Source organism: Alligator mississippiensis, chromosome 3, assembly GCF_030867095.1.
Source record: "Alligator mississippiensis isolate rAllMis1 chromosome 3, rAllMis1, whole genome shotgun sequence".
NCBI classification, from domain to species: domain Eukaryota; kingdom Metazoa; phylum Chordata; order Crocodylia; family Alligatoridae; genus Alligator; species Alligator mississippiensis.
In genome coordinates, this window is record NC_081826.1 from 225,923,467 (window position 1) to 226,211,824 (window position 288,358).

Here is a 288,358-nt window from a genome sequence, read left to right on the forward strand (position 1 = left end):
ATTGGATAAGGCACTGGCTTGGGGGCTCAGAAGACTGGGTATACTGTTGTCAAACAGCTTTAGGCTTCTGTGGTTTCCTGGTATAAATCCTGGTTTCTATATAGAATCAAAGTGTTTCAAAGGAGGCATGGACAGATCCAGGGTGCAGTAATGCAGTTGCACCCTTTTTTATTCTTGTTCCACCCAAACTTCAAAACCAAGTGCCTGGAGGTGGCAGCAGCATTTCTATTCAGGCAACACTGATTGAGTCAGTTGACTTCAGAGCTTATTATGATCTACTTGGTTCCTGCTACTCTTTGTTTAATCCACAGATGTCAATGACCCTCTCTCCTTTTTAATGGTCTTGATGTTTCAGTATTAAAACTATGTCTTCCAGAATTTTGCTGTTTGGCAGCCATTCCTGGTAATGTGTCTCTTCAATTTCACAGCCCTGGAGACTGTTTTTTAGCTCTGGTTAAAAACCTTCAATTTGTTGTGGTAATATTACCTCAAGTGTAGAAATGACTGACAGTGAAGTATTGGAAGAACTGTCAAGATGATCAAGAAGGCTATTTTATTTTATGAATCTGAATAAGAGATGTGCATTTAATTATAATGACTGCAGGACTAATGAAATATATTTGGACTATTTTGACTATTTTTGTCTAGTTTGTTGTGGTTTCTAAATTTAACATATAAATTTACTGGAATGTGCACTAATTTGCTAGATTATATTTGTATTTGTTTTCATTTAAAACTGAATAATATAGCTGTAGACCCCTACCATATTAGTAAAGTTTCTAGTTTCCAACTACATAGTTTTCATCTATATGATGATATGTTTTATCTGTACCAGCTCCCACCATTCAAAATCCTAGATCCACCCATGAAAGTAGGGACTATGTCTCATTTTGCATGTGTACTACACCAAACAACATGGGGTTCTCATCTCTGACGTACAATAGTAATTACAATTACAAGGTCACTTCCTGGCCACAATACCTAAATATATCCTAGTTGGCTGGCAGAGGAATGAAGGTGAAGTTGAAGTACTTCTACAGTTTTGAGTCCAAAAGCTTGCCGAGTTTTGCTTTTTACTGATGATAATGAATGTTGTTTTACTTTTAAGGCAGTGTGATTTTTTTTTTTTAAACTCTCTATATACTGCACAGTTTTCTTCCCCATTCATCATGCTGTGCTAATACAATATTACTCCCACACAAAGAGAACTTACAGAAGGAAGGTGCTTTGTTAGGGAATAAAGGACTTTCTTTTAGAGGTCTGTCACATGTTAGCCCAGAAGGTGATTAGCAAGTACCGAAGAATTTCAAGGACAGAAACGCACAATAGTCGAGCACAGACAATACATGCAGGCATCTGAAGCCAAATGATTCACACTGTTCAGAAACCAGCTGGGAGATATCGGAGCCAGTGCAACCCATCTGTGTAACAAAAAGAAACAAAACTTGGACGGTGGTTTATGCTTTGAATGATGTTGAGACATGTTGATGCTGGAAATAAGGCTCACAAAGTGAATAGGTAGGGGCCCCTGTGTACATTACTTTCTGTGACGCATAGGTTAAAGCATAAAAGAGTATTGGGCAATTACTTACACAGATGATCTACACATCTGTGCAGATTTGATGGATTTTGTGTATTGCACAGATAATCCAAGGAAATATCCTCCCATTATTCCTAATGACATTGGTTCTGCTGAAGTGAAAGAAAATCAATGAATAATGTATAAGCACTTCCATTAAATGAAGAAAATTGTCCCTTAAGAAAAAAATAAAGTAAAATATTCTAAGCAGCACTTATTGTAAAAGGGCATGTTATACAAATGAAAAGAAATCCCAGGCTTTTGAACAATAAGATAATTGACTGAGAATGCTCATAAGGTGTTCAAATTTTTGGTATAGAGGAGAAGAAATTACACAGTGCATCCCTCCTAGGCACCCTTGGGTATAAGTTAATCACTTTTCATTAACAAAACCTATTGATATACTTGGTATTTCTAGTTTATTTTTCCCCCAACAATATTGACATGCATTCTAAAAGAATAGCTCTGAAGATTATTTTTTTTAACTGTATTTGTCAGTTGAGCTGTATTCTTATGTGGATCTATATCTACAAGCAAACATAAACTACTGGCAAGTAAGTACTAAGTACTAGACAAGATGCTTACTGCGCAGTAGTTTGTTATTACTCTGCAGTAGCATCTTTGGGCATGAAGCATGATTCGATGCTCTTGCGCAGTGGTAATGAGTTACTACGCATTAAATGTCACCAGGCACCCATGCCAGGACACTACTGCGCAGTCATTTAGTACTGTGCAGTAACAACTGTGCAGTGGGAGTCTCGTGTAGATGCCCCCAGTGGTCCTCTGTACTTAATCTGCAGAAACTAAGGCTACATCCATATAGCCTCCACAGTGAACCAGGAGCATTGCCAAGAGATAAACCCTACCTCTGGGCATTGGCTAGACTGGCTCTGAATGTGCCTGCTCCACTGTATTCAGGTTTTCCAAACACACACTTAGCTTAGGTCTCTCATGTACTTGGATGGATTTTCTACATTACCTAACTGGCAGGCTTCATGGGGAATAGGCTGGACTGTGCAGGTGTTACCCCTCTAGGGCCATGGGAATAAGGCCAAGAGCATTGCTTAGACCAACCTGTCACTGGCTGAGTTAGAGAGGCAAGGCTCTTTAACTGAAGATGTACTACCTCATGCTTATAGTTTAATGAATCATTAAGTTTAGTCAGGTGGTGGCTGTCCTGTAAATGGTGGCTTGTCTGATGCAAAGCATTTTGAATGAGTTTCCTTTGACTAGAGGTGAGGCCAAGATCCTTAAAAACACACACAATCCTCTTCTCAGCTTGTCTGTGGGCACAGAGGCCATGATTTATTCAATGTACTTCTAGTAAATAGGCTGACATACGATATGGAAAGTTTTCTATGTGGTTCATGTGCAAAGATTCACATGTATTATTGCCTAAAAGGGATTTGATCAGGTGTCTAGATGAGGTGCAGAATTATTAGGTTTTAATCTAATATCCCTATTACTGTCTTTGGAGGAGGGGAATGCAGGCCCTAAGGCAGGGGTGGGAAAAATATGGCCTGCAAACCAGATCCAACCTGCCAACAGGCTGATTTGGCCTGCAGGTGGATGGCCACTAACTCACTGGATTAGGCCCATGGGTGGGACTGCTTCTGTCCAGCAGCACCAGGCATCAGCTGTGGACCTAGGCGGCTAGCAGCATCCACTATGGATGCCCAGGCAGATTCAGGAGCTTGGACTCAGAACCTGCTGATACAGTCCACAGGTGATGCCACTGCCCTCCTGGTGTGGTGGAAGCTCCTGCCTGGAGCCCTGACCCAGAATTTGCTAGCGGTATCAGCTGTGGACCCAGGCAGGAGCGGCTACCATGCTAGGTGGGTGACAGCATCTCCCTCTGACTCCTTCTGTCTCTCTCCCCCTCCCTCCAGAACCTAGCCAAAGTTGATGCTGTCATCTGCTCAGCACAGCAGCAGCTCCTGCCTGGGTCCATAGCTGAGCATCAGGGCTCCTAGAGAACTATAGCTTTAGTTGGGTTCTGGAAGGAGGAGAGGAGAAGGAGAGAGAGAAAGAGAGAGGCAGAGGGGGAGAGAGAAGGAGAGGGGCAGATGGAGAGACAGGCAGAAAAAAGAGGAGAGAAAGGGAGAGAAGACGAGAGAGGCAGAGAGAGAGAAGAGAGGAGAGGAAGAAAAGAGAGACAGAGAGAGAGAGAGAAAGAAAGAAGAGTGAGAGAGACAGAGAGATACAGAGATGGATGTGGCCCTTAACAGGTCCTCAAAACTCATTAAGTAGCCCTCCAGTCAAAATAATTGCCTACCCCTGCCCTAAGGTATAGATCTGTTTGGAACATTTCACTGAAACTTGGTGTTTCATCACAATTGAAGTGTTGCAAGTAGATGTATGGGTCTCCACAAAACTTCTGTTGAAAACGTGAAAGCGAGACTGAGACACCCAAGTTCAAATCTTTGTTCTGTACAATGGGAAATAGAAAAAAATTTTCCTCAATCAGGCTGAGGAAATAGGGACTTGAATCTAGGTTTTCTACCTCAGGTTGGTACTCTAATCATATGCACATTTGAGATGAAAAATTAATCAGATGCAGAACAAAACTAAATTTTGAAACACTGGAAGTTACCATGACACCAGATCATTGTCCCCTGATCAAATTCAATATTGTGGAGAAGGAATGATCTATTACAATGGACTATTACAAGACTATAGCAGCAATGGTAAGGATTGGTAGGTCATTCTTTAGTGTAGCTCACAGATCATTCTGTTCTTTTATCTGATGACCTCTGTGTCCCAGTCTAAATAGAAGTAGTGTTCCCTTGTTTCTCCCTCAGTAAGGGAAGACAGATGGCCACATCAAAAGATGTTGAAGTAAGGCCAATTCCTGATTATTCTAGAAGCTGAGTGAGACTGGAGTTTTAGTAGGAGAAAAAAGGTTGGTAGACCAGTGATGGCCAAAGTGAGAGTCCACATGACTTTTCATCACACCTGATCAAGACTGGAGGAAATACTGAATTACCTTCTACTTGTAGTTTCCTTGGGTTTTTTGGTAAATGTAAATAAAGACAGCAGTGTAAAAAATGGTAATATGCTGTAACTGCATAAGTGGCTCCTTTAAATTATTATTTAACTTTCAAGTATTAATTTATAAAGCAATAGTCCAGATTAATACACTTTCTTACAGAATAAATACAGTGAAACTCAATGTTTCTTACTTAAAATGAAATCAGAGAAGCAAGCCCATTAGTAAACAGAGGAGTGAATAATTCACTAATGTCAGCCTGGAAAAGGTCACAAAAGAAACCTCTCATTAGTTATTGGTAATAAAATAGCTTTGTGATGTAACAAACTATAGTGAAGAATACAAAAGTACCAAAAAGAAAAATTTCAAGTTATGGATAGTTTGAGTCTTTTAAAATTTTGCATCAGTGAGGTGGTCTGTTTCAAATACTTATTGTTCTTGAGCCCCAGGAACTATTTTGCTGGTCTCCCTTACACTTTTTGGCTCTAGTGTTACTTTACTGTAGTTCAGTCTGATTTACAGTTGTGTGATATGAGTTCTGAAATGCTTTTAAAAATGGTTTGTAAAACTGGAAATCATAGAAAATAAAAAACACACCTAAAAAACCACATCTAATTTGGCATGTGAAAAAACACTTGTTACTACCACAGGTCAAGAAGAGCAGGAATGGATGCAGCTATGGAAATTTATTCATGTACTTTTAATGAAAGGTAACTTAGCAAGCTAAAAGGAGAATAAATATCAATTGTGACCTGGAGTGGAGGGACTGTGTCTCATTTCGGATCCCATTAAACCAGTAGTGCTCAACCTCTGGCTTGCAGGTGGAACAGGATCATCTAGTCCAAGGGACTCCCTATGGATCTGTAAGTTTGGTGGTGGGGGAGCACTGGCAGTGTTAATTGCTTTGGCTCTGGGGTCATGCCAGGGCTGAACATAGCATGCGAGGTTGCACTGGCTCTGGGGTCATGCTGGTCTGGGCTACACCATGATCAGATCTCACTCACACATGAGTGGGCTCCAACCTGCTGGCCAGTCCTATGCCACTCATCATGCCTAAGCTTCAGAGAAGTTGAGCACTACTGCATTAAACCATCTCGGGCTTTATCAAATATTACTAGAATCCATTAAAAGCTACCATTTAATTCAATTGGCTGTGCATCATGCCCTTAGTACTTTTAATTTCTATTTATTTTACAGTACAAGTATTTTGGTTAAGTTTAAAATAAATATACTTCTTAGGTGCTTAAGACCCCTTTAAGTCATTTACACTGCCTAGTTGCTAGGCTTTGGCATGCACTGATTAGTAACAAAGAAGACAAGACTTGGGCCCAGGAGTGCCACTGGAAATGGTATAGTCTTATTCTTCTATCATCCCCAGTAAGGGTAGGCTTGTGCTTCTTACTACCTGTATACTTTTGCTGTCATGTTCTACAATTGCTAGGGATTGACCTAAATATGGTATTTGGCAGTGAATGCAAAAAAAATTGCTGGTTGATGACATTTTCAGCCTTCTAGTTCAGTTATTTTATATCAAGGAAAAGGCAGCTTCAAGGCACTTAATAGGCTGGTGGATGCTATTCACTTTAGCCTAGGTATTTTGCTTAAAGATCATCAAGCAAGTTATGACAAATGTCTGCAGGTGCTCACACAAGTGGGTCACATATAATAAAGTAGGAAAATATTTGGTGTAAGACTGAAGAACTTCCCACTCAAAAACAACCTGAAAATTCAGCATTAAAATGTCTTCTCTACTTAATTCTCTGCTCTCTCTAGACTTATAATTCAAGGAATATTAAAATAATGCAAATCTGAAAGAAGGATCAAATGTAGCTTGTCAACTCATCAGAGGGAATCAGGATACTGTCTATAGAGAGGAAGGAATACTCACAAACAAGTAGGGTACATAAATATTTCAGCAGTGAATCCCTTTGTAAGCTTATTTTTAAGTGGCTGGTTAATGGACAAGTGGATATATCTTATAAATTACCTCTGAAACAGTGCATCTCTTCCAAAAGAAGAGCACTTCAAGCATTTCATGTCATTAACTTTTTACTGTGTTTTAAATGAACTGTAAACTGCTATAACATTATATTGTTTTTGTTTCCCTTCATATGCCATATACCCAGGTACATTCAACACCATTGTGCAATTGTACCCCACAAGCCTTCCTGAATTAGTCTCACAACACTGCCATCTTTTACTCACCTGGGAGCGGTGGGAGCTAAGTTGCAGCTCCTGCTTCCAGCACTGTTTCTGTAATGTATTCAGTGGGCATATCTACACGTGCAATTAATGCTAAGCAATAACCTCTGGAGTTTATTGTTCCCAGGCGTGGCACTGAATGTGTACCTTGGCCACAGCACGTTGAGTTGGGTCAGAGCTAGCCAGCAGGCAGCCCCTGCACTGAAGCACCCTCATGCCCCAGCCAACCGTATCAGTGTCTACACATGTGCTACTGCATAGTTAATTAGTTTACTCCTGTCTAATAGCACTGCACATATAGAAGCCAAGACATTTACTGAGGAGCTATTAGTCTATTCTGCAGTAAATGTCTCATGTAGGCCCAGTGACTAGTTACTGCAAATATTAGTAGTCAATTAATCATAAGCCTTTTATAAATGGAGGAACTGAGGCAAAGAGAGACTTAAAGCTCAGATTCTCAACAGTATTTAGATTTAACTCCATGCAAGATCACAACATCTCAGCCTAGTGGAAACCTAAACCCTAAGTTAGACACCCAGGCCTCTACAATACATGGGGAGAAGTAAGCAAGTAATAGTCAAATGCCAGGGGACATGGGTAAGGGTAGAGAGGGGTTTAAGAATCTAGGCAGCTGAGATGATGTGCCTGACTGATATATATCAATCAGAGATGAGATCTGCTCAGATCTTCAGATATGGCTCCTTTATTAGGTACATAAACTAGGTACACCCATGCTGTAGTGTATCAGTTATAATGGGATGTGCCACTAGGACTGTGTGAAGCTTTGGTCCCTGATATGATTTGGCAGAGATTTGGCCCAATTTGGTGGCTGAATTGCCAAATCTGAATTGAATCAGAGGACCCTTTAATCTCTCCGAATAGAATTGGAATGCTCTGATTTGATTCAGAGATTCAAAAAGATTCAGAGATTCGGGCATAGACACAGCTTTAAATGATTTTTCTACATACTCAAGGTAGCAGGCGGCTCATGAATGCTGCAGTGCTGGGGCACATGGAGTGTCCCACAGAAGCACGGTGGGCTCCCCAGCGCACTTGGAAGCAGATCCGGAAGTGGACTAGAAGCAGTTCTGGTCTACTTCTGGGTCCACCGGGGAGCGTGCTGAGGGGCCCCCCAGCCCCACCTGGCTCAGCAGCTGGTGCCTTCTGGGTCTAGGGGGGCACCTGGGGTCCCCCCATGGCCAACTGCTGAGCTGGGAGGTGCAGGGGGGCCCCCCGCATGCTCCCTGGCAGACCCAGAGGTGGACCGGAAGTACTTCTGGTCCACTTCCAGGTTCACCACCAAGCACATGGGCCCCCCTGCCCACACACACACTCCTGTGGGATGCTCCATCTGCTCCAGCATTGTAGCGTTCACAAGCCACGCTGGTACCTCGAGATATGTAGAAAAACTTTTAAAGCTGTGTCTACCTCTGAATCACTGATTCTCTGAATCAGCATCAAATCTTCTGATTCAGGGACAGCAATCCGAATCAACAAATCGAATCACTGTCCCTGATTTGGGCCAAATCCAAATTGAATAGGGCCTGCTTCGCACACCCCTAGTGCGCACCTCTCTTCTGCTTGCACTTGTCCCTGTCTCTGAATGAGTACTTTGCTGGCTTTCCATCTGTTGATTGTCTCCACTCCTTCTAACAGAGGCTTGTAGGAAACAGATACTCCGAGCACCTTTGATCATTTGAGAATACTGCTTTGGGAAGTCTGGCATTTGGGCTCAGAACAGGTCACCATATACTGAGCCATGCAAATGTTGATTGGTATTAGTACTAGCTTGAGTTTAAAGCAGTCACACATTCAGGCTAGCAAGGGCCTGGAGGACTGAAAGGTAAGAATCTCTCCCTCCAATTTCAGGATTCCCCCCTGCTCCCTGCCCCCCCACCCCGGATTCCCCCAGTTCCCTCCAGCCCCTGGGGCTTCTCCTCTGCTCCTCATGGTTTCCCCCTGCCCCCAGGGCTTTTTCCTATCTCCCTGCCTGCTTACTTGTGGCTGCCCATGCTGTCTGTCCTAGGCAAGCAGGCAGGGACAAATTAACCTGCCTGTCTGGCCACCACCACCACTGCTGGGCTGCTCTTTTCCAGGCTTAACCTGCCCAGAGAGCAGCAGCACTGGTGGTGGTAGTGGCAGCAGTTGGGTAAGCAGGTTAACCCTTCCCTACCTGCTTCCTAGGGATAGAGTGTGGGTAGCCACAAGTAAGTGATAGTGGGGAGGCCAGGAGGATAGTGAGTGGGGATCTGGGGTGCTGGGGAAGGTGTAGGGCAGTCAGTGGGTCCAATCTGGGCCAGCAGGAGAGATGGGGCATTTACGCTAAGGTGAAGCCTAGAGTGGCTACACTTTAGTGTAACACGAGGTAATCCTGTCCTGAAGTGGCATAACTTTGAGTTACCTAATGAGTGCTTAAAACTAGTTTCAGATGTTAATGTGCAGACATACCAGGGGTTAAGAGCTCCAGAAGCTGCCCAAAGTTACTGTATAACACAGCCCTCTCTCCCCTTCCTGTTGAAGCTGTGCTATTACGGCCCAATGAGACTTGAATTATTTTATTTGATCTAGACCAGAGTGACTTATTCATGGCACCACAGTAAATACGTGGTAGAACCAGGGTCTCAATTAATGTTTCTTCAGTCCAAGCCGAGTAAGGCATAACATGTACCTTATATAGAGGGAATTTCCATCATCCTTAATCTTCCCTCTTCGTTGTGCAAATGACTATGTGCATTTTATTTAAGGAAAAAAATTAAACATTCACATTTGGTAGAGAAATATGGGCTTTAGTCAACAGCTGAATTGGAATACAGAATCTGAAGGGCTGGTTTATTCTCTCACTTGTTCACAAGGTGATTCAATCAAATCAAATACTATGTTTATTTCTAAAAGGAACTGCAGTTGTGTCATGTCAATCTGCCTGCATATTCAAAGCAATGTGCAAAATGCTACATTTCTGATTCTTTCACCCTTCTTTCACCTCTTAAATCAGACACCAGCTCAAATAATCTTTGCTTTCATTTTGTACAAGAAAAATATGTTTCTCATGGTGAACTAATTGGACAATTCATATCTGCAGCAAAATAGCAGTTAATGCCTTGGGACTTTAATTATCACAAAAAATAGCTATTCTGTACATTCTTGTGCTTGGACAGTTTTTACCTTGATGAAGCTAACCTTTCCTGTAACCACAATTTAAATGGGATTCAGTTTAATTTTGTACCAAATCGCTAGCTTTATCCTGCAGCCAAGTACAGTAATGTGACAACCTGCTTTGACTTATTACCTGCAATATTCTTAATTACTGTGGTTTAAACATAGTACAAAGTAAAAAATACAAATACATTTTGTGGAATTCTACTAAAACTACTTTACTTCTGGTAATCTATGATTTCCTATAATCTTTCCCTGAGTTTCTTCAATGTCATAGTGGTCTATTCCCAAGACAGAACACCTATGGTAAGATACATTCTCTCAGGTAACTTATATGATGCTTATTCCATCTTTACCTGAATTTCCTTGCTGTGGGAACATTTAAAATGGGTTTCTATTATATAATATAGTCAGAATACTTGTGTACTCCTGAAAGCCAGGAGCCTAATGAAGTTAAATAACTTGGGAGTTTTTTATATGAGAACTTGTTTTAATATGATTATGATTTATTATCTAAGTTCACAGTGTAAAATATATCTTATGAATCTAAAGGTCTGCAGAATTTAGTGCACTGAAACAGTTTGTAATAAATGGTGTTGCTGTGCCTAGTCATATGTTTCTAGCCCTGTAGCCACCCTGTTTCTTGTTTGTTTCTGTTGTGGTCACAGAAATACCAGTTGGGAATCTAGGTCCCATTTTGCTTGTATTAGAAATGCACATATAAAAAAAAAAGAAGTTCCCTTCTGCAAAAGCTTACTATTCAAAAGTACTGCATTGGGTATAGGCAGACAAGGTTCCTTGGGTGAATTTGATATCTTTCAGCTGCTGAAACTTCCTTAGCCTGACGAAGGGTTTTTGAACTCGAAAGCTTGCTTATTCTCCAACTATTTGGGTTGGTCTAATAAAAGATATCAAATTCACCCAAGGAACCTTGTCTGCCTATGTCCTTAGACCAACACGGCTACAACCTACACCCCTGCTGCATTGGGTATAGCATTCATGGTCATAGGTAGGGACCTACTCAAATTGTTGACTCAGCTTGTGAAATTGGGTGATGTCCATGACATCTACAGGAAAAGAAAATACTAAAAATAAAATGGTGTACGTAATGGGGGACTTTGATGAACTGTCACCTAGAGGACTTCACACTATGCATATCCATGCACAATGCAAGGGGCTAGCTAAGTATCTAAAATAGGATTCAGAGAAGCCAGTACGCCAAGCAGGGAGCCATCTAAGATAACCACTAGGAAATGGCAAAAAAGAGGGGTGGGTTTTTTTCCCATCCTTCTCATGTGCCTCCCTGCCATTCACCTTTTTAAAAAACTCTTCTGTATATGTATAATGTGAAGTCCTCTAGGAGACAGTTCACCAAAGCCCTCAGGGGAGCAATATGCAAGGAGCTTTAGGTGTCTTTGCTGAAATTAGTAAGAAGCCTGAAATCTCTTCCTGGTTTTCATTCTTCCCAAGAACAATGAAACAACCTGTGTAAAGAGGCCCATGATAGGACTGACACAGACCTTTAGATTCATAAGATATATATTGACACAGATCTTCTAACCTCTAGAAGTGGATCTTCTAAAACTGGATTGAGGCCCTTTGTCTGGGATGCATGACAAGCCATGCCTGCCTGCCACTCTGACCAGGTCCCTTGTGTGAATGGAAATTTCTGTTTGTCAGAAATATCCACAACACATTAAATGAACAGTAAAGGTAAGGAATTACTGATTTTTCTGGGTCTTGAAATTCAGTGATGGGCAGAGCTAAATTGTGGCTTTAGGTACAGTTGTCAGTACAGACATACATACATACATATTTATATCTCTCTATACCTATATCTATATAGACACACACACAGATATATATGTATGTATGTATACATATGTGTGTGTGTATCTATATATCTATATCTATATATGGAGCAAGTAGGGGCACAAACTGCAGCATTCTGGCTTGAAGGCATGCTTCTCTCTTTCCTTCATCCTGGGGTGGAGAAAAGGGGAGAGCACACACCACCAGCAAATTATGACACCTTCTGAGCCAAGGTCCTGCTCATACCTAGCCTCCACTCTATGGGGAAGAATGAGTCACTCCCTGAAGCCTAGAAGCCTACTGGGGAATGCAAAGTGCATTCTTTATATCCCGTAGTTCGTTGCATGGATATGACCTGCAAGTCACAAACCAGCCCAAAGGATTTACCTGAATTCACTATTCTAATCCCAGTTAATACCCAATCATTCCAGAGTGAAATAAGTGTATCTGGCAGCCTAATATGTTACAAGAAATCTCAATATAAGAAGGTGTCTTTTTTGTATTACATCAACTAAACCAAGATCAGAAGGAAAAAAAGATAGAAAATAACATCTTCCACCAATCTGCTTGTCATTTAGAAAAAGCTTACTGTATAAATGTCATGGAAACAAGCTGTTCTATTGAATAAAACCAACACATTGCATTACACTTTTCCCATTTAATCTTTTTAATGCAAGGGCAAAGCAAAGCAAATGTTAAATGTTTAAAAGCAAGTGTTTCTATGGTAGCAGTGAGATGTTCTCCATGGTGTTGCCCAATCATCTTTGAAAATTATATATATTTCTGTTGGAGGTTTCTGAAAAGAAAACTAATATGAGAGGCAAAGATTTTAAACATGGCTTTAAACACTGTCGGTGTTGGGCATCTCTCACTTTAGGGTGTCATTTAGCAGTGATAGCCAAAGTAAAACAACTAAGAGGTGAGCTAAAGAAAGAAACTGAGCAGTGGAGATGGTCCAGGAGAGTCCAGCCAAAACACTAACCGGTGGCCACTGCCACTTTTTAATTGGGATACAGGAGGTTTACTTTGAAGACATGCTTGGGAACCAATCCACAAATAATTAGGATACTCCACAGTGCCACTTTCCATGGTCCCTGACCTATGAACTCTTCATTTCTTCTTCCCTCATCATCAGAGGGTGTCCATTATCACTCTGTTTTCTTTCAAAGTAGGACCTGGAAAACCATTTTTTTCACCAGTAGGAAGCTAGGTCTAGTTCCTGTGATCCCAGTTCAGAAGTTACCTACTGGTGGGGTAAACCACCACTGACCAGCCTGAAGAAAGAACCTTCCAATGGGATCAAAACACTGTATCAAGATTTGTGCCTCTATCCCATCCCATATTTTGTCTCTTTAGGGTGTAGGTTCTTGGTCTCTTGCTGTGTTGGAACAGGGCCTTGCACAATGAGGTTTCAGTGTAGCTGAGGTCTCTAGACATTACTGGAAAAAATAATTGGTGATGAGAATAAAGGGTGGCTTCTCCATTTTTTTGTTTTTGCCTCTGCTGTTTATCCTTCAAGTGATTCAAACAAATGGACAGAAGAGAAAATATTAACTGCAGGAATAAAATAGTAACAGAGGGTGGGACGGAGGTTGGCTGACCAAATTATGAGACAGTAAGAACTTTTCAATGGCTGAAACCTGTCTGAAATAAGGAGATAAGGAAATTAATGGTTTGTATTGGTGGAAACCTCAAAACCTCAAGTTCCTTGCACTGTAACAACTTCATAAATAGTTAATCACTTGCTTGGTAAATAGGAAATATAATTGAAATGTAGCAATATGAAATCTTAATGGTTACTCAAGATAAAAAGCTGCTGGGTAAAACTGAAGATCAGATTAGAGGTATACCATAGCAGGATATGAGAGTCACTTCCACAAAATGTTCCCCTGAGGAGCCTATTCTTTTCATACTGACCAACTGCAGGCGTTAGAGGCCTTCATGCACATGAAACTGAGTTAAAGCCTCCTCCCCGACCCAAGAGACGTTTGTCTGTTGGGTTAGGGGGGCTGGAGCCTCCTTGCATTGGCCCTATACAGCAGGCGCTGGCACTCTACCAGCTTCCAAGGAGGCTGCTGAACTGTCCCTCTTCCCAGCCCTGCCCCCTGCCACCAATTCAGGGCATGGCAGAGCTGAGCCAGTAGCTACATGCTGTCCCTGTCGAGGGGCTCAGGTGGGGGGGTGCAGGAAAGGAGGGCTCCCTTCTCCCACCCCTGGCTTGAGCCTCTTGACCACAGCAGTGTGCAGTTGCTGGCTGGCCTTTGTTGTGGCTGGACCTGGGTGTCGGGGAAAGGACTGGAATGGATCCCCCATGCCTCATGGTCCCCACCAGCTACCCTGGCTGGGGTATTGGGTGGAGCTGGGCTGGGCTCATGAGAGAAGGGGGTCTCCCTTCACCCGCCCCAACCCAGGCTTTTTGACAGTGGCAACATTCAGTTGCTGACTAGCCTTTGTAGTGGCTGGAGCTGGGTAGCAAGGCAGGGCAGGGTGGACTTGAGTCCCATCACCTTGTGGGCCTGGACCAGTTCCTCCCAAAACTTGAGCTGGGGTAGCTGGTGGGGGGAGGTGGAGAGGCAAGGGGGCTCCATTCCACTCTGCCCTCCCTACCTCCCCCCACACCAGCTCCAGTTGTGGAAAAGCCCAGCCAACAGCCATGTGCTGCCCCCTCCCCCTTCCTCCCCTGCTGACAACCCCACAAAGGCATGAAAAATTAACCCTCAAGGGAACCTGAACACAAATTCCCTAAAGTGTTCTGCTTTATAGCACCTTCAGCTAAAGCTGATTGATCAAGGGTTAATGTTTTGCACGATCACCCATTTTAAAAGCACTCTGCAGCTATGAAAGTGTGTTATATCATGGCTGTAGTGTACTTTCAGGGGGCAGATTGCAAAAAAAAAAATGTAACTTGTATAAGTGCTCTGACAGCTTATAGGTTTTCCTCAGCAATTCAAGGGCTGGGCCTGATCCTGTAAGCCTCAACTATTGTGTCTAATGCTTGCTGCTGCTGTTACAATATGAGGACCATAATTTGCAGTTGATATTGAAATACACTGAAGTGGCTCCACTGAAGCTATGGTGAGTCACAAGAACCAGCCCAGAATCAGTGATGTAAAACTGAACAGGATTTTACTTTTAACAGACTTATTGTTATTTTAGCTTGGTTACAGATTCCCAGCTGGAGGAGATCAGCATAAAAGCATTAATATTAACGAAGCTATGTCAGTTTACACAAACTGAGGATCTAGCCCTCTGATTTGTCTATTTTTTTTCTAGAGTGGCCATCCTTCTGATATCTGGATGCAACAATTCTTTGGAAAGTACACATATTGTTCCTTTCTATTAGCATTCAGAACTATGAATACTTTCAAGTAAAGAAATTAAACTTTTGATCTATCTACTGTAGATACCTATCTACCTTCAAAATGAAAATACAGCAAACCAATTACTACCTCTGAAAATGGAATATATGGAAGCAAAGAATGAATTTTGACCCTGCGTCAAAGTATAAAAAGCAACTCCTACCTGTTTGTACAGAAATAACAAAAAGTTCCTTGTCATGCACTTCATGTAAGGACACCATGAAATTTGGATTGTGTTCATTTTTTTTTACTGCCCTGCTCTAGGCTGGCTCTGTGGCTACGTTTCTCCATAAAAGGCTGAAAGAACAGATTACCTGGTAGCTAATCTAATATTAGCTCTCAAAGGAGGTTCAGATGTCATAAAAAAATTCTATACCTTTTTGCTAAGTACTTGATTCTAATACAAAGAGCTGCAATACCGCCTACTAACTTTGATTGGCACTGAAGGTTCTCAGCACATCAGAAGATTAGGCCCTGTTGTAAGTTTGCTTATCTATCAGTAAAAGAAACCATAAGCCCAGCAATGGCAAGACAAACTAATGCAGCACAGTTTATTCACATGGCCAGTGATCCTCAATGAGCAAAAATATCTTTAGCTGCTAAGGAACATCAAACAAAATTAATCCTTATGTTAACATAAAGGGTTAATTTATTTTGGTAACACTGACCTTTTGAATAAGTGTTATTCACTTAATCATTTAAGATCCAAATACTTGCTTTTTGTCTGTTCCCCCAAATCCTTGTTTTGGGTCGTTGATCAAACCATGCTGGATGTGACATCTTTCACTGAACTAAAAAGATCATTCATTCCCTGCAGTTAGTGGCTTGATTGGTTGGGGGAGAGGTTAGTGGGGGCAGTTTGGATTGCCACTTGAGAAACTTTTTAGCACATGCATCTGATGCCTTTGTGGCAGACAAGAGGCAGGGTCTTTGTTTCTTTCACAGCAATGGAAGAAAGATAAAAAATTCCTTATCTGTGTTTCTCACCATGTTTCTCACCGTGTTTTCTGCCACTGATGGTTTTCTTCCATTGCATTTTGTGTGCACATCCACACACAAAAAGTGCTGCACTGTATAGAAAGTCAAGCTCTGATTCCAGAGCCAGCATAACTACATTACCATGACACTCTGTGGGCGCATCTACATGTGAACATTTACTGCACAGTAACATGAATTACTGCACAGTACAGGCACGTGGCTACATGTGCATGCCTGTACTGCACAGTAACTATGGCAACTTACACCAGCGTGGGCATAAATTTGATACCTACATGATGCAGCTACCAAATTTACGCCCGATTAGTTACTGCACAGTAATGCACATGTAGACGCATTACTGCGCAGTAATACCATGTGTGTGGCCTGACTTAGGACCAACTTTAGTCCTAAATCAGTCCACACACAGTGTTAATATGCTTTAAAACCTGCATGTGTTTTTAACTATGCAGGTTCCTGCTTACTGTGCAGTAATTTACCGGGCAGTAAATTTAAGCCAGTGTAAATGCATGTGTAGACACACCCTATTTGAGCTAATTTGCTCAGTAGGGCTCATTAACTTTGGTACAGTGCTACAGTGCTGTGGTTATACTGCTTCAGGTTCCAGAGCTAGTGTGCGCAAATCTCAGATGTCTCTGCAAGGCACTGGATTGTGCCATCAAAGGTGCCTCACTTAGCTCTAAGGCCTCTAGCCACAGTGCTGTTTAGGATGGCATCCCTGCTCCCTCCAGCTTCAGCTGCAGGCCTGTGTAGTTCACTGATGCTGTCATTAGGTCTCACGTGAGTTCAGGTCCTGCAGTTCTGTTCTCGGAGGAGCAATGACAGAGGTAACTAGTGTCCAGTCAGGCCTTATAAAGCAAAGTGCTATTTAAATCAAAAGGACTTCAGAGAAAATATTTGAAATATAATAAACCTCTTAGATGCGAGCTCCAGTTTCCACATGGAGCCTCTGGCAGGTGTAAACTGTTTCAAGTCCTCTCAGAGGGGCTGTCTGACAGTTAGAATGATCACTGGATAAAGAAGGGATGATCATTTCCTAGGATGGGGCTGCTATTTTTAAATGGTTTTAGGATCTGTATGTTGGCCCAAATCAATCTATATAGTTTTTCACTTGGGAGCTGAAATTCAAAAGACTTGTCGCCTGCATTGTTTCAGTATTAAGGATTTGTATACATTACCCATAATACAGTGTGTACCAAACTTTTGATACCTAGGGTCACCACCCCTTTTTTTTTTGGATTAAAATTGGTGCCATACTTCACTCACTGCTCCATGGGCTGAAACTGGTCTGTGGGCCCTGTCCTACTGCATGGGGCTAGTGTGAGGGGGCCCATCCCACCCATTTTTCATGGCACACTTCCACCACTCTTACAGTGTACCCTTTGGAAATCACTGCATTACTGACTTTAGTTCCTGCAGGGCACATTCCTTATGTGAAGGAGAAGAGCCAGGAACTACTAGCCAGCCCATAAAGATACATGTACAAGCGTGTCTGAAAATTCCAAAGTTCCAAAGTATCTGTTACAGGCAATGTTTGGCACTAGGAGATTTATAGCTAGGGTGACCATATATCCAGGGCAAGCCAGGACATCCTCAGTTTCCACAGTCCGGTCCCAGACACTTAGTCAAAATTCCCAGAGTAGAGTCTGGCGGGGAAGGAGAGTAGCATGGTGCACCAGGCAGGCAACTGGTAGGCATCTCTGCTGCTATGTGGGAGCAAGACAGGTGGACTGGAGCAGGCACCACCCTGCCTGCACATGGCACACTTTGCTTATGTACAGGAGCAGCGGTGCCTGCCCAGCTACCTGCCTGGAGCACCACGTTGCTCTGGGCCCCTGCCTGACTCCATTCTGGGACTTTTGACCAACCAGCCAGGACCAGTCTCCTTCATCCATCAAGGTGCCCCGGCCTGTCTCCTTTATTGGTATTATCGAGCCATTAAAGTAGCTCCGTGCTGGAGTGGAACAATATCTACCTTTACATAGGTAGGAATCATAGATATCTGGAGCCTACTATGTAAACTGAACTTTGGTGTTTTCCTGTTTTGGACCTTATGTTTGCTGTTTGCTGACTGCACTGGCCATATGCTATTCTTATTGAACCTCTTTCAAGCCAGTGTTTGGCATTTCCTCAGTTTCTTCCCTTTCCTCTCCCCAACTTCCTGTTATGGCTTTAACTGTGGAGACACACAAGTGGATGTGATCTGCACTTGGAGATTATGTTTTTTAACAGTCAACTGTCCAATGTGTTATAATCAATGTGACCTGTCCATGAAAACCTGGGGGTGTGCCAAAAGGTCAAGTACTTAACAACCTAGGACAAAGGTGGTAGAAGGAAGGGGGAGAACTTCTCTGCAGGAAAGTGGAGCAATCCATGGGAGATATTGAAGAAGAACCTGAACATATCATTAGAAGAGTAAATGTGATGACTTTTATTGACAGAACATAAAAGGATCTGGCACATGTCCTAGATCAAAGCAACAAGTCGTATATACCATATTCTCAGAACATATTGAAAATACCTACAGAGCAGTTTGGTGCAATGTTAGTTCTTTTGGTTTCGTGCATACCATGCTAAGACACCTTTCTTGTAGAATTGGTCCAATGAAAGATATTCCTAAACGAATCTTGCTGCTCTTGGATTTTTCTAGGTTTTATTTACCAACACGGAATTTGTACATAATCACTGAGTTGGGTTCACCAAAGACAAAAGTTGGTTAAGGCAGAGTAATAAGTACTGCTCAGAAGTAGGGTGCACAGAAGTCACTTCGGGCCCCAAAGATGCTCTTTATTCCATAACCAGTTCCATTGTCCCTGCATAACAGAATGGAGGCTTCTGCAGCTTGTCCCCGAGCTTTGTGTCCCGAAGCTAAGTCACTAGTAGTACAGTTCCCAATACTACACCTTCCTTTCCAAGCCAAAATGAACACTTAAACACCATGATAATTCCAAAATGTATGACCCACTTACTAACTAAACTTATAAAACTTAATGTTTTATCTTCTGAGGTACAGCCTATATTCTTTCACTTGTACTGATCTTTCATGAGAGACATGAAAGTACAGCTGAACAGGCAACTACTGTCACAAAGCATTAAGCTGGTTCATTCTGGCAGTATACACCCTGGGGCTTTGTTGTCTTAACCAGTTGTGGCTGTCACCCAAGACTCAAGGAAAATGGCAGACTCGGTGCCCTTTATCTCCTTTCTCTCAAAGCTGGAGAAGATGGTGCTTATTCCTTCTCAGTATAGGTTTGTCTGTAGTGACTTCAGAGAAATGCCATGAGATGCTCTTGCTCTTTGCAACCAGTTTCCACGGATACGTACACTGTGTCATGTTCACGATATGGTAGTAGCTCTCCAGACCCCAGATCATATTGGTTTTCCTGTTGCTTTATAAGTCTGGCCATTCCTGGTTCTTCTGAAATCGACTGCCAACATTACGGACATCCTGGTCCTCATTTTTCTGTTAAACAAAATGTGTGCAGATGAAAAACAATAGTTCATTAGTGTTGGCTTGTAATATAACAGCCTCCTCTGCTTCCTTTTGTAGAAGCTGATCTAGTAACACCATTTTCTACTAACTTATTTGATTGTAGACAGTGGGACTAAGCATTATATTAAACCCAAATTTAGCTGCTAACTGCTTAAACTCAGCCTGCCAAACTAACTCCATTGTTAGACATTATGTAATCAGATATACCATACTTAACAACAAAAAATACATTGAAATGCACAATCACCTATTAAGCTGTAGCATCTTTTAACAAAGCTGCCTCACAGAAGTGAGAATAACAGCCTAAAACAAGTAAATGGGATTCAGTCAACACAAACAAATCTCTGTTTTGTTGCAGGGGCCAGTGCTTCCCATGCCATCAATATAAGCACTCTTGTTTGACTTGGCCTATACTTTTGCCCTGTGCCATAAGCCAAGATAAATTTCTCATCTAGTTCTTTTTAGATATAGCCACCTCTCCAAGTCTCCTCCTAAACATATTTTTTCTGGAACATCTTAAGTAATTACCATCTGGATGCCTTTTAAAAAAATCCCATCTAGAACTGAGGGCTGCCTGAAGGGTCAGTGAAAGAAGCAAGGAAAATGCTGTCTATGACACCCTGGGTTAATAGCCTTAATAATTTTCTGCAGAATCTCATTCTGCGAGGTTGCTTTGACAGTTGTTGTTCATAGTTTGTCTGAGTCTGGATTCATTTTTTTAATCCATAGCTATGCTGATCTTTGGACTTCCTTCCACTGCCCTTTAATCTGTAACCACCACATATCTCCGAGGTTTGGATTCAATTGGCAACTCATCTGGTGAATCTGAGATAACACTGGCTTCTCATAAAGAAAAGCATTACATTTTTTTTGCACTTATGAACTCTGGAGTGTGCTACCACCTTTATGCAAGTGGATTGACATCTGGTTTTTGGAAGCAATCGCTGATATTCAGTTTTGCTGTAAATCAATGTGCATGCCTAGAGGTATCCACGGAAAACTGGTTTTGCACTTACTGCCATATTATCTCTGGTAAATTTATCAAACTCTTTAACTGCTAATCGGCATCCCTGCTTCACTGGTCATCTTGGCCTTGTCATTCCCCACCTAATTCACTATTTCAGGAAATTTTAGAACCCCAGTGCTAGAAACAGACATTTAAAAAGCCTGAGCCTGAATTGATTCAATCTTTGCAGGTTAGTCTAACCTGGCTAGGCTAAACCAGTTTGTAACTGCAAACACATCCCCTCTGGACTAAACACATGTAGGTACATGCCTACAGTGGCTTAGGCTAGGAGCTGGGGGGCACGAGAGCAGCCCTGCCATCCACAGTGCTGAGCTGAGGGGGGCATGGCCAGGCCCCAGCAGGATGCTCTTATTAGGGAGGGGTTCCCCACCCCCTCACTGTTGATAACAGAGCATTGAATTACACAGCAGGGAGTTACACAGGGAGTTGTTAGTATTTATCATCCCATCAAACAAAACAATAGCCTCTCTCAATAGTTCAAGCTCTTCTTAAACAACTTTTTCCAAGGAAGGAACAAAGGGACATTACCAGATACCTGTTGATTAGCTCCAAAAAAGCCCCAAGCTGACACTGTCCTGTCTGCCTTTGTCCTGTCTCCCACAGAATGGACCATAGCCAGCATGTGGTATGCTAGCTAATGCTGACAGGTGTCTGTGTAAGGCCGAGGGGAGCAGGGAATCCCTGCCTGAACAGGAAGTGGGGTGGGGTGGGGTAGGGGGCAAGAGGAAGCCAAGCAGACCCTGCAGTGCCTGCCATCTCTGCTGGAGCTCCAGCCAGGGAGCAGAGGGGCAGGGCTAGCTCTGTTCTGGAGCAGAGAGCCCAGCTCAGAGAGCATGCCAGGATGCTGGGGGACTCTGGTTTAACTTAAACCAGGAAGGGGTCTGAGACAGACACTGCATAAACCAGTTTGACCCAAATCAGTTAAATCTGATACTGCATTTAAACCAGGTTTATCTCAAACCAGTTTCATCCATTTTCAAACTGGTTTATGTGCACTGAACACATGTTCTGTTACAGGTGAAAACCACTTTCTGGACACTTAAACTGGTTTACGTGTAATGTCAGTCCCTAGCCCAGATCACTAGATAGAGTGAATAGCCTATGATTCCTTATATAAATCCTTATAAGCACGTAAGACCTCATATTCATTTTCCCAAAGGAAGGAAGAGGAACATGTAAGAGAGATGAAGTGTAGGAGAAACTAAGCTAGACTACTGAAAAATTACAATTCTGTGACTGAATTCTGGGATGGTAAGTGGCATAGTTATTTATCTGTGGAAATATCAGCATTAAAATGAGGCACTGTACCATGTGTTTGCACTTTTCTGTACAAGTAAAGAAAAAAAAGAGATCACGCTTGTCTAGGATGGCCTGAAGTATAGAAGCATCAAGAAACAACCTAATGAATCTAAAGCACTGAAGAAAATTAGTCATGCTCTGAGGGTTAGCCAGTCCCTGACTGCCAAGTCCTCTTCAGTTAGAAAGAGATAATAATGAAGAACAAATCCATTCTACAGAGATGCATCAATGAGAACTAGAAGTAATAGGGAGAAAGTGAGCAAAGAAAACTTATATTCCATGTCTGGAAAATACATTTAATGAGGAAATGGCTACCAGCTGAATCCTTTAAAGCCAGATAGAACAAAACATTGTTTTGTGGATCAGTCTTTCAGTCATCAGTAATAACACTTGGTACTTTTGTGGTAGATTCCTTTTCACCCATAGGTCTCAGTCCTGTGCAAAGTTTGGTGTTTATCATCCTTATTTTACACACAGACAGAAAAAGTTATATGAGTTGTCTAAAAGGTCCCAGTGCAACACGGTGCCAGCTGAGAAACAGAACCCAAGTGTGTAGACTTCAAGTGACTTAGAAGAGAGAGAAAACTATTTGGCACAGAACTTGATTTTGATTTTGCCTTGTTTTAAATAGACGTGTGTTTAGAATCAGGGATGCAATTTACAGTAGCTAAAATTAGGCACATGGATATGCTGACCTTTAACCATGCTAGCAGTGCCTTTAGTAGAAGTGTTTTTTGTAATGGGGCCTAAAACATAGACCTCCATTAAAAACCTAATAGAATTGTATAAATTCTACCCTCATATGGGTAGTCAAAGGAGCAAGAGTTTTCAAAGGTCAGGCTTTCGGGTTATATTGTACAAGTAAAGACATGACATGCAAATTAAGGAGATAATTATTTTCTCTGTGGCAGAATGAGCTGAAGCACTGAATGCAATGCTGGACACTCTCTTCCAGGAAAAAAATATACACAAATATAGATTGAATTAACTTGAATTAATGAAAAGCTGTTGAAAGATTTATTTCCACCCCAATTTAGAAGGAAAATAGCCAGAGAGTCATAATATTTTATATGATAAAAACATGCGGGAGAAAGGTGCAATTGTTCTTTCATTGCAAGATGACAAGACCAGAAACAACGTGCTTAAGCTGCTTAAAAGACAGCTCACATTCAATAACAGAAAAAAAATTCAAACCATAAAATCAATGAGAGAATAGAACATGTTCACTGGGGAAGTGGTGGAACAGCCACCAATGAAACACTGATTTGATAAGTAGTTACTGGAGATGAATTAGAAATATTAGGATATGAATACAGTGCAGAGGGAATGACCAAATGCCAGCCAGTCTGAGTCCATAAATACTGATTTTTTTAAATTATAATAGTGCTGTGCTACAATAGTAGGAGTACATAGCTGATAGAATATTTAATTCAATTCTTCTTGCGACGACTCAAAGAAGCTGGGCTTAAGAATCTGGATATAGGCTGTTTTGTACTGACTATAAATCTACCTGTTTTTTTCTCCAAATGAATTATAAATGTTGCATTCCTGTAGTAGGGGGCGGGGGGAGGTACACACGGAGGGGAGTCCACCAGTAAATAGACCCTCAGAAGCCTCGTCTTTTCTTCTTGCACTAGTTTTGGTGCATGCAAATATAAATACTGTGTCAGATTTCTTTTCAGTGTAGTTTTTTTTCTTTAAGTATTTTTAGTTCACTTGACTCTTTGGGTCCTTTTCTCAGATACTTATTTTCCTGTGGGATTTTATAAATTCAATAACTGTTCAAAATCTTTATCTGTATTTACTGACATACATTCAGAAAAAAAAAAATGTTCTTCCTTAAAAAAAAAAAAAAAAAAATCAGCCTAACAAGGTGAGGTCTATTTGTATGTAGAGTCAATTTTAAACCTGAAAAATACAGTAGAATGCAGAGGAACCAGACTGGTATTTTTCAGTTGGTGATACTCAGTAATAGATATTTTATTTATAACTTCTAGCAATAGAATCTCGTAATGTGTGCAGCTGTGTTGGGACATTTGGAATAAATCATGTTAATTTAAATTAAGGCTAGATAACTTTAATTTATTTTGTCCTTACAAAGGTGGAATATTGTTGGGAAACTTTCCAGCTTTTCTGTATGACTGCTTATATGCAGCAAGAATCAGTTAGGTATTTCATGCAGAACATATATAAGCACGCCTTCTATGAATGTAACAGAATTCTTCTATTTATAATCACTTGTATACATTTGCAACCTAGTGAAGGTTGCTCAGGTAGCTTGTGCTGTTTTATGATTTCCATCACTTTTACGTGATTGCTTTCCTCTGCTACAACTATCAGTCTTCTGGTTTCTGGATGGTATAAAGAGACTCACAAAAGACTTACTTGCTTCAACCACGTATTACGTTATGCTGTGTTCTTTTCTGTTTTTGATCCTTTGTTCCATGACAAGTTTAGAGCAGTTTATGGGCTAATGTAAGATATGGTGACACTGGTTAAGAGCAGATATGGAAATGTGACCATCAATGATGAAGAAAGAAAGAGGAAGTCTTGTACTCAATGCTTTCAATATCTGCTCAGTGTCCAAATGGCTGTTAAGAGATATATTGGACTGCATTCTACACAAGCAGCCTACCATTGTGTGGAACAAACTGCTACCCATACATACATGATGAACAGTGATTGCACCCGAAAGCTTGCTAAGAACTTTTTTCTAACTACTTAGTTGGTCTAATAAAAGATATCACATCTACTCAAAGAACCTTGCCTGCTAACCATACATGAAGTCAACTGTGTATGGTATCTGTAAAAGACAATAAGCAACTTAAATCTCTACAGCATCCTTGATGAAATCTATGAAATCAGTTGTCAGCTTCTGAATGAGCAATTGCCTTTTTTGTTGAATTTGTGTATGATTCGAGATGCAGTCACTGTACAGGTGTTATACGAGCAAAAGGGAGAGATCAAATGTAATTAGTGTGTGGTTGCAGGGAGTTGCCTTTCTGACCATGACTGAATCCTTGCTCTCTGTACAAAAAGAGCTTCCACAATCACAGTGTAAGTTTTGAGTAAGCTGTGAAACAGTTGTCATGATTTTAAATACTCAACAAATTTAGAAGAAGTGCCAACAGCAAAACCTCAATCTCTACATAGCTTTCAGCAATCTGATGAAAACCTCTGACATGAAAAGTCGGCCTAGACTTTGGAGAATTAGGAAAAGGTTCAGCTATCTAAGAGTTTATCAGCTCCACAACAGCACACAACATTGCAAAGTAAAATGGCATCCCCTTGGATCCATTCCCTGTGATGGGGAGTGTTGAACAAACACAACAAAACTGGCCTGGTTATAAGTGGCAATGTTAGACAAGGCAACCCTGGCCTTCAAGCAAGCATCAAGACTTCCTTCCAAACTGCAGCATTGTTTAACTTCTCCAGATTGCATGGCATGTACAGGGATGCATATTGCCAAACAGATTGATCAGGAATTGTTGTATGCCAAATACCTTGTGCTGCTGGCCTGCGCCAAGCGAGATCTTCAGCTGCTGGCAGACAGCTTCACAACCTCTGTAACTAGCTTTGGACGAGCTGAGGAGAAATGAGATTGCATGTCTTCCAGGACCTGGGGTACAATATACTGTTCCTTCTGTATCTGCTGGTAGATTTGAACTTCTGGTCATTCACTTTATCCTGGAAGTGCTTTGAATAATCATACCAGCATAGAGGGGGAAACTGTCTCATAAGTTCAGAAAGCTGGTGGAGCCTTTGGAAACAATGTGTGACAGAGCTCTCCAAATAAAGTAAAAGTGTGCAATGTTGTCACATGTACCATATCTTTGTAAAGTCATGAAACGTGGAAGTTGTATAGATGGTACACATTCATCAGCTGACCAAGTTCCAACACAAGTACCTTTGTGCCCTACTCCAAGTGTGTTGCTATGACAAGATAACTAATGAAAAAGTTCTGCAGAATACTGGCTGTATATGAATTGATAAAGATTACCCAGCTTCAGTCAGCTAGCCACATTGCTCAGATGGATGATACACAAATACCCCAGCAACTCCTATATGGGGAACTGGACTGTGGGGGCAGGAAATGTTGTTGCCTAAAAAACTTGTTCAGGATGAATACTAAAAAGAAGATATGCCAGTGCAGGATAGTGACGACCAAAAGCGTTCTGGCAACTACACCCATCTCATATCTTGAAGCAGGCACTATAGTTAGTGAGGATTAAGGCTCAAAGAACAAAGGGCACAGCTAGCTCTAAAGCAAACTGCCTAGCATGTCACTTGCTCAGAGGAGTAGTTAGTCTGTTTCTTAGAGTGGCAGAAATAAATGTCCTGCAGTCTATTCTGAGATGTGCCTGTGATAAGGCATATATGGTCAAATGCCTACCCCTACCTGTACCGCACAGGTGTTCACAGCTGAATAAAACAAGAAGTTGGCAATTAATAGTTAGTTGCCAAGAAGAAATGATCCTCATTTCTCTGTGCTACATGCCAATACAAAGGGCACTGGTAAATAACAGCAGAGAATTCTAGGTCTCTGCATTAGGGCATCAATTATGGCAGGGCCAGGGCCTTCAAATGTCTCTGTATTTCTAAGATGGGAACAGAAATTCCCTTTAAACATTTGCTAAAACTAATTTAAAGAGAATGAATCACACATTCTTTCCATAGAACAACCCTTAATTTCCTTGTAAATGCACATAACTCTTATGTAGACAGATTTAATAAATATTTTATTTTAAAAAAAGACATCTATACTTACCAAAATTAGTCACTTGTGGTAGATGCTGTCAATTTATAGGTAAAGATGATACTATGGCTAACATCCTATATTTATAAATGTATAAGTAACTCCTGTGTTCCATATGCTAAAAATCAGCATAAACAGTAGAAAAGCCAAACAGAGCACTGTCAAAATGTATACAGCTTAATTTTTAACACTGCAGAATACCTACTATTCGTGAATGTAAGGAAAGTTATGCAGTACCTATGAGTTTAGTTCCATCACCTGGAAGGTAAACTTCCAACAACTGCTTCATAAAGAGGCACTTAGGTTCATCCATACTATTTCTCTATGTTAATTTGCTATGTAGTTGAAACCAATAGGGTAAACATGATGTGCTATTTATGACTGCGTTGTTATAACACTGAAATGTAGGCTCTTGTCTGCAACTTTTGATCCAATCACCACAGAGTTTATGACAACAACAAAAGCCTTTTAAAACCCAAATACAAAATGCACTGGATTTTTTTAAAGGGACACTATCAACTCAAAAACCATGTTTCTATTTGGCTATCTTTTCTTTGTCACAGTTACAAATCCCTACTAAATAGAGTACAACTGAACAAATTAGCTGAAATTTAATTTTTGTCTTGGTCAATGCGTTTACTTTCTATAGTACTTTACTTATAGTCCATTTTGATGTTTTTGTGTATAGGAAGTTACCCTGATTCTCCCTGTTAAGAAACCCTTAAATGTAAATGCACAATCAGAAAAATACTTAAAAGAACTTCAAAGCTGATTGTAAAAACTCCATTACTTGTCTTATAAAGCAACTTCTATTGGAAATCAATTTTTTTTAAATTGCTTAAAAAAAATTCAAGTCAACAATGTCCCCTTAAAGTGACTAAACATCCATTATAAACTGTGTCATTTCTGGATAAGCATTCATTTTTCCCTCTATGAGAAAATAAATGTTATGGTCAATATTCAGCGTGAAAGATTATTGAGCTTAAATTCAGGTTTCCCTCGATTAAAATAATGTTCAATATTTGGCCTATGTCGAGTAAATCTTTAAAACGTTAAAGTCAATGTGACTAAGCAAATATGTGCAGAAATTAACCTTTTATTATATCATATACTATAGTAGTAAAGTTTGTTTGAAGTGCATGAATAAAAAGTTAGTGAAATTACAGGAGGAACAATCTATTTAGCAATAATAGGTGCATTCACTGTGCATCTGAAAGGGAAGAAAAAAAAAAAAAAAAGAGTTTTCACTCATTTTGGCCTAAAACTTTATGTTCAGGTTTCCAGGATTCTGACATCAGAACCCAGATAACACTGATTAGAACCATAGGGCTTTACAATAAAAGCTAAAATATTGACCATATGATGGCAAAAAGTCTTTATTTTGTGGTTAACTTATTCTCTTCTAGCTACTCTCTGATGAAGTTGGTGGTGCTGTGGAGGAGGACCTCCTCCTTCTTGACAAGGACCGTGATCGCTCAGCACTGTAGGCAACATGCTTGTCATAATTTTGTATCTGAGCTTCAAGGAAATCCCTCTGTTGCTGGCTGATTGTCTGGCTAATCAGTCCAGGAAGAGCTTGAATGCTACCAATTAAAGTTTCCAATTTTGTTTCCAGAGTAACGATCCTCTTCTCAAAATCTTCACTTCTTTCATTTAAATCAGAAATCATGTCGTACATGATGTTTTGGGTCTGGAGGGAGGGATGTAAACAGAAGTTTAGTGTTTTGCAAATGATCGAACACAAAATCTAAGTCAGCTAGGGTTTCCAAAAGGGTTCTGCACTTTACTGGTAGTACTAGAAAACAAGGTCAGCATGAGTGGAAGCATGATACTAGAACAAGTCCCAGGTTCATGAAATAATTTCTCATAACTTCATTAGAAATCCCCTACTAGTTCTCTGTTCAGTGAACAGTAATTTATCATTCCTGTCTTAATGAGGAACTTCAAATTTCAAACTGTTGATAAACTGGGTGAAACGTCCAGCTGACCTTACAGAAGGTTCTGTACTGAGATCTCAAAATATGCTGCTTTATGAGCTGAATTATACACATACTGTTTAGAAAGTATAAATTTAGAGGGCATGCACTGTATATGGGCTACATTCTGGTATCCTTGTTATCCTTCCTGTATGTTAAACAGTTTCATATTTCTATAAAGCACCATCTTCCCTTTGTCTGCAAATAAAACTTGCATTGTTTTTAACAGGAGTTTCTCAAGAGAAAACATGCTTCTAAACTAAATATATAAATATATGTTTATAAAAATATTTGTATATATAAACCTTACCAAATATATCGGTACTTTTTGGCAATGTTCTGAAAACACATCCTACATAGAGAATGGTGGAAATGAAGCAAAGAATGTTTAGACTTCATTTTCACTAATACAAATGCAAGTTCCATGCTGGCTCCCCTAGAACCGGTTGGCTCTAAATGGTTAGCGCAGTTCTGTGTAATGTTTGAAGTTCATCAGATGTAGGGGAAAAGAGGAGATAGACACTTAGAGATTTGCATTTACATCACTGAACTACTAAAGCTCCTTTTAGGAAACAATGACCGTTATCACTTATCCACTTACTCTCTGTGATTTTTTACTGCTTTATTTTTCCTGTAGGACAAGGGTTCTGTATGTAAAGCTAAGAGAGCAGGTTCACAGTGGAGGTTCATCAGAGGGATGAGTGCTGTTAAGCTTTGGGCTTAGACATGTAGGATATGGCCAGATGTAACACTTGGAAATGACTGAAAAAGGGAATGTTTCAGCCTAGGAACTACGTGCATCCCCTGTCCTTCCCTGGCTGGAACATTTGAAAATGCTGCAGCCTCCTCTAGTGCCAGCCAGGGGATGCTGAAGCAGGCTGCAGCAATCTGCAGCTCTGCTATCACCTCTTCCCTTTTTCCTCCCTCTTCTGGGATGAGAAGTAGTAGGGAGGGGCAAGTGGAGAGAGGATGTAAGCAGGGGTGAGGGGACAGAGGGGGGCTCACAAATCTCCCCTTTCTCCCTTAAAGGGGAGGGATATAGCAGATTGGGCTGGAGGGCTTGGCTCTGGCATGGGACCAGGGGTCACCAGGGTTCTGGAGGGGAGATAAGGCTGGACCTGGTCATGGCCCCAGCCCTAGCTTGGCCCCCATGTGCTAATTTAAAATATTTTAGACACTTTTGGAACTTGTGAAAGGGTGTATGTGTGTTTACAGCTGACCCTTTGAAAAGTTTAACAGACATTTGAAACATTTTGTTACATCTGTCTGTACCAATTAACTGAAGTGCAGTGATAACCAGATCCTTTACTGGCTAGTATTAACTAAGGTGCAGTTAAGTTTTTGTCCACAAAAAGGGAGTGTATGATTAAGTGGATGACTAGATTAGGGGAAAAAACTGTGAAGCAATGGTTTATCACCCATAATGCATGGTATTTTGAAGGCATTGGCATGACTCCTGATACGTAATCACTGTGTATATCAGCTATGGTCATTGAAATAAATTGGATAGCCAGTTGTATCCTAAGCAGTTAGTTCAAGGTAACTCATGGAGTTTTATACTGCATAATGAAATGCAAACAGAACAGCTTAAATTGCATCATAAGGAGAACTGATGAACAGATGTGGGTTTTGAGGTATCTGTGAAAGATGTCCATGAAAACTTCATTTAAAAAAAATACACTCTTACAGCAAGATCCAGTTTCATATGTTAAGCACTTAAGCCCTGTTCTAACCCTATTCAAGTTCCTGAAAAAAGATGAATTCATCTATGTAATACACCATCATTTAAATCTTAAAACTAAATCACAAAAATCAGTGAGCAGGAGGAGGCCCCATCCAACTATCATAATTTCTTTTTTCAGTGACTTGGGAAGGGTGGAGTGGGAATGAATGTAGGAATTTAAGTCCAGTTAAGGGTGCCTGTACACGTGCAGAGAGGCTGTCCTGATATGCTGTAAATACAGCGCATCAGAGCAGACTTGATTAACTGAGTCTTTTGCAGCATGCTAATTAGCGTGCTCCAGCCAGCCTCTGTGTCTCATATATCAGTGACCCCATGCTTCAAAATGGTGGTGGGGGCACTTTAACTAAAGCTTGTTGAATGAGCTTTAGTTAAAGTTCCCCCGCTGCTGTTTTGAAGCGCAGGGACACTGATACACAAGATGCTGCACATGCTTTAATTAGAGCGGTTCTTGAAGCTGCTCTATTTAAAGCCCCTACCCTAATGTTTAAAAACACCCTAAGTGTCTGACAGAGGTAATAGGATCTTTCCCTTAGCTTCTTAACTTTGCACTGAGGAACTGCTATTTACAACAGGCTTGAATGGGTAGATTTCAGCCTTGTTAGTCCGATCACTACTATATACATAAAATACATAAAAACAGAGTAGCACTTTGCATTTGAATAGCATTGTTCATCTGAGGGTCTCATAAGGCTTTAAGAAAATTGATAACACACTATCACAGTGGGCAACCGTCATCCTCATTTTTACAAATGCAGAACAGAACGGGTTGTGAAGTAACTTGCCTAAGATCACATAATGATTCAGTAGCAGAGCTGCATTGATCCTCTCCTGGAATGTTCAAAATACAGGAGGGAAGAATTTACTCTGCATTTTATACAGCATTACACAAGCGTGGATCAATTCTGAGGGCCTAAGCAGCTGCAAATACCACGTAATGGTTCACCAGCTCTCAGGATCAGGACTCCAGTTATGTGCATTATAGAAGAGCTTTACTTTTTTTCTGAAGTGTCAAACAATTGCTACTACTGAAAGCAAGATACATTAACAAATGTTATCACAACAGCGAAGATATTTAATCTATTTCCCCCCCTATAATTACAAACCGAGGTGCACTATTAGTGTTCACTACGGTAAGCAGAAAAATGTTGAATTGGACAAAATGAATGTTAATTTATACACAAACAAAATGTCTGATGACTTCCTACTAACCTTTGCCAGATCCACCAAAGTGTTTGCTTGATCATTCAGTTTTCTTTGTTCCATTTTTACACTTCTTAATCTAAAAAAATGGAATTTGAAGTCAGATTTTTTTTTGGTATCTTGCATCTTCTAAAGAGCATGCATATAACTTACAAGACCAAAAATAACTGCATGGACAATGCCTTGAGTACTTTGTGTAAAGTCAGAACTGGTTATGTGTCTGGTACAATGAGAAGCATGCTTCCTCAACACCGCAAAAAAGAAAGAGAGCAAGAAAATGTGATGTCCTTGAGACTACTATTTGCCATGGTTAACGCTGAATTCAAAAAGGGAGATAAAAATTTATTTATACTATATGAAAGAAAGCCAAAACATTCCTTAAAGCCTCAGTATCATGACAAGTAGATATAGGAAGAAACACAAAATAACAAATACTGATTTATCATTAATGTTACACTAGTTGAGAATCTTCCCATGCCTACATGACTAGATACAGGTATTAGCCCTGTTCAGTCTGAAATGGATTGGGTTAGAAGGCGTTTTGAACCTGATGAAAGTACAGTGATAAGTGAGTTTCGTATTAATTTAAACAGAGTCTTTATCTGACCAGCAGCTAAATAACTAAAATACTTGTCACTGTATTAATGCTATAGCTCTATTGTATCCAACATACTATTTGCATCTTGATAAGTTTAAATTTCAAAATAATTTTCAAACAAGTTTTTCAGAGTTAGCCTAGTTGGGCTATGTTAGCCTAAGTTAGTATGTCAGCATGGAAATCCATTAATTAAACAGGAGCATTGTAAAACTGTGCGCGCATATAGCATAAAAATACGACACTTAAGGGTTTATTGTCCCCTTGATGCCCAAATAGTTGCACAACTGTTAATATTAGGTATGAACATACTTTGAAAAAGAATGCAATCTTTCAGTAGCTCACACAAGAAGACAATCTTGTGTGTTTTGCTGCATTTTGAACAAGGAAACTTTTTAAATGGAGAATTCTGTCGATTTTTCTGCATACTCAAAAGCAGCAGAAAAGCCTTTTGGAAAATACCAATTGCATTACAAAGTTGTGCTGCAAGTAATGCAAACAGACCAACATATATAAATGGATTCTTTTTACAATATAATAGGTCATTTCCTAAATTTTTACTCAACATACAATTTTTCTGTTCCAGACAGAAGTATCTGCATGCAATAATTACATGAGAAAATTGATTCTTAAATTTTAAGAAAGATTAGGGGCCACAGTTTTACCCTGGTGCAACTCCACTGACCTTAATGCTCTTAGGTTACACCAGCATCAGTAAAAGGAGAATTAGGCCTAAAGACAATAGGACAACTTCAACAGAACACGTAGAGAATCAACTCTAAGAGCTAAATTCTACTGTCAGTTAAATGTCTGCAAATAATTCCTGTGTTCAGCAGATGTCTGCATATGAGCAAGGCTATGAAACATTTCCTATATATTTTATCATACTTATAAAATTACATGAATCCTACAAAATAACATTTATACAAAATTATATCTGCCAATCCTAGTGTGAGCTCTTCAGGAAACCTGCTACTGCCAGAGTAACAACCAAACTCTGCCATTTTCACAGAACCATTCCATGTGACTGCTAGCTTAGTGATGCATCAGTCACAGCTGTGAAGTTGGTATGCAGTGTGTCTTTTTTCACTTATAGTTGTGTGTGGCACAAAATGTTTTAACACTACCACATTACAGATTAAAAAATTGCACCCTCAGTGTTAGGAATATCCTTGAATTGAAATTCTGGCCCTATTAAAATCAATGGCAAAGCTCCCATTTACCTCACTGGGGCTGGGATTATTTTATCCTTGACACCTATGAACTGTTGGAAGCGGGTAACCACATTTTGCATATCTCTAATATGTGACATTTGAAAAGACAGCAGCATATTCCTGTATTCAGAATTAGGGACAGGGGTCATTCAACTGTGGTTTCTATTTTTATTTTATTTTTAAATTTCAGCAGACAGTAGCTAATAGTGGCTATACCTGCTCTTTAAATAGTATGAAACTTGAGGGTGCTGAAAGATTTATTTGAGTTATAATTTTTATATAACCAAAATAGTTCAGGGATTTTACAAAGTCCTCAAGAAATTATCAAGCAAGTAAGTCTTTCTTGGGCTATTCACATTAACTAATGTATTTGTACACGCATATGGCCTTTCAGCTCCATACTGGCCTTCATATGAAACAAAGTTTAAAACAAGTAAACATTACATTTAATGTGTGTAATGATTCCTGCTTGTGATATAGAGATCAGTCTCAGAAAATTGAAACTGAGCCTGTGTAAAATTAACTCCCCTTTTTTGGGGAAAACCACCTATCCTTTTTTAATCTTCATCAGCCAAAACGTTGCTGATGCAGTATTGAAGCTAATCATTTTTGGAGTACAGAAAGAATGAAAAGAATGAGTTAAGCAGTACAGCCTGGAACAGACTTCATTAAAGAGATAAGCAGGTACCAATTTGACTGCAGAATTATAGCCTGGATATTTTGTTGTGGATTTATTCAAACTGTCAGGAAACATTTTATTTTCTAGCTTTTTAAACACTGTCTTTTGGATAATCCACTTGTCAGTTCTTTCCAATTTAGCACACTAGACTAATTTCTTTGCTGACTTAAACCTTGTGCAATCCCATTGATACCAAAGCAATAAAGATAACAGCTGCCAGCAGTGAGACAGCACAGTGTGTATATCAACTCAAAAAGATCGGCCCAGGGACTGCAAAGATACATCTCTCACATAATGATCATTCTTTAGCTGCAACAGCCAGATTAAAAGAAAACTGACAGATTTTATTTTTTTCTCAAATTTATAAACATGGGTAATCTGATTCCTTCCTTATGAACTTCACTTATCACAGCAAAAGATCATGATTTTGAATCGCATTTCCATGGCAGCACTCAGACCATTAAAATTCACAAATAAAGGATCCATTTGTTGCATGCAGACAGTGGTAAATTCTGCAAATTTAAAAAGGAACAGCTCATACAACTTACTTCCGAGCTCTATTTTCATTTTGTTGAAATAAAAAGACAAAACAAAAGAAAACAAACTGTAAAATATACTAAAACAAACCAACACATGGAGTGGTGCTCAGCTGAGCACAAAGGGCTCGATTCAGCAGTTCAGAAGTCCCATGGTTGACCAATGGCTTCTGTGGGTTAGCAACTGCCATGAGTTGAGCCCGATTCATTTGCATGATAATAATGGGACTTGCAGTAGCTTCATTCCCATTTTCTCTTATCCCACCCCCCAAGTACAATCCATGAACCCTCCTTGTGCATATAGTAGCTGATATATACATTTCCATAAGGATGTCAGGAGGGAAAGACCTGCATCTGTTTTTCATTTATATGTGGGAATAGAACCTAGAGTAGCTGAAGGCAGAGCCTGAATTACTGTTTTAAAGAAGCTGAGGTTTTCACAGCAAAATTGATCTCTGAATCATCATCTACTTGGACCTCATATAAAACAAGCTATACAATTCTACCCCTTGAATCTCATCTCTACTCCAGTAACTTGATAGTTTAGCTAGCATGTAACAGCTTTTAAAAACATTTTTAAAACTCTTAGAAAAAGACTGATAAGAGATATATCACCATAAGTAAAAAAAAAAAAAAAAATGCCCAGCTACTCTAATGAAACCAAGAGGCATGTGCCAGGGAAACAGAATTCTGGAGATGTGCTCCCGACAGAGGTCAGTCTGCCTACACCGAGGAATTATCTCCAACCTTCTTCAAGAACACAGTAGTACCCTTCAAATCAGAAGCAAAACGCAACAAGAACTCTCAGAGGTATGTATCAATTTAAGCAGAAAAATTACCACTGTTTTCCACTTCCCCACCAATTGAGCCGACTGAATAGTTAAGAGAAATGCAGAGCAAAAACTTGCAACCTCTTGAAGCTCTTCTGGAGCCTGAAGAGTATTTAATGCTGCAGATCGAGCCCAATGTGCTTTTTATAGTAAATTTCTTTTTTCTATCCCCCACACAAAAATAAACAGCAAGGTGAAAATTAAGGAATTCACTATGTAGTGAAGAAGTAAGTCTAGCAATGCACACACATGTGCACACACATATACCACACAGACTTTCCTTCCATCCAGGACCATTTCTTTAAGCTGAGCAAATAGATTTCACAACAAGCTTTCACAACAAGCTTTCCCAACCTACCAAAATCTCAACTCTTGTAAACTTTTTTTTTTTTAATGGTTTCCACTGAGTGGCTTTACTACAAGGTCTACAACATTTAGCCTAGCAGGTCTGCTAAATAAAATACTGCTTAGAGTGTTTTACATCTTCAAGGCAGTGCACAACCATTAACTAATCTTCACATCATTACTTCAAGGCAGGAAAGCAAACAGCATTACCATCAATTTACAAATGGGGAAAACCAAGGGCCATATTGCATCTCCTACATTCATGTATGTAAAGGCATTTCCACATGTGGAGCTTCCACCTGCTGCACACTGTACAGGAATATATGAAGTCAGCTGAACTCTGGCATCATCTCTGCTGCTGGCTTAGACCACAGAGATTAGAAGACCATGAAACTACAGCTAGTGGCATATGGGCTTTATAAAAATGTCAGTGCAACCTGAATCTATATTAAGTTCTCTGCAGCTGCCCCAAAGTACTGGGGAAGCCCACAGCATGGTGGGTACACCAAGGGCTTCAATGAGCTGGACTTGCAGGGCAGGCAGGAAGTCCCTGAGCAGGCACGAAGGTGTAGAGCCTTTTAAGGCCTAGGGATCTCTCGTTTTTGCAGACAGAAGGTCTTTTGGCTGCAAACAGATGTTGCATTTATCCTGGAATAAACCATTTTATCTTGGGACAAAGTGTAATCATACAGATGTCTGTGTCTGTTGTCCTAAGATACAGCCTAAAAAGTTTCCCAGATAAGGAATAACAACACTTTATCCTGTGATACAACAAAGTATTTCTGTACAGGTAGTCCAGGATTGTATCTCCAAATCAATGGCAGAAAAGTGGCACTGAATTCGGCCACCTGCTAAACCCTAATTAGAAGGGTAATGAATATATACACTAATCCCAGGATATTTTTATTCTGGTATAAACACAGGCACAATTTATCCAGGGACATTATATGATAAGGAAATCTGATGGTCAGATGAAGGAAGGTTGTTCTCCATGAACAGTACAACCCCAGAAATGAATGCTTCAAGAATCCCAGTTAACTGTGGATTAGCTTAATGACAAGCACTAATGATCAATTTTACGAAGATTTTTAGAGCATGGCAGTTTCATGGATTATATTATGGTGATCCAGTTTATTACTGTTGGCCCTGATTCTCTTTTAAATGCTGGTGGAGTTTAGGATAATTTGGGGTCAGAGTTCAAGTATCTCAGTAGTGAAAAACTTCTGAAAGGCTATCTGCCACCTGGGGATTGCTGGAATACTCCCTTCTTCCCTGCTACTGACAGAAGACACCCAAGTTGATTAAACTGACTAAGGACTCCTTTATGTTGACGAAATCCCAACTGGGGAGTGGTTTCTATTTGCTCTTTTTAAGCTGATAAAGCATCTCAAATGGACAGAGAAACTGGTCCATTATCAATTCAATAAATATTCTCTGTACTAACTGCCATTAGCTTATAATTAACACACAATCTTCACATGAAATGATTAGGATGCATGCTTCAAGCTGCCATATTTTCTATTTCTATTTTTGACTGGCCAAAAAAACCGGGACAACTGCTTTGAAAAATTCATAACACAACAAAAACTGGTAATAACAACAGTATAAAAATCTCTCTGCCAATTAATGAAATATGACAGAGACTCTCAAGAAAACATTTACAAAAAATCCAGTTCCAAACTACATTGGGAACACACTGCCAACATTTTTTTTAAATCACTACTTTGAAATCTTACTGTACTTATTCTAAAAGAAACAACAAATTCAGTCCCAAGAGCAAAAGTTCTGAGGGAGTGCAGGTAACGTCTGGACAGAAAAACCAAACCAAAAGATACTTACTGATGAATAGCCTGCAAGAATTTGCGTTGATGTTTCCTTACTTTTGCATGGTCTATCTTTTTAACCAGCTTTGTATTTTTATAAATTAACCATGTTTCCCTGAGTACGTTGGCAGCTGCATTTTTCACCTGTTTAATAAAAGAAAATACCAGGCTCACAAAAATAGCATTAGTGTGTCTGAGTCTTTTCTAATGTATACTGTCTTTCAGAGACACTCTCAGTCCTGGCTATGGGAGGGCTTCAGATTCAGTGGGAACTTGCTACAGTGGTGCAGAAAGAGTGATGACCAGAGGTAAGAGGGTCTGCCCAATTGTTCCTCTTATAAAAGTGACATTTGTAACAACTTTCTTTGTGGCTTGTAGTCAAATCTGTTTCTGAAAATAATTTGGACCATTTGTAAAGATATTAATCAGATACATTTTACAGAACTAAAAATGGATTTCCCTATTAGAAATTTGTCACTTTGGAGTCACTTGTATGATTCTTTTCTCTCTCTCGTATTAGTAATTCAACACCCTTTTCCTCTGTAAGAAACTCTTGAGCTGATCTAACAGATTGTTCTATTTTACCTTGTTCTGACTCCATCCTTATTTTCCTTTACCCAAGAAACGTATGTTGCCATAACATTATGGCTAGATTTACTATATATACTTCATGTCTGCTTTATATGGGGGTAAGGGGGAGGGGGGAGAAGGGGTTCCATAAAAGATTTAATAATATAAAATGTTAAAGCCCCTATAATTATCTTAAGTTGTCTGGTGATACTGGTGTGGAACTGACATTGATTGAAAAATACAGAGTATTTACATATATTGATGGCTGATTTTATAATTTCTCCAATTCTCGTTAGGGCAAATATATAGTATTAAACTAGCTCTCATCATCATCTCTTTCCCTCTGCCCTTATATCACCTGCCTTACTGAACTGTTAAAGCTAAAGGACTGTATTTAGGAAGAGGCAGGGTAGAGGCTCAATTTCCAAGTAAGAGCTCCCAGAGACAATGGCCAAATAAGAGTTTTTCCACTGACTGCAACATAAAAAGAATCAGGTTCAATGGACCTTACAGATAAGCTCAAGTCCCCACTCTTCCATTAGGTATGGACAGCTCTAGGTTTGATTCACAGGAAATAACTCCAAGTTCTATGTTACTGATTTATTGTCTGACAAATACCTTGGAAGTAGAGGGTTTGTTTGCCTTCCTTTTACATTACCAGAAGGATCAAGACTTCAACATGAGTAGACTCTAAGGTCAAATACACTGTTTAAGTATTATGTTAGATTGGTGTTCACATTTATTTGGAGGGAGAAGATGAATAGGATGACATGAAAAAGAGCAAGTAACAACCAAATTCACAAGATTCAGCAAACCTGCATGAACCCTCTTTCCTGTCTAGGATGTCTAACTCTGCAGTCATAGGGTGTGTCTACACGAGACGCTTAATGTGCAGTAGTAACAGTCCAATGCTATTGTGCAGTAGCGTGCCAGGGAAAAACCATGCTAATATGCTACGGCACAGTAGAATTAGGCTTAGTAAGCATTACTAAAGAACTGTGCTGGTACTACTGTGCATTAAGCAAGTACTAAAAGTAGTCCCAGTCTGATCTTGGCCTCCCAGTCTGATCTTGGAATGGCAGCTCCTTCCTTCACCAGCTAGACTCTTTACTGGGAGTGTTTACATGTGCCCCTCCCTGACTGCGCAGTTGGTACTACGCAGTTATTTAGTACTTGCTTTAGCACCAGTGGCACACGGGTCATTTTTGACACTACGGCACAGTAGCAACGAGTTACTGTGCAGCAGTGGTGGCGTCGTGGTTAGTGCCTGTCGACGCTATGGTGATGTAGTGTCTCATGTAGATGCGCCCACTGTATTTGAAAACTGCTGCTAAATCAAGAAGGAATAGGTAAATTTGCCTCTATTGCTCACCTTGATGGTTGATGAGGGTTAGTTTCTTAATACCTATACGAGTACCACCTTTTCCTCAATCTCAGGTTTTGTTACTGGGACTTAAAGGAACCTTTGGATTTGATTCTGAAGGCCTTAAACACCTAAGCTTTTCTTTTAAAATCAGTGAGACTGATTAAATGAGTAAAGGCAATAGAAACTGCCCTGTTACTTGTTCTCGCTGCACATAAAGCTGTTTCCTGGATTTAGACTCTTCACTGCCTCCTTAGCTCTGGTGTTTACTTTTTAGGGAGGGTTTCTGTTTTGTTTTTGTTTGTTTGGTTGTTGTTTTTTTTTGGGGGGGGGCATTAATCAAAGTTCTAGTCACTTTTTTAAATTAGGTTTTATTGTAAAAGTTGTAAACTTTATCCCGTTATTGAATTATACTGTTAATCTCTGGAATATCTTTAATGGATGTATAGGAGTTACAGTATATAGACCAGTCAATTGACCAGTCAAATAATGCTATTATTTGACCACAGTCAAAACTTGTGAAATATTCCATGAAGCCAAGAATGCCCTTCTGTAGGTGATGGTATATGTTTCTTATTGCATCGTAGGGTCACCTGTTGGCAAAGGCAGGAGTAAGGGCTCTTTGCCCTTCAGTCCTGCAGGAGTTAGGATACCCTCTCTCTCTCTCCCCATTTAGAAGCAGCCCCCTGCCCTGATCCTCTCTCCTAAGCCTTTCTAGCCTCCTTTCGCCTCCCTGTATGAAGCCATGTGGAGTTGCTGCATATGCTAAGGGAAGAACCAAATCCAGCAGCATAGAAAAGCTTTTCTTACTGGCCATGTGCTGTGGCTGAAGGAATCTCCAAATGCAGACAGCAAAATGTTTGAGAACTCAGCCTAGTGCCTACTTAGCCTAAGTGAACTTTAAAAATGGATTTTTGTCTTTTATAATTGGTACGTGTTTTATTTCTGTTTAATTTCGTGTGTGTGTGTGTGTGTGTGTGTGTGTGAGATTAGTAACTGTTCAGAATGACCCTAAGGTTTCAGAATAAAAGCCAAGGAAAAAAACTCTTCAGTCCTGAATACCATTCACATTTACCTAAAACTGATAGTTATAAACATTTATTACAATTTTTTAGAATTTAATTCAATTGTTTTGCATTAGCATTTAACTAGTTGTTTTTTTTGTAATTAGCATAAGTATCTAACCTACTGAAGGTTAAAGCATCTCTCTTCACTGTTCAAGAAATACTTGACAGTATACTTGACTTGATACTTAAACTATTTGACTGTTATTTGATAATATTTGACCATTATTTAAAAATATTTGACCAGGCAATTAATGAAGTATTTTTTGACCAGTCAAATACCCAGTCCTAACCGGACTACAACCTTATTGTAAATGGCTGATTGAACAAACCATGGAAATGAAGCAACAGCAAAGACTTAACTCACATGGTATCGTGAGCAATTTTAAACCTATTCTTTAAGATACCTTTGTTTGTAAGAAAGCATCTCACTTTCATAAAGAACAGTCTTTGTATGCCTGACTTTCAGGAGTTCAAGCTATCATTTATTACATCTAAGAGATACAAGAATTATACATATACTGGAATTTCTTCTCTCAGATACGGTGTAAAACTGGCTTCAGTTTAACATATCAAACTTCTGTTTTAAAACAATATTATGTTCCTTGCTGTTTCTTTGAGTTATCTTCCTGCTATGTTCTAGCTTCTAAAAATCTACTGCCATATGGCAAAATCCTCGAAAAGGCTGAGAACCTGCAACTCCCATTAATTATGAAAGAAGTTCAGGATGTCCAATACCCCTCAGCATCTTGCAGGGTTATGCCTATTAATAAATACAATGTCTACTTATGTTTTAAATGCACCACAGAAATACAATGAACATAACATTCCTTTTCAGTTGTGAATATAAAGATCTGCAGTTATGACTTACTCTCTTAGTTAGCTGGGTATCCATCATGAAATTATGCACATGTTTTTCAGCTTTGGTAAGTTCTAACTTCCTTGCAACCACAGCTACCACCAGTGCAGTGCACCCAGCACCCTGAAAACAATAAAACAAACCCCCAAGGAATTACTACTGTGTTTTTCAAAAGCATGTTTTTTTTACGAAGTTCCTTCTTCAGCTGGAGAAATATGACAGGCATCAGATGATTCACCATTCTTGATACATGCAATGAATACACTATAGCTATTTTAGTCCAGTGTTATATAAAGAGTAGGTTACTGTAGACTGGGAAACTGACAAAGCTTCATCAACTGCTTATTGAAGAGCATTGCTTTAAAGGCAGGTGTTTTTCTCCAAGGGTTGAAAAAGAGCATGTGGCCTCTAGAACAAATTTCTAATATCTGAAAAAGGGCAGATAAAAGCAAGTTTTAAATTTCAGAAAATATCTGTAAATGAACCCGAAGGCCGCATGCATAGCCCTTGTCCGCAACTGTCTGCAATTGCTAAAAAGGAAGTAAGATTGGATTAGTATTTAGCACAGTAAAATTAGAGAGCTATCTTAGGATTTCTTTAAGGTCTAAAGATAAAGTTATCTAAAACCTAATTTTTAGTCACTTACTAAACATGCCTCATGTTCCCTTCTGATGTAGAAAAGTGATTTTTTCATACACATTACATTTACCACAGAAACAGCCTTGTCACTTGGATTGAAAAAGTAGTGAGGTTCTGTTTTGTACCTCGTATACAATCATTTACACCTTAATTTATATAAAGTCAACCACAGCCCGAGTCAAGCAGATGATTCCATGGAAGTCTTTGTCATTTTTTCAGCAGAGAAACCCAGAAAGTAGTTTATGTCAAGGTTAAGTTGAAGGAAAATAAACCAACTAACAGGAAGATAGAACATAAAGTATTTCCTGACTGCTACTTATTCCAACACTGCACCCAATGTGAGCTCTGATGTAATACACCTGCCAGTATCTATTGACCAAAAAAAAAAAAAAAAAAAACCAAAGGGAAAAAAAAAAGAGAAAATGGACTCAATAGAATTAGATTTTGTCTAGCCAGGGGATTTGTTCAGAGTCCAGCTGTCAGGAAAACAACTTGTAGCAGTTAAAGTCTGTTTTTGCATTTGGGAGACTATAATGATTTCAACCTCAAGTCTCACCTCCACTTTTTCCCCTTCCTATTTTTTTTTCCAACTTCCCCTTACTTCCCTCCTCCTGACCCCCCCTCAAAACCATCAATTGTGTTACCCTCAACAAATACAGAGATTTCCTCGCTGAATTCTCCCTGGCTATGAAATGTAAAGAGTTTTCTACAAGTCATTCATTTTCCTGACACTACAGACCCCACAATAGCTCCTTCATTCACAAAGATTCCTAATGACTTAATTTGCTTTTTCCTCTCATGGCTAAGTACAGACAGTCAAAAAGCCCGAGGTTGAATCTATTCAGTCTTTGTAAGTTAGTCTAAACTGCAGAGATTAAACTGAGAAACAACTGGATACACATTTACTTCTGATTCAGGAAATGCAGCCAGATGCTTGCAGTGGCTCAGGCCAGAAGCTAAGGGATGCTAGAGCATGCCTCTCTGGCATGTAGCCAGCATGGGCTGTGTATTTGGTTCCTTGTCCTGCCGCCCCCAAGGATTAAGGATTTGCAGTCCACAATCACAGCAGCAGGACTCTCCAGGGTTGCTCATCACGTCCTCTTCCTGTTTCCAGGCACCTCTGGGATTTGTAGTCTACAGCTGCAGCCAGCAGTAAGTTTCAGTAAGTTTAGCAGTAGGGCAGCTCTGTACTCCGGAGAAGGTGGATTTAACCCCTCTCCCTGGCCCCAGACCAGGTTAGATTGGGGGAGGGAGGCAGTCCCTGCTTCCCCCCCCGCAACCCTTCTCTGCTGGAGCAGACAGCACAGCCCAGCCCAGCCCAGGGCTGGAAAGCATGCTGGGAGACTGTGATTTAATCTGAACAAGGAAGGGGTTTGGGACAGAAGTTTCATAACTGGTTTGACCCAAATCAGTTAAATCTGATACCAAATTCAAACAGATTTATCTTAAACCAGTTTCAGCCATTTTGAAATGGTTTATGTGCACTGAGCTTCTGTTCTGTTACAGGTTTAAACCAGTTTCTGATTATTTAAACTGGTTTATATGCAACTTTTGTCCCTAGCCCATATCTCAAGACATACTCAATGAATTCCAGATCAATTACATTTGTCTCCAATCCTCACCTCCAACAGACTCCACCAAGGAATCTGCTCCCCTTCAAACATGTGCAAAAACTTGTCTATTGTGGTTTTCTGGCTTATGCAAACTTCCATTACAAGTGAGCTGCTTACCCCAAATAAAAAGCTTTTCCTAGATATGGTTGTTTCTGCCATCTGTCCTCTTTTTTTCACCTTCTGATGCTCCTTTAGCCATCTTGCTCCTTCATTTCCATACTAGCACCAAGGGCACCTCAGGGAGAGGGAAACTAGAATTTTCCACTCCTTTCCCTGAATCCCAGCTTTTGGGCAGTGGTAAGTACAGCACAGTCTCTGGACAGCTGGACTCAAGACTGCAGGAGCATTCTATAGGCTGAGAAGGGAAGAAGCACATGAAGAGCTCTGATTGCTTCCCCCTTCCTATGAAGAAGGAAAGACCAGGACAGCCAGCTAACTGCGTGTTTCCTTACAGAGAGATCAATTTCTTTCTAGAACTACAGGAGGGTTTGAAAGCTAACCTATGAGGAAAACCTACTGAGCAGCTTTGTAAATCAGGTACCATTCTCTTTACACCAACTTTTGACCTAGGGATATAATTAAAACAAAAAGTTGTGTCTGCTTACACCAAGGCTGAACTAGGTCCCCAAAGTGCGGTTAGCTTTTTAGGTGCCACACTGTGATACATGCCATGACTTTGTCATTTATACACTACTGTACATATTTCATGATCAGGCTATACTCCACGTGTAACCTATAGTATTTTCGCCTTCATAACTGAATCTGAAAAAAAAAAGTTATACAAAGGGGAGAAGAGTGGAATTGCACAGGGAGTTGGGCAAATTCTGGACAAGACCTTTCACTAGCAGCAAAAGTCTCCAGTCTGTGAGGATCGTCATCACGTGCTTCTAAAAATGTAGCTTTGAAATTAAGTTTGTACCTGTTTTCTATTCTAGAGGGAAAAAATGTGCATTAAGAGGGGCTATAAAGATGATTATTAGGAAAATAGTACCAGTGGAGTCTGTAACTCAACTCAGAAACACCATTACTTGTTAGCTATAATGCATAGAAAGCAGTGATCACCAGTGTTTCCTAAAGCAGTTTCCAAATACTAATTAAGCCTCCAAATATACTTCTGAAGCTGTAATTGATGTAGAAAGATTAATTCACCTGACTCTGGAGTGTCATGAAGCAGCTGTTCAACAATATATTACAACAGTCTAGAATGAGAGGTGAAAAGGAATACTATATCCTTGAATACTCTCATTCAAAGAATACTATATCCCTTGAAATTTCAAGGGAATTGAGCTAAGCATAATCGAATGACCCTAGATGAAATTATTTCAAGACTCTGATATAAATTCTAATTCTTATTTAAAGTATCATGGCAGTTTTCAATGAACAACATTGGTTAAAGACATTCATCTTAGATTTCCTATGAAAGACAATGCTTGTTCCAGTTCAGCATGCAGAGAAAATTACTTGCATTGAACAATGTTATGTTCTGTATCACCATAACTGATGCCTACAGCACTGATGTGCATGTTTGGTAGGCTCATAACCAGCCACTCATTCAGACTGATCCTGCTGAGCTGATGCAAGTGAAAATGAACTCTGGATTTTATGTTTAGTCAAAAGAAGAAAGGTGAAGTGTCAACTGTACACTTATTCTTCATATTACCATGAAAGACAACACACAAGGTTCATTATTTTAATAAGTGTTTATAGAGATAATGCATTCAATACCTGGTTTCAAGTCTCTTAATTAATACCCTGTGGGTGCATCTATATAAGATGCACAACTGCACAGCAAACTAATTTTCTACGCAGTAAAGCATCACTGTCTTCATGTGCAAGGCAATTAGTGTACAGCAGACTAATTTATGTGCTGCTGGATAGTCCTGCAGGATACAAGTGGTATCTGGTATTACTGTGCTTAAAAAAAGTGTCGTTGGTCATATTAGGATTGGTTTACTTTGGCTCAACTTGAGTCAGTGTATATTCAATTGCATTAATTTCATGTGTAGATGTCCCCTGGATTATTATACTAATGTTAGTGTGTACCTATAGAGACCCCATCTGAGGCTCTTAACATAATATTACAGAAATATTAAAGTAAGAAGTTTCCCCATTTCACAGTTCAGGAAACTGAGGTATAGACAGATAATCAGACCTGCAATACTAAATGATGGTATAGCACTGTCCATATCTATGATTATCTTTCTGAGCATCCTTTTTCATGTAATAGATCAATAAGCTAAATACACATTCAGAATCACATTCAGCATTCTTTCCATATCAACACTGTGTAAGACTGATACTATTCTTTGTGTTAGCATAACATCCTTTATATGAGCTCTATATATTCCAGCAAGTCTCTTTTTTAAGACGATAGTGTAAAAATGTTGAAAAAACTTGCCTGTATGACTGTACTTTGAAATGTCACTGTTATGCTTTTTATGTAGGATTAAAGAAAATGATAAACTACATCTCTGCTTCAAGCTCCTGATCTCCCTTTAGGGGAATCCTATTTCACCAAAACAAAGCAAACAGGGGTAAATACACAAAGCGTTTGGCACATCAAGGAGGTACAGTACTCTATTTGGCTCTACCCAGATCAGACTACCTTTACACTATATTTTCTGTTGGTAAAAAGCAAGTTTTTAATAGTACATCCTTCATAAACCAAACTGAAGGACAAATACAGAAAAAAAAATCAGTACATACTGCTTACTGTAGTTAAACCCTCACTTAGATATATTCTTCAGCCATGCCTGACTTCCTATGTCAGGACTGTTGGAAAGGAATCTGCCAAGCACATTTTCATTTTTATGAGAGTTAGAAAGCAGAAAAGCTTGATAGTTACACTGTAAAAACTAGGTAGAAGGACTAACTTTGATCACTTTTAAGCCACCTCCTAAAGGGAAGAAAGTATCTTATATCACAATAAACACATTTGTTCTACATTAATTAATTGTGCTAGAGTTTCAAGCCAGCCTAAAATGTTATGGTCACAATTTAAGTTTGGAAAGCTCTTCCTTTGTCCAAGCAAATACACACCAGAATTCAATGCTATGCAGAGTTACTCAAGCGTGATCTCAACAAGCTCGCTCAGGGACCAGAAACAGGGTAGTATAAACTGTGTTGATGCATTGCTCTTTCTGGGCTCATTTACCTTGCTGAGAAAGGGATAAATTAGCATGGATGGATACTGACTAACACAAACCCCTCTGTGGTGAGGAAAGTACAGGGCAAAAAGCTGCACAGTGGAGGTGACTACTGTGAAGGGGTTGGGTGACACAGTGCAGCTCTGTGCCATCGATCCCCTGTGCTGGATTGGACTTCTGTGGGTTAGATTTCTTTGTGAGCTGGATCCAATCTGTGTGCCTTAAGTTACTGACCCCTGGTCTATGTTTCAGGGGTATACTTGGTAGCCGTGTTGGTCTGAGACAAAAAGACATACAAAAAACTAGAATTCTTGGTTCCAAAATGATACCTTTTATTAGACCAACTGGAAAATGGCAAGAAAATTGTCCTTTTCTGCAAGCTTTCGGGATCAAAGTTCCTTCATCAGGCTCTGGGAAAAGTGTAGATGGTACAAGATGGTAAAAAGTCCCCATAGGTAGGAAATAAACTTCATTTTTGCACAGAGGGACCTAAAGATGGAAGTCTGTCCTTCTGGGTCCATGAGAGTGTCTTTGTGAGCTGTGCTGAGTAGCTCTTTGATGTGTTGATCAGGTACCAAGAGTTCTAGTTTTTTGTGTGTCTTTTTGTATCAGACCAACACGGCTACCAAGTACACCCCTAAGACATGGAAGATGCCAAATTTTAGCCGATTTTGGATTTTAAACTTCATTGCAGAACAACAAGGAAGTTTTTTTGCCTCCCTGCCTGCCATCTGACACCTTCAGGGAAGGAATTCTACCTGATCAACACCCGTGATCGTCACTTCACAAATCCCAAAAGGGCTTTCACCCAACAAAGATACTCCTCCAGAGTAGATAGATCATATTTTTGAAAAAGGCACCTGGATACCACATGAAGAATTGCTGCACTACAAAAAGAAAATCCCCACAAATCACACACCATTGGTTATGATGTACCATCCTTCCCTGGAACATATGGAAAATACTCAAACAGTTGCAACCCATACAAGAAGATGACCCAATTCTCAAAGAGATCTTTCTAGAACCACTCATCCTAACCTTTAAACAAGTACCAAACTTTGCCAACCTCATCACCAGAAGCAAACCTCCTATGGCCCAAAGCACACCAAATGAATCTACACCATGCCAGGACAAAAAATATAAACCCTGCCAACACATCTCCACCACTCCCACAATAACTACACCCCACAACAGAACCATCACTATTCCTGGATATTACATCTGCACCTCTAGAAATGTTATCTCTCTCATCCAGTGCACTAACTGCTCTGTTGGAAAATATGTAGGAGAAAACAAATGACTGCATACCAGAATGAATTTGCACTGAAAATCTATCAAAGACAAAAATACCACATTACCTGTGGGTGCCCACTTCTCACAAGATAACCATTCTCTCTCCAGTCTCTCAGTTCTAATCCTCAAAGGGAATTTACAAGACACCTGTTGTATATGAGCCTATGAACTTCACTTCATAAATCTACGAGATACAAAAAAATCATGGACTAAATATAGACATTGGATTTATGGCATATTATAATCCTTCCTGCCATCTGATAACCCCAGGTAACCTGTCTAAATTTTGCCAGCTACATTCAATCACCAGTTCTACATTCCTACTTCTGCCCCCTCACTTGTCTCTCACCTACCATCTCTCTGGCAGGGCACCTTTGGTGCCTGCCACTTTAAGGTTTGAGAACAGGTAGCAGGGCAGCCTGCAGGTGTGGGCTAACCCTAATGAGGCAGTCACATGACTGCTGGAGAGCCCTGGGTTAGAAGGACAGGGCTGAGCTCCCTATATTTTAGATTCAGGCTCTCAGAACTGAGGCAGCAGTCTGCTGCTGGCAGCCAGAAAGATACCACCTGACTGAGCTGCTGCTTGGGACATCTTGGAGATAAGGGGATGGAAGGAGGCTTCTGGTCCTGGGTATGACTTGAAACTGAAACCTGCTGGGGAGGGATGGCTTGGTGGGGCTGCCCATGGTGGGACAGTTCCCCAGAAGTGCCAGGCCAGTTGCTTCCTCAGTGAGAGGTGGGTAGGGTCACCTTATAACCCCAGCCCCCACTACTCAGTGGGTAATTAGGAGTGAGAACAGATGGGGGCGGGCAGGCATGCCTAGAGAGAGGCACCTGAGCCCCACAGGGGTGTAAGACCCCAGAGGTCCCAGAGAGGGGGAAGAGGAAGGGAGTGGCACCAGTGAATGGGACAGAAGTTGTATGTGGCCAGCCCGTAGTACGGTGTAAGGTGGTGCCTGAAGGACTGGGCATTGGTGGGTACAGAGTAGGGTTGTATGGGGCAACCTGAAGGGCTGTACTGGGGGTGTGCCGTGTAGGGTTGCATGGGCGGTCTGAAGGGCAGCACAGGGGCCAACCCCCATGTAAGTGAAAACAGGAGCAAGTTGCCTAGTGCTGGGCTAAAGGCTGAACTCTGCCCAAGGCAGGGCATAAGGTCAATGCCTTGCAGAACAGGGAAGCTCAAGCAACCTGAAGGTGCTGTCCATGCACCGACCAGCATGAGAAGAGGTAAGCTTGATGGCCCAGGGTGTCGCTCAAGAGAAGCAGGGCAGGTTGAGAGTGGCCCAGTGAGAAGCAGTATGCAAGAGGCCCAGTGAGAGGGGGCAGAGTGCATGAGCAGAATGGGAGAGGTGCAGCCAAGGGCAGAGATAGCCTGGGCCCAGGCTGGAGTTATGATCTACTTATGATGCAATCCGCAAGGCATGGAGCACTGTGTACAGTGGTACGGAGCCACGTACAATGCCCCCTGGCACTGGGGCATTAAAATGGGCAGCCTCACGCATTTTTACACCAGGTATCAAACAGCTAGTTGTGGCAGGTGAGATTGGGTGGGCTGTCTCACATAGACAGGTGGGTGGGTCGATGTTGAGATCCGGCCTTAATTTGGCCCCATCACACACTCATTCCCTCAGATCCTCACTGCCACTTTTGCATTTTCACAGACCTGCATTTTTCATATTGGCTTCTATTCTACCCAGGAGAGCACACAAACACCAACAGACTCTCCTTATACCTGAAGAAGGGTGTTTGTGCCCAAAAGCTTGCAAAGAACAATTTTTCTAACTATTTAATCAGTCTAATAAAAGATATCACATCTACCCAAAGAACCTTGTCTGCCTGTGCCCTTAGACCAACTTGGTTACAACCAACAACCCCATAGAACAGTCAAGATATTTAATAACAAGGACCATTCTATGCATCTTCATTCTAGACATTGACTTCCCTATCAGAGCAAACGTGGATGAGTTTCTATACTTTGTTCAAATGTTTGTTGTGCCTCTGTAAACAATTCCTAGGGATTCTACTTGGTGACAAGAATCTAAAGCCCACTGTTAGAAGATGAAAGTGTGGAAGTATTCAACTGAGTGTTTAAATACTGACAGTGTGATTCTCCCAGTTGCACCGACACCAGTCTAATCTTTAATCACTCTCCTAAATCAAACTGAATTACAAGAGTGGAAAACTCAGACCCGACTCTCTGCTAGAAGTAGTTTTCTGACATTGTTCTGGAATTCTTCTGTAGGCCAACAGTATTCCAAGCCAGCAAGGAGAGAAGTGAAATTGCTTTTACTTTTCACATCGTTATTACTATTACTATTATTATGGTAACTAAAGAACAGAAACTTACTGAACTTATACACTTAGCCAGATTTTCTCCCTAGGATCTTCCCCTAAGAACAAAATAAAAAGTTGTTCTTGTGTCACTGTTGATTTTGACCTGACTCTGTCAACCAGATAACATCTACATTTTGAAGATTTTTTTCTGCAAAACAAATTTAACATAGCCTTTTCTATCCATCCACACAGGTAAAACTTTCATCTGAGCTTGTATAATCTTTCTCGATTATTGCAACATTCTTTTTCTCTGGCCTTGACAAATGCAGTCTTGCCCTACTCGCATCCATTCAGAATGGTACTGCAAAGATAACTTTCTTAGATCATCATGTTAACCACGTCATCTCTCTCTATCAAACATAAGCTACTTGTCTTCACTTTCAAAGCCCTTCACAATCTATTCTAGCTTGCTTACCATTTCTCATTCATGGCAGAGATGACAACTCCCACCTACAGTTGTTCCATGATACCAGACTCCATTGCCAATTACTAAATTTTCAGTTACCTTCATGCATTCTTGCATGCTCCTCTCTCACACGCTGACAGCTAGTCTTTGTCAACATCAGGTATGCTTACTATGCAGACTGCATCATAGCACAGAGATACTGCACTGAATTCCACATTGCTACTGCTGAACTACTTAAGCTGACTAGTTTAAAGCTAGCCTGGGTATCTCAACACTTTATTGAAGCCTGCAGTATAGACATATCCTATATGACCACAACAGTCAAGGCAGCAACTTCCGAAGGGCAAGGTAAATACCTGCCAAAGTGATTGGAAACTACAACAGAGGTAGCTAGAGAAAGACCTCAATATTTGTTTCAAGATTTCCTCAAGTCCAGAGGTATTCAGATATAGGGTTTCATCTTAGATCTAACACAGAGATATCCAGAAGTAGAACAGTGGTGTTATTTTAGATCCAACACAGAGATATCCAGAAGTAGAAAGGTTTTAATCTGGACATTTACAAAACTAAGAGTGTTTGTATTTGGGGGTTGTAGTTTGGGTTCAGTGCTTCAGTGACAGCCAAAGTGTAGTGCTGGCAAATCACAGGGTGCAGACAGAGTTTACATTTTTTGCATGATCAGTCCTCTGAAAATGTTCTGCAGACATGCTGTGACACATGTGCATGGCTGCAGAGCACTTTAAAAGTGGCCAATCACTTCAACTCTCCTCAAATGAGGTACCAGAGGAAGGCACTCTATTTTAGACCTTGTAATTCCCAAGGGTTAATTTTTCATATTATTAGGACTGGGCTGATATAGCCCAGCCCCACCCCTGGGCCTGTCAGTGGGAAGGAAGGTGGGGATGGGGGCACTCCTTGACTGGCTGCTCACCTGAAGGCAGGCTCATTCCTTCCCCAGGCAAGCATCTTGTAAGTTCGGAAGGGGGGCACTCTAACTCACTCTAACTCGTGGTGCTTTATGTAAAATGCCATGAGTTAGAGTGGGGGCCTACATGTCTGTCAGTGCCCACAAGTAAAGGCTTAATAAAAATCTAAAGATGATAAAATGTGTTGCCTGAGAGAGCAGCAGTGAAGACTGTCTGGTAAGAGGTTTAAAATCCTGGACTAAGTGAACTCTTACAGTATTTCCTCTTGGTTCTGCCTTTGAGGTGCCAGAACTGTATTTTACATAGTGTTGTGAATTGGGCATTGCTGAATCTAGTCCTACTACCTATAAATTACATTTAGCCTTCAGGGTGCTATGGTTTGGGAAAAGAAGCAATGTCTTGTATTAGTGGACTGGCTGGAAGTCTCTTAGTGGCTTTGGTTTAGTTCAGGGGTGGGCAATTATTTTGGGCAGAGGGCCGCTTACTGAGTTTTAGCAACCCATCGAGGGCCGCATGACAGGCAGCCAGGTGCAGATGAGTACTAATTTTATAATTTTTTTAGGGGCTCCATGGGCTGGATAGAATGGCCTGGTGGGCCACATTTTGCCCACCTCTGATTTAGTTGGACTGGAAGTAAATGGTGTTCTTTAATGGTATAGTTGTCATAAAAATGTCCTGCTATACTTGCCTGTAGCTGAGAGAAGGCAGTTGCCAATTTTCTTGCTCATTTCCCCTGGGGTCCACTGAGGGAGAGAGAAGGTCCGCTTTGCAGACATATGGCTCTGGTGGGAAATTTAGCTCTGCACCAGAAAAGGCACAACATTCCTCCTGCTGCTCTGCATAAAATGAAAAGCCTGTAAGAATTTAAACAGATACTCTGTTCATTAGGCTGTCTAGATGGGGGCCTTATTGGACCAGCCAGGAAACAAAAAAATGGTCTTGCTTGAAGTAAACCACTTCTCCAAACAAGCCATATAAAAATGGTGAAAGAGAAATCCATCCATGAGACAAATATAAGATTAAGAAAATGGTGTTATGGCTATGGACAGACATTCAAAAAGCCCAAGGTGGAATCGATTTAAGTTATGTGGTTTTCTGTAAGTAGCGCAGTTTAGATTGGTAGTGAACAGAACACGCATTCACCCTCTGGTGGGAGAGGCAAATCTTAGAACCAGTTCCACCATTTTTAAACCAGTCTATGTGTACCAAACTTCTGTTCTATTATGGGTATAGACCAATTTTGTGTGCCAAACTTCTCTTCTGTTATGGGTATAGACCGGTTTCCAGTCACTTATACTGGTAAAAGTGTAATGTGTGTAACTGGCATATGTGACCAAATTCTTAAACCTAAGCTTTTGTATTTGCCGATTTCTATTGGGAGAGAAGTGTAACCCACCAGTGCTGAAACAGAGCAGGGGAAGTAATAGCATGATTACTATATACTCCCATCCAAAAATTAGAGAATATATTAAAAAAAATGTTTTGCAGACCATTGTACTTCAGTGTGTTCAATACTTCTTTCTTGGCTAGCATTTGACTCCATAGGAGTCTTTTTCTGTCTACATCAGAACTGAATATGATTCTATGTATTTCTACCTCTTCTACTCATTGCATTACACACTCGCAACTTATTTTATGCCAGCCTTTCTGTTGATTTTTTTTTTTTAACGTTAATTAAAAACTTTGGCACACTTCAAGGGAGGTGCCTATACAACTGGTATAAACACAGTTTTTTTAAATGGATGCAAGAGAGAGACTGGGAAAGAGAGAGGTCACATGCACTTTCTGAAGGTATAAACTTTTTGCTACAGAATTTCTACTGGGTTGGGAATGGATCTGTGTTTCATGAGATGCATACTAGGGAATTTGCAGACGTTAAGTGTTAGTGACTAAAAGATACACTAATATAGTGCACTCCCTTGGCTAGCTCTAGTGGTGAGGCTCCCATAGAACATCTTTTGGAAATCAAAGCAGAAAAGTGCACTTGAAGGAAAACTGCCTGCCCTCCCTAAAGAGCAATTTTTTTTTTTTCTGCTGGACTGAAGAGGTGTATTCTGACTTTTTTTTCCCCAACCTATTAAAATGGAGGGGAAATATTTAGATAGTTTATTAATCCAGGGCAGTGGCTCCTCTTATAAATAATAACTGTACAAATGCCTGGGACAGCCAACAATAGGACTCAGTAAATCTAGTTTAAATACAGAAGTTTCAATAGAAGCAGAAGTGGATACATATGACATACGAGTAAATTATAAAGCATTTCAGGTTGTATGTTACTGGGTAATAAAAGGTATACGAAGTAAGTTTTCTTCAAAACAAAAAGCAAACCTTTTCTTGTTTTTAATCTCAACTTTAGTCAGTGCATCTATACATGCTGACACATTTGTGTGACTGCTGTTCATTCTGATCACAAACTGAATGCCTTTTAACTTGCTGAAATCTAATTCTGCTCCTGACTGAAAGCAGGAAGGAAATGGTTTTCATGTCTTATAAAAATTTGAGATTTCAATCATTTGAGATTTCAATCATTTCCCTTTTCTGCATTAGGATGAAATGTTGGGTTTTTGTTTTGTTGTTGTGTTAACCAATTGCATGAGGGGCAGGAGGAGAAGTGAGATACTTGTCTGCTCTAGAATAGCCAAGAGCCTGATGGTTAGGGCACTCACTCAAGATGTGAAAGTTAGAGGTCTGAGTCTTTACCTTGCTTTGTACAAAGAATTGAGTATTCTCCCTTTCTTTTGCTTTAACAAGACAATTCATTCTGGACCTGGGAAGCCTTTCTTGATGAAAGTTTGGTCAGAACAAGCATATTGCATAGAAAGTTTAGATTCCGATGGATCAGCATTTTCCAACCTCTTTTTTTTTTTTTTTTTTGGTCCAGAAATTCTTAACCAGTTCTCCTAATAGTTGCAGCTGGTGAGTCAAGCATTATTACCTTCCTTCCCTGCTTTCAGCTTCTACTTAATATACTCCAAATGCGCCATATATTAAGTTAGAAGAAATACATCATAGAAGAAAATACAAATTATTTACAACTTTGAGGTCATTTGATGTTTATTATTAAATTCTTAGAATCTAGCTTGTTAAGTTCCTAGCACAACCATCTTAGCAGTGGATATAAAGTGCCATTAATATGCATGAAAGCCCTTTCTTACATTTTCTCTTAATTCTCGCAAAAATAAAACTGAGCCTGCTTCAGGTATGTGCAATTAGCATTAACAGCTTCATCATAAAAAAAAGTGTTTACATCTTCACTCCTATGCATACCATCACACATAATTTAAAAATAATAAAAAGATATTGTAGTGTAAAGGTGCTGAAGGGTTTCTTCAGAACGTGCAAGCTCTGTAAGGGTGTTTGCAGTCTTGGGACAAGGATCTGCAGCAGGCTGTGCACACAGAATGCATACAGCTGTAACTCCAGGGTGGGAAGCCTGCGAAAAAAACAGGGGAGACTAGCTGGGATGAGGGTAGCTGAAGCTGTGCTGAGAAGGGCTGCTTCTGAGGGGGTGCTACCAAGACAATTGCTTCTGAGAGGACGACAGGCAGAAGAATTGTGACTGAGCGAGCTGCTACTGAGGGCAGAGGAGCCACCAGCTAATGAGTACCCAAGATTGCCTGGTATCCTTTAGTAAAGGAGCAAGGGTTCTGCAAACGGGTTCCCCTACCCACTTTTAAGATGCCTGGGTGCAGGGAGTCACTGGGAGGGAATCAGGGACAGGAGTTGCTAGAGGAGGTTTTCTGGGACAGCTAGAGAAAGCAGCAGGGAATCGTGGGCTGTTTGGGAGCTCCAGCAGAGAACTCAATGAAGTACAGCTGAGAAGTTATTTTAGTGTGTGGTCTGGTGCGGGGAGGACCACGGGAGAGCACTCCAACGAGTGGTGCTCCCAGCCTGTAGACAGAGTGGGAGTAGACCGAGACCTACTGGCACCCCAGGATCCCAAAAATTTGGACGTGGCTGTGGGTAGCGCTGCCACCAGGGTTGCAGTAGCTTTCCAGTAACAGTTCAGAATACCTTGGGTAAACCTATAATTGACAATGCCATCTATTTTCATCTTGTCCATATTAAAGAAAATTGACTCTTTTCTCAGTTTAATCGTAAATTTCCACCCAAAAAACTGGGTATGAGTCTTAATCGTGCATTGTCTGCTACTTGAACATGACTCACAGCACTACATTTTTGTTCTCAGAAGTGACAAAATTAAACTGCTTAAAGATGAATTTTTCTAATGTTCTGATGATAAAACATTTTATATATGAAGATTAGGGTAATTCATATATTTACAGCACATTACGTTTGGGAAGTTTTATAGTATAAGCTCCACAGTCCACAGCAATCTCATGTTTATATTCTTGTGTTGGATTCTTCAAAAAATCCCTGTACCATTGCCAACACTATAGCTGGATTCTGCCTCTCTCTTTCCCTCACTCTCCATTGCTATCATATTATTACATGTTACAAGCTACATGAACAGGACAACACCAATCCAATCTTGTGGTGCACAAAAATATCAGGGTTTCACAATCTATTGCAGATGCTTTTTTGCTATTGCGTATACTCTATGACAACTTCTCTGGTTATGTCACTGACATATTGTGACTGATATATATATCAGTCACAATATGATAATTGCAGATAGTCTGCTCTTGCATCGACCGGAATTAGTGGGAGCAGGATTGGTCCCGTAGACAGGGCCATCCCTGAGGGGGGCCATTTGGGGTGACTGCCCCAGGCCCCGCACTTTGGGGGGCCCCTGGAGTGGGGCAGAGCAGTGGTGGTATGGAGCTGGGCAGAACAGCAGCTCTGTGTCCAGCCACTCTCTACCCCATGTCACCGATGCTGGCATCAGTGGTGGCAGCTTCTTTGGGTCCGGGGCCTGGATCTGAGCAGGGGCGGGGCCCCATATGGGTGATTTGCCTCGGGCCCCACACCCAGCTCAGGTCAGCTCTGGCCATACATGTTTGCTTTTATCTTCCTTTAAAAAAAAAAAAAAAAAAATAGAACAAGTCATGCTTGGATGTTGAAATAAATACACCATGTACGTTAATTTCAAACAGCAAAGTGAACACTTAATAATCATAGAGTAAAATACCAAGGTTTAAATATTGTGTAAAAGACAGCACAGGACATTTTAATCCCAAGGGAAATGTCTCTGGAAGGTTAAAACTACCTGAAATGAGCAGCTGACAATGAAAGTACCTCCTTAACCCCCAGTAGTGTAACATGCAGCCTGCATACCAATATATTAAGTTGGTTTGTCACCAATGACATATTTGGGGACAAATGTTTCTCACCTATAGAAAACTTGAGTAGGTGGGATTGTGTAGGGAGTTCCCTAGAGCTTCGAAAATGAATCTTTTCTCCAGACACCGTGAAACCTCGACAAACACATCTACAACTATTGATTTACTCCATGAGACTTCAGAGGAATGTAGAGGCTGTAACCTCTCCACATGGGCTTTGTTCAGTTGATCTTCACAGTCATACATTCAGTCTTTCTCTACCCTCATCTGCTGAAATCCCCAGCATAGTAGCTCGGTCTGAACTTGTGCAGGGCCCTCCCTTTTCTCAGACAACAATTCTGGTGCCTATTCAGTACCTTTGAGAGAAAAGGTAAGATTCAGTTCTTCAAAGTAAATCCAGACCCTAATTTTCAAAATGGAACACTCTTTAATACCTCTGACTGATATTCAGGCTTTGGAAGTTGTACCTCAGCAGGACAATTTTTAACAGTTGGGTTTTGTTGCATGCATTCTTAAAACTGGTGAAAGCTAGTATCTTAGGGCTAGGCAGCCTAGACTGACATTTTTGTGACTGCCTTTGATAATATATGAAGAAAAAGTTCATATTCTTGCCTTTAAAAGGTGCTACCTTAATATTTTCAGAAAATCTTCCAACTTTTCCTCAGTCAGCTCTCCAAAGAGCTGAAGAAAACCTCTGTGTTTGTTTGCTTCATTCCTGAACTTAATGATCTCTCCAGCACATGCATTTAATAAGAATGACATTCAAACTGTGCAATAAGTCTTACCACAGATGCTAAAAAACAGCAGTATCAGCAACAACTTAGCCAAATGAAAAGTCTATAAGATAATTATTCGGTCAAAAGCAATCTTCAATCAAACTATGTCCAACCCATGTGAAGACCATCTTAACTCTCCCATTTTATTTTAGAAATGTGAGATCTGATGTAATGGATCACTCAGCTGGTGTACCTTGGCTCTGGTTCTGGCAAATACCTGCTATTTCAGAAGACAGCATCACCTACAACTCATCAACATGACGTACAAGTCTCCTTTACAATACTGCACATGAGAGGAAAATATTTCCTTCCTGATCCTTGCAGCCAGTCCCATTGTATCCTAAAGCAGGAAATCTCTGTTCCGTTATTTTATCCTCCATAACTACAAAAGTTGATGAAGCGTTGTACAATTATTCAACAATGACGACTTACCAAGCACCAGTGAAATTCAATCCTACAGGTTGATGATATGCAGCACTGAGGTACTTCTATTTATTTGCTTGAAATGTAGTAACCCTTAATTAAGATGAATAAATTCCTCAGTCTCATATAATAAGACCATGTAAAAAGAATGGACTGTTTAATTTACTCTATATCCTTCATAAATTTTTTACAGCTCAGTCACAAACTCTCTAACTCTTCTCCTTGCCATTCTTCATAATTCTATACCTCAGCGTCTCTCATTACATGTAAATCTCCCTTCACCTCTAGCTATTTTCACTTCCCTTCTTTTGTTTTTTTCCATCCTGGTTTTATATTTTTCTTAAACACATTTGGCATTAGGTTCCAAGGCCTGGATCATACAAAGTAATTCAGCAGCTTTCTGTGTGTGAGTAGTGCCACTAAGTATAGGAGAATAACTGCCTGCGCAAAATGCCCCATTGGTTACAAGGCAACTATGCTAATGTATCTGTATCATACTGCTTCAATGAATTCAGTGGTTGCTCACATGGGGCGCCTATACACAAGTAGCGAGGCTGCCCTGACATGCTGTATTGCAGTGGTACTTGATTTAATCAAGTCTGATGGACCATGGTAATTACCATGCTCCAGCAGCCTCCAGTATCTTGTGCATCACCATCCCTGTACTTGAAAATGGCAGCAGGGGCACTTTATTTAAAACTCATTCAACGAGCTTTAGATAAAAATGGCGGTGGGGGCGCTTTAAGTGCAGGGACGCTGATATACGAGACGCTCTGGGTGCTTTAATTAGGGCGGCTCTCACTACCACTCTAATTAAAGCTCCCTCCCACACACCCACTCCAAGAGCATGTGTATAAATGACTATGCTTAAGTGCTTTGCGGGACCAGAAACCAAAAATTCTGATATTCAGTGCGTCAGCGCTAGAACGGATTCTTTAATATGACTATGTCTCTGTGGATGTAGTCTTTCTGGACTTCAGCAAGGCCTTTGACACTGTTGACCACCCCATCCTCATTAAAAAACTAGGCAACTGTGGCATCGATGCCTACACGGTCAGATGGATTGCGAATTGGCTGAAGGGTCATACTCAGAGGGTGGTGATGGACGGGTCATATTCAACCTGGGGGGAAGTGGGCAGCAGAGTCCCCCAGGCTTGGTCCTTGGGCTCACGCTGTTCAATTTCTTAATCAGCGATTTGGACAACGGGGTGAAAAGCAACCTGTTCAAATTTGCTGATGATACCAAAATTTGGAGTGAGGTGGACACGTTAGCAGGGAGGGAAAAACTGCAGAAAGACCTGGATAGGTTGCAGGGGTGGACTAACAAAAACAGGATGCGTTTTAATACTGACAAGCGCAGGGCAGTAGTAACCGGCAGCACACTTATAAGATAGGAAACTCCCTTCCTAAGAGCACAGAGGTAGAAAGGGATCTTGGAATCATCATTGACTCCAAGATGAACATGGGCCGACAATGCGAGGTCACGGTCGGCAGGGCTAACTGGACCTTATCGTGCATCCACAGGTGCATCTCAAGTAGGTCCAAGGAGGTGATCCTCCTCCTCTACACGACACTGGTCAGGCCGCAGCTGGAGTACTGTGTCCAGTTCTGGGCACCCCACTTCAAGAGGGATGTGGACAACATTGAGAGAGTCCACAGGAGGGCCACCCACATGATCCGGGGACAGCAGGGAAGACCCTACAAGGAGAGGCTACGGGACCTGAACCTGTTCAGCCTTCACAAGAGAAGGCGGAGGGGGGACCTGGTGACCATCTATAAACTCACTAGGGGGGACCAGAAGCGTTTGGGGGAGACCTTGTTTCCCCTAGCACCCCCCGGGATAACAAGGAATAACAGCCACAAGTGGTTGGAGAGTAGGTTTAGATTAGACATCCGTAGGAACTACTTCACAGTTAGGGCGGCTAGGATCTGGAACTGACTTCCAAGGGAAGTGGTGCTGGCTCCTACCCTGGGGGTCTTTAAGAAGCGGCTTGAGGCCTACCCGGCTGGGGTCATTTGAGCCCAGTTTTCTTCCTGCCCAGGCAGGGGGTCTGACCTGAAGATCTACAAGGTCTCTTCTGATCCTACTTCTATGATTCTATGGTTCTATGACCAAACAGGCCACAGGACCACAGAATAGGACATGGGGGTTATGGTGGACACTGTTAACTCCGTAAGTTAACAGTGTACTCTTATTGCAAAAAAGTCAATAGTATACAAATGGGTTGCATTAACAAGTGTGTTGCTTCCTAGTTAAGGGAAGTGATTCTTCCACTTTATTAAGCACTAGTGAGGTCTCACCTGGAGTACATACTGTGTCTGGTGTTGGGTGCCACACCTCAAGAAAGACTTGGACTAATAGAAAGAGTCCAGCAGAAAGTAACAAAACTGTTTAAAGGTCTAAGAAACACCATTTATAGGAAAAGGCTGGAAATTGGAATTATTTAGTTTGGAGAAGAGAAGTCTGAGGAGGGATTTGATAAAAGTCTTCAAATACTCAAAGGGTGATTATAAAGGAAATGGGGACAGACTATTTGATGTGGCTGCAGGGAACAGGACAAGAAATAATGGCCTTAACTCACAACAAAGGGAATTTAGCTGGGATATTGTGAAGAACTTTCTATGAGGGTGGATAAGGATTGGAACAGATTCCACAGCCAGTCTAGGCAATCTCCATACTTAGCCGTTTTCAGGAACATGTTAGACAAACACCTCTCTGAAATGGTTTAGACAGGAACGAGCCCACCTTGACCCAGGCGTTGGCCATCTGGTGTCACTTCAACCCCATTTTGCTATGATTCTGTAATTAATATTTCTCTACTCTTGAAGCGTTCAAATATCTAATTTGGTCATACTTTTTTTTTTTTTTTAAGTAACCGATCTCTGATGAATAAAAAGAGCTCCAAAAATCAATGTCTCTGTAAAGAATATCAGAAAACATTAAAAGTTAAAGTTTCTGATAATATATTAGTTGTAACAGTCAAAACAATTTACTGTCATAAGAACACTTAATAAACTGAAGTGTGCTTCTCTATTAAGTCATTATTAGGCAGATTCCAATATTAACTCTGGGGTACTCTGTATAACTATTCCTGCACCCATTTATTATAACTGGTTCCCATTACATGCACAGATTTTCATTATCCATAAACATTTTCCCTTTAAATAATTGTTACTAATTTTCCTTGCTATTCTTTCATCAAAAAAACCTTATCCAATTTTTTTTGAAAATCCAGTTACATTAGGCACAGGTCACTTCTCTCTCAAGGAAGTTGTTTTCTTTTAAGGGAGTTCTGATGATTTGACTTTATCTGCCTATACATATTTAAGTGCTATATTAGCCTCTCTTTTAACTAAGCTACCAATCATTTTTCTTCATCTGCTTCAGATAGTCTGTATTTTATAAGCCAAATTTTCAAACACATCTTGTTTGATTCACCTTCTAACTTTGCACATGCAGACACTAAGCATTAAAATATGTTTTGTATCAAACAGAAGGGAAGCAATAAATACAAGCTATTGTATACTTGCATCAAAATGGCACTCATAACTAAAATGACAAATTGTTAATAATCTCAGTGCTGTGTATGATTAATTTAGGAATACAAAGAAATGTACTTGCAGTGATTTAGTTTCTGTGAGTTTATTTTTATTGGGTCACTATAATTGTATAGCAGACCCTTAGCCATCAAAGTTGTATAAAAGAGATCCAGATGCTTGTTTTAGTTACACTTGCACAAACAGAGGGCAGTTCCCTTGATTTGTACGAAATCATTGCAGTTTCACTAATGTTAAATCTGGTGTCCTTACCACCTCTCTTTGTAGGTAGGAAGCTCATTGTAAGATTTCTTTATGAATTTTACTTTGCACAATTTTTCCCCATATTACAAGACTATTAAAATGTGCTCCAATTGCTCAGATAAATTTAAAACCAAAATTTGGCTCTGTCATTGTTCAAATACTTGTCAATGCTAAGGGAGAGGAACGGCTTCAATCTCCATGCACTGGGAAAAGATTAGCTGTTACTGCTTCTTATTTCATAAAGGCATCTGGGAAATGTTATGAGTTTTGGACCCCTTCCAGTACTTTTTCACTTCAGTGTATGTTGCTTTCTCTCTCCTCTTCTTAATTTACTCATGTCTATTTCTTCTTCCAGCCCTCTCTCTGGTATCATAACACAGTTCACACAGGGCACATCTACACAAGACACTCTACTGCACAGATAAATGTCACTGTCTGCACATGTAGACCCTTACTGTGCAGTAATCTGCTCTACTCGGCAGTTAATATGCTACCTGAAAATGCAAGTAGCAAATTAACTGCTGAGTAGTTACTGTGCAGTAAGCCATATGTAGAAGGCTGACTGGGAACAAATTTACTCCTGGGCAGCTGGGGGTGGGAGATTTGCTGCCTGCCCCCAGGAGCTGCCTGCTGCCAGGGCAGACTCTGCCATCACAGCCTGGGTGAGGATGATGTTTCCTTGCCCTGCTCTGGTTCCACAATCGCAAGTTAATTGAGCTGTAGGTTGAAAGACATGAAAACCATCATCAGCAAAAGCGGTGGCAGTAAAGTCCTAATGCTAGTGGTTCTCAAGACACCCCTCCATAACCCCTGTGAAATGAGCTGCAACCCATTTCAGAAATGAATTTATCTATTACAGTGCTTACCTCTTTGCAAAGGGGTTGGGACTGTGGGGGCAGGGGAGCAACCAAGTAGGGACAAACCTGGGCCTGAACTTATCTACTCATCTCCTCACACCTCACCCCAAAGATACCCTCACACTCTGGTTGAGAATCACTGCTCTAACACCATCAGAATGCATTGGCTCTCTTCACTTTTTAGAAATAAAAAATATATTATTAGAAATAAATATTATGTGCAGATCTACTTGCCAAACTATCTGTACAGAAAAAGACAACCTTTAGAAACAAACTTTTAGTGGCCTATAGGTTTGAGCACAAATCCCCAACATGTTGTTTAGCAGATGGAAAAATTGAAGCGACAGTGTTTTTTTTTTTTATAATGTATGGGCATGAAAATAGAAATATATCTAACCATAACATACAATAATTGATATTAACCTGAGCCTCAATCCTGCAATTTCATGGAAGCTTTACACAAGCATGTCAGGATCAGGCCCTTTATTGCTACTGTTCTACTATAAGACAAAATTAAACAAAATATCTTCAACTATTATTTATTGGTCCTTGACAGTTATATTTTATTAGTCAAACATTAAAATTAGATATTAGATAGTCTAATCAATATGTATTTTGCATATAGAGAGAATGTACTTACTAGACATTTCTACATGGGCCACTATAGTGCTGTTGTTACTGCACTGTCATCCAGTACTTCCTTTTACACTCTATAGCATTAGTTATATGGGGTACACGGTAGAAAATATATGCATATCTAACATGCATTGAGAGGCTACCCACAGTAACCATTTTATACATCTCCCAAATTGACTTTTTAAATTAAAAACAAGAAATCTAGGAACGATCTGTTTGCTTATATTACTAGTTTACCTACACATGCCCAAACAGAAAGAAAGGTACATAACTGTTTCCTGACCTTTACTGAGAGACTTTTACAGAAACTTTGTTGCTGAGAATTACAGCAGGTTGGATTCTATTCTGTGAACTCATGACAAAGCTCCTTATTTACAGAAGGTAAAAACTCTCATTTACCTCCCAAAATGAAAGACCAAGGAAATGGTCCAACAAGAGCACAGATACAAGGGGACAGAAAAGTGACTGCCTAAGCTTCCAAATATACTTCCAGAACCTATAAGCTCTATGCAGAGAGCATGCCTTTGCCCTTACAAGAAAACCTACTTAACAGAGACCACCTCAAGGTTTTGCTCTCTCTCTACAGAAACCTATCTATTCCTCTGTAGTACAAGATAACCCATGTACTATGCAAGTTACCAAAGGACTACTAACATTTTTACACCTCCACTTCTATAACTGCTGTTATAGTCCAGCAAGTTTGAGTTGTTAGCACTAACTTAAATTCATGAGTATTTGAAAAAAAAATCAGGAATGCTTACCATGATTCCAGTTAGTAAACAGACTCCTTTCCCACAGTAGGTATTTGGTACCATGTCACCATATCCAATGGACAGAAAGGTAATGGAAATCAACCACATTGCTCCAAGGAAGTTGCTAGTAACATCCTGTTGATCATGGTACCTGAAAGAAAAGGAGAGGGGGAGAAAGAAAACAATTCTGCTAAATTCCTATGCCATGTGGGAGAGCTTTTGCTAGGTAGTGTCTCAAGTGTTCATCTCAAAGATGCAAGGCTATCTGCTTGTTTTTCTGAAGATAAGCAGTTACAAGAGGTTATTTACAATTTACACACAACAACAGCAATAAAAGTCAGTGGGTACAGAAACAGCATAAACGGCAGAGATGGCCACTGAATTTGATACATTTTCATTGTTAAAAAATCCAGTGGAAGCCTCTTGCTGAAGATACTGTTTTCCATAAAACTACATTATTAGGGGGCAAATTCTGCTCCTTCTCTACAGTTGCATAAGATCTCTGTCTAGTGAAACTGATGCAACCTATTGCACATAGAGAAAACACACAGAGGCTGTGAAGGGATGGGTGGGCTGAAGTCAGGCCACCTGTGCCCTCGCCTGAAAGTTTCACTGATAAACTAATATTTGTAGGCTAAATTAAACCGAATAAATCTGGGACCTACATTCAATTTCACTAGACGTGTCAGCTGTAAGTGTGTTCCTTTGGATTACTACCTGACCATAATGGCTACAGGCAGACATTCAAAAAGCCTGACCCTGAATTGATTCAATCTTTGCAAGTTAGTTTAACCTGGCTAGGCTAAACTTGTTTGTAACCATATAGACATCCCAGAGATGCAGGCACATGCTTGCAGTGGCTCAAGCTGGAAGCCTGGGGTTGCTGCAGCAGGCAGTTGATAACAGTGTTTAGCACCCCTAAGTCAGTGCTTATCAGCCCATTAAGAAAACAAACAAACAAACAAACAAACAAACAAACAAACAAACAAACAAGATTCTTGGCTACCTGTTGATTAGGTCCAAAAAGTCCTAAGCAGAAACTGTCCTGTCTGCCACAGCACAGACCATAGCCAGCATGTGGTATGCTAGCTAATACTGAGAGGTATCTGTGTAAGGGAGAGGGGACTGGGGAATCCCTGCTTAGCAGGGAGTGGTGAGGGGAGGTGGGTAGCAGGAGGAAGCCAGGCAGATGCCTGCAGTCTCTGCCGGAGCTGCAGCCAGGGAGCAGCGGAGACGGGCCTGCTCTGCCCTGCTCTGGAGCAGAGAGCCCAGCCCAGAGAACATGCCGGGATGCCGGGGGAGTCTGGTTTAGTTTAAACAAGGAAGGGGTCTGAAACAGGCATTGCGTAAACCAGTTTGAGCCAAATCAGTTAAGTCTGATACTACTTTCAACCAGGTTCATCTTAAACCAGTCTCAGCCATTTTCAAACTGGTTTATGTGCATTGAACATCTGTTCTGGTACAGGTTTAAACCAGTTTCTGATCATTTAAACTGGTTTATGTATAATGTCTGTCCCTAGCCAACAAGTTCACCTTAAAAAAAAAAAATCTGTTGTTTAAACCTAGTATTTACTCTGCATTCATTTTTGCTGATGTGCATTTCTATTGTTCTTGTTTTAATATTGTGCCAGAATATGACCATTCCTACCCCCAAGAGAACCCAAGGTTATGCAATACAAAAGTTAAATGCTACAATATTCCTTGCATTACATTCACGTCTAATCAGCTATGAGTCCTTTTAGGGCCAAAGCCTGTTGCCACTACTCTGGCTGAGAAAGAAGGTGAGGAGATCTAGGGAAGATGGAGCTTTGTCTCTCAGGCACAGAGCAGAAAACCCTGCACCTACTGTATAGCCTTAGATGAGCAGACTGCTGGGTCCCCATCATTATAGATACACTCAAACGGCTTCTTTCTGTGGCCTACCTCAAAGTCATTGTCCACATTGGGTGATAAAGAGGCCCTAAGGACCCCTTCATCTTAAAAGTAAAATGGCTCCAGGTTTGCTTCCTGAAGGGTCTCCTATATTTGAAAAGGTGGGGTATAGTAGTTTGCAGAGTGAATGCAACAGCAATTCTAGAGGCACCTCTTCTTCTCCCATGAAAGAAGAGCTCCTTATAAGCATTGGCACAGACACCTCAATATTTTCCTTCAAATCCCTCCTTAAAACTCTCTTTTGGTGCAGTGCCTGTAAGAGCTTGACACCAGCTAAGCTGCTGTGGTACAACTAACGTTTGCCATTCTACCAGTTATTGTCTCATTGTATCACTGTACATTCCTGTCCGCAGAGGTGTAATGACAAGGTTGGGCACCAATGGCAACTGCCACACACAAGGGTAGTGGGTGACTTTAGGTTGCTGCTGCATTGCCTGTTTGTGTCCATCTGTTGTCTTTTGTCTTGTACTTAGATTGCAAGCTCCATAGGGCAGGGACTCTCTCTCTTTGTTTTGTTTCTGCTGAAGCAGGAACCATGGGGTCACAGTCCAGAATGGGGTCTTAAAGACACTACTATGATGCAAATCATTAAAATAATTAATGGAAACATTATTTGCACAGGTGTTTCAGACATCCAAGGATGACTAGTGTGGCTTTCTTTAGCTGCCTGCTCTGTGAGCTAAGCAAATAAAAGATGGTAAAAGAAGTGTGTGTTGTGTACAGACTAGAAGTAAAGCTGATTTCATTCCAGTGGCTGGCACATAGTCTGTGTACCATGTTAGGAAAGACAGCCCTTCAAAATATCACTTAAATGAGTGGGGGGCAACCTTTCTGGCAGATATGCCACAAATTAACCCTGCCATCTCCCCAAGTGCCACTCCAATCCCCTTACCCTGCCTGATCTATTTGCTTTGCTTCCTATTCTTAACCCTGAACTCCCAGCCCAAGTTACTGCTTTGCTTTCTCCTTCCTGCCCTATCTGCCACTGTGCTGCTTGTCCCCCCTAAGATCAGCTGAGAGGCTGTCCATGTGACTTGTGACACCCATGCCACAGGTTAGCCACACCTTGACTTATATATTTGGTTTTATTAGTTCTTCTCAGGTAGAGCTAGGTTGTCACTCTCAGTTATCCACCTGCAGAGAACAAGCCCTAAATGTCAACATTTTTAGAATTTCCTATGTGACTGAAGAAACGACATTAAAATAAAAACCTCCCAAAGTGTAATAATGTCTATTTCTGTGAGTCTTCAACAATGACAAGGTATCCTTCAGTAGTCTAGTTGGAGGAAGGGCCACAAGGCCAGGAACCCCAGCACCGTTTTTACAGGGGGCACAAAGACAGTTGCCAGTTCACGGTGACCACATTGCTTCAATCAGCACGGCAGGAACTGGCACTGCCCTGTACAATCGCAGCTGCCCCAAGTGCAGCCTGCCCTACTATGTGTTTGTTGTTCTTCATCATTTAAGCAATTCAGAATAGGGACAGACTGGTATACAGATTATAATGCTCTTTTTGGTCTTATTTTTTCTAGAGTGGATAAAGTATTTCAACAAAATCTGCAGGAAAATCGTTCAACAAGGGAAGCAGGTTTACATTTCTAACAGCACAATTATTGACAGTAGTTTCCCAGGATCCATTTGAAAATGTGCATCTTAATGAATATTTTATCTGAGGGACCTTACTAATTAAAGCTCCCTGTTTTCATATTTAGAAAGAGGCTACTTCAAGACCTGCATTTTTTAGAATCTTGTTAGTTCTCATTACTTATAGATTTCTTAGTCTTAAATATTTCTTTGGGTTATTATTTAAAGTGTTGGTTAAACCTTGTAAGTCAACAGTGAATTTCACATTTGATGTTTTACTAAAGACCCCGGTTCCTTAGGCCCTGTGATTTAAAAAGGCCCCATGATTACCAAAAATGCTTGAAAATGTCACTTGTAGTGCTCAAAAAACAGAAGTCAAAGAAAGAAAACCTGAAATTGGTCCAATAAAAATATCACTCACAAAAATCCTTGCCTCTGATAAATTTTAAGCTAGATCCCTGATAGGTTTTGTGGCTTGACTCATGATTTCTTAGTATAATAATTCCATTTTAAGTTTGTACTTAAAGTCCTATTGATTTCTTTGAGTCTGCCTACTTAAGCATGTAAGATTAAATTATTTGATTTTTTCTTTTCTTTCAGACACAGACCAAGATGTAGTTAACAATGAGTATAAAGGATAACCAAGAGGAACCTATATGCATATTAGAAGTAAGACAAAGAAAAGTTTAGGTCCCTTACTGAATTGGAAGGTGGAGCTAATTATGGACCATGTTTTAAAGATAGAGTGCTTTTTTACTCAATGATCAGAATACAAGCACTACTAACACCAAGGGCAGGGGATAGGTACTCAGCCTAGAATAGGGAAAGAAAAATTAGATGTTTTCAAAACAGGGCCTGATGAGATTCATCCTAATGTACTCAAGGAAGTGGCTAAAGTAATTTCAGTCACTGACTACTTTATTTGAGGAATCATGAAATGGAGGTGAGGTCCCAGAAGACTAGGAAAGGACAGGTACAGTGCCAATCTTAAATAAAAGGAAGAGGAAGGACCTAGGGAATTACAGACTGGCCAGTCTAACTTCAGTACTTAGAGAGATATTAAAGCAGATCAAATAAGCAGTGTTTAAGCAACTAGAATATAATAAGGTGGCAAGTAACAGCCAATGGGTGTGCCTACACAATCTTTAATGTGTCAGTTACAATGCATTAAGTTTAGTACTTGGTTAATCAAGTAATAAATCAATGTGCAGTCACGGGTGCTACTGCGCAGAAGTGCTGGGGCATGGGTTTTTAGTAATGCTTACTGTGCAGTAGCATATTAGCATGGTTTTTGCACAGCACGCTACTGTGCAGTTAGCGTCTCGTGTAGACACTCCCAGCATGTCCTGATGCTTTCGATACCGTTCCACGGTAAGCTAACAGGTGGGTGAAGGAAGAAGGAGAAGGGGATAGTAGGAGGTGTGATATAGCTTGACTTGAGAATGGCTTTTGACACTGTCTTTCACACCATTCTCATAAGTCAATTAAGGAAATACAGTCTAGATCAGGGTGTCCAACCTTTTTGAATGTGGGGCCAGATCATGAACTTTTCATTACCCTGTGGGCTGGCGAGCCATATTCAAGGACCTCACAGGAAGTGACATCACATCACCCCCCCGCCCCGAAACGAAAGTACAGTGTTTACTTTCATTTCTTGTCGTAGCACCTCGGGCCTCAGAAAACAGCTTGGAAGGCCACATGGCGGCCCGTGGGCCATATGCTGGACAAGCCTGGTCTAGATGAAAGTACTGTATGCATAACTGGTTGTGGAAGTTTGTGCTGAAAGAATAGTCATCAAATATCAAATTTGGAAGAGGTCTCAAGTGAGGTTCTTCAGGTATCTCTATTGGATTTGGTACTATTCAATATCTTTGCTAGCGATCTGAATAAAACCAAACTGGATTAGGTAGCAGATACTTTAGAAGACAGGACTAGGATTAAGAATATGCTGGCCTAGATGGAAAAATCATCTGAAATAGAATGAAATTCAGTAAGGACAAGTGCAAAGAAGTAATGTTAGGAATGAACAATCTAATGCACAAATTCAAAATGGAGAACAACTGTCTAGCACTCTGGAAAAGAAGTTGGGGCTGTACTGGACCACAAGCTGAATTCAAGTCAACTGCATAATGCTTATTGCAAAAATATGTAATAGCATACTGGGATGTATTAATAGAAGTGTCACATGCAAGTCATGGGAAGTGATTCTTCCACTTTATTTGGCAGTGGTGACACCTTACCAGGAGTACCAAGTCCAGTTTTGGAACTACAGTACCAAAAAGATGTGGGTAATCTGCTAGAGAAGGAAAAAGGCCTATGAAGGCCTCCTTTCCCAAACTAGGCATTCTTTGTTTGGGTGGTGTGGGGGAGGACCTTGGCAGCATTCAACCAGAACTGCCGATTCCTATAGCAGGTTCTAGAAACTCTGATGTAGATGGCATGAAGTGTGTGGCCAGAACAGTTAGAGAGGAGCCGGTGCAACTGTCCCGCTCTCCTCAGGTGGCAGACTCTCTCTTGAGAAGCAGTACCATCTGGTAAAGCTTATATAGCGTGGATGTTTAACTGCTCGGAATTTTCTCAGGTCAGATGGAAAAGTAGCTCCAGAGTCAAAGACAACTTCCTGATGGCCTGTGTGGCCCTTCCAGAGAAATGAATTGCCAACTCATTTGATAGACACAAAATAAAATAATAAAAAAGATGTTAACTGAAATCATAATAAAAATGTTATGGAGTTTTGAACTCAATCAGAAATATAGAGTAGAACTTCTGGACACTGTTCCCCTAAAAGCCCATGGCAAAACTACCAGTATGACATTCATAACATATGATAAGACTGTTAACTCAATAAAATCTTGGATAACTTAAAGGAAATGTACAAGTAATAACTTAATACGCATAAAAGCTAATTAAAAATAGAATGTACATACTATGAAGTCCATATGAAATGCCCGGCATGGTTTTTGCCACATACAATTCCAACTATCCTGGATATCAAACTATTTTTCATCATATTTCAATTTGCTAACAAGAAGATTTTTTTTTTCCCATTTTTAAGTGCAGTGTTTTTTGAAAATTAAACAATGCATAGAAACATAGTGGCCCACTTGAAATAGAAGATAAATGGTAATGCATTGTAATTACATTATAATCACAACAGGATCTGAACTCACTTGGACATAGAAATCCAGATGACAGGCCTGCTTTGGTCTACTAAAAGGTATCATTTTGAAACCAAGAGTTCTAGTTTTTTGTATGTCTTCTTGTCTCAGACCAACACAGCTACCAAGTACACCCCTGACATCAGGAAGAAAGAGCTATTTAGGACAGCTGAGGATTTCCTTGCTGTATAGGATGCCTTGTCTGGAGCAAGGCAGGAATTTTTTTTACTACCAGTTCTTCACCCCTGCTGCAGAGACTGCACCCAAAGAGGCAGGGGCACAGCCAAAATGTGCTGCACTCATTCACTGTAATGCCACCTACAAGGGTGTTACTGTAGTCAGGAGACTAAAGTAACTTATGCCAAGAGCTGTCTGTGCAAAAAAACAATCAAGGACTGAATCCGACTCCTCAACAAATAAAGTTTCAGTGATTCATATTTTCAGGGCAATGCTCCAGATTTCTTACCAAATCAGGGCCTACAGAGACAGTGCTCTTTTTCAATATAGCTCAAATCAATATCATGACTCTTGGTATTATTTTCCTTCATAATTGTGTTCATATTTGGTGACACGTCTCGTCTCAACTACTACGTCTGCTTTTTAGCTGCAAGTATTTATCCCCCATTGATTCTTTCCTTGACAACTGCTTCATATTCATCTTAAAAATGACAAGGAAAAAGAAATAAAATATACGTTTCACCTTAACCAGTGACATACATACTACTTTACACTTAGAAGTTTCGGCTTAGTTAAGCCCGCTTGCCCTGAAAATCTTCTGACAAATTTCACATTCTTTGAATCTGTTTCCCAGACAATCCAAGCAAAAAAATCTTATAATATCAGTTCAGATAACTGTCCATTCTGCAGGGTGAGAAATGAGAGACTGTATAATAACCTTTTTATTTAAAAAAAAAAAATCCTCTCAGTTGAAAGTAGCCTGCCACCCAGGCCAAGCATGGTCTTGTTAAAGCTTAAACTTAGACTAATAATGGCTAGAATATGTCCAGCCCATTAAATCAGAAACTAGCCAAGACTCAGATAAGACACTGATTGATTTAACTGGCTATTAGAGTTCTCCCACAATATTAAATCTTTTAGCTGTTAAGTGCCTTTTCAGTTCTAGTTAGATAGTAGACACCAACAGATTTCTCTCTCTCACCCCCCTTTTAATACAGTGATGATCACAGGCAGATCTCCTTTTCCCATTTTAGAAATAAAAACAAGTTGTACTTAAAACAAACAAACAAACAAACAACCCGGGGGCTTGACTCAAACCCAGAGAACATCAACAGAAAAATCTCTCCTAACATTAATGAGCTTTGGAACAAAAGGTGGGCGACATTCATTTCCTTTTTACTCTTCAATACATTTACTGACCTCCTAAAAACACTTATGAACAAGAGCAAAAACAGTCGCATCACAAATGATTTCATAAGAAGCACTGGATGCCAAAGCAGATATCTAGAATTCCAAAAGACAGACAGTAATATAGCAATTACAAATGAAGCTACAGGTAAAATGTATAGGCACGTGGTATGGATTTATGTTTGATCTCTGACCATCCTGGGGTCAAACTATTAAAATTGTGTAATGTACTCTCTTTTAAGATAATGTATGGAGGAACAAAAACAAAAAGAGGATACAAATAAATTAAACAAAGAAATTATTTAGCATAATCATTCCAAAAACATTACTCAATGTGTTTCTGCATTACAGGAATGAAATAGGATAGAAAGCTCTAGGAAAAAAAAAAAGACTGACAAAGAGAGAAGGCTGAAACAGCGCATAAGCAAGAGGAGAAGACAGATGTTCAAAAAAATATTATGCTCTTACTTGTTTATAAATTCAATTTTTAAACAAATGTATTAAACAAAACTGTGAAGAAGGAATTTAAATCTCAAAGTACTTGAAAATCCCAGTAACAGGCTCTAGGATAGCATAATCTCTAAGACAAGAGAAATAAAGACCGCTGGCCTGGTGTGCAAAAGTGCTGAGCACCTGAAACTCCTGCTGATTTAAAAACCTGGCTAAAGTCCTGAAGCTTCACATGTTTCTGCATTGTTTACATGAGTCTGTCAAGAGTAGGCATTTCTACTAAATTATTATACTAGCACTTAACCTCCAGAGACATACCGGACTCTCACCTTTGCAAGAAAAGACATTTTGCGACAATAAACTGAAGAAACCACAACTTTTAAAGGTTTGGAGACTGAATTTTAACTCTTGTAATTTTTTGTATGGAAATTGCTGGTGTTACCAAATTTTCCAAGTCCAGCTTGTTAAACACATTCCTCCACAAACCATTCACAGAACACAATACTACTAGCCTTTACTTATACTACCAACATTTTTGCCTGCCTTAAATAAATGTGAAGGGGTCCTATTCTTTTAAAAGGTGATCTCTTCTTCCTCTACGATACAGTTTAAGTTGCTTTCCCCAAGATTCTCTCTTACTTGGGCGTATTGCTGTTTGCTTCATCAGAAAAGGATACTGTTTAACAGCAGGCTTATCAGAATCACTATACCTACAGCCCTTTTTACAGATGCATTGGTTACAGAGCTTCCTGACCATAAAACCAAATTGGCGTTCCAACAAATGAAACACGCAGACACTGCTAAGAACGTGTTTGAGATAATACAGGGCAAATCTTCAACTAGAATGAAGATATGACAATTTATAACATATATTGATCTGGCGATATATGCCTTATAGGGCCTCATTATGCCCGCATAAATTGACAGGAATAGATTTAGAACTCCTTGCCTTAGTGTTTTCAATTAAAATGACTGAATTTCCTCCAAGCACCTAATCCTTATGTAAATGAAATGTCATGTATGTATGACCATATTCTTCTGATGTCTTTTGTTACCTGGGTATTTAAAGTATGTAAACATTAGCCAACAAAGAGGAGACCAGAAGTTCTTGCAGTGGCAGCCTGCTGTCATCCCATGCACCGATCTCATGGCCTGTACTGCCCGGGAGGGCTGTGCCAGACTCTGGGCCCCCAGATCTGTACACAGGATGACAGCAGGCTGCCGCTGCTGGCTGTGGCCAGTGCCAGCACTGGGTTATTCCCAGTGCTCAGTGCAGGCTGTGTTGGGCAGACCCGAGTGCTGGCACTGGCCCCAGCCAGCAGTGGCAGCCTGCCGTCATCCTGCGTGCAGATCCAGGGCCCCACACCCCCCAGGAGGAGTCCGACACAGTCCTGCAGCCCTCCAGAGAAGCACAGGCCCCCAGATCTGCACACAGGATGACAGCATGCTGCTGCTACTGGCTGAGGCTAGTGGCAGCACCAGTTGTCCTGGTGCTCAGCACGGACTGTGCCCAGTGCCAGTCCCAGCCAGCAGTGGCAGACTGCTGTCATCCCGAGCGCAGATCCGGCAGCCCACGCACAGGGTTTCAGCAGGCTGCTGCTGCTGGCTGGGGAAATAGCCCAGAGCCGCCACGATCATCGGCTGGCAGCGGCAGCCTACTGTCATCCTGCATCATCTGGGGACCTGTGCCCCCTGGGAAGAGCTGAGGGGAAGCAATCAGAGAGCTAAGGGAAAGACTGGGAAGCTGGGCAATGTTCAGGGACCTAACCATTCCCCCAGCTCCCGGTGTGATTTCCTAGCTCTCTGATCGCGTCCCCCAGCTCTGTGCACTGGGTTTCAGAGGGCTGCCACTGCACTGCAGTGCTGAAATCCTGCGCACAGATAGGGGCCCATGCTCCCCAGGAAGAGCTGGGAAAATGATCAGAGAGCTGGGGAATCAAACAGGGAGCTAGATGTCAATATTAGAGCAGTCCTTCCTCCCTCTCCTTAGTTTCTGTTTAGCTGCAAGCCAAGCAAGCCCGGCTTCAAAATGTTTCAAGTGCCCTCATTTCATTTTGAAGCCTTTTGTTTTGTTTCAATTTGACTGTTTCAACCTCAAAATGCATCAAAACAGCTTCAGAATGAAACACCTGGCACAGTTTTGCAGAGACCTATTGCTTATCACTTCTTCCTGCTTCCAGGTACCTCTGGGATTTATAGGCCACAGTTGCGGCCAGCAGTAAGTTTGAGCAGGGTCTCTTTGTATACCGCTGGTTATGACATGCCACCCCTCCCTTGAACCCATATGGAAAATCCTCAAACAATTGCAACCCATACTAAAGAGACCCTATTCTTAAAGAGATCTTCCCAGAGCCACCCATCCTAGCCTTCAAACAAGCACCGAACCTCACCAACCTCATCACCAGAAGTAAACTTCCTCAGACCCAGAACACATCAAAAGGATCCAGACCATGCCATGACAAGAAATGCAAAACCTGCAACACATCTCCACCACCCCCACAATTACTACACCCCACAACAGAGCCATCAGTATTCCTGGATCTTACAGCTGCACCTCCAGAAATGTAGTATATCTCATCTGATGCACCAAATGCCCTGATGGAAAATACATAGGTGAGACCAAACAACAACTGTGCACCAGAATGAATGCACACCGGAAATCTATCAAAGACAGGAGTACCCAATTACTGGTGGGGGCACATTTCTCACAAGAGAACCACTCTCTCTCCAATCTCTCAGTCCTGATCCCCAAAGGATACTTACAAAACAATTCCCAGAGATGAGCCTATGAACTCCACTTCAACAACCTCCTGGATTCTAAAAATCATGGACTAAACATAGACATGGGATTTATGACACATTATAACCTGCCTGACAGCTGACTTCTCCACTATTCATCCCCCTTCTCTCCCCACCCCATCCAGCCCGTCTCTCACCCATTGAATCCTCAATCTACATTTTCACTGACCGCCCGTCTTGTATGCATACCAGCCCAGCCACTGGCTTTTTTACTTTTCATTCCATCCAGAAAGAGCACACACCAACTGCAGAAACTTCCTTAGCCTGACGAAGAGTTTTGGAACCCAAAAGCTTGCTTAAAAATTGTTCTCCAGCTATTTAGTTGGTCTAATAAAAGATAACAGATTCACCCAAAGAACCTTGTCTACCTATGTCCTTAGACCAACATGGCTACACCCTTCTTACCTTTGTAGTACTCTCTCCACAGAATTGAAATGATTTTGTCCTTAAGGTAACTCAGGAGAAATCCTTTTCATTGAAGCCCCAAGCAAACTCCTATTGATTTCAGCAGGGGCAGCATTTCACTCCTCATTTTTGCTGGAGCTTCAGCAAATCATCTCTTAAAAAGGCTCCCACCATTAAATATATTTATGTTCAAATGTTACTCAATATTATTTTTAAGTTGCTTTGAAGTATTTGGTGCCCTGAATGAGACAAGTCCATTCTGAAGAGAGGAATAAGCCCATTCTTTCCATTAAAAGGGCTAAGGTACTTTAAGTTGAAATAACATAAGATTTTCTTTTTCCTCCTTAGATATCCTAAAGTGCAGTGATGAAGCAATGTCCTAATATCTGGGCCTGAAACTAGGCTAATATTAGCAAATTTAGTTTATGTATCATGATTAATTAGTTGACATAATTATCAATGATAAATATTTGCAGAGTGATAATAAACCCTCTTGTACTTTCAGTCTTACATCAATCTTCATTACAGACTAGGATGAAAATTTCATGGGAGATAGAGTAATCTATGCCTGCCTATTGTATAGTTCTTACATTTTCTTCTAAAGAGTCTGGTGCTAGATACTGTAAGGAAAGGCTTATTTGTTGTACTGAGGATAAGAGGGCCTAGGCCCTCCAAGAAAACTATAAACCTCCCTCAGTCAGTCATTGGAAAACAGCAAATTATTTTGGGGGCACAACAAATGTGAAACAGGGATAGGAGTGTGGGGGGGGGGGTCAAAGGTTAATAACAAGGGCTCCAAGGGAGGACACCAAGCAGACCACACCAGCTAGCATACACTGGTACTCAAACAAGTCCAAAAAGCTAATGGACACCACCCAATGAAACACTGTCTGAAGACATGAGTGGATGGGGAGCCAAAAGATGGCCTTACAATCACCAGAGGTCCCTGTGGTACAGCTTTCTTCCTTGTCAGATACATGGCAAGCTTTACTACAGCTAGAAGGAGGTTGTGCAGCTAGAGCCTCAGCAGAAGGTTCCTGAGGAGGCAGTGAAGAGGCTGCAGTCTGGTTCACTCAAGGCAGATGTAAGCTGGGTTCTCCCTCTGCTAACAAGAGCAGGTGTTCAGGGTGTCCATTAATTGTGCAGTACATGTCTGTGGAGATGGCTCCATGGAGGAGCCACCAGCAGAGATCCCTGGTAGCTCATGGGACTACGAGGAAAGGATGTTGGACTAAATGAACCTTAGCTGTGACCTGGTACAACAATTTCTGTGTTTCTATGCACAGCTATCCCCCAGGAATGCACCAGTTCTGCTGCTGTTCTGTGGCAGTCATAAAACTGCTAATTGGTGAATATTTTGAAAAGAAGTAACATCTCTCCATTTTATTGATCCTATGTTTATAATTTCCAATCTTAATTTTCCTCTAAATGTCCCTCATATCCTGTCACTTCTCTGTCTCTCTAAGATGTTGTAGCATTTTTGAAAGAGAAAATAAATTGGAACCGTAGTGGCATTCTTCCAAAATATTTCTGAGATATTTTTCCAGACTTTCACCACCATCTTCCATCTTGACTACTGCAGCTGCACACTAGGGCCATGTACACACATTCAAATCATCTGGAAAAATTCTCTCAGGTTTGTTCTCCCATTAGAAAAACTTACTCAGAGCCACATATACAGACATTCAAAGAAGAGGCGGGCTCTGAAGAGTGGAGAGTTTTCAGTGCTGATGCTGTGCAGCTGTGGGGGGGAAGATATGCACATCTCAGTATGCTCTGCAGGCTCCCTTAGTCTGTCTGGCAACACATGGCACCAGTGCACAGGGCAGCCCTGTTTGGTTGACCCTGATTGTCCATGGTCAATTTAGGTTGGTCTGCAGCACAATTTGCAGCCTGTGAAAGGGGCATGGTCTGCTCCCTGCTGGAGCAGCAGAGTCCAGAGAGCAACACACCTCTCCCTACTGAGGGGGCAGGGAGAATCCTGGAGGACTAGGTTTTCTTGAGAAGCCACAGTATGTACAGACATTTGTTTGCTCAGGACAAACTCTCACAGGAGTAAGATAACCTGGGGACAACCAGGATTAAACTTCTCCTGGGGCAGCCATTTTTACTCTGGGGAAAAAAGCCTGAATATCTGTATACTCATGATTTTTCTCCTGGGAGAGCAGCAACTCTCCCAGGAGAGACTGAATGTCTTTTCAAAGCCTATACGTCCAAGTCATTACATTTGCCATTACAACATTTTGTTATATCTACACAGCACAAGATACCCAAAGCCAGGCTGTGTGTGTGTGTGCGCGTGCACTTACTCTGGAATTGGAAATTGTAGAGCTGCATTAACATAGCACTATACCTGGGCTAGTTAGCTCATCTGAGAAATAAGGCAGATTAGCTTGGCACACCAACATGGCTAGACTGCTTTTAGTTTTAGATCTAGTACATGCAAAGCTAGCATGGGTCATGCTAGCTGCATCACGCTCCCTTGAGCTGCGTATGCATACCATTTCTAACCAGGGTTAGGGGTCAGCAGATTGGAGGTCCTGAGGATCTAGATTTTTGAATTGTGTTTCCAGTAGAAGCTAAATTGTAGTTAAGAACTTCAGTCCTGTGAATCGTGTTCTCAAAATAGATGAAAATATAAAGACAAAAATGCACTGTGGAAAAACTAATCATGGACAAACTTTCATAAAAAATACAGCACAGAGGACAGCCTGGCATCTCTTCATTTATCTTTTAGAAGTAATTTTAGAAGCTGTAGAAGGAAATTAAAATCTGGTTGTGAGGAATGTCACAACATTTTCTGGAGTTCAAGTGCTTTGTACTATAGGTTTTGCAAAACAGCAGAGTAGCTGCAGCACAGTTCTGAGTTCATAAATACAGAGCAAAATAAACCAAGGATTGTATTTCTTCACCTTATGCACTTCAAATCACATATTTATACAATAATTCACATACAGAACACAATACTTTCTATGTTTACAAAATATAAGCATACATGCACAACATATACGCAACACAGAACATTCTGACCTTGCAGATTACTGGATACCCCCATAAGCTAATTTCCCCAATCATGAATGACTATTGGGAGGGAAAAATATTATTTAAAGATAAACTACTTCGATAAATGACAAAAAATGTACATACAAATCAATGAGAATAAGATTTTGAAGGGTCTCATAAAATATTGGAAAATATTTTCATTTTTCAAGCCTCTGTTACAACCTGTTAGAAAGACATATTTAGAAAATATGTGTCTGTAATGATGAAGACAGTTCATATCAATTTTGGTTGCTAAGAATGATAGAATGAAAAAGAAAAACATTAAACAAGGATAAAAGGAAATGGTATTATACAGGGCATAATTAACCTGCAGAACTTTTTGTTACTAGATATCATTAAGGAAAACATTTCATCAGGATTAAAAAATGAATCTGACACTTATACCTATAATAAGAACCTCCACAGTTACATTAGTAGTAAAAAAATGTGTAAGGAATATAAATCTTGATATTTCATTCACAGCATAAAGGCAACCACTAACGGTCAGGGATTAGAAAGAAATGTTATCTACTGGATCAGTTAATCTCTCCACAATTCATTTCTGATTTAGAGGAAAATGAATATTATGAATGAATCATATAAACACTGCTTCTTTAAAAGCTGAAGGAGCTTTTTTCAAGGGCAACCAGTGGGCTAAATCATCATCCATAAAAGCCAGCAGAGTTGACATAATTTTGGATATATGGATTCTTACAAGGAATAAGATGCAGTGGTGGAATAGGGAAAAAGGAACTGAAGCATTTCAGGCACAGCACTGAATGTACAACAGAGAACAGACCATAAGCAACACCCTTCAGGAGGGAGGAGTGTGACCTTGAAAGACAACTAAGAAAAGTGCAACCAGGGAACTTGAAGGGAGCAAAAGGGTCAGAGAGACCAACATTAATTTATACCTGCAAAGTCCCCTTTTTTGATTCTTGTGACTAAATAAAAGGTCAGCCCACCATGACTTCACAGCAGTTATACTCTACATGCCACATATTTTGTTTGAGTCTCACTTCTCTTCAAATAGTGGTTAGGAATTTCACATGGATTGGCCAATAAATGTGAGAAAAGAGTCTGAAGCCTATTTCTCTTGTAGGCAACACACAGACTATAGAATCCTCTCCAATAACAAGATGCGTCACTTATGGACACACAGGAAATGCCAATGACCACATATAAGTGAGAAGGAGCACATCTACACATGCATTAATGCACCTTTTCTAATGTGCATAAAATTTAGGACCTCCAATGTGAGGCACTAAATTAACGTGCAGCTTAGACCACAGGCGATGCGTACAGGGAGCATGTGCCCCCCCAAGAGCATTGATGCACCCCCTGACAGCGAGTGCTCTGTTAGCGGTCACTGGGGGATCCCCCCTGGCCCCCGGCTGGCTGCTGGGGGAACCGTCCCTCAGTCATGCCCCACTGGTGCTCCCCAGACTCAGGAGGCACCAGTTGCCCATGGCTTAGACTAACCTGCAAAAGGAGAATTGATTCAGCCTTGAGCTTTTTTACTATTTGTACTCAGCCAGTGTCTTAACAGCCTGAAATTTGCTCACTGAATGGCCCTTTTGTCACAAATGTGCATTACTCCACATCTTCGAAGTCCACTCAAATTTGGCAGTTTCACAGCTCTTAGAAGCTCAATGGAGACTCAACTTTTAGCAATTAACACCTCCCAGCTACTACTTATGTGTGGACTATGCAGGCTTAAGCCCCACAGAACTACTGAACAAAATCCTGCTAGCCCAGAGCTTCCGAGGCAAAACAAGACTTTCCCTACAATTGCTGATCCCAACTTTTCAAGTGCCTGGCCTTACCCAGGTCTGTAATTGAGAGCACATCCCTGTGCAACCAAAATTGGCTTCCCACTCTGCCCCCACCCCAGACTTCTATATGCATGTGCATTATCATATAGTCTTTAATTTAGGGTTGTGTATTTGACCAGTCAAATAAAAGTTCAGTGAATTAACTGGTCAAATATTGGTAAAAAATTGCCAATAGGTCCAAAAAATATATAGAAAAAGTACAAATTTTCCATTAAGAAATGTGTAAAAAACAATAACATAGTATTTCTGTCAAGAAAACTATAAAACTGTAATTTTTAAAAGTTGCTATAATATTTGACCAGTCAAAAAATATACAGTAAATTGGCGGGTCAATTGACAATATTTGACTATTTAATTGACTGGCTTGCCAACCGTACTTTAATTACACGATTACACAGTATTTTTCCACAGCACTGCAGCTTAATTGATAGGTCTGCTCTGAGGATGAATCATGGCATTTTAGTAAAAGTGGTTGTTGTTTTCTTTGGACTTTTACTTCATTTGTTGCAGAGGGCGTGAAGGAATGAAGCAAGAGATTGCAGGAAGAAAGTGAACCGTCTCATGACCAAGGCAGCAGAGCAATACCCAAGAGAACTGTGCCTATCCTTGCCTTTGCCAGTGAGTTCCCATGTGATACTGGGCAAGTCACTTAAACCAAAATTTTCTCAGGTAGGCATGAATTATCATGTTCTTCATTTTCTAAATGCCAAAATTCATACCCTGGGATTTGATTTGTGGTATTCCTGAGCATTTTCAGCTGCAACTGAAGTCACCTGAAGTGACTTCACAGTGAAGCCACTTTGGACATGAAATGCTGCATAAAACTAAATACTCTCTGCCCAAAAGGATTATATCGGACATCTCTCACATCCCAGGAGTGTCCTAACCCAAGGCTGTATGTAAACTATTATTGGGTGGGGGAGTTTCTTATTCACTCCTGTCAAAGATGTTTTGCTCTGCATGAAATACTTAAATAACCATTCAGCCAGAAAGAAAACAAGCAGAAGCGAGCATGACCCTCTAAGTTTAGTGGTTAGGAGTAAAGAGAACTGTATTCCAGGCGCTGCTCCAATAACTGTTTATGTAAATAGGAATTCCATTATTTCAACAGGGTCCAATGTGCATTAAACAACATATGGGACCAACACTGACCAATTAGGCCAAAAAATAAAATATTTAATAGCTGCTCATTAAGTGAACACGATCCATCCCTTTCATTGAATGAGACAAAGGTCTTGTAGAAAACAATGACCATGTAATTAGAGAATACATTGCAAGGCATATTGGAAGTCATATTGAAACTGGAAATCCTTGCACAGCCAAGGAACTATGATGTGAATGGAATAAAAGAGACTTGGTGGGATAGTTCGCATGATTGGAGCACTGTCATGGATGGGTACAAACCGTTCAGGAAGGCCACTCAGTGGAGAAGTGGAGGAGTTGCGCTGTGTGTAAAAGAGCTGTATAATTGCTCAGAGCACTAGTATGAAACTAGAGAAAGACCTGTTGAAAGTCTCTGGGTTAAGGTTAGAAGGGATAGCAACTCGGGTGATGTTGTGGTGCATGTCTGCTATAGACCACCAGACCAGGAGGATAAAGGTAAATGAGGCTTTCTTCAGACAACTAGCAGAAGTTTCCAGATTACAGGCCCTGAAGTTCCCCATGAGAACCAATCATCCAAACATCTGCTGGGAGGGCAATACAGCAATGCACAGACAATCCAGGAAGTTTTTGGAGAGTGTTGGAGACAACTTCCTGGTGTAAGTATTGGAGAGACCAACTAGGGGCCATGCTCTTCTAGACTTACTGCTCACAAACAGAAAAGAATTGAGGGAGAATGTAAAGTGGATGGCAAGTTGGGCGGCAGGGACCACAAAGGCAAGGGACAGACATTCAAAAAGACTGAGCCTGAATTGATTCAACCTTTGCAGATTAGTCTGATTTGCAAGTGGATCTGATTTGCAAAGACATCCAATTTGCAAATGGATAGATATTCACTTTTCGTTTCGGAAATGCAGGCACATGCCTGCAATGGCTCAGACCAGACGCCCAGGAACGCTAGGCTAGGGACAGACATAACACATAAACTGGTTTAAGTGATCAGAAACTGGTTTAAACCTGTAACAGAACAAATGTTCAGGGCACATAAACCAGTATGAAAATGTCCGAAACCGGTTTGTGATAAACCTGGTTGAACATGGCATCAGACTTAACTGACTTGGGTCAAACTGGTTTATGCAACCCCCTTGCTAGTTTAAGTTAAACCAGAGTCCCCCAGCATGCTCTCTGGGTTGGGCAGGCCTCTCTACTTCACAGCAGAGCTGGCCCCTCCCCTCTGCTCCCTAGCTGCAGCTCTGGCGGAGACTGCAGGCATCTGCTTGGCTTCCCCCGCTCCCTCCTTCACTCTCACTACTCCCTGCTCAAACAGGGATCCCCACCCCCTGTGCCTTAGACATCTCTCAGCATCAGCTAGCAGACCATATGCTGGTTACAGTCCATGCTGTGTCAGATGGGACAAAGAAAGAATCAACAGATGGCTGGTAATGTCCCTCTGGTGTTTTCTTAATGGGAAAATAAACACTGAGTTAGGGGTGATAAATATTGTGTTATCAATTCCCTGCTGGGCGGGGGGGGGGGGGGGTGCAGGGGAAGGGCTTCTAGCCTGAGCCGCTGCAAGCATATATATACCTGCACTTCTGGGATGTCTGTGCAGTTACAGACTGATTCAGCCTAGCCCAGTTATAATAACCTGCAAAGATTAAATCAATTCAGGCTCAGGCTTTTTGAATGTCTGTCCCTAGCCCCTAACAGCCCTAAGCAATCCAGACATGCAGCTCCGCTGCCTGCCCAGAGCAGGACTCTTCCCCCTTTTCCTCCTCCCTCTCCGCTGCTGCTGCAGGGAAGGGACGGGGGCTCTGTGCAATGCTGCCCAGCCCCAAAGGGGGACTCTTCCCTCTCCTCCCTCCCTCCCCCGTGTTGCAGGGTCGGGAGGGGGGCTCTGGGCAGCACTGCCCAGCATGGGCATAGGGAGTGGCTGTCACTTAGCCACAGCCACTGGAAAAGGTCTCACCTGCACAGCCCAGACCAGCCCTGCTCAGCCCCAACTGAGGCAGCCACATAGCAGGGCCAGCCCAGGCTGGACTGTGGAGGTGGGGCCCTTCCCAGAGGCTGTGGCTCAGTGACAGTGAAGCTGAGTCCTATCAATGAGAGCAGCCTGGCTGCAAAGAGCAGTGGTTGGCTGGGCAGCGGGCTACCTGGGTCAGCTTGGAGGCACCAATGGGTCCAGAGCCCAGCTGCCTCAGGAGCTCACTGCGGACACACAAGATCCTGCGGCACCTCCAAGTTGGCCCAAGTAGCCTGCTACCTAGCCAACTGCCACCCGTTCATGCTGAGCCAGGCTGCTCTCACTGACAGGGCTCAGCTTCCTTGTCACTGAGACGAAACTGATGGGAAGGGCCCTGCCCCACCATGTGGCTGCCTGAGCCGGGGCTGTGTCACAGGCCTGGGCTGCAGGGGGTGGCCCTTTCCAGTGGCTGCAGCTCAGTGACAGCTACTCCCCGTGCCCAGCCTGGGCTGGGACAGGCAGTGCCACACAGAGCCCCACCATCTCCACCCTGTGTCAGTGGGGGGGGGAAGGGGAAAGATGAGGGTGAAGGGTTCCCCTCTGGGGCTGGGCAGCATCACAGAGAGGCCACCCCTGCCCTATGGCAGCAGCTGCGGGGGGAGGGGAAGGGAGCTGTTCCACCCTGGCTGTGGTCCTCCAGTGGGAGGGGAGGGGAGAAATTAACCCCCTCCCTGCCCCCTTAGCCTTAACAGGGCCATGCTGGGATGGCTGCAGTCCCTGCTGGTGGGACAGGGAAGGGAGGGAGGGAAATAAACCCACTGCATGCTTGGACTCCCTGGGTCATCCTGACCTAGGCTGCTGCTGCTCCTTCTCCCCTTGCTGCTCCAGCAGCGGGGGTGGGGGCATGGCCAGATGTGGTCCTGACATGGCCCTGTTAAGGTGTCAGGAGGCAGGGAGGGAGGAAAGGTGTTAATTCTTCCCCCCATCCCTTTTGCCCCAAGGGAACACAGTCGGGGTCTCCTAGCCCTGGCCACCACATCTGCTGCTCACCTGCAGAGAGGCAGACCACAGCTGGGGGGGGGGAGGGAGAAGAGAAGAATTAACCTCTTCCTTGTCCACTTAGCCAGATGCATCCAGGCATGGCTCTGTTAAGGTTATGTTCCCATCCCTGCTCAGCCTACAGAGCAGAGAGGTGGGGCCACCCCTGCTCTCTGGAGCAGAGAGGACAGCTCATCCCAGGGCTGCAGAGCATGCTGGGATGCTGGAGGACTCTGTTTTAACTTAAATCAGGAAGGGGTCTGGGACAGAAGTTGCATCAACCAGTTTGAGCCAAACCAGTTAAGTCTGAAACTATATTCAACCATGTTTATGAGGTCCTTGACTTCAGAAGGTCCTTGACTTCAGGAGGGCTGACTTTGACAAGCTCAGGAGATTTGTCGGTGAGGCTTTAAGGGACCACGACCCCAAGGGGAGGGGAGTCCAGGAAGAGTGGCTGCTCCTTAAGGGAGGGATCCTAGATGCACAAGCTAAGGCTATTCCTTCTCGGAGGAAAGGCAGCAAGAGGGCACAGCAACCCCCTTGGCTCAACAAGGAACTAGTGGTCCTTCTGAATCTAAAAAGACAGACCTACAAAGGATGGAAGACAGGATCCACCTCCAAGGAGGAATCTACTGGACTGGTCCGGACCTGCAGGGAGCACACCAGGGAAGCTAAGGCTGCGATGGAACTCCAACTGGCTACAAGTATCAAGAATAAAAAGTCCTTATGGATCTTTCAGAGCTCCTGGCGCTCTGGTGAAGTGCCCGATGATTGGAAAAAGGCCAATGTGGTGCCTATCTTCAAGAAAGGGAGGAAAGTGGATTCAGCAAAATACAGGCCCATCAGCCTAACCTCTATCCTGGGGAAGGTCTTAGAAAAGATTATCAAAGAAGCCATTCTTAACGGACTGGCCAATGGCAACAGCCTGAGGGATAGCCGGCACGGGTTTGTAGCAGGTAGGTCATGCTTGACCAATCTCATTTCCTTTTATGATCAGGTGAACTATTACCTGAACAAGAGGGAAGAGACTGATGTCATATCTTGACTTCAAAAAAGCCTTCGATCTGGTATCCCATGATCACCTTTTGGCAAAACTGGCCAACTGCGGCCTCAGGCCCATCATGATCTGCTGGCTGGGGAATTGGCTCTGTGGTCGGACCCAGAGGGTGGTGGGTGACGGAAGTCAATCGACATGGTGCCCTGTGACCAGTGGAGTCCCCCAAGGCTCTATCTTTGGACCTATTTTGTTCAACCTCTTCATTAATGATGTGGACACTGGAGTCAGAAGTGGACTGGCCAAGTTTGCCAATGATACCTGTGATGTCGGAGGTCTTATGGCTAGTGCCACCCATCAGTTAGGTAGCCCCTCCCCTTGTCCCGCCTGCCACGACTTTGCTGGTATATTATTGTGAGAGGGTTCCAGTGGAGTTCTTATTAGAGGGGTTCCCCGACACGGCTGTACTCACAGCTGTTGCCTACGATGTTCCGCGGGGCTCCGCCATCCCTAAACCCCGTCCACTCGCCAACCGATCACGTGCTGGTGGGATGGTGAACTTCAGTCCTCTGCGGGCTTTCCCACCTTCGGCTTCACCAATGCAGTGACTCGGACTTAGCTGTACAGCTCTGCCAGCCCGTCCTCGTCCCTTTGACTCTTCTGATCTCGCTTAGCATCCTTCCTTCCTAACTTCCCTAGAAATAATGTTCCCCTTGGGTAGGGCTGCTCCCAGAGCTCCCTTCTCTTACCCAGTGGATTCCAGGGGATTCTGCACTTGTCCCCAGCTCTCTCTCTCCTAGGGGCAGTGCTGGCAAACGCAGAGCGCCCTGTCATTCCCCTTGCTTTCCTCCTCTCAAGGGGAGTGCTGGCCTCTCCCTGCTCACTATCTGTTGCAAGGTAGGAATTTTCCCCTTGCTTTCCTCAGCTTGCAGTTTAGAGGCTTCTCCTGCCTCTTGGGCTGGTGCGGCATAGCCGAGCTGGTGCCTTTCCCTAAGAGGAGCCTCAGCATGCCAGACGTGCTGTCTGCTCGCTCTCACTCTCTCTCTCTCTCTCTCTCTGGCTCCCCCTCCCCTCGGGTGCTGCTGAGGATTTTAAACTTTCCCGCAGTGGCCATATGGGCCGCCACGACTGGCCCAGCTGTTTCCCTTACTGGGAACAGCTGCTTAAATAGCCGGCATAATGCCGGCTCACGCGGCTGTAGCTGCGGCTGCAGCTGCCGCCATGGTCTCGGCTCCAGCGCTGCCAGGTCTCCCGGAGATAAGTTACCCCCTCCGGGGTTCTGTTCTGGGGTTTTGTCTGCCTCGCAACCTCTCCTCACCTGTCCTTGTGCCCGTAACGGCAGTGCGCCGCCATCACAATACCAAAGTTTGGGGTAAAGCATCCACACCTGAGGACAGGTGGGTAATCCAGGCTGACCTTGACAGGCTCAGGAAATGGGCAGATGAGAACCTGATGGTGTTTAACACCGAAAAATGCAAGGTTCTCCACCTTGGGAGGAAAAACCTGCAGCACGTCTACAGGTTCAGTAATGCTACGCTGACTAGCACTATGGATGAGAGGGACTTGGGGGTCGGGATTGACCACAAGATGAACATGAGCCTTCAATGCGATGCCGCAGCTAGTAAAGTGAGAAAACGCTGGCTTGCATCCATAGATGCTTCTCAAGCAAATCCCGGGACATCATTCTCCCATTGTACTCGGCCTTGGTGAGGCCGCAGCTGGAGTACTGCGTCCAGTTTTGGTCTCCACAATTCAAAAAGGATGTGGAGAAGCTTGAGAGAGTGCAGAGGAGAGTCACATGCATGATCAGAGGTCAGGAAAACAGACCTTGTGATAAAAGGCTGAGAGCTATGGAACTGTTCAGCCTGGAAAAGCGCAGGCTCAGGGGCGATCTGGTGGCCACCTATAAGTTCATAAGAGGTGTTCACCAGGATCTGGGGGAACGTTTGTTCACCAGAGCGACCCAAGGGATGACAAGGTTGAACAGTTATAAACTCCTGCAAGACTGTTTCAGGCTGGACATAAGGAAGAACTTTACTGTCCGAGCCCCCAAAGGTCTGGAACAGCCTGCTGCTAGAGGTGGTTCAAGCATCTACTTTGAACGCCTTCAAGAGAAACCTGAACTTTTTTCTTGCTGGGATCCTATGGCCCCAGCTGACTTCCTGCCCCTGGGACAGGGGGCTGGACTCGATCTTCCAAAATCCCTTCCAGCCCTAATGTCTATGATATCTATGAAATTATCGTAAACCAGTTTCAGCCATTTTGAAACTGGTTTATGTACACTACACTTATATTCTGTTACATATTTAAAGCAGTTTCTGATCACTTAAACTGGTTTATATACAACTTCTGTCCCTTGAAGACATGATCAAGTTCAGGAAAGGAGGAGGATCCAGGGAATTACAGACTAAGCAGCCTTACCTCACTCCCTGGAAAAATCATGGATCAGGTCCTCAAAGAATCCATTTGTAAGCACTTGGAGAAGAAAGTGATTGAGAACAGTCAGCATGGATTCACCATGGGCAAGTCATGCCTGACCAGCCTGATTGCCTTCTATGATAAGGTGACTGGCTCTATGGATGCAGAGAAAGCAGCGGATGTGATATACCTTAACTTTAGCAAGGCTTTTGATACAGCCTCCCACATCATTCTTGCAAGCAAGTTGAGGATGTATGGGTTGGATGAATGGACTGTAAGGTGGATAGTCAGGCTAAATGAGTAGTAATCAATGGCTCAATGTCTAGTTGGCAGCAAGTATCAAGACGAGTGCCCCAGGGGTCAGTCCTGGGGCCAGTTTTGTTCATTCTCTTCATTAATGATTGGGAAAATGGGATGGATTGCACTTTCAGCAAGTCTGCAGATGACGCTAAGCTGGGGGGGGGGGGTACAGTAGGTATTCTGGAGGGCAGAGTTAGGATTCAGAGTGACCTAGACAAATTGGAAGATTGGGCCAAAAGGAATCTCATCAGGTTCAACAAGGACAGGTGCAAAGTCCTACACTTAGGACAGAACAATCCCATACACCAATACAGCCTGGGGACTGACTGGTTAAGCAGCAGCTCTGCAGAAAAGGACCTGGGGGATACAGTGGACAATAAGCTGAATACAAGTCAACAATGTGCCCTTCATGCCAAGAAAGCTAACAGCATAATGGGCTGCATTAGCAGGAGCATTGCCAACACAGCGAGGGAAGTAATTATTCCACTCTATTTTGCACTGGTGAGTCCAGTTTTGTGTCCCCCCCGTCCCTACAGAAAGTATGTGGACAAGGTGGAGAGAGTCCAGTGGAGGGCCATGAAAATGGTTCAGGGGCTGGGGAACATGACTTAGGAGAAGAAGCTGAGGAAATAGGGTTTATTTGGTTGGCAAAAGAGAAGACTGAGGTGGGATTTGATAGCAGATTTTAACTACTTGAAGGGCAGTTCCAAAGAAGATGGAACAAGACTGTGCTTGCGGGTGACAGATGACAGAACAAGGAGCAATGGTCTGAAGCTTCAGCAAGTGAAGTTTAGGTTCATAGGCGATGCATGGGGGGGTGGGGATAGGGGGGGGCATGTGCCAGCCTGAGACTGGCCGCTGCCAAAGCCACTGCCAGCTTCTCCAGGTGGTTGCTACCCCCCATCCCCATGTCAATTCGGCTGCCAGTGGCTGTAGGCAGTCCCCACCTCGCCACTGCCAACATCACCAGCAACGGCTGCGGGCGGTCCCTGCTCACCACCATGGTGCCTCCCCAGTCATTCATGTTTAGGTTGAGTATTAGGAAAAACTCTCTCACTAGGAGGGTGGTGAAGCACTAGAACAGGTTACCTGCAGAGGCGGTGGTATCTCCATTCTTGGAGGGTTTTAAGGTCCAGCTCAACAAAGCCCCAGAATTATCTAGTTGGGGATGGTCCTGCTGTGAGCAGGGGGTTGGACTAGATGACCTCCTGAGATCCCTTCCAACCCTAATTTTCTATGATCCCACCAAAACTAGGGGTAAACCAATAGAGATTCTTGGGGCCAATACCAATAGCCAATATTTAAGGAGGCATATCAGATGATAACAATTTGATTTCCTATACAGTTGCCTCCAGCTGGTAAGTCCGGTGTAGTGGAAGGAGAGGGAAGGGGCATGCAGGGCTGCAGATCAATGCTCCCCGCGGTGAGGGAGGGGGTGGGGCAGACGCTGCCCAGGAGGGGTGGGGGGGGTGGGAAGGCAGCTCCTGCTGCTGCTTGCACCCTGGGACGGAGTGTGCCCCCCGATTCTGCGCTGGGTGGTGTGGGGCAGGTTGCAGCTAGGGCTGTGTGGGGCTCTACTTGGCAAGGGCTGGGCTCAGAGTGGGCACCAATGGCGCTGAGAAGATGCTGCATCCACCCCAAATTTCACTGCCATTCTGTTCCCAGTACCGCTGCCACCAGCTGCAGCCCAGGCTCAATGCCCTGCCTCCACCTACGCACCGGGATGATCCAGGGCTGTGCCAGGCAGCTGCCAGCAGTAATGCTGGGAGCGGAGCGATGGCAAAATTTGGGGTGAATGCAGCATCTTCCCACCACCATTGGCACCTGCTGCAAGCCCAGCCCCTGCTGAGAAGAGCCCTGTGCAGCCCCAGCTACAGCCCATCCTACCTAATGCAAATCTGAAGGGCACACACTCCTCTCTGAGCCCTCCCAGGGTGTAAGCAGCAGCAGAAGCTACCTCCCCCCTCCCCATGAGCTGCAGCTCTGCTGCGCACCACCCCGCCTAGGCAGCACCTGCTCCTGCCCCCTCCCTCACCATGGGGGGTGTTGATCTGCTCCCACTACGCCTCTTCCACCACACTGGATTTACCAGCTGGAGACAGCTCTCCATGCTGCCGGCTGTGCTCCTTGCTGCCCGAGTGCTGCGCTGCAGCTGCGCACAGCATGGGTATTTGAAATTGGCCAAATTACTGGTCGCATTGGGCCAATATCTGATACAGTCAGTTTTCTTTATATCAGTACTGATCTGATACTGGACTGATGTAGTGGTGAACCTCTAATGAAAACAGGAATAAATTAAATGGGACAAGCAACCTTGCATGCCTGGTATTTCCTAACTTTGTGTGCATTTTCTTCTCCAAGACTGTAGTAAGCATTCTGATGTTTGACATTTTGCTTTACATACTGATCTATACTAAATGCTATTATTTGCAAAATATGCTTCAATTCTGCAGAGTCTATAACAGTCTAAGAGCCTAGCTTGTATCACTTTAGGAACATCATCCTTCACAATCAAAAATACCTCAAAGGATTCCATAATGAATCATCCAGTATATTCAATGGCAAGTAATACACTCATTTCTCATTTTCCTTTATCCTGTATTACATGCTTTCAGACAATGCTATTATTCTATATATTAATACCTTTTGAAAAGGTTATTTTCTTCAAAATTAAGATCATGAAGCAGAATCAATTCATGTTGAAAGAATCTGAAGCAATTTTGCTGAGTGAAAAATCTCAAGACCAGAAAAAAATAATAATCATAAGTTATTTCAAATCAAATTCACTGGCAATTTTTTCTGACATGCTACAGCAAAACTAGGGAAAGTTTACCCTGTCCTTTCAGCTGTAGAGGGGGGAAATAATGCAGCAGAGCTAATGATGCATTGTTTGAGAAGAGTCTGTGACAAACTGAACAGTCTCTGGGGTGTTTTCTGTTACGGAACTAATTTCACATGTCATCACTCATTATGCAAATTATTTTTTCTTAGTTCCTTGTTTCTCCACAATAACAGCACCAATCCGTGTATTCTATTCCACAAAGAAGCAATAAAGTACAAGCTTACCGTTGTAAAATTTAAATCTCAACAGCCACAGCTTTTCAAAATACAAATAGTTTTACTAGTGATACAATTTGCAACTGAAAGGCAGTGGAGAGGGTGACAGGACATTCAATTTTATGACCTTCAAAATTAATTGCTAAAATAAATACTGCTAAAACTTGCTAAAATAAAAACGTTATTTAATAGATGTTATAGAGTACCAGACCTTCCTATATAATATGGTTTTAGAGAAGTATATCATATATCAGTTTATATAAAATTAAACTGAGCAATTTATATAACTGATACACATTTTCAACAACGTTGGGCTTAATCCAAAAGCCCAAGGAAGCCAATGGAAAGGTTCCCATGGACTTTGAATCAGGACCGTGTGTCAAGCTAGATTACTAGTCCATTTCATTATTCTAAACTATTACTGCATGTATATGTTTTTTCATAAGGGAAAGTTTTTATTTATCTTTATGCTTTCACACTGTTTGAAACTAGACAGGTTTTGCTGAATATTTATAAGATACTACCAAACTTGAACAATGTTTACTTGAGATCCATCTGAAAGTTGTGCCAGGTTTCATCAACAGTCTGTTGCTGATGTGTAGGTGACAATTAGTACATGTAATTTCACAGAATGCGAGGAAGTAAAAAGTATTACATTTTGTGATATGGGAAACAAAGCAAAAGCATTTGCCAGATAAATATCTTTCGATTTAATTTTTATATGCGACACACTTTAGCATGTTACTATAAACACTCTTTACAATTACTTTCTTTTTCCCCCCAAGTTTTTACCCTTAGTCACCATTTTTTCCTAGTAAATGGCTTAATTTAGGGCAGAGGGACTTTTCTTTTGGTGTAGAGCAGACAGAAGGCAGATCAATGCTTTGTTACATGTCATCATGGGTGGACCTAGAATTTTGAAAGAGAGGGGTGCAGATGGTGCAGTGTATCACCACCAGGTATCCTGGTTTTCTCTGTTTAAAAATCGCAAATTCTCTTATTTAAAACAACCCTCCCCCCTTGCAAATTCTATGATTAAAAAAACCCCAAATCTGCATTTTCTGTGATTAAAATGAGTCAGGTTGCAACTGAGTAGTAAATAAGTGTGCATAAAATGAACCAGTTTTGTAACTGAACAGACATCCCAGAAATGCAGTGGCTCAGGCTAGAAGTCGGGGGGGGGGGTGCCAGAGCAGCCCTCCCCTCACTTCTACAGGGCTGAGATGAGGAGGGCATGGCCAGGCCTCGGCAGGATGCTCTGACTATTCCTCCCGTCTCCTAAGCAGCCCAGCAGGGAATGTTTATCACCCCTAAGTCAGTGCTTATCAACCCATTAAGAAAACAAAGCCTCTCTCCATTAATTAATGGAGCTCTTCTTAAAACAGGTCTTCCAAGAAAGGACATTAAAGCCACCTGTTGATTAGCTCCAAAACCTCTGTCTGTCTGTAGTCTCTCACAGCACGGACTGTAGCCAGCATGTGGTCTGCTGGCTAATCAGTGCCGGATTTAGGCATAAGCTAAGTAAGCTTCAGTTTAGGGCCTCACATTATGAGGGGCCTCTAAACCAACCCCCAGGCCACAAAGGGTCAGCTGCCAGACCAGAAGTGACCACGGACTGGCAAACCGCAGCCCCGCAGAGCCAAGTGGAGAGGCCGCAACTCCTCCCACAGGACCCGCCACAGTTGTGGTTGAGGTTTGGGCCTGCCTCCTGCCCAGGGGGTGAAAATATCTTTACTTGTGTTCTGGCTGGAAATTCCATTCATGGGGCTCCACGTGGCGGTCCACAGTTTGCCAGACCATGGGCATTTCCGGTCTGCAGTTTGCTGGGCTGCAGCATAGAAAGCTTGGGAACCCCTAGCTTAGGGCCCATCATAATTCAACCCTGTAGCTCATGCCGAGGTGTCTGTGTAAGGCAGATGGGAGTGGGGAATAATCCCTGCTTAGCAGGGGGAAGCCAGGCAGATGCGCTGTGCCTGCAAGTCTTTGCCAGAGTTCTGGCCAGGGAGAAGAGGAGGGGGTCCAGCCCTGCTGTGGAGCAGAGAGTCCAGTCCAGAGAGCATGCTGGGATGCTGGGGGTATCTGGTTTATCTTTATTCAGCAAGGAGTCTGGGACATAAATTGCATAAACTAGTTTGACCCAAATCAGTTAAGTCTGATACTATTTTCAACCAGGTTTATCACAAAACGTTTTCAGCATTTTTTCAAACTGGTTTATGTGGACTGAACATCTGTTCTGTTACAGGTTTAAACAGGTTTCTGATCACTTAAACCAGTTTTTGTGTCATGTCTGTCCCTAGCTATAGAGCTTAAGGGAGCTGTTCAAGGTTATAGGAGATGTTTGGGAAATCTAGAAACAACCCTCAAATCTCTTGACTCCTCTTCCGGCCCTTGAATCACATTATCTCCTGCATGATTAGTCAGTCAGCTCACTACATTGTCCATGCATTTGTTGACTAATACACGTTGAACAAAAATCATTCAGATATTTCATATTGTTGGCAAAACTAATGCCCACCATATCAACAGAGTAACTAAAGAAAAAAAGAAGTTACTATGGTGTGGCCCTTGAAAACTTGCTGAATTTTGGTTTTAATCTTTTTTCTGGATAAAATGAAATGTCCCAGTCTACTGCTCTGAGCCTATAAATGGACATTGCCAAATAATTAAAAAGTTGTGTCACAAAGCGTTCCTGTAGGGGAATTCTTGAGGTGTGCAGGTTCAGACTCCTGAAGCCCTGGAAGTGCCTGCCTAGGGCACCTGGAGAGTACAGGCAGCTTCAGCCTTTCTGGGCTGTCCTGCCTTTTAAAAGATTCTGCCACAAGGTAGTGGCACACATTTGTACTACCTTTTGTCATGGACACAAAGATGAGCATCTGTGACAAAACTAAACAGACATCTGTTTGGTCTCATTTTAAGGCACCATAAAAATGTTTATGGTGGCACAAAAAAGACATCTCTTTGTAACCTAAGCAAACTGGCTTAGCACACAAAGTTTTTGACCAAGCCCTTGACCTGTGCTGTAAATTTTTCTCAAAATTCCACAAGTATCATAAATTTTACTACAGAATGTATGATAACTGAAGACCAACAGCTCTCTTCAACTGCAGCAACCTGATTGTTTATAAGTATGCAGATACCAACACAGTATGCAATGGAAAGTATCCATGACAGCAGGAAAAACAACCTAAGCAATCTTCTTGGGAGCCTGATTCCATCATTAAAAAGCACATACACCCCAGTTTGGTACCTGGCTTATAGAAGAGACTTCTATCCAGTGCTGGCATATGAAGACAAGGAAAAAAAGTAATGTCACTATTCTTTAGTGAGCGCTGACAAGCTTCTCCACTGTTAAATGACTTACATGTATCATACTTTTTTAAAAAAGTATTTGGGGGAAAAAAGATGTACTGCAGTAGAAGATAATTTTCTTTTATGCAGGAGGTTGAATAAGCAGGGGACAATTTCGGAAGTTGTTAGTAAATAGGTGTCTAATGGCTTTCTGAAAAGAAGTTTGATCAACAATGCCAAGAAAAAAGCACATTTGGAGGTAAAGATGGCTCTGAAATTTCACTTCTACAGAATCATTATTAATGGAACTCTAACATTTTGATTTTAAGCAACATTTTTCATGGTAGTATCTATTTTTTGCTTCAAGAAAACATAAGAAATCACTTTTCTCTAAAAAAAATTCTGTAGCAACACAATTTAATGTGGAAGTGAAATAACTGTATTTTTTAAATGTTACTATTATGTGCTATAGATTAAAAGAATTAAATAGTATTATGTGAATGCTGAAAGCGGCTGCTCAAATGTGTTCCCTAAAACTGACCGGCCAGAAACTCAAATGTTACGTAATCTGTGTGTACTCTTATTCTACCTCCTGCATTATTTTGCACTTACTGCAGATACCAACACAGTATGCAATGGAAAGTCGCCATAAGATCATGAAAAATAACCTCCACTCATCCACATACCTACGGTGAAGGAAATGATGTTGAATTGCACCCAAGTGAATAAACGAAGCTCTAACACTTATTTATTTGCATTATTCAACAGGAACCTAGGATGTGTTTGACTAAAATTAAGCAAAAAGACAAAAGACACAATTTGCATCAAATAGCAGCAGGACTGAACAGAGAGCGTTTCAACAAGACAGATTAGGAATAAGTGCACATGTCAAAAAGTTCTGGCAGCAGCAGAGCTGGCCTGTTCCCAGACCAAACATTGCTTTGAACACGTCATTTAAGGCTCTATTCTTCTCCCAATTAATAGGAGCAACAAAGTATCCAACTAACCACATAAGGACGTCATAAACATGAATGAAAGTCAGAAAGTGTTTCTTATTCAGAAACCAAGAACATTTTCAGAAATGGATGTCCATGCATAAATCTTCACTGCCTTAGGTCATAACAACTGCCTCTGTTTGCTAGTAACTAAAACATCCCCTACATGAGAGGAATTCAGAACCCCCTTCTGTGATAACACTAATTAAAAATTTTATCACCTGTCTCATAGCAGACCACAGTGTAAAAAAGCTACTTGTGTAACACGAATTATATGCTATGGGAACCTCTCTCACAAGAATGCATTTGAGATCTCAGAATGAATCAGATACTGGCAAATATTATTTATACAGTCAAGCTCAGAGTTCCTATTGGGATTTTGTATGATGGGAGCCACGAAGTACAAAAACACCAACACCTACACCTAAAAAAAGACTGTAAAGGGTTCTTTATTAAGCAACAGCTAGACATACATGGCTTGCTAACACAGGTATTTTGAAATTGTTCCTCAAAGCAAACATATATGGCAGGCTTTCCACCATTCTCATCCAATCTAACAAGTATGAGAGAAAGTGGGCCTGGCCTCCAAAAGGAAGAGATGAAAGTAATAATAGTACTTTTTAATAATAGTACTTTTTGCTGCTGTAGTATTTCTCATTTGAAGATCCCAGTGCACTTTATAGAAAATAATTAGTTTAACTAGATACCGATCTGGAGCAAATCCTTTTTATATATGAGAAAACTAGTATACAGATATGGTGAATTACCTATTTAAGTCATAGTTTCAAAGCTGGTAGGGTCGGAAGGGACCTGAGCAGATCATCAAGTCTGACCCCCTGCCATGGCAGGAAAAAGTACTGGGGTCAAACAACCCCAGCAAGGTGTTCGTCTAACCTCCTCTTAAAGACCCCCAGGGTAGGAGCCAGCACCACTTTGCTTGGAAGTTGGTTCCAGGTCTTAGCCGCCCTGACTGTGAAGTAGCGCCTCCTGATGTCTAGTCTGAATCTACCCTCCGCCAGCTTGTGACCGTTATTTCTAGTCACTCCTGGTAGTGCTCGGGGGAACAGGGACTCCCCCAATGCCTGCTGGTCCCCTCTAACTAGTTTGTAACAGGCCACTAGATCCCCTCTCAGCCTTCTCTTGTGGAGGCTGAACAGGTTCAGGTCCCTTAGCCTCTCCTCATAGGGCCTGCCCTGCTGCCCCTGATCATGTGAGTGGCCCTCCTCTTGACCCTCTCAATGCTGTCCACATCCTTCTGAAGTGTGGCACCCAGAATTGGACACAGTACTCCAACTGCGGCCTGACCAGTGCTGCATAGAGGGGGAGGATCACCTCCCTAGACCTGCTTGAGATGCATCTGTGGATGCATGACAAGGTGTGGTTGGCCTTCCTGACCGCATCCCCACACTGTTGGCCCATGTTCATTTTGGCATCAATAATGATTCCAAGATCCTTTTCTGCCTCTGCACTGACAAGGGAGTTTCGCAGCCTGTAGGTATGCTGCTGATTCTTCTTCCCCAGGTGCAGCACCTTGCACTTGTCAGTGTTGAAACCCATCCTGTTCTCATCTGCCCACCCCTGTAACCTGTCTAGGTCCAATTGCAGCCTATTCCTCCCTTCTAGCATGCTCACATCCCCCCACATCTTGGTGTTATCAGCAAATTTGAATAGAGTGATTTTTACCCCCTTGTCCAAGTCACTGATGAAGATGTTGAACAGCGCAGGTCTGAGGAGAGACCCCACTGCCCAAGACAAAAAAGAAGTCTTTACAAAAAACAAGATCTATTACCCTGATCCAGTGGTTTTCAACCTGTGGCCCGTGGACCTCTGTGGGATCAGCGGACTATGTCTAAAGGGTCTGTGAAAGATGACGATGATCAATCAGAAGTACGTGAATACCCATGCTTACAATGCAAAGGGGTCTACACCTTCATTTCAAATTTCCAAAGGGGCCCGAATCGCCATTTGAAGTTTTTTAGGGGTGAGCAAGTGAAAAAAGATTGAAAACCACTGCCCTAATCTATTTCTGCTAATTCCTGATCTTTAAAAATATAGCTTTCCCTTCAGACCAGCTGGGAGCTCTGTCACCTGATTTGGGTTTTATAGTTCGAGGCTTAAAAAATATTTTATTGAACTCCTAAAAGACAAGTATTAGGAAAGAAGATAATACTTTGGATACAACTTATTCAATATCCCAGTACCACAAAATACATGCGGTTTGAAAGCGACTATTACCTAATGATTTTATACTCAGATTAGGGATGATTTAGGAGCACACTCAAACACCAAGTGTCTGCATTTTGTGTCATCATGATAAAATGTACATTTAATATCTATTTTGCTCCAAAAATGGGATGTGATCCACTTGTCCTTAGATGTGTGTGGTATGACAGGAAGCACAACAAAGGGGATCATACATCAGATGCACCATGCCAGAGGACTTAAAATTTATTTTACAAACTGACTTCAGATTCTTCTGTGCTCTCTCACGTATAAATACACTCCTCCATTATCACAATGATATTACTTTTGAAGATAGCCAATGCCAGTTAAATAATAGGATTGAAAGATACTTAACAAATCATTTAGTCCAGCCTACTGCACAAATACAGGATTCACTATTTTTAAAACCACCTAGTGAGATGCCTATCCATTCTCATCTTGAAAACCGCCAAGGAAGATTTCCCAACTTCCCAAGGCAGCTTGTTCCATTATCCTATGGCTCTTACGGTTCAAGAGTCCTCTCTCAGATGTATTTTTAATTTGCTTTTCTCGAGACTAAACCCATTGCCACTTATGCTAACCTCTAAGCCAAAGGAGAAGAATTTTTCTCCGCTATTTTTATGTCTGCCTTTCAAATATTTGACATGCGATATCACGCCTCGCCTCCAATCTTTCTTCCACTCTAAATATATCTAGTTACTTTAAATCTTTCTTAGTAAGTCTTGCATTCCAAGCCCTTCATCCTTGTCTTCATTCACCTCTAGAGTCTCTCTAGTTTCTCCATATCCTTTTTTAAGTGCGATGCCCAGAACTGGATGCAGTACGTCAGGTAAGGACTAACCAGTGCTGAATAAAGTGATATTATCTTCTCCTATTTCTGGTATACTACTGTTTTGGGCTGCATTTGACAGGATCCTGTCACTGACTTATATTGAGTTTGTGATTCACTACAACCCCCATGTCTCTCTCAGCATCACTAATGGGCAGGCAATTATCCTGCATTCTGTATTTGTGCATTCATTTTTCTTCCCAAGGGATAGTACCTTACATTGGTCTTTGTAGCATTTCATGGGGCTGTCCACAGCCTATTTTTCCAAATTATCAAGATTCTTCTGAATTTTAATTCTATCCTCCAAAACATTTCCAGCCTCTCCCAATGTGTCATCTGCAAATTGTTCATTATAGTCTCTATCCTGCAATTAAATCATTAATGAAAGCTTTAAACAACATTGGACCCAGAACAGACTTCTATGAAACCCCCTTAAGATCACCCCTCCCTCCCTAGTCATACACCAGTCTATTTAATGTTCATCTTTGCTTGCTTTTATTCAATCAGTAGTGTAGCCACCTGTTGCTAACTTTATGTACCCCACATTTTTCCACGTTGTGGGATAGTGGCAAATGTATTAATAAAGTCTAGGGGAACCTATACATGAGCAGCAAGGCTGCTCCTATGCGTTCTAATTACAGCATGTCAGAGCAGACTCGATTAAGCGCTCCAGCAGAATCTAGTGTCTCATGCATCAGTGTCCCCATGCTTAAAAATGGTGGTGGGGATGCTTTAACTAAAGTTCATTTGATAAGCTTTAACTAAAGTGCCCCTACCCCCATTTTTAAGCGTGAGGACGCTCATACACAATGGGATGTTGATGTGGGGACACGAATACACAAGATGCTCTGGGCACTTTAATTAGAGCGGCTCACAGAGAGATGCTCCAATTAAAACGCCCTCCCCTCAACTCCTGAAACACATGTATAAATGACCTAGATGTCTCACTGTTGACAATATTCCTTGAGACAATTCCTTCATACCATTTACCTGAGTATTGCCAGCTACTCCAAGATACTTTCAGGCCTTGCTAATTCAAATCCATTTAAATTTATTGAAAACTTCTCCGAAATGTTCTTTACTTATCATTAACTGTTCCCTTCTTCTTTGCTTATATTAATTATGTGATCTGATCTCATTCATTTTTTATGAAGCTTGAAGCAAATGAGACATTGAGTAGCTCCAGTTCTGTCACATATTCTATTGAAAGCTTAACTTCCATATTAAGCAGCCAGCTGGCATCTTTCTTCATCTTTTATTTCCATCTGACATATTTGTAGGATCCTATTCTTGTTGTCTTTAACATCTCCTGCTTGCTAGCTGTAACTTTTTTTTCCATCTTTCCCGATTGTCCCTATGGGTTCATACTCTGCCTCTGTATACTGTATTAGCAGCACTCCTTTCATTCCCTTGCTTACATGCATCTCTTTAGTGGCAGCAATTACAGGACGTTCTTAGATGCACTCTGCAATTTACTAACATTGAGAAATGCCTCTTACTACAGGTGTATGAAGCTCTCACCACTTGAAATTCACATAAGCCTGGATCTGGGAGTCAATCTATTCCAAAGCTCATGAGGCCAGTGAAGCCTTTGTTAGTTTCAAATTGGATAAGACCCTAACCGTGTGCATAGCCCAGGATCTTTCCTATGTCTTTTATCCTCTGTGGATGGGTAATATGCACTTGCAAGAATCACCTTGTCTCCAGATGTTAACCTTAATTCCAGATGTTAGGGGTTGACCCATTTACCTCCTGTCCCCTATGCCACAGGATTCAGAAGCCTAATAAATTACACTTTATCCTTTTTCTCATGTCACAGGTAGGATTCTCCCCCTCTGCTCTTAAGATAAATTAAGGGAAGTATGGTTCTCTTTCCTCTGCCTGGGTAAAAAGGCTCAATTGCTCAAACACCACCATATTTATGAGAAAGAGAAACATGATAATTATTGCTGTAATATTTCCAAATAGCACTGGCACTGAGAAATGTGTGGTTTGGCTCCCCTTTCCTCCCTGTCCCCTGCTCCTTTATTTTCTTCTTATGAAGGGCCACGTCTACATAACATGCTGACTGAGTAGTAGCCAGAAACTGCCGTGTGATGCTACTGCACAGTAGAAACTGTAACTTGACACTACTGCCTCAGGCTACTGCGTAGTCAGCATCACAAAAAAAAAACAACCGCTCATCAGTGCTACTGCACAGTAACTTAGGTTAGCGCAGTAACTCCAGCTACTGTGCAGTCGTTTAGTTCTTGTTTATACTAGTACTAAATGACTGCGCAGTCTCATGTAGACACAGCCACTGTTTACTTGTGTTACAGCATTATATTGAACTCTCACTTGGAGATCATGATCCCATCGTGCTGAGCTCAGTACTATCATAAGAAACAGTTTCTGCTGCAAAAAAGTTCGCTGTATAATTAACTTGGAAAACTGTATCCAGCCTTTACTATTACTTATCTCATATCCATATTTTTCCACCAAAAGGTTTGGGCCACATTCTCCTTTTACCAAATTCGATGGGAGTTTTGTCATAGACTTGTTAGCACAGAATAAAGGTTATGATTTTTTGGTTGGTTGGTTGGGTTTTGTTTGTTTTAAACTATAATGCTAATGAATTTTAAAAAAATCCAGCTTCTGGCTAGGTCCTGATTAGGTTGCTGACATCTGTGATGTCAGCAGTGCTATTAAGTTTGGTATTTGAGACTTTGCTAGTCTCGTGGAAACCTAAACATGTTCCCTTGACACTAACCCTTTCCCAGCTAATGACACTGTTGATCTTAGATACAGCAATAACATACTAATGGCACTCTAAGTACAATCTAATATTATACTGTTAGAAACACTGTTGAGCTGATTATGTTTGCCAGGAAATAAGACTTCAACTTGTAATAATGGATTACAGCAAAAACTCCCCAAAACTTCCGAATGGAGTGTTGTAACTTTTGATAAAGGTATAAAATATATATAAGAATTCATTCTAGGTTTTAAGTTTTAGTTTGTACATGAGGAATATAGGAAGTAGACATTTTTTAAAAAGATGCAAGGAAAAAAAAAGATTCTTCAAAATTGGGAAGTTAAACTTTAAGACAAAAGTTTTGCAAATCCATAAAGAGATGCAGTTAACAGCAGTCCCTGGTATTGTTTCAGGATCAGCAGATATTCCACATAAGATACTGTGTTTATATACTTATTAAATATATTAATCTACATTCTGCCTAGACATACCCTTTCTTACAGAACCTGACAATCCAACAAACTACACTGGAGAGGCCACATATGGAATATTGCAGTTTTGGGCCCCCCACTATAGAAAGGATGTGGACAAATTGGAGAGTCAGGCAGAGAGCAATGAAAATGGTTAGGGGGCTGGGGCACATGACTTCTGAGGAAAGGCTGAGGGAACTGGGCTTATTTAGTCTGGACAAGGTAAGATGGGGGGGTGGTATTTAATTAGACTTCAGCTGTCTGAAGGACAGTTCTCACTGATGGCACATAACTAGGGTGACCATCTGTCCTGTTTTGGCCAGGACAGACCCAGAATTCAGAGACTGGTCCCAGCCAGCTATTCAGAATTATAACAGGAAACAGAGTTGCAGTATGGCCAGGAGTCAGAGCAGTGCAGAGTGCCTTGCAGCTGGGCAGGCAGGCTCTACTGCCTGCCCAGCATGCTGCCCTGCCCCCATCAAGTTGTGATAGTTCCTCGGAGGGGGAGGCAGGGCACTGTCCCAGATGATATCCCAGATTTCCATGTGGTCAACCGATATATAACAGAACAAGGAGCAATAGTCTCAAGTTGCAGTAAGGGAAGCTTAGGTTAGACATTAAGAAAAACTGTCTCACTAGGAGAGTAGTAAAACAGTGGAATAGCTTATCCAGAGGAAGTGGTGGAATCTCCATTCTTGGAGGTTTTTAAGACCTGGGTAGAAAAAGGCTTGGCTGGGATGATCTAGTTGGGGAAGGTCTTGCTTTGAGCAGGGGGGTGGACTAGACGCCCTCCTGAGGCCCCTTCCAGCCCTTCTACGATTCTATGAAACTGCATACTGTAACAACAAGTGGCTCAAACGTAAAATGTCTTTAATAAACACAGTTCAAGATAATGACAGGCAGAACGACCAAGTTTTGCCTTCTGGGCAAAACTCCTGTGTCCTGGTGGAAAAAAAGAGGGGTCTGGTGCTAAGCAGCGGAGAGGGAAACAAGGCAGTCAGTCTTACCTGCCCTGGGGACTCAAAGGCATGTACTACTGTCACTGTCCCTGCACCTGGCTTCTACAGTTGGGCCATGGGAGACTGCTTCTGCCTAGCTTCTGTGCCAGGTGGCAGAGGGCTGCTACTAGTATGGCAAAAGTGCCCTGCTTGGGAAGTGCCATTCTGGCACTCTCTCAAGTTGCCATTGAGGGTTGGCTCCCTGCTCACTCTCCTCCCAATTATGCTACTGATATAGAAAGCAGGAAAAACTATAGCAGGCTGACTACACTGTGGGGCTAATTTTCAGTGACATTTTTTCTTTTAAAGTTAAAATTTGCAAGTCAGGTAGACATGTAAGCACTAAAGTTTCCCCCCCCCCCACACAGTTTATCTGATGATGTAGAAAGCTGCATGTAATATTTGTCCATGTGCAATATGTATGTGCAAGAACAGAGTAAAAGTCTTAGCCTAGCTGAAAGCTTACTACATGAATATAAATGAGTGGCTAACGAGGAGAGATCAGAATCCCAGAAGAGATCACTCAAACAGATTAAGCAAATCAAAGTGTACAAGAGCAAACAATCAATTTGCATAGCTGAGACTGACACACATTATATTCAGTAAAATTTCTTTTCTACCAGTCTGCATCTAATATTGCTCACTCTATTGCACCTGCTGTCATAAAGGTCATCATATCAAGTAACAAAAATCAGCAGGACAGCAAAACGATCAGGGCTCACAAACCAGATCCTGTTTGATACCTAGAATCCTTAATTCCCATTAACAGGAACAAAATGTTCTGCTCCCTAAAGGGTCAAGCCCGCAGAAAGAGTGCCTGCAGATTTCAATGACAGTACACAGTCTACTCTGACCAACAGTGACTTATGGTGGGAAATGTTATGATGCTGATTACACCATGACATGTACCTTCCTTGCCTAGTCCTTCCTGAAGTAGACAAATGCTGAGTCAATCAGAGCTGAGTCAATCAGCTATTACATAAAAGCATCAACAAAGCCCCACTAAAGAGCCTGATCTATATCGACACCGGGCAAATCGGGTCCAACTAATGCGCAGCCTCTTCCAGATATGTGCTGGGCTTGGCACGGGAGCATGCCAAGTATAAAGTGCCGGTTTTGGGTTTGTTTTTTTAACGTCTGCAAGCAGCAAGTGCAGGGAAGGAAGTTTGGAATTGAAGTATCAGTCATTTACCCTGAATTACACTGATCTTAAGAGAGAAGTATATATATTTTGAGAAACCACAAGACCCAGACCTGTTGTGGGCAAATGAGTTCCTTCTGATTTTCCTTAGGACTGTTGGTGTTATAGCAGAAATGCACACTTCACCTAATTTGATTTGTGGATCACAAAGAAAAGTAAGACTGTCCCTAGAAATGTTATATATAAAATTTTGTTCTATTACATGCTGGTTACAAACAAGTCTAAGGACAGATGACCACAGCAATGAACCATCAACTATGCCAATATTTTGTAAAGCTGCCACTGCTGATCTCCACAGGCAGCCTGCCAAGACTAATAAGTGAGTGTCCTGAGTTTGTGGTAAGGGAACTTCTTGTTCACTTGCTAGTTTACAAATTATTTTCAGGTGTTTTGTCACATTACTGCATAGCTAGGAGGACTGAGTTCCTCCGTATTTGTTAATTACACAGAAGTCATGTTGTTTGATAACTCATCTGGATTGGTTCTGAAGAAAGTAGGAAGAGTTTGCATGCATCAAGTACTGCTCTTAGCCTCAGTACACTAAAATGAACTACTGACTTCCATAAAGTCTAAGCACCCAGTGCCATTCACTTTGGCATATGGGCTCCCCAACTTAACACTGAGGCACCAGTCAATTTTCCTGGTTGACTATAGAAGGGGAAAAAAAAATGGGAATACTTATGCACACTCTCTCTTTGTTCTTGTGCTAATTGAGGGATGTACATTATAGGAACTGAAACTAACACATTATCTTGGCAGTGCTTACCAGAAATGGAAACCAAGCCAAGTCATGCTGACAAACAGCAGCAATGAAATCTTGAAAGTGGTGTCACATGCATACAAAATAACACATGATCCAGGAAGGAAGGAAAAGCAATGATGCAAAGATACCCGAGGACTGAACTGAAGCCAGTTTATTACCTTAGACTTAGTGTTAAACCGCTCTAGAAGTAAAGAGGATTTTACTGCCATGGAATTCAAAATTGCTTCAAAATTTGGACTGATGTCAAAGAGTTTTATTTACCACAAGACCAAGAGAGTGGAACAGAAGCATAAGTGTCTTGGCCAACTGCTGAACCTAATTAAAGGATGCCCCTTTTTATCAGCCAGTCATCTAAGTATTGGAAACATCTAAGTATCTATTAACATACGTATCTGCTGCCACTGCCAGGTCAGTCATAAATGCTCTTGGTACAGTTTAAAACAAAGGTGGCACAGTGCACCACGCCAATTATAAGTCTGGGAAACTGGCTGTGTGGTTGATGAATGGGAAAACAAACACCTTTCATGACCGGAGGTGCAAACAAACCTCCTTGATCAAGTGAGAAGATAATGTGCCCATTCTGAGTCTCAAATGATCATAGGATCATAGAAAAGTAGGGCTGGAAGGGACCACATCAGGTCATTTAGTCCAGGCTCCTGTTCAAGGCAGCAACATCCCCAACTAAACAATTTAACCAAGGTCTGTCTAACCTGCTCTTGAAAACTTCCAAGACTGGAGATTCCACAACTTCCCTAGGTAGGCTGTTCCAATGCCTGCCCACCCTCATAGGCAGTTCTTCCTAATCTTCAGTCTAAAATTTCCCTTCATGCAGCTGAAGGCCATTACTCCTGGTCCTGCCCCCTACAGCCACAGAGAAAAGCCCATCTCCATCCTCTCTGTAACTGCCAACTGCTGAACCCGATTAAAGGACTCCCCGTTTCAGCAGTTCCTGAAATCCAGTAAGAAGTCCCATCCACCTTTCTTCTCAGAAATGATGAAATATTTTGAGTATAACCCTTTCCCCATGAGGAAGATACAGACTGAGTGCTAGCTGTAGAATGGAGTCCATGCCTTCTCTGAAAAGTCTCTTGAGGAGTCCCTAGTGGGTTGGGACTGAGTAACATGAAATTTGACTGAGTGGTGTATAGAAAGAATTTTCAGAATTTGCCTGTCAACTTCTATGCTGTTAAAAAAAAAATTAGGGGTGCTGACAGATGTGCAAGCCCCCACTAATTCATGGTGCTTTACATAAAGCGCCATGAGTTACAGCGCCACCCGCCGCCGCTGCCCAACCCAATGGATGTTCACCTGTTGGGTCTGGGGGGAAAGGCAGGGGGACAGGGGAAATTGAGCCTGCCTGCCTGCCTGCAAGCAAGCAACAAGCACAGGAGCCATCCCTCTCTTCAGCCCTGCCCCTCCCCCTCCCAGCTCTGGGGCTGTCAAGAGGAAGGGAGAGAGGAGTGGGGAGAGGAAGCCCGAGCTGGAGGGAAGGCAGGAGTGGCTCACTGCTGGTGACTTCCCCCACATCCCCTTCCCTTCCTGCTGATAGCCCTGGGGGAGGGGCTGGGCTGCATCAGCCCAGCTCCAATCACATGAAAAATTAACCCTAGGAAATACAAGTTCCCTTAAGTGCTCTAAAATACAGCACCTTTATCTGATACCTCATTTGATATGGGTTTTTTTTTGCATGATTGTCAATTTAAAAAACTCTGCAGCTGTGCACGTGTCATGGCACAGCTGTAGAGTGCTTTCATGGGGCCAATTGCATTAAAAAAAAACAACAACTTCTGTCTGTGCCTTAAGACAGCTCCTGCAATGGGTGGTACATTAGGAAGCAAGGGCTAGCTCCAGGAACTGATGTATTGGTCTCAAGAGACCTTTCAAAACCTATATGAAAACTAAATGGATATGAAGGAGAAAAGAATAATTGGCCTTTTCCTTTGCACTCTTTCCTATTGATTAGGAGGGAAGAATACAATTTACTTGGTGGTAAAAGGATGAAGGAGCTGACTTGTGCTGGTAAGCAGCTAGATGCTTATGAAAAACACCTTTGGTACTGATCGTTAATTAATCTGTCTAAAGAATAGACAATTTAGTACCTGTTTTTAAAAAGGGTAATCCAGGCAATTACAACACCAATAGCAGGATTGCAATATAATTCAAGGTCTTGAAACAGATAATTATTTTCTTCCGTATCCAGGGTATGGAAAATAGGAATATGGGACTAAAACACAACATAGTTTTATCCAAGGAAGATCACATCAGATCATTCTAATACCTTTCTATTAACCAACTTTTCAGATATATGACCTTAGGTAAATAGGACTAGAAGGGATTTCATGAGATGATCTAGTCCAGCCCCCTGCTCCAGGGAGAAGCATCCGTGATTAAGCCATCCCAGCCAAGTGTCTGCATAACCTGCTCTTTAAAAATTTCTAAGGAAAGACCTTTCACAAGTTATCTAGTTAACTTGTTCTAATATTTGAATGTCCTCATAGTCATAAAGTTCTTCCTAAATTCCAACCTAAATTTCCTCTGAAGCAGCTTGTGGCCATTGCTCCTAGTCTTATCCCCTACAGCCACAGAGAAAAGTCCATCCTCTCTGTAATGACACTTCAGTGATTTGAAGAGTTATCAAATCCTACACACCTGGTGTTGTGGTTCAATGACAGAATCTCTCTCTGCCATGCAGGAGACCAGGGTTCGATTCCCAAATGTGCATAAAGTTACAGCAATCAAAGCACCAAACATCTGGACTTGGTCTGGTTTTGGATACTGTCTGAAGTGGGAATGAAAGGTCTAGGCAGCCTCTGCTCCTCTATACTTCTGCCCAGGCGTGCACACACCATGATCCAGAAGGACTGACAGTTACCTACCATCAAATCCCACCCTCAGCCTTCTCTGCACCAAACTAAATATACCTCGTTCTTTCAGCCTTTCCTCATAAGTCTTGCTTTCCAGGCCCCTAACCATTTTTTGCTGTTCGACACTAGACACTTTCCAGTCTGTCCACTTTCTCCATAAATTGCGGTTCCCAACATCGGGAATACTCCAGCTGAGGCCTCCAAGTGATGAACAGAGCAGAATCACTTCCCTTGATTTGCAAGTGACTCTCCTTTTAATACAACCCAGTATGCTGGCTTTTTTTTAAACAAGAACACACTGTTAGCTAACATCCATGTTATCATCTACTGTAACCCCAGGGTCCTTCTCTGAAGTTCTCTTGTCATAAAAAGAAATTAGGTTGGTCAGACATGACTTACTCTTGGTGAATCAATGGTAGTAGCTCTTCCTAATCACCTTCTTCTCTTCTGGGTGCTTCTCAATAGATTCCTTGAGGGTGCTCCATGATCATTCCAGGGATTGAAGTCAGGTAGACTGGTCCATAGTTCCCCAGATCCTCCTTCTTCCCTTTTTTAAAGACGGCACTGTATTTGTCTTTTCCCAATCATCAGGAGTCTCACCCAAGCCTCCATCAGTTCTCAAACGTGATAATCAATAGTTCCAAAATTACCTCAACCAATTCCTTGAGTGCTCTAAGGTGCATCCCACCTGGCCCTGCTGAATTGACAGCATCTAGCTACTCTAAATAATCCCCAACCTGTTCTTTTACTACTCTAAACTCTTTATCTCCTTCACTATCTTTGCTGCTGATTACACTCATCATCCAATAGCTGCCCCTGCTTGTGAATGCTAACAGTAGAAAATGCATGAAATACTTCAGCCTTCCCTGCATCATCATGCATTCCATAAGGGACTTATGGCTTCTTTGGTCTTCCTCTTGACATACTTGTAGAGTCCCTTTTATGATGCTTAAATTGCACTTGCACTTCAAATTGTGCCTCGGCCTTCCTAATTTTCTCCCTGAACATCTATGCAATATGTTTATACTCTTCCCTAGTACTATGACCAAGTTTCCACTTATTATAGAATTGCTTTTTGAGTTTCAACTCATAGGAAATTCTGCTGTATGGCCAAGCTAGTCTCCTTCCTATTCTTCCATCCCATCAGGATAGCTTGCTACAGTGCCCTTAAAAGGGCCTCCTTAAAGTATAGCCAGCTCTCCTGGACTCATTTTCCCCTTGCCTCCCAAGGGTTCCTGCCCACCAGTTCCACAACTTGTTAAAGTCTACTTTTCTGAAGCTCAGTGTCTTTATTCTGTTCCTCTCCTACCTACCTCCCTTTAGTATCTTGAATTCTACCATTTTGTGGTCACTGTCACCTAAGTTATCTTCCACCTTCACATTCTTAAACACTTTTTCTTTGTTTGTGAGCAGAAAGTCAAGAACAGCTTTCCCCCTGGTTCTACAACATACTCCAAGAATTAGTTGGACTGCTTCTATACTGCTGCATTTCCCTCTCAGTAGTTGTCCTGATAATTAAAAGTGACCCCATGAGAACCAGGTCCTGTGATCTGGAAGCTTCTGTCAATTGTTTAAGGTATGCTTCCTTCTCTTGGTTTGAAAAATGCAATGTATGAAGATAGATGCAAAGCATGAATTCTTCAAAATAATTAACAGGAAACAGCAATGCTGGTACCACAGCCTCATCTAGGCAATGCAATGCACTAAGCAATGGAGAAACATCTTGCAAAAAGGGCTCCTGTTTCACAGACTGTACCATTGCTGGGATCTGATCCCTTCACACCAATTTTCTCTCCACTTATTTTTCCAAGTGCAGTGACTGGAGCTGTAACTCACAGGTGTCTCACAAATTCCAATGAAGCCTTTTCTAGCATAGGGAAGCAGAGAAGGTCCACAACAGGAAGCACAGTAGGGTACATGGTTGGTAACGTGCAAACCTGATGCACTGTGACAGCCTACATGCTCTGTCAAGGCATAATGTAGAACGAGCCATTGCTGAATAGGCAGGTGATGCGCTTGTAGTGAGAGCAGATAAGCTACTAAACTTGACACTGAACTAGATCTCTGTAGCTGTTTTTAACTTCTATTAGAGATTCCAATACCACACATTCCATAATATTGTAGAGTCTTGTCTACATATAGGAGCTGCACTGACTTACTTTATTGATTGCCCGCCAGTTACATGGACAGCCTTAAACCCATTAGAATACCTTACACAGATTTAGCATAAGCCAATTCCTTTCTCAAACTGAACCAAGTCGCGTGCACAAAAATAAAGCCTTAAACTAGTGGAAGCTCACCTTAGCCCAAACAAAACTGGAATAAGCTACATCAATTGGGGCTGGAATTTTGCTAGCAAAGTCCTAAATCTAAACCAGACTTTTATGATGCATGATGGTCAGTATAGACCTAGTCTGTGCATTGCCTTTACAAATTATGGAAATAACTTACGTTCCCAGGACGACTTAAGCTTGTCTAATTCTATCCCAACCATACAGTTACTCCAATAAGAGAAATATCACCCACATAAATCTTTGCCCAAAACTTCTAGTTGATTTTGAATTTGCAATGTGGAAAAGAAAAAAAGGAATCTTAGATGCAAAAGCATAAAAGCAAGGAATGTAACATTTTAAATAAAACCAAAAATAAACTATCAAACTGCAAATTATTATAATTTCTGATTAAAGTGCAACATAAACAATATTTTTAAATATAAAGTCTTAATTCCCCATTTGGATACCAATGACCTTACCATTATTTAGCTGAAGTTGCAAAGAAATTTATTAAAATAAAGAAAAAAAAAGTGAAAGACATTGATTTATGCATCAGCATGGTGATGTATATCCTACAGGTTTCCCCAGGAATGGGGTCCTTCTGAAGTAATATACCAAACTGTTTTGTACTGGCATGCAAATAAGTTATCGTAAGGCATACTAATACCCAGGGCCTTCCAGGGTTTCTCTGTCCCCAAATGGTTGTGCATGTCACTCTTGTAGAGGGCTTCAATGATGGGCTCCGCTGCCCCTTTTGTTGTTTTGTAAACCAATATATTTGATGTCTACTGCTAACTTCTGCAAACAGAAAGGACGGTTTCATAAGCAGTTACATCTATTTTTATTCATGAATCAGGCCCTGAAACAAATATTTAAAAGCACTACAAATAACATTTACAATTACTTAATGTTTACTCTGCAACATTTAAGATTTAAGCTGTAATGCCAAGAAATTATTTGATAATTCATAGCATTGGTAGAGGGTAGTAAATCTAGGTAATTATGAGGCACATTTGATTGATGCTGTAATGATATTTTATCTCTACTTTTGCAACCAGTGAAGAAACTTGATCACCAGTAACATATTTCAGTTTCAGTAAAACTAAAACGGAGATATAAGATTCTGCATATAAGGGTCAGTGGGGTTTTTTTTGTTTTTAATATTGTCTCTTGATATTTCTTAGATGAATTAGCTGTAAAAAATAAATAAATAAATAAATAAATAAATAAAAATAACCTGGTTTGTTATCAAGTTTCAACCTTTTGGCCATAATCAAGTGAAAAAGTTGGTTTGTTTTAAAACTGCTTCCTTTAAATCTTAACATCCACATCAACAAGGCCATAAAAGCAGCAGTATACAATAAAAGGAATATGAAAATTAGACTACAATGGGGAGCTCTGCTACAATCCGTACAGGAAAAAAAGGAACCTATTCAATTTGTTATAAATTGCTTTAGATAGGATAATTTCTCCCCCTAATATATAACCTTGCTTTATTTTTATGATTTGGTCAATTTCCTCTCACATCAGCAAACCGTATCAGAATCAAGTCATGAGAAAAATCAGATATCCAAGTATTTTTTCTTATTGAACTAGGACTGAGAAGCTCCAGAAGTCAGAGTTGCCAATTCTGGAACAGGGATCCGTAGACTGTGGGAATTTCCCTATAGGCTGGGATATTGGAATTTCCTGTATAAAATGCGAGTTGGCACCCAATTTCTAGGAGACCTGGTACATTAGGAGCAGAAAATGAAAGAATGAGCACCAAGTACAAAGGGAGCCCAGCTTATCACACAAATAATAAACATTTGAGTTTCCCATGTTAAATCAAAGAGAAAAAAGAAGCAGAATGAGGAAAAATGATGACTAAACTGCTCTGTCAGAAATGCCTTCAGAGCCAAGATACAAAGAGGCATCATTACATAAAACAAGTAAGCTGCCAGGGAAAATGTAGTGGATGCAATTCTGGTCTCAGTTTGGCTTCTGTAACTGCACACTAATTCCAAGTAAGTGAATGGAGAGATTCTGTACACATTAACAGCATAAATGAGGTCAGTAGTTAGCTCAGTATTTATAAAAATGTCTACGTGTTGTATGATAACTGTATAGGTAAGGTTGTAGCCAGCATTCCATTATAAACCTTATTTTTTGATCTTCCGTTGGGTTGGAAGAGGAAGGGCAAGGGAAAGAGAAAAAAAAAAAAAAAGTCATTTTACCCTGAAAAAGCATACTAATTCTCATGGCATTTTTTCTTTTCCCCAGAAAGTTGGAAGCAAATTTGTTAAACCATGTTTCAATCACAGAGTAGTGAAAATTTAATGTATTCTTAACTTATATGGCGAGGTCAAAACAGATTTATATTTTACTGTTATAACTGACCGACTGCTAGGATGTGGAGACATTTCAGCAACAAGCAGAATGAGTACTATGACAGAGACTGTAAAAAGCAATTAGTTTACAGTATTCAAGGGTGAAAGCAAGGCATTCATAAGCGTTCTGGATTTGGCTCCAAGAGTCTCAAAATAAATTTAAAATTACCATATTCCTTGGGAGGCATCAGATAAAAATAAAGGTATCAATTAGGAAGCACATGCATGGCAGGCAACCATAAATTGATACCTGGCAAGAAGATGCAAAGATGTAAGCTTATGGCACACACACACCTGTGAAAATGTACCCTTCCACTGTGGTAGTTACGTCAAAGGCTTCAACACCTCTATCATGTCCATTTTCCATGTTCCTTTTGCCAGATGTACAGTGCAGATGTATAGGGTGCAGGGCCATGAAGGATACAATTGTGCTAGCTCCTGAACCAGAAGCAGTTTGTTTAAATGTCACCAAGCCCAAGCTCAGCTTCAGTTATATAACAAAGTTAGTGTGGCATTGAGAGCAGCTTATTAACACAGCTATACTACTTCCAGTTTGGGAACTTTGTGCGCGACATGTCTAGGTACAATGCTTGCTGAGGCTATGTTACCTTACTTGCTCAAATCTCAGATGACCCCCCCCCCCCCCCAATAATTAGATTCCACAGAAGGAAAAACTTTAAATTTGGTATTATTTTTATAAACAGACCTACTGACGGAAACTATAGAACTATGCCAGTAAGTCATAAATTCAACATTAGCTTTAATTCAAATTCAAACATAAACTTAACCTGTATTAGGTTTTGTTCAGAACCTGGTGAATGTTACTCCTTTCTTAGATGCTACAACTTGGGACCAGTCACTTTCGCATGCATCTGTATTTTTACACTCCACTGTTTTGATCTTCTCCCTTATCTTCCCACACAACATTATCTTCAATTCCATCCATGGCCCTGGGCACACAGCACTTTCTGAAGCCTTTAATAACAGATTCTGAAGATCTCCTACCCTAACAAGTCGGAATCCACTGCCAAAGCTGGCTTCTTAATCTTCCCACCAGGTGTAAGTGCCTAATTCCCTGCCAAAAGCCAGTCTGAGTACTGACATCATAAATGGTCCTTAAGGATTTATTCACTATACCATCCAGTTCTTGGAGTTGAGCTGTCATACCAGCCGGTATGACTACAGGATCACAATTCATTGACCGAATTTTTGCTTTTACATCTGGTGTTAAATGCCCTCTGAATGAATCCAACATTAACACACACTTTTTTTTTTTTTTTTTTTTTTTTAAATAGCAGCGTCCCATGTCTTCATTTCCACACAACATCTAACCAATCATTCACCAGTTCATATGATATCCATCTTTGTTCCTGACACCTAACCACTAATCCTGGTAGCAACCTCTCTTTTGGCAGTTTTGCATTTCAAACTCAATAGTGTGGCAATTTTCTCCTATCTGACAATACTATTGACATCACTATGATATGTGACATATCATTTCCTGTGATTCTCATAATTATGGATTTTGTACTCTCTCATAGCATGACATGCTTGGCATGTCAAAATAGACTGGAGTCTCATCAGTATACGTATCTGGTCCAGTAAGTAATCATGAGTTGTGTAGCCCAATAATGTACCACTGGAATCCAACAAGTTTTTTGCTGTAATCTGATGGTAACTTTTGTGCAAGTGATGTTCTTTTGCTAAGCCACTACGTTGAATAATTTGGATATACCACCCGCTACTTGTTCTAAATTTTAAGGGGAATTTTCAATTTCTTTGCTATATCTAAAGCCTTGAGTTAAAGCACTTTGTGGGTGATCAGCATTCCCTCCTTTCTTTTCTTAAACACACTTGAGAACTTGCTTATCAATTTCAGGAAAGTAACCTCGTTTTGGACCTCCAAATGTTTTCCACGATGACTTAGCACTCTCAATTTTCCTTTTCATTGTCTCCATCGAGGCACACTTGCCTTAGTAATATTATACTTCCTTCTCACCTCTCAATTATTGTTTTCAGTATCATTTACAACCTTCATTTTAAGAGTTTATATCATAGCTGCACCTCATTCTTTTTGGTATATTCACATTTGTACTGCTACTTCCTCTTTTTCGTACATGATCTGTCATGAGGGTTTCCCTGGCACTGCTGACCCCAAAGAATTTACCATGAGTTTGTTTCAGTGTTTTAAAAATTTTGGCCAGCAGCAGGTCAGAGCGACTCGGTATATGCTGGCCAGAAACCCTGCATGCTGTGGGGACAGTGCCTGCCAGGTCATTTCAAGCTGCATGTGGGGTTTCTGGCTAGTGGGTGCCAAAGCAATGGCACACACTGGCAGGAAGCAGCTTGGAGTGATCCTGCATTGGCCAGTCAGGAACCTGACACACTGAGGGAAGCCTGGGTGCCCTCTATTAGCTAGCCATGTGCTGGGTGCATGGCTGAACTGCCTCTTCACTAACATTACTATCCTCTGTGCATTTTCTGATTTCAGCTAAGTCGTATGCAAATCATAAGATGAGGCTTGATTTCCCCAAGTTGAATTGGAGGGGGGGAGGGTCCATCTTATAATCAATCAAATACAGTAATTAGCTCAGTGGGATGTTAGTGCACCTTGAACGAACTGCAAAAATTGGGAGGTTCATCTCTGCTTACCAAACTACTTGGACTTGGTGCCTAACTACCTTCATTTTTCTATTATGCCCTCATGGGTAACCTTAAGTTAGATCATCTGAAATGCCTTATGCATACACCAGTTCAAAGGTCAAAGGTCCACCAAAGCCTGGTAGTCCATTAGTGTGGTTAAGGCACAGCTTTTTCTGAAGCCAATGGCCAACAAGGAAATCAGTCTTTCCTTTCACCCCACTACCTGTATGACCAGGTACTCATTTATTGCAGAGTCAGTGGGAAGTAGCCTTTGACAAGTCCAGAACAGGGCTTGAACTCGTATTTCTTGAGCCATACCAACATCTTAACAGGTCTGCGACCACTTCACTCGCTATTAAATTTGCTGAGAGTAGATGATAGACTGATTGTCTTCAAAACAGAAAAAGAATATTTTTGCCTTAGTTAAACATAAGCCAAATGATCAGACATATTACACGCTCAGTGATCATCAATGCAGTACAGTCTTTATTTCAAGAGGAAGATGAGTGTGAATTGTAGGCCCTTGCTGAATATGCCAAGACAATAGTTAAGTGATGATAATGATGAAGCGACTGTCACCACACTCATATGTTGGAAGCATGACGGCCAGGAAGTCAGCAACAGGTAGAATGGTCAATGTCAGTAAGACAGTTAAGTGTTAGGCTTAAGAATAGTTAAGTGTTATGCATACAGTACAAATGTTTAATTCTTGGCTCATAACTTGCATTAAAGAAAAATACTTGGACAGTATAAAGGTTTCCCCTAGTTACGATGAAAAAAATCTACTTAAGCAAAAGCTAAAAAGCATATTATCTGTGTAAATTAAACTTTTAATAGAAAATTAATAAAGCCCATTAAATGTAGCCTCAGCTACTTCCTCTGCCTGAGTATTATTACCTGCACTAGCCTTAGAACAAAGGCAATGACCTCATTTGACTTTTCCATCTTTAATTACTATGAAATCTATCTAGGTGATCACTGATTGGATACAAAAGATTGAGGTAGTTTTAAAAAAAATAGACAAACCTTTTCACAATCTGTTCCTCTGGACTTCACTACAGCATGAAGAGTCAACGTTTTTTTCAGCTGTCTTATTAGTAACCAGGAACCAAGGCAAATGACATTGATTCCATAGACGATGAATAAGTGCTGAGAGTTGGGGGGGGACAATTCCATGCCACCGCTGCAGTAGAGGGGCATAACTCTGTGCCTCTGCCCCCGCTGCTACCGGGTATTAGGGCTGGGCTGGGCTGCAGCCCCACGATCCCACTACAACATGTTGCCTATGATTGATTCAGTATAGTACTTGCATAATTTATACTTCTTCCTTCAGGGTAAACCATAAGTCTAATATGCACAAAACTGGGCATGCAACTGCCATTAACAGTACACTATGAGTATACATTCCAAACCAAATATTCATTCATTTTAGGATGTGAAAAATTCAATACTATTAACAATTTGAAGCTACACTGGTCTTTCATTTAACTCCACTGATGGAAGTGTGGCTACACCAGGGATACAATTTGATCCTGGAACTGCACATTGTTTAGCCAGTTCTATTAATTTATTTTAAATAAATATCAGCATGGTATCGTTGTGCACTGCAGCAACTTTATGACGAGCAACTGAAGTTTCCAAATCTGGTTGCAGGTTTAGTACAGATTACACAAAAGTGACACTCATGGTATATTAGCATTCTTGTGCTATTTTAATGGGCTTAAATCACATGAGCAAAGTTGGACACTGCAGGTTCTGAGCTCAAGAACCCCACCATTCTTGTTCAGTTTTATTTTAGAGAGCGCCTAGGTTTATATTTGCTCATTTAGAATATTTCTCTGATATCAGGATAACAACAGAATTCTACAATCAATAAAGTAAGTCTACTGTATTACACCAGAATGACTATTAATATGTATACAAAGTTATATTAATTAGCAACAAAAATATTGATATTACTGTAAGCTGAAGTTGCCCAGAATCTCTTTTAAAAAATAATAATTTGGGAGGCCACAGGACGGATGGTGTCCCAGTTAAAGAAAAAAAAACTGGAAGGGCAGAAATGTGACACAAAAGAAAGCAGGTCAAAAAGAATAGTCTGAAGCCTGTTATTTCCAAGAAGCAAAAAAATCAGTATTTAAAACTATCCGAATACAGAACAATTTAGAATTAAACTTTACCAATCTACCCCAGCTGAGGGGAAAAATTTCATGGAAAAGTAATTGATATGACGACTTTAGTATAGTTTTCAAAATATACATTCTATAGATAGCTATTCTTACCAGAGGTGACAATGTGTTCCATTGACAATGGAACAATATTGAACCATCCCAAAGAAGCTACACACTGTATCATGCTTTATTCCACTGTTTCTCAGCTCTGAGGTTTTTAAACAGTGAATGCAGAAATAGAAAGATGACTGTCACATTCAGTTGTACAAAGTTTCCCATTTTTCCCTTATCTGAATGAAAGGTGTACCAAACAACTAAACAGGGATCTGACCAAAGCAATTGACCCATATCAGTTAACTGCCAGCAAATAACTGCAAAATCATTTTTTAAAAATAGGCGCACAGGAAATGGTAAAAGGATTACAGAAGAGTTAAGAGTTAGTAGCTGACAGTGGATCTTGAAAATATACTGAAGATCTTCCAGCTGAGGTAACTAAGAGCATTTCAACTAAGAGACTGAGGTCTACCTACCCTAGCAATTAAATCCTATGAACTGTCTGTCCCCACTCAGACCTTCCCCCACCCAGGTTGAATGAAGTCAATACAGTGGAAACATTTTCAATTATTGGTGTTTAAGGGGTATTTTTGAGGAATCTGATTCCATGGTTTTAGCATTGATAACTATTTCACATCTGCACTGAGGCTTGAATAGAAAAAGGGAACAGATTATCAAGGTATTTCAAGAATACTTTTTCTGACCTTTAGAAAAAGGCAGCATGATAACTTTGTTTTTCCTCCCCCATCACTAAACAAATAAATACCATAGGGATCAAAATGAACCAAAATCAAAGGTAAGATCTCCTTACCTACATAATACTAGGGATTAGACCTTTCCCCACCCCGCAAGATTACAGGACACTAGATTCCTCAGAGTTTTGGGAATCAGCATTGCATTGCAACTTCCCATTACTTGTTTATATGCACCATTGTTAATAATTGTTTCAATCCATAAACTAAAATGGTCAAGACAATGACTAATACAGAACTGTAATGTCTATTGTTAAATAATATTTTTAGCACCTATCCACTTTGATATTCTAGGCAACTTATTATAAGCCATGCATATAAAATGATGATTGAAATGCTATTTAGATAAAATTAGAACAAAGTGAAAAATGTTAAAATTGCATCACAATGCTATGGCAAAAATTCTTGACAATTTAACCCTCTCTTTCAAAGCCCTTTGAAAGAGGTCAGAAGGTAATCAGTAATATAGAAAACAAAATACAGCTAGCAGTCAGTATATAAGGAATCCTTGAAGCTCCCTTCCATTCAACAGAAGAGAATGAAACAGTACCCAAGGTGTCAGAAGAGGGATATTCTGCAATATATTTAGGTTCCTTAAATATATTCCAAAAGGGAAAAAACAGAAAAAAAAATTAAAAAGACTTACCTTTCACAAGCCCGGACAGTCCACGCAGCAATTATCCATAATGATATACTAAAAACCAACAGTACAGTTCCTGGACATATTGTCATTAAAGTCTTCATAACAAAACGTGTATTGAAGTTTATCTTATTTAATGCTCCAATGCTTCTGGATGAGGCATCAGTGAAAAGTTTGCTATGTAAAAGCATAACTCTGGCAATAAGATACAGTCTTAAGAACATTGGTATAGATAAAATAATATCCACATCAGCTGTTGTTGTGGATGGAGTATAAGAAAAGGCAAGCCGGGCTGTCCATGTGAATGTATAGTTCCCAGGTATGGGATGTATAGCACACACCAGGATTTCCAAGCAGATGAAGAAAATACGCTCATAAGTCATGGCTATTCTCCAGTCATCTGCTCCATTGTCCACCATGAACAACTGAAATAATAAAATATAAGGTCAACTTTAGTACAACATTATTGAAACTTTTTTTTCCTAATATGCTGGGATGGCCTTTAGCAGGTGACATTTATACCATTTATTAAAGAAATGGAACTGTGTCAGTCAGTCAAATACATTGTAATTAAAGTCTTCATAGCAAATGACATTACCAAACTAAGCCTAGTGAAATCACTCAACATACTTTCCTTACACTATATAGAACTTTTATAGAAATGAATTCCTAGGTTATGCTATAGAAATTCTATATTATATACTAGTGGAGCTCAGCCTATTCAGCCCTATTGGCTGGATGAGTGCTGCAGGGCCAGTCCACGGGCTGGATCTTACATGCGGGGACAGTCTGTGGGCTGGGCTGGATTGGCATGTTGAGGGGTCTGTGGTTACAATCCAGGCCTTGACCAACCCAGAGGGCTGCAGGTGACAAACATTGCTACAGTTTTCAGATGTTGTCACCACTCCCTTACTGTCAAATTTCTGGACACGTGGGGAACATCATGGGCCAGATGACAGGGCTCCCTGGGCTGGATCTAGTTCATGGGCAGCACCACTGCTATATACTATACTATGTATATAAGAAATTATGTGGAACCTCAAGTTCCACATATCATTTAATAAAAGTTCATACAATTTCTTCTCATCTGCTGTCTTGTATGCTAGATCTAAAAATGAAAAGTCACCAGTACTGGTATGAAGTCATCCTCCAATTTCTTTTCTCACCAAAGTCAAACCAGTTTACATGTAACCAGGATACTGTTTAACAATAAACAAAAAGGTCATACTTTCAAAAGGTTAACAAGATACAAGTAGGCAAGAGGTATAATTAAAATTAGGTACTTTGACCAAAGAATATTCGTGTCACTATTTAGAGGTCTAACTAATTGGAAGGAGTCATTTGTGCAAAACAAAAACAAGTAGATAACCACTTACCTGTCCACAAGACAGATAGACACACAAAACCAAAGTCTCAGGTTTTGCATGGTGTGAGCTTGAGGAAAATAGCTAGCAATCTGTTCTTCAATTGTTCAATAGATAGTTACCCATTATTCTTCTGGAGAACAAAACATTCTTGTATCTAAGTATTTAGATTACTTCAAAATACAAATCAAATATATGGTTAAGCTAATATTGTTTAAAAAAAAAAAAATTTACAAAATTCCCTGATAATGATTTTGGTAATCTCTTGCCACCTCTTAACCTAACCCTTCTATCCATTTCAACTAAAATACTGAGAGCCTGGACAACAAAATTATAAAATTTCAAGAGCAGGGAACTTTCCAAGTTACAGAAGAACAGCTTGAACTGGTTTCATGTGTCTACTCTGTAAGTGGAACCTAAGCCACAGTAATTTAATAGTTGCTTGTTTCTGATGTAAGATACCCTGATTTAGCTTCAGTCAGCAGGACAAGAGCAGATACACAGAACATTTACAGAAGATCAGCTGACATGAACTCCTGACCTGTAAGTTTCCTCAACCCCTTTAAAGTAGCAATATTGTTTCCCTGTCCCCTCCCCATATGCAGAAAGATGGCTCTCAGAAAAGACAAAGCCTATACTATTAAATCATTTTCAGAAATGAAAATAAACAGAATGCTGCTTAATTTATAAATGTAGATATGAAACTCTGATCTTACAAATGGTTCATGAAAGAAAAATGTTTTTGAAGAGTTTAATATAGAAAATGAATGTTTTAATCCTTGAAATGTCAGTATGGAATATGTTGTACATGAACACACTTATTTCTCTCAGAATAGTGGAATAACCTATCTGTCTTATTAGTGGGTTATGGAAGGAGAGCTCACTTATGGTAATATATTCTATATATTCTTTCAAGGATTTTATATTGCATTAATGGCCATAAAAGGGCCATCTGAAACGGTATGCTTAAATTTTCAAAGGGTCTTGCATTTTTTCCCTTTTTCAACAATATATTGCAGAAACAAGGAAAAAAATCCTTATAAATCAGCCCAAAATACCATATCTTGACAAAAATCTGACTAATAATGAGCCTTTTCAGATGCCACATCAATATTCTGTAACTTTCTTTGGAGAAGAGCATGGACCATATGTCAATAGATGGACTGTCTTTTGGTACCATCTGTGTGTGTGATCATTCAGACCACCTCACTTCCCATTAAAAAAAAGAGCCCCCATCCCTGCCTCTGCCTCAAATACAGCAATTGCTTCCATGACAAAGTAACATTAGCTGAAATACATTAATGTTTTCCTATCACATAATGAAATTTAGCAGTTGCAATCATGGGAACAGTGTACCCAGACGGCTCAAAGTGAATAACTATTAAGTATTCCATAAACTACCATAGTTCCTAACCCCAGGGTTTCTTAAAAAAAAAAAAAAAAATGCATTTTATGTTAACAATCTAAATGATGTGAGACAGAATGAGAGAAATTCATAATACATAACAAGAGTTTTCTCCAAAGGTTTACACAGAAACTACCTGAAATTAAGTTATCTAACACAGAAAAGGAAGCTAATTTTACAAAAAAAAAAAAAAATCAACATTTTCAGAAAATCATAATCATCATAGGATACTGGATACTAAGCAGGGAATGACATCAACTAGTCTCTAAGAATATCTTTATAATTTGTATTGAGGAATAAAAATAACATTTGCAGCCAATATTGCTATTTTGCTTCACTAGTCTGAAGATACTAGAAAACAGGAATGAAAGGGAAGCAACTATACAAAAAATGGTATCAAACTATAATCAGAGATTTCCCTCCCCCCCCACACACGCTTGCAATTCCAGATTCCAAGCGACAGAAATTGAGGCACCCCGCAGCATTCCAATTATTCTGACAGTATAAAGAAAAAACATTAGAAAAAATAAGGGTACAATCCAGAAAAACAGCCTACTTGGCTGCTGGTCTATACTGTGGTCCCAAAAGCATCTAAAAACAGCATTTTGTATGCAAGAAATACATTATCCATTTGTTCAGACAGGACACTTAGGCCATTACATCACTTCCATGCGTATTGATTGGTAAAAAAAAAAAAAAATAAAATAAAATAAAATACTAAATTTAAGGAAGATTGGAAAATCTGACCCATCATAACATCATAATCATCTTCATGATATGGTTTATGTTAGTTTAATGCTAGTACACAGCCAGTTTTCTGTGAATATTAATATCCTGCTGTGTGTTTCTACTGTGCATGTTTTGGAGGTCACTCATGGTAAGGAAGTATCAGGCTGACGTAAGTAAAAGTACTGGTACCAATTGAAGACAATTTCCTAAAATAAACCATGTTACCTACATAGATTTAGAGAATTGCTGTCATTAGGATAAAATGAGAAACCGAGGATATCTTTACTTAGCACAGCATAGTGCAGTGTAGAAATACCTGAGCTAGCTCAGGTACCAGAAGCAGTACACCCACAGTGATGAAATGCTCTATCTGGGCTAATATGACCTGCTGACAATGGCACATTATGTCTTTGTTAGAATAGGTAGGGAAGCATTAAAAACAGAAATAAAAAGGGCATTAACACATGTGTGTGCATGTGTGTCCATGCTCACACTCAGTGCAGGTGATGGGAAGCGGGAGGAAGTAAACCAAGCTTTAAAACACATTTCTGCTCCCCATGCCAGCTGGGATGAGAGAAACCCATGCCTCCAACTGTAACAGGCTAATCCTAATCCATCCTGACTTCTATCAGACTGTGATGGTTCCAGAGGGAACTACAGTTCAAAATCCTTGGGCTGAAACTCTTATTCCACACTGTCCTCTGATTTTACCTGCCTGCTCTGACTCATCCCCATCAACAAGAGGGGAGAAGATGGAATATTTATAGCCAGTTCTATAACAGCTGAAAGAGAATCCTCAAGGGAATATCTAGCTACTCTTTCCAGTTCCTCTTTATTTCAGGAGAGATGCACTTTACACTAAACAAGTTAACAGCTACAGAAAAAGGGAAAACAAAATAAAGACCAAAACTTCTAAACATCATAAGATTTTTTAAGATTTCTTCAGTATCACCTGTACACACCATTTCCTTCAATCTAGTCAGTAATGTAGTAAATAAGAAGGAAACACTGATTGCTTCCATAGTTAAGGATGATCTGCGCTTTGCACTGGAAGCAGACTTAAAAGTATCTAAGCATGAATAATGCAGTATATCTTGCTCAAAAATTACAGTAATTAACTCAGAGCATGGATTGAATTGTTTATTTTACAAGAATTTTTTCCCTTTTACAAGGAAATAAAATAATTAGTTTACAGTTCAAAATTAGTTTTAAAATGGGTTCTTCATGAAATATGATACTTTGTATCAGATTCCCCCCCCCCCCATCTTGAACATCAGTAATGGCATAATACAGACTTTCAAACTTCCTATAAACAGCTCAAGTACTGGCTATATTTGGAGAATTTTTTTCATGTCTAATAGTCGTCTTTATAATATTTCAGAACTGATTTTTTCTTCAGGGACTAAAAATAATGTTTTTCTACAGATAATTACATAACAGGCTTCCCTATTTAAAAATGTCTCCTATTGTTCCCATCAGAGGAAGAGCTAAGCTTTCTTCAGGGAAAAATTGCCACCGTCTTCCCCCACAAGGCATACTGACTTCAATGTCATAGTGAACAAGGGAAAGAAATAAGCATTTTGGAAGAGGATACATTTGCTAAGGAAAGTGCAAGTGCACAAGGGTTTATGAAGGGCAAGCATTAGGGGATAACCGAGCGAAGGTAGAAGTCAGGACCTGGAGAAAATTAACTAGTTTGCTCCAGCTGCTTTGCAGTGATTCAAAGTGAGAAGACAGTCAGAACATGATGGTGAACCTGTCCCTAAACATTCAAATAAAGAAAAATAAAACCAAGTCTGATACTAAAAAATCCAAATAATCAAATACTACATGATCATATTTTGTTCATGTTGCTTGTTTGTGCGAGATTAGCATTTAACCCATTACACACTCGTTCTTCAGTAAAACTACATTCAGCTGGGAATGAGACTAAGTATATATCAGTAATTTAAGGGTATAAATGTTACAGGAATGTTGTACCTGCCTCAAAACTAAGTATAACAAACCAAGAAAATGCAGAGTTCAGGTTACATGTAAAAGAAATCTAGAACAAGAAGCTACGAAAGTGCAGAGTTCATCACTTCATCATTCTCCCCAACCTGATGTCCAAAGGAGTAGACAGCATCTCCTCAGAGTCTATTATTCTTCCAAGGGTCCAAAGCAGCAATCCAGGCAAACACTGATGCACAGAATGTCCATATGTCCTTCTATGTAACTTACTCTGAGAAGCAGCACAGTGACAACCTTGATATTGAAATATTCCCTTTACAACAAGACTGGAAAAGAAAAAGGTGCCCTCTAAATCCACACCTGATGCATTCCTTCAGATGACAAATACAGTTCTCACACTACACTAGTAGCTGTAACTTAGTTATTTTATAGTGACAGAGTAACTTTAATCTGTCTACAAAATTATTTATCAAGCCCAAATTTATTGAGCATGTAAAAGAACTCCCAGTCTATTCTATCCAAGCACTGCACAGCATCAGTGGTTATTGGCACTGCCCAGTTGTTGATGGTTTTATTAGCATTTATAACATCAGTAAAAAATTAAAATTAAAAAAAAAATCTAATATCATTTGAATGTTTCATTTTATCAATGAAGCATTCTAGCTTGTGCAGATTTTCTCTGGTAAAACAGATTCCAACTACTCCCTGAGCAAGTAAGCATGCAAAGTTTTGCAAACAATATTTAAAACTGAGACTGGTCCTGAGCTTAGTATTAATTTACAACATAATTTTCCGTGGCTTTAAGACAGAGCTAAAAAATTCTTTTGGTTTCAGGGATCTCTCTTGCCATACAGACTCCATTCTGCATCCAGCCTTAAAAAAAACCTGGTTGATGAAAAAGAAGGACAACAATATCATTGCTGCCACTGCACAAGGTAAGATGAAAATTTAAGAATTATTGCACCTGGCTCCACTGACTGACAGATCTGACCTGAGGCTAAAAATAAAAACTGCTTAGCCTTTTCAACTTCCAAAAGCAGGAGAAAGAAATGGTTTGCCAGCCTTCCTGCCTGCCTCCACTATACAACTAAATATCTCTGCCTTTGCTCATATAGTTGCATCCCTACACTGCCCTTGGCTGGAAACAGGCATCTAGTCATGTATGGCTGCAAAATAAAAAATGGTTAGCCATGGTTTCTCTCATCTGACAAGAGAATTTGGGACGTGGATTTACCACTGAATAATCTTCCTTAAACTATATTATTCCATAGCCTGCCACTAAACATGCCATAATATTGAAAATTGGATTGAGAAAGCAAATCTAGCTGTGACTCTTCCTATGGCACAAATATTCTTCATTTAACTTAGGTGTTTCAAAACAGCACATTTGTATTAATTATTTTCATTCTGGTATGATCTCAAAAGGGAACGACACTACAGCATTTTGCACAAACTCTTCAAAAATATCCCTGACGTGCTGCCAATGGATGTTGTTTGACACTTGAGTATTCAATTTGCAAGTGCAAATTATTTCACATGTGGTATTGTGGAAATGGGCACAACTTACTAGATGCTGTCCAGACAAACAAACAGTCTTTCTCCAGACTTTCCTACAAAATGGAGATTCAAGTTCTTTGCCTGCAGACTTTGCGTGTTAAATTTTATAGGCCATCTTAAACCCGCTTTGAAAGAGCTGGCTCCATTTTGTTAATAAAAAGGTGCCTAATTCCAAGATGTAATCAGAGAATAGGCTGCGATTTTCTTACCAGGCAGTACAACTATTTTCTTCTTAGGAAGGAAAAGTATGGATGTCTGTGTGTGTGTTTGATAAGAGATTAAAAAGTTGAAGCAGTGGCTCATGATGAATTTAGTCACATATTACAGATACAAATAAAGAGCATATTCTGAAAGACCATGCACGGCGTGTTATATCAAAGACATCAAGAAGTTGTAGAGGCACTACCAATCTAATTCATCATGACGTTTTTAGACATTACACAATTAGGATACTTTCAAACACTATTACAGTATACCCAAGTGTGATCAACTACAATATTATGTTGCAAGAGATGCATGGCATATGCTGTAACACACTGTACATCACACAATGAGTTATGCTCATGTTGTAGAGACTGCGTTATACCAGTATTATTTAATTGTATACCACAGTTCAAGAATTTCACATAAATGGACAAAAACATCTATTTACTCTACTTCTACTTCCACCGGCATGTAGGAGAAGCTGAATTCTGATCACAACTCTGACCAAGACTCCCACAGTGTCTCCGGATAAGCACATGGAGGAGACAAGCACATGGAGGAGACAGGCCAATGGACTTCCACAGGGCTCAATGCTCACTCCAACCCTGTTCAACTTATATATAAATGATCTACCAACAACCTGCAAATTCACCTATGCTGATGACATCTGCTGTACCACTCAAGCTCCATCTTTCTGCACTCTGGACCAGACCCTGAACAAAGATGTGACAAAGCTGGCAGACTACTGAACCACATGGCAGCTCATGCTGAGTCCTACCAAAACTGTATCTAGTGTGTTCCATCTCCACAATGCCAGTGCCAAAAAAGAACTTAATATGTATATGGGTGTTCAGAGACTAAAGCATGATCCCTACCCAACATGCTTGGGAGTATCTTTAGACAGAACCCTGACTTTCTGGGAACATTTAAAGAAAATAGCAGCAAAGGTCAAATCCCAAAACAACTTGCTAGCCAAGCTTGCTGGATCAATGTGAGGAGCTGCAGTCACACTCTGGACTTCAGCCCTTGCCCCATCATACTCAGCAGCAGATTATTGTGCATCTGTCTGGCAAAGATCATCAGATACGTAACTTGCTGACACTCGGCTGAATGCAACCATGCATATCATAACTGGAACCCTTGGCTTGACTCCCCTCCCTCCTTGCAAATATCACTCCCCAACACATCCACTAACTGACGATGACCCAGAAGTTGGTTGAAACCTTTCATGCTGCACCTTACCTACTACTCTACAATGACTCATTTAATCCATCCAAGGTCCGCCTTCCTTCGCAACACCCCTTATGGAGCAACCTCCCTGTCCAGGATCTGTTTGCAAAAGCCCTCTGGATCAAGGAGTGGGAATCACAGGAAGTCACAAACAAGTTCCTTGTGACAAACTCCATTCCTCAACCTGCTGGCTTTGAACTATAATGGCAAGATTGTTCCCTGCTAAACAGGTTCAAGACAGGCCAAGGTCTTTGAGCAGCCACCCTTTACAGCTGGGGCCTCAGTGCTAACTTACCATGCACTTGTAGAGAGATGCAAACAATTTCGCACATCAAAGAGTGTCCCCTTTACAAACTAAGAGGTGGATTAATAACTTTGAATTCAGTTAACAAGAAGGCTGTTGCTTGGCTTTGCAGATCTACAGTAACTAAATAAATCTGGATAGATCAGTTAAACTCTTTGCCCACATATCCCCATCTGTAAAGTGGGGTTAATATTCATAACATTAACTTATTCTTGTGGTGCTAATATTATGCTTTTAAATTATTTAATACTAAACACCTCAATATGTGCTTTTTTTCTTACTTATTACACTTACATATAACAAACCGTGGGACTGAAGTTTAGTTACTCATGAAAGACATTCAGCTAGAACTACAACAGTTCAAGTTATAATCCAAAAGCGAAAGTTCAATTTATTGTGTGGCATACATATTTAGATTTGTGCCATAGCTCAACTGACCTAACATAAAAGCCAATCAGAAATATTTGTTGCCTATGGCAAAATTAGAATGAATCTACCCCAAAAAGTAACTCTCTAATAATTTAATTATATAGCCTCATACTTTTATTTCCTCACTACTTCCAAAACAGGCCATTAATCAGAAAAACAATTCACTCACCCACCTCAACTGCCAGTTCTCAAAACCTAACCTCTCACAGCCAAGCTGGGAATCGATCCTTCCTTCTTGTAACAGATGTTATGTCAGGCCAAATTATAGTTTCAGTTACAATCCCCCTTCCAACTCCTTTGCTTTTCAGTTAACTCTCACTAACCCCTGTGCATAGCCATTGGCTTAAACAAGTTTGTCCAGATGTAACAGATTGGAACTCAGCAATTCTTTTGATCATAGTAAAGGCATACAGTCCAGCTCTCTGGGGTGTTACGAAAAATTTGTCACATAAGCCATAACATAATACAGTAAAAGCCCTGTTATCTAGCATTTTACTAACCAGCATTTCTATTTCGCACGCAGCAACCACCGCGTTTCTATTTCGCACGCAGCAACCACCGCCGCCACCCACCACCCTGTGCTGTCGACGCCCCATGTGCGGCCACCACCACCCTCACTACCCCTTGTGCAGCCAGTGCCACTTCCCTCCCCCCCCCACCCCCAACCACACTGCATCTGACCGGAAACCCCTAAAAGCACCAGTTACCTGGGACACAGATTACCAGCACCCTCCATTCCACACATGCCAGAAAACAGGGCTTTTACTGCACTCTTAGTGAATGGACTAGACCTGTAGCTAAAGAATTTGCTACTTTTACAGAATTAATCTTCAAAACAGACCTACTTTTTAAAAGAAGAAAACATACAATATATAGTTAAATGTCAAAAGTGAAAAAACATAATTTGCTGATTTAAAATGTAAAAGACCAAAGACAACAACAATGGCCTCCCTGCTTAAGAAAGATGGTTACTTCTTCAATAAAGATTCAGTCCTGCCAGGAGCAGTGCATGCTCAACTTCCATGCAACTGAATGGGAGCTGGGGGAACATACTATTGCAGCCCCTTCGTGCTTCTCAGTATTCAGCCTTGAATAAATATTTAATTTGTTTCCCTTTCTTAGAATGGAGTTTTATAAAAAGTCAACATAAGAAGTATTTTTATTAAGGGTCTATTTTGACACTGATCAACTAGGACAATTACAGGAATTGTTCTAGTGAAGAGCTCAATGAACTGATAAAATACAAATGAGCCTTCCTGAGCAACAGTATTGAAAAGAGGCCATTATACTCATGATAGATGTATAATAGAAACTAAACTATCAGCATTTTCAGCTGCAAAATTCAACTTTAAACACAAATTTGCTGTAAGTGATAGAATCTGCTCTATATTTCACTATTTTCCTTAATAGAAGAAAGATTTGTAAGACAGCAGGATAATCTATAAAACTTGCCTCTGGGTCAGACTTCAATATGAAAGAGCAATCTATTTTAATAATTTTTCTTTACAAAATTTATGTGACAATGATTGCCGACAGGCCCTCGATGAAAATAAGTAATCTGCTAAAAGTAACATGGTTTAATATCGCATACATCACATTTTCAGAATGGAAAAAACTTTTCATGCAACTTTCAAATGTAATAGAATTTATTACATCATAAAGAAATGCCACTGAAACAATAAAGGGAGATATTTTATACTGAATGACACTCATCTGTTGTGTCATGAACTGTGTCTTCTTTCTTCAACTGAACTGAGTTCTGCTTAAAGACATTTAACTGATGTTTCCTACCCCTCATAATAGTTAAATTGACTATACGATAAATACGGAAAATATTTGAACATTAGAACATTGGGTAAAGCATTCAGATTACCTAAAAGCTAATTAAAAAGTTAATTATACTACAACCTCTTTATTGTCTGTTTCATGCAACATACTTTTATTTTACTAAAGAGGAGTTGCAGATCAAAATATGATACAGTTATTCATGTTTTAAGGAATAGGCAAAAGAATTATATTTGAGTTATCTTGAAAATAAGGGGCTAACGATACTTATTAAAGTTGGACCAATTCTATGGAAGCCTCCACAATGCTCCTTCAATGCACCTGAATCCAATACAACATCATAGCTATTTCCATTCTGGTCTCCATTCTAACTGATTGCAAACCCATCTCAAATCAAATTCAAAGGCCAGAATATTACATTCAGTAGGTCAGATATATTTCATAGATGTGTTGCAGAAATATTGCCAAAATCTGTTTGGTCTTGTTCTCTTCATTTAAACTGGTATAAAAGAAACTACACTGAAGCAAAAGGAGATTCCAACATATTTTCTATTATTGCAAGACAAACACTACAGATGTACATGCTCGAAAAGTAACAGCATCTTATGGAACAGATTCTCAGCTGGCATAAAACGATCTAGCACTATTCATGTCAGCTGAGCTACAACAATTTACGTATGTAGAGGTTTTGACCCCCATTTTCCAAATTGTTTTGTTTTCTTTGTATAATAAGATTCTTGACAGTTGCACATACTGCTGTAAGTACTAATTACAAAAGCCTGGCAATCATTATGTGATGGCCACATACACAGAATAACCTTTAGGTAACACTGCATTTAAGTAAAAAGGGGAGTTAGATGTTTTTATCATTATTCAGTTGTACACTGACGAATGAAGCTCTGCCAATGAGCATCCCTAAAACTAAGCTCAAAAAAATCATGTTCAAAGACTATTAACTGGATGTTCAAACAAACTTATGGAGGTCCCCAACATCAACATCAATCCCTCATTTGGTATTATGGATAAACACAATTCTTATTTTCAGAGATGTTTAGCACCTACAATTTTTACTTAAGTAAACAGATTCTACAAGTGCTCAAGCACTTTTAAAAAATAAGGACATTTTAAGAGCAAGATAATTAGACTGAAAGAAACTCTTAAATCCACGCATTAGCCTTTCAATAAAAAGGAATAGTTGCATGCTTTGTAGCCATCCTTCAACAAACTAAAGGAAGTAATCTCTGACATATATTATAGATCTTTTGTTTGCACTGTGGACTTTTAGCATGCATTTACCACAAAATCCAGGAGCAGAAACTCCTCTAGTAGCAAAGGATTTTCTAAGGACAAACATACAATGAACCAAGTATGGATCAGAAAGATGCATCTCATTTTGGGTACACAGCCTGATCACTGAATAAATCAAAAGTGCTAAAGAACTTGAATGAGCATGAGACTAGGATCATTAAAGCATCATTACTCTACAGACTTGCTTCTTGCGTCTATTCAGAATCAAGCTTTTGTGTTTTCCTAAGTTGAGTTGTTCGTGTGGTGCTCATTTGTTTGCTGCATTTTTTTTTTGTTTTGTTTTCAGGGTTTTTGTTTTGTTTTGTTTTGGGGGTTGGGGAGCAGGGAGTGGTTAGCTCTGTAGATCCCACACACTTACGTGAGGGTGAGCCAGGCTCTGTTCCTTCTGGCACAACCTTAGCAAAATACTTGCTACAGGGCCAGCAATATAAACACGTACCACTCCACTGAAGCAGTGTTGCTTAGATAAAATAATCTCTCTCTCTCCACCACACCCCAAGCTGCCCAAGTGTTACAAAGCTGGATGGCATTGACTTGGGCGGAGAAGTCCCCTGGACCTACCAATTACACCAACATCTTTTCTTTATTGTGAACTTTGTGACACTGTGACTTTTCCCCAGAGGGATTTTGGTTTACAATCAGCACAGGTCTTGTGTGCTCTGTGTTACGTAAGACAGAATGACCATGACTTTCTTGAATCTAACCATATAAATAAAAAGTTAACATCACCTCAGTAATATTAGAGTTACATGTCCAATTTTTGTGAATTCCTATTAAGTTTTGCCCTGCAACAATTATGAATTTAGCACCAAGCCCAGTTTGATGGAGGTGGAGTAGAAACATAACACTCTTTCAAGAAAGAAATAGTTGAAGCTCATTAAATATTGCTCTCTTTCATTATTTAAAACAAGGAGATAACAGGCCCTTTATACATAAAAAGGGTGCCTTATGCATTATGATGATGGGTACCTCATGCATTTTTGTAATAACAACTAATCCTGAGACTAGTATGAGCATAGAAGAACAACAGCAATTGCTTTTCATTGTACACTATTAATTTGTGTATTTCAGGACCATAACAGGGTGGATAAAAATCAACTTTAAAAAAAAAGTCAAATGTTATTTAAATCATTTTTTATTTAATCATATTTTTTTTTGGTTAAGTTGCTTAAAAAAATAAGCCTATATAAAGCTAGTTTTAATTTAGGATATGTTAGAGCTCAAAGATACCATCATGGAATAGGGATTGTAAATTCTAATTAGGTACTACTTGAGACAATATATTCATGCAACCTTTTTAGAAAAGTTTTATAAATAGGTCACAAACAGGCCGAGGACTATATTACGGGCCCAATCTTATGGGGTTCCCAGAGACTCATCTATAGATTAATAAAGACTAAAGAAAAAAAAAATCACTCTATCCAATGGGACTCAGTGCTCAGTCTGGAAGATCCCATTGAGTATTACTGTGATGCTTAGTTTCAGTTCTCAAACTGTCTCCAGAGATAACATCCTTGCTAACAGCAGTATATGGAAGCGAGAGAGAACAGACCCGATTACCCATCAGACCTGTTATCTCTCTGCAAGTTTGTGTACGTTGAGTCAAACCCTTGCCTCTCTCTAAAAGTGCAAAATTTCAAGAAGTTCAATGAATAGAGGGTTGTTGGGGGTGAAGTAGATTTGGGCAAAGAGGAGGAGTCTGGAGATAAATACAAGAAGGGAAGGGCAGTAGAAACAAAAGAGAAACATTTTGAGCAGAACATTCCAAGAAGTCTTGAGGAATACATTTCTGAGTCTAGCCTTTCCATTGATTTGAGATCTAGTGACAATGCAGCAGGCTTGCCAGGCTGTAAAAGAGACCCTGTTTGGGAATATTTTAACAAAGGTTATATCAAACAACAAGAATGCGCTTTTTGTAGAAAACAATGCTTAAAATCAAGGCTTCCTGACCAGTGATTTAAAATGTATTTGATTTAAATCAAACCCATCCTGGACCATAAAGTGGGAGGAGGAAGTAGGCCTGCATTTTTATACTCTCCTTTTGCTTAGTTCATCAGATACCATTTCTAAGAACTTAACCCAGGGGTTGACAACCTATAGCCCATGAGTTGGCCTGCAGCCTGCAGCTTCCACTACTGGCACTTCCCCTTAGGCTACAGCAGGGAGAAGTGGAGGTAGCAGAAGCTGGGTCCTAGAGCCAGCCTTCCTGCCTCTGACCTGATCTGGGTCATTCCAGACATAGCTTGAAAACTTTGTCAACCACCAATTTAAACTATCAAGCTGCAAATCAATTCCAAGTTACCCATCTTATTTCTTACACAGTTTTGTTGTTAGTAACTTAGCTGTAAGTAATGAGGCAACTTTCATCTTTCTAGCCATTTCATTCCACACACAAGAAAGCATTTAATGAAGCTCTTTTGAGTTATTTTTTTTTTAATCCAGTGATCATAAGAACAAATTCTAATTGTACACTGTCACTGAAGTGTTATAAAGATCAACTCTAAAATCAGAAATCCCCAACCATGAGCATACAGGTAAGTTTACCCAAAGAGAATTTCTATTTACTTCACATAGATTCTATGTTGAACAGACTCCCATCTCCTTGCCTTTACTCTCCTTAAAAATAGCTTCTACAATTTATTTCCTGTTGATGGCTTCTGCCTATATTGGTCTTCCTCTCCTACGCTGTGATGTTGTGCATGCATGAAATGTCTAGAAGTACCAAATAACCCCTTTTGGGGGCAAAACCTAAGCACCACAATTGAATTCCTGGTACACACAAACTCAATAAACAACCAATATTTATTATCATTCCATGCATTAATAATGTAAGAACCTCTCTATATAAGGGCACAACTAAGTGTGACTAAATCATGTCTGGTATTCAGTGCTTATCAGAAATTATAGGATTTACATTTCCTATTTCATCCAGTACAGAGGTGGCAAAATTTAGAAACCTATATTTAAACTTGTCCCAGCCTTAAAATTAAAGCTGACTCAATCACATCAACAATGACTTTTGTACACCTCAAGAGACACTCTTAATTCACCTACTCTAATTCTTTCACACGCAGACAAATTTTTTGTATTTATGACCTTAAACTAAGCATTCATTCTAGATGGAAATTCTACATGCCAAGTACTAACCCATAGAGTATTAAGAGGTTAAAAATTACATCACTAGTCCTGGAAAGATCTCCTCTTTTTACCTACAACTGGGTATATCTACATGTGTGCATTTACTGCACAGTAACTGAAAGTACTGCACAGTACAGATGCATGTCTATACATGTACACCCATACTGTACAGTAAATATAGAGACTTATGCCAACTTGAGCATAAGTTTGATACCTGCATCATGCAGGTATCAAACTTACTCCCAATTAGTTACTGCGCATTAACGGACACGTAGACATGTTACCGCACAATAATCCAGGGGGCCTCCCTGCTGGGTCTGCCCAGCCACTAGGGGACCACTAGAGGACCAGTCTGAGCCCAGCCACAGGGCTCCTGGCTGGCTGCCTCTCCTGGCTTCATTTTGGGACTAAAACTTAGTTCTAAGTGCTGAGAGTCATGTGGCTGGAGGCTGGAGCTCCCCCCAGTGGCCACAGGGGCACATGACAGACTGCTCTGACGTGGTACTAAATTTAGTCCTAGGTCACCTGCACATGTAGACGCCAGCCTATTCCCCAATTACTGTGCAGTAAATTTAAGCCAACATAAATGCATGTGTGGACATGGCCACTGACCACCAATTTTTCAGTGGAGTAAGTTTGCCTTCAGAATAATAGGCCATTAGTCTGTCCCTGGCAAGAGAAACAAGACTACTGAATGACACTTTTATTCATGCTTATCTTAGTTTAGGCCTGACGAAGTAGCAACAGGCGATTTTTCCTACTGAGATTCATCTCTGTCTCCAAAAATAAGAGGAGTTTGTTGGTCTGTTCATTTGTTTGATTGATTTTAGGTATTCAGAAGACTGACAGATCAACTGCCACAGAGGTTTCTTTTGCACAAATAGGGATTCTAATGAATATTTCATAATCTTCCCAACTACAATGTCTGCATGGAATTATGGTTATGATAGGCCAACCCAAAGTAAATGACTCAGAGTTAAGTGCGTCTGCATCCTTGATTCCTAGTTTCTTGCCTTTTTCAAAAATCACATAAGCTAACAATCACGTACACTTTCCTCATCCTGTTGACCGGTCTTATCCTTTTAATAGTGTTCATATAGAAAAATTAATATATTACGTTAATAGTTCCCTCTTTATACACAAACCTGAAAAAAAATTGCATGACCATAATTTTATGGTATGCTAGTGACATAATAGTGTATTTCAAGTATGTACTTTTTAAAAACCTAACATAAATTAAAAAAAAAAAAAAATCACACTACATATATTGTCTTCCAAAAATTCAAAGTGTTCAGGAATCCTGGAATTTGACAGAACAAGGAGTCCACGCACATTTATTACAGCATAAAAATGAATTTGTTTTCCTAATGGGTTTAAAATGCAAGACTTAATGTGCATTTAAAAGTCATGAACTTCTACGCCGTAAACAACATTTTGTTGAGTCGATTTTGAAGTCTTAGATTTCCAGAAGCATTTTGAAATGGGAACTGAAGGACACATACAAAGCTTTGATTTTGAACAAAAAGTAAAATTACGTAACCTAACAGAGAAAGGTATTTCCAATGTATGGAGCTGTCTGCGGTGCTGAAAAAAACCTACAGTGTGAGGAGCTTCTGCCTACTACAAATTACATAGTCTACCAAATAAGAACCTAACATAAGTCGCAATCAACTGGAACTCATTTGTATATTTTCCTCAGTGAAATATCTTCTTACCAAGTGCCCTTAAAATAGGATGGCTGGTCACTTGTGGGCTGCCAGTTTTTCTAGCTTTCATGAGACAACCATCAAAAGGAACATTTAAATTTATAAAAATATAGTCACCTCCAAAAAAGAAATGTTGGCACCACATACTGATTTTCAGATTTCCCTCAGCTACAACTCAAAGGAGAAGGATACCAAAAGATCAAGAAGAAACTCTTATTTCAGCCAGCAGGATTTTAGGTCATCAGATGTTTTCAATAATGATTTTTTTGTGAGAAGTGATTTCTAAACTCTCATTTTATTACCACAGCATATTCTACATCCAAACACAGTCCCTGTTTCCAAGTATTGTTCCTGATTTCAGACTGTAAAACCCGTCATGCTACAAACGGAAAAATACTCATGTTCTACCATTTCCCAGAATAGTTTGCCATCTCTGTGAGTTCTTGTTAGCTTGCACTATGCTCACTAGCACAGTCTCAGCACTTGTCAACTGAGAATTAAGACAGAATTTATGATGAAATACAAATTAGGCTAACACAAAATAGTTAATTCAAACAACACTTCCAAAAAAGAAATTAAATAAAAATGTATAAAAAATAGCACTTATCTATGGCATTGGTTTTCAACCTTTTTTTCATTTGCAGACCCCAAAAATATTTTCATATGGAGGTGTAAACCCCTTTGAATTGTAAGTGTGGGTATTCATGTACGTTTAATTGATCAGTCTTCTTTCACTTATCCCTTTGACATAGTCCACAAACCCCCAGGGGTTTGCAGACCACAGGTTGAAAGCCACTGCTTTATGTATAGCATCCTGGCATCCCCATTAAAAGGGGCGGGGGGGCAAAAACAAGACAAAACACCTCTTATAAAAAGGTAACAAGAGATTTGCCTGAGAGAAGGACTGCAGAACTTGACACTGTGTCTCTTCAGCAAGCAGAAGGCTGTAAAGAAGATCAATTTTAAGCAACTGTGTTGATGGGATTATTCAGTATTTTTCATGGGAAAAATAATTAGCCAAAAAAATTTCCTACATTTTTATTAGGACCCGAAGTATTTAAAATAGTTCTACTATATCAAGGCCTAAAGCATAAATACCACTCACTTTTGGTACTACTAGGTATTTGTTACCTATGTGGCTGTTCAGTCATTATTCACAATAACATATCTTAACAAAAACAGTGCAAAATGTTGCCTCTAAATGACAAGGATATGTAATACTGTCTCACTAAAGGTGATATAGTGGCCAATGTTTTCCTTGACAAAAGAAAGGTCCTTCTTAATTTTCCAGGTGAATGAACTGAGCCCAGAGGAACTGGAATTTGCCTAGGACCCTGCAATGATTATTGCAGTCTACAGCAGGTCTTACATAGAATAAAGTCAAATAGCTGTGAAATAATGATACAGTCTCCTTCTAATACCTTCAGGCAGCATTAAAAATTATCTTAACCTTGATTATGCTATGGGATGGTGCGATTCCTTCTATTTTTTCTCAATCATGGTGGAGTTATTTAAAATTCCCAGTTAAACCCAGAACTAGTAGAAATGCAAGAAAATAGCCATTTTTATTATAGACAAGGAAAAAAACCCCCCGTCATTGTAGGGCTTTGATTTTACATCTAACTGAAAAACAATAGACGTACAAGGTGTTTAACAAATGAAGAAGAGGTAAGCAAACAGATGCTATAGCTGTAGTAAACATGGAGTCTGCCCAATTATTTGTAGAGATCTAACAGTACTTTCTTTCTAAACAATTGTTACAAATCAAGATACTAAGACAAAAATCAGTGATATTTCTCAGATTTGTTTTAGATTATTAAAGTTCATTTATGAATGCAGTTTTATCCCCGTTCCTCCACAAAATAAACTTCAGGTTGAAAATAGATTGATTATCACAAAGTTTTGCTCTTTCGTCCCCTTCCCTCCAACAACAGTCATATTGATTGCTTCAACGAACAAGCATTACGTTTCAGTATTACAGTTACACTAATGTAACTGTAATACCAAAATTAGTAAACTAGTTACAGTTATAGACAATGCTAACTCAACATTTATTTCAAACTAACAAGAACATAGAATAAGTAGTTAATTATAAGTTTGGTTTTTTTTATTTTTTTTTTAAAAAAAGGTCAAAGGATCACAATAATTACGGTATCTAAGGAGGTTGTTTCTTAAATTGAATTTTTTATAGAAACCCTTTCCACAATTTCCAGAGCCAGATACACTGGCATAAAGCTCTACTTTGCAGATAAAAGACATAAGAAAAATAAGTTAACTGTTTATATTGGTAGTCCCATTTCCTCAAAAAGTTTATTTTTCTGAAGTGTTTCAATAGTCCCCATTAATACTCTCTCACCATAAAGTCAGCTGCTCCAGAGGAATTAGATTAACTTGTTTCATACATAACACGGAAACCAGAGCCCAATCCAAAAAGGTTTTTTCCTCAAAAGGTTTTCAGGTTTAAGACTCCAAATTGCAATTTGTCCTGGGGGGGTTGAGGGGGTGGGGAGAGACGCACCAAAAAAATAAATAAATAAATAAATAAATAAATAAATAAATAAAATCCCCAAATGTTTCCTTACTCTATGTTCAGTAGATATAAACCTTTTGCATATGCCTATAAAGCAACCATAGTCCTGTTCATTTATAGAAGCATTGCACATTTTGCATTCATTGGTAATACTGAAGAAAGTTCTCTCTGTTCTAGAAACATTCATGTCTGCCTTTAGCCACAAGTTTTCCAAAAGCGATAGCTACACCACTAGGTATCTAGGAATAGAAGAGAATCACTTTAAAAACATCTGCAACACTATCAGCAGATCCTCAGCAGGCAGGGACATACATTCCTGAGATGGAGGAAAAAACTCCCAACTCAGAGTGAGAACTAAGGAATTTCAGCACTAGGACAGTATCCCTTAGAATTATTTTTCTGGTTTGGCTTATGGAAAGAAGTTCTCTAAATCCTGTTAAGCTGTATTTTATTGATAATTAAGGCAATACTCAAGATGAATCTTTATTGCCTCATATTGTTTTACTAGATGGCTTTAATTTAAAGTTTGAGAACCTGTTTCTCTTCTCTTTTCTTTTCCTTTTTGCTCCTTTTGTTTCTACTTCTAAACAAATTTTATAGAAGATAGCATGGAAGATTCCACAGCTAGAGGTGACCGAAGCCACTCACTAATGAATCATGTGATCCAAAGATGTATGAATTAGCATAGTTTATAGACAGTCACTGGTGAATGCCATGCTCTTTTTTTTTTTTTTTTTTTTTAAAACATGCTCGGCTAATACATTTCCCATACAGCCTAGAGTAACGGAATACTGTATTCAATGTTCAGGAGTGAGAAATCACATTACAAAGGCATTGCTGTAGCTGCTAGTAAAAAAACCAAACAAACACAAAGCTCTGTGTATGTCTGTATTTAAATCTCTGTAAGTGACTAAAATCTGGGGACAGTCTTTTATTTCCCCCCCTGAAGCAGTGAAAGAATAAATACTCAGGGAAGAAGGTGGGATTATTGGGGGGTAAGAAAGAGAGGAAGATATACGAGTGTTTTGCATGAACATTGTTACGTTGCAACCTTTGATAACTAAAGAAGCAGAGCATTCATTACCTGAATTTCCCTGGCGTGGTATACAATGATAAGACCGAGCAGAATGATCGTGGAGAGGCTAATAAGGCATTTTAGAGCTAATGAATACAGCGACTCCTGCAACAGAGAAATGAGGGTGTCCGTGAACAGGCAAAAAAAAAAAAAAAAGAAAAGAAAAGAAAAGGGGAGAGAGAGAGAGAGAGGAGAGAGATCTCCCCGCCACATCCTGCCCTTCTTCACCCTCCACCCCACCTGGGTTGCAAAGTGCAGGGTTCTGTGAGAGCCACTTTCCACCGCACAGAACGAGCCACCGAAATAGAGGCTCTGCCACAGCCAGTGGCTGGGGATGTGTTGCCCAAGAGTGACAAACTAAGTTACTCCAGTGCCTGGTGCAGCAGGCAGGGCAAGGCACAACTGGACAAGGCAGGGCACAGCCCAGCAGGACATGGCCAGAATGGACAGGACAGGGCAGGGCAGGGCATGGCAGGTCGGGGCTTCCCCAGATTTGCAACAACGGGCCTGGGCTCCCTCCTCCAGGCCCCGCCGGGGCCGAGGGCAGCGGCTCGGGGTGAGGGCGGCACCTTGGTGTAGGCTCCCCAGGACAGCTCGGTCTCGATGACCATGACGACGATGCCGAACATGCCGAAGATGAGCGCATAGTCGCTGAGGCGCTTGCGCTTCTCGAAGAGCGCGCGGCGGTGCCCCAGCTTGTAGCCGATGTTCTGGTTCTTCTTCTTGCTCGACTTGCTGCCGCTGTTGCTCAGGCTGCCGCCCGCCGCGCCGGGGCCGGGGCCGGGGCCGGGGCCGGGGCCGGGGCCGGGGCCAGGTCCGTACAGCGCCAGGTTGTTGGAGTTGTTGTGCTCGGGCTTGGACACGACGATCTCCGGGGCGGCGGCGCTGGGGCTGGCGAGCGGCGGCTGCAGCGGCTGCGCCTCGGCGTCCAGCTCGTGCAGGTTCCTGCGGGACGAGCCCAGGTGGCTGAGCGGCCGCATGACGCCGCCGTTGTACCGGCAGCTGCTCATGGCTATTTCGGTAAAGGGGTTGCTCTCCCGGCGCTGCTGCTGCTGCTGGACGCCGCTGCCGCCGCTACTGCTGGGGCTGGCCGCCGGGTGCCGGCCGGGGCACGGCGTGTAGTGCGGCGCCGCGTGGTACTGCCTGCACGCGCCGGCATGGCTGGGGGGCGGCAGCTCGCTCACGCTCAGCTGGCTGCCCTGGCGGGACGAGGCGGCGGAGGACAAGAGGGGCGAGGAGTGCGTGCGGAAGGCGCCCGACAGCGGCGAGGACGTGCGGAGCAGCAGCGGCAGGTTGTCCCCCACTGCCGCCGCCGCCCCGTAGTAGGCGCAGCTGTTGCACTGCACGCACGGGCTGTGCGGCGCCGCGCCCGCCTTGTCCGGGCCCTGCGGCGGCGGCTGCTCGGCGCCGAAGCCCGGCGGGAAGTGCCGCGGGGTGTCCATGTCCGCGCTGTTAAAGCCGCAGGACGACCCAGCGCTGCTGCGCCCTGCGCAATGCGTGACGCTGGGCGGCGGAGAGTCCTGCTGCCGCCGCCACCAAGGGCCCATCCCGGCTCCCGTAGAATCCAGCCGCCGCGTCCCATTGGTCGGGCGGACCCAAACAACGGGCATCACGTCACCTGGCGGGAGGGGGGGAAGCGCTGCGGCGTGAGGGGGGGAAGGAGGATCCCGCCAGCAGCTGCCCGCGGCCGTCCACCACCCCCGCCCCGGGATCCCCCCGCCCCGGGCAGGTAAGGGCTCGGCCCAATTTCCCGCCCCCACCCCGCCCGCCTGCAGTGGCACGTGCGGGTGCGGTTCCCCACTTTGCACTGAACCAGGAGATGGGGAGGCTCCCGCTCCCGCCGCGCCTGGGGAGGGGGAAGCCCTCGGCATCCCCGCGCCGGGGCTGCCCAGGGAGGGAGCGGGGAAGCCCGGCCAGGCCCGGGGGTTTCCCCGGCCGCAGCCCGCGCGCTGGGCTCACATTTCCGCTTCTTCCGAAACATCCTGCGCATCCCGCTGCTCCCCGGCCCGGTCTTCAACCGCGCTTCGGGGCGGCCGCTGTCCTTCGCCTCCCGTCCGGGACGCCCGAGTCCTGCAAGACAGGCACAGAGCGGGATAGCGCGGGGCACGGCCTGCCCTCCGCCTGGCCTCGGCCGGGAGAGCGCCCAAGGCTCGGCCAGGGGGCTGGAGCCGGCCTCCCCTTGCTGCTGCTGGCCTCCACTGGGTCCTTATTCCCTGATCCTGGTTTTGGGGCACTGGACATTGCACACAGGGCAGGCTGGCACTGCCCTGCCCACACCTGTTCAGAAGTGTCATCCCCTCCTCCACAGAGATGTGTGGTCTGGGGTGACCTGGACAAGGCTTTGCCCTGTAATCTCAGCTCCTCATTCAGGGCCATGTACTTGATGCATGACAGCATTTTCCATCCTTATCAGTAAATCCAGGTTTCCCTCGCCAACCATAGGGACTAGGGTCTTGAAAGTTCCTGGGGTTGGCAAAACAAAAGGCTTACGGGAAAAATGGCAGGTGGCACAGCCTGATGCGCGGCCATGGAAAACCATGGTTGCTCAAAACTGTATACCGTGGTAGCCAAAATGGTATGCAGAATACAAAGTATGGATACTCAAAATCATGGCTGGCACAACCATGGCTGGCAAGGGAAACCTGTATAGATTTCTGAGGAAATTCTGACTCTTTGAGCCTGTCTTATTTATTACTCACAGCCTTTAATAGTGTACAGATTAGCTTTGAAAAAGGAACTAGGAATAAGGAGCCAATTTCAGCCTTGTGCTGTCCTAGGCACTGCTTCCCTGACTAGGAGGTGAGCAGAGAAACAGGCTATTTGGCTCTGATAAAGGGTGGGGAGGGGAAGAGAGAGAAAAAGGGACAATATACGTAGGGCTGAACTTGGCCACCACCAATAAAAGTATCTGTGGAAACAGTTGTGAGTTACATTCCCCTCACAACCTTCCAGCTCCCCTCACACAAAGAGCTTTTGCTACAGGTGGGTCTTTAGCTTGGCTGTTAGTGGTGACTTCCCACTGCCAGACATAGGGAGAAACCAGGCCCTGAGCTCTTCCCCCAGGGCTTTAACATGTCTTCCAAGAACAGCTCAGCTAAGGGCTTCTAGGTTGGGGACTCATTGTAATGGGGGAGCAGAAGCTGTAAGTGTTGAAACAGGATCACTGTCATTAAAGTAATTGAATTGCCGACCTGGATTCAGGTTCCTGAAACTCTATTCTGCAGCAACACGGAGGTTGCTCACCTGCTACTTGTTTCGCCTTTTCTTTCCCCGCACTGAGTGTAAGTGAATAATTCATTTTCTCAGCTCCCCCTTCAAAGCTTTAATATCTCTGCCAGATAAAGTCTCTCTGTTTGCATTTGCTTAGAGAGAAAAGGATCAGAAGAAGGGTAAGTGATTCACTTGATTGTCACCATGCTGTCCTCACAATTATAGTAAAAGCTGGGGTAGCTTTTCCATAAGACAGCCCTGTTTTCAGAAACTGTAAAGTTGCCCTTGAATGACAAGGATAGAAGGGGCCAAAGTGTCTTTCCATCTTACTTTTCCTCCTTAATGTTTAGGGAAGGCTTTGGTGCTAAGCATTTTTAGAGTTAGACAAATGCCAGAAAAGTTTAGAAGAGCAGAAATTCTTTTTCAGGTGGATGTTTCTATATTTTGCACAATAGATTTCCTTTGAAACACTAGGTTACACTAGAATTCATCTCCAGGAAAAGTTTTGGGGTGGAATTCCTATTTTGAACACCCAAGTTATTTCATTCAGAAAAGGAACCTCTGTATTTTTTCCTCATTCTCAACCAAAGCATAAAGATCATTGCATATAAGATGTATGTTCATAGCAGCTTTATGGACTTAAACCAGTATGGTTCTAAAAGCAAGCAACTGGATTGTTCAAGTGACATGCAGATTAAGGTGTTTAGATTTAGTAAGCTATAAACAAAAAGGCAGGAGTAGAGGAAAGAGGGCATAAATATAAAATTATATGGTCTACAGTATAGAATATCATGAGATGTCTATTCAAATCCTCATTAATAACTGAACAAAGTTTCTTAATACATACCTGAATGAAAGATGGATCTCATTAATCTAGTATACCAGTCTAAATTTTCAAGTTGTATCAATCTATATTATTGGAATTATGTGAAACCAAGTTAGTCAATTTTCTTCAACACTTAATAAATTTTAAAATTTACTTTTTACCTGAGGGGAAATGCTGCTATAAAAAAGACAAAGGAGAACCCCCAGTTAAGCTTAGTTTTCTGATTCAAACCATCCTATTTTGCCTATGATTTGAAGGGGCTCATAATAATATGCAAATCTAAAATTAGTACACTATGGCTCTATATGGTCTTTATCTGTGCATACAAGTTGGGCACAAAATTTGGTGCTAGGATACGGAATGAGTGAAATAAAGGCTTTCAAGACCGTTAACTATGATCTTCCTTGCTAGTTTCCTTCCGTGTCTATTCTGTGACCTTACTGTTACTTACATTTTAACCTTCAGTTTTGGATCTCAAGTTCTTCATTTCTGGCAAATTGACATTAAATGAATTTTGACAAATGGCAAATCAAGTCCTCTGACTGGTGTAACTGCAGCAACAATACATGTGTTACTTGTGTTTTCTGATCATTTTAATTTTCAGTAGAGTTAGAAATTAAGTGATAAAAATCAAGATGCATGTAATATATAGCTTTGTGTATGTAAAAGATTAATGTACTCTGTATAGGGAAATCATATTTTTAATATTGTAATATATGAACAGCAACAAATCCAGTCTGTGTTGTTGACAGACTGCCTTTCCTTAGAATTAGGGCAAGCACTCTCCTCTCACTAGCTTTCGGAATATCTTTTGTGCTTGTCTGATCTGTTAAGTCAATAAACAACTGAATATTCCCGACTTTAACACAAGAGGTCATACTAATCACACAACACTTGACATGAAACGAAGTCAGCTAGAACTGGCCACCTGAATTGTATAATTTGGGGTTGACCTCTATTTCAAGGTCAAAAAAATGAATGAGAGTTTACTACTACTAAGTTGGAGAAGTAAGCCTTCTTCTCAGTTTGGCAGTGGTAAAGAAGAGCTGGTATACAAAGGCATGCTATTTAAGTTGACTTTGATCTTACCCAAATAGGATGTTTTAAGTATAAGCTATTATTTTTATTTTTAAAATCACATAGTTAAAAAAAAATCTAATTGAACTGGCTACAGTATGTTCTCTCAAAAGGAATACTTTGGCGCCATGTTATAGATTAAGATGGCATGGAAGTATTTGTTAAAGTGTAATGAAGATTTGATCAATACTGTCTAGCAAACAAAAACATTCTACTAGTACATGAAGCCTAACTGGCATAGGGAAGCACTGGGTTTCTGAGAGCAAAAAAATTACTTCTAGGAATTACCTGACCTGGCAACTAATGCGCAGACAATTTAAGAACCCAAGCAAGTCATCTACATTGGTCATCATTCTTTTTAGCCCCTAGATGTTTTAAGAGAAGCTGTTCCTGTTACATTAGAAAATAGTTTTTGCCCCCAATCCTGCATGATCCTTACTGATGCCATACTCTGTTACACAGTGAGAATTTTTGCTTGAGTTAGGGACAAAGAAGCAATAAAGTGCTGTCCCATCCTAAAGTAGGGAAACAAATAAGTTGACAAAGCTAGGGAAATTGCATATGTCAATATGTAGCAATATTTCTGGCTTCAAAGGCATGTCGTCATAGACCCAGGAGTTTCCAAAAAACACTGAAAGAAAAAAAAGTCATGCTTTATGGAACAACAGTTTTCCAAAAACAAGATGAAAATATTTAAGTCATTCTTAATTCTAAGTGAAAATTTAATTTGATTAATTTTCGTGAAAATTGTCTCTTACTGTCCCTTACACAAACCAGTTTAAATTATTATATCTGTTGTGTACAACCACTTCTTCCAAGGGGCATTTAAGACCTCTGGAAAGAACCAAATATAGGGTTTTTTTTGACTGTACCACCTTTTCCACAATTGTATATTCTCCACCACTCCTGGAATTATTCCATGTCAAGGGAATCCCCAACTAGCCAGTTACATCAGCTTTAAGCCTACTTTGCGCGACTACAGCAGGACAAAGCAATCTTAGCAGCACTAAGGAGCTAGTCTCTTTGAAATGGACACAAGTACCAAGATTTTTTTCCCAATAATTCTTAGATTAGTGCAGGTTTGTGGCACAGAAATCCAACTGACTTTAAGTCTGGTATTATCATCTACTATAATATTTTGGGCTGGGCCTATCTTAAAGCTACAAAAGCAGAAGAATTAAAAAAAAAAAAAAGGAAGAACACAAAAACAAGAAAAATGAAACAGATACATGAACAGATTTGCAGTTTTTAGTCCTTACATCAATGAATATGCAAACATTAGAACTGCCATCCATAAAAACCACAATTGGGCTTAGATGTGAATGCCTAATTGCAAATATTGTATGTGGATAGGTGCTGACTGGAAACTGGGAGAAGCCTCTTTCAAGACTTCTGAGAGTTTACGTGCCCTTAAAAAAAAAAAATCAGCAAATTACATGCTTTTTCATAACTCTAAATGAACTGTAGAAATTAATTCCGAATAGCTAAACATTATTTTACAAATATGGCCAAAGTAATATTTCCCCAGTATTTTTGTATTTATCATCCAGTATTTTATTTTCCCATAGAATACAGCTTCCATGGATTAGTATTTGCCCTGTTTTATTTTGCTGTTGAAAATAGTCCCACTAGACTTGCCTTATAGAAAAGGGAGCAGAGCCCATCTTTAACCTGATACCGTTAATTGAAAGAAATGAAAAATGAATTTTATATTTATTGCATGACTAAATAAATCCTAAGGCAATTTATTAAGGTGTATGCCTGTACTGTTGCTTCTGAGTACTGCTACTTAATGTTGATTGTTACTGGAATCTGGTGCACCGAGTTCTAGTTCATGACTCAGGACAAAGACAGAGGTGTTTGCCAGATTTGAGATTCCAGAATTTCCAATACAGGCAACCGCTGCTTAGGACTCTTAATTGGTTCCTGAAAAAACAAGCGTTAAGCAAAACCTGAAGTATTTAATGACCCAAGATGGTGACCACAAGCATTATAACAAAACAAAATGTGCAGCCTTTCTTAAAAAAAAAAAAAAGCAGCAGCAGAGGAGGGGGCACTGGCTTTAGTGATTTAGGGTGCATTTTACATACAGCACCATGAGTTAGAGCCCGCCCCCAGTTCTGGGGCCGTCAGTGTGGGAGAGAGGAGGAGGAGGGAGCAGCCAGCATGGGTGGGGTGTTACAGAGCCCCCTCACCTCGCAGTCCCATCCTGGTTTCCCCCAATACCCAAGCCAAGGTAGCTGGGGGAGGCTCGCAAGGTGAAGGAACTACGTTCCACCCGACCCTCCACTCCCCCCCCATACAAGACAAAGCAAAGCAGCTGGCAGCTCCCTCCCCCAGTCACAGCCCCACCCCACCCCCTATGTGAAAAATTAACCTTGGAGAGAACACAGGTTCCCCCAGGTACTCTGCTTTAGGCACCTTAAGCTATTATATGACCAGAGTTAATTTTTTTGTGCGATCAGCCATTTTAAAAGTGCTCTGCAGCTATGCACATGTGTTACATCATGGCTGCAGAGAGTTTTCAGGGGCCCCCATCAAATTAAAAAAAAATGCAGGTTTTGTAAGCACTCTTGGTGACCTGATGGATATTTCAGGATATTTAACGGTTACACTGTATAACGCTTAAATCACCCTGATAGACACTTATTCTCACAAGGAGTGTCAGTAATTTAAGTTGGTCCCCTTGCATGACTAGGCACTTACTAACATGAATGAGGGTGTACACTGTGCTTTAAAAACATAAGAAAACTTGGCTGCTTCAGCCTTTAATTTTGAGGAGGATCATGAGCCCTTATTAGCTGTAGCTGGAAGAAACAGATGAAATACCCCAAAGAGAACAGCAACAACCCCCAGGGAACTATCTTTTAATAGAAAAAGAAGTAGAGAATGTCTTGCCATGTTCACACTTCTTAAAATAAAAATGTCAGTGTATTCTAGCATCTTTCATATGTACAAACTGTATTAACTTTGTAAATTGGTTTGAAATACAACTGTAGCAACAACTGCAGGCAGAGGGGGAATGAAATAAGGTGACTAGACAAGGCAGAAATGGTATCTAGCCAAAATTTGAAATGCATTAGAGAAAGTAAGGTAGAAAAATAGTTGTCAATGACAGAAATTGCAGAGGAAAAGGCTGCCTTGCCATATAGTAGGGAGATAACAGGAGACCAAGCAAGGAGGATACGAAGGAGGCGTAAAGGAACACTGTCTAGGAGAACGTAGGATGAAGTAACTTCAGAAAGCTTTATAAACAAAAGGGCTGAATTTCAAAGTGAACAGGAAGTCCACGGAGATTTCAAGCATGTGCCATGTTTCTGTTTCTTCAGACAAGTGGTAGAGCTTTCTGCATGTATTCGAATCTGGAACCCTGCAACATGGACACTATAACCATAAAAAGTTGCAGTTAGATGAAAGCTGAAACAAGGATTTCAGCAGAGGTGGAATAGAGTCTTGAGCAAAATTAGAGACATTGTGATGGATATAGTTACTGACAAACCTATAGAATAGACAACATGAGAGTATAGAACAGTGGTTCTCAACCATTTTAGACGTGAGGCACCCCTCAGTAGCTCTTCGTTTTTACTCATGTTTTGACTACAGAAAAATAGAGCAGTTTTTCTGCTGCAAAGAATTCAGAAAGACCACAATAGGTCAGAATGTTTTTAACACTCTAGATTCCTATTTGAAATCTCTGGGTATATCTTGGGAACCATGTTTGCACACCTAGCAGTGCCAACATTGTGTGGCACCCCAGGAGATCTTTGATAAGATTCCAAGGCACAATACGGTGCTGTAGCACCCTGGTTCAGAATTGCCCATATTAAAGAAACAATAACCTAGAGGTTGCCAAGGTGGGATGCCTGTATAGAGACAGGAGGTAGTATTTTTGTTTTGAAGGTTGTTTGAAGGAAAATACAGCTGTCATTTAGCTGAAAGAAGAGTAGAGAAAACTAGAAACCACCTAATACCACAAACTTATGGTCAAGAGAATACAGTATTTCCCACATGTAACACTGTTTTTTCTTTAAAGAGTAGTTAACCATTTAATCAAAGTCCTGCAGCAAAGACATGCTAGGAGTCTACCCATTTTTATCTTGTCTGTTCCTTCCCTTTCCACAGAGTCTGTATGGATTTCTGGTACAGATGCTTCAAGGCAGTTCTGACACCAAAAAGCATTTTAAGCTTGTTATCTGTAAACAGGTGGGGCACTTTTTCACTGGGCAGCTGTCTGTTATGTACAACAGAAAGTCAGATTGACCTTGCTGCTCCCCAGGTTGGGCAGGCTACAGTCATCTGGCCAGTTGAGGCCCTCTGAGCATTCCCCTCTCTTTTGCTGCCCAATGAGAATTTAGGAAGACTTCCACAAAGTCAGGTAGGATAAATTGCCAATAACTTAATGCCCCATGAATGGGTCCCAATTGTGGAACAAGTTACAAAAGCTGCCCACAATCCATCTTGTGTGGGAACTAAATAAAACTGATTGTGCAAATGCTTCCCATTATCCACTATCTTGATAGCATGCAGTATCATAGAAGGATACATTTGTGTGTTTCTTTAAATTTGTAAGTTAGGGTAATGTTTACACAAAAAGTGGGGGGTACTATTTGAATTTCTTCCCTTCTTTTACCTATCACTAACTTAATGGAGAGAGCCAACAGCCATTCAAGATAGTTGTGACTCTCCTAAAATTCATTTGACCAGGATATGTCTGGATACAGAACAGGAAGAGAGTGCTTGAAGTGTTTTAAATGGTGTGACAATGGTGCCTGCTCATGGCCAGTCACCATATTGGCCTGCCACTTTGTCTAGGGCAGTCTTCCCTTACCATGTCCCATGCCTCGCAGATGGCATCCATTGGGCACAGTACCTCACTGTGACCCATGCTGTAGGGTCTCACTGGGACTCTCACTTCCCTTTAGAACTTGCCATCACAGCCTCACCACACTGGGTATGAAACTACACACTATGACTTCCCCCAGCCCCTTGCAGGCCACCCTTAGCCTTTAGCTCTGCTTGCCCTGGTATCCTCAGTTGTACACTGTGCACCCTCTCGCTAAGACTCAGCTCTGCTTCTGGCCTAACTTCTCCTTTGCCCCCTTTCTAGGGCAACAACTTAATTCTCTCACTGGGGCCCACTCACTAACTTACTTTAGTGCAGCCTTTTAGGTTGCCCCTGGCAACCCTACTCTGCATATGCCAGTACTACGCACTCTTCAGGTCTCCCTTGTGGCCCTACTCTACGCAGCCAGTTCTTTTCCTCCGCCCCATCACTGGGGCCAATGTTCTGCCCAATGCTGGGACCTCGGGGACACCCCTAGGCTCAGATGCCTCTCCCTAGGCATGCCTGGCCCCACTACCTTCAGGGTCTACACCCCCATGAGCTCAGGTGCCTCTTCCTAGGTATGTCTGGCCCCACTGTCTGCACTGTAACCCACTGGGTAGCGGGGGCTGGTGTTATAAGGCACCCCTACCTACCTTTCACTGGGGAGGAAACTGACCTGGCATTTCTGGGAAACTATCCTGCCACAGGCAGCCCCACCAAGCCATCCTTCCTCAGCAAGGTGCAGTTTTCAGTCATACCCAGGACCAGGAGCCTCCTGCCATCCCCATAGCTCCTGCTTTTACCTCCAAGGTGCTCCTGAGCAGCCACTCAGCTGGATGGTGTCTATCTAACTGCCAATAGCAGACTGCTGATTCAACCCTGAGAGCCTGGATCTAAATGGAGCATGCTCAGCCCCCTCCTCCAATCCCTGGGCTATCTGGCGGTCATGTGACTTCCTCATTACACTCGCACCTGCCAGCTGCCCTGATGTCTGCTCTGGCCCTTAAAGTGACAGGCAGCCAATGGTCTCTCTGCAAGCAGTGTGACAGGAAAGGGAGTTGAGGAAACAAGGCCAAATATATTCTACTCTCTAGCACTGCTAAATGATGTAGCCAAAAATAAGGAAACCTGATTCAAAGTTCACTGAGGTCCATATCAAATCCCATTGAGTTTAATGGTAGTTAAAGCCAAAAGAGATGCATATATCAGGAAGCTTTGGAGGAATTTTGTCTTACTGAAATAGATTTTCTTTTGGTTGTCCCCTTTGAGCTTTGTAGTCCCACACCATTTCAGAGTGTTTGTGTTGCTTCTTAAAAAGTAAAATTAAGAGCACTTATACATATGTGCATAGTATCTAAGTAATCAGGAAAACTCATTATGACAAATTTCCAGGCTTAGCTATTTGTATTTTGAAGGCTTTTGTGTTTTTCTTGAACTGGCTTTAGTTTTGGTAGACTCGAGTTTATAGTGCCCTTCAGATTGTTCATGGAAATTTAAGCCATGCAGAGGTACTCTGTATAATCCTGCTACTCTGTATAATCCTATGCATTAATTTTCAGGAATGAGTAGTTTATGCATTCAAATTGAAGCTTTTCAGTGCAATTGTTTTAGTACAGTAGGTGCCTTTGAGACAACCAGTCCAATTCACAAAAAGAGTTGGAGACTTACTTCAAACTTAAACCACACATTAATTTGCAGGCAGGTATTATACGGAGGTGTAATGACCAGGGTCCATGTCCTGGGTGGCAGCAGGGACTGGGCTGGCTGCAGTGGCACCTGCTCTTCCTGCGTCTCTCTTAAGTAAGAACCTTTAGCTCCCACTCTTTGTTACATGGCTGGTATAGAAACCAGAATAGAAGATTTCTCCTAGTGGAAGTATGATGTTGTTTTAATGCTTAATGTGGTTCTGACACTGTCATTCTTAGCACTTGTTTAAGAGAAATTTTACTCAAGGATCACTTGATGTCTGCTAGCAATTGCTCATGACTCCTTACTAAGCAAGGACAAAACGTAAGTTTATTCTTATCCCAGAAAAATAGTTTGAAATCTAATGGCAATGAACATTTGAGATGGACTGATCTTGCTAGCTGTTAAATTTAATAGGTACAATACTAACATCTTCCATATGCAAAAGAAAAATAATGTTGCTAGAAACCAGTGTTACCATTAGCTAGTGAATTGATGTATGAGTTTCCATATTATTTCCTGCTTTTCAGTTCATCATCAAATTGCATATAAAGGAAGAAAAACTGCTGTGTGTCAGTGTGCTACATAACCATCTCAGGCCTGTCAGCTCCAAGAGATGCAGCTGCTAAATGATTACTGGTTTAGAAAAAAATCAAGTATTTGCTTGTATTTATTATTAATTCAATGGAGTTACTTTAGCTGCAGCAAGTTTACTTTTATATGGTTCAAGAGAAAACTAATTTTTTAATCATTTTCCAATTTTTTACATAAAATAAAAAGAAACTTGCTATTTGAAATATAAATGGCAAGGTACATTGACTTAATGGAATTTATTTAAATAGACATTTTAAAAGGCTCACTAAAGTTATTCACAAAGTGAAAGTATGAATTTTTATTATTATTATTATTTTCCTTCCATTTTCCAGATTATATTTAAAATTATGTAAGAAACATGTGCACAACACTAGTCTTTCATACTGAAGAAAAGGAAATTTAACGAGGTCAGTTGTGATATTTCCTTATCTATTATCCATAGTAGTCTGTTCTGCAAAGGGTAGTGATTTAATTCAATTCTGGTTCTGACTGCTATTTAATTGAACATTTAATGAGATTTTTCAATACATAAGTATATTAATCCAATGTGATGTTGTTTTTAAAGCATACCTCTATTTTATCAGTGCTACAATATCTTTCAATACAAAGAAGAGAAAAGATGGAAAAATTACTATGTTTCTAGTCATTACACAATCACCACAATCACAATGAGGAAAGAAAGTAGTATGCATGCCAAATAAACATGCAGTTTAAATAAAGGGGCTCACATATTCCAATGTCCGAATTTATATGGTATTCTCCTCTAGAAGTAGGCAAAATATTTTCAAATCGTTTTAAAAAAAAAAGAAGCCACCCCAAAAAATTAATTTCAAACTATTATGGAATTTGGGTCAAATCTCAAATAGTTTTGGTGGGAGGAAACATTTCAGTGCTAGCTTTGCAAAACTGGAAGAAGAGGCATGGTAGCAGCCACTTTTTTTGATGCAAGAGTACTGGGATTAGAACAGTCACGTAGATGCGGGAGGCCTGGGCTCAAATCCCATCTCTGCCTGAGGGGATTAAAGTGAGAGTCCTAACCACCCACTATAGGTTATTGTGAGGTTGGTCTCTCTCAGTGCCTCATTTATTCTACTCTGTATAAAATACTACATCATCAGAGAGCAATAAAGTGGGCATAATCTTCTAATTTGATGGTTAGGAGCTGCCTGAATTCCAGTTTCTACTCCAATGTCAATACAAAGAGTTGAGTATTCCTCTTGCCTGATATCCTAAAGCAGTGGTCACCAACCGGTTGATCGCAGTCAACCAGTAGATCTTGGAGCCTCTTGGAGTCTGTCCAAGGCTGGGGTGGGGGGCCCAGACTGCCCCCCAGCCCATCAGTGGGTCACAGACTGCCCAGCAAGTTAGTCCATGGGAGAGGGAAGGGGCAGGGCCAGATTGAGGCCCCCGCAGTGAGGGGCAGAGTTCCACAGAGGCAGGAGCAGGGGTAAGTTGAGTGGGGCCCTGGCCAGGTGTGTAGCGGGAAAATCGAGCCTGGGCAGGTTGTTCAGGGGCACGGGGGTGGGGGCTTCCTCCACTCTACACACCCCAGCGGAGGCCCAGGGGGCACATGCCCCCCATCTGTGCGTAGCGGAGGCAGCTGCCATTGTGGGCTGGGCTTTGCACCCCAAGCCCCACTATACACCACCCAGGAGTGGCCTGATGCCACATGTCCAGCTGCTGGATGGGCAAGGGATGAGACTCAGCCCAGTGGCGGGACACACATGGCGTCAGCCACTCCCAGGCAGGCTGCAGTGGGGCTCTGGGTGCAAAGTCCAGCCCAGAATTTCAGCTGCCTCTGCTACGCACAGATGGGGGGGGCATGTGCCACCCCCCATCTGGGAAGGGGGCTATAGGCACTTGAAAATTCACCAGAGCAACCCCTCCCAGCACCACTGCCCAGCCTGACCGCAGCACAGCCCAGACCACCACAATGAAGAGTGTGGCACTGCCTTTCAGCCTGCTGCTCGCCCTTCCCCCCCCCCCCCCCACCTGCCCTGCTGTGCAGATTCCGGGGAGGAAGGAGAAGGGGAAACAGTTCTGCACTCATCACAGTGGTGGTCTGGGCTGTGCTGTGCTGCACTGCAGCTGGGCCATGTGGCAGCGCTGGGAGGGGGGGCTATGGTGAATATTTGGGAGCCTGCAGCCCGCCATAGCCCCACTCCCAGCATTGCCTAGCACACCCCAGCTCCAGCCTACAGTGGCAGCCAGCCCAGCTGGCATGCAAATGTGGGGGCACACGCCCCCATGCCCTCCCAGGGTGTGCACCCCCCACACCCCCAACCACCAGACAAGCCACTCGCAGCTCCGTCCCACACCCCATATGTGCAGGGCCTGCCCCTGTTCCAGCCCCACTCCCTCCCTGCCTTTGGGCAGGGGAGGAGATTGAGGCCTCAGCAGTGAGGAGGGAAGTAGGGCTAGGGCTGGGGCCTCAATCTGCCCTGCCCTCCAACAACCCTTTCCCTCCCCCTGCCCCTTCCACCAGAGACTTACCTGCTGGGGGGGTGTGCCCCCAAATAATTTTTTCTCCCTCTGCCTCAATCTTCCTGCCCTCCTTCCCTTCCCACAGACTTACCTGCTGGGTGAGGGGGAGGGGGTGGCAGCACATGGTAGATCTTGGTTTGCTTCTGAATGCCAAAAGTGATCTCCTACTTAAAAAGGTTGGAGACCACTGTCTTAAAAGCCTTGGTGTAAAGTACAGCACCAGCTTTGGGCACCAGTTCAGAGGGGGTGACCCCAATGGCAGCACCCAGGAAATGTGTGTGTCTGCTGCTGCACCAGCCCCTGCATAGGGAAATAAGTGTTTGCCCCCTCTCCCCTGTGCTGTACAGGGTGCCAACATTTCAAGTTACACCTCTGGCAACAGCAACTCCAAAATACAAGTGACAACCAATGTTTTAAGAAAAAAGTCATCTAAGACAGTAGGAATTGAAAGGTGTAATTATAAGAATGAGGCGATGTTTTGTCCAGAAATACAATAGGTAGACAAAAGGAACAGAGTCCGAATTTGACGTGTCAGCAGCATTGAAATTCTCAACAACAGAAACAAGCTCTGGGAACAAATTTTATTCTTTAAAATATGAATACATATTTTTTAAAATAATACAAATTCAGAACAAACACCATGGTAACATTTGGCCAATTAAACAGGGTTTGTTCTGTTTGCAGAAGTAAAACCAGATGATGTGCCTGTCATTTTAAAAGCCCAATTATGTCCTGTTGCTCTGTGAATGTTTCCTCCATCTGCCTTGTATAAAAAAAAAGAGGGGGGGGGGAGGCACTCCCCTTGCTCATCTTCACAGTGGCCCTAACCAGCTACAGCTTCCACCGTTTTTAGACTACCAAGAAGGTTGTCTCGCTAGTAATCTTTAGGACTCAAAGATACCTCAAAGAAGATGGGAAGAACCTTGTTTCCTGACCTTATCCAATATGCTTCAATTTATGATATTGGTAACCGTGCAATGGGAGAGAAGGGGAAAGTATTTTGCTCATTATAAAACATGCTTTGACCAACAGGACACTGCCAATGTTTAGAAGGTTACAGGAGAACATTAGCAAACGAGGAAAGACAAAGCATTGCTGTACCTCATTGTGTTACATACATCTTGCTATAGAAGAAAAAACATTCCCTGCCAATTCAAAGTAAATTAATCCAAACAACATCTTGCTCAAAAAGATAAATGCCAATATATTTAACAATCCTTTAGAAACAAGGGATCACGTGGATATAAAACAAAATGAAGAACTGCAGTATGACATGTGCAAAAGTGTGTTTACAGTTACCTTTGCAAATCTGTAATTCAGATGGAGAATCATGGAAACACACAGCCATGAAGCACAGAGCAGATACAACAAAGTCTTCTGAAAACACAAGTAGCTATGTTTTAAATACATGATATACTAGAAGTATTTCTAGTAATACTGGGTGCATCTAAATGTGCATTTAAGCGCAACTGAATTTAATGTGCATTAAATTAATGCACGATAAGCAATTTTTGGCAGGTGTCTACATGTGTAGGGACTTGGCACTAAAGTTAGTGCCAAGTCCCTGCAGCCCTGCCATGTGTCCCTAGTGGCTTGGCAGACCGCGCACTGAAGTTAGTGCTGGGTTGGATCTACACGTGTGTTAATGCACTTTAACTAATCGCACCTAAATTTGATACCTGCATTTGCCTAATTTTGCCATTTTTAATGCACATTAAGGGTGCGCATGTGCCCGTAATGCATATTAAATTAGTCTAATGTGCATTAATGCATCTCATGCAGATATACCCATTGATGCACATGTTTAACTAGGTAACAAGAGCAGAGATAATATTAAGTAGAAACTAGTTATGGATTTGTTTAAGAGCAAAGGAATTACCAAAATGCTTAAAGTCTATCTCTAATCCAGTGTCCTCTATCTGAGATGGGCCAATGGGTGCTGGCTGGTGTTCTCTGCTCAGTATGCCCCCCTCAGAACTTTTGTTATTAACCTTTACTCCTGTCTCTGTTTTTATATTTGTTGTCCCTCAAAAATCAATTGTTATGCTTTTAGTGGTCACTCTAACTGGGAGAGTTATATAGTTTTCCTGGTGGGCCTAGCCCAACACTTTCTGCATAACAGATAGGCCTTTCTCTGAGATAATGCATCACAGGAAGAAATCCATGAGAAGGAGTAAAAGTTCTGCAGTACACATAAGGGATTATCAGCCCCTTTCTCCAGTGGTATGTCTTCACTAAAGAACAGTATAGAAATAACAGATCTGATTGAGGCACTGCAAGCAGTCTAGCCATGGTAACATAAATCTCAGCATGATCTTATTTATCCTGTGCTAAATTTACCCTGCCCAAAGCAGGTAGACATTAACCAATACAGAGCTCTGTGTTGATGCGGTTAGGTAATGGAGGCAATCTGCACTATGGATATTCCTACAAGATCTCATTCTGGTTTCTAAGACATGTCGTAAGACATGCAGCATGACACTTTAATCCATTTCAAAGTTTGCTCATAAAATTTTGGGTTGCCACAAAAATGTACCTGATCTCTTTGTTAATCTTTCTGAGTTTTTGGCCTCTCAGACTCCCCCTGGTAACAAAAGTTTAATCATGGGTTTTAAAAAAATTCCTCTAATCAATTGTGATTTTTTTTTCTAAGATCCCCCTGGTCTTAGGAGGAAGAGGAAGAGAAGTAGCCCATCATATCTCTGTCATCCAGGGCCATTTTATTTCCTTCTGTTCTTAAGCAGTCCCAATCTTTTCAAACTTTCCTCATACAAAAGTTTTTTTCCACCCCCTTGATGAGGCTCATTGACCTTTCTTCCAAACTTCTCTACATCTACAATCTCCTTTTTTTTTTTTTTTAAATAAGTTTTCCAGTACTGTGCAGACTATTCCAGATTGTACTATTGGCATATATGAGGAGGTGCCACAACATTCTCCACCCTGTTCCTTAGACAGCTTAACATGTTTGCCTGTAGCTGCACATTGACCAGATTTCTTCATTGTGTGGTCTTAGTGTGGTCTGTGCCTCCTTTGTTAAATGGATGCCACCAGCTCATGTGGTCTTATAAGGAAAGGACACCACTCACATTTATTATGATAGTAAAGCATTGACATTTCCTTGTGTTATGCGTTAAACTAAACTTTTATAGAAAATTGCTAATGATTGTTCACTGGTACTTGTTTGTAGAAATAGATATAGTGATACACAGTGCTATATCCCTATTGTATTTAGCTACATGGCAAGTTTAATTGGGTCCCCTGAAGATGGTTTCCAAATCTTTGTTTTAACCATTCATTACCCCACCCTAACATGAATGACATAAGTAATAAGCATAACTTGGTGAGAGAAGTCATTCTTTTTGCTTGTAATACTGAGAGAATAATTTGACCCAAGGCATTAGCAAGTCACAGGCACGCTACAATAAAACTATTGCAAGCAACAAGGCAAATATTGTTGAATTCATCGTATTTACTCTCATATTACATGCACTTTTCCTTCCAAAAATCAGCCCTCCAAGATTGGGGAAGGTGCAGAATTCACTGTTCAGGGACAGAACTATAGTGTTAACCCTTTAACAAGTGCTGCTGAACTGGCTGAGCAGCCAAAATTACTGCCAATTCATCAGCAGCTGAGAGAGGGTTAACACTGTAGCTTTTTGCTGATGCTGCAGAGTGTACTCTACCTCTGCAGTCAGGACTGAGCTATGACTGGAAAAAAATATATATATATTTTTTAACACGATTCTGTCTTCCCAAAACAAGGTGTCTCTCTCATCTGAGGGCATGTGGTCTGAAGAGAAAAATACAGTACAAATACTGTTAATACTCAAGTATCAATTTAGAAGGGTATTTTTTAAAGGTTTAAAGTCTTGGCCAGAGCTTATTGTAGTACATATAAATGATAAATGTAGGTGGTCTGAATCTGAAGGAAACAGTTCTGGCACAAGCAATATGAGATAGCATAAGGATAACTTCTCTAGATTTAGAAAGATGGCTTGAATTCATGCCAAGCCACTCTAAAAAGTGGTTTACATGTTAGTATACCTTTCAGAGCTGTGGAAGAAATGAATAGATTTTTGTCTCAATAAAGCCTTTTGGAAGAGAACTTTAGAACACCAGTAGCTTTTGAATACAAGAAACCAAATTCCATTCCTTTCCTTGTACATTTTTCCCGGGTAGTAGTTGTTCTCTTGCAGTAACTTATTGGTACAAAATATGCAAGAGGCAAGGATTTCTTAGGATGATATTTTTTACTGGACCAACTGCATAGGTGGCATAAATTTAGACAAGCTTTCAAGTGCAAGATGTTCTTTAACCTGAGGAAGAGTGTCTTGCATTCAAAAGCTTGTCTAACTATGCCACTATGCAGTTGGTCCAGTAAAACATAGCAGCCTAAAAAATCCTTGCCTCTTGCACAATTCCTGGACCATCACTCTACCTAGTCAGTACTATATACATATAGGTGCATTATCCAAATGATCATTTAAAAGTGATTTATCAAAGCCAGGGTAATTTAGAGGTGGGGGCAGGGAAGAAAAAGCAGTTGGAAAAAATGGTAGCAGTCAGAAAGAAAGAGAAAGAAGTGCTTAGCAATATCAGCAGTGTAAAAATAGTTTACAGTAAAGATACATTAAGACAAAGGCTTTTACTTAAAGAGATTTTTATAGATCTACATCTAAAAGTCTGATAACAGCTCACCTGCATTTTTAACTCCACCAACTTGCTATATTCTTCTTGCATTGCTGCATGCATGATTTTCACTCTTTTTTGACAATGAGCTGCAAGCCAAATCTTGAGCAGGATATACATCTTTATCCATAATAAATGTGCCCTTCAAAAATGTAGTAAGCAAGAAAAATAAATAAATGGAAAGATCTCTTGCATTTCCTCTTTAAATTAAATCCTTAATTTAGCCCCATTCAGGTATCTAGCACATTGTAGCACTTTTAGAGCTCTAAGAGAATAAAATACTAACTTGATTGCGAGTATATTTAGTTGCAGAAATTATCCAAGATAGTGAAATCAATGTAAAATAGGTACTCTCTGAAAAGCAGTTCCTTTCACTTTGTCTACCTAAAGTATACTACAACAATAAGGTAATGGTATTTTTTAAATATTCATCTGTTCTAATGGTATTATAATGTAATATCAAACTAATATAGAAAGTATGATTGTGGATTTAACTATAAGTTGGTTCCTAGTATTTTTTTCTTCCACATATCCTGTATACTAAATTTCAGTAGTCTTAAAAATTACCTTCCATTGGCAAGAAAAGATTGGCATTCATTTTGTTTTTCAGGCTTTCATTGCTAAGTCACTTTGCATTCTTTTCACTTTCTTTAAATTTGTGCTGTCTGCTTGTCTCTTGTTGGGGTTGTTTTTGGCAGCCAGTTTAATTGCTTGTCTCCAGTCAATTTCTTCCTCTACCCCAACTTCTCTCAGCAAGTTGGTGCGATGTCACACACATGCCCAAGCTAGGTACAAGATGTGTCAGAGGCCTTATACTGATGGAACACTAAAGAATCAGTGGAGCGTGGAATCCCACTGGTGAGAGAAGGCGCTGTTAAGAGTCAAGATTAGGATCTCAAATATAGTTCAGTCTTGCCTTTGAACTTATATTTAGTTTTTGTAGACAGATTGTAAAAGGCTTTCACTAAAGTCATTGAAATAGATGTTTGTTCTAGATAATGCCGTATAATTCTAAGTTTTGTCTGTTACTATCAAATGGCACTTCAGTAGCCTACTTAAAATAAGTAAGTGATCCCAGGCTATTAAACTAATGGATAGATTTTTCCATCACAATTTGCATTAGCTAACTCTCAGTTAAGAATGTTTATGAAATAGGCAGGTAGAATTTTCTATTGTTCCAGTTCACTACCTTGCTTACACCAGTGCAGTTCCTCACTCTTAACTGTAGTTGAGCCTCAGCCATATTAGCATCACTGAAAGCCCTGATGTAAATGGGCTCCAGAGCTCAGCAATTTGGCATCTAACTTTTAGGCACCCAGCTGCCTAGGCTTCTTGTACAATTCATGAAGGCACTTAAGAAAGAAATTCACAAAAAAACAGAACAAACATTTGTTATATTCAGTATTGCTATGCTGTATCAGATCTAAAGTCCATCTTGTCTAGTATCAGTCTCAAAGGAACCAGTCACAGCTGGTCAGAGGAAGGAATAAGACTTCTGTGTTAGGCATATGGAGATAGTACATTCCCCTCATGAAAGGTAGGTCTTCTCTGCACCATTGGAGCATACTGTAGAAATACCCAACATAGCTCAGATATCCAAAAGAGTCTTGCAACTGAGTCATGGAGCTCATTACAGGCTAATGGCCAATACCCAAAAGCCCTGTCAGAGTAGGAATCAGAATCCAGGTCTCTCCAGTCGAGAAGTATACAGGGGCATTATGCACACTTCTGTGTTATACAACCCTGATTTATTCCTAGAGCACCACCCATTCTGTGCACTAAGGGGGGTCAAACAGTTTAGATTCTTATCCCTGTCTTTTGAGAAGGTGGAAGAGGGGAAAAAAAATCTCATGGGAGGTCCTATTTAGAGGGAGAGGGAAAATGAAGTGGAATTTTCCAATAGTGTTCCAACAGAAGTACCTCTGTCTTAGATATTCATTTAATGAAAGTTCAGACATCCACTTTATATATAGACTTTTGAGATCTTGTACATTTAAGAGCAACTGCATGCATAATCCATAATAAAACAATTGCATCCATTTGTTACCTCAAAAGTCTAAGGAAAATGAGAGGGAGGGGGAAAAGGGGAGCAAAAGCTAAACTGCTTCAACATTTGCTATTTGGCTGCTTATATATTAGTCTAGCACTCTTTGGTGTATTGTACTCCATCACATAGGTGAGCAAAAAACAAAATGATCCATTTTAGTTTTAGTTGCAGCTTTGCTGCATTCAGTGCTGCTGAAAAGAGAGCATTTTATTTGAGAAGAGAAGATTATAGTATACAAAGTGCACTGCTTTTTGCTGGATATAAGTTATAGTGTCTTAGTTTTGACTTCAGAATGCATAGAAGGGGTAGACATTACAAAAGGTAGAAAACTGTATAGTCCATCTCTATTATCTTTTCAGAAGTTGAGTCAATAGTGGTATGCCACAATACAGTTTTCTTCCATCCATTTGCATAACACAACACTTTTTCAAGCAAATGCTTATAACAAACTCAGTTTATTTCCTTTTAATTGCACTGTTCTCTCTATAAAGAAATTCTGCTTAAGAGGACTCAGATTAGTCCATACTTTTAAGCCAAAGTTGTTTGGGTTTTTTCAAATACCAATTTTGGTAGCTTTTGCTTTTTGGCTAAAGATACTTGAGACTTTAAAACCTGAACTTCAGAAAGTGCTGAACAGCCACTCACAAATATCAGGCCCTTGGTCTCATTGTTAGTGACTTGGGAAATTCTTGTCTTTATTGCACGCTTTCTGTTTCTGTATTTATTGCCAAGTCAAATGGTGTTAGTACCTGTCATATTTAAAATCCCTTCAGAGTTGAGTAAGACCTAAGCTCGTACTCATTTGATTTAAACAAGAGCAAGAAAGAAAACAAAAAACAAAACACCCCTACGGCACACACATCACTTGCTTGGCCTGGTAGTAAATGTCTGATGGATATTTTGAACATCTATATTAGTTTATAATATAATTGTTTCCATAGAAAGAAAGAAACAAATCAACATAAGCAGTGAATACATCTGTATTTCTGTCAACTAAACATGAATATGCATTTTTAACAAACCTTATGGAATCCGAATTCCATCATCTCTAAGGTTATAATCCAATGCCCATTTAAACAAATAGAAAGATTTCTATATATTGCAACAAATGTTGAATTAGACCCCAAGAATATTTTATCTGTTATTCTCTGTTCTTTAGAATCATTAAATTCACTCACCCAGAAGAAACTCTTCCAGGAGTGATTTAATCCTAGTTGTTCCCACGTTATTATTCATCCTGGAGTGGCCATTTTTACCCTGGGAGAAAAAGCCTGAACATCTGTACAGTCGTGCAAGAGTAGCAAGTCATGCAAGAGTAGTAGGAGAAAGTGAATGTCTGTACAGGGCTTAGATCTGAAGAGATTTTTCTTCTCCTCAGCAATCCAGACCTCCTCAGAATCCAGACCCCGGCATTCAGTATTAAATCCCACCCCTCTTCAAGGAATAAGCCTAAGCACTACATGAAGACGATCCCCGAGCCAGGCAAAAGAGGGAAAGGGGCCAGGAGGCTTCCCTGGCTGACCAGAGAAATCCAGGGCAGCCTAAGGGCCAAAAGGGGAGCACATAAAAAGTGGAAACAGGGTGAGATCACTAAAGATGAATATACCTCCTCTGCTCGTGCTTGTAGGGAGGCAGTTAGGCGGGCCAAAGCTACCATGGAGCTGAGGATGGCAACCCAAGTAAAAGACAACAAGAAATTGTTTTTTAGATATATTGGGAGTAAAAGGAAGGCCCAGGGAGGAATAGGACCGCTGCTAAATGGGCAGAAACAATTGGTGACAGATAGGGGGGACAAGGCTGAACTCCTCAACGAGTTCTTTGCCTCAGTGTTCCTAAGTGAGGGGCACGACAAGTCTCTCACTGGGGTTGTAGAGAGGCAGCAGCAAGGCGCTGGACTTCCATACGTAGATCCTGAGGTGGTGCAGAGTCATTTGGAAGAACTGGATGCCTTTAAATCGGCAGGCCCGGATGGGCTCCATCCGAGGGTGCTGAAGGCACTGGCCGACATCATTGCAGAGTCACTGGCGGGAATATTCGAACGCTCGTGGCGCACGGACCAAGTCCCAGAAGACTGGAAAAGGGCTAACGTGGTCCCCATTTTCAAAAAGGGGAGGAAGGAGGACCCGGGCAAGTATAGGCCAGTCAGTCTCACCTCCATCCTTGGTAAAGTCTTTGAAAAAATTATCAGGGCTCACATTTGTGAGAGCCCGGCAGGGCAATTTATGCTGAGGGGCAACCAGCATGGGTTTGTGGCGGGCAGATCGTGCCTGACCAACCTAGTCTCTTTCTATGACCAGGTTACGAAACGCCTGGACACAGGAGGAGGGGTGGATGTCGTATACTTAGACTTCAGGAAGGCCTTCGATACGGTATCCCACCCCATACTGGTGAACAAGCTAAGAGGCTGTGATGTGGATGACTGCACAGTCCGGTGGGTGGTGAATTGGCTAGAGGGTCACACCCAAAGAGTCGTGGTAGATGGGTCGGTCTCAACCTGGAAGGGTGTGGGCAGTGGGGTCCCGCAGGGTTTGGTCCTTGGACCGATACTCTTTAATGTCTTCATCAGCAACTTGGACAAGGGAGTCAAATGTACTCTGTCCAAGTTTGCAGATGACACAAAGCTATGGGGAGAAGTGGACACGCCGGAGGGCAGGGAACAGCTGCAGGCAGACCTGGATAGGTTGCACAAGTGGGCAGAAAACAACAGGATGCAGTTCAACAAGGAGAAATGCAAAGTGCTGCACCTAGGGAGGAAAAATGTCCAGCACACCTACAGCCTAGGGAATGACCTGCTGGGTGGCACAGAGGTGGAAAGGGATCTTGGAGTCCTAGTGGACTCCAAGATGAACATGAGCCGGCAGTGTGACGAAGCCATCAGAAAAGCCAATGGCACTTTATCGTGCATCAGCAGATGCATGACGAATAGGTCCAGGGAGGTGATACTTCCCCTCTATAGGGCGCTGGTCAGACCGCAGTTGGAGTACTGCGTGCAATTCTGGGCGCCACACTTCAGGAAGGATGCGGATAACCTGGAGAGGGTCCAGAGAAGGGCAACTCGTATGGTCAAGGGCCTGCAGACCAAGCCCTATGAGGAGAGACTAGAGAAACTGGACCTTTTCATCCTCCGCAAGAGAAGGTTGAGAGGCGACCTTCTGGCTGCCTAGAAGTTCATCACGGGGGCACAGAAGGGAATTGGTGAGGATTTATTCACCAAGGCGCCCCCGGGGGTTACAAGAAACAATGGCCACAAGCTAGCAGAGAGCAGATTTAGACTGGACATTAGGAAGAACTTCTTCACAGTTCGAGTGGCCAAGGTCTGGAACGGGCTCCCAAGGGAGGTGGTGCTCTCCCGTACCCTGGGGGTCTTCAAGAGGAGGTTAGACGAGTATCTAGCTGGGGTCGTCTAGACCCAGCACTCTTTCCTGCTTATGCAGGGGGTCGGACTTGATGATCTATTGAGGTCCCTTCCGACCCTAACATCTATGAATCTATGAAGGCATCTCCATCTACTTGGGGTTCACAGTCTAAAACCCTCTTGAAAGGTAAGCACCTCTTGTCCTTTCTTTCAATGTGCCAAGCAGTGATCACTTCTTTCAAAAGGATTACTGAAGGAAATGGTGTCTTTCCTTAATACATTTGTCTGAAGAGAGAAGAAATTCACCCAGAATGGAAAACACCCTAATACAGTTCCATCCTCATTCTGGAGGAGTACAAGCCCATAGCTGCTGTATTCTTCGGGAGTACCCTAGTCACCAGGATAGAGTAGTCCCTGACTCCTGTTGAGAATTATGTCCATTTGTAGGAGGAATCAAGATTCATAACTACCATATTTACTCACATACCTCAAACATAGCCCTTCCTCCCCCCACAAAAGTCAGCCTTCCAAATTGGGGTGCATGTCTCAGGAAAGCTGCTTTTGGTTTGTTTTTGTTTGTTTGTTTGTTTTTTGGGGGGGTGGGAGAGGGTTGTCCAGAATAGAAGCAGGGAGATGCTGTAAGATAACTTTTGGTTCTTTTCCTTCTCTTCCCTCCAGCAGCCTTATGGAAGGAGAGGTGAAGTCCAGCAGGGACAGATCCAGGTGGGAGGGGGTACAAGAGTGCCATCCCACACTCCTGCCCTATGATTCCTGCTCCATCCAAAGTTTAAAGCCAGCTGCCCAGGAGCAGCATCAGCATTTTTATTCAGGGAGTCAGTTGATTTCATGGCTCATTATAATCTACCCAATTCCAGCTAATTGCTCTCAACTCCACAGGTGTTAATGACCCTTTCTCAGTTTTAATGGTCTTGATATTACACTAATCAACTGTATCCTTTCTTAAGCAATGATGCAGTCTGTTAGCTACTCCTGGTTTCTCTCCTCCTATTTCACATCCCTGCAGACTGTTTATATCTCTGTTCAGAAGCCTTGATCTGTCCATAGAGTCTAATCTTCAGCTTCATCTTTTGGCTAAACAACCAAGATCTGCTGACAGTTCAGCTGTGAAAGAGTTAAAACTTTTTAGGAGGGGGGAGGAGGTTGCCTGAGCAAGAAGGGGAGGTGAGTGAGCTGAAAATTAGGCTCTGTCCCTGCTTTGTGTGGCAACAGCTTTGAAAAGAAATTTCCATTCTAACTTCCCAAAAACCAAGATGTGCATCTTATCTGGGGGACATGGCATGCAAGAAAATGTACTTTTTCAGGTGTTCACCTGGGATGGGAGTCAGTCCTGGGTTCTTTGCTCCAAGGACTATGTATTTTATCCAACAACTCATGTAAGATAACAGTCATGGGAGCACCTCCTCTTCAAACAGTGTTCAAAAAGAGGTAACTTCCACTGTATTATTCAGAGTCTAGTCCTAGAAGTGTTTGTTAGGTGTGCTCAGAGGCATGTCTACCAGAGCCCCTCATAGAGATTAGGCAGAAGAATAACTAGCTTCTGGGTCTATTTCAATAGGCTCCAGCTAGGCACCAAGCTGCTTAGCATTGCTGCCAAAGCTGACATGCTTTAAGGCATGCCTAAGAGCAGAATTTTAAAATGTAATAACCGCTGAAGTACTTCTGGAACTTAGGTGCCTCCAAGGTTAGGTAGTGGCTGAGCCGGGAGGGTGGGAAGTGAGGGTGTAATCATCAGAATTTTGACCTTGCAGAGAATTGAGGAACTGAAGTCCTACCATGGGCATCTCAGTTGCCTTTGGTTCTGGATGTCTTTTGTAAAAATTCCTAAGAAACAGCAACTTCCACATCTAGTTATTCCTACTTTTTATTGCTACCTGCTTCAGAGGTGTGCAATAGGATGAGTAGGTATGAGAAGCCTCCTCATCTCATGCATAGAACAGAAGAACATTTGCAGTCCTTGACTTGCTTTCATTTCTTGTTCTTGAAATACTTCCAGAGCTTGAACATATGACCAAGCTCTAAGAGGAATTAAACAGGGAAACTCGAGTGACCTACTAATGTTTTTTTTTAATTAAAAAGTAAAAGGTTTTTTAAGGGACCAATAAGAATATTTTCACTGATTCAAGGAAGGAGGATACTACAGACTTTGAATGAGATGTTATTGCCACAAAGTTGAGTAGGGAGCATGTTCATTTTTACGAAGTAATGTATTAAATGCAGTGTTTTTCTACATACATTGTGCTTGTGTTAAGGCAACACATTTAATAGAGTTGATAGGAGTCGGGACCTAGTATCTGGATTTAATTCAGCTATCAAAAAAGCTGTTTGATGGTCCTTTCTTTTCAAGGTAGTAGTTTAAGTTTACAATAGCATACTGTAAAAAGTGGGCTTGCTGTTTGCCAATTAGATCATGGGTATCTAGTCAGGTAGAAGACCTTTTATAATTTCACTTGCTCTCAAATAGAGCAACATTATTTAAGTTTGTACTTAGAATTATTAGAACAGGAAATTACAACCTATCATGCTACACTACAATTTCACAAAATTATTAAATAAACTTCATAGTGTCATGCAATACAATACTGTAACAGTATTTTAAAATTGAATATACATTTCAGTTCTGGTAATCATCAAGTGGCAGAGGTAAGAGATAATTTATAATAGGCTGTGCTTGACAGGACCAGTTATTTGCAAATTTGCAGCTCCATAAATGAGTATTAGCAATACCTGAATTTAATGAGCACAATATTATTAACATGCAGCAATGTTTGCAAATGGATAGATAACAAAAACTTAGTAGTTTGCATTTTCTCCTATCATTTCATGAAGAACTATTCTTGTTATTTGATCACTGTCCTTGGAAGTATTACAAGATACATGCTTCTCAGCTCTAATGCATGTTCACTTCTGACTACTTACTATCATGGCCAAATCCTAGCTTGCTTTCTTGCATTCAACCTGTATAAATACGAGTCAGCACTGTAGGGTTTAAGAACTAAATTCAAGGAATGACTTGTGTGCCTGGCCCATGGATTCCCTGAGTTAAGTGCCAAAACACCTTACAAAGTGTATGAGGAGAGTGAAATATCTTAGAAATGCCACCAGAACCACTTATATGCCAATAGGAAACACATATGGAGGCTGAAAGTATCTTGAAACTCACCTCTCCAGGACTTAGACACTTGATTCAGGGCTACAGGCAAGTTCCTCTATCCACTTGGCATAGAACCTGGAGTCCTTTCCTGAAGATACTTACCAAGAGCTCAGATCACTCTTCTAAATCTGGGCTCTTCTCTTCCATCATTTTCTGTAGCTCCTAGTAGTCAGAGCACTTTCCCATGAACTGGGATCTGACTTACTCCAGCCACACCACAGAGACTCATGTATTAATTGGCATCACATATACCTTTTGGGCTCAAGGTCTTATCTTGATTAAGGTACAGCTTGAACACATTCACACTGTGGCGGTAGCTATTTCTATATCTACAGCCTTCCCACTGGTATGCTAAACACCATGGGAGCTGCTTTTCTGGTCAGAACTACCTCTCTGCCCACCCCTCACTTATTAGTACCTGGGTCATGCTCTTGGAGGAGCACAGTATCCCACAGCCAAATGAGAATCTTCTTGGCAGAAATCTTATAGCCCCTATTCAACTCTTCATGGTTCCTGAAGCCACTGGCCTCACTCTTATTTTCAGCATCAGTCTAGTTCAGCTTAGAGAGCTTTTATACAAGGTATGCTATCTCCATCAGGCAAGTTGCCCAAATGACAACATACTCTTGTGTTCTGCCTGCAGGGTTTGACAGAACTGCTTCACCAATACCCACTCAACCACTATCCCTCGAAAAAGTTGAAGACCTGATTTCTCAACAGGGACAAAAGTCCTGGAAATGAATTTTTCATAGGTTAGGAGCCCTTAGCAAACAGCAGTGCCCATTTTCATGAATACCCAGCCAGACCAGGATCATGGGCTTTCAGTACTTCATAGTCCTTAATAACAATCGTGTTCAAAGTAGAATATGGTAGCTACAACTGCCCATCAAATATTTGCTGGTGGCCAAATCTCCTGCAGCTACTGGGGGGGTCTCAGCCAGCCATTCAAGTGTTTGAGAAAGCCACATGATCTTTTACCACTAGCTCTTTCCCCTCCCCCACAAATTAACCACACTGTTGCACCAACGTTTGGGGTCTTGTCTTTTCCGGACAGAAGATATAACATAACCTGCTGTTGCTGTTATGACAGGTCCTGCTGCTCTCCCAACCAGTTTGTTAATGCTTCAGAATTCATGCCCACCTTCAATTGTTAGCAAACAGTTGCCTACTTACTCCACCACATTAAGCTAGTAGGCTTACTTGCCAATCTAGGTGTGATCAAACATGATCAAATCAGTCTTTAACTTAAAACTTAATTATTGCCAGAACACAGAGCAATTGCTATGCTCCCAATATAGGCAGACACTCTTGTGGGAGTCAAAACCTTCCTTTAGTCCAGGGACCTCTGTCTCACACCATGGGCCCTCATCTGTGTCCTCTAGCTCAGGGGGTGTTAACCAGGAGTACACGTACAACCTCCCTGCATGCAAGCTCCCTGCACCCCCACCACCACCATTCACCACTCTGCACCACCACCACGCACCGCTTCCCTGCGCTGCCACATGCCACCAGCCAACCATCAGTACTCCCCCTCACCCCCATCTGGAAGGGGGTACACTCCAGAAGGGGTACTCTCCTTAAAAAGTGTTGCAAACCCCTGCTCTAGCTAGTAGTCACCTTAGTCATTTGATACTACACAGTTGAGGCTGCTAATTTCCCACACCTGCCTTCCAGATCTGTTTCCATACAGGGCTGATTGTTCCCTGTTTGGCCTGCGAAGGGGCAGACAGCCCTGTTATTATGTTTCTCTAAGAATTTCTGTCATTTGGTTTCATAGTCTGGGATTGGTGTTATTTAAAACCAGCAAATTGAGATTTTTATACCTGGTACCACTGTAATCCAATGATGTTAAACTTCAACAAAACAAAACCTCAATTCAGCTCTATGCAGGTCATTTGGTAGGTAAACTACCCAAAATCCTCTCTCTCTCTCTCTCTCTCTCTCCAGGTCAAGCCAATAACTAATATTTTAGTTGGGATTTTCACAAGTATTGAATACTGTAAGCAGACTTGGATCATTGCTGAACATTTCAAAAACCTCAGTGTTCTAGGTACAGATTGATGGCAGGATTCAGCTTTCAGGAATGAACTCCAGATTAAAAAGTTGATTAACCAGAAATATTTAAGAGATGATGTACAAACTCCACTGTATTGTTCACTTGAGAATTTGATATCAAAGACACAGTGTACCTTTTATTTTAAAAACATACTGTTTGCAAATAGAGATAAAGAAGCTTCTCTCAGGGGGCCTTATTCAAAAACATGAAAAATATATCAGAGTCCTAAACTGAAACCATTGAGTTATATGACATATTCAAAAAATATCTGTAGTTCTATGAGGCAGTCACATATTAGTTACCAACTTAATTGTCCAGTTTGTGATCTTATGAAAAAAGTATTTACATGGATGTATGCCAAATCTTTAAGTTTAATTTGGGCAACACTTCAAATGATATTTCATGGTGTGATCCCCTCTTATCATTTTAGCCAGGTAAAATTTTAAACTAAGAAACTTCTTCTATTGTGATATTATTAATATATTTATCTTCTGGGATATCTCTAATAGAGATGATGTATTTGTCATAATTATTGGGATATCATATGCAGTATACTTTCTGTATGCGAAAGACAAATTACATTTTCAGTAGAATATAAATATTTCAAGTCCACTTGTTACATGAGTATGCAGTTCATCCATTTATAGACTCGTATCTTAGGGGTGAATTCTCCTGTCATGGTTGATCTCAGCTCCAATATTCTCTTCTCCCAGCTTGCTCAAAACTCCCTTTCATTTAAATTATATGAGGGAAGACTATTGACCTTGAGGTAAGATTCAGTTACATTAAGCAAGACCCTTTTAAAAGGGATTTGCATTTAGGTCACTGTTAGGTAAAAGAAAGGAAACTAGAGCCAGGAATTTTCACCCCTGCACAACCAGACAAGAACCTCAATGTAGTAGTGGTAGATGGTAGATTTATGCTGTTTTCAGACCCGCTATGTATACCGTACCAGTTTTCAACACATCAACAGTCATGACTATATCATGACAAAACACAGATGAATATTATGGGGATGTTTGAAGTGAAGAGCTCTCTGTGTGGTTGCTTGGAACCAGTGACCAGGGAGCCAGCGAACAGAGGCTGCAAACAGGGTAACCAGTTTGAAGGTAGTTCGCAGGCCAGTTCTGAGGCCAGTTCGTGCCCTCCTCCTCCTCCCCCCCCACTTTTTTTTTTTTTTTTTTTGAGGGGCAAGTCTTTCAGCTTAGTGTGAAGTAGTGGGGGTGGGGAAAGGAACCCTTTGGGGCCAACAAGAAAAAGACAAGTTCCAGGCCAGTTCACTAGGGAAGGTCTGCTTGGAAGAAGAGCAGTAAGAGGGAGAAGGAAGATAAAGAGACCCAGGGAAATAGCTGGAGGATGTTGCAATGCCAGAGCCACTGCCACTGCCTCTGCTTGCACCTGTGAGGCTTCTGTCCAGGCAAGACCACTCATCATCGGTGCTTCCACCCAGATTCAGGTTTGGCGCCATGTGGACTGTGGCTTACAGGTTCCTTCCAGTGATGGCCAGGTCGGGGAGTGCCTGAGGTGCAAGCGGTGCCTCCTAGTGGTGTCTCTCAGGGAACAAGCAAGAGAACTACAGGAGAAGGTAGCGAGGCTCCAAAGCATCTTCTGCCATGAGGCATTCATCAGTTCGATGCTCGAGGAGACCCCCCAGGACTGCAGAGGAAGAAATGCCAGATGCAGCACTAGAGAAGAAAGAGAATGTAGACACCCACGAGGGTGGAAGCTGGAGGCTTGTGACTTCTGGGAGCAAGCAGAGATCTTCACCTCCACCTGCAGTCGTTCTTCTGGAGAACAGATATGCAGCTCTAGGAGCAGACAGGGAGGAGCACATTTCATTGTTGGAGGAAGACAGGCCAGGCCTCACCAAGATGGGAAGGTTGAGACAACTGCCACCAAGAACAAACAACAGGTGGTGATAGTCGGAGACTCCCTTCTGCAGGGGACGGACGGAGCCATCTGCTGACCCGACCTGTTCTCTTGGGAGGTCTGCTGCTTCCTGGAGCCCAGATCCAAGATGTCATGGAGGAACAGCAGAGGCTCATCTGGCCCCCTGACTACGACCCCATGCTTTTTATCCATGTGGGCACCAATGATGCTCTTGATATGCTCAGTGTCTCCCCTGGTAGTGACTATAGGGCTCTGGGTGCAAGGGTGAAGGGCTCTGGGGCTCAGGTTGTGTTCTCGTCAATCCTTCTGGTCAAGGGAAAGGACCCAGGCAGGAGCAGGTACATCCTGCAGATCAACACCTGGCTGCACAGGTGGTGTCATCAGGAGGGATTTGGCTTCTTTGACCATGAGATGTTCTTCCAAGAAGAAAGACTGCTGAGAAGAGATGGGATCCACCTGACGAAGAGAAGGAAGAGAGTATCTTCACAGACAGGCTCACTAACCTAGTGAGGAGGGCTTTAAACTAGATTCACCGGGGGATGGAGACCAAAACTCTGAGGTAAGTGGGGAAGTGGGAGACCTGAACAAAGAGCAAGCAGGAGGGAAGAACAGAGAAGGTGCTCTCATACTTCCTGAGAAATCAGGGCAATCAGCTAGTTACCTCAGGTGCCTGTACACAAATGCATGGAGCCTGGGAAACAAGCAGGAAGAAGTGGAAGTCCTTGCACAGTCATGAAACTTTGACATGATTGGAATAACAGAGACTTGGTGGGAGCTCAGATAACTGGAGCACTATCATGGATGGGTACAAACTGTTCAGGAAAGACAGGCATGGGAGAAGAGGGGGAGGAATTGCACTTTATGTAAAAGAGCCATATGAAATAGGCCTGTTGAGAGTCTCTGGGTTAGGGTCAGAGGGGAGAGCAACAAGAGTGATGTCATGGTGGGGGTCTGCTATCATCAGAGCAGGTGGAAGTGCTGTATGAGGCGTTCTTCAAGCAGCTAACAGAAGTTTCCTGATCACAGGCCCTGGTTCTCATGGGGGACTTCAGTCACCCTGACATCTTCTGGGAGGGCAATACAGCAGTGCACAGGCAATCCAGGAAGTTTTTGTAGAGTACTGGGGACAACTTCCTGGTGCAAGTGTTGGAGTGGCCAACTAAGGTCCATGCTCTTCTTGACCTGCTCCACATAAACAGGGAAGAATTGGTGGGGAATGTAGTAGTGGATGGCAGCTTGGGCAGCAATGACCATGAGATGATTGAGTTCAGGATCCTGAGGAAAGGAAGGATGGAGAGCAGCAGAGTAAGGACCCTGGACTTCAGAAAAGCAGACTTTGACTCAGGGAACTCATAGGGAGGACCCCCTGGGAAGCCAGACTGAGGGAGAGAGAAGTCCAGGAGATCTGACTGTATTTTAAAGAAGCCTTCCTGAGAGTGCAGGAACAAGCCATCCCAATGCACAGGAAGCCTAGCAAGTATGGCAGAAAACAGCTTGGCTTAGCAGGGAACTCTTCATTAAACTAAATCACAAAAAGTAAGCTTATAAGAAGTGGAAACTTGGTCAGATGACTAGGGAAGACTATAAGAGCATTGCTTGGGCATGCAGGGATGAGGTCAGGAAGGCCGAAGCTCAACTGGAGTTGCAGCTAGCAAGGGATGTGAAGGGTAACAAGAAGGGTTTCTACAAGTATGTTGGTAGCAGGGGGAGAATCAGGGAAAGTGTAGGTCCCTTACTGAATGGGAGAGGCAACCTTGTGACAGGATGCAGAAAAGGCTGAAGTGCTCAATGCCTTTTTTGCCTCAGTCTTTACAGGCAAGGTCAGCTCCCAGACTACTGCATTGGGCAGCACAGTTTGGGGAGGAGGTGAGAAGCCCTGTGCTGAAAGAACAGTTTAGGGACCACTTAGAAAAGCTGGACATGTACAAGTCCATGGGGCTAGATGCAAGGCACACAAGGGTGCTGATGGGATTGCAGAGCCATTGGCCATCATCTTTGAAAACTCATGGCGATGAGGAGAGGCCCCAGATGATTGGAAAAGGGCAAACAGTGCCCATATTTAAGAACGGGAAGAAGGAGGATCCAGGCAACTACAGACCAGTCACCTTACCTCAGTCCCTGGAAATATCATGGAGCAGATCCTGAAGGAATCCATTTCTAAGCACTTGGAGGAGAAAAAGGTGATTAGGAACAATTGCCATGGATTCACCAGGGGCAAGTCATGCCTGACCAACCTAATTGCCTTCTATGATGAGGTGACTGGCTCTGTGGGTGCGGGAAGACCAGTGGATGTGGTGTAACTTGATTTTAGCAAGGCTTTTCATACTGTCTCCTACAACATGCAAAGGAAGCCTCTCAAGCAACAACCTGCCCAGCTGTCAGTTTGACTCCTATGTTCTAAAGCCAGTGGAAGAACGTTTTCAGACCTTAAATGGAAAGGAAATCTTTATTCAAGGCAACCTAATTATTTTAGGAACGGGCTTTAATCATAGCCTGTCAGTACCAATTCTCTTTGAAGAAACCTTTTATAATGAAAAAGAAGAAAGCTTCAGCACACTGTGTATAGCTCATCCATTGGAAGAAACTGAAAGCTTTCTCCACCTCCAAGGAGGATTATTCTGCACTGGTCCGGTCCTGTAGGGAGCAGACCAGGAAAGCCAAGGCTGCAACTGAACTCCAGCTAGCTTTGAGCATCAAGGACAATAAAAAGTCCTTTTTCAGATATGTGGGGAGCCGGAGGAAAAGCAGGGGCAACGTTGGACCCCTGCTGAACCAGATGGGGCAACTGACAACTGACGCCCAGGAAAAAGCCAACCTATTAAATAGGTGCTTTGCGTCGGTCTTTCATCAGCCCCATGGGACGCCTGTGCCTGCTACAGGGCCAGGAAGTCCGGGTGAGGGTGATCCCCTGCCCTCCATTAATGCTGACTTTGTGAAGGAACATCTTGAGAAGCTGGATACCTTCAAGTCAGCTGGCCCTGACAATCTTCACCCCAGGGTGCTCAAGGAGCTGGCGAGCATCATAGGCCAGCCTCTAGCGCGGATCTTTGAAAACTCTTGGCGCTCTGGTGTAGTGCCCGAAGACTGGAAGAAGGCCAACGTGGTGCCTATCTTCAAGAAAGGGAGGAAAGTGGGTCCGGCTAACTATAGGCCCATCAGCCTGACTTCTATCCTGGGGAAGATCTTAGAAAAGTTTATTAAGGAGGCCATCCTTAATGGACTGGCCGACGCCAATATCTTAAGGGATAGCCAGCACGGGTTTGTTGCGGGTAGGTCTTGCTTGACCAATCTCATTTCCTTCTACGACCAGGTGACCTATCACCTGGACAAGAGAGAAGAGATTGATGTCATATATCTTGACTTCAAAAAAGCCTTCGACCTGGTGTCCCATGATCGTCTCTTGGAGAAACTGGCCAATTGTCGCCTTGGGTCCTCCATGATCCACTGGCTGGAAAATTGGCTCCGGGGTCGGACCCAGAGGGTAGTAATTGATGGAAGTCACTCATCGTGGTGTCCTGTGACCAGTGGGGTCCCCCAGGGCTCTGTCCTTGGACCCATACTGTTCAACATCTTCATTAACGATGTGGACACTGGAGTCAGAAGCGGACTGGCCAAGCTCGCCGATGACACCAAACTTCGGGGCAAAGCATCCACGCCAGAAGACAGGCGGGTGATCCAGGCTGACCTGAACAGGCTCAGCAAGTGGGCGGATGAGAATCTGATGGTGTTCAACGCCGATAAATGCAAGGTTCTTCACCTTGGGAAAAAAAACCTGCAGCATCCTTATAGGCTCGGCAGTGCTATGTTGGTTAGCACTATGGAAGAAAGAGACTTGGGGGTCATCATTGACCACAAGATGAACATGAGCCTGCAATGCGATGCTGCAGCTAGTAAAGCGACCAAAACACTGGCTTGCATCCATAGATGCTTCTCAAGCAAATCCCGGGACGTCATTCTCCCCCTGTACTCGGCCTTAGTGAGGCCGCAGCTGGAGTACTGCGTCCAGTTTTGGGCTCCACAATTCAAAAAGGATGTGGAGAAGCTTGAGAGAGTCCAGAGAAGAGCCACGCGCATGATCAGGGGTCAGGGAAGCAGACCCTACGATGACAGGCTGAGAGCCCTGGGGCTCTTTAGCCTGGAAAAGCGCAGGCTCAGGGGTGATCTGATGGCCACCTACAAGTTTATCAGGGGTGATCACCAGTATCTAGGGGAACGTTTGTTCACCAGAGCGCCCCAAGGGATGACGAGGACGAATGGTCACAAACTACTACAAGATTGTTTCAGGCTGGACATAAGGAAGAATTTCTTTACTGTCCGAGCCCCCAAGGTCTGAACAGCCTGCCGCCGGAGGTTGTTCAAGCGCCTTCATTGAACACCTTCAAGATGAAACTGGATGCTTATCTTGCTGGGATCCTATGACCCCAGCTGACGTCCTGCCCTTTGGGCGGGGGGCTGGACTCGATGATCTTCCGAGGTCCCTTCCAGCCCTAATGTCTATGAAATCTATGAAACATTCTTGCAGGAAAGCTAAGAAAGCTGGCTGGAGCATCAGGCTCATAGAGTATTATCAATGGCTCAATGTGTAGGTGGCAGCTGGTATCAAGTGGAGTGCCCCAGGGGTTGGTCCTAGGGCCGGTTTTGTTCAATGCCTTCAACAATGATCTGGAAGATGGCATAGAGTGCTCCCTCAGCAAATTTGCAGATGACACCAAGCTGAGGAGATACACTGTGGGGTAGGGCTAGGATTCAGAGTAACTTAGACCAATTGGAGGATTGGACCAAAAGAAATCTTAAGGTTCAGCAAGGACAAGTACAAAGTCCTGCACTTAGGACAGAACAGTCCCATGCACCAATATAGGCTGGGGGCGGACTGGCTGGGCAGCAGCTCTGCAGAAAATGACCTGAGGGTTACAGTGGACAATAAGCTGAATATGAGCCCACACTGTGTCCTTGTTGCAAAAAAAGCTAATGGCATACTGGGCTGCATTGGTAGGTGTGTTGCCAGCAGATCAAGGGAACTTATTCTTCCCTTCTATTCTGCACAGGCCACATCTGGAATACTGTGTTCAGTTTTGGGGTCCCCTCTACAGAAAGGATGTGGACAAATTGGAGAGAGTTCAGCAGAGGGCGACAAAAATGGTGAGGGGGCTGGGGGACATGACTTAGGAGGAAAGACTGAGGGGACGGGGTTTATTTAGTCTAGAGAAGAGAAGACTGAAGTGGGATTTGATAGCAGCCTTCAACTACCTTAAGGGGGCTTTATAAGAGGATGGAGCTAGATGATTCTCAGTGGTGGCAGATGACAGAACAAGGAGCAATGGTCTCAAGTTGCAGCAAGGGAAGTTTAGGCTAGGTATTAGGAAGAATTTTCTCACTAGGAGGGTAGTAAAACACTGGACCAGGTTACCCAGAGAGGTGATGGAGTCTCCATCCTTGGAAGTTTTCAGAACCTGGCTAGACAAAGCTTTGGCTGGGATGATCTAGTTGGGGCTGGTCCTGCTTGGCGTAGGGGGTTGGACTAGATGACCTCCTGGCGTCCCTTCTTACCCTAACTTTCTATGATTCTATGATTCATTGTGAAAGAAACTGCATCTCTAGGGATAGACAGATGTAACAATTGTATCAATATCAAATGATACCAGTAGAAGCTGTTAATTTAACATCTGCACAGCTCTGTAGTGATGCAAGTGTAGTAGAACCATTGCTACTTTGATCCTGTTCATTCACTATGTTACAGTATTTTAGTCAACTTCTATTGTTACAGGATTATGCAGATGTAACAGAGCATAATAAGAGATGTACTCCCAGCGAGAAGCCCCATCCATCCCCCCACCCTATGAAAACATCATTTTGACACCTTTATCTAGCATGACCCAGTTGGAGCTAGTCATTTTGTTGAGCTCCTGTTCAGAAATACTAATCAGTTAAAGCTCAGACACCAGATAATACCAGACCTGTCAAACTAACCTTTGGTCTGAGTGACCAACCATGAATAAAAATGAAGTAACATATCCCAAATAGAAGAATAAGATAGTTAAAGGTTCCACCATAATAGAAGCTTTCTGGATATATGGAGAACAGCTGGGAAAGGTTTAAAAAACAAATTCACTGCTGAAAGTTATGGGGGCCAGCAAAAAGGAAGGGAGTCAGAAAGCAGCCTTATCTTTACCATTAGGTGGTTCTGAGGGACTTGATGTTTCTGATAGCTTTTAGTTAACTCAAGTAAAAGAGCATATCCACATAAAATGAAATATACGGGAAAGATGTTTGTAAAGAGAGTGCAAAGAGTGGATGAAATCATAGATGAGTTTGAGAGATCTACAGCTAAAGAGTCAGTCTTGCTATTTTGGGGACCATAGATTTCATAGATTTCTAGGGTTGGAAGGGACCTTGTAGATCATTAAGTCCAACCCCCTGCTCTAGGCAGGAAAAAGTGCTGGGGTTACATAACCCCAGCTAGGTGCCTATCTAATCTTTTCTTGAACACCTCCAAGGTAGGGGAAAGCACCACCTCCCTTGGAAGCCCATTCCATATTTTGGCAACCCTCACCATAAAGAATTTCTTCCTGATATCCAATCTAAATCTACTCTCCTTTAGTTTGCAACCGTTATTTCTAGTAACCCCAAGGGGCGCCCTGGTAAACAGAGTATCCTGTATTCCCTGCTAACTCCCCATGATGAGTTTGTAGACAGCCATGAGATCACCTCTCAGCCTTCTCTTGCAGAGGCTGAAGAGATTCAGGTCCCTCAGTCTGTCTTCATAGGATCTTACCCACAGGCCCTCAACCATACAAGTATCCCTTCTCTGAACCCTCTCAAGGTTACCCACATCTCTACTGAAGTGTGGCACCCAAAACTGGATGCAGTACTCCAGCTGCAGCCTGACCGATGCCACATAGAGGGGAAGTATCACCTCCCTAGACCTGCTCATGATGCACCTACTAATGCAAGAAAGAGTGCAGTTAACCTTACTTATTACCTTGTCACATTGGCAACTCACGTTCATTTTTGCGTTGACCAAGACTCCGAGATCCCTTTCCACTGTTGTGGTGCTCAGAATGGTACTTCCCAGTCTATAGGTGTATTGGAGATTCTTTCTCCCCAGGTGCAGCATCTTGCACTTATCCATGTTAAATTGCATCCTATTCTAATCTGCCCACTTCCCCAGTCTATCCAAATTCACCTGGATTCGCTCCCTGCCCTCCAGTGTGTTTACTGAGCCCCAAAGTTTGGTGTCATCTGCAAATTTGGACAGAGTTCTTTCAGTCCCCTCATCCAAATCACTGATGAAGATATTGAACAGCACTGATCCAAGGACAGAACCCTGGGGAACACCACTGCCCACATCTCTCCAGGTAGAAACTGCCCTACCCACCACCACTCTCTGGGTGTGTCCCATAAGCCAGTTTTTCACCCACCTTACTGTGAAAAAATCTACGTCACAGCTACTCAGTTTGCTTGTAAGAATTGGATGCGACACCATGTTGAAAGCCTTTTTAAAGTCCAAGAAGATAACAGCTATCTCCACCCCCACATTTAAGCACTGCATGACCTGGTCATAAAAAGAGACCAGGTTAGTCAGGCAGGATCTGCCTGCTATAAAGCCATGCTGGTTTCCCCTTAACATGGTATTACCTGCTGGCCCCCCACAAATGTGATCCTTTATGATCTTTTCTAAGGTCTTGCCAAAAATAGAGGTGAGGCTAACCAGCCCATAATTACCTGGGTGCTCCTTCCTCCCCTTCTTGAAAGTAGGGACCACACTGGCCCTTTTCCAGTCTTCTGGGACCTGTCCTGAGTGCCACGAGTGCTCAAACAGTTGCACCAGTAATTTCACTATGACACCAGCCAATTCCTTTAGTACCCTTTGGTGAAGATCATCAGGGCCCACCGACTTAAATATGTCCAACCCCTCCAAGTGCCTCTTCACTAGGTCAGCGCTAACTGTAGGTGGATTGGTTTTTCTCTCACACCAGACTAAAGTCTTATTGGGAAGCATGTTTGTATCCGTGTCCAAGAACACAGATGCAAAGAAGTCATTTAAAAGCTCCGCTTTATCCATCCTGTCTGTTATGAGTTGCCCTAGACCATTCTGTAGAGGCCCTATGTTACCCTGCGCCTTCTTCTTGCTCCCTATATACTTAAAGAAGGACTTTTTGTTACTCTTAATCTTTGTTGCCAGCTTGAGTTCAGTATCTGCTTTGGCCTTCCTCACTGCTGCCCTGCAAGTGTGAGCCAACCAGGTGTACTCTTCCTTGGTGGCTGCCCCCGGCTTCCACAGCCTGTAAGCCTCTCTCTTTCTCTGAAGACTCTCCTGGATTTCCCTGTTCAGCCAAGCAGGTTTTTTGGCTCTTGCCTCCCTTTGTTTGAACTGGGATGGTGCCCCTCTGTGCTTGCAGGATCAGTCCCTTGAGGAACTCCCACCCTTGGACTCCCAGCTCACAGATGTGATTACCCCTCAGTCCCACTATAACTGATCTCCTGAGCTCATTGAAGCTGGCCTTCTGGAAGTCTAGGACACTTCTGCCCTACTAGTTGTCTTTCCCACTTTTCGCCAGATAGTGAATCCTATCAACTGGTGGTCACTATCCCCTAGATGACCTTGTACCTGTAGATCCCCCAACAAGTCCGCCCCTGTGGCCAGCACCAAGTCAAGTATGGCATTTCCCCTAGTGGGACTGCATGCCTCCTGTCTTAGGTGCAGCTCCTGTATGCAGGTTAGGAACCTACATGACCAAGACGCTGCTAAAATACCAGATTGTGTTGAAGACTGGGAAAAAAATACTTAAAGATTACTGGGAAACTTGTGCAAGCAGTTAGAATTTGCTTACCAAAGGAAATTACTGCGTCTTGAATGACACCTATGACTGGAATACAATGTTCTGACATGGTAGACTTGATAGTTAATCCAAAACTACACAAACACACACATAAAACATGGAGCTAATTAGGCTGCAGCAACCATGCTAAGAGAATGCCTAGCGTTTGGAAAAAAAGATACAAGAACTACAATGGTTCAGTGGATTGGATCATTTTACAAGAGCTCAAAGGTGCTAGCAAAGTATGCACAACATGGGCAAAGAGAGGACAACAGCACTATTGCCATAGCAAGGTTTTTTCAGAGGTACAGTCAGCAACACTGCAGATGAATGAACCATCTGCCTGAAAGCAAATGGAACATGTATTAATTTTAAGTAGTACACAGGTGCACAAACCTGCTTAGCTCCAGAAGAGCGCTGAAAGAAAACTTCAGGCAGTGAAAGGTAAGTGGGGAGGGGGAGAATTACATTGCTTATTTACAGACCCAGTAGATCTAACTCTGAGATGGTTTAAGGGGACTTAGGCAAAATATAGATACCTAAATCTAACACCAAAATCCTGACTTGGCTGCTATCTAACTTTGCAAATATCTAGTTGTTGCATATTACAGTTCCTCAAATTTCTTAAGTTCAGCTTCTACTCATGCCTACAAATGCCCGAGCCCTGACACTGCTGAGATGGTAGATGTCTAGCTTATGGCTAATATCCAGCAGTATGTACAAACTAGGCAGTCTTTTGCAGTATTCTGTAGCTGTTACTTCCCCAGGACCTTGGTCCCTTCAGTCAGTTCCTATTGCTGGCACATGCACAGATGAATATCTGTTGCACAACTTGGAAAAAATATGGGGACTCAGGCCCGCCCTGTTTCACTGAGTTCCAATTTAGGTCTCTGTTTATCTATGAGAATTGGCCCTAGGCTCCAGTTACATTTCATATTATAATCCAAATCACTCCCTACCTTTGGGTGCCTATGTCCCTTCCTCTGCCCCATTTGACTATTCTGGTATAACTGAACCATCTGGAATGTCCACCTTGCTGCCATCTTGGCCAAAATACAGACTGTGCTAAGCTTCTCAACAGTGGGAGCTATGCAGCCACATCCATACACCTGAGGAGCCCCTCATTTTTCAGCTTCTCAGCCTGAACTGCCTTTCCCCTCAGTGTATGGTTTTTACATACTCTGGAGTGGGAAAGGCTGGAGGTGGTCAGGAAACCAATCCTTAAAAGGAGTTTCTACCTTGGTTGCCCTGTGCATTGCTATTTCTCTTTGCCCTATGTGGGCTTTATGGCTGCTTGTAGACATGGAAAAAAAGTGCTTTGCTGAAAGAAGCAGTGCTTTAGTTCAACCCAGCTCTGCACCATCTGTATAGATCTGGCATTTCAGCAGGGGGTTTTGGTGCTTTTAGCTAAAGCTTATTCAATCAGCTATTAGATACAGCACCAAAAAAGCCCCACTAAAGTGCCCGATTTATACAGATGCTGCAAAGCTGGGTCAAAGTAACACGCTCCCTCTTTTGGGCATATGCTGGGCTTGGCATGGGAACATACCGAATTTAAAGTAAAGCCCGTTTTGGGTTTTTTTGTTTTGTTTTGTTTTAACATCTGCAAGCAGCCTATATGCCCCATCAAAAGTGGGCATGAGTTTCAGCAATTTGCAGTGCAGGCGAGCTCAGCTATTTAACCACTAGCTATGTAACCACTAGTTATCTTCAATCCAGCAAAACAATATCAAAATAATAAAGAATCGAGAGTTCAGAGACTGTTCCATATTTAGCTGTATTACATTTCAGAACTGCAGTGAAGCATTGGTCAGTAATTGATTCTTGTGTTCAACAGAAAACTAAAAATAAAGATGCTTTTCTCTAAAACTTGTCTCTTACAGACCTCTTGGTTCTGAGCGATTACTGAACAATACATTCCTGGCCTTGCTTCAACTATGCAGCAGAAACGAGGCAGTTCTACTTATATTGGGGCCTTTTGTAGGCAGGAAGATTTCTTTCTCCCTTAGTGAAGACAAGTGATATAGTCAAGACAAAACAACATAACTAAAGGCTGTATGTATGTGTTAGCATTTTGAGTGAACTTATGTTATTGCAACAGTTGGCATCAGAGACCTTTGCAAGGCAGTAAAATGATGTAGTGGAAGAACTCCTGTCACACATTAAAGCAGACACTAAACATTGAAACTTTTCATGTACTATGTATATAGCTGACTGGAGGTGGAATATTTTCATAGCCCTCTTTTATATTTTGTGGTTATCTTACTGAGAAACAGATAAAAGACTTATATGTATAGAGGTAAATTAGTGTTCTTTAAATGCTTAAATTTTGACTATATGATAAAGGAGACCACCATGTAACAAAGATTGTTTGCAGCATATTTAATGTTCTCAGAACTTTCAGAACAGTATCCACATTGTTTCTTTTGTGTTCTCTGCTGCAGAATCCAGAGTTTCTAAGCTGCTTGCTGTGGAATTTCTGTACTGGCAATGTAGCACTTGCACTGTTCAAGAAAAAATAAAAAAGATTTCTGTATGACTGCTGTCTTGAGTTACCATTAGCTCTGTGAAAACTGAAATACTTTTTTATGTGGCGTTTCTAAATTCATTGTCATTTGGCATACTGTGTGGCTTTGAAATGCATGCAAGGGCCTGGGATAATAACGGGCTCTTTTCTTTCACCTGCTGTAGGGTGCATATCATTTGAAAAGGCAGTGATTTTTCTGTACCTGTAGCCAGTACCTTCAACAGTCTTAAGGTTGTGTAGGATCTTCAGGCATCAAAACTGATTAAGTTATTTTGTTCCTAGAGGGTACGAGTTAGGGGAAACTGTACCATCTCTGCGATGCAGAATCCATGCAGACTAGATGTGGGGCACAGTAATATTATTACCTGCTATGCCAATACTCCCTCTCTGTCCCAAGATATGGACATGTTAGGCCACAGGGACTGACTGCAAGCTGAGAAGATGCCTCCTTTCCTCCTTGCATCTCTCCAGCATTGATTTTACTTAGTCAGGCTGGGTCTGGGAAAAGGATTTGCCAATTCAAATGTAAAGTCACTCTCTGTAACTTCAACTTTATGAGCCATTTTATATTTATATATACACACATACATATACACATACACTTATTATATAAGTACCATCACCAAAGTTTGAGTCAAATCCTATGTGCCTTATTCATGCAGGAAGTCACATTAGGAGCCAAATCCTGCAACTGTAACTCCTTAAATCATTGAATTCTGACTACTTGTTATTTGAAGATTTACTCTGTTTACTTCAGTGCATTGTATGAATAAAGCAAAGATTTGAATCTAAGTGTTTGCTTCTAAAAGAAAATCCATTCTAAACAATTTAAAAAATGATGTCATCCAAACTGTAGTTTCCAGGAAAAGTAAATATGTGACCCATTACTGTAATTTGCCTCTACCCTAAACCTTCTTTGTTTGACAAGTAGTAATGCAGATGGAACCATTTGCCCCTCAGTTGCTTTGGAGTTCTTTTCTTAAAAAAAAAAAAAAAAAAAAGACACTTAAAACAAGAGAGAAATAAGTTTGATTAGAGAATGGAAAGAACAAAGGTCTCCAACCAGACTGCATGGCCTTGAATAATGCTCAGCCCTCTTTCTTTCATTATAATTGGGCCAGAGCTCCTCAGAAATAAAAAGTTGCTACCAAACAATGCAATCTGTTCACTTAAAACAGCTTTCATCACTATTGTAAGTAGCTTAGGGTCATGCAAGCTCTTCAGAGAGTCCTTATCAAGCTTGGTGCATTTAATGCTATTAAGACACTTTTTAACTACATAAATTAATAAATAAAGCCCCATTTTCCCAGTGGTGCATTAGACTTATGTAACAGTAGACTTGGATCTATATAGCAGTAATCCTCCATTTGCTGCTTTCCTGATCCACTGCCCTATACCCTCATCCAGAATCATTAAAAGTTCAAGGGAAGAACACAGATGGACCATAGTGAGTCTCCATGCTATTAATGGCTTTATGCTATCAATAATTCAGTGTCTCGTTGGCAGGAGGTATCTAGTGAGGGGTTCCCCAGGGGTCTGTCCTGGGTATGGTATTGTTTAACCTCTTCGTTAAATGTTTTGGATGACAGAATTGAATGCACATTTAGCAAATTTGCAGGTGACAGCAAACAGGTGGAGTTGCAGACATTGTGGAGGGTAGGGCTAGGATCCAAATTGACCTGGATAGACCAGTGCTCCAAAAATTAATCCGAAATGCTCCCAAAATTAATCAGATGACTTTCAGCAGGACAAGTTCAAAGTCCTGTACTTGATATGGAATAATTGTATGCACGAATACAGACTGGAGAATGACTGGCTAGGCTACAGAACTGCAGAGAAGGACCCAGGGATTACAGTGAACCATAAGCTGAATATGAGTGAACAGTGTGCTCTTGTTGTAAAAAAAAGTCAGCAACATAGTGAGTTGTATTAGCAGGAATGCTTCTTGCAAATCAGAGGAAAGTGACTCTTGTGCTCTAGTCATCACTGGTGAAACTTCACCTGATGCATTGTGTCCAGTTTTGGACCCCACACTTCAAAACGGAACAGATTGGAAGCACTCCAGTGGAGAGCAACAAAAATGATTAGAGGTGTGGAAAATGTGTTGTCAGGAAAGACTGAAAGAAGTATGATTATTTAGTCTGAAGAAGAAAAACCTGTGGGGGAGGGGTTGATACGTCTTAAAGTACCTGACAGGTGATTATAAAGAGGATATAGGGGACAGGGCTAGGAGCAATAGCCTCAAACTGCAGCAGAGGAAATTTTGGTTGGAAGTTAGGAAGAACTTTCTTACTATGAGGATAGCTAAGCATTGGAACAGGATACCTAGAGAAGTTGTGGAATTTTCATTCCAGGAAATTTTCAAGAGCAGATCAGACATACATTTGGCTGGGATGGTTTTTAGTTAGAGATGAAACCGCTATATGACCTCACTGAGCGCATCCAGATGAGCGCAGCTGTGCAGTACGTGGTGCCATAAACACATCTGCAGCACCACATACCGCACAGCCAGGTGTTCTCCATGCTGCAAAGGCGCACTGCCCATGTGTGCGCTGCTCCAAGGTTTTTTGACCCCTGGATATCCAGGGGGGAAAAAACCCCATAGAAAAAAATCCCCTAAAAATGGAGCAGCATATGCACGGGCAGCATACACCACTGAAAAGCTTAACTTTCCTTCCAGCCCTAACTTTCTATGATTCTATGTTCTTTGACCTTTAAAGAATTCTAAGTACATTTTCAAGTGGCTTTTAACATTCCTCTGCTATCCAGAGTTTTAAGGTCCATACAGAAATTCAAACTGATCCTTTCATAAAGATATTTTTACACTCCAAGCTCAGTTTATTATAATACGTCATAGCTTGCCTGTTGGCAGTGAATACCACAACCCAAATTTGCTGATTCAGAGGCTCCTGGTGACGAATTTATGGCCCAAAGCTATTACAACAGAAATGGACTGGAGGGTTGCCATTACTGAGGGTAGGAACCAGACAAGTTCTTAGGTTTTCTCTTCTTTTCAGTATATTCCACCCTGGTATTCTATTCCACTTAAACTCAGTATTCCATAGCCCCCAGTTGTGCAAGCCACTGTCAGTGATTAGGGTTTTAAGAGCTATAGTCAGCTCTTTCAGTGCTCTTGATAGCTACCAGTGGTTCTGGTAGCAAGGGGTATCTTTACACCTGCTCTGGGGTGAGGGAAGGAGTCGGCTTTGGTTAAAGCGCCCCTGCCACCATTTTGAAGCATGGGGACACTGAATACGTGATGCCGAGGCTGCTAGTATGCTCCAGCAGACTTGTATTAATACATTTACAAACTGCCTAATTGAAATAGCCAAACTCTGCGTACTTAGAGGCTATAGAAGCCATTATGTGCCATGCTGGAACAGTACACACAGCCCTTTAACATAATTAAGCAATGCAATGACCCTGAAACTGTAAAAAGAACTACAGAACAGCTGGTTACCATATTGAACAATATCAAAAAGAAGAGAAAGCTCACTACCATAGAAGGATTGGATGTGACCCACTTGAGCAGACCAGCATTGTGCATCATTAACTGCCTTATAGGCAAAGGCAACAAAAAACGACATTGCCCATGTGTCAGCAAACTCCACTTTGAAAAGACCGTGTAACAAGTACAGTAACCCAAGCAAGCATCACACAGAAATGATTAGACACCTGACTCGTGAACAACTTAAATAACCCAATATCAACCTTAAAATTAACCACTCCCATTTCTGACAATGAGTTCAACACAACTATTTTGAGGACTTTTAATAGGAGTATTTAGTAGTCAGGACTATAAATTTAATAATATTTAATAGGACTATTTAACAGGACTGGCAACACTGCTGGACCAGATAAAATATTCCCAAAAGTTGTTACCAAACTTGGCACCACAGTGAAAAGATGGTTTCAGAAATTCTTGTATAAATGTCTAGAAAGTTAACGGGCTTCCAAAAATCTGGAGAAAAGCTGATATCATTGCTATCCTGAAACCCAGAAGAGAGCTATCAATCAACAAGCTTATCACCTGTTACCTGAAAAGGGTTAGGACTTACTTTTCTTCCTTAAAACTTGTGGCTAGGATTCAAATACATTTCTCCCCTTTCAAGTTCTGAGAGAGAATCAAGGAAACAGAAACATAGACTACACAACTCTCTCTCCAAAGTCAGATGATGCCCATCCAACAGCAGGTGTCCTCATGTGTATGTTATGTTATATATTGGATGATGATTTCAAAATCTTTGCTGGCAAAATGTGCTTTATTTTAAAATATTACTAATGAATCTATAAATGAACACCACAACATGCATTTCTCACTTTAAAAAGATGTCTAACTATTAACTTACCATTTTAGGTACAGATTTTCTGGTAGAAATGCTTTCATTATTAGATATGGGTGTACTTGCATGAATGCTTAGTCGCAGCCACAGAGGCTTTATTCAGGTATTCACTTCTATAACCAGAACTCACAACTTGTTTTACCCATCAAAATCAGGTTATTTTAATATTCTAAAATCAGGATCATATGGCATTTTCTCTTGAAAAACTGAGATTGTGAAAAAAAATAGACAAATGCACCAATTTGAAGTGGGCCATAAAAATGAAGGAACAAAGGAAGGATAAAGGAAACCGGCAAGTTTAAATTCTTCTAGAGTTCTAGATTCTTCAAGACTAAGTGTGGAATTGCTTTCTATCTTGCTTAAAGAAAAAATGAAAAAGCAGATGAAATACTCCACCCAGCTGAATCTTTCACAAAGTGAGAGCTGCTATGTATCTCCACAGAGGGAAGAGCAGGTGATGTTCAAAATGGTATGAGAAAGAAAACTAGTATGTACAACTAAGAAGAAAAAGTATGTACAACTAAGAAGAAAACAACAGGCTTTCAATAATGGAATATCCAAAACAATAATTTTCATGCCACATAGATTCCATAGAGGTCAGGTTTTGTCAGTAAGAGCAGGAGCAGAGTGGATACAGTGGTGTGACCACAACCGCCTCTCCCCCCCTTTCTAAGTAGCAGTGGCTGGGGGGTTCCCATCCTTGCCTGCTTCCTCTGGGTATTCCCCACCAGTCAGGGAACAGGTACAGGGAAGGGGAACCAACCTATCCACCACTACCATCCTGAGCTGAGCCCAGCCCTAGTGGAACCTGGCTGGAGCAGGACAGGAGCTCCCCTTGCCCACAAGACAATAGCGATACTAACAGTGGCAGACAGAGGAGGGGAAGAGCTGTGCCTCTGAACAGGGATGCGAAGGAGAGGGGAGAGGGAAATGCTTACCTTCTTCAGGACTTAAATTCCAACTGCTCCTCCCTGGGGTACAGTCTGCGCATCCTGGTGGGAAAGGAGGGGAGGAGGCTGGGAGCAAGGGAGACAACCACCTCTGCAGCACCAGTCACTGCTCCTACACTCCCCTTTGTAAAATTCTGGATCTACTTCTGCCTAAGAGTTTAAGGCTTTAAAAAGGGGACAGACCCTATGAGGAGAAACTTTGAGCAATGGGACTGTTTAGCCTGAGCAAAAGAAGGCTGAGGGGCAATTTTATAGCCGCCTACAAATGTCAAGGGAGAACACCAGGACCTAGGTGAAAAACTTTTCAGAAAAGCACCCCCCAAGAAAATGCAAACCAATGGACACAAGCTAGTGGAGGAAAAGTTTCAGCTCGGCATAAGGAAAAACTTAAGGAAAAACTTTTCTGTATGGGTACCTAGAATCTGGGTTAATCATGCTGACCCTATAAAGATTAGGTAAGTATTCTCACTGCCTTCAGTGCCATGCACCTTACTCATGTACATAGGTCCCAGTCTTAAGACGTGCAATAAAATTCTTCTGGTCAGTGTTCCATTTTTATAGTTTTATTTGTTGCAAAGCACAGTAAGAAAAGTTAGGATACATTCTTGCCCTTCAGTACAAAGTTAATTTGCCCTTCAGAGTTGTTCTCTCCTTTCCTTAATATCCTTGCAGTGGACATATGCATCCCAAAACCTATGCACAAGGTTGCATCCCACTTCATATATGTGAAGAGGAGGGAATCCAACTTCAGTCTGAATTTGGTCACACTTTTGTGCTCCCGTACACAGAAGTGAACCTCTGCACCTTTAGTACAGCACTGTCTGAACTCCCCACACCAAAGGATCATAACTTTAGATTACTGAAGTACTTTGGAGTCATCAACGTAAAAATAAAAAGGCAGCAGTGTGGGTGGAAAGTGAGGGGATCAGGTGCAAACCACCAGTCTTCATCAGTTTGTCTAACTTAAAATACACAGTTCACAAAAAAATAAACCCTTTGGAAGCATAATCTCAGATGACACCCACCAGAAATTCATCATGTAGCAGAAAGCCCTCTTTTCCTCTAATGTAGCAGAAAGCCCCCTTTTCCTCTTGCCTGCATTTGCTCTCCCCTCTTTGGATATGTTTCTCTTTTTCCACCTTTTCTTCCTTCCTCTCTCTTTCACTTTAAGATAAGGAATTGTATTTTAAAATTTGTATGTGTGCATTTTGTATCTCCCCTTGTAGTTTGGTATTTTTATCTACTTGTGTGCCATGGCATTTGTAGCTTATATTTTATACTCCTCACCTTTCAACTTTCAACTAAATGTGTTTTAGTAAGTTATACATTGTAACATTGTTAACAAAGGCAGGAATCAAACTGCCCTTCCCTGTATCAGGCTGGCCTCTGAAAGAGTGAGTGAATCAGTGATTGAATGTGTAACATGGAAGCAGGCAGCAATTATCACCTGGAAACTGAACTCAATAGAAGACAGTGTAACAACCGGGAAATCTCTATACCTCACTGATCAAGGGCTAGAAGCCCTGGCCTGACTTAATCAACACCAGAGACCAACTTTTGGGCTGAATATCTCCAGATCGACCACTCCCAGAGCCCTATTCTAAATTCATCAACAGACTCCCAAACCTGCACGTACATGTGGACGACCCCTGGGACTGACAGATGCTGTCCAGTAGCCACCGAGGGGGGGGAAGTCCCATGAGGGTCAATGACCCCTGGATTGGGCAAACCAGAAAACTGGGGAGTCACCAAAGTCTGCCAAGGACAGATAAAAGGCAGTGAAAAGTGACCCTCAGTGGCGCCCTCTTGATCTCCAACTCGACCAGACCTGTCCAGCCAGAAGGATCAGCCGGCGACCCCCTTCTGGAAGATAACACCACACTGAAAGAAGCCTCAACGACAGACTCCAGCGCTTGTAGGATAGGTATACCTGACTCTGTAGCCTGCTACTGTGTGTGTGTGTATGTGTGTGCATGTGTGCATGTGTGTGTGTGGACCAGCCCCAAGGTTTATGATTACAGTGTTTCAATCCACCTAATAAACTAGAATTTTAAGGATCCCGAGTTGGACATTTGTAACTGTTCAACAATCATAAGATCAATATTTAAGAGTAAACTGTCCAGGAATAATCTTTTTAAAGACAGTAACATTTTTTGTAATAAGCCAGTATATATTTTGTTTCAACTATTTCTTTGAAGAAATAATTGGGTTTCATGTGATAAATCTCCTTGAGTTGACACTTCAGACTGCTAGCACTAAGTGGCCAGCTTTTGCTTTGCAGTGTCTATACATAAAAGTGCGGAGTTCTTAACAATATGGGGAATCCTACACCCGCCTGCCACTGAGGAAGAAGTCAGCTTTACACGAGAAACAGGTCTGAGGTGTTTAAATGCAGTCTACTAAATGCAAATGAAGTGGTCAGCAGCAACCATTTTAGAATTGTGCGTGCACTTCACTTTTGAGAAGACAGAAACCAGGGTAGGGTGGTACATTAGGGCATTTTTACATGTACTGCGGGACATGGCACCAGGCACTTTAATTAGTGAGCCATGCTAAATTAAAGTGCCTGCATGTCACGTGTATCAGCGTCCCTAAGTGTCCATGCACTGAAAAAAATGATGGTGAGGCACTTTGAACTAAAGCCCATTGACCGTGTTTTATATCAAAGCACCCTGCTGCCATTTTTTCAGCACAGACACACACTGGGATGCTGATACACGTGACGCAGAAGACTGCCAGAGCACGTCAATTTCCGTGCTCCAGGGGACTCAATTAATCGAGTCTGCTCTGATGTGCTGGATTTCAAGTGTGTTGGAGCAGGCTCTGCACACGAATATAGGAGCCGTTAGAGATTAACACATGTAACCCTGCCCTGCCTTCTGCCTGACTTCAGACTAACACAACTAAGTACCTCTCTGCTTCAAAGGGAGAGCACTGACAAAACTCATCAGAAGATTCCCATAACATGTTCTTTATGGGATAGACCTCAGCTAGTGTAAGTTGGCTCTCTTGATGCCAGTGAAACTATTTATACCAGCTGAAAATCTGATTCCTGGTCTCCCAGCCAGCTGCAAAAAGCCTTACAACATAGACTTAGAATAACATTTCTGTACTCACTCACCAGCCCATAGCACTAATTTCCCCAAAGCTCATTTAATCTAGTAAAGGGATTTCAACTTTTTTTGGCCCTGTACCCCTTTACCTGCAAAATATTGCTGTCCCCTACACCCAACATGTCTCTGCATGTTTGTTCCTGAGGAAGGGTGTCAGTACTGGCATCAACGTGTGATAATGCCATTATTCACTATGCATTGACCAATCATAAGCTCCCCTGCCATTGTTAAAATGTAGGCATCTACTCATTAGCAAAGAATCATGTAACACCAGGGTGTGCATATCCCAGTTTGAAAACCACTGATGTAGTGGATTGTCAGCCATGGTATTCAAGGAAGAGGTGACAACTGTGGCATTAAAAACAAATGTGCACATTGGAGTCACAGTCTCTTATGCTATGCTTAAATTAAGCAATTTATGTGCACTGTATGATAATGATAATCCATTGGGCCAAATTTATCAAAGGGAATAACATATGGATTTTTATGTCTGTAATTCTGAATAATAAATGGATTTCCTTTTCTTCTAAGCAAAGTTACTTCTGACAAAAGGGGGCAGTATCCATAGAGACTAAAGTCCTGTGTTCACCCTTCTGCTCTATATATGGCTGTAGAGGAGTCAACTGGCTTAACAACTGTGAAACAAACACTTCAAAATTGGACTTTGGTGATTCATCATTTGTTAAATAAAACCACTTAAGCATCCTGTGCCCAAACCATGTCAGCCACATTAAATCATCATACATTTTGCCTTGCACAGCATTGCAGCATAGCAAAACAGCTAACTAATGCCAACTGCACAATCCAACTATACAACCCAAGCTGTGAAGAGATGTGCCTCTTTTGGTTCTTGAAAGAGAATAACAACTATGTCCACTACTAATGAATTATCAATAGCTCCTTCAAAAAAGCAAAATGGAGAAGCTCGTCACTCAGGGAACATGTCTACACATGCAGTTATGGTCCCTGAATAAACTGGGGAGCTTATTGTGCCAGAATTTATTGCTCCTGGGTGCACCATTTGAGCGTGTGCCTGGGAGCAATAAACTCCGGAGCAATAAGCTCCGCAGTTCATTCAGGCGCAGCATGTTGAGCCAAGGTGGAGCAGCCCTGGCAGACAGAGGGTCCAGGGGGTCATCCTGCCAGCCTGGGGCTGCTCCCCCTTGGCTCAATGTGCTGTGGAGGGGCTGGCTGAGGCACAAGGGAGCTTCTTCATAGGGCTAGCCAGCAGACAGTCCCCAAACTGAAGCGGCCTTATGGCCCACCCAGCCCCTCCAGCATCTACACGTGTGCTGCTGTGGAGTTCTTTATGCCGCAGCAGGAAAGTACTTGTATTTATGTTTTCAGATGGTGGGTTCAGTGCAGGGGCTATTTGTATTTACAAGTACTATCCTGCTGCGGAGTAAATTAGTTTACTCCAGCCTAATAGGGGCACACATGTAGATGCCAAGATGTTTACTGCACAGCTAATTAGTCAACTGCATAGTAAACATCTCATGTAGATCAGCCCAAGAAGTGCTAGATGCAGGAATATCTCCAGTTACTGACTATCTTTACTCTTGTTGTCTAAGGAATATTGAAAAAGTAGGGACATAACTGCAACATTGGGTAACACCTTTTGCCAGCATGAAGGCAGCTGGCAAGGACCAGCTGATCAAAAGAGAGATTACTTCAATTATTAACTGGAATGTAATCCTCCCAATTCCATTGAAGATATTCTCCCCATTTCCCCAACCACCTCTATTAGCCAAACATGGATGAAACCCAAAGAGCTTTCAATTTAGATAAGTAATAATAGTTCTATAGAATGCTACTTTTTATTTCCAACTTACCAGGAAATGACCCCTTTCTTGAACATGAAGAGTTGAGTGCAGTGTTCCTCCCGTCTGTCAACTCCATACTGGATTAGGGCAATTCAGGCTTGGGAAGGCTATAAGAAAGGTACTTTTTACATTCAATTTAGCTCAAATGAAAGCCTCACTTTTAACCCCAAGGTGACAATACGGGATCAGGATGATAGTACATAAGAGACTATATCCCCATCCATGGCTTTGTGCAACAATACATCCTACAAAGTCCTGGACAAAGTATATGAAAGAAGAGCTACATCACTTCCCTTTCAAGGATATTCAGCTATGGACTGAGTTCCCAGAGGACATCAAATTAATTCATTTTGTTCAAAATTAGGATGTATTGAAGGATTTGCCTTTATCAGAAAAAGCTTTCCCACTGGAAGCCGAAGCAGGGACTAGAAAAAGAAAAAAATATGTATTTTGCAGCTATGTCTCAAGCAGATCATTGTATACCAGGGAAGGAAGAAGAGCTGAAGACTCGGGCCAGATACAGACATGCAGGCACGTGAAGTTTGTGGTGCTGCAAACCTCTTTGCAGTGCTACAAACCACACACTCAACATGTTAAAATGTGCCCTGCGCTGCAATTTGCAGCATGGGCAAAATTTGCTACCAGCAAATCTGCACATGCAGGGGTGTGCCCTGTGGCTAAAAGTAGCGGCATAAATACTGTGCCAGTACTATTTTTGCTACTGCAAGTGCATGCTCTTCTGCATGTGGGGATGTGCCCTTGAAGTCCATTTAAGTAATTCACCCTGCAGATCTAATTTTTCAAGATCTTGCTATGGTGATAGGTGCTTTAAAATAATCCTAAAGTAGATAAACAAATGTGTTTATTTATTAACATTCAAAGTCAGACTCTGAACATGTACTGATGTGCCAGTCTTCACATACATTTTGCTATATTCTATGCAATCTAAAGGTATATTGTTGCATAGGGGTGTGTACTAATTAGTAGATACATTAAAACTCCCTGGATACAAGTTATTGGGCTTTTCATTGTCTACAGCCCAACATTCATATTTAAAGTAATTATTGTCTTGTATATTAATATTAAACTAACATGTCACCATCCACCTTTGGATCTTTAAAATTTTAAAATATGCAAATTGCTTTTATTTAAAGCTAGGGATTTAATGCACATCTTTTCTGTTACTACAAGTAAAAATTAAAATATCCCAGTTCCTTATTTTTTTAGTTATTTTCCTCCTTCATTTCATATATCACTTAGTAATGCCTCAGTGGGCACGTCCACACATGCAAGCATGTGCGCCTGCAGCAGCTCAAATAGAAGTGCAAATTTGAGACGGGGCTTTTTGCTTCAGCGCACATGCTTGAACATGCACTTTGGCGTGGAGCAAATTGTGCCATTTGGGGCAAAATAACCCTGCCTGGCTCCTCCTGGATCTGCAGCCAGGGGGAGCTAGATCCCCGGGCCAACACCTGTGCTGTCCCAGCAACATAAAAAGCTGCCCTGTCCTGGCCCCAGCCGTATAGCCTCAGGGCTACTAGCTCTCAGGAGCTTCTGGGGCCCAGCCAATTGGTACCTGGGGACACTACCCCTTGTGCCAGCTGGACTGCTGAAGCAACCCTAAGAGTTCTCTGCACCTTCGACACACTAAAGCAGTCTGGCAGTGGGGGCTGCTGCCTGGCTGTGACCTGCTGCACACCTGCCAGACCCAGAGGGGGACTGCACAGCCAGTAAAGGCATCGGCCCCTCTGGGCCAGCTGCCAATGGACTGTGGTTGCAGGGTTGGCCTCTGTGCAGCACTACTGCCACATGTGCCCCTGCCTGGCCATCTGGGCAGCTATCACCCAGAAGATGTTCCGGGTGTGGTGGCCTGCTTTGAACTATCAAAGCATGTCCTCCTGCCCCCTTTGACCAGGAGGTCAGCCACAGCCAGCTGGGTCCAAGGTGCCAGCTCTGAGCAGGCAGGGTCCTGCCACTGGCCTCCCTAGCAGGAATTCTGGTGTTCCCTATTGGAAAACTGAAAAATCTCTGATAAAGAAATCCCAAGTTGCTCTGTAAAATACTCCTAAATCCATGTTCCTCCAGAAGTAAAACAAAAGACCGCTATAAAGAGAGAGAGTGAGACAGAGACAGCGATCAGTTGGACAATGTTTTATTGATATATCTACAGTATTAAAGCAAGTCTCTTATCATAATAATAAAGTGAACTCTAAATATGTTTCATGAATTCATGAATATATATTTTATTGCCCTCCCACAGGGGTAATGGCCCTCACACAGGGGTTACGGCCCCCCAACAGGGGATTTGGCCCCCACACAAGTGGTATGGCCCCCACACAAGGGGTCAAATGGCCCCCACAGGGGCTGCCATCCCCCCCCGCGAGGTCCACATGTCCCACCCCAGCCCCCCCGATTGCTGCCCCACCTGGCCCCATCCCCCACCAGCTGCTGCAGCCCCCCCAATGGCTGCCCCACCCAGCCCCACCCCCAACTTGCACTCCCAGGCCCCCATGGCTACCCCCACAACCCCAGGCACTGTCACTTTAAAAAGAAAAACAGGGAAAAAATTGGGGAAAAAAAGCCTTTGCTTAACTTAGAAGCAGGGGTGGAGGGCCTCCTGGCAGAGCCCGCCCAGGCAGCAAAGTGCAGCAGGGGGCAGTAGGGCCCAGGCTGGGGCTGGTGGGGCTGTCACCCTGCCCCGCACTATGCAGGTGGGTTCCCAATTAGCCAGACAGCAGCCCCAACTGCCAGTAACTGCCGGGGTTATTTTTTTTCTTGTTTTATTTTAAACTATGGGGTAGGGGGGCAGGGATTGGGGGGGTGGGCTGGGGAGGATGGAGCCGGGCAGGTCAGGGGGCTGGCAGGGGTAGTGGGCAGGGCCATCGGGTGTCCCCTGCATGGTCCCCTCCTTCATCCTTCAGCCTCCCCCGACCCCTTACTCACCAGCACTGGAGCCCTGGTGCTGAACACGCAGCCTGGCCAGCTGTGTGTTTCAGCAACAGGGCAAGGGACCAACCACAGAGACACTCCGGCAGCCACAGTGTTTCTGTGGAGGACCCAGCCTCCGGTTGCCCTGCTCTGCTTTTTAAACTTCAGTTTATTTTTAATTTTCTCCCTGCGCTGCAATCCTGCACATGCCTTTTGCCCTGTCTCAAAGGAGCTTGAGATGGGCCAAGAGGCACATGTACAAGAGGCACTTGTCTGAACACGCCCAGTGAGTGTTAGAGTAAATACATCTTCATGACTAACAGAAGGCGCTGTTACTTTTGGGATGGAACAGGCATCTCTTCCCCTACTCACACTTTTTTATTTTTACCAAATTATCATTTCAATCAACTGACTATTTGAATTATTTGCAAGCATTATGTAGTAATCAAGGTAACTATTAAAATGCTAATGCACCTTTAGATTTTATTAAACTAATTCCACATAAAAAACAAATTTGGTGTAGCAGCTCCACTGCTTAAATAAGCTTTGTTCCCCAATCCTCTAGTACAGTGATTGTCAACCAGGGTGGTACAACAAGTATGTGCAAATATGACTCACGGGAAAAATCCAGAGGGTTCACATAGGAATCCAGTGTTAACAGTCTGACCTGTTGTGGACTTTCTGAGTTCTTTACAACAGAAGAATTGCTCTATTATTTTTCTGTAGTCAAAAAATGAGTGAAAACTAAGAGGCTCTAAAAAGGTTGAGAACCCTTGCCCTAATAAGACGGTTGTGAAGAATCGTTCCCCTAAAGAATCAGTCAGAGATGTCCACAAGAAGAGAGTTCATATATCATTTTTCCTACATGATCCCACTTTTTTTTCCTACAAGCAATATATGAAAACCTTCTTATCCACCACTCATGGTAAAATATTCATATATGTCATTTTGCTGATCACATAAGCAAAATATTACATTTGTAAATACTTAAAACCAGGTGACAAAAGTAACTGCATCATAAAATTAGAGAAGGAACAGCCTCACAGAGCAAAAAAAGAAAGTGTGGGATAGAGAGTAACACAGTGGGAGTCAATACTACCTCCCATGTTTTGGCTTTTGTGGATTTAAAATCAGGAAGATTTTTTTTTCAGTTTTATTTAAAGCTGAACAAGGTATCAGCATCTATACCTGAAAGTCCTATGATCCTGAATCTACACCCAACTGAAAAAAATTGAGCTCACAATTTTTGCCAGAAGATGGTTAATCACACAATACGGACAGATTACAATAATTTAACTTTAAAGATACTAAATATTTATAAATGTAGATAGATAGATAGATAGATAGATAGATAGATAGATAGATAGATAGATAGTAGGGCTGTGCAAAACAGCACTGATTCGTTTTGACTTCTGTTTTGCTGTTCCAACAGGAAAGTGTTTTATTTTGAGTTTCATTTCATTTGAAAACACTGTTCTGTTTCACCAAGAGTGTTTCATTCTTTCTACATTTTGCCCATAGGCTATAATGGGGAAGCATGAAACTGCTTATAACCTTTGCTATTTTTTGGCAGATTTGGATGAAAACAGCAGGGATGGGAGCCCCTTCTGAGGGCATGAAGCCTGCCATGTTTCAAGGAGATAGGTGCAGGGGTTCATGGGAAACTACACGTCAAATTTTGAAAGCAAAACTCATGTCATTTCTAAGTGTGAAGGCACACGGGGGTGAAAACAGCAGGCATGGTAGTCCTTGCTAAAGACACAAAGCCTGCCAAGTTTCAAGGAGATAGCTGCAGGGGGTTCTGTACTTATCAGGGTTTCTATATTGAGTCCATGAGTTTCTATACCTAGGAGGTTGATGAAGTGCAGTTCATAGGCAACTATGCGAAAAGTGGTTGTAAATTCATAGAAACACTGAACCTCACTAACCTCATCACCAGAAGCCAACTTCCTACAGCCCAAAACACACCAAATGGATCCAGGCCATGCAATGACAAGACACGCAAAACCTGCCAACAATATCTCCAGTATGGTGATATCTTCACAATACAATACATATCTCTATCAAGGCACCAAGTGCCTGATGGAAAATATGTGGAGACACCAAGCAAAAACTGCACACCTGAATGAGCGCACACCAAATATCTACCAAAGACAAGAACAGAATACCACCTGTCTCCAAACTCTCAGGCCTGATCCTTAAAGGGAATTTACAAACCAATTTTTAAAGATGAGCCTATGAACTGCACTTCATCAGCCTCCTAGATACAGAAACTAATGGACTCAATATAGACATTGGAATTCTGACACTACAACATGCCAGACACCTGACCCCCCAGGTACCTCTCCATTTTTACCTGCGCTGCTACATCCCCCTTCCTTACATCACCCCTTGATGCCTCCATTTCCATTTTCACTGATAGGCTTTCTTGCCTGCATTGCATGCCAGCCTCTGGCTTCTTTACTATACCTTCCATCCAGGAACAGCACACACACGCACACCAACTGCAGGTGCTTCCTCAGCCTGACAAAGGGTTTTTCAACCCAAAAGCTGGCATCCCAGGCAGCTAAGCTGAGCTCACCTTGAGCCTCACAACCCCACTGCAACCAGCAAGCCTCCGGCCTGTCAAAGACGTGACAGGTCTGGGCTTTCCCCAGCCAGGACTGTGTGCACCTGTGTGGTGGCTAGAAGTTATGGCACCTCCTACCTGCCTTTCACCAGGGGGATCCTTGGTCCTGGCATATCTGGAGCTGCCACACCACCAGCAGTCCCACCAGGCCTCCTGACCCTGACAGAGTGCAGTTTTGGTGGTCATGCTCAGGACCTGGGGACTCCTCCTTTCTCACAGCCCCAGTCCATGCCTCTAAGTTCGTCCTAGCATGGGAGCTCAGCAGAGACATGTTCTTCCCCTGCCGGCTGGTGATGCAGTGAGTGCCTCTTCCAGCTCTGACAGCATGGCATTAAATGGCGTCAAAAAATGAAAAAAAGGAAATAGGTGTAGACAGAGTGAGGAGGGTGGCATTCACTTCGTCTACACCTGGAGCTTGGGGAACCCCAGCAGTGGGAGGTTCACCTTTAGGAACACCAGCTGCTCCACAAACCCAGGATCCAAGGAGGTGCAGTGGGGTGTCACAATATCGCCTGCAATGCTGAACACCCTCCATCCACTGATTCAGGCTTTGGCTGCTGCATACACTGCCCTTCACCCTCGGGTCACATATGTCGGCCAGCACGTGCACTGTACTGGACTACAAGGGATAAAGCTGTTTCCTGATGCCCTCCTTCAGCCACCTCACCAGTGCCTGTATGTCTGGTGACAGCGGTTTGCCCCAGCCAGGAACACTGATCCCCTAGAACCTCTCCATTTGGCTCTGAAGTTCCCTCACTACAGGGATCACCTGACAAAGGAGGGCATCACCAGCACTGAGGGTCTCGGTGGCCTTGAGGAAGGGCTTGAGGACCAAGATCTGGAAGATGGTATCCCACTCAACTCTGTTAAGGGGGTCGCTGATCCCAAACTCCCCAAGCAAAGCCATCTCATGGATGGCCCTCTGTTGGTCCACCAGCCTCACAAGCATCAGGTATGTGGAGATCCACTAAGTCTCCACATCCTGCATGATTTTGTGCTACGGTATGTTCATCTCTGCTTGTTTGTCCTGCAGCATCTTGCCCACCTTGATGCTCCGGTGGAAGTAGCCTGCCACCTTCCTGCATTTGGAAATGAGCTTGCTGGTAGTGCTGGCACCATCACCAGCAGCCCTATCCCCCTCCAAAGCATTCCTGACAATGAGGTAGAACTTGTGTGCCACACAGCGGATGCCAACAAAGTTGGCATCACAGACCGCCTTGAACATATTGGTCCTCATTGTTGCTGACCATGAACCCGCGGGTGAGCTTGCCCTGCCCAGCGAGCCACCCCTGCACCAAGTGGTTCATGAACCCCATGATCTCTGTTGCTGTGTGGGACTCATCCATCACCTCAGCTTGAAGGAGAGCCCACCAACAGCCTGACTGGTGAGGGAGAGGTATGCATGATCTCCACCCCGGCTGCTCCAGATATCCAAGGTGCAGTATAAGGCCATCTGCGGACTTGCCTTGTGCAGCTCCTTCCTCAAATACTCCCTGCATGCCTCATATTGGGAGGGCATCACTGTCCTGCTGAAGATGGTGCATGGCAGAATTTGGTATGATGCAGCCACAAGTTCCAGGAGCTACCCAACTGGCCCTCAGCTAAGGAGAAGGGCTGGCCATCGACAGCAAGCATCTCCCCAATGCTCTAGGTAATTTTGCTTGCCCTTGCAATGCACCCCCCCTTTCTGTCCTCCTTTCCCCCACTATTTCAGGGTGGCCTGCCTCTGCTTTGTGGGGACAGGGCCTTTGGAGTGAGAGGGGGACTTCCCTTTGGGCACACTCCCACTGGTGCCAGGCTGAGGAGGAGCAAGGGCAAGACGGTGGTGCCTGTGGAGATGCATCAGTATCCCCATGGTGCTCATGTGGTTTGTTCCCTTGTCCCGGCTGGTTTTTGCTCAGCAGTGCAAGCAAATAGTATATGTGGGATCATCTGCAGCTGAAAATAATCCCAGACCACACTACCTGCTCGCTTCTGGGGTACGGGTGCATGTGTGGATGCTGCAATTCCCCCCTCCTCAGCAAGCAGAGGCACAGCAACAAGAGGAGCCAACTCAGCTGAGCCACTTACCACCTCAACCTCTACCTCAGCCTCCTCTGAAGTGCCTTCTGGGGAAGGAGACCTGGATCTAGGGGAAACTTGAGGGGTGTGGAGCACAAACTCAGCTGATTCCACTTCCTTCCACGGAATTTCCCTTGCTTGGGCACTCAGATTCAGAACCAGCTCCAGCCCTTCCTCTGGCACTGGAAGGCTCAGCATGGGAAGTGAAATGGGGGTGGAGGAGACTGTCATGCTGGTGCTGGTGCTGCTGCTTGTCATGGTGGTAGTGGGCAAAGGGTTATGTCTGTTGCTCTTGGAGGAGATACAGACTCAGGCACAGGCACTGGCACTACCACTGCTCCCCTCTCCTTGCTTGCTGCCTGTACTAGTGGAAGCCTCATGCCTGCTTATTGTAGCAAAGAGTATGCATCTCAGTTTGCTGGGGGGGGGGGTGGAAACTTACAGCTCTCCCTCTACCCGCTCTTCCGCCCCTCCCTCAAGGCTTGCCAGCTGCCTTTCCAGCACGCTTCATGGTGTGTTTCATAATATCTTGCCTTTGCCTTGGTGTGCTGGAAAATCTGTCTCTTCTTCTGTAATGTTATGTATCTGATTTATGTAATATATATAGATAAGATAATTGTAAGGATATGTGTGTGTGTGTGTGTGTGTGTGTGTGTGTGTTTTCCTATATAAATTCTATATTATAATATGCAATATAATTATGCTGTGCTTCCCTGCACAATGAATGGAATGCACACTGTGAGAGAAAGCACAGATTTGAAAAGAATCATAGAATCATAGAAGTAGGGTCAGAAAGGACCTTGTAGATCTTCAAGTTCGACCCCCTGCCTGGGCAGGAGGAAAACTGGGCTCAAATGACCCCAGTCAGGTAGGCATCAAGCCGCTTCTTAAAGACCCCCAGGGTAGGAGCCAGCACCACTTCCCTTGGAAGTTGGTTCCAGATCCTAGCCGCCCTAACTGTGAAGTAGTTCTTACAGATGTCTAATCTAAACCTACTCTCCAACAACTTGTGGCCATTATTCCTTGTTATCCCGGGAGGCGCTAGGGCAAACAAGGTCAGTCTTTCCCTCCCTACTAGCATGCCCACCTCACCCCAAATTTTGGTATTGTCAGCAAATTTAAACAGGTTGTTTTTCACCCCATCATCTAAATCGCTGATAAAGAAATTGAACAGTGCAGGCCCAAGGACCGAGCCCTGGGGGACTCCGCTGCCCATTTCCCCCCAGGTCGAATATGACCCGTCCACCACCACCTTCTGAGTACGACCTTCAGCCAATTTGCAATCTATCTGACTGTGTAGGTATCAATGCCACAGTCGCCTAGTTTTTTTAATGAGGATGGGGTGGTCGACAGTGTCAAAGGCCTTGCTGAAGTTCAGAAAGACTACATCCACGGCAACACCTGCATCCAGTGCTTTTGTGACCTGATTGTAAAAGGCAATCAGGTTGGTCTGACATGACCTACCCCTAATGAAACCATGCTGGTTGCCCTTGAGCATCATCCCCGATGCCGGCCCCTCACAGATGTGCTCCTTGATGATCTTCTCAAAGAGTTTCCCCAGGATTGAGGTAAGACTGATGGGCCTATAGTTGCCCGGGTCCTCCCTCCTCCCTTTTTTAAAGATGGGGACCACATTGGCTATCTTCCAATCATCTGGCGCCTGGCCCAAGCACCACGAGGGCTCGTAAAGCCATGCCAAGGGCCCTGCAATACCCCCTGCTAGCTTCCTCAACACCCTGGGGTGGAGAGCATCTGGACCTGCTGATTTGAATCAAAATAGACTAAACAAAAAGAAGATTTTTGGGGAGGAATAAATTGAAAGGAATCAATGAATGAATATAATAATAAAATAAAAGGGTATACAAAGAAAGGAAAAGATATTGCTGAGTCCCACTTGCTAGCCTAGCAAGTAGGAAGTGAATGGTAGCCTTTGTTGTCTAACACTGCTGAGCTTCTGGAAGACAGCTCAGTAACTGACCCCAAGGCAGAAAGCAGACCAGTTCAAAAAATGCTGCTTTTTATGCTGTTTTTCCATCCCTCCCCCAGAACACTGGGATTGGAAGGGACCTCAGGGAAGGATCACAGTCACTGGCCAGCTACACAGTGAATATCAGAGCAGGCCTTCCCCCACCAATCCTTACTTTGTTTCCCTGCAAGCAAGCCCAGCTTCAGGTTCAAAACTCATTTCATTTGGAAACTTTTGAAATGTTTCCACTGCCCTCATTTCATTTCGAGACTATTTCGAAGCTCTTAATTTTGATTTTGCTGTTTTGAGCTCGAAACGAGTCAAAACAGTGTTGAAATGAAACAGCCAGTGAAATTTTGCACAGCCCTAATAGATAGATCTATCTATATCTAGATAGATAGATCGATTGATCTATTAGGACCGTGCAAAATTTACAAAGTAAAAATTAAATATTATATATCTATCTAGATATAGATAGATGGATAGATAGATAGAGTTATATAGATTTAGATATTACAGCTGTGTGAGGCTTCGGATCACGCTTTGGATCTGGGGCCGCTTCAGATACTTCCGTATCTAAAGCAGCATGCCTAGAGCGAAGCGTGGGCTCAGTTAAGCTGTCCGAAGTAGTTCGGAGCTTCTGAAGTGCTTTGGAAATGCTTCAGATGCTTTGGACGCTGAAAATGAAAGTTAGAAGAGGGAGGGGGAGCAGGGGAGGGGGTGCAGAGGGAAAGACTGACATGTGTAGGTGGCCAGTGAGAAGGATTTCTCTCTGGCTGCCTTTCCAATGACAGCATCTCAGGGGAGGGACCTAGAAACAGCATAAAAGCCGCTGTTTGGAGGTGTGCCGTGCCTTTTCCTAGCTTGTTCTTTCTCAGGAACTGCGTGAGAAAGGAATCCTCAGACTCAAGCATTTCAGCTTGCTTGCTTTACTCAGTAGTTGAACTTGCCTGCTCCTTTTTCTTGTTAGAAAGGATTGGGTAGGATTTAGCTTAGCTTAGCTTAGCTATTCAATTACTATTCAATTAATTTCTTTGAATTTATATTTGCTCTTTTTTGGGGGGGGAACTTTGAAAAAAGAAAGCTGTATTTCTCTGCCAGTGTGATCCATCACTGTGCAGGGAGGCACACAAATTGCATGCACACATGCACACACAAACAATATAAAGAAAAATCAGATATTCATAGGAGAAGAAGACAGACAGCACACAATTTTTACATAACTCTTAACACTGAAGCAAACGATCAAAGAAGAGGCCAGTGCGTGCATGCAACAGAGGGAATAAAACACACAATACAAAAGGATTCACACACACACACACACACAGACCTTTTGCAGCACAGGAAAGATAAACATGAAGCGTGCTGAAAAGGCAGGTGCCAGGTCTTCTGGCAGGGGAAGGAGAGCAAGTAGGGGGAGAGCTAGAGCTGCAAGTCCCCCCTCCCCCAAACACAGATGCATTCTCTTCCCAAGCAGCCATGACATCAGTGCTGCCAGTGGAAGCAAGGAGGTGGGAGCATTGTCTGCACCTGATGTCCCTACACCTGCACCACCCCCACCCCCAGTCCAGAAGTAGGCACCAGCAGTGGAATCACTGTCATCTCCACCCCAATTTCAGCTCTCAGCATGAGCCTGCCACTGCCAGAGGAGGAGCTGGAGCTGGAACCAGGGATGCTGAGCACACTGGCTCAAGCAATTCTGGGGACTGAGGGGGAATCAGAGTTTGTGTTCCACACCCCTCAAATTTCTCCTAGACCCAGGTCTTCTCCGGAAAGCAGCACCTCATAGGAGGCTGAGGTTGTGGAGGCAAGTGGCTCAGCTGAGGCAGCTCCTCCTGCTGTTCAGCCTCAGCCTGCTGAGGAGTGGGATAAGGCAGGATCCTCACCCTCAACCCAGAAGCAGGGGAGTAGTGTAGTGTGGGAGCATTTTGAGCTGGCAGACGATGCCAGGTTTGCCATCTGCCAGCACTGCCGAAGGCACATGAGCCATGGCAAGGATGTGAGACACTTTTCCACCACGATGATGCTGCTGCATCTGAGGAAGCAGCACCCCCTTACCCTTCTTCCTGCTCAGTCTGTCACCAGTGCGAGTTTGCCAAAAGGGAAGTGCCCTGCTCACCCCAAAAGGCCCCTTACCCCCAAAGCAGAGGCAGGCCACCCTCGACCAGTGGGGGAAAGGTGGACAGAAAAGGGAGGGTGCGTTCCCAAGGTGAGTGAGATCACCCAGAGCATTGGGGAGATGCTTGCTGTGCATAGCCAGCCCTTCTCCCTAGTTGAGCAGCCAGGGTTCAAGTGGTTCATAGCACTTCTGCCCACATCTTACAAAGTGCCCACATGCAGCACCTTTAGCAGGACGGTGGTGCCCTCCCTGTATGAGGCATTCAGGGAGTACTTGAGGGAGGAGCTGCACAAGGCAGGGCCGCAGGTAGCCTTGTACTTCACCTCCGACATCTGGAGCAGCCGGGGTGGTGATCATGCCTACCTCTCCCTCACAGGGCACTGGTGTGATTAGTCAGGCCATCGGTGGGCTCTACTGCAAGCCAAGGTGTGGATGTGTGCCATATGGCAAGGGAGATCATGGGGGCCATGAACCTCATGGTGCAGGGGTGGCTCGTTGGGCAGGCTGAGCTCACCTGCAGGTTCATGGTCAACAACAATGGGGCCAATATGGTGAAGGCTGTCTGTGATGCCAACTTTGTTGCATCCCGCAGCACAAAATCATGCAGGATGTGGAGACTCGGTGGAACTTCATATACCTGATGCTCAAAAAGGTTGGTGGAGCAACAGAAGGCCATCCATAAGATGGCCTTGCTTGGGGAGATTGGGATCAGCGGCCCCCTGAATAGAGCTGAGTGGGGTACCATCTCCCAGATCTTGGTGGTCCTCAAGCCCTTCCGAGGCCACCAAAACCCTTAGCGCTAGCAATGCCCTCCTCAGCCAGGTGATCTGCCTAGTGAGGGAACTGGAGAACCAAATGGAGAAGTTCCAGGGGATCAGTGTTCCTGGCTGGGGCAGGGTGCTGTCACCAGACGTGCAGGCACTGGTAAGGCAGCTGAAGGAGGGCATCAGGAAAAGGCTGGATCCCTTGCGGTCCAGTACAGTCCACATGCTGGCCGCCATGTATGACCCGAGGGTGAAGGGGAGCATGTGCACTGGTAGCCCCAAAACCCTTGATCGCTGGACTCAGGTGCTGGTGAACAAAGTCAGGGAGGCTGAAGTGCAGAGGCAAGGGGATGTGGAAGAGGGGGATCCACTTCCCCATGCCAGCACTCCCAGCACCAGCACCAGCCAGTCTCCTCCACACCAGCCACTGCCAATGTGGGCCATGGGCATGGCTTCAATGCTGGGGTCCAAACGCATCAGGCCCCAGCCTTGGGCAGGTAGCGCCAGGGCTTCAGTGGCTACCTATCTCACTGAGGATGTAGAGCCACTGGACTATGACCCCTTGGCCTACTGGGCAAACTGCAGCCAGATGTGGCAGGATACGACCATGGTTGCCTGGCAACGCCTGTCCTGTCCACTGACCAGTGTTCCAAGCGAGAGGATGTTCAGCATTGCTGGCAATGTTATGACACCCCACCGCACCTGCTTGGATCCCGCTTTGGTGGAGCAGCTGGTGCTCCTAAAGGTGAACCTCCCGCTGCTGGGGTTCCCCAAGCTCCACCTGCAGACAGACTGAGTGCCACCCTCCTCACTCTGTCTGCACCAATTTCCTTTTTTGAGTTTTTTAAAAGCCGAGTAATGCCCCGAGCTGGAGGGGGCAGTAACTGCATCACCAGCAAGCAGGGGAAGAACATGTCCCTGCTGAGCTCATTCCCCTGCCAGGACAAACTTGGAGGTATGGGATTGGGGCTACGGGAAAGGAGGCGGCCCCAGGTCCTGAGCATGACCATTAAAACTGCACCCTGGCAGGGTAGGGAGGCCTGGTGGGACTGCTGGTGGCGTGGCAGCCCAGTAAATGCCAGGACCAATGATCCCTGGTGAAAGGTGGGTAGGAGGTACCAAAACCTCCAGCTAACGCACCCACGCACAAAGTTCTGGCTGGGGAACACCCAGACCTGTCACATCTTTGACAGGCCTGACACCTGCTGGTTGCAGTGCAGTTGCAAGGCTCCCGGTGAGCTTAGCTTAGCTGCCTGGGATGCCAGCTTTAGGGCTGAAAACCCCTTTGTCAGGCTGAGGAAGTACCTGCAGTTGGTTCTGGATGGAAGGAATAGTAAAGCAGCCAGAGGCTGGCCTGGCCCGCAATGCAGGCAAGAAAGCCAGTCAGTGAAAATGGAAATAGAAACGTCCAGGGGGAGGGACAAGCTGGGGGGGGGGAGGGGTAGAGGGGAAAGGGGGATGTAGCAGCACAGGTAAAAGTGCAGAGGTGCCTGGGGTGTCAGATGTCTGGCAAGTCTCAGTGTGCCAGAACTCCACTGTGTATATTGAGTCCATGAGTTTCTGTACCTACTACCTAGAAGGCTGATGAAGTGCAGTTCATAGGCCCAGCTCTGAAAAGTAGTTTGCATAGTAATTTGTTCCCTCTCAGGTTCAGGCCCGAGAGACTGGAGGCAGAGTGTTTTTTTTGTGAGGAATGTGCCCCCACAGGTAGTTGGGCTTTGTTGTCTTTGATAGATTCTGGCGTGCAGTTTGTGGGGGTACTGGAGATAGTTGGCAGGTTTTGTGTTTTGAGCTGTAGGAAGCTGGCTTCAGTTCTGGTGATGAGGTTAGGTGCTTGTTTGAATGTACAAACCACTTTTCAGAGCTGGGCCTATGAACTTCACTTCATCAGCATCCTAGGTAGTAGGTACAGAAACTCATGGACTCAATATACACAGTGGAGTTCTGGCACACTGAGACTTGCCGAACATCTGACACCCCAGGCACCTCTGCACTTTTACCTGTGCTGCTACATCCCACTATCCCCCTACCCCCCCCCCCCCAGCTTGTCCCTCCCCCCGGACGCTTCTATTTCTGTTTTCACTGACTGGCTTTCTTGCCTGCATTGCGGGCCAGGCCAGCCTCTGGCTTCTTTACTATTCCTTCCATCCAGGACCAACTGCAGGTACTTCCTCGGCCTGACAAAGGGGTTTTCAACCCTAAAGCTTCCAAAGATACATGTTTTTTAAGTATTCCTTTTTTTTTTTTTCCAGAATACACATATAGATATAAAAAACACAAGATAAGCCATCACACACCATGAGTAACATCATATGTCCAACACAGTATCTTTACTTCTTGCTGTCAATTCTTTTATGAAAAGAAACGCTCTGTGACAGTTCCATTCGGGTACCTTTGATGCTGCTGATGATGCTACTGGTGTTGAGCCAGCTAAGTTATTTTACCTGATGTCATGTAAAGCGGTGGACTGGATGTGAGGCTGTAGGGGAGGAGGAGACCTTGCTGGGGCACACTGCTGTGTTGTACAGAGGCCCCAGCACCAGGAAGGGCACACCTTAACACACACACAGTGTTACCCACCCACATCACAAGATTTGCCTGTCAGCAGCTTGAGGTGCAGGGCTCCAGAAAACAGAGTCCCCCAGCGAGACACACACAGCTGGCAGGCTTCGTGGCCTGGCAGGGCCCAGCACCCAGGCCTGCACTAGATTCCACCCTCGTGTAGCCCAAGACAGATGCAGTTGCCCAAGCACCCACCTACATCACGAGTTTTGCCTGTCAGCAGCTTGAGGTGCAGCTCCCCCCAAACCCCTGCACCTATCTTCTTGAAACTTGGCATGCTTTGTGGCCTCACCAGGAGGCGCCACCCCTGCAGTTTTCACCACCTGCACCACCCCTCATGATGTAACACATAGATGTGCCATGAGTTTTGCTTTCAAGAATTTGGGGTGCAGTTCCCCCCAAACCCCTGCACCTATCTTCTTGAAACTTGACAGGCTTCATGCTCTCAGCAAAGGCTAGTAACCCAACAAGTTTCACCCAAATCATAGACAAAACAGCAAAGTTATAGACCCCCATTTTAGCCTACGGCCAGATCTCCGAGGCAGCTCCATAGCTTCGGCGCTGCTTCAGCCAGATCAAAGCAGCAAACCAATCTGGAGCTCTGGATTGGATCACTGACATCCGAAGCAGCTGGATCCGAAGCCAGAGCAAATACCTGCCTACTCGCACAGGCCTATTAGATATATCTATATCTATATATCTGGTAGGACAAAACATTTCATGCTGTAGCAGCAGACAGAAATATTAGTTTAAGTATCTACAGGGACATTTAAGGACAAGATAAATGAAGGAAAACTTATTTCCTGTTGAATTTGGGCAAAATTCCCAGCTGGTATCAATAGGCACCACTCCATTAAAGTTAATCAAACTACTGCATTTCACAGATACTGAGGAGCTGGTTCACAGTCTTCCACTTACTTACGCATGCTGCATCCCATGACTGTCTTTGTTTCCTCAGGAGATAGTCCAAAACCAGATTTTCAATTCTTCAGGAAATGGAACTTACAAAATATGTATTAATTCAGCATTGCAGTGACAGAGCAATATCTAGATGTTTCCTACATGATATTTTTTAATCCAATTTCAAATTATCAAGATATTTCACTTTGATAATATCAAAGTAGTAGTAGTTTCAACACTAGTGAAACATACAATGTAAAATATGAAGTACATTAAAATATTGTTAATCTGAAGAAAATTATATAAAATAACAATGCAAAAATTAATATCTTATTGAAGTGATATGTCAGAATTGGCTTATATGGCTTGTGCTAGATATGGAAGTTAGAGGCAGTCCTCTGAAATGGCATCTTTGCCAGGGCAGGTAGAAAAGGGTCAAGGACTTACACTTACTCCCTGTGGCTATCCGTCCCTTCTTCATTCAAGCTGCATTCATTATAGGGGAGAATGGGGGCCAGTAATTTGAATCCTACTTGCTGACGGGGGAAAAAAAGAGGAGAACTATATTGTTGAGGTAATAAAGCCCAGCAATACTATGCCATATTAACCATGTAAAAAGAACAAAATTGCTTCTTGAATAAAAATCCTAATAAGACATTTTAAAAAGGAGCCTGTTAATGACAGTGTCGCTTGGTGTGATGGTGTGTCCAGTTAGGTCGAGACCTCCTGGTTGCCCATGTTGGTCCACAGTGATACAGGATATGTCGTAAGGAGCTGGAGTCACAAGCTGTAAAAGTTATGATTATAACTTCTGTATTTCCAATTTGAAATTCAGGTGCAGGTGTCTTGGATACCATTTAAGACAACCAGCATTTAATCTCAGCCACCCACAGCAACATCTCAAGTGTGCGATGACTGGGCAAATGTCATTTTAATGGTGACCAGTATATGATGGCTTTGATCCATAACATCATATTCAAAAAGGTGAGCTGCACAAGTGTTTCATCAGAGACAGGGTCTGCAAAAAGAGCATCTGGTTCATAATGACAGAGAAAGGGTAGCCAAATACTTTCAGAGCTGAAGAAAAATTAACTTGACTGACACATACAACCTATATGAAATATTCTCAAGTCATGGTGGAAGACAACTCTTTTAAAATGACTATTTTTATTTCCCCTGTGGTCAAAAATAGATAAACAAAAGTAACCATTCATATGAAAAGAGCTGAAAACTAAAATTTTTGTTTACGTGACATTATGACTGTGACACTGCCAGCCAAAGCCACGTATTTCCAAGTTTTACACTCTCTAACATCTTTGTGAAATACAAAATAAATACCAGTAAGTTATCCAGGAGATTTTAGTGGTTTTCTAGGAATTTTTTAAAAACAGTACATTATTTAGCTACCCTTTCTCTTTCCAGCCTGGCAGACTGTGACAGAGGGAAGTCTCTGTGAAGAAACCCCCTCCTTCTCTCTGCCCCTGACTTGGGTCAGCCCAGGTGACCCCTCTCTCTCCTTGCTTTCTTCTTGGTTCAGGTTGGTCAATCAGGTGACCTGGCCAGATAAAACTCTTAGAGGGAGGAGGGAGCACTCTTCCTTCCAGTAGGCATTTTGAAAAGGTGCAAGCAAATGCCCCAGGCTGCTGCCTGGTGATTTTTTTGTAAGTAAAATCCTGGAAACTAGCCAGGAGTTAGGAATTATGTCTAGGCCAGACTTTGTAAGACTCAAGTTGTTTATGTTTGCTCAAAGTATATTCTGACTTCCTCGTTCAACGCCCCCTTCCCCCACTGATAAAGGTACCGGGTTACAGCTTGCCTTGCTATATTACTGAGGAGGGAGGAGAGAGGCTTTCTGCACCCAGCTTGGCTAGCAGAGTTTGTCTTTCTATTTTCCCTCAGCTCTACCCAATGCTATCTTGGGATGCTTTGGGCTGAAAGAAGCACCCAGAAATATTACTGTGGGCAAAGCACCCCCAAGGTTTGCAGGGTCTTTGTGCCCTAGGCTGCAGAGCCCTACAAGAAACCAGTGGTGGGTGGTGGCAGCATTACCCCAGGCTTGCACGTTTTCCCCCAGAAGCTGGACAGCTGGCTGTAGGCTCCCTGAGGGAGACACCTGAAGCAAAGTTTTGGGCCTGGCACAGTGAGGTGGGAGGCTCTGTGTAGTAGTGCCCCCTACTGTGCATGCCAGTCTCAAGGCCAAATCCAACATCAGCCTGCCCACCTGTCTAGGGCAGTTGCTCTGTCTTGCCTGCCACAACTTGATGCATAAAAAAAGGATGTAATAATGCAGGAGGCTTCCCATTTTATGCCCTGATGCCAGGGGCATTATACACAGCTCCAAACTCCCCTATACTATGTCCCATGACTTGCAGGTGGTATCCAAAGTACAAACTTGGCTTCAGGGGTCCTCATATGTGCCTAGGCCTCCTGCCCTCTTGCTAGGGCCTCCACTCAAGCTCTTTCACTAGAGCCTCCAATTTATGCCCCCTTTCCCTTGCGCCTACATCACTGAACTGTTGGAGCCAGCCTCTGCGCAGTCCTTCGGGTTACACAGACCCTACTCTATGTGCCCCTGTGCGTCCCTTCAAGCCCACCCACATGGACCCTACTCTGCACCATCGTGCGCAGCCCTTCAGGCCACCCCTGTGAACCCTATTCTGTGTGGCCTACTACCTACTCTACACCCCCTCACTGGGGCCAACACTCAGTCCCCCTTCACTGAGGCCTTGGGGTCTTACACCCCATGGTGCTCAGGTGTCTGTAGATGTGCCTGGCCCCTTTCCTGTCCCTACTGCTGGGTTACCCACGAGGTTGTAGGGGCTGAGGCTATAAGGCACCCCATACTCACCTCTCACTAGGGAGGCAACTGGTGTGGCATTTCCTGGGAACCACTCTGCCACAGGCAGCCCCACCACACCATACTGCCCTAGCAGGGTGTCATTTTAGGTCACTCCCCAGGACCAGGAACCTCCTGCCATCCCCATAGTTCCTGCTGCGTACTTCCAAGATGTTATGTGAGAAGCAGCTGCACCTGGGTGTTGTTCCCCCTCCAGCTGGCTGCAGCAAACTGCTAGCCCCGCTGCTCAGGGCCTGCACTTATCTCAAGCAGCTGTGCCATCTTCCCAATCAGGTGACCTCCTGCTGGCCGTGCGACTCCTCTGATTGTGAGAGCAGTTACCTGGAGGCTGCTCTGCTGCCTGTTCTGGCCCTTAAAGTGTCAGGCACCGAAGGTGCCCTGACACAGACCAATATGTATTTTAGGTATTGTTAATTAATTCTGTGAAACCACTCAATTTCTTTTACCCTGAAACCATAAACAGCCCAAATTTGCTTGAACTGAGTCCAATGTAGGACACAATGGGTGCTTCTACACGTGATGCTACATCACCATAACGTGCTACAGCAACATAGGAAAAAAACCATGATGCTGCAGCTACATTGCCATAGCAACATGCTCCTTCCTTATAGTGCACTGCTATGGTGATGTAGCAGCTAAATATAACTGCACAGCCAGCACAGCGCAGTACGGGCTGTTACTGCACCGTTATTTAGTGCTTCCAAATGGCACCATACGGCCTAAGCTCACAGAATTGATTGTGGACCTCAGATGAGTTTGAAGTTGGCCATGCATTTAGTTATAGATTTATTGTGGGGTTGGAAGATTCGTTTCTGGGTGGGAGCAGTGTGGGTAATGAGTACGAGGATAATAAACTGTGACATCAGAGCATTTAATCCACCACTGATCAATGAGATTTGGCCTCAGTGCTGGAAGCCCTCTGATCCATCCTTATTTAGGAAAGTACTTTCTTATTAATAGATACTTGCATTAACCAGCAGCTTATATCCAAAGGGAGAACAGGAGAAGTATTAGGCTAGAAGTGGTGGTCAAGTCTAATACAAGACAGATTGGAGGGGGAATTGTTAGGATTGATCATTTAGAAAATTATGATTCAAACCCATTAAGTTGTGCAGCTGATCAGCAACAAAATTACATCCACTTTGTAACTATACAATAGTGTTACAGAAACAAAGAGCTGGAAGGGTTTTTAAGACCTGGCTAGACAAAGCCTTGGCTAGGATGTTCTAGTTGGGGATCACTCTGTTTGAGAAGGAGATTGGATTAGATGGCTTCCTGAGGTCCCTTCCAACCCAAATTTTCTATGATTTTATGGGCACTGACAGACATGAAGAAAAGCACTCTACTGGAAGCAGCAGCATGTATACTTTGACCCAGCTCTGCAGTATCTGTATAGATCAGGCACTTCACTTCAGTGGGCCTTTTTGGCACTTCTATCTAATAGCTGATTCAATCAGCTATTAGATAAAAGTGCCAAAAAACCCACTAAAGTGCACAATCTGTACAAATATTGGGAAGGTAGAAATATTGGGAAACATAGTGCCCATTTTTAAGAAAGGGAAAAAGGATGATCTAGGAAACTACAGAACCACTCAGCCTTAGTCCCTGGAAAAATCATGAAGCAGATCCTCAAGGAATCCATTTCTAAGCACTTGGAGGAGAAAAAGGTGATTAGGAACAGTCAACATGAATTCACCAGGGGCAAGTCATGCCTGACCAACCCAATTGCCTTCTATGATGAGCTGACTGGCTCCGTGGATGTGGGGGGACCAGTGGATGTGGTGCATCTTGATTTTAGCAATGCTTTTAATATCGTCTCCCACAACATTCTTGTAGGGAAGCTAAGGACGTATGGACTGGATGAATGGACTGTAAGGTGGATAGAAAGATGGCTGGAGCATCAGGCTCAGAGAGTAGTAATCAATGGCTCAATGTCTAGCGGGCAGCCCAGTATCCAGTGGAGTGCCCCATGGATCGGTCCTGGGGCCAGTTTTGTTCAGTGTCTTCATCAATGACCTGGAAGATGGCATAGAGCGCACCCTCAGCAAGTTTACAAATGACACTAAGCTAAGGCGAGTAGTAGATATACTGGAGAGTGTGGCTAGGATTCAGAGTGACCTAGAGAAATTGGAGGATTGGGCCAAAAGGAAAATCATGAGGTTCAACAAGGACAAGTGCAAAGTCCTGCACTTAGGACGGAACAATCCCATGCATCAGTACAGGCTGGGGGCTGGGCAGCAGCTCTGCAGAAAATGACCTAGGGGTTACAATGGACAATAAGCTGAATATGACCCAGCAGTGTGCCCTTGTTTCCAAGAAGGCTAATGGTATACTGGGCTGCATTGGTAGATGTGTTGCCAGTAGGTTATGGGAAGTCATTATTCGCCTCTACTCAGCACTGGTGAGGCCACATCTGGAATGCTGTGTTCAGTTTCAGGCCCCTCGCTACAGAAAGGATGTGGACAAGTTGGAGAGAGTCCAGCAGAGGACAGCAAAAGTGGTATGGGAGTGGAGGAGGGCTGGGGGACATGACTTATGAGGAAAGACTGAGGGAACAGGGCTTATTTAGTCTAGAGAAGAGGAGACTGAGAGGGAGCTAATAACTACCGTCAACTACTTGAAGCGGGGGTTCAAAAGAGGATATAGCTAAACTGTTCTCAGTGGTGGCAGATGACAGAACAAGGAGCAATGGTTTCAAGTTGCAGCAAAGGAAGCTTGGGTTAGATTTAGTTAGAAAGAATTTTCTCACTACGAGGGTAGTAAAACACTGGAACAGGTTACCCAGAGTGGTGGTAGAAGCTCCAATCTTGGAGGTTTTCAAAGCCTGGCTAGACAGTGCTTTGGCCAGGATGATGTAGTTGGGGCTGGGTCCTGATTTGAGCAGGGGGTTGAACTAGGTGACCTCCTGAGATCCCTTCCAATTCTAACTTTCTATGATTCTTTGAAAGCCAGTTCCAACTAATGCAATGCCTCTTCTCAGCATGCACTAGACACAGCACAGGGACACACCAAGTTTCAAGTAAAGTGCTTTTCTTCATGTTTGCAAGCCGCCCATGATTCTAAGAGACCCCCTGAAGTATCAAGTCCACTCCCCTACAATCCCAGCAAACCATGTCAGATGTTGTCAGGCCCAAAAGTATCTGCAAGCAAACCTATCTGTTCCTGCCCCTCTTCCAATGCAGTGAAGCATCCCTAACATCCTACTACAGAATGATTTTTAATACAGAATTGGCCTCAATATCCAAAATATGCCCTAGGAAGACAGCAGGAAAAACCAAGGGTGAGGGCAATGCTTTGGGCCTCTGGAAGGACTGGGATCTTGTTAGGTAAAATGTGCCCATATGATTCTAAGAAGCAAGCCATGGCCCCACCACAGAGGAAGGCCAACTCCCCTAGTAGTCCATGCCAGTCTGAGCTGGGGAAAATTCTTTCATGTTTGCAAATCTGGTGAGTGGCCAAACCCTACACAAGTGGATAAGGCCCACCAAGCAAGAGGTGTGATGTCTCTCTGTACCACTTGAAGCAGTGGTGTGCCCTACTCAATTCTGATGTCTCACAGGAAGAAAAGAGAAAAAAACCCCAGAAGCCATAGTTTCATAGTTGGTAGGGTCAGAAGGGACCTGAGCAGATCATCAAGTCCGACCCCCTACCATGGCAGGAAAAAGTCCTGGGGTCAAACGACCCCAGCAACGTGTTCGTCTAACCTCCTCTTAAAGACCCCCAGGGTAGGAGCCAGCACCACTTCGTTTGGAAGTCGGTTCCAGGTCCTAGCTGCCCTGACTGAAGTAATGCCTCCTGATGTCTAGTCTGAATCTACCCTCTGCCAGCTTGTGACCATTATTTCTAGTCACTCCTGGTAGTGCTCAGGGGGACAGGGACTCCCCCAATGCCTACTAGTCCCCTCTGACTAGTTTGTAACAGGCCACTAGATCCCCCCTCAGCCTTCTCTTGTGGAGGCTGAACAGGTTCAAGTCCCTTAGCCTCTCCTCGTAGGGCCTGCCCTGCTGCCCCCGATCATGCTGTCCACATCCCTCCTGAAGTGCAGCGCCCAGAACTGGACGCAGTACTCCAACTGCGGCCTGACCAGTGCCGCATAGAGGGGGAGGATCACCTCCTTGGACCTGCTTGAGAAGCATCTGTGGATGCATGACAAGGTGTGGTTGGCCTTCCTGACTGCGTCCCCACACTGTTGGCCCATGTTCATTTTGGCATCAATAATGATTCCAAGATCCTTTTCTGCCTCTGCACTGACAAGAAGGGAGTTCCCCAGCCTGTAGGTATGCTGCTGGTTCTTCCTCCCCAGGTGCAGCACCTTGCACTTCTCAGTATTGAAACCCATCCTGTTCTCATCTGCCCACCCCTGTAACCTGTCTAGGTCCAATTGCAGCCTATTCCTCCCTTCTAGTGTGCCCACTTCCCCCCACATCTTAGTGTCATCAGCAAATTTGAATAGGGTGCTTTTTACCCCCTCGTCCAAGTCACTGATGAAGATGTTGAACAGTGCGGGTCCGAGAACTGAGCCCTGGGGGACCCCACTGCCCACATCCCTCCAGGTCGAAAATAACCTATCCACCACCACTCTCTGCATGCGGCCCTCCAGCCAATTAGCGACCCATTTGACTGTGTAGGTGTCGACGCCACAGTCCCCTAGTTTTTTAATGAGAATGGGGTGAGAGACATTGTCGAAGGCCTTCCTGAAGTCCAGAAAGACTATGTCTACTGCTACCCCTGCATCTAAGGATTTTGTGACCTGGTCATAGAAGGCCACCAGGTTGGTCTGACAGGACCTGCTCTAATGAACCCATGTTGGTTGCCCCTAAGCATAACCTCCCCTGCTGGCCCCTTGTGGACATGCACCAGGATAATTCTCTCAAAAAACTTACCCAGAATCGAGGTAAGACTAACTGGCCTATAGTTTCCTGGGTCTTCCTTCCTCCCTTTTTTGAAAATGGGAACTACATTGGCCCTTTAATGGGAACCACATTAATGGGAACCATATTATGTATGGAAAAATACTCTTCAAGGACCCTACAGAAGCTCTGAAACATACAAGTAATTGGTTCTATACAATATAATAAAATACAATAATGTGAAGCAACAATTTTTAAGCATATTTAAACACAAGATAAAGCATGAGAAAGGGAAGGAAACTACATTCAGAAAAGGTCTTCTCTACTACTTGACCTTATCTTCCTTACTCCTACTCATAACTGGTACAATTTCCTGTTACCAGGGGATCAAACTCAGCCCAGTAACCCCAAGGCCTTGGAAAATGACCACCCCATTGCAAAAATTGCTCCAAAATTCAAATTCTCTTGCCACTAGAAGCTACATCTCACCTTGTGCCCAGTTTTTGTAACTTCATCCTCTGACACCAGATTCTGTCCACACTATCAATGAAGTCAAGAAGTCTCACTAGCCAGACACCTGCCTCTCATGCAAACAATCCACATAGTGATCAAGTTTCCTTCAACCTCTTCTTAGGTATACTAGTAAGTTGGACACCCAAAGCTCCATATCACAACATGAAATTACTAACTCCGATATCATCTCTTATTTCATTATATTATGAAGGTATTTGTTAAAACAATTTAGGTTCCTTGCCCCCAGAAGTATGCATGTGTGGTTTGCAGTGCCTCAAAGCCACAAGGTGCCACAAACCGCATGCAGCACATATGCATCCATGCACCATGCTGCTAATTTGCAACACAGCAGATTTTTTTGACATGGAGAGATCCCAGTGTGAAAAAAACAAAAAATACCTGCCATTTAAAAAGCGGCATGGTCATGGCATCAGCGTGTGCAGCCAAAAACTGGAGCCTGGCCAGCTAGAGCCATGCTCTGGCTGCTAGCCAGGCTCCAAGCAGCCAGCTCAGTGCCATTGCTTCCCAGGAGGACCCCAGGTAAAAGTTGCTGAGGCCAGCACCTGTGCTGGCCCCAGGCTCCCCTACCCCAGTTGGGTCCCTTTGCAGCACGCTGAAGCGTGTGTGCAGGGATGTGCCTGGGGACTAATAGCAGCAGTACAAATATGTGCCGCTGCTATTTGTTCAATGGGGAATGCATGACCCTGCATGTGCATGCTCATGGGGGTGTGCCTTATAAGTGCAAATGCAACACAACTTATTAATAATGATGGGGGTGTCATAAGTCTTTTACATTGCCAAATTTGAGAGTTGTCCAGCAGTTATTGTACATATGGAAGCCAATTTCTGTTTATCAAATACTTAACATTTTTGTCTCATAATTCATTTGTATTAGAACCATTGTGTTTTGTGATTTTATTCCACTACTACCCAGAAGTCATGAGTAATGAAGTGTTCAGCTTGTTAGCAATAGAACTGACATTAAATTCAATGCCTGATTATAGTAACATGTTATATTAATTTAGTTTGCAATATTTTCAGACCAAAAGCAGATCTTTTGGGCCTCAAACAGCCTTAAGGAGCAACAGAGTAATTAAAATTTCCAGTTGGATAGTACAGAAGCCAGTTGAAGACTGCAGAAGGTATAGCATCTGGATTCATGCTTAAAAAGTCCATTCATTGGGTGAAGCCCACACAGACTATTTTTCGTATGTGAGGGACTAAATTCTCTCTTTTCTTTTTACAGGCCATGAGTTCACTCATTCAAGTTCTCATCTTCTAGTTGTGCACCAAGTAATATGCAATGAATCATCTCTGTTCAAGCATGTGGTAACTCTTCATTGGAGTAAAGTTAGGCTGGGTAGCTAGGAATTCTTATAAATTTATTGTCATCATTTGTGAAGTGGAGGTTTTAATTAAGTGGAATTTCTTGTGAAGGAGAGTTTCTGGCACACACCTCTGTTGGGGCATTGTGACAGGGTGCCTTTCTAGGGGTAGCCATGAAGCCCCAGGAGTTCCTGCAGCCCTCACTTTCTAGGGCCTAACCCCTAGAGTCACTCACTATGACTTAATGTAATTTATTTTTTATACGAGGGCAGCTGCCCCAGGGCTTCCTAAACTGCTCTTTCAAATGACCACCAGGTGCATGTGGTTCCTGCCTTATGGGCTAGTTGTATGGTTCCATTCTGCCCCTACATCATGCCCCATTTCTCTCAGATGGCATCTTCATTGATGTTCTCTTCCACTTAGCCCCTCCTCTGGGGCTCCTGGACCCGTGCTGATCCCCCACATCCTCAGCCCCACAGTCTGGGCTCTGGACCCCTTCATGGGTTCCTAGAAACCTCTTTCTACCCTTAGTTCCTCCCCAGCTCTCTAGACTGCTTTCGGTATTACCTTCCATGTTAACCTTCTGGAGCTGCTGCCATCCTGCTGAGGTGGTGTTCTCTCAGGAGGATCCAAGCTGGTATTGTTGGCTCCACTCAGGCCTGGGCTTATATTCTACCTAAGCCCAGCTTTACTCCAGGGTCAGACAACTCCATAAATCAATCCCGGCTGCACCTACAGGCTGCTTCTTAAAGTGGCAAGAGCAGAAAGCTTCCTGCCACAATGACGTGAGAAGTTCCTTCTTTACCTGGTTCAAACCAGAAGGTTGAACTTGGGTCTTGGCCATTACAGGTGAGTGACTGAAGTACTGGGCTTTTGGCTGTTTTGGATGCACAAACTCTCTGCTTTTTCAAAAATAATTTTTAAAAATGTAACTGCAATTTTTTCATGTTTTCCATACAATCCTGACTGCTTACCAAAGTATAAGTCAGAGATGTAAAGACAACCTCTGCCTTGAAGAACTTACAGTGATCTATTTGATACGCACAGGTGAGACAGTATGTACTGGGAGACCAGTTAGCTGTTAACTCAGAACACCTTTATTTTGTTTCCTTCTTTCATGACTGACCAAAATGAATGTTCGTGGCCCTCATGGAATAAAGGAGACACAATAAACCACTGTTTCTCAGCCTTTTTAGGTTAACCACTTCATGTTAGAAACCAAACTTTTGCGAGCTCCTTCCATTTCTATAAATGCAAGAATACACACACGATAATCCTCAGCCACATGGTAATCCTATATAAAACATCATAACTAATACAACTCTATTTGATCTCACATTTTTTTTACAGTTTTGGCCATCCTGAAATCACTCTGGAAATTTTCTTTTCTTAAGAACTGTACTAATATTCAATGCCTTGCAACCTCCTCCCCTCCCAACAACTCCTCCCTCCTCACCCCAATTGTGACATCTGTGAGGGTGGCAATCATCAGCCAAGAAACACTGAAATAAAAGAGTTTGAATGAAAAGATGAGACCTTGGCTCACTAGGATAGGGAAAAGAAATGTGTATGGAAAAATATTAATGGTAACAAACGTATTATGGAGAGACTAATATTCTTGTGACAGGGAAAGAATAGTCTTTTTTTATATCCAGTTAAGCCCCAGAGGGGCTTGAGAAAACACATGATTCATACACAGCTGATGACCTAAAAGCAGATTGTGGCTACAAACACCCCTGGTGGCAGCTAGGAAATCTATACTCAACAGATAGATTTTTGTTATTGTATCAGGTCCCAATCTCTCTGGCTCCATATGAACCATATGGGAAAAAACCCAGGAATTTACTGCCTCTGATTTATCTAGACACTTGGGAGTAAGGTGATGTTTGCTGGTCATTAAAAACAAAGTAATTTTAAAAAGTAAGTTTATATGAGCTTCTTGCACTCAATCACTGTAATAGATTGGCAGAATTGCAAATTCTTCTAATGCACATGATAAAAGTTTAATCTAAAAATGTATCTGGCAATAGGACCTCTCTAGATAGGGAATTATGTCAAGCAAGAACCCAGTACAACACATTTTGGCAGCTCAGCAACAGGGTCTTGAGTACTCTTCTTTTTAATAATGAAGCTGATATGATAAAGATGGCAACCCTATTGAAATAAAAACTCTGTCCTGAAACTGGAATGAATGTATACTACTACTAAATTGTGTCCAAAACCAGAAACATCAATAAAATTTGGCAGAAGGAGTACTTACACATTCATTGCCATACATTGTCAAAGAGAACACTCTTAAAATAGTCCTTTTCCTGTTTGAAAGATAGGTCATTTGTCTCCTCAGTTCCAACTCAACTCCCATAGGAAGTCATTTTGACCTGGATCAGGCCATTTGTGTGATGGGACAGTTGCAGATGAAAGGGCTTTCCATGGACATTTCTATTGACTGGACAGGTAAGCAGGTATTGAAGCAGAGAGATCTTTTTTCCAAGTGCTTAGCCTTCAAAGAAGAGCATTGTACAGGTGTAAAACAACAGAGAAGCAGTTTTGAATATTGTGTCTTCACAGTTGCTACAGAGAAGAAATTTCTGCTGGCACACAAAATTCTCAGACCAACTACTTTTTCTGGACTTCCAAAAGCAAAGCTGTGTCTGTGAATCGTAAGCTTGGCAGGTACTTTGGTCACCATAATTCCTATTCAAGACTGCAACTATTTTTGAATAAAAAATAGCCTAAGAATGGAAGTATTCTGGATCTGCATCCCTATCAGCAACTGACATTTGGAGTTCATTCTTTGCCTACTCTTCAGAAACCACAGCAATAACAGTTATCTTCCTACAAATCCCTCCTTAAAACTCACCACTGCCACAATGCCTACAAAAAACTCAACAAGGACTAAGCAACTAATCAGTATACTAACTAGTGGTGAAACTTTTGCCTTGCTGTTGTTTTTTGTTTCCCTTTCTCTTTGTTGCATCCTGTCTCCTGTTACCCTTAAACCATAAACTGTAAACTTCTGGGGGCAAGGACCATCTGTTGGTTGTTTGTACAGTGTTTAGCACAGTGTACCCCTCTGATCTTAGATGCAGACCTCTAGGGTAGGGATGTCAAGCATATGGGCTATGTCCACAGAAACACTGCATCGGGCCTGCCAGACAACTAGTGGGCTACAGAAGCTGGCGGAAGTGGCTAGGGTGAGGGTGTGGCCTGCCACAGAATTTGGAGCCCCCTAGGCCAGGGGTAAGCAAAATACGGTATGTGGGCCAGATACAACTTATGGAGAGTCTTTGTTTGGCCCACAGCAGGAACCTCGGGGCTGTGCAGCTCAGGTCCCCACTAGTACTGTGGGGCTGCCCCCACCTGGGCTACCTAGAAAGGCAGTCCAGCTACAGAGCTATCCCAGCCCTGCTGTGTGCACAAGGGGGTGGCAGGACACACCATGGGCAGCTGTTGTGAATCCAGAGTGGGCATGGGGCGGGGCTGGAGCTGCGCATTGTTGGCAGTGGCAGAGAGGCATCTCAGGCCATGCAGGCTCCTGCTGTTGCGGGTCATGGGCAGGTGCTGACCAGCTCGGGGGGGGGGGGGGACATACAGGGGCTCCTGTGCACACCCATCATACCCACCCACCCCCACAAACCCACAAATACACCCTCCCCCATACACAGTCACACACCCCACAAACACCACACCCACCCACAAAACCCCCACCCCTCCCAACATGCACCCCCCCACACAGACACCTATGGGGGGAGCCCCACTCACTGCTATGAACACATACCCCTTCCACACATGCCCCCAGCCACCCTCCCCCCTCCACACACCCCACAAACTCCATATCCACCCACCCACGCATACCCACACACCCACCCATAAAACTCCCATACCCACACACCCTCCCCCACACCCCACAAACCTCAACACACCTGAATCAGGACAAAAATATTTTTTTTTAATAAAATTAAAATGTGCTATTGTCAATGTTTGATTTTTAGCATATAGTTTTTTTGGGGGGGTGGTTTCTGGTTTCAAGATGGCAAACCCCCTTCCCAAAATAAGTACTTCCACGGGCAAAGGGAGGGGCTTCTGCTGGCAGAGATCAAGGTTTAGGGGGCGGGACTTCTGGCTCCAAGATGGCGACCAGGGGGCAGGGTACTTGCCAAGGGGCGGGGCTACCTGTTTCAACCCTTGACAGCTCACCAAAACTTGTTAAGCAGCCCTCCAGCTGAAATAATTGCCCACCCCTGCCCTAGACCATAGTGGCTTTCAACAGCAGGAGGTCAAACAAGCTCTGTGCTGACAGTTCTGCTTACCTTATAGCCACTTGGCCCATCACTACTGCTGCAGCAAATGGTCACTTGACTTACTGCTGTTGGCCTTTGACTCATACTGGATCTGCTGCCACCCTGTGTCCCAGGCCACATTCACCACTACTGCCAGATCCAGCCCAGGGCATGGGATGAGATTGATACCCCTGATCTAGAGTAAAAGATACAGCTAGAAATGAGACTAAAAGCTAAAAGCACTAGGTGAAGTAGCCTGTTGCAGTTGCTAAAATAGTTTTAATAATAGAACTCACTATTCTGTACTATACTTATTCACTTTTGGGGTTACTTGTTTGCATTGTTTTTATTCTTGTAAATTTTTTTTTAAAAATCACTATAGTTACTAAGCAAAGCATAGTTGATTTGGTGTATTTCAGGAGAAATAAAAATCTGGATAAGCAGTAGTGTAGATACATTCAAATATGGTCACCCCACTCTTTTTAGGCTGAATGTTGGATGCATGATTCAGAGACTGAGGAGGAGAGAGGGGGTAAATTGAAGAAATTGATTGATTAACTCATTATTTCATAAATTGCTCTGAAAGCAGAATCAGCTGAGCTGATGAAGTGATCCCTAGTTTCTCAAGCTAAGATAAACAAGTCCTTGCATTATTTAGAATATTTTGGCTTAAATGAATAGAAAAGCACCTTTGAGTTCTGGCTTCCATCCAGCAGAAACAGGTCTGTCTCCCTTTTTATAACTTTCCCTGCCTAAAATATCATTCCTACAGACAGTTTCAAGGTGAAAACCTCATTATGGAGGTTTTCCCCACTTTTCAACTCCTTTAAAAAAAATCCTTTTCATTCCTTTTGGAATCACTATATTGGTGAAATGCCAGCAATCCATTTTTGATCAGCCCGTACCTAACTGAACTGAAAAAAAGACCATGTTACAAGCAGTTTCAGAATAGCAATATATTCTTCTGATAAAACCCACTATTTACAGCACTTAGCTGAATTATCTACACTTGATATTGGGTAACATCAGGATGAATCACAGTTGTAAGGATCAGTGTTAGAAACATTATATTTATATGCTTTAATAAACAAAAAGAATCACATACGAGGTGTTTGGTTTTTTATTTATATATATATATATATATATATAAACCCTCCCTGAATTACTGGATGAAGTGTGCTGAATACCCAAATGGACTTACTCTGTATTGGTCTTATTGGTTTTTGTTGCATAACTGTTCCACATATAGACTCATGATCATCGGCAATCCCTCGTAGTCAAACATGATGGTCATCTATGATTGTCTTATCTGTGGATTCTAGGATGGATGACAAAGCCTCTCCAGGATTGACAGACCCTCTTGCAGGGGTCCGTCATGTGCGGTGGGTGGCTCTGGGTTCTTGGTTCAGCCTGTGACATGCTATTTCTGCTGGTCCCATTTTTCCATCTCCTGTTGTTGTCATGAAGTTTCAAAGTACAGAGATCCTTGCAGCAGACCCTTCCTCTATTTGGGGTGATGCTGGGCAATAGTCTCCCATGAGTTAATATCAAAGTTGCATTTTTTCAAGTTGGCCTTGAGGACATCCTTGAAGCACTTTCTCTGCCCTCATTGTGAGCATACACTTTGACTGAGCTGGAAGAATAAGCTTTGTGACTCTGGAGTCAGACATGTAAATGATATGGCTGGCTCAGCAAAGTTAATGTTGCATGATCATTGCCTCAGTGCTCATGGTGGTTGCTTGTGAAAGGATGCCAACGTTGGTGCATCTTTCTACCCACTGGATTTGAAGGATCTTCCGCAGGCAGCATTGATGATACTTCTCTAATGACTTGAGATGTCTCCTGTACATTGTTCATGTCTCAGCTCCATAAACTGAGGTAGGGATCACAACTGCTTGATAAACCATGAGCTCACTTCTGAATATGACATTGTATTTTTAAACATGCATTTTCTCAGGCATCCAAAGGCTGCACTTGCACATTTGAGGTATGGGAAATATTCATCATTCTCCAGAGTCTCACTGTAACTAAATTACTGGAGTAGGGGACTGCTCATTAAGAGCTTGTTGATGGAGGACCTTTGTCTTCTGAATGTTAAGCATCAGTCCCATTTTTCTTGTATGCCTCAGTAAAGATGTCAATGATTGCCTGAAGGTCTGCTTCTGAGTGAGCACATGATACAGCACCATCAGTGTACCAGAGCTCAATGACTGATCTCAGTGTGGTCTTGATTTTGGCTGGAAGCTGGCTGAAGTTAAACAGCCTACCATCCATTCAGTGGTTTAGCTCCACTCCAGCTGGAAACTTGGTGGTGGTCAGATGTAGCATCAGTCATGAATATCAAAAAGAGTGTTGCAGCAATGATACAGCCTTGCTTAAAATCCCATTTTAAACCTCAAAGGGATCTGTGATATATCCATTATTGAGAACCACCACTTGCATACTGTCATGGAGCAGGCAGAGAATAGTGACAAATTTTGGTGGGCATCTGTACTTCAAAAGGAATCTCCACAACAGTTCTTGGCTGACAGAGTTGAAGGTTTTTATGTTATTCCCAGCATTTTTCCTGCAGCTGGTGAGCAGTTAAGATCACATTGGTTGTACCTTAACCCCACACTGAGATTCTGGGAGGAGCTCTTCAGCAAATGGAAGATGATGGTTCAGGAGGGTTCTTGCAATGATTTTCCCTATGGTGGACAGTAAGGTGATCCCTCTGTAATTTCCACACTTGGACCTGTTTCCTTTTTTGAAGATTGTCACAATCATGGCATCCCTGAGGTCATCTGGGATTTCCTCATCATTCCAGATTCTTAAAATGAGGGCATGGACCTGTGACATAAGCTCCGCTCCCCCCTGCTTGAAGATTTTGACAAGGATTCTGTCAGCTCCAGATACTTTGTTTTTCATCTGCTTTATGGCTTTCCTTACCTTGTCAAGGGTTGGTGGGATTTCCTTACCTTGTCTCTGCCTGGGTGTTGCAGGATGAAGCTGAGAACACTCTCATCAACAACAGAGTCTCAACTGAGAAGGTCTCCAAAATGATCCAACAGGAATTGATGGCTCCCCTTTCCTTGATCAAGTCTCCTCCATCCTTAGGTCTCAAGGGGGTTAGTGCATGAGTGCATAGACCATATATGGCTTTGCTGAGTCTGAAAAAGCCATGCATATTGTGGATGTCAACAAAGTATTGAATCTCTTTTGCCTCGTCTTCCTACCATCTGTTCTTCATATCATGGGCCCTCTGCCTTGGCATGCTAAAAATTCAATTTCTTTGCTTGGAGTTGATGTTGTTCTGCCAAGCACAAAAGTCCTTGCGGTCGATCACCTCTTGGATCTCCCAGTCAAACTAGTTTTGATGTTCCCTGGTAGAGAATCCAAGCATCTCTTCACAGGCACTGATGACAGTGGACTTCAAAGCACCCCAAGCACTGCCAACATTCTCCCATTGTTGACTGGAATTCACCAGTTTTTCATTGAGACATTGTTGGAAGAGGTCTTGCTCGAGTCCTTAATTGTTGATCTTCCATCAACATTGCTTTTGCTGCAGCCCTTGTTTGGGAACTAGTTTGAATGATATAACCAAATGGATGAGTCAGTGATCAGTGATCAGTCATATCATCATGATGAATCATCATGATGAATCATCTTCCTATCATAGCTCAGGTGATGAAGACATCTTTGCAATCCTGGGCATAATGACATAGTCAACCAAGTACCAATGCTTGGATCATAGGTGTTGTCATGATGTCTTGTACCTGCTTTTCTGGCAGAACAGGGTGTTGGTGATGGTGAGTCTGTATTCCATACATTTGGTCAAGAGGAGGATGCCACTGGAGTTGACCTTTCCCACTTCTTCCTTGCTGATGGTTCTGTTCCAAAGATTTGATTCCCTTCTGACTCTGGGATTGAAATCACCAAGAAAAATAAGTCTGTCTCCCTCTAGAATGCCAGAAAGGACTTGGTCAAAGTTGGCATGGAATTCTTCCTTGGCTTCATCAGTGGTGCCAAGGAGTTGGGTCAGTATACTGATGACTGCGGTGTATTGGCTCCCTGCCAATTTAAGATGGAGAGTCATAAGGTACTCAATTCCAATAGGGACCTGAATGAGTTGGTGTATGAGTTCATTCTTGATGGCACAACTAACTCCATTAAGCCAGCATTTTCCTTCCTGTTTACCCTTCCAGAAGAAAAAATAGTAGCCCACTTGTTCCTCAAGCTGCCCATCTCTCGCTCATCAGGTCTCGCTCAGTGCAGTAATATCAAAGTTGTGTTTAAGGCAGAATTGCGGTGCAGTGCTCTGGGTGTTCATTATTAGGATTTTCCAGGAGGGTCCTGATGTTCCAGGTTCCAAAATTGGTTGTGTACCTTCATTGATTTTGAATGCAGTAAAGGTGGTCCCATTGTATGTAGTTATCCATTCAGAAAGAAGGCAGTCAGATTATGTTTAGGACATCTTTTCTAGCCCCTTTCCATTTAAGGTGAGCAGAGTAGATCCTGAAGAGGGCTGTTCAGTCACAGTTACAGCTGCTGAAACACACTGCTGGCTCCAAGTGCTAAATGACCTTCTTGTAACTGTTGCCTTTGTGCCAGGTCATGACTAGGAACTTCCAAATCTCACAATCCTGCTCCCATTGTCACTGGTTGCCAAAGGTCTTGAAGAATATGCTGGAAAAAGCTGTTTCCATGGAAGGTGCCTGTGCATGATTTCTTTTATCATGGAGAAGCTGCTGCACATCAGCTTCCACACAGTTCTTGACAGAATGGGACCTTGATCCAATGTCAAGGAGGTCAACACAACTGGAGATATTGTTCCATTGCAGCTGCTATTTGTCTTCACAGCCATTGAGATTCTAACAACTTTTTCCAGCTGTTCCGCCATTGAGGACTTTAGACCCAAGGCTGGGGATGGGGCAGACTTATTATAATGGTGACCTGTACTCACCATGTCACAGCACCATCAAAGGATATATGTGGCTTTTCAGAAGGGACAACAGTGCCATCTGCTGACCTCACTACATCCTGGTAGTGTTGCTCCTGCTTGGCCTGTGACTACTTATTCATCAGTGTTACCCATACCTGTTTTGTAGCTAATCTTCCCTGAAGGTCATTCCACTATCTGCCACCTATGGATGTGCTGGGTAGCAGTACAGCCCTGCCACCAATGTTGTCACGTCAACCCATCCAACTTGGTAATGTGACACATCCAGGTGCTGAAGACAACCAGCAAAATCCAGAAGCATGGGAAATCCTCATAGGAGAACATAGGCATAGCTACGCCTAGAACATCCTCAAACCGTGGCTGCCCAACCTCTTCTTCAACACCTCCAGTGATGGATAGTCCACAACTTCCCTAGACAGTCTATTCCACTTTCTCACTATTCTCAGAGTGAAGAAGTTTTTCTGGATATCCAATCTAAAGTTACTTTGCTGCAACTTCAAGCCACTGGTCCATGTCCTCCCCTGCAGCAAAAGAGAAAAGGTACTTTCCCCTTCAAGTATTTGAAGACTGCTATCATGTCTCCTCTTAAGTGCATTTTCTGCAAGTTGAACATGACCAGCTCCTTCAGCCTCTCCTTGTCCGATTTGCCTTCCAAGACCTTTATCATCTTTGTTGCCCACCTCTGGATCCTCTCTAATTCTCTGCATCCTTTTCAAATGTGGAGCCCAGAACTGCACAAAGTACTCCAGATGAAGCCTAATAAGTGCCAAGTAGATAGGTACTATCACCTCCCATGTCTTGCACCTAATGCTTCTACTGATGCATCCCAAAACCTCATTCATCTTTTGTGTGGCTGCATCACTATGCAGGCTCATATTAGAGTCGGTGGTCTAAGACTTTCTCATATTAGAGTCCTAGATACCCAGATCCTTTTTCATAGTGCCATCTAGCCAGGTCTCACCCATTTAATTTTGTGGTTTTGATTATTCCACCTAAGATTCATCACCTTGAATTTGTCTGCATTGAACTTCATCCTGTTAGCTCCAGCCCAACTTTCCAATTTGTCAAGATCCTTCTGAATTGTGCTTATATCCCCCAGTGTGATTGCCATTCTTCCTAGTTTCCTGTCATCTGCAAACTTGCTGAGGAAACTTTCTATACCAGCATCCAAATCATTAATAAACACATTGAATAGCACTCAGCCCAGGACAGACCCCTGTGAGACTCCACTTGAAACCTCTTCCCATTCTGACATGGAGCCATTAATAATTACCCTTTCCTTGTAGCTATTGAGCTAGTTATCTATCCACCTTGCAGTAGTTTTGTCCAGCCCACCTTTCCCCAGCCCACATTTCTTTAACCCAAGAATGTCCCCACTGCGAACTCTCCATGGCCTCAGTTGAATTTTGACTCTCTCTCTTCTCATACTTTCATATTATTTTCATAGTATTTTTGTTGCAAGAAATTCCTTTGTTTTTGTTACAATGTCTGGTTTATTTTTATTATATTCACTCCATTGAAATGCGGACATGGAAAAAGCAGCCAAAATTTCTAAAAATTTTTGTCAAAAATTCTGACTGAATGCGCTCTCACACACACACAATCTTTCTTTTAGCCCTCATTTCACTGCTTTTCTTACTAGTAGCAACTTTGGCCTTATACCATACTTGTGCCATGCTATACTAGGACTTACTATATGTAAGTCAGGACAACCCTGAATTTAAGATGACACCCCAAAATGATATTCTATTTATTTGTTATAATTGTCCATGTATATAATCTAATTATTGGAGGATTGCCTTAAATTCATCCCTCCCAGCACCATAGGTGGTGTGGGTAACAGGTGATGAGGGAGGCAATAATGGGGCAGGTGGTGGGGGACAGGCAGTAGTGGGGGAGGAAGTATGGGGTACACATTAGGGGAGGCAGTAAAGGGGCAGATAGTAGAGGGAAGCATGCAGCTTTCACCTTGCCACCTGCCTCCCCCATTCCTTCCACCCACACCTTCAGGCCCCCACCTCTTTTCCCAATCTCCCATGCTGCTTCTGCTCCCCAAAGCCTTGGGACCCTGCCTCCCCTCCCCCCACCCATCTGCCTCTCCACCTCCCCCTTACCTTTGCTTCAATGCTGGCCAGCTCCATCCCCTCTGCAGTCTGAGGCATAGAGCACAGCTCCAGCCCAGGCCCATAGCAGCAGCATGAGATGGACACTAGGGCTGTGTGAAGGTTCGATCACTGATTTGATTTGACAAAGAGTCAACCTGATTCAGCAGCTGAATCTCCAAATCTGAATCGAATCAGGAGACCCTTTAATCTCTCCAAATCAAATTGGAACCCTCCAAATAAATTCAGAGAGATTTGATGATTTGGACATAGACACAGCCTTAAATGTTTTTTCTACATGCCTCAAGGTACCAGGCACAGCTCATGAACACTGAGACGGTGGAGTGGATGGAGCCGGGGGGGGGGGGGGGCAGGGTCCCCAGTGCACTCAGCAGCAGACCTGGAAGTGGACCAGAAGCATTTCTGGTTCACTTCTGGGTCTGCTGGGGAGCACACGGGGAACCCCCCTCCTGCCCTCTGGCTTGGCAACTGGTGCCTCCTGAGTCTGAAGGGCATCCGGGGTCCCCCTGTGGCTGATCGCTGAGCCAGAGGAAGGGTGGAGGGGGTTCCCTGCTTGCTCAGCGGTGAACCTGGAAGTGGACCGGAAGTAGTTCTGGTCCACTACCGAACTCACTGCTGAGCACATGGGGGAGCCCCCCATGCTCCTGTGGGATGCTCCATCCGCCCCGGCATCCCAGGGTTCATGAGCCATGCCTGGTACCTTGAGTTATGTAGAAAAAACATTTAAAGCCATGACTATGGCCAAATCGCCAATTCTCCAAATCAGGATCGAATCTTCAGATTCGGATTCAGTCAAATTGAACTGGCAGTGATCTGAATCAACTAATCAGATCACTGTCCCCGATTTGGGCCAAATCCAAATTGAATACGGCCCGTTTTGCACACCCCTAACTAACACTGCTTCTACAGGGCTACACTGTGCTCCATAGTCCATGCTTCAGGTTGCAGCAGAGATGGAGCCTGCCAGCACCAGAGCACAGGTAAAATAGGGGGTGCAGTGGGGCCGGGGGTAAAGTGGCACAGGACAGAGACAGGGCAGCAGGGGAAGAACAGCAGGGAGTACAAAGGGGGTGGTAGGAGCAGACAGCACCTGCAGCTCTGGCCCCAACCCCTGCCACCTCATATTCAATTGTAAGACAAGGGGTTTTTCACCCCACCATGTTAAATGGAGGTGGGGGACACCCTCATCTTTTAAGTGAGTAAATATGACTGTTCTGCCAGTCACTGAGCATTCATCTAAATCCAGCAAATCTCAGCTACACACTCAAACGTATGCACTGGAATAACTAATTGAAGTTGATGAAGCTAGTGGCACTTTGGCAGTTCAAGTCATTCTGCCACTGATACTATACACAAACAATGTAATTCAGGTCCAAGTACGCTGGAACTGAATTAGGGGTTCTTCCACACCTAATTAGAACAACAAGAAGCTGTCTCAGGTTTAAATTACCCTAGGCAGTCATTTAGTGCTTTATAGACTAGTAAGCAAGAATAACCATTTTAATGGACATCTTGAGAAGGTTAGTTATTAGAGTTAATGCCATCACCTAGATTCTTTCAGGTGTCCTTGAATGTGTGGTGTGCAAATGCAACCAAGCAGGGTTCCTTCTCCCCTCCCCTTCTGGCCAACATCAAAAGTATAAATCAAAGTATTCATTTATATTCTGTAAAAGATTAGTTTGCCCTGCCTCCAATATGTTTTTGGCTTCAGGAAAAAATATACTGACCAAATCATATTTTAGGCAGCTTGATTCATGATTAAATTATAACAAAAATAATTACTTGAGACAAGCCAAATACTCAGAACAATTTAGATTTTTTTTTTACCTGTACTTATGGCAAGGCACACCAGCTAAATCCAGTTCTAAGTGATTTTGATAAAAGGAGATAATGACCCCTGTATGTAACCTCTCAAATTAAACTGGTATAATCCCAAAAGATTATATTTTCCCAGGAGAAAAAAAATGTATTATATATAAATAGTTACTAAAAGTATATTATGGCTCACCAGTAGAAGTATTGACACTACCTGTTTTTCACTTTTCGTAAACACTGAATTATAATTAAATTATTATTGTAGTCCCCTGAGCTATTATTTTATAGTTTGTCTCTGTTAATACATGTGCTAAGTTATAGCTCACCCTGAGGGGGTGAAAAAAACAAACCAAACACATAGAGGACTGATCTTTCAATAGGCCCATTAAAAAAAACTTGAATATGGAATAAAATATACTGTACTGATATAATTTTTCAGTATCATTATACTTTGGCAGCAAGAAAATCTTAACATAACCAAAATTGATCAAAACTTCATTTTAAGCCTGAGATTTTCATGTGCACCAAGGCTGGTCATCTTCAGGCACTTTAGGGACAGCATCACAGACTCAGGAGTAGCTCCACTTTTATAAAGTACTACTAGTAATTCTCCAAAACATGGGTATAAATGGAACAAGAGCAAAGACTATGGCAGCTCTATAACAATTGTCATAAAATAGCTAGTCCAGGGCTCCAGGGGATTTCAAACTACCTTTCAACATACCCGGGGAGAATTTCAGCACAAAGCCTAGCTACCAGACCTGTATAATAGATTGAGAAGTAGCTTCCACAAGGCAAATATATCTTCTATTTCTGCATCATATAACAATGGAACTAGTGAATGGAGCAGCCACCTGTGGCACAACTCAGAGCCCTGCTTAGCATAAACAATACATTATAAATTGGCTATGAAAATAAATTTGGGCTGGAAATTAAAAGATCTTATTTTACTACCAGAAGAGTGAAGTTCTGGAATAACCTTTGAATGGGAATAGGGCAAGCAAAAACACTAACTAGTTTCAAGATAGAGCTTGATCATTTTTTGAAAAGTTTTATATGACATGATTGCCTATGACAGCAGAAGACTGGACACAACCTAAGGGGGATCTCTTCTATTCTATAAGCTTCATGAGAAGGTGAGGTATGGGTTAGGACTGTTCATTCTACAAGGATCAGTAGCACCACACCTACCTCCCTGTCTACAGAATGGAAATGAAAAGATAAGACAATAAAGAAGTGACAACATGGTGGAAAAAACAACCACAAAATAGGTCCAATATTACTGAATATTGGAAATTGGTAGTTTCCCCAGTTCTTATCAAAGACAAACAAAGAAAGGGAAAGATAAACAGTGTAACTAGCATAAAATCTGGTTGGGACATTACAGTGAAGGTGTCCAGGTCTTGTTTGTGTAGATGCGGTGAGAGGCACAGAAAATCTGTTGACGACAAATACGGATTAGAGTAAAATTATATCCTCTTGCTATTGGAAAAAGCAATTAATCATGTCCATTTGAAAAGCACAGCTGCAGTCTGCATTGTACAATGCGAACAAAAATGCATGAATTACTGGGGAGATATGGAGCAAATAGGTACAGAGTAGACTTTCTTCTTAACCAGTTCATAATTTACACTTTTCATCCTAAAAATCTCAAAATGTTTCATAAAAGACAGGTAAACATTCTCTGTTTTATAGCTGGAGTCACTAAGAGAGACTCGGGGGAGGAGGGCGAGAAAAGAAAAGAAACACCAAAAGTGGTATTTTCCCATCCTCATTCAGAGTGTTCATGTCTACATGAGACGCTACGTTGTTATAGCAGTGCACTACGGCAACATAGCATCGGCTGGCACAAACCATGATTCTGCAGCTACATTCCCATAGTGACGCGCTTCCTCGCTATAGCACATTGCTATGCCAATGTCGCGGCTAAAAATAACCGTGCCCCACCAGCACAGCGCAGTAACAGCTGGTACTGCACCATCATTTAATACTTCCTAAAGGAACTACTAAATGACAGTGCCGTAACAACAGTGCCATAGAGGAACATGTAAACATGTCCACTGAGTAGCCTTTTAGTCAACTAACAATTCCCAATCTGGAGTAAATCACTACTCAGCTTGAATGAAGATAGGAGAATCTGTCCCTAAGTGACCTGCCCAGGGCTGAAAAACAATTGAGTGGTAGAAACAGAGACAGAACCCAGTTCTTCTGATAGTTGACTGTCTAAACCCAGGGGTGGCCAACCTGTGGTACAAATGCCACTGGCAGCCTCTATATGTGGCATGTGGCAGACAGGGGAGGAGACAGATAACAAAGACAGGGCAGGAAGCAGAAAGCAGAACAGAAGGTCAGGCAGAGGGAGGGGATTAGAGTTACACTTGGGGAGGATGTGGAGCTAACCTGTGGCACACCTGCCAAAAAGGTTGGCCCCATTGATCTAACCAGTGTTGGGTGAGACAAGTATACAGATAAAAATAGATTTATGATTCATGGACCCAGTTCTTCTCACCTTGAGTAACACCTTGCCCCATTAGTAGTCCCAGTAAAAATCACTGGAAGTAGTGCCTACCCCTACAAGTAATCACATTGAGTTCCACTGTGTCCTTTACCATCTGCACAGCTGAGTAACCTTTTCTATGCAAGCAGTCCAAAATATTCCAATAAGACTTCTTGTGTAGAAAGGTTCTACTGTAGCATGAGTAAAATGGCAGATATGAATTACTGAAATGAATTGTAGCAAAAAGAAGTGTTTTAGAGTCAGTTCCATACGTTTCCCTGTTTCATAATAGAATATGACTTTATTGCTCTAAGCAAACAGTGGTGAAGTCAGTTTATGAAGCAGTAGCCTAGTCTATGGTTCTTCAGAGAAATGCAGCATTAGACCATCAACTGAAAATTATTATGAAAGACTAGGATTTGCTAAACCCTTGTAGAATGAGTGGTACAGTAGGCCTGTCACTGATCTACATGTTTATATTACTTCTGGATGGCACAAGAATATTTCAAATGCTGTGAGAACTCTGACAACAGAATTGCTAGCAAAGGATGCAAAATGATTCCAACTTGTCTTCTGAGTTTCAATATCCAGTAAAGTTTCTGATGAGTAAATGAAAGTTTGTGGGAGGGAGTGAAATTGCTGCAACCAAACAGACACCAAGTTGTGTTTTTGTACTGCACAGCCTCAGGGTCTTAGCTGAAAAAAATCCTAAAGTTCAGTCATATGAAGCCCTCTATAATCTACAATCACTTGTTCATCAGAATCCCCAGGACAATACTGAACAATGAGCAATTACCTGCTGTTTTACTGTACAAAACAGGAAACACACAGCCAGAGTCTGCTGCAATCAAGGTACAGAAACTGTTTCCTCTTAGGTTTCATTAGACATGATTGTGTAGTTATGATGAACAACTGTAATCATTTTCAGATAGGACTTACAGGTGCGTGCGCACACACAGGTAACTAACAAAAGCCTAGCACTAGGGATTTATTCCCTATTCCCCACTCAGGGGGTGCATCTACACATGCCCCTATGATGCCGTTATTTCTGTGCCATCATTTTGTACTTCCTTTTGGAAGTACTAAGTGATGACTCAGTAACAGCCCATACTGTGCCATGCCAGCAGCACACGGTGATTTTTAACTCCTACATGCAATATACCAAGGGAGCATGTCACCATGGTGACATAGCTGTGGAGTCACAATTGGTGCCCGCTAACACTACATTGCTGTAGCACATTGCTACGACAATGTAGTGTCATGTGTAGATGCACCCGGGGCTCTGTAAGATTGCAACCCCTGTAGGCTGAAAGGGGCTAATGCTGAGTTTGGGTACCTCCGCACATCCTCATGTCTAGCCAGCTCTTCTTGCTTTCTGGATTGCACCAGAGTTCTTGGGCAAGTATGGAGAGCACTATAGATCATTCTGGGCACATCTACACATTCATAATGTGGCCTAGTTACTGTGTATTAAGTTTAGTACTTGGTTACCCAAGTATTAACTAACTTGCAGTAACTTGCACTACTGAGCAGTAGCACCGGCACAGTTTTTTTGTGACGCTTACCACGCAGTAGCCTAATAACACTGCACAGTAGCGTATTAGCACGGTTTTTGACTGGCACTACTGTGCCGGGTTATTAGGCTACCGTGCAGTCAGTGTCTCATGTAAATGTACTCTCTGACAATCTCTGTGAGGGTGCCACAAGGTGTCCAAAGCCCATGTCTCAGTGGCAGAAGTGAATCAAACCCACAACAGGAATTAGTGCAACTGAATGTTGTGTTTATTCAGTATGTTAACTGGGATAACAAGGAAGAACAGTGCAGGAGTTGTAAAAAAAATATGTATTTTCCATTTAAAATGTTTGAAATGACACCCTAACAGATTATTTATATAGGATTTTTTAAATGCACTTCTGTAAACTGTGCACTCTTATGTTAAATGCATCATTTTGTGAAGAGGATTTAAAAATGTATACCAAATGTTTTGCCTGATGTTGCTGAGCCTGTTCAGAGATGTAGAATGAATTGCATTTTCACAGTGGATGTGTAAGTAGTATTGTGTTAATAATATTAATTATTCACTCAACATCTGGTCCTTACCTGAAATTTAAGCTACATGATGTGACTAGCTCAGATTTGCCTCATTATAGTTTCATTAACTGAAGCCCTCATGTTATCAAAACCTAGCCCATATGTTCTGTTCCTCACCTTGAAACAAGACCTAACCAGGAAGTGTTTGCTGCTGACACATTCTTTCTGCTGAAAGAAAAATGAAGAGCATATAGACATTAAGGCATATAGACACTATGAAGACAAGTCTCAGCAGTCCATTTGAGAAGGTAATCCAAGGATTTGTCTACTTATCCTGCATTATGAATTAATACATTTAGATCGTTCTTTTAATAGCAATGGCAGAGAAGGGACTGTTTCTCAGAAATACTATCTAATACACAGTTGCCCTGGAAAGTTGTTGACTGAGGCTTAAAATAAGGTGTAGTAGTAACAAGTGGATTACAGCCACACTCCTGGATAAAACACATTTAAGATTAAGATCAATATATGCCATTCTATTATGTTCACTTGACAGGTTCTACCCCTAGCAATTGGATATGGCACAGTAGTTGGTCTTGAAATAACATTTTTATTCCTTTTAATATATATTCTTTAAATTCTTCATGAAGTCTCTTACTTTCAGGACAGAAAATGTTCTAAAGTGAAAAATTCTAAGTCTACATTAATGTACTAGAAAGGGAACAAGAAGCACATATTTATATAAGTATATACCTGTCAGTTATACTGCATGATCTTCGGGAAAGGAACTGTCTCCCTGTCACTAGCTACCACATTCTGAGTGCTACTACAAAATACAATATCATCATTAAAAATAATGATGGTGATGATGATACAGTAATACACTAGTAACTTCTATCTAGGCTTGAACGGACAAAAGCATTTGTATCCTACACTAGCTTTTGGATAATAGCTCTGTCCTAAATTGATTAGCAGATAAAAAAGACCATTTTTAGGTAATTTAATGCCCTAACATCAGGTTAACTACACAAATCTGGAATTATGGAATACATTATAGAATTAGATGGAGCATTCTTGGTGTGTCATGTTGCAATTCAATGAAGCCATAAAAAGAACTCATGATTCTGATCTGAGAATGGTCTCAAGTTGGTGAAAGTAAGTGCAATATAGTATTCAGCATTTTATTTAACAAGCATAATCTCAGTTTATAAAGTACTGGCTATACAGTTTTGAAGACCTGAAATTAAAAGGATTTGAAGAATATTGCAAAAAAAAGTAATTGAAACCATCAGCTTAGTGCACAGCTGAATTTTTAAAAACAGAGTTAAAAAGTAGGGCTGTGTGAAACAGCATAATTTTATTTCAACTTCCATTTTGCCATTTCAATGGAACAGTGTTTCATTTCGAGTTTAGTGTTGAAAGCACTGTTCCATTTCATTTCGTTGAAACTGTTTCACTGTTTCGACACTTCGCCCATAGGCTATAATGGGGAATCATGAAAATGCCTCAAAATTTGTCATTTCTGCCTGATTCAGATGAAAGTTGCAGAGATGATAGCCGTTTCTGAGGGCATGAAGTCTGCCAGTGTTCAAGGAGATAGGTGCAGAGATTTCTGGGAAACTGCACCTGAAACTGTTCGAAGCAAAAAAAAAAACAACAACTCATGACACTTGCCGGCAGCCTCCTGTCATCCGGCCCACAGATCCGGGAGCCCGCACCCCCAGGAGGGCTGCAGGGCTGTGCTGGATTCCTCCTGGGGGTGCAAGCCCCCGGATCTGTGTGCCAGATGACAGGAGGCTGCTTCTGCTGCCTGGGACCAGCACTGGGTGGAGCACGTGCTGAGTCCCAGGAAGACTGCTGCTGCTGCTGGCCCCAACTGGCAGTGACAGCATGCTGTCACCCCATGCACAGATCAGGGGGCCTGCACCCCTTGGAGGGCTGTCAGGTTGTGCCAGACTCCTCCCAGGGGCCACAGCCCCTGGATCTGTGCACTGGATGACAGCAGGCTGCTGCCGCTGGCTAGGACCAGTGCTGAAGCCAATTAAGCCCAGCTTCGAAACATTTCAAAACTTTTGAAACATTTCAAGTGCCCTTTTTTCATTTTGAAGCTGTTTCAAAGGCTTTGTGTTTCATTTTGATTTTGCTGTTTGGAGCTTGAAACGCATCGAAACAGCTTAGAAATGAAACACCTGCCAAAATTTCGCACAGCTCTAGTAAAAAGGTAACCCAAGCATAGGAACTGACTGGAAAACAAACTAGCAATGTTACTGTATTCTATAAAGCACTTGTCAGCCCTCAAAACAGTTGTTTTATGTACGTAGCAGCAGCCAAAGTGACAGAGAAAGAGTACTATCATTTTGGAGATGTGCAGTAAAAGAATGTAATGATGATAACAGGATTGAAGATTTAGGGATGTAAATTCTTCCTGGACCTGAACTATAGCATGTGAAGAATAATTTAGCTATTTGAAAGATGAGGAAAATACATTTCTATTTCCAAGCTATAGATTCACTGACATATTGGGTCCAACATACATGCCCTTATGACATCATGCCATCATGTTTGTACCAGCCATCAGTTAAACAGAAGTGTTTATTTCTCACCTGAAAGTCTCTAGTCTGAGGCTAGTTTGCTCAATATTGAATCAGAGCAAAGAGTGCTGCTTGCCAAGCTCCCCAGACTATACCTTCTGTACAAGTACACTGTCCATAAGGCACCAGCACAAACTGCATGGTCATGAATGAGATTTCCTCTTTAGTTCTAGAAGTAGTTTGTTCTTTAGTTCTATAATGAGCCAATCATCTGAGTTGAAAGCAGATATATAAATCCACAGGGACATCTGGTTGCTAGTCAAGTTCCTTCATGTCCTTATAGCCATATACTTCAGTCATTTTATATAATTCTTTGTAATTTATGAATGTAAAGCTTCCAAGAGAGGGAAGGGCAGATTTCAGTTGATGCAAATAGGCTCATACTTTCTCCAAACATTGATTTTTTTCCTATTTTTGTTAAAATAACTGTATTTAATGCTGACAAAAATGCTTTAGCATTCTTTTTCCTAGGAGGAAGAGTGGTAGTAACCTGTCTAATAGCAAAACATGTGGTAGATAAATTAAGTCTGAGAGGCAGATAAAGAAATGCATTAATGTGAAAGATGAAATGGCTTTCTATTTCCATGCTTCTGCCTCGTGAACCTGTGGCTTTATCATGAGTAGCTTAGAAGGCACTATGAAGTAATGCAATACACTATAGCCTGGTTGGTTCAGGTTCAAGAGTATACATAGGAAGTATGTAAATCTGGGTAGAATAATACATATTTTCTTTTCACTGGATACATCTACACATCCAATTAATTCAAACCAATAAGCTGCAAAGCAGTTTGAGTCAGAGTAAACTACTCCCAGGTGCAGCATCTACATGTGCACCTGGGACAGCAGCAATCTGAGCCAGGGCAGAGCAGTTTATGCCAGGGCTAGGGGCATGGAGGGTAAGCCCTGGGCAGCAGTGTCAAGCAGTAGAGGGGCTGGTGGGGGCATGAGTGTGCTAAAAATGCAGAACTGTGTGGCAAGGTGGCAGGTGGAAGTCTGGCCCCCTGCTGACTAGGCTGATTGGGCACAATTTCCACCCATGGTCAGTGTCTACATGTGTGTGTAATCTCAATTACCCCGCTGTAAGATTGTACTGTTCCTGACAGTACCACATAGCATCATGTGTGTAGATAGTGACACTTTACTTCTTGGCTAATTAGTCTACTCCACAGTTAAGCACACATGTAGATGTGGCCACAAATAATGAAAAGGGGTTCCCTCTCTTTCACACAGGAGTATTAATAAGGTATTTATACCAAAGAAGCATTTAGTAACATTACATATGATCTATCAATAATTTTATAATTTTAATATATAATATAATTTATAAGTTATAAATTACATGTTTATCTATACAGTTTTTTATATAGTTATGACTATAAAATATGCTTAAGCTGGTTGAACAAGTTGTACCACATCAGTGAGAAGAGCAAACACTCCTATATAAGTCTCCAATATAAGATGCACTTACACACACTTGCACCATCAGGGGATGAGCTTTGGCAAGTGCAATTGCTTTAGATGCATTTCTAGCTAGCTAATAAATACAAATACAATATGAAAGCTTTTGATCTTCTTTGTCTCCTGAGGCAACAGCTTGCCTTTGATTTTAAAATGAAGCGTATGAGAAGGTTAGGATTTGGGAGGACTCACAGGAAAGTGCCAGACTAGAATAAAACCACAAACCTGGTTTTATTCAAAGTTTAAGCTGATATGACAAGATGAAGTTCAATACATACTCCCAAATCAAAAAGATAATACTGCTGTAGTATAAGCTGAGAAGATCAACAGAAATAAAATCTATGATGACTCAATGATGCACACTATAAAACATAATGAAATGCACATGAGCCCTGCATTTTTAAATAAACCACTGGCAATGATTTGAGTCATAACATGTATTTTGAACTTAAAATAATAAAAAACCCAATCTGTTTGCTGAAGAGGAAATATTTTTATTATTAACATTTTCTGCATTACAGTTCCTAATGTGATCTCTCTCTCACTTCTCACATAAAACTGAAGAGACTTCTAAAATTGCTGTCTTTGCTGATCTGAGTAAAATATGAATTACACAGATGAATGCTAGATAAAAAGGTAATATTTTTCCATCTGCTTGTTTATGTTTTCTCATAGTCAGGATCTAAACTGTGTTGTATAGGTTCAATATATTTTCCTAGTAGATAATCAAAACTGCTTTTTAAAGATCCTTTCAGAAATCATTTACATGCAAGAATAATAATCTCCATGTGGAAACTTATAAACGCATGGGATTAATAATTTTGAACTTCAGATAATTCATTTTTGCCACTTGAATGGGTATAAAGATGGTTTAAGACTCAATACTTCCTATCTGATTTAGTTTGATCAATATCTCACTATGCATGTAGTCCCACTGATTTCAGTGAGTAGCACAAATAAAGACTAGGGGGGAGAAAAAAGGGGAAAGGTGGCATCAGCTTTCTAAAAATATTAAGGGTGTCATAAGAAACAAAAACACAAATAGGAGGATCAAGCAGTCAATCAGCAGTTGGAGAAGTTTTTAGAAAATAATTGCACAAAATGATGTTCATTCAATTATCTTGTTTAAAGTCCTCTCTTCAAAACCTTCTAGCTGGTACGAAAGTCTGATGAAAATTTAGAAATTGCCGAAGTAAAATTACTTCAAGCTTACCTGTTGCACTTCCTTTTCCTGATTCAATAATGTTCTGTCCTGAGAGGTTTGTCTGGTAGTTTAGTCTTAGCCAAACTGTCCCCTGAGGACTGCTGTCTCCAGGTTTAAGGTGACTAATTGCAGGCTGCAATCCCATTTAGCATATACATAGCCATCTTATTTTCTTGTTGTTTTTGTCAGTTCAAAAGCTTCTTTATAGAAGCGTGTAGGAAACGGGCAAAAGTTGTAGGTTCATTTCAGTCACTCCCGTCTTCCAGCTTATGCTTTATTCTGTGCATTCAAGTTGTACACTTGTTAAGGAAGAGAAGCAGCTACACCACTGCAGGTCAGGGTAAAAAATGACCCTTTGCAAACAAAGCTTATTATGAGTTGAAAAACAAATATTAATAAAGCATCCTGAGATATAAAACAACCTCTTTCACAGCCAGTCAACTTCTAGTGCTCACAAGAAAAGGAGGAACTTCAATGCTTACAGAGATACATCTGACAGAAAAGGCAGCTTACTGAAGAGGAGGGGACAAGCTATAGAAATATTTGCATGACTGACAGTCCTGACTACCATTTTTCCTTTAGTCTGTTTGTGTCCCTGTGTGCACCATGCACGAGGAAAACAGACTGATACAAAATAGTATGCAGCCAGTTTCAGTCATCCTACCCTCAAGATATGAAGTCTATTTGGCTGCTTACCCAGCTCCACCAAATATGTATTACTATGTACAGTTTTACCAGGCTGACTGGTTTCAAGATTACCCTCATCTAGGATATTTGATATATTAGGGAATTACAACCTGGATTTTGTTTTATCTCAGTTTCTAGAAAAAGGATAAGCTGTTTACATACTCTCCCAGGTTTTCTTCCTTTATTATGGAGCCAATGTTGCATCCCTCCTACCTTCCTCGGTTGAAGGCCAACTAGAGAGGCCAACTAGAGTGATCCTCAATTTTTTTATTATTTACTAAGGATCAGATTCTGATAGCCCTACAGACAAGTTAGAAGCTTACCCCACACCTGGTTCTCATCATAGATTTTAGTGAAACCGCTTGATCAATAAGATTTCTCAGTGAGGGACCAGCATGAATTATGGTAGTAGAATCTAGCCCAAAATATTGACTCTGCTGGAGGAAAAAATGTAAGCTTGAAGGTTATGGAGATAGAAACCTACTATTTATCCACTAAACAGTTTCAGCAGAATTAGAAATGTAGTCTGCTACACATTAGCTGCCAACATGCCTTAAGCCTGACTTGAATGGATGACATCTTCAAAGTATAAAATAGTTCTGTCTCTATCATGTCCATTCAATTCTTGACCTCTCTAGTATGAATACCAAAGGTGCCAAAGCCCACTGAAACCTATAAGATCTTCTCCACTGACTTTAAGGTACTCTGGATTCAAGCCTTTAGTGTTGATTCTGAATAATGTTGTTCTAGTTTGGCACTGGACTGAGATTTGTCAGCTTCAGACATACCAATGAAGAGCCTCCTGATGGGAACAACCTTCAACAAGTCACACCTGCAGATGAGTCATATGATCACTTGTTTACTTTTAATAATCACTGCATTTCATTCCTTGGACTCTTAGATATATCATTTTTCCTAGATTCATCTCACTTTTCTCTGTATTTTTAATAATAGAATGAACTGATTTCAATTCAAATTATGGAAAAGCTGTACCCATGAGACTGGTAGCTTGCATTATGAGATCAAGCTTGTATTCCATGTGGCTTTGCTTTGTTCTTAATGGCTTCTCTTTACAATTCTTTGAAGAAGTATTGAGCATCTATAACATAATCAATTTTATTCCCTGCACATCTTTTAATATTAGGTGGTAAAATGGTCTGCTGCTCTTTCTGAATAAATGAATAGCCTGAGTCATAATTTTGAGGAGGACATTGTAAATGAGCAATGAAAATTTAGAGTAAGATAACAAGAGAGATTTAATTCTGGGAATTTTTTGTATGATGTAGTAAATGGAGTTAGATATTATAATGCAAATACAGTTGGGGACAGATATCGTAAATACAAAGATCTCAATGAAAAGAAAATATGGTTATACAAACACTGACGAAGACTAGCTCAGTATTTTGGAAAATGAACAGCCATCATGAAAAGAGAGAAAAGGACTTATGGTTTAGAAATGAATGAAAGGATAATCCATGTAACTAATACACAGCACCTAAGTGTAAATGGATGAATGTGATCAATATTGAAACAAACTGGGGAACAAATTCCTAAAGATGCTACCCCCATTTTTTATGGGCAACTTGAATTGTAGCACCAATTGATGCACTATTTTATTTTCCATTACTTTTCATCTCTCTCACATGCATTTGAAATTTAAGAAAAATTTGAGGCCAGCTTACCTGAAAAGATACTAATTTCTGAAGATCCATTTTCTTTTTTTATTTACTCCTCTATGGGACTCCTCTATAGAAGATATGTCACCCCCCCAGCACTGAGTTAAGATCAAATGTATATAGGCTCTCCCTAAATGTTTGTCCAACCTGTTCTTAAAAACTTCCAGTGAAAGAGATTCCACATTTTGTTGCCTCTTCTAGTGTTTACTTTCCCAAACAGTTAGTTTTTTTCTTAAACATCCAACCTAAACAATCTTTCATACAAATTGTTTTTTTTCCTTTTCTTTTCTTTCTGTAGTAGACTTAAAAGAGCAACTTATCATCATCCTCTTCATCTTCAACACATCCCTAACATATTGAAAATCTGTTGTTATGAACCCTCCTCAGCATTCTCTTTTTAAACTAAACATATCCAGTGCCTTCAGCCTTTCCTTATACCTCCTTTCTGTAAATCTCTTTTCATTTTTGTTGTTCTTTTTGCTCTTTTCATGTATGTTGTCTGGATCAATATTATTCTTGAGGTGGATTGTCCTAAACTGGTTATAGGCTGAGGCTTCACCAGCACCAAGTAGAATGGAACAATTATTTCTTGTGATCCACCATAACCTCCAGATCTTTTACTGGTTACACAGCAGCATGGCATAAATTCCCCATTTTGTACTTGTAGCATTTGGCTTCTCCTTCCTCAGCATAATACTCTATGCTTGTCAATATTTGTTAGGAAACTGTGACCTGGGTGATCTGGCCCAGTACTTAAACACCTGAAGTGTGAGTACAGTCCCAATTGGTTCCCCAAGGAGCTGGGAGTAGAAAGGAGTCTGGCATCAGAACTGGATTCAGGAGCCACAGCCAAAGTCAAAGAAGTCTGGGATCAGAAGCCATAGCCAGAGAGAGGATAAGCCAAGGGTTAACCAGGATCAGGTACCAAAATCCAGAGACAAAGGTCAAAGCAGAATCAAGAGTCAAGGACTGGAATCAGGGAATACAAAGGGTCTTACCAGACTCAGAAGCCAGGAGTCAGAATTAGAAAATCATGGAGGAAGTGCATGGAGGGTCAGGAGCAAAACCTTCACCTTTATCCAGACTGCATGTCAAGTCTGGCTTTTAAGGGCTGGAGTAGGTGGGGCCTGTTGCCCATGGCCTCAGAGGACTGGCTGCCCTGATTCCCTCACTCAAGCCAGCTGTGGCCATGGTACTGCTCTGAGCACCCCTGCAGGTGGCACTTGTTACCAGGCTGACTTACCCTGCCCTCTTGATTAGAACCAACTGGATGCAGGGTTCTGGCCTGGCTTCACTACAATATTGAATTTCATCTTATTGATTTCAGATCAGTTTTCCAATTTATCAAGATCATTTTAAATTCTAATTCTGTCCTTGAAAATACTTATAACTCCTCCCCACTTGGTGACTGTTGCAGATTCTTTAAGCCCACACAGTATTCTGTCATCCTAGCCATTAATGAACATACCATACTTTCTTGCATATATTATGCTGCCAAATAAGTGCCTTGTTCTTGAAAGGTGGAATGAAGAAAAAAAAGATCTTTTCTTTAAAATACTAGTAAGTAGCAGTGGGCGCATCTACACATGCAAATAAGCATGACTAAGTCCCTGTTCTCATCCAGGATGGCTGATCTTCTAGATAGGGATTTAAACTAAGATTGCCAGGGGAGCTGGCTGGACTGGACACCAACTGGAGCATGCCCAGGGACTGACAGACAAGTAAGCTCTGAAGTTGGGGATACTAGAAAAGCCATTCTTGCAAGAGCTGAGGGAATAGTTCTCCCTCAGAGTGACAGGAAAAGGAGGGTCTCAACTGGAGGACTCTGATCCCTGTTCACTAATGCCAGGAGCATGGGGAACAAACAGGAGAAACTAGCCCTCCTACTCTCCAGTGGGCAGTACCATCTAGTAGGTATTATGGAGGCCTGGTGGGACTCCTCACATGATTGGAATGTAGCTATAGAGGGCTACACCCTGCACAGAAGGGACCGAGTATGGAAGAAAGGTGGAGGTGTAGCTCTCTATGTGAGGAGGCAGTATACCACCTTGGAGGCCAACATTGGCTCCAAAGAAAAGCAGCTTGAAACCCTCTGGGTCAAACTATGGGGGGTGGGGTGGCAGTAAGAGAGACCTAACTGTAGGTGTGTACTACAGACCATGAAACCAGGGGGAGGAGCTCGATCTGGAGTTCTCTCAAGAACTGGCAGAGACCACGTGCACATGGGATATGATCGTCATGGGTGACTTCAATTACCCAGACATCTCTTGGGAGGAACACTCAGCTAAGTCAGATCAGTCACATTGCTTCCTGACCTGTACTGAAGAGCTCTATCTGACTCAGGAAGTGTACAGGCCAGCCAGAGGTAATGCTCTCCTAAAACTTCGTCTTGGCCAAAGGAGATGATCTGGTGAGCGACTTGAATGTAGAGGGTAGCCTGGGTGACAGTAACCATGAAACCATCACGTTCACTGTCCTTTGCAAGGCAGGCAAATCAGCTAGCAGGGTTGACATTTTGGATGTAAAAAAAAATTAATTTCAGCAGGCTCAGGGCAGTAGTAGGGGAAGTGCTGTGGGACCATGCAGAGGAAACATAGCAGAAGGACTAGTAAGGTTTTGGCTTAATATCATGGTCCTCTTGAAAAAGAAGAAAGAGGCAAACAAACAATGGAAGCTTGGGACAGTCCCCAAGGAGGACTATACAACAATGGCCCACACTTGTAGGGAGTAGATTAGAAAAGCTAAGGCAGAAACTGAATTTAAGCTAGCAACAGAAATCAAGAAAAATAAGAACTTCTTTAGGTATGCACAGAACATGAGGAAAACAAAAGGAAGTCTGGGGCCATTGCTTAACAAGTCAGGACAGCTGGTTACCAGTACTCAGGAGAAAAATGAACTTCTGAATTACTACTTTGCTTCAGTATTTCACCAGACTAAGGGGAAAATCATACTAGATAAGGTTCAGAATGGGCATGGTGGGAATGACCTCCTTCCTACTGTTGACACTGAGCTGGTGCATGATCAGTAGAAAAGTTAGACATTTATAAGTCAGCAGGATTTAACTTAATTGGATTAACTTAATCTGAGAGTGCTGAAGGAACTGGTTGAAGTCATCGCAGGACCTCTGGCAAAACTCTTCCAAAACTTGTGGCATTTGGGGAAGGTTCTTGAAGACTGGAAGAGGGCCAGTGTTGTGCCCATCTTCAAGAAGGGGAGGAGAGAGGACCCAGGCAACTATAGAATAATTAGCCTAGCTTCTATTCCAGGGAAAATCCTGGAAAAATTCATCAAGGAGTCTATGTGCAATACGCTTGCAAAAGGTAGGATTCTAAATGAAAGCCAGGATGGCTTCATCGCAGGCATGTCTTGTTTTACCAATCTCCTTCTATGACTAGGTAACTTGACATGGATAAGAGAGAAGAGGTCAACATTGTATACCTAGACTTCCAAAAGGCCTTCAATCTGGTATCCCATGATGTTCACATGTGAAAATTGGAGGATTGCGGGCTTAACTGTTCAACAGTTATCTGGGTAGGAAGCTGGCTGCTGGGTAGGACCCAGAGAGTTCTAATGAACAGATCTGTATCATCCTGGTGAGAAGTGGCCAGTGGTGTCCCTCAGGGGTCCGTGCTTGGTCCAGTGCTTTTCAACATCTTTTTCAATGATTTGGATGTTGGGGTAAAGAGCTCACTGGCCAAGTTCACGGACAACACCAAGTTATGAGGGAGTGTGGTCATGCTTGAAAATAGGCTGCGGATACAGGCAGACCTAGACAGGCTGGCAAGTTGGGTGGATCAAAATCAGATGAAGTTTAAGATTGAGAAGTGTAAAGTGCTCCATCTGGGGATGAACAATCCCCAACATACCTACAGGCTCAGTGGTGCCAAACTAACTAGCACCATGACTGAAAGGGACCTGGGGTAATAATAGACCATAGTATGAACATGAGCTGTCAGTGCAATGCTGTAGAAAGCAGGGCAAACAATACTCTGGCATGCATCAACCAATGCATCTCAAGCAAAAATCAATACATCCTTAGTCAGCATTGGTGAAACCACAGCTGGAGTACTGCGTCCAGTTCTGGGCACCGCACTTCAACAAGGACATGGAAAACTTGTGAGAGTCCAGAGAAGAGCCACCCATATGATCATAGACTTGCAAGGCAAGCCATACGAGGAAAGCTTGAGGGACGTGGGTCTCTTCAGCCTAAAAAAGAGAAGGCTGAGATGGGACTTGGTAACAGCTTACTGATACCTCAGGAGCATACATCAAGGGCTCGGTGAACAACTGTTCACCAGGGCACCCTCGTTAAAAACCAGGAGTAATGGCCACAAACTCCTGGAAGACCATTTCTGGCTTAATGCTAGGAAAACCTTCACAGTGAGGGTGTCCAGACTGTGGAATAAACTCCCTCCAGGGGTGGTACAATCATCTACCCTGGAAATCTTCACAAGGAGACTGGATGGTAACTTTGTTGGGGTCAGTTGACCCCAGTTGTCTTTCCTGCCTAGTGCAGGGGACCTGGACCCAATGATCTTGCTTCCAACCCCTAACGATCTATGAATCTACAAATGCATATTAAGCTTAAGCACATTAAGCAATTTTGGCAGGCATCTACATGTGCAGAGACTTGGGACTAAAGTTAGTGCACTTAGTCCCAAGTCCCTTCAGCCCTGCCATGTGCCCCTGTGGCCACTGGGGGGAGCTCCAGCCTCTGGCCACATGGCTTCCAGCACTTGGCAGCCATCTTGGAAGCTCTGATCCCTATCCAGCCCCTTCTCTACCCAGGAGCTGCATGCCCAACACAGGGGCAGCACGTGCCAGTTCCCTCCCTGCCCACCCTGCCTCCCTGCACCATGACTTCCCCTGGCCCTGCCCCTGCCCATGGTGCCCAGTGCCCCATTGCTCCAGCCCAGCCACTACCAGTGATGACCAGCACCCTGCACTGCTGCTGGCTGTGGTGCTGGCCCTGATGGCCCCAGCACACCCTTCCCCCTCCCCCACCCTACCCAGGCCTTAGGACAGCCACACACTGGGCAGTGGGGGCCAGGGCACTGGATGTGGGAGGCCCTGCCCAACCGCCTCCTCCTGTACTCCCTGCTCCAGCCCACCTTCCCCACCACCCACACACCTTCTACCCCCTGCCCACTCTCAGCACCACTCTCATGACATACACATGGGTGAAACCACCACCCTCCCAACCCTCCAACAATAAAAAACCTACTTCCCCAATGTTGAAACTATATACAACAGTTTCTCAGTCTGTCATTGCCCCAGAGAAGGGGACCATGGAGTGGAGTCATCTAGGAGGCAGAGCCCAGAGGGCAAGTGGCCAACACCACAGCCTTAGGCCATTCCCCCTTGGGTCTGGGGGCCATGGTGACCACAGTGGGTAGTGGGCTCCTTCATTGGTGACAATGGCCAGTGCTGCTCCAGGGCAGGTGGCTTCCCCTCTGGCTGCATGGGGACAGGGACAGTGTCTCCTGGCAGAGCTGCACTTGGCACCTCTGGGTCTTCAGGGGTGTAGCTTGTGTGCAAGCAGTGGGGATAGGCCCAGGAGGGTGACAGAGGACCCAAGGCAGGGCCCAACTGCTGGGAGGTCTGCAGGGATGGGGATGGATACCAGGCAGTGGGGAGCAGGCATGTGACCACCAGGCCCAGAATGGTGTCTAGGTTCCTATGTTCATCCTCCGCAGCCTCTGCTGCCCAGCAGTCAGAAGCCATCTGCTCCCGCAGATGCCACAGGAGCTTCTTCTCCAGGGCCATGAGTCTGGCCCAGAACACCAATTCTTCGGCAACATCCTGTTCCCACTCTGCCAATGCCTGCATCTCCTACCCCTCAGCCAGCTCTACCAGGCACTACAGCAGGCAAGTTGGATTGCTGCCTGCTGCTGTCAGGCTCTGGGGCAGGGTGGAGGTGTTAACAAATTAACTTAATTGCTTAAATCACAAGCGAGACTCTGAAAAGGGGGATAAGGCAGAATGCCACGTTTATTTATTACATGAGTTAGACATAGAGGTTCTGACACACCATTCATACAAACACACACAAATCATCATGCACATCATCACACACAAACATACACACACACACATAGTATTGCAGTGACTATAATTGCTTTAATTGCTTATTTTGTTATTGACTATAATTTTTTTAACTGTTTATTTTGTTATTTTTCTTTTTATATAAGGAAAAGATTTGACCATTAAGATAAAGTTAGTATTTGGAACTAACCATCTATTTTAAATTTCTTATTGCTTAGCATAAAATGAATTTGACATTGGTCTTATGACTTTAGACATGTTTGATTCATGACTTTAAAAGTTAAATTTAGTATAAGGAAAACGCTTGTGTAAGGGTTTGTGGTATGTCTGGTGTGTGTGGATATGTCTGGTTTATGTGGAAAGAGATAACAAAAGAATAAATGATGGACATATGTGCCAGTGACACAAAAAGACAGGCCTCTTGCAGCAGGTGAAAATAGCCTCTGTGGTTTGACACATAAGAGCTGCAGCGACCTAGAGTCAGCAGTAAAGGATTACCAAACACTAAATCACACTCCATCCTGATGGCTGAAGACTGCAAGCGATGGCCCCTGAAGATTGCAGACCACAAAGCCAAAAGAGCGAGACCTACCAATCCCAGCCTGCCAACAGGATAAGAAGGTCAGCCTTCACATCAGACTCAGCGGAATCCATAGGCTCTATGGACAGCTATCACTATAAAGAATGAACACAAAGACAAGGCTTCGGGTCTCTTCTACCTGCAAGAAGGAGTTTTTGGTGTGTCCAACAAGACCTGACTCCAACTCTCTTGGTCAGCCTGGCTGGTCACCAGACTGACCTTGAGCATCTATGAAATTTGGTAACACCTTAATCTTTCCAGGACTGCCTAACTTCTCTGCATGAGTGTTTGTTTCATTGTATGAATGAATGCATGAATGAGTAAATGAGTATGCATGGGAATGAGTGAAGGAAATAACTTTACTGTTCTTTATTCTTTTTATGTTGTATGTTTTATGTTTTATGTTCCAATAAATGTGGCGTTGTGCCTTATCCCCCAATAAGATTCCAGCTTGTTTTTAATTCACATTGTATGCCTTGTGAGCACAACACACAGAACTATTCCATGCACACAGACAGACACCAGATATAGTTACCAGCAATAGTTGCTCGTTGTTAACACAGGGTGGCCAACCCTGTGTTCACTGAGTAGCTGAGATGTTGAAGCTGACGGTGGTGGTGAAAGACGCGTCTGTGCTCCAGAAAGGAAGACAGAAGATTTCACCCACTTGGCATCATTTGGGTCATCTCTTTATAGGGTTTGCCAGTCTTTGTTTAGCTTCTTGGGATTTTTCCATGCTTAGTCTGTGTTTTAGCAGCTGCTTCGCATCCATTTTCTTATTTTGAATCGAGGTCAGTTTAGTTGTAAAAATGGGTTTAGCCTTGAAGTGTTCTTGTTGCCCATATGGCAGCATTTCTTCTTCTGTTATCTCCTTTGTGCCCTCAAGCTTCAAAGGGATTCTCCAGCTGTTTGTTAGTTAATTACTGGCTGGTAATTTGCACATCTGGTTCCTCATTGCTTACATAAACAGTTACATCCTCTTTCCTCTTTCTCATGCAAAAACTCCCATTCATTCTTCACTCACCCCTCGCCCATATATCTCTCATGCCCAGGGCATACGAATTTCATTCACTTGTGTCAAGCTGGAAGCATTACAGAATAGAGTCAAGCAGCTACTTTCTAGAAGACAGAAATCAAATCATTAAATTCATGCTAGATTCAACTTAACTATTTAAAGGTTTAACCACATGCTACAGAGGTGTCCCTGATGTGGCTTCCCTGCTGGGGCCACTGGGCTCTCCCCCACATCCAGATGTTGGCCCTGAAGAAGCAAGAGACAAGAAGCCTTTTGTGAGAGTTTGCAACATTTCAGAGATAAGATGCTCCACACCAGGAGCCATGCACTGCCCGGCCTCAGATTGGGGGTCGGCCATGCATGGGTGCCCAGGGCCCATAGTAAGCTGGCCAGACAGGCCAGGACCCAGGTGGCCACCAGCAGAGGCCCCTGTCCCCACTTTCTTCTCTGGGGCTGGTGGGTGCTGGCCACAGACCACCTGTCTTCCCCCCCCCTTACCAGGGCAGGACAGGCCAGGCTGCTGGCAGCACCTGCTCCCCCACCTCTAGACCCTGCTCCTCCACCTCTCTCCCTGCAGGCCAGCTTCTCCACTGTGCTGCTACCCAATCCAGGGTGCCCAGGCTCAGGGTGCACAGGGCTCCCAGACAATTGGGATGAGAGGCTGGCCTTGCCCCTGCCCTCCCTGCTGGGGGCTACCCTGGGCAGGTGTCCCAGGGCTTCCCCCTGCCACGCTGCTGCTGTGCCCTGAGCCTGTCTCTGCTGCACATTTCCTGGGCAGTGTACAATGAGCTGTTCAGAGGGGTGCACGAGGCACTACGTCCTGCTGGTGCTGTTCCTGCTGGTGTCTCAGGCACAACTGTACTCCTGGTTTGGGACCCTGAGATAAGATGGCATGGAGGGCAAGCCTGGGCTACCGCACAACCTCCACCACTGCCTGGAGGGCTACCTGTGGCCGCATTACATGTCCCTGCCCCCCTGCTGCTGAGGCAACATCACCACAGGCATCAATGCTTTCCTTAGGGTGTAAAAGGCCTGTGCCCACCCAGCTGCGGAGACGCAGGATGCTCATTAAAGTTTTGAACTGTGTTCCACCTGTCTGCATGCTGTGGGGTGGGACCCTGGGCCCAGGGGAGAGTGGGTGGGCCAGGCAGGGAGCAGAGGCTGGAACCAGGGGGCAGGGGCTGGGGTGGGGACTGGGAGAGACCTCCCCCAGCGTGGGACTTACCAAGTTTCTAGGGCTAGTGAGGCTGGAGGCTCAGTGCAGGTAAGAGTGACTAGCTGCACCCACTGTCCACAGCCCATGGTGTGCAGCAGGCCAATGCCCAGCCAGGGAGGGTCCCCTCCAGGGCGGGGCTAGTGCTGCTGGTGGTGGCCTAGCCAGCCACTCCTCATGGCAGGGTGTGGGGCTGGGCCAAGGGCAAGGCAGCTTCTGGACAGGGCTCCTTGAGCTGCCAGTGGATGCAGCAGCTGGGCAGGAGGGTGGGGCTGGGCAATGAAGGCCTGAAGGTCCCTCCTCCAGTCACCGGAGGTGTCACCAGAGGTGTCAGGATGGGGCATGTGCATGGGCAGGCTGTCCCTGCTGGTGGCACTCACAGGAGTTTGGCCTGGTTCCTTGGGCACCAAAATGCTTGTCAGCTCTCGCATAAAAGGCATAGAAGTCAGTCATTGCCATCCATTTTGCCCACAAGACCTTGACCTGTATGCGGCGTTTCTGCACAGTCCAGGAGCAGCCTCACACATGGATTCTACCTAAGGTGGCCTCATGAATCTAGATGTTTGAGTGCCCACTCTGCACAAACTACCTCTGTACATTGGCATGGCCCCACAGCACCACAAGGTTGTGCACCTCTTTGCTGTCAAACTGGGGCTCATTCCAAGTAGGTCCTTGCAGGTCAAGTTCTGTTTAATACCATATTTTATCACATACGACAGATACCTTTTCCAATTATAAGTGAAAAAATACAGTAATAAGAGTTTGTGTCTCTGCTAGAGTAAAGCAAAAGTAATGCTGCAGTGCCAGCAGCTGTGGAGCCCCACATGTAGCACTGCAGTATTACTTTTGCTTTACTTTAGCAGAGACAGAAACTCTTATTACTGTATTTCTTCACTTATAATCGGAAAAGATATCTGTTGTATGTGAGAAAATATGGTATTTAACAGAACTTGACCTTCAAGGACCTACTTGGAGCGACTCCCAGTTTGACAGCAAAGTGTTGGTAATTAATTGAGAAGGTTTTTTATAACCATTTGTGCATGCAGCTTAGGATGATTTCATCTAGAGCATACTTCATCTTGATTATGAAAGTGTCATGTAGGACAGTGTCAAAAGTTGTAATAAAGTCAAGATATATCACAGCTACACTTTCCCCCTTATTCATTAGGCCAGCTATGCCATCTAAGAAAAAAATTAAATTTGTTTCACATTCTCAGGTTAGCTCTTTTTTAATGCCTTATTTTCTTCCAAGTGCTTACAAATTGTTTATTCAATAATTTGTTTCAGAATTTTACTGAGGAGCAAGCTTTGGCTCAATGATCTACAATTTCCTAAATGTCTTTTTCTTTTCCTTTTGTAAAAATAGGTACTATGCTTGCCCTTTGCTGATCCGCTGGGACCTCCCCTGTGCTCTGTGAGTTCTCAAAGATAATTGCCAGTGCTTCAAAGGTTACTTCTACTACTTGATGAATTAACCTGAGTCAAATCTATTTGCATAACTGGTGGAAGAGGAGTTTGTAATATACCATTGAATGTGTACATGTCCCATTTGTCTCTAGGGACTGACTTCCTTGTTGATTTTTCTCATTTGTGATTTTTCTTATTTGTTAGTGAACAGTACCTGATATTTGACTTAAACTACAGGTATCTGAACCTCATTTTGAGCCATTTGTTATGTATATAATCTATCATAAAGCATTATACTTTCTAATTTTAAATGTAATGACCCCATCAATAAGAATAATGCCTCCTCCTCTCTACTCCCCCACCCCCACATATGTACTGTATAGCAGGGGTGCTTAATTATTTGGCCCACTCCACAGGGAGATTTGGGGAGCTGCCACAGACTGGGTCAGCACCCCACACCCCACAACAGCATACCAAACCTCTGTATGTGGGATGGAGTGGGGGGAGCTGGAGTGGCAACTACAGCAGGTTCAGCCTCTGGCCCACCTTTTTACCGCAAGGGCTCAGGCAGATGCCCTAATCCCCAAGGGGAAGCTGCCACCTGTATCTACAGCTGATGCTGGTGCCTGTTCAGTGCTGCTTCCTTCACACAAGCTGGGCGCAGGCATAAGCTGCAGGGCTGTGCTGGAGGTGTGGGATGTTTGGGGGAGTGAGGGGGGAAGTGTGGGGAGAGAGGGAGAGGGAGAGGTGGCCCTGCCCATAGTGAGTGGCAGTGGCTGGTACTGGGCAAAAACAGGACCCAGCAGTGGGTGCATTCACTGCTTATGGGGCCCTTCTGGCTGTAGCTGCCCAGAGCCCATGCTGGGGCTTCCCTGCAGCTCCTCCCCAATGCCACTGCTGCCACCCCACAAGACCACCGCACAGGTTACACCAGCTCCCAGTCCGTGTACCAGAAGCAGCACCGGATGGGTGCTAGCATCAGCAGCTTCCCCCTGGGAACTGGGACATCTTCCCAGGTCCACAGGTGACGCTGCTACATCAGTGTATCAGCTGCAGTCCCAGGCAGTTGCCCCAATCCCCGGCAGAAACCTGCAGGCAGCATCCACAGCTGCTGCCAGTGTGCACCCAGTGCTGTTTCTGGTGCAGAGCAACAGCTGGTATAAGCTTTGGATGGGGCCAGGAAATGCCCACCTGCCTGGCATGATGTGGTAGCCAGAACCACCACTCCCTACGGACCAGATCCTATGACTTTGTGGTGGCCAACCAGTAAGATGGATACAATCAGTTTGCAAGGCAAATCCAGCCCGCAGGCCATATTTTGGTGTGTTGTCCCCTCCCCCTCTCCCTCCTCCCCATGCTGTATATTTTAGCAGGAAATGTTGCTCTGTCTGATACAGAATATTCAGTAAGGAGGTAAGTGCTGAAGCATGTATTCTGTTCCTGAATAGCAAAAGCATCAAAACACGTCAGTCACCTATAACCTTTAATGATTATAGCACCTGAAAGATGTTGGGCATATCCAAAGCAGCCCAGTTCCTGCTGCTGTGCCTTTTTCTCTTAAAGTGCATTTTCTAATGTTAAGTTCAGGCTATCAAACAATAAAAGTGACAAGGCTTCCACTACTTTCTGGGGGAAATTGTTACAAAACCTGATAGTCACAGCATACAGAACAAAAAGCAAAATTTAGTCTTTTGGCTTAATCTCACTCCAATAGCTCTTCACACTTATAGTCAACCCCTCTTAGTCTTTTACCATGAATGCCCTGCAAATAAGAATTTAGTCTCCAACCCTATTATAAGAAACATATGGTCATATTTCCACAAAGCCTTGTCATCTCCACTTTAGCAGGTCTCTGTAGTGCATAGAGGGGAAAAGGGACACTGATGTGATTCTTGATCCAGGGGTAGAAATGCAGTCCAAAGGAATCAAAACAAGGTGATGCAATCTATTTCAAACCCCTTTTTCAAAATGATCTGTTCCATTCTGTCTGTTCCTCTCCTCTTTATTTCCTTTCTGCTTTCAGCCGAAAGACTTAATTCAGTCTTAACAGCCTCTAGCAATCTTCAGAGTTGTTCAATGAGCTGAGCTTAAGAACAACTGAATTAACTGGCAGAAGCATAACATTAGATATGCTTGCAGTAAAGTTCTATAGCACTTAAATAATAATAAAAATTAGTATTTATATTACACACAAAGAGAACAAGAAAAGTTGAAATTGGTTCATTTACCCTTAGCTGCAGATTTTCTCCTATTCCATTACTCATTTGTCCAGTGTAGATCAAGACTCCTTTACAAAGTCCTATTCTAATAGTCAATAGTTTCATCTTAGGAAGTAAATCAGTTCCATATGGGTTGCTAGCAATCTCCTAGGCAGCACGAAGGAGGGTGTGGGTATATTCAATCATAATTGTTTTGTCAGAAAAGAGCCCCTAATTATGGTGATGAATGGATTAAGAAGAATATGGCTTTGAGTTTTCAGTGCAGTCTATCATCAACTCCTTTGTCTAAAGTAATTAAACATACACTGTTTGTGTAACCTTTTCAGCTCCTTTCCCTGGTAGCCCTAATTCTCCCATAGTGGAGCAGTGGAACATACATGGCCTTGAAAGATTGTGGAATCTCCATCATTAAGCTTTACACTTTGGGATAAACAAACAATTGGCAGGATGAGTTAAACACAGATATCCCTGCCTTATGCAGGGGCTTAGGCTAGGTGACCTCCTGATGCATGCATCTTCCAACTCTATTTTTCTGTGATGATATAAACACATAGCCAAATATGAGCAAGAACATGACAGGTTGTAGAGGTGAAGGAGTAATGAAATGTCAAGTGGATTCCATGGGATCTGATGAGGAAGTCTAACTCATGAAAATAATTTCAATTACACAATGTTGACATGATTATATATGATCAGACTGGAACAGAAATAACCAGAATTCTTTAGGGCATATGGGTTATTTGGTTATTGTCTGCCATGTTATTTCTGGCACTTTCCTCTGAACCACCTGATAATAGATGGGAGACAGGACTAGAAGGATTACTGATCTAATCCATTATGGCAGTTTCTAAATTCCTGTATTCTCGGTCAAATATGTTGCAAGTGTGATCCTATTTACGTCCTGCTGCTTGTAGCATGCTAGTCTAATGTGGTTTTGGAATTCATTGCTGTCACAGCTGTTTCCTCCTTCCTTATTGCCTCTTTTATAGTAGTGCTTGTGTCCTGAGGTATCTTGGAAAAAAGAGCAGCTGAAGCATCATAACATTGTCCTAAAAACAATGTTCACAAACATATAGTGATGTAACAAGGCAATAGGTGTTATGATATTTCTGGCCTCTGAAAGTCTTCAAAACCCAAAATGTACTAAAGTGGGAGATTAACTTTTTTGTGCCAGTCTGACCCCCTTCCTTTGCCCAGTCTGCTGTTCTGCTTTCTGTGCCCTGCCCTATCCGCTGCCATACTGATCAGTCATGAACAATTACAAACACACTTGTGGCATGTGAGAGACAAGTTAGCGACCTGTGTACTAAAGCAAAACAAAGCAATCAGCAACTGTAATGTAGAGTCAAATGGAAAAATACTACTACCAGGTTAGAGATTGTGATTGGAGAGTGGGCAGAAAACTGTTCTCCAATTCCACAGCACCTTCGGTTTTCAAAAAAATTCCTGTACCCGCCTCCGCTCTACCAGGTGTTCCCGTGCGGCCTTTGCCCGAGCCCAAGGCTTCGTATGCCCTGGCTGCGGCGATGCACCCCAGAGGTTACCCCGGCTGGTATCAGGGGGGACCCCTGAACTTTCCTGCCACGACTTTGATGATACCTTCAGTGGGGGGCCCACCCTTGGGGTATCCACCGGTGTCAGCGCGTTCCTCGGCGGGTAACTTCAGGGCTCCGTCCTCCCCTACACCCCATCCACTCACCACCTTAGGCTCTTCCTCTTGCGGGCCTCTACGTCGTCCCTGGCTTGCCACCCCCTCGCCTCAACACGTCGTCCATCAGCAACCGTCTTCGGACCGGGCGTACTGCCTATAGGGACGCCAGCCCGGTCCCTCCGTCCTCGTACCTGCGCTCCCACAAGGGTCCACGGGAGCGCTGTACCTCCTGCCGGCTCTCCTCTGTATGGGGCACCTGGTTACCTCACCGATACCCTCTGTCTTACTGCAGGTGGTCTCTCCGCCACTCTGGCCGCTCACGCTGCATCTGCCTTCACTCTCCTCTCTGCCACCTGGGATCCAGCAAGCTCCTCCTCCAGTTCTGCTACCGGCGCCACCGCCGCCGGTTTCCCCACCGGCTACGCCAATAGTCTCCGTGCTGGCCTTCCTACCAGGCTCACTGCCAGCTGCTCTGCTCCGCTTCTCAGAGCCGAGTCTGGCTCTGCCGCCTTCGCTCCCGCACTCCGTGGGTGGCAGCTGACTCCCCGCTTGCCGGGGCTTCCCTCTCCAGCCTCCTCCATCCAGCCGCCCCGTTGCCTCGGCGGGGCCGCCTTTTATTTCCCCCAGAAGGCGTCCCCCACCCCCACTGCTTTGCTGCAGCTGAATAAAGGCCCGGCTGATGACCTGCGCCGGCGTTCTCGGTGTGTGGGCTTCCCTCGGCTCTTCCGGCCCTGCAGGAGGTAAGCGGGACCCTTTGCTGCCCCAGGGGACTTCCGGCGTCTCGGCTCCCCTGGGACACAACCCCCCCCCTCAAGATGCCTTGGGGCGCTCCTATTTTACCTTTCCTGGTTATGCTGGATGAGTTGTCCAACTTGTCCGTCTGGGGTTCCATTTGCTCGTCCACATTCTTGCTGTTGCACCTAGACAGAAAATCCGCCACGGTGTTTGATTTTCCTGGTCTGAACATGATCTGGAATTTGTACGGCTGTAGGGCCAATGCCCATCGGGTGATCCGGGCATTATCGGTCCTAGCTGTGCTTAGCCACAGGAGAGGGGCATGGTCCGTCACCAGCTTAAACTCCCGGCCCATCAAATAATACCGGAAATGGTCCACGGCCCATTGAATGGCCAAACATTCCCGCTCTATTGTGGCATACCTCCTCTTGGCTGATGACAGCTTGCGACTGGCATACGCTACTGGCCTCTCGATCCCTTCTTCCTCCTGCGTGAGGACAGCTCCCACTGCTGTTTCGGATACGTCTGTCTGTAAAATAAAAGTTTTCCCAAAGTTAGGAGTGTGCATTATTACATCTTCGCAGAGGGCCCGTTTTAACTTTCCAAAACATTGCTCCATCTGCTTCGTCCACTTTACTGCTCCGTTCTTCCTTCCTTCCCAACGCCTCTGACAAGGGGGCTGTCAGTTCCGAAAAGTGGGGCACGAACCTCTGGTAATAATTGGTTAGTCCTAGGAACGACCAGAGCTGACGACAATTTTGGGGGGCTGGGAAATTCCGTACCGTCTCCACTTTGTCGGCCAGGGGTCTGATAGTGCCCCTGCCCACCAGGAATCCTAAATACATAGTCTCCTTTTTTGCTAAGGCGCATTTCTGCGGGTTTGCTGTGAGACCGGCCTGCCTTAGTTCTGACAATACAGTCCGAAGTGCCTGCTTATGGTGAGTCCAGGTTGGCGAGTATATAATGATATCGTCAATGTAAGCTGCCGCGTACCCGGTGTGTGGTGCCAGCAGTCGATCCATTAATCGCTGGAAAGTCGCGGCTGCCCCCTGTAGCCCAAAGGGCATTCTTACAAATTCGTAGAGACCCCAGGGCGTGCTGAAGGCCGTCTTTGGCCGGTCTGCTGGGGCCACTGGGATTTGCCAGTATCCCTTGGCCATATCCAGCGTCGATATATACTGGGCTTCTCCAATTCTATTAACTCATCTACCTGGGGCATGGGGAACACGTCGAAGACTGCCAGCACGTTCAATCTCCTGTAATCGACACACAGCCTCAGCGACCCGTCCGGCTTTCGTACGGGAACCAGCGGGCTTCTCCAAGGGCTTCAGGATGGTTTCACCACTCCCAGCCGCAACATGGAGTTCACCTCCTTATGCACGGCCTCTAGCAAGTGCTGTGGAATGGGCCTCCACTTCTCCCTTACTATAGCCCCCAGTGGTGTTTTAATGGTATGAGTTGTGCCCTGGACCCATCCTGGCTCTGTACAGAATACGTCTTCAAACTCGAGAATTAACTCTCGCGTTTCTCGTTTCTGTGGTTCGGACAAGTCTTCCCCCACTCCGATTAGTTGCTCTACCTCGCTAGATGGCACCACTTCTTGCCTGGACCCTTGAGGCCCCAAATCCTCTTCCTCATTTTCTACGAAGCTCACCCAGCCCGCCGGTTCCTTCCACTCCCGCAACAGGTTCACGTGGAAGATTTGCTTTTCTCGGAGATGGCCCGGCCGGTGTACTTCGTAGTCTACGGGCCCAACCCATTGAAGGATCTCGAAGGGGCCTTGCCATTGCATAAGAAACCGGCTCGTGGATGTGGGTAGTAGCACCAGTACTCGCTGCCCTGGTTCGAAGGCCCGTTCCTTAGTGTGGCTGTCGTATCTTTCCTTCTGCTGAGCCTGGGCGTCTCTCAAATTCTCGTGGGCTATGTTCTGAGCCATTCGTATCCTCTGCTGGAATGCCTGGCGATACCCCGCCGGGTCCTGTAGCACTCCATTGTCCTGCTCCCACTCCTCTCAGAGGACCTGCAGCCATCCTCGGGGGCGGTGCCCGAGAACCAGCTCAAACGGGGAAAATCTCAGGGAGTCCTGAGGGGTGTCTCTAAGTGTGAATAAGACCAACGGCAAAAGTAAATCCCACCTCTGAGGGTCTCCCTGGATGCACCGCCTCAACACCCTTTTGATGGTGCCATTGAGGCGTTCCACCAGGCCGTTGGTTTGGGGGTGGTACACCGAGGTGCGTATCTGCCTTATCTGCAGGGTTCGACACACCACCTTCATGACACCAGACATGAAATTTCTGCCCTGATCGGTCAAGATCTCCTTTGGGACTCCCATTCTTGTGACCCATTTTATCAATTCTTCTGCCACCCGGGGAGCTGTGGCTGTTTGCAATGGGACGGCCTCCGGATAACACGTCGCATAGTCCACCAAGACCAAGATATACTGGTGGCCTGAGCTGCTACGGGGTAAAGGTCCCACGATGTCTAGGACCACCCTCGCAAAAGGGGTATCTATGATTGGCATGGGTTGTAGTGGGGCCCTGGCAGGCTGCTCGGTCCGAGTCTTCTGGCACTCTGGGCAGGCTGCACATCGGCGGGCCACCTCTTCTCCCATCCCGGGCCAAAAGAACCACCGGCCTACCTTTGCCAGGGTTTTATCTCGCCCTAAATGGCCCCCCACCGGGCTCGCATGGGCCAATTGCCAGATCGCCTGGAGGAACTGGCTCGGGACCACCAGTTGTGCCTCTATGGGACCCTTCCGCTGAGGCCCTGGTACGCGGTAGAGGAGGTGGTTCCTTACCTCAAAATGGGGTTGTTCTTCTACTGGCGATGCCACCTCGCCCCTGGTCTCCTGTCCTTGTCTCCAAAGGGTTTCAAGCTCCGGGTCCTCACTCTGCGCCTCCCGAAACTGTCTGCTGCTAGCAATGTTGCCTAGATCTAGGCTTACAGGTTCCTCAGTGCCGGACGGATCTTCCTCTATCTCCCCTAACCATCCTTCACTAGCTCCATTCTTCTGCCGCGCTAGCTACACATCCCTCACTCGCTCCAGCACGTTGTAGAGGGGTGTCCAATCCCAGCCTAGCAGCATCTCACTTGCCAGTTTAGGTACCACCCCTACCAGGAGTTCCCCCTGGTACTCCATGATGCGCAGCTGGACCCATTACCGTCCCACGTGTTCGATTTCACCATGGAGGCAGGCTACCGTTACCGGTGGGACCCTGCTTCCAGCTTGCCGGCAGATCATATCTGCCCTCACCATAGATTGCGCGCACCCTAAATTGAAAGTGGCCCACACAGGGCGGCCATCCACCCAGGCCTTAACAGTCGGGCGGCTCCATATTGCATTCCCTTCACAACTGGCATAGCTGCAATCCATCGGTTCGGCCACCTCCGGGTTGCGGTGCTGGTCCGGGAACCCTCAGGGTTTGTTGGCTGGAATCCATCGCGCAGCGGGTTGCGTAGGGCATTCTCGCGAGAGGTGCCCACTTTGCCCGCAGTGAAAACATATTGTATCCCTGCCAGGCCCCCGGACAGGGACCCATCGCCGTTCCACTTCCTTTGGCGACGCTGGCCCTGGGCTTCTCCTTTCCCGTGGATAATCCGCCTCCACCGCCGTGAAAGCTTCTGCCAGCTTTAAGGCCTCTTCACAGTTTCGGGGAGAGTGTTGACACACCCAGCGCTGCGTCCTCTCTTCCAGGTCATTCTGGAATTGTTCCAGGACGACCTGATCTGCCAGATCCTCGTGATCCGACCCTACTGGGTTTACCCATTTGTCGAGCAGGTCCCGCAGTAGCTGTAATAGCACCCGGGGCCGTCTCTCGTCGGGCCCTTTCCTGGCCCGAAACAGGCGTCGGTAGTGGTCGGGGCTGATCTCCAGCCGATAACGTATGGCTTGCTTCACCTGTTCGTAGTCTCAGGCCTCTTCTCTCGGGATGGCCCGATATGCCGCCTGCGCTGCCCCCACTACCAGGGCCCCCAGCTGGCTGGCCCAGTAATCCTGAGGGAGGCCAGTCATCAAGGCATGGCGCTCAAATGCCTCAATGTACGCCTCAGGATCATCGTCCTTCGTCATCTTAGGCAGAGCCAGGTATCCTTTAAAATGCCAAAGCCATTCCTGCTGGTGGTCAAACATCTGCTGCTGACAGTCGACAATCTGAGTGAGAGCCTGCAGGTTCTGCCCCAGGACGTCAACTGCTGTCAAAGGCACGGGTTGGGTGTTGGCATAGGCCGCCATGTCCGGGCCTTCCATGTTCCCAGCCAATGCACCACTTTGTACCCGCCTCCGCTCTACCAGGTGTTCCCGCGCCGCCTTTGCCCGAGCCCAAGGCTTCGTATGCCCTGGCTCCGGTGATGCACCCTGGAGGTTACCCCGGCTGGTATCGGGGGGGACCCCTGAACTCGCCTGCCATGACTTTGATGATAACTTCAGTGGGGGGCCCACCCTTGGGGTATCCACCGGTGTCGGTGCATTCCTCGGCGGGTAACTTTGGGGCTCCATCCTCCCCTACACCCCGTCCACTCACCACCTTAGGCTCTTCCTCTTGCGGGCCTCTACGTCGCCCCTGGCTTGCCACCCCCTCACCTCAACATGTCGTCCGTCAGCAACCGTCTTCGGACCGGGCGTACTGCCTATAGGGACACCAGCCCGGTCCCTCCGTCCTCGTACCTGCGCTCCCACAAGGGTCCACGGGGGCGCTGTACCTCCTGCCGGCTCTCCTCTGTATGGGGCACCTGGTTACCTCACCGATGCCCTCTGTCTTACTGCAGGTGGTCTCTCTGCCGCTCCAGCCGCTCACACTGCAGCTGCCTTCACTCTCCGCTCTGCCGCCTGGGATCCAGTGAGCTCCTCCTCCAGTTCTGCTACCGGCGCAGCCGCCGGTTTCCCCACCGGCTACGCTGATAGTCTCTGTGCTGGCCTTCCTACCAGCCTCACTGCCAGCTGCTCTGCTCTGCTTCTCAGAGCCAAGTCTGGCTCCGCCTCCTTCACTCCCGCACTCCACAGGTGGCGGCTGACTCCCCGCTTGCTGGGGCTTCCCTTTCAAGCCTCCTCCATCCAGCCGCCCCGTTGCCTCAGCGGGGCCACCTTTTATTTCCCCCGGAAGGCATCTCCTGCCCCCGCTGCTTTGCCGCAGCTGGATAAAGGCCCGGCTGATGACCCGCGCCGACGTTCTTGGCGTGTGGGCTTCCCTCAGCTCTTCTGGCCCTGCAGGAGGTAAGCGGGACACTTTGCTGCCCTGGGGGCCTTCCGGCATCTCGGCTCCCCTGGGACAATACCCATTCCTCATCAGGATAATTTCAGACTTGTTTCATTTTGTGTGTACTGTGTCTCAGGGAAGAACTATCACCACATCTCACTCCAGTGTGCTAGTCAACAATAAGGTACATTGAAAACATGTCTGAATTCCTTTTTTTTAAAAAAAATAAAGGAAAATAGAGGTGTGCATTGACTTTTCTGTGAGTCTCAGTATGATAGACAAGTCATAGTTAGACAGGCATCCTTCTGACAATACCAGCATTGCTGTTCTATGTCACTAGTTGCAATTCAGGGGGGGAAAAAAAAGACCTCCAGAAAGTCTCATCTCTATGATGTCAGGAAAATAGCCCTTTAAGGAAGAGTTTGATGTTGGAACAAGATTGAGTAGGTACAAACTGGCCAAGAGTAAATTTAAATTGAAAATCAGATTAAGGATTCTTACCAATGGAGCAGATGGGTTCTGGAATGTCCTGTTGATATGAGTATGTGGGATGGAACCTAATCCTAAAATGAAACTTGATCATTTTATGAAAAAAAAAAAAAAAAGGTTTGCCTGTGATAACCAGGAACTGGGCATAGTGACCATGGAAGAATTGCAGGTCCTATTAGTGCTATCTGGACTTTTCCAATTTAGTGGGTTTCATAGATTCATAGACTGTAAGGCTAGAAGGGACCTCAGAAGATCATCGGGTCCAGCCCCCTGTATCAAGCAGAAAAGACAACTTGGGTCAGGTGACCCCAGCAAGGTGACTGTCTAGTCTCCTCTTGAAGATTTCCAAGGTAGGTGATTGCACCACGTTTGGAGGGAGCTTATTCCACAATCTGGAAACCCTGACTATAAAGAATTTTTTCTTAATGTTGAGCCTGATTCAGTCTTCCAGGAGTTTGTGGCCATTACTCCTAGTTTTCTCCTCGGGTGCCCTGGGATGAAGAAGTCAGGATTGTTAAAGGTATAAAGCTGGCAGCTACACTTTCATCTCCCTAATACATGCACCCTGCACTGAGGACCAGGAGATGGCAAGGACAAAGAGGAACTATGGTTGTAAGATCCCAGTCTGTCATGAAAGGATCAAATTGCAACTTTTTGAGGGGAAAGGAGGAAAAGTTCTCTCTCAGGACTCCCCCAAGTAGCAGCCTTATTTGGTTTCCCTTGCCTGAGAGGACTCCCTGCAACCAACCCTAGTGTGGCTTCATAAGAAGCAAGTCTCTCGTTTTGGGACCCTGGCTCTTCTCACTCCCTGGCTTCCCTGGTGACCTCTAGCACTCTGAGAACTCCTTCTTTTTGGTCAGCTTCTAAGAAGAACAGAGTGTTTTCTTCCCCTGTCCGGGGAACTGACTGATAAGAAGGGTAACTATAGGCCAGTCAGTCTCACCTCCATCCTTGGCAAAATCTTTGAAAAAATTATCAAGGCTCACATTTGTGAGAGCCCGGCAGGACAAATTATGCTGAGGGGAAACCAGCACAGGTTCGTAGCAGGCAGATCGTGCCTGACTAATCTAGTCTCTTTTTATGACCAGGTTACAAAACACCTGGACACAGGAGTAAGGGTAGACATCATTTACTTAGACTTCAGGAAGGCCTTCGATACGGTATCCCGCCCCATACTGGTGAACAAGTTAAGAGGCTGTGACTTGGATGACTACACAGTCCGGTGGGTGGCGAATTGGCTAGAGGGTCACACCCAGAGAGTCATAGTGGATGGGTCGGTATCGACCTGGAAGGGTGTGGGCAGTGGGGTCCCGCAGGGCTTGGTCCTTGGACCGATACTCTTTAATGTCTTCATCAGCGACTTGGATGAGGGAGTGAAATGTACTCTGTCCAAGTTTGTGGATGACACAAAGCTATGGGGAGAAGTGGACACGCCGGAGAGCAGGGAACAGCTGCAAGCAGACCTGGACAGGTTGGACAAGTGGGCAGAAAACAACAGAATGCAGTTCAACAAGGAGAAATGCAAAGTGCTGCACCTAGGGAGGAAAAATGTCCAGCACACCTACAGCCTAGGGAATGACCTGCTGGGTGGCACGGAAGTGGAAAGGGATCTTGGAGTCCTAGTGGACTCCAAGATGAACATGAGTCGGCAGTAAGACGAAGCCATCAAAAAAGCCAATGGCACTTTATCGTGCATCAGCAGATGCATGACGAATAGATCCAAGGAGGTGATACTTCCCCTCTATCGGGCGCTGGTCAGACCGCAGTTGGAGTACTGCGTGCAATTCTGGGCACCGCACTTCAAGAGGGATGCGGATAACCTGGAGAGGGTCCAGAGAGGGGCCACTCGTATGGTTTAGGGCCTGCAGACCAAGCCCTATGAGGAGAGACTAGAGAAACTGGACCTTTTCAGCCTCCACAAGAGAAGGTTGAGAGGCGACCTTGTGGCTGCCTATAAGTTCATCACGGGGGCACAGAAGGGAATTGGTGAGGTTTTATTCACCAAGGCGCCCCCGGGGGTTACAAGAAATAATGGCCACAAGCTAGCAGAGAGCAGATTTAGATTAGACATTAGGAAGAACTTCTTCACAGTTAGAGTGGCCAAGGTCTGGAACGGGCTCCCAAGGGAGGTGGTGCTCTCCCCTACCCTGGGGGTCTTCAAGAGAAGGTTAGATAAGCATCTAGTTGGGGTCATCTAGACCCAGCACTCTTTCCTGCTTATGCAGGGGGTCAGACTCGATGATCTATTGAGGTCCCTTCCGACCCTAACTTCTATGAATCTATGAATCTATAAGGAGCTCCCAGAGGTGTGGGGGGCTGGGGGGCAGGGTGCCACCTACCCCTGAAGTTTAATGGAAATAGAAGAAAAAGTATAAGAGGAAGCAATGATAGAATATCTTATTTTAAAAGCAACTGAGCAGAAGTACCAGGGCCAAGAGGCAATACATTGAGCAATGAGTTTTCTCCCCCTCCCATCCCAAAGCAATCCCACAGACACAAGTCATCCAGAATACAGCTCAAAAAAAAGTCATTTTGAATCTATTTAGCCCCAGTCATTCTCCCTAACTACAAGGTGCAATGCCAAGAAACTCAGCAACCTGGCAGGATTTTTACATTAATTTAAAGAATCCAGTCTGGGATATTTATACCATCTGTTGTCCAGGTGTCTGTCAAGAAAAGGAGGGCGGACAGATGGGGACACGAGTCCCCAAATGCCATTTGGAGGTAAGTATTCACTGTAGTGTTAAAAGCAGTTGAGCACAAAGTCCAGTGGCCAAAATGCTGACCCACGTAATGAGAGATTGAAGCCAGGTATCACAATACTATTTCTGAAGCTAGGGAGTATGCTAAATCTAATCGTTCTCTACTCTCCCATATACAGACCTATATTTGCCTGTGTAATCACACACAACACATAATGCACTCACATATTTCTTAGTGAATGCAAGACTTTGTGCTGTTAGTGACTGTGTCAAAATCAAGTTTCACAGTATTAAATGACAGATTAAAAACCCCCTACATAGCGTGTTATCCCTCTGCAGAGACTTGGCATAAAAATAGCCAAGGTCTTTCTAAAAGTACTTTTGTTGTTAAGCATCTGGATTGATTCTTACACTGCCTATGGAGCAGACAAAACCGATGAAGCCTCTGGGAGGTGTAGGTACACAGGTATTTGCTTTTATACTATACTAGGCTCATTGGCTTGGAGTTGCACTCTAGGGAATTGAGTGTTTACAGGAGGACGGCAATGCACAACAGCATTCCACCACAATAGCACACCTGCTTCTATGATCAATTCTTTCAAAGACTAGCTGGGGCCAGTCACACTTTTTCCACCCTCACATTCAAGTTGCGTGTCTTGGGTTACTAATTGTATTCTGCTTTAGGTTTCTTTGAACTTTTAACACCATGATGGGCTTGATCTTGGAGGGTGCAGAGCACGCTGGCCTCAAGCCAGAAGAGAACTTAAGCTCGTAATTAGTTTCAAGCATGTGAGCATTATTTAAAGCTAATTACGTGCTTAAGTGCTTTTCTGGACCTATGCCAGAGTGCTCAGCACTACACAGGATCAAGCCCTAGTGGTGAAACACCACACTTGTTGTACATTAAAATGACCAGTGATCTACTTATAACTAATTAAATCTTGGCCAGGAACACAGCAGGTTTTTTTATAATTAGTATTAGAGGCTAATGCTGAGGGGAGATAGCTCATATTTTCCTCCATTATAATACTTCAATTTTTCATAGGTATAATTTTGCTCTCTAAAAGGGCAGTGTCAGTTATAGCAGTACAAGAATTCCCTTTTTTTTCCCCTTCCCGAAAACCTGCTTAGAGGAGTTTGCTGTTTTGGGTCAAATCTCTCTCAATTCTCAACTTGCTTAACTGCTTGAGATAAAAGGAATTTGCACTCCCAGAAATGGGAGGCAATGGTTAGCAATTTATAGGTTGTACATTCCTAAACAGATCTTTCCCCACCTTCCACCCACCAACATCTGCATTAAACCACCAATTTTTGCTCTGTGAGTATATGCATTGCCAAGCATGTCTTGCCTGAAAATAAAAACACCTGCTTTTTATCTGAGGGAAGAATAAACTATATATTTTCAGCCATCCACATGACACTGCTTATTGTTACACTTGCTCTTTGTAATTCTACAGGAGCTGAGTCAGAAGCTGAAAATAATATTTTTAAAGGTGAACTGCACATCCCTTGTGAAAAGCTCAACAAAATAGGCTTTTTGGAAGAGATCAAAATGAGAACTTGGCACAGAAGTAGGTAATTCATTTACAACCCATCTACTAAAGCTGTCCTTGCTTTACTCCCATTTATAGGTGGTGGATGCAGGTCATAGGTCCATTGACCACTCCTGCTATTGGAAACACGCACAGGACCTGCAATACACAATGGTATCACATAACTTGGTAGGACACAGTGGAGTTTAATTGGGATGGGGTAACCTGCTTTTTGGACAAGTTCTGGACTTCTGCCAAGACACAAATGCTACCCCTCCCCACCCCCATTCACTTCCACTTCATGTGCAACAAATCCCTGCAATTAGGCAGTGTAGGTGGATTAGAGCACTTCTGGGTAGATGCCAAGGCGCTGCTCTCCCTCCATCCAGAGGCAGTGGCTTTGAGAGGTGCATTCAGGTCTCCTTTAAGACATCTTTTCTGCCTAAATGCTTTGTTCTGTGAGAAGCAGAAGCAAGTGGAAGGGGCTCATTTCTGAAGGTTTTACTTGGGGGCACCACTGGCATGGCTTAAATCACCTTTATGCAGTATTGTCAGTGTACAGCTCTCCTATGAACTGGAACCAGGGTTCCAGGGTTGTCTATTGCATTCTGGGTCTCCTAAAGCCCCGAAGGGTGTCATTCCAGTACAAAAGAAACTGTAAAAAAGAATGTAAGCTTTACAAATTTGAGACCTAAACAACACATTTTGTAGTATTTTGAGATCATTTGCTATGCTGAGGAAATGACAACTGTAACCTCCAGTCACTTCACTTTCTTAGAGGTCATGTTGCAACGTAGCATCAATATATTGCAAATGAAGTTATTCACTTTAAACAAAATCTGTATAAACTTGATTCTGCAAAAGTCGGTGTGATAGGGTGCTTAGCATGCCTGTCACTAAGAGAGAAGTTTCTAGAAGCAGTTCAGGCAATAATCAAGGAAGACAGCTGACCAGAAGGAGTCTTGAGATATGTATGAGCACAGGGGGGCAGTCTTACCCTGGCAGCTGACAGGCTGCTGAGAGTGTGACTCTGGCTCACACCAAGTATGTTTGGGGTAGGCAGCTACAGGGCTGGCAGAGCAGCCAGTATGAAGCTTGAGGGCTGGGGAGCAGCTGGTGATTTGGGTCTAAGGGAAGATAAGGAGACCCAAACTGGCCCAGGGAGAGAGGGTCAGAGGACCCAAGGAGCAGGTGGGGCCAGGGCCCTTAGGTCTGACTGGCCTAGAAGCAGGGCTAGGGCTCGGGAGGGGCTGAAGGCCAAGAAGGGCCACAGTTGGAGACTGGCAGGGCTGGAGAACCCATGGGTCTAGGAGGGGGGCAGATTGCCCAAAGCCCAGAGAGGGGCTGGTATACGGACAAACAGAGCCAGAAGACGATAGCGTGGTTATGGTTTAATTAGTATGTGTGACATCTGTGAGGCATGGGTGTGGGTACTGGGGAGGACAGAGACCACATAATTAGTGATGAACAGTGACACCTGCATGATAGAGAGTGAGACCTTATGGGAAACCCGGGGGCAGCCTCCCATTTTTTAAAATCATAACATCAAGGCATGGCAGGCGATGAGACAGGGAGATTGCCCAGAGACAGAAAAAGAAAGTGAAGTTGATAAGGGCCAAGGGAGCTCTAGAGGCATCCTGACCACCCCTGGAGTGGGACCCTGTTACAGCAGGCTTAAAGCTAAGCATATGCTGAGTGCTTTACTGACTGTATGCTTGAGCTGAGATTAATTTTAATATTCACTATTCAGTTTCCTGTTAAAGCCCTTCAACATACCTCTTTTCTTGCAGGCACAGCTAACAATGATTTATAAATGTTTTAAACATTTCAGAGGCCCCAGCAACATAATACGAGTCATTTCAGAATAGGTCAGTACTTGTACATTTTTGTCATTCAGCTTACATGTGCTATATCTTTATCCTTAGTGGATGGAGGAAGCTAATCATGAAAAAAAGTCTTTATCCCTACAGGATAAAATGCTTGTTACATTTGTATCTCCACAGGGAAATGGGAGTGTATTAGAGAGATTCCCCAACCATATAACTGTTCCAAAAAAAATGAGATCCCTTATCAGCTTAAAGCATGCAGAATAATTACAAAGCTGAAGTGGATAAAGTTAAAGAGCTTAGAAATGAATTCTAAATTATGTTTGATAATACAGGCATTTATTTATCAAAAATTAAAAAATAGCTTCATTAGCATTGTATCATTCATCTGAAGGTCAGAAAACAAGCTGCTTTTCAGATAGCTTTGGGATGAAGAGTACAGCAAGCATTATTTTGTCTTTAATCTAAGGATAATATCTTTATAATTAATCATTTTAATTTATTAAAGTAAAAGTTTTATAGGTCCATTCAGAACCCAGTTGCCGTTTATTTTACATACAGCCATGATGACCAATATTATCCTATTAGCATGAAGTAACAAATGTCCACTATTTCTCAGTCTTTCCAATGAAAGGAATTCCATTGTAAGTATTTGTAGCTGGGAACCACATACAACATAGAGACAAACCTTGCCCTATTCTGGAGGCTACAGAGATCTCCCAAACAAGGTGCCTCTGACATGGCAAAGTGTGGTGCTAGATTTAATGACTGTGCAGGGGCTCAGTTCCATGGGGCCCCCTCCCTGGCAATATGCAGAGAAGGAAGTAGGGGTACATTCAGAGGAACATCTGTTGTACATGTTTTACTCTTGCTCTGCCATACTGGAAGTATACTTCTACTGGCAAGACTACTTAAACCATAAGGTTAAAGGGGCCTTTGCCATAATGCTGATCCATGACTTGGAAGGGAAAATTCATCCCCAGCTGACTTCCCACAGAGATGCATGATGCCTAGTTAATTATTTCAGCTGGATCTCTAGGTTTGCCTGCTGCTATTGTACATCAGATAAGGAAAAAGGAAAAAAGCCCTCTGCCTCATCTTCTGTACTCCACAAATATAACCATGTAAGACAGGTAACTATTAGGCCATTAAATCAAGCAAAACTTTCTTTAATCTGTTGATTAAATATCAAGGGGAGCATCTACACAAGATGTAAGGTTTGACCTAGAAACTACTATGCAAAGCCTAAGCAAAAGTGAATGTTGTGTGTCGAATGCCCATCTGCAATGATAAGGGGCAGACAGTCTTAGATAGAGGAAGCTTGAAAACAAAAAACAGAATCAGAGGTACTGGAGCAAAGAGCTCATTAAAATACTAAAAATCACACCCCGAGGCGGGGAAGATATATGCTAATGGAACATATATGTACGTTAATGAGATACATAGCTAAAACACAGGTATAGAGACATGCTCAGTAAAGAACTCCTTGCGTCACTCCTTTATAACCAATTAGCAAACAAGGATGCTTATGAAGATTCAACCTCTGATATATAAGGGGCTCAGTATTGAATGTGCTTGTGCTTGTCTTGGGAGATTATTCCGCTTGCACCTTTTATTGCTAGCAATAAATCATTTTTATACTTTCACCCCTGGTATCTTTATTGGCCTTTGCATACCGGGCACGAACCCAGACTTGGGCTGGGGCCTAACAGTTTTTGGCGACCCAGATGGGACTGCCGTAGATAAGCTTTGCCCGGACTAACTGACGACCAGTTTATCTGCTTCTTCTTATCAAAAGTCGAGCGCGCCCCGGGATTTCTTTTCCCGGTGAGACTTTTGTTTCAGGAGAAGCTGGATCGCTGAGGCGGCAGTAGCCTAACGGTGCAACGCCATAGAGTGAAAGTATCAGTAACAGGCACCTGGGTGAGAGGGTAGAAAGGGCATAAGGCCTACCGTCAGTACGTCTGCCTGGGATTATCTCTGTAAGTATTCTGTCTGGCCCGAGTCCAAGACCAGTGATTTTTCCCCTGTGAGGACAAGGACTAAAAACAGATCCCTGGATCCCAGGTAAGTCGGACGGTCAGAACCAGGAAGGCAGTCCTGAAATGGGTACTATTAACAGTAAGGTTAGCAAATGTACCCCCCTCTCTTGTGTATTGAGACATTGGGCAGAGTTTGGTGAGGATGCTATGACTAAGAAGAAAGCTAAATTCTTCTGTGAAACTGCATGGCCACGCTATCAGCTAGATGATAAAGAATATTGGCCTCGGGAGGGAAGTGTTAATTATAATACCATCTTACAATTGATTTTGTTCTGCCGGCAGAATGGTAAATGGGAGGAATTGATGTATGCGCAAGCGTTTATGTCTCTTTGTAGAGATAAAAAAGTTTTGGAGGAATGTGGATTGGGGGAGGGGGTTGGGATCTGTGAGATGGCTGTGGCTCGACCAGCTGCAAATCCTGTCCTGGACTGTCCGGAGCCGGAGGCTCTTCCCCCTGTGCTGCCTTTACCTTATCCTCTTCCTCCTCCTCCTCCTCCTCCTGATTCATCTGATTCCTCGTTGGCATCTGCTCTTCCTGCTTCTTCCCCCCCTGAGGCAGAAGTTGTATATACCCCCCGACATAGGGATCTGGAACAGCGCCAACCATGGCCGTCAGGTGTTTGGCAATCTCCAAACTCCCCGACTTCTCCTGATATAAGCCCGGGAGGAGGATGGAGAGTACAGTTAGAAGCAGACTCCGGGGTTAAGGGAAAACATCACAGGGAATCTGATTCTGGCCGTGGGAAGGGAAATGGGGTATTTCCCCTAAGAGAACAAGTGGTACCCGGGCCTCTCGAAGATGAAGGTGAGCCAACCTACCGTCGAACCTTTGTGCACATTCCTTTTAATACCTCAGATTTGTATAATTGGAAGAACAATAACCCCAGCTTGAGAGAGAATCCTGAAAAGGTACAGAATCAGTTTAAAACGATTTTCAAAACCCATAACCCAACTTGGGCAGATGTTCAGTCTCTTCTAGATATCTTGTTGACACCAGAGGAAAGGAGAATGGTAGTGAACAAAGCTCGTGAGTACGTGGAAAAGGAAATTATTGCAGGGAACCTGCAAGGAAATAGAGATGATCATGTCCCCATCCAGGAGCCAGATTGGAAACCAGACCAAGATATGACCTCCATCCGTGGAGAATATATCCTCCGAGGATTGAGAGATGCTGTGAAAAAACCTCAAAATCTCAGTAAGGTGTATGAGATTCGACAGGAGGCTAATGAGATCCCGAGTGCTTTTTTGGAAAGAATTTACAATACTTTCAGACAATATACTCGTGAGGATCCGGAGGATGCATCGAACGCTCGCATGGTAAATATGATCTTTATGGCTCAGAGTGCACCAGACATTAGAAAGAAGTTGCAGAAGGCAGACGGAGCAACAGGTATGCCTATTTCCCAACTAGTAGACATTGCTTACCAAGTATTTACTAACCGAGAAAGTGTTCAGGAAAAGAAACAGGACAAGAAAGAGGAGAGAAAGATGAAAATGCAGGCAGCCCTAGTGGCAGCTGCAATCACGAGAAAACCTAGAGATGAGGGATCCTGGAGACAGCCGCAGAGATGGGGTCCATTAGAGAAAGATCAATGTGCCTTTTGCAAACGAAAAGGACATTGGAAGTGGGAATGCCCTTATCGAAAAGTTGGGGAAGGTGAAAAGAAGAAAGAGGAGAGCAGTGGATTGTTCGCTTTTGGAAGGGATTCAGATTGAAGGGGACCGGAGGCCCGGGAGGGAAAGATAACCCAGATCCCAGTGTCCCCTGACGAGCCTCTGGTTAAAATGCAACTAGGGGACAGAGATGAATTGGTAGATTTTCTCGTAGATACAGGTGCTGCCCATTCTGTTTTAACTCAAAAACTGAAACCTTTAAGTAAAAAGACTGTGCCGGTGGTAGGGGTTACAGGGAAGGCAGTAACACGATCCTTCCTACAGCCAATGACCTGTAATATTGGGCAGGCCAAAGTTACCCATCAATTCTTGTACATGCCAAACTGCCCCATTCCTCTTTTAGGGAGAGACCTCCTCTGTAAACTGCAAGCTACGTTGTCGTTCCAGGATGGGCAAATGTTTTTAACAGTGCCTCCTGAAAAGGGGTGGCATTTACAGGCTTGCCTTCTCGGCCTTCTCCAAGAGGAGAGTACACCGGATATTCCTCAACCCCTGCTCGATGCTGTTGTTCCATGGGTATGGGCAGGTCACCGACCTGGGAAGGCTAAAAATGCTGACCCTGTGAAGATTCAACTTTTGCCAGGGGCCCAGCCTCCATGTGTGAAACAATATCCAATGCGGATGGAAGCCAGGAAAGGACTGAAGCCGTTAGTTGAACGGTTCCTGGAGTATGGCCTTCTCCGTGAATGTACATCAGCTTTTAACACACCCATTTTGCCTGTGAAGAAGCCTAAGAGTAATGAATATCGTTTCGTCCAAGACTTGAGAGCTGTAAATAAAGTGGTTGTGAGTATATACCTGGCCGTGCCTAATCCGTACACCTTGCTATCTGCTTTGAACCCAGATCATAATTGGTTTACGGTTATTGATTTAAAAGATGCTTTCTTCTGTATACCGGTAGAGAAGGGATCTCAGGAAATATTTGCATTTGAATGGGAAGACCCAGATACTAGCATTAAGACCCAGTTGTGCTGGACTGTTTTACCCCAAGGATTTAAAAACAGCCCAAATTTGGCAATGCATTAAGCAAGGATTTACACAGGCTAGAATTGCCACTGTCCTGTGCTCTTTTGCAATATGTAGATGACTTGCTTTTAACAGCCACCACTGAAGCAAGCTGCCTGGAAGGAACAATTTGCCTCCTTAATTTTCTGGGTCAACAAGGGTATCGCGTTTCCAGGAAAAAGATGCAGCCCATATCCCAGAAGGTCACATATTTGGGATTTGAATTACAGCCTGGTCAGAGAGCCCTGTTGCCTGAAAGAAAAGACGCTATATGCCGGCTGGCACCCCCAATAACAAAGAAACAACTACGAGGATTTTTAGGTACAGTAGGTTTTTGCAGGATTTGGATTCCAAATTTTGGGGTTATTGCAAAACCTCTATATGAGGCAACACACGGAGATGAAAAGGTACTCGAATGGACTGAAGAGTGTGAGCAAGCATTCTGCCAGTTAAAGCAGGCTCTCATTGAAGCACCCGCCTTAGGACTACCGGACATGAGTAAGCCTTTTTCCCTTTTTGTGCATGACCGAAGTGGGGTAGCCGTGGGAGTCTTAACACAGAAATTGGGTAGCTGGCAACGACCAGTGGCATATTTTTCAAAAAAATTAGACTTTGTGTCATGTGGATGGCCTGCTTGTCTCCGGGCTGTTGCTGCTACCTGTCTGCTAATACAAGAAGCTGAAAAATTAACCCTAGGCCATGAAATGATTGTATATATTCCTCATGCGGTACTTACAGTCTTGGAACAGAAAGGAGGGAACTGGTTAACTCCGGGACGAATGGCTCGATATCAGGCCATCCTCCTAGATAAGCCTGAAATAAAATTAGCCATTTCTCGCAATGTAAATCCAGCAACACTGTTGCCATCTATGGGTGACACACCAGATCTTGTGCATGACTGTTTGCAAACATTGGAAACTGTTTATTCTTCAAGACCAAATTTGAGAGACAGACCTCTTGAAAAAGCTGACCTGGAGTTTTACACTGATGGCAGCTCGAGTATAGAGAATGGAATTCGAAAATCCGGATACGCTATCGTGACTGCACAGAATGTGATAGAAGCAGGACCTTTAAACCCATCTGTTTCAGCTCAAAAGGATGAACTCATTGCTATGACTCGGGCTTTGCAATTGGCGGCCAACAAAACTGTCAATATTTATACTGACTCTAAATATGTTTTCCTTGTTTTTCATGCTCACAGAGCACTATGGAAAGAGCGAGGTCTACTTGATTCAAAAGGAACAGGCATTAAACATAGCAAGCAGATAAAAGCCCTCCTTAAGGCAGTCTGGGAACCAAAAGAAGTAGCGATAATGCACTGCAAAGCTCATCAAAAGAAAAATGATGATTCATCCACAAAAGGTAATCGATTTGCTGAAGCTACAGCAAAGAAAGCAGCTAAAAAACCTCAGACAGACTTGCTGCCCGAAGTAAGTAATCTGTTACCTCTCCTCCCAGACTTATACCAGCCTGTGACACCACAGTACGGGGAATGAGACAAACAATTGATAAGAGAGTTTCAAGCAAAGAAGGGGGAGCACGGGTGGCTAGTAGCAAAGGATGGCCGCATTATCATCCCAGCTGCCTGGGTTCATGTGGTAGTGAAGAGAGCTCATCATGGCACCCACTATGGACCCAGGGCCCTGATAAGGTGGATCAGTCACTATGTAACTGGAGTGGGATTAAGAGAGGCTGCCAAGAAGGTATCAGAGACATGTGAGGTCTGCCAGAGAAATAACCCAAAAGGAGGGAGAAAAGAAACTTCAGGACATCAGAGAATAGGCAATGGGCCAGGAGAAGAATGGCAGGTGGATTTTACTGAGTTACCCCGGCAACAGGGGATGAGATATCTCCTTGTCTTTGTGGACACTTTCTCTAATTGGGTTGAGTACTTCCCATGTTGGACTGCCCAAGCCCGAGAGGTGGTCAAGGCACTCCTACGAGAAATCATACCTCGCTTCGGACTTCCAAAAGGAATAGGGTCAGACAATGGCCCACATTTCATTGCACAAATTACTCGAAAGGTTTCTGAGTTCCTGGGAATCAGCTGGCATTTACACACCCCTTGGAGACCCCAGTCCAGTGGAAAAGTGGAACATATGAATCAGACCTTAAAAAGACACCTTGCAAAGATTTGCCAAGAAGCTCGACTCAAATGGCCAGAGGCCCTACCCTTGGCCCTGTTGCGAGTAAGGGTCGCACCACATTCTAAATTGGGATTAAGCCCATTTGAGATAATGTATGGTAAGCCTTACCCTCTGAGTCTGCCCATGGGTACTGAACAACAGTTACATGTTTTAGGAGAGGGAATGATTAGAGAATATGTATGGTCTTTGGTTTCTGTTTTGTCTTCCATTCATCAGCAGGTACGGGACGTGCTGCAGACACAGAACCAGTCTCCTACCCCGGAAAATCGATTATTACCTGGAAGTTACGCTCTTGTGAAAGATTGGAACGAGGAACCACTTTGAGCCAGATGGAAGGGCCCGTATAGAGTACTTTTAACGACCCCAACGGCAGCAAAGCTCGAAGGAATCAAGACTTGGATACATTCCAGTCGCCTAAAGCCGGTGGCTGAACCAGAACAAGAAGAAACTCCTGCAAACTCCGGGACCGGAGGCAGAGAACAGTGGAAGGTGGAGCCAATAAGGGACTTAAAATTCCTATTCAAAAGAAAGGAACTTTGAATAATTTGTCAATCTTTGATCAAGTTTTACAAGCCTTATTATGAAATTGTTCAAGGTTTTAGTGTGGGGCACCCTAATTTGTCCACTCCTACTTATAGGAGGGGAAAATCTTTTACCACAAGAATTTGACCCTCAGGAAAATGTCTGGATTTATCTGGCCCGGGAAATATTAAATAGAACAGACTTCTGCTTGGCAGGAGGGATCAATGCTCATCTGGTTTTTACCTCATGCTTAATTGCAGTACCTACCCCTTTGAAAATTTTACAGAATTATACTATGCTGAAAGATGTAAAGAAGGAAAATACATATCAGGATATATATAAGTGGGGGACTATTGTAAAAGAGAAAAGCAGAGACATGTTTTCTGTACGGGTTCAGGCAACAGCTAATGCTTCTGAATGTTTCTTAATAGTGAATTGTACCAGTAATTGCTTTAAATTGAACCAAGGTAGAAAAATCTTCTGTAATAAGACCAGTCAAATATCCTATGTATATACACATACCATCCTTCCTCGAGGATGGTTTCTGGCCTGCGGGAGAATGATATATTCATACCTTCCAGCAAATGCTACTGGGGGACCATGCACCATTGCCCGGGTAACTGCAGCTCTTCCAAGGAAGTCTGACCTAATGCACACTGAACAAACCCCTCTTGGTGGGAGGTTTAAACGAGCATACACTACTCTCACTGCTGATTGTGACGAGAATGATTCCCCTGGACTATTATCTAAGGCAGAATACATAGCATTAGCTGCATCTATAGTGGGGGTTCTGGGTCTTGCTGTAAGTAATAACAGAAATCTTAATGCAGTAGCCTGTGTTTTAGCAAAAGGACTAAATGCTACATCTCGAGCGCTCTCAGCCTTGAATGCTGAACAAAAACAACTAAGGGACGCTGTCTTAGAGAATAGAGCCGCTATTGATTATCTCTTGTTACGACACAATCTGGGGTGTGAAACCTTAAAAGGAATGTGCTGCTTCAACCTCACTGATAATTCTGTGCTAATTGAAGACAAAATTGGTGCCTTACAACGATTGACACAGACATTGAAAGAAACATCTGGCTTAGACTTTTCCTGGTTAACTTCCTGGCTTCCCAATTTTGGATGGTTGAAGCAGTTGTTTTGTATGGTTATTCTATTTTGCTTTATAGGGATTATGATCTGTTTCCGTATCCATTGTATACCGGTTTGTATCGCATCTATCTTCAGGCCTAAGGTAAATCAAATGATTTTGCAAAAAAAGAAAGCTGAGAATACTAGATTTGTGTTAAGTCAAATTGAATGGAGCAATCATAATTAATAATAATTATAAATGCTCCAGATGAGGGAAATGTAAGGTTTGACCTAGAAACTACTATGCAAAGCCTAAGCAAAAGTGAATGTTGTGTGTCGAATGCCCATCTGCAATGATAAGGGGCAGACAGTCTTAGATAGAGGAAGCTTGAAAACAAAAAACAGAATCAGAGGTACTGGAGCAAAGAGCTCATTAAAATACTAAAAATCACACCCCGAGGCGGGGAAGATATATGCTAATGGAACATATATGTACGTTAATGAGATACATAGCTAAAACACAGGTATAGAGACATGCTCAGTAAAGAACTCCTTGCGTCACTCCTTTATAACCAATTAGCAAACAAGGATGCTTATGAAGATTCAACCTCTGGTATATAAGGGGCTCAGTATTGAATGTGCTTGTGCTTGTCTTGGGAGATTATTCCGCTTGCACCTTTTATTGCTAGCAATAAATCATTTTTATACTTTCACCCCTGGTATCTTTATTGGCCTTTGCATACAGGGCACGAACCCAGACTTAGGCTGGGGCCTAACAAAGACACTACCTGCACAGTAGCCTAACAACACTGTGCAGTAGCATGCTAGGCAAAAACCATGCTAATACACTACTGTGCAGTAGTATTAAGCTACAGTGCAGTAAGCATCACTAAAAACCCATGCACCAGGTGAGTTACTGTGCATTGATTTAGTACTTGGTTATCCAAGTACTAAACTTAATGTGCCGTAACTACGGCACATTAATGAATGTGTAGATACACCCAAGAAGTATTAATTTTAGGGTAGTAATAACAGTATTGAACTATGCAGAGCTCCCATTTTTCAGTGATTTTATAATAATACTTAAAGTAACAGATAAATAGAATTACTATCCTTCCTCCACTAGTGGTAATATGTGTCCAGTTTTCTTCTCTGTAAGCAGGTGTAATCATCAGGGTCATATCAAAGAAGTGTTTGCATTTCATATTTGCAATCTATTTCCTTTTTTGTTTTGTTAGCATTTTCTCTTGTACATAATAATTATTGCAGACCTGTGCCAACATGTATTGTTAAACTCCAACTGCAATCTCTTTCAAAGGGAAATGTCAAAGATTAAATTCAAAGGAAGGATGACATTTCAGTTTGTATATTCCATAAATAATGGTTCTTCTGTACTTTCTGGAATCTTTAATGGCCGAAAATGCAATGTTTAAAAGAAAAGCTCAAGTGAGAAAGGCTTAGAATCCTATGTCAGAAGAGATCTAGAGCACCAGATTTTCTTTTCAGAGGTGATAGGTGCTTGAAAAAAATGGGCAATAAAATTTACCTCATTCAAAGATCTTCATGCCTCAATTGCAAACTGTTGGCATCACTTCCTTATCAGAAAAACAATATAAGTCAAACTGTACTATGGCTTTTCTTGTATCTGACTGTATGAGAGAGCAAGACCCAATTCCACCAGTTACACTGGTGTTGTAACTACTGGTGGGTAACTGGGCATGAGCCGTAGGTGCTGTGTTAAAGGACGTGCTGGTAATACTTGGGATGAGGATGGAAGGGGTCACAGCAGCATGTGGGAAGAGGGTGGGAGTCAGGGAGAGGGTGACTAGATGCCACTGAATTTAGTGCCACCAAGTCCAGTGGCAATGGGATCTGGTGGCACTTGACAACAGAAGTGGCTGTAGAGGGTGTTAACCCTCCTTCCCCCTGGCTATGAGTAGCCCCAACAGTTACCCCCATGCATATTTATCCATTATGCCTAATCTTAGTTTAACCTTAGACTACCTATTATATCCTTTTGGCCCTGGCAGTGTGCAAATGATGCCAATTTAGGCTACTTCTATATTTTCTCTAATCCCTAGCATAGGAGTCATAGGTGACAGACAAATTAGATCTACAATAATTTGACTTACTTCGACTCAAGAAGCAGCTCCTCTTCTCACCTCCCCCCACTGTTCACACCAAAGCATCTTCCTGTTACTAATTTGTATTGCGATAGGAATATGTAACAAAGATAGTTGGTCCAGAGTTATAATGTAGAAGGCAGAGAGAGTTTAGGTTTCTGAAGAGATACACAATGGATATGAAGCTAACAAATATGGGGTGGATGGGAAGAAAAAGGGGCTAAGAGCAAACTGGCCACATTTACACGCATAAATGTGCATAAATCCTTGCCTAAGCCTAAGCCAGAAGAAGCTGTGTAAAGTACATAGTGTGCTAGTAACACAAAAGAGGTTGCCTATACAGGAAAATGGACTGACATAACTATAGTAAATATACAGTGAATAATACAGTATATATTTCCTATATTTCCTCTTTCCTTGCTTGATATCCAGGGATCAAAAAAAGTGGCGGGGGGGGGGGGGTGGAACAGCAACACACGCTTGGCCAGCACATGCTGCTGAAAAGCGGAGCCGGGCCACCTGGAGCCACACTCCACTGCCAGCCAGGCCCCGCGTAGCAGAATCGCCGTGACTGCAGCCCCGGGAGGCCCCCAGTACCTCAGGTAAGACTGCTGGAGCCAGCCCAGTGCTGGCCTCAGCCTCCCCTACTCCACCCATGGCAACTTACCACTTGCCAAAGCATATGTGGCACAGGATTCCCTGGGGACAAGTAGCGGCAGTGCAAGGTGGACACCCATGCGCATCTGAGCTCAGGTGTGACACAATTTATTTTTCATAAATCCATGCTGGCTGCTTGTGAATAGCCTTTCCTCCTCCAGATGCTTGCAAATTACCTTATTTAGGATATGCTCTAGCAACTTCCCAGGTATCGATGGGAATACTTCTTCAGATCTTCCTTCTTGCTTTTTTTAAAGAGGAGCACTACAGTGGCCTTTTCTCAGTCCTCTGGTACCTGGCCCATCTCCCATGACTTCATGAAGGTCATTGCCAAGGGCTCCAAGATCTCCTCTGCCAGTTCCTTCAGGACCCTGCGATGAAGCTCATTTGGCCGTGCTGACTTGAATTCATTCAGACCCAACAAAAGCGCTTTTACTGTCATTTTTATTATCTCCTCCCTCATCTTGCTCCCTGCCTTATCCAGATAATCACTACTGGGTGTCTTGCTGCAGCTTAAATTTTTTGTGAAGACTTGAGCCAAAGTAGCTGTTAAGTAGCTCCACTTTTTTTGTATTTTTGGTTAAGAGTTCCCCCTGGCTTGTTGACAGAGGATCCACATATTCCTTGGTCTTTGTAACAGGGGGTGCCTTCTCGGGGCTGATTTGCCACTGGCATTGGCATCTGTTTATGATCCAACCGCTCACCTTCTCTCCTGCCATGCCTTGACAATATTTAATTAGGATGTTAATTAGGCAGGAGGCTGCCCATTTCTTGCCCCGAGGCCAGGGGGCACTATCCACAGCTCCATTCCTCCCCTAGACTGTAGTCCAAGCCTCGCAGATGGTTTTATAAATTTCTCTTTATGTTGGGGTCTCAGCTGCTGTGGGCTTAACTCCCCTCTCTCTCTAGCTAGACCTGTCAGTCAAAACCCGCTAATTGGGGCTTGACTCCGAGGCTCTAGCTCTCTAACTCACTCAGGCTCAAGGCCCTCTGTGACACCAGGCCTACTGGGCCTTCTACACTGTGAGCCCCTGTGGTGCCCCCTTCAGCTTTTCCCCCCTTTCTGTAGTTAGGTCTTTTTGCCTAAGTCCACCCACTAGGCTTCAAGGCTCCTATCTCATGTCCCTAGTGCCGCAGGGCTTCCTGGGCCCCTTATCACGGCACCCCTTGGCGTTAATGAGGCCTCCTCCACCCCTACAGCCTCAGCCACAAACCACCGGCCTTTAAATATCAAACATAAACCATAGGTTTCTATGGCCATATAATGAAAAATAATAGTAAAGAAATAAGAGAGGCAGCATGCCCGCTTACTTTATGTGATTGTGCTTCTGGCTCACAGCATGGCATATTCTTCCCAAAGAGGCTGCTGCAGCTGCACCATAGTCATCAGGAGTCCCCCTCTCTGCTGCCTCTCTTGCAGTTTATAGGGTTCTGGCCTTCCCCTTCCTGTCACCTGACCAGCTGGCAGGGCTTGATCCTTAACCCCTACTTGACCGGCTGGCCATGCACAGAAGGTTCTGGATTTAAAGGGACCACCCTATTTCTTGGTAACAGGGTTAGCGTTCCCTGTTACAGTCCTTCTTTTCTGGCCAACATATTTATAGAACCTCTTCTTGTCATCCTTAACCTGCTTTGCCAGATGCAACTCATTCTTTATCTTTGTCTCCCTGATTTTGTCCGTGCAGGTTCTTGCTATTTCTTTGTGTGTGTCCTTGGTACCTTCCCATTCTTCCATTGCCTGTATGCCTTCTTTTTGCATTTGAGGCATTTTAAAAGTTCCTTGTGCAGCTACACTGGTCTCTTATCATTCTTCTTGTGTCAGGACAGTTTCTTGTTGGGCTTCCAATACTATCACCTTTAGAAGTTCCCAGCCCTCCTGGGCACCTTTATCCTTCAATCTGTCCTCCCATGACACCATGCCTATTAGCTCCTTGAGTTAGATGAAATCTGCCTTTTTGAAAACTAGTAGCATCCTAATTTTGCTGATCTCATCTTTCCCCTCTCTCAGGATCTGGAATATAGCATATTGTGATTGCTTCTTCCCAAATTACCCACCATCTTCACACCCTCCACCAGTTCTTCCCTGTTGGTCAGGACAAGATCCAAAATAAATGATCCCCTCATTGTCTCCCCAACTTTCTGGAAGATAAAAGTTGTTCTCCACACAAATTAGGAACTGGCTTGACATTTTATGTTTGGCTACATTGCTCTTCCAGCAGATGTCTGGAAAATTGAAGCCCATCATCAGTACCATCCCATAGCATTTGGATATATTCATCACCTGCTTGGGGAGTGCTTTCTGATTAGGTGGCCTATAATAAATCCCCACCATTGTATTGGTACTATATCTTTCACCTTTCATCTGAACCCAGATGTCTTCTGCTTTGACAGCTTCTTCCTTCTGAACCAAGCAACAAGCGTACATATTTTTTTACATACAAGGCAACACCACAACCTTTTCCTCCAACCCTGAACTTCTGAAGCAGAGTGTAGCCCTCAAGGTTCACATTCCAGTCATGAGCTGTCCCGCCAAGTCTTGATGATGCTGATCATATTGTAGTTCTTTTCACAGGCTGCAGTTTCCAAGTCATCTTGTTTATTCCCCATACTTCTCACATTTGTATACATGCACTCGATGTATTTTGCATTTTGACCCCCTCACTTCCTTTTTGTGTCATTTGTTGCAGTCCTGTAGCTCTCTGTCCCTTTCCCAGAGTTGAGTTGCTTCTTCAAGTTCTTTTCCTTCTGGACTGTGTGCTCTGTTGTTGGAGGATTTTGATCACCATCCCACACAAAACTTAGTTTAAAGCCCTCCTTACTAAATGATGCCTAAAGATGCTGTTCCCCATTCTTGTCAGATGAATCTGATTTCTTGATAGCAACCCTCCTACCAAGAATACTGCCTGTTGTCAAAGCCAAACCCTTCATGTTGACACCCTTATCTTAGCTACACATTCACTTGCAGGATATGATGGTCTCTGCCTGGATACCTGCCTTCCATGGGAAGGATCAATGAGAACATCACACTTGCACTCCAAGCTCCTTAATCCTCCTGTCGAGAGCTCTATAGCCCCCTGAGATCTGCTCACTGTCTTCCTGGCAGTATCACTGGTGTTAACACAGACAAGCAGGAAGGGGTAGTGGGCCAAAGGACAGATGAGGTTTGACAGACTCTCTGTGACATCCTGAATTTGGGCTCCAGACAGGCAGCAAAGTTGCTCAGAGCTGTTTCTTAAGGCACAATGCAACTCCTACAGAGGTATTCAGGATTGGAGTCTAACACAAACATGTCAGCCCTCCATTTCTGCTTAGTTTTCCATTCATTGGTATACTTCTAATTTCTTTTAGTTCTTCAAGGATAGGAACACTCAAGGATAGGAACTTGAAGCTACATCTGACCCAGATAAAGGGATACTGTGCTTTAGCAGAGGTTTTCACACAGGCTGATATCCCATTCCTACCTCATTCCCATGCAGTTTTCATCTCCCAGTGTTAATACAACAATTCTAGCTCTGTACATTTGCCTAGAGCAGAACTGTAGCTGCAGTACATCGTTCCTCTGATAGGAGTTATTGAATGACTGATATGTGTTATTGAAAACCATAATCTGAACTGGATCATGAAAGTGTTGTGATGTTCCATTCCTGTTTCACTAGCAAGCTGGCTAAGTAGGTCTTCCTTCAAAAAATATTCAAATTAACTAGAGAAATCTGAAATAGAAATAGATAGGAATGTACTGAACTGTTCATAATTAAACAGAGTAGAAAACACTCAAACCCATCAGGCTATGCACACTGTGTACACTCAAGCATTTGTGCTACTACTCTCATCACTGAAACAAGTTTGTGTACCTGACATAAAAAGTGGGCCAAATCTTGTGGTCCTCATATCAAGCAGATTTGAGGAGAATTAACACAAACTTGCAACCTCAGGATTTGTTTCATACTCCTCAAATGTCAGATATAATGCATTCTGTAGATAGTAAAGAATTATAATCAGACACTCCTGCCTTCTAATTAGTAGACATCAAACAATTCTGTAAAAGAGCTTGTTTGTACTTCCTGCTTTCATTTGTCCTGTAAGTCTACTAAACAGAGTCTCTTTCTCCTCTCTTGCCTTAGGTATAACCTTTGAATTCTGACCTGTACAAAAGGAAATAAGGGCTTCAAGATGTTGCAAGTTAAACTACCTTCCTGTGACATTTCTAAATATTTTACTGCCAATTATGTCCAGGTTCCCTCTGGTTTATCACCAAGATACACTTTTGTAACAAAATATTATTAATAATAAATATAATGATTTGCATTTCATAGGTCTCAAATAATATTCCATATTATATGTACAAGGAATCTTTCTTCTATTGTATATACAGGGTATATCATTCTCTTACTTCAGATATGAAAACATGGCTAGGTTGGAAAATAGACCTGGTCTGCAACAGTATCCATTTTTAGAAAAGTTAGAGAAGAATATATGGTACAGCCTCAAATTAATTATGAAGAGATGATAGATGAATAGATGATTGCATATGTATAGCTGTGCATGTACCTTTGGGATTTTTTTTTTTAATTTGGCCTTTAATGCAAACTTTGGATTGTCGTTTAAGCAGGGGAAAGATAAGGTAATTTTTTTAAGTAATATCAGAAATCCCATTCTGGAAGCAGGGGGTGCACAGGTAGTCACCTTATTATAGCCCATCAAAAGTATATTTAAAAAGAGGTGGTGGGATCATAGGAAAGTGGGGTTGGAAGGGACCTCATGAGATCATCTAGTCCAGACCCCTCCTCAAGCAGGAGCACCCCTAACTAAACCATCCCAGCCAAGTGTCTATCTCATCTGCTTTTGAAAGTTTCCAAGGATGGAGATTCCACAACTTCCCTATGTAGCCTGTTGCAATGCCTGACCACCCTCATGGTCAGACAGTTCCTCTTAATATTCAGTCTAAATTTCCTCTGCTGTAGCTTAAGGCCACTGCTCCTAGTTCTGTTTCTTAGAGCCACAGAGAAAATACCATCTCCATCCTCCCTATGATCACTGTTCAGATATTTGAAGATTGTTATCATCAGTCTTCTCTTCTACAAGCTAAATAATCCTTGTTTTTTAAGCCTTCCTTCATAAGTGCTGTTTCCCAGGCCTCTGATGACTTGTGTTGCCCTGCACTTGACTCTTTCCAAACTGTTCACATCCTTTTTGAACTGCAGGGCTCAAAACTGGACATAGGACTCCAAATGAGGCCTTACTAGTGCTGAGGGAGGGAGAAACACTTCCCTTGATTTGCAAGAGACACTCCTGTTAATACATCCCAGGATGCAGTTGGCATTTTTTTTGCAAGAAGAACAAATTTACACTTGTAAATCATCCAGGCACAATAGCAGACTCTAGCTAGATTAAATACAATGCAGGGTATGTGCTAGAAATAAAAATATCTACTTTTGTTCCTCTTCCCCATTGGCCCCCACCTCCTCCATAGGGTTATACATGGCGGTTTTTGTACCATATTTTTTAGCTCCATCTTGGAAATTAAAAGAAAAAAAAGCAAACAATTGCTGTGTTTAAAAAAGCCTGGCACCAGTTTATGGTAAAGCTAACAGACAATGCAAAGGTATGTCCTTAAACTTGATCATATGTGTAACTTTAATTATATGAGTTGTTCCATTGCCTTTTATGCAAGTAATCACATGCTTAGTGTTATGAACATAATTATATTTTTTTGCTGGATTTAGGCCATGAAGCAAGATTTTAGAAGCAATGTAGGAGCATAAAAGATGAAGATTGACACTTCTAAAAAAAAAAATGGTCCTGTCTCCGTATGCTTTATGTATAAAGTTGTAGAATGTTGGTTCTATAATGCCTTTCATAGAAGCATAGAAAATTAGAGTTGGATGGGACCTTGGGACTAGGGACAGAAGTTACACACAAACCGGTTTAAGTCTTCAGAAACTGATTTAAACCTCTAACAGAACAGAAGCCCAGTGCACATAAACCAGTTTCAAAATGGCTAAAACTGGTTTAAGATAAAGCTGGCTGAATGTAGACTTAACTGATTTGGTCAAACTGGTTTATGAAACTTCTGTTCCAGATCCCCTTCCTGGTTAAGTTAAATCAGAGTCCACCAGCAGCCCAGCATAGGCTGTGTGTTTACTTCCTCTTTCTGGTGTCTCCAAGGTCTCTAGGATTTGCAGTCCAGATCTACAGCAGCAGGACTCTGAGAGTTGCTCCTTACTTCCTCTTCCTGCTTCTAGATGCCTCCGGGATTTGTAGTCCATGCTCACAGCCAGCAGAACTCCACAGGGTTGCTCCTTTCTGTTCAGTACATGCTCACTTCACAGAAAGGACTATTCTTGTTCAAGCTTTTATGAATTCAGTGCCACTACCTTTTTCCCACCCAACCCCCTCCTCAGCCTGGCAGGTGCTGCCCCCCAAACATAGCAGACCCTCCAGCTAGCTTTGGGCTGGGACTTGGCAATGCCCCCTCTGCTTGAGCAGGAAGGGGGGAAAAGCCTTGGAGCTGGCAG

The 288,358-nt window shown here is 43.0% G+C and overlaps 2 protein-coding genes and 1 long non-coding RNA gene across 9 annotated transcripts; 2 read left to right on the forward strand and 1 right to left on the reverse strand.

Moving 5' to 3' along the window:
- Positions 1-18,497: 18,497 nt before the first annotated feature.
- KCNN2 (potassium calcium-activated channel subfamily N member 2) lies at positions 18,498-141,348 on the reverse strand. 3 transcript variants are annotated; one of them, XM_059724927.1, is made up of 9 exons: positions 140,300-141,348; positions 139,740-139,835; positions 119,023-119,441; positions 64,318-64,459; positions 41,476-41,586; positions 37,624-37,751; positions 31,595-31,664; positions 25,413-28,355; positions 18,498-19,553 (listed from the first exon to the last, which is right to left on the reverse strand). In XM_059724927.1, exons 1-8 carry the CDS (start codon positions 141,338-141,340, stop codon positions 28,068-28,070), a joined length of 2,295 nt encoding a protein of 764 aa, XP_059580910.1. In that variant the 5' UTR covers positions 141,341-141,348; the 3' UTR covers positions 18,498-19,553; positions 25,413-28,067. The 3 variants fall into 3 exon arrangements, with proteins under 3 accessions (XP_059580910.1, XP_059580911.1, XP_059580912.1); XM_059724929.1 differs by lacking the exons at positions 18,498-19,553; positions 37,624-37,751 and having other exon boundaries at positions 28,267-28,355; XM_059724928.1 differs by lacking the exons at positions 37,624-37,751; positions 41,476-41,586; positions 64,318-64,459.
- Positions 141,274-224,073, forward strand: LOC109282459 (uncharacterized). Of its 3 annotated transcripts, none has more exons than XR_002089446.2 (6): positions 141,274-141,459; positions 209,981-210,129; positions 218,407-218,507; positions 218,612-219,540; positions 219,671-221,145; positions 221,260-224,073. It is a non-coding gene; the product is annotated as an uncharacterized LOC109282459 (long non-coding RNA). The 3 variants fall into 3 exon arrangements; XR_002089445.2 differs by having other exon boundaries at positions 141,276-141,459; positions 218,612-219,738; positions 221,036-221,145; XR_002089444.2 differs by having other exon boundaries at positions 141,275-141,459; positions 218,612-221,145.
- A 48,316-nt stretch (positions 224,074-272,389) lies between these two features.
- Positions 272,390-279,776, forward strand: LOC132249563 (syncytin-A-like). Of its 3 annotated transcripts, none has more exons than XM_059724933.1 (2): positions 272,390-272,666; positions 277,684-279,776. In XM_059724933.1, exon 2 carries the CDS (start codon positions 278,048-278,050, stop codon positions 279,308-279,310), a length of 1,263 nt encoding a protein of 420 aa, XP_059580916.1. In that variant the 5' UTR covers positions 272,390-272,666; positions 277,684-278,047; the 3' UTR covers positions 279,311-279,776. The 3 variants fall into 3 exon arrangements, with proteins under 3 accessions (XP_059580916.1, XP_059580914.1, XP_059580915.1); XM_059724931.1 differs by having other exon boundaries at positions 277,687-279,776; XM_059724932.1 differs by lacking the exon at positions 272,390-272,666 and adding an exon at positions 277,264-277,564.
- Positions 279,777-288,358: the final 8,582 nt, after the last annotated feature.

Bases quoted from the DNA above. Each gene is read 5' to 3' on its own strand.
- KCNN2 (XM_059724927.1), bottom strand. From the start codon at position 141,340: ATGCCCGTTGTTTGGGTCCGCCCGACCAATGGGACGCGGCGGCTGGAT. The intron at 64,460-119,022 runs GTAAGTCTTTTT...CTTTTCTTTCAG, and splicing joins ACTGTCCGGGCTTGTGAAAG to GTACCATGATCAACAGGATG. The intron at 28,356-31,594 runs GTTAGTAGGAAG...CCCTCCCTCCAG, and splicing joins CTTTGGTGGATCTGGCAAAG to ACCCAAAACATCATGTACGA.
- LOC132249563 (XM_059724933.1), top strand. From the start codon at position 278,048: ATGAAATTGTTCAAGGTTTTAGTGTGGGGCACCCTAATTTGTCCACTC.